Source organism: Ixodes scapularis, unplaced genomic scaffold (genome assembly GCF_016920785.2).
Source record: "Ixodes scapularis isolate PalLabHiFi unplaced genomic scaffold, ASM1692078v2 PGA_scaffold1__304_contigs__length_218370807, whole genome shotgun sequence".
NCBI lineage: Eukaryota > Metazoa > Arthropoda > Arachnida > Ixodida > Ixodidae > Ixodes > Ixodes scapularis.
Window position 1 is genome coordinate 157,418,820 of NW_024609846.1, and position 288,358 is coordinate 157,707,177.

The 288,358-nt window shown below is 45.8% G+C and overlaps 1 protein-coding gene across 3 annotated transcripts; it reads right to left on the reverse strand.

Moving 5' to 3' along the window:
- Nucleotides 1-70,009: 70,009 nt before the first annotated feature.
- Nucleotides 70,010-224,469, reverse strand: LOC8030981 (T-box protein 2-like). 3 transcript variants are annotated; one of them, XM_040220595.3, is made up of 7 exons: nucleotides 222,920-224,469; nucleotides 135,944-136,211; nucleotides 129,855-130,001; nucleotides 104,210-104,286; nucleotides 93,906-94,054; nucleotides 75,380-76,329; nucleotides 70,010-71,894 (listed from the first exon to the last, which is right to left on the reverse strand). In XM_040220595.3, the coding sequence occupies exons 1-6, from the start codon at nucleotides 223,372-223,374 to the stop codon at nucleotides 75,620-75,622; spliced, it is 1,806 nt and encodes a 601-aa protein (XP_040076529.2). In that variant the 5' UTR covers nucleotides 223,375-224,469; the 3' UTR covers nucleotides 70,010-71,894; nucleotides 75,380-75,619. The 3 variants fall into 3 exon arrangements, with proteins under 3 accessions (XP_040076529.2, XP_040076527.2, XP_040076530.1); XM_040220593.3 differs by having other exon boundaries at nucleotides 93,906-94,051; nucleotides 129,855-130,025; nucleotides 222,920-224,188; XM_040220596.3 differs by having other exon boundaries at nucleotides 129,855-130,025; nucleotides 222,920-224,188.
- Nucleotides 224,470-288,358: the final 63,889 nt, after the last annotated feature.

Sequence of the window (288,358 nt, forward strand, 5' to 3'; positions counted from 1 at the left end):
CTTTTGCCGATTACGGTATGGGAGATGACGCCTTCCTAGAAACAAAAAAATTTCTTACTAGAAAAAGCTTAAAAGGGTCGCGCGTGCACTCTGATTCGGTTTCCACTTGCTCGAAGCGCGTGACATGCACCAGCGCGCGGCTAGACGTCATGCCGCTGTGGTGGCGCTGATGTCGATACGTGTCTGTGCAGACGTTTCACCTCCCTTGAGTCTGGTTTCTGCGCATGCGCACTGCCCGCACCCTATGTGTGCAAACAATGGTTTGTTTATAAACAACGTGCTGGGGTCCGTATACTGTGCAGTGGCCTCGGTTCTCTTTCCTATTTGAGTTATCTCGGAACTGTTCGCTTTTGTGGTATTGCCTATTCTGTTGTGGTGAGGTATTTGGTCCGCGGCTTAAACACTAAATGTCTAATTTTTCTTTTAAAGTATGCTTTGAACAAGGCTGAACCACTGTCACTTTTAAGGGTAGAAAATATAGGTGTGTTTGATAACATACAGCATGAACATCGCCAACCTAACCAGTTAATTTGACTTTTGCTCTAGGTAGACAAGTTGCCTTTATGCAAAATATGAACAGCAGTGGTAACATTGTGAATACTATGTCAGATGCTTTATTTATCTCTTTTTTTTTTTTTGCTGTATTTTGATTATGAACAGCTATCGGAGTGACATTCGTCCACCACGGTAAAGAGTGGAATTATACCTATGCACACGCTCCACTTTATTTTAACTTTAATAGTTTGCAGGGAGGATTGCGGGCGCAATGCGGAGCTTAAAAAATTAAGTATTTTGTTTGCCGGCTCTGCAATAAAAGCAACTTTTACAAATAAAAACGCGACCTCTTAACCTTGCATACTTTTATGTTAATCGCCTGCATGCTCGTTTCCAATATTGTATATTAAAATAAAAAAAGAAATTGACACGTGGCTTTAACAATTATGGATATGCAGTAGCGCGATATCTATATCCGGCGACAACACGGCAGCAGCACTCCAAGGCCTATCTCCATGGCGTGAATTTTTCGGTTTTAGGGGGGGGGGGACTTTAGTGTGTGTCTGTGCTTATCTTTCGTTTAAGGTAGAGCGGAGGACTTGCTTGAAAGAGCTCGTATTCCCCTCGTCTTTGAACAAGCGCAGGACACTGCCAAACGCCCGCCAAAACGCCTAGCGCCATGCTGCATGCGGTAGGTCTTGCAGCTGACGCGTGCATCATGTTACATATCAAATCTGTTGACCCATGAGACATGTGGCAAATGGCACGAAGGTGCACAAAATTTCCGTTTCTATGACTTTTGAGGTACGCAACCTTATTTACGTTATAAATCACGCTGCACAAAAATTGCACTTTTGTGCCACATGATTGTGCCAGGCTGCCAGCCACCACTGCTATCGGATTTCCAGTGGTGAAAGGAACTAAGCAGGATGGCACTATACAGCTACAACGAAATCCATCTGAAAAAAAAGGACGAAACTAACTTTTTATCATTCAGGAGGTGTGATGGACCTCTTGAAGTCGCGTGAGCGCTTGCGAGAACTCAAAGTAAACAATGATTAGCAAAAAGTAGGACTGTCGATTTTCAAAAGCAACAAAAACATAAGGCGTATCAACAGTACAAACCAACGTGGGGTATGATTTTCAGATGGCAAATGACTCATAAGTAATTTGGTGTTTCTGCAATATTTACTAATTCCCCCCGATAAGCGACTCTACGGTGCACAGTCACTACTCTTTCAGTGGGTTTTGGCACGGTGATATCACATGAATGACGCCATGTTGGCCGGGCTCCAACGCACGGCTAGGAAATAGAACTTTACTAAAAATCTCTTATTAGCGAGGAAAAAAATATTGAACACATAACTGTATGCAAATATGCCTATTCGTTTAATGATGAAAACATTGCATAAAACATATTATACATAAACAATTCTATCAAGTGTAAATGGAATCATTTGACACGACAAAAACCCTACATGAGAAAGCAATCTTACATTAAATGTAAATGTAAAAATTCCATCGTGAAAATCACATGAGAATTGCCATGATAAATAAACATAATTATTTATATAAAATTTACTTCTAAAATGTTGACCACAAAAATGTCTATGTTCGTCGCGGATGGTATACAAAAAAGAAATTCCGCATTACGCTCGATCTTATTTTTTTTTATAACTATCCGTATTGGTTATGAATATCTGCCTCATGTATTCCGAACCACACGGAAAATTCTGAGCGCAATACGTTCGCCTGCGTTCACAGAACAGAGTACGGTCTTAAACACGAGCAAGAACAAACCGGGATCCGATCAACTCGTTCCATCATGCATCGAAGCGTAGCAAACCCACGTAGCTGCATTGTGCGATTAGCTGCTGACGTTCTTCCTTTTAAAGCGATAGCGTTATGGCGACACTTTGAGGAGATTTCGTCCTCGTAGGTTGCCACGCGCGCGAAGAATAAAAAAAAAAATAAGAAAAAAACTTTTCTTCCCTTCCCATTTGGCGCGAGGAGATGGCAGTCGGGGCTTCCCGTCTTCCATGCCGCGCGAAAAGGGCGAAGAGGGCAGCCCTGGCATCTCGCCATGAAGGGCGCGACGAAGGGAGAATTTTCGTGTCGTCTGCTTGAAATACTTGTTTTCAAACATCACTCGCTTTCCGCGAAATCACACTTTGGTAGTACACAGTTGCTACGCGTATAGTGTTGGATGGTTTTAAAAACTTCCACCGCGCTTACCCAATAACTTCACGGATCATCGACCACTCCCATACAAAAATGTCCTATGGTGGGCTATAGAAAATTCTTTGTATGGTCGGCTTTAGGTATTTGGCCCAATTAGCTAGAGAGTTTTCTATAGCTGCCTTTAGCATCTTTTATAGTCGCCTTTATGGGCCTCTTTAGCTTTATCTATGGCCCTATCACTATCCAGGCATAGCGCTCTTTAGCTTTTCTAATTGTTGGCTAAAGACTTCTCTGTGGCTTGCCCTACGGCTCTCTTTAGCCAGCGAACTATAAAAAAAATTTACTTCAAGTTCTTCCGATTTCTGAACGGTACATGGTAAATATACATAAATCTCTGAACACACAGAATGCACAGAACACAAGCAGAACACTACCCCACACAATAGCAACAACGCAGCGACACCGGACCCCCACCCCTCTCTACATATGCTATATTCGCACTAGCTATATATATGGCAGTCTAATTTTTGAATCCGACTTTGCCGGTGACCCATCATTTGTCGCAAAACAAGGAGAGGCGGAGCTAATCTTACTCGTACTTAATACATTCTTTGAATTGTAGCTTGGAATAGCCCGCATCTTTTAATGCAATACCCTGAGCAAAGGAAATGTAGATCATTTAACTAAAATTTATTAACTAAATCATCAAGTCTGATGAATCGTGTTGACAATTAAGTGTTGAAATGCGGTACGCTGGTGGTGAAGATTGAAATCAAGCTATTGCTTGATTGCAGTACAATCTATTTTCAGTTTTGGTGGGGTAATAATTGATTTGAATTGTTAGAAAAGTATTTCAATGGATTTTTCAAGCAAACAATATTACTGGTTTTAAAGACTCGTTGCAACAGCAGAGAACATAACTTGGATCATGCTTTGTCACCGGTATTACAGAAATTTAGTATTGCTTTAATTTTCTAACCTGGAGCGTTTTTTCTATAAAAAGTAGGTGCCGGGAGCGATAAAGACCCACGAACCATGACTTGGGTATCACAACAGACGACTAAAATGAGACTGTCTTCGGTGAGATAATGCGACCGCCTGAAAACATCAAGTTGCCCAAGTCAGAAAATTCAAAAGCCCATGTTGAGAGTTTTAGTAGATCGTTTAGCAGACCGCCGCTGCCGCCGCGAGCATGTAAGAGGAATTTTTGGACTCGTTGCCATAAAATTTTCAATGCACGGGTAACGAAAATTTATTGGTTGCCAGTCTTTAGACTCGTGGCCATAATATTTTCTATAGGTGGGTAAAGAAGATTCATTGCTTCCCTGTCTTTAGACTCGGGGCCATAGAATTTTCTATAGGCGAGTAAAGACGATTTATTATTGCCCAGTCGTTAGACTCCTGGCCAAAGAATTTTCTATATGCGGGTAAAGACAATTTATTAATCACTTGTCTTTAGACCCGTGCCCATAAAATTTTCTACAAGCGGGTAAAGCAAATTTATTGGTTCCTTGTCTTTAGACACAGGACCATAGATATTTCTATAGCTGGCTGTAGCTGTATATATGGATCTCTATGTCCGACCATAGAAGGCTATAGAGGGTGGTAGCCTGGCATAGGATTTTCCATAGACGACCAGAGACCATTTTTGTATGGGCTCATGGCGGTCGTTAGTGGCATCCACGACGCCAACCACGACGGCTATGAGAATTACCCACGTCGAACCTCCGTTCTTGAGTACGTGAAAGTACTATTCCACCCGCATTGCGCGACCATGCTACAGCTATCGCTTTCGTTTTTTCGCACATTGCGGGGAAAAAAATACTACTTTTTAACAGCGCTCTGCAATGACAACTTCGTCGGTGTCCCGCCGATGCACTAAGCCTCGTTACGCCGGTCAAATTCGCTATCTTTTAAAATTTTAATATTTCAACCTTCTAAAAGAGTTTGGTGTCAACTATCAAAACACTGACCGATGTGACGTTTATTGTAGTACTAGCGAAGTATGCGATCAAAACGTCACTGTGTTCGGCATACGGGAATGGCCAAACCATAGCTTCCTGTATACTGATAATGCCCGGCCAATCGCCGGTTCATGGTGAGGCAAATCCTGCCAGTCATCTCGAGGCAGATCCTGCTCGTGACGTCGCAAACGAAAACCATGAGAGGGCGCCACCGAAACATCTCGGCGTTAATAAAGGCTAGATTGCGGATCGAGGTTTATCTTGCTGGGGCCGAGCTGCACCACCGGCAGCCATCGCTTGACACCAGCAGATTCAAACAATCAAGAGGAGTAGCGGGGAGAACGTCTGTATTAGTCATAAATGTATTTTAGTATCAGTATTTCAGCTGCTTTTCACGTATTTCAGTATTTGTATTTCCAAATATATTTTAAGGTATTTCTATCCGACCCTCTTTACAATGACACAAATACTACACTAATACACGTTCATAAATAGTTAAAAATGGTTAGAACAAATTATATCAATAAACCCTTTTTGTAAAGCCGTGTAGGCTTTCTAACAAAACAACAGTTAAAAACATAAGGATGTAGCTTACACGCAAGAACTCAAAGAATAAAGTTGTCCTGATTTAAGCTATATAAAAAATTAAGAAAAAGTACAAAATAAACCACATACAAGGGTAGACACTGGACAGGCAATATCGGAAAGATTATCGCAACTTCAACTTCAAAAAGTTAGTTTCTTACAGGTTCTTCTCTTTTTTAATTCGGAGTTTTTTCTTAGTTCTTTTTATTGTTTGGTGAAATCGCCTGAAGTATTTCTTCAGGCAATACGTTAAAACATGAGGCCTCTCCTAAATTAGATATTAATCAGTGATTTTAAAAAAAAATCCTTGTAAACTTAAATCAAACTATAAAAAGCTTTGCGATTTCTGTTTTCTTCGTCGAAGAAATATTGACGTAGAATTGACAAAACTTCTGAAGATTTTAGAAGAAATTAGAAGGAATTCAAACGTATGTAAAAGTTTGGTATGAAAGGAAGTGTCGGGCACAAGTTACGTGACCACCGTCTGCCAAATTGGGGCAGAAATGACTCAGCCGCCAAATTTAAAGGAACTGATCCATCTACTCTATGAAATTATTGTTCGTGTTTCACCTGCAAGAATTTTACTATGCATCACCAAGACGAACACTTCTCCATAATGATATCACATTTCATCTGATCTCTGAAGCAATTTTCAACATTCCTATTTTTGTGCATGTATACGATCATTTTAAATTTCAATGAAATATATCTCGTAACACTCTGAAATCAGTTCATTAACTTTAATTTGGTAAGTGACAATCAAAATTACGTTTTATGAATGTAATCTAGAAAATATAGGTCCTCAGCAATTTCTGAACTGATGTATGTAAGTTCTCAGTAATTACCGTACGACAGATTCATGTATGATGATGTATGTAAGTTCTCAATAATTACCGTACACCTATGACAGGGACAGACGCCACTTATAACTGAATTTATTGAAAAAAAAGAATCACTCAGCCAGACTGTCATTTACCATAGCGATAACAGACCATGAACCGATAACATACCGGCAGTCTTATATGAAGCCATCTAAATAACACAATCACTTATTCAGCCGAAAGATAGACAACATGCCCACACACTTTTCACCCGCGTTTTTGATAAAGAAAGCTTCAACAATTTCCCTCTCCCTCTTTTAATTCGCTTTTTTAATAAACTTCCTCGAATCTAAAAGCGGTTCGCAATTGCAACGTTTACAAGGCTCCGCGAGATATCCCCCGAAAATATGTTACGTACAACAGCGAGCTTGCTCCCTCACCCTATCATTAAAACAACGTCCCGTCTGTCCGATATAAACAGGACCACAATTAAAAGGGATTTCGTAGCCCACCTTTGTAACACATTCAGTGTAGTCGTAACACGTTCCTTGGAACACCTGGACAAGCTCTAATCAAAGTTTTTATTGATTATTTTAAGTACGAATGCTGATGGTACATCAGTACAGAGTATGTAGTAAGTAAAACAAAAAAAGTTACGTTTACTTCATTACTTTTTTTTTTTTTGTATTCCAACGTGTACTATCAATTGCGTTTGGTTTCTAAAAGGTACCATCAGCATCAGGCTTAAATTAAATGCGAACAGTGACGGATCTTCGAGCCCACTACCGGCACAGCTTCCATTCTTGAATTGTTCTTGGCGATGTTCAAAAATATCGAAGTAGGACGCACAACCTCGCAGCGCCCTACTCCAATGTGTTTGAACCTCGCCGAGCACAACCCAAATTTGGAAGCTGTGCCGGTAGTGGGCTCAAAGTTTCGTCACTGTGCGCATTTCATTTGAACCTGATGGAAAATTTTGCTGAGTCCAGAAGGTAAGTCTATGTTTAAAGTAGCAATTTGAAAAAATATTAAAGGCTTTTTTCGCTGAGTTCAGAATTGAGAAATTATTGGCTCTGATAGTTTAGTACTTATTACAATCTCCCTCTGCATTTGTGCTCAGCTTGCATCGCGTATCCCAGAGTGGAGTAGTTGAAGGAAAGAAAATATAAGCATTTCTTTTCGAAGATAAGGTTTACCCTGGAAAGTATATAAATACTTTTCTTAAACAATTGTTTTTTTCTTTAGAAATCACATTAGCATCACTTGCTCTCTCAGAACATACCACTTTCAGAAGGATGGCTTTTAGTTAACTTTAAAGAAGATTAGCCATATATTCAAGCGTGAGAGTAGACATCGTAAACGTTTCCAGAAACAAGCAATTACATAAACAAGTTTCCTATTCTAGGTAGTTCTTTATTGAATTTATTAATAAGTGAACTGTACCATACGTTGAAAAAGTATATGACGCACACCAGGGCTTCCTGAGAGTTCTTGATTTACGTTTCAGGGATTTCTGAAAGGTCTAAGAGGTCCATCATAGCTTCCTAGGAGGTCTGTGGGACCTCTGTCAAGGTACTTCACGTGAGGGCACGTGACCCTTCAGTATTATTCTTAAGGGTCTGAAGGGCCCATCACCATCAACGCGTCAGTGAAGTCGCTTGGGTTGCTCTGTTTCAGCCGCTCGTCCTACGTTTGGTATCGCTCGCCTTCAGCAACTCCAGCAGCCCAGGATCCCTTAGTTTCGTGAGCAAGTCTCTGAGCAGTGGCGTGGTCACCCAGCTGACCCTATAATACACGCATAAAGTAGCAATATTCCATGCGGATTTTAACCCCCCTCCCCCCTTTACTTCCGCATCCCATATCATGGACATCCAGCCACTTCAACACCTCCCCCCCCCCCACACACAAACAAAAATAAAAAAAAGGAAAAAGAAAACATATTGTCATTGCCACTGTTTCTTAGCACCTTGTTTCTAGCGCCATCGTTTAGTCCTGACACCGAAGCTCTTCCGACGAGCACAAGAGACGTCGGATCGCTCCCCCCCATGTCAACATGGGCACTACCGTGACTGTTCTCAAGAATCACTCAACGGGGGAAATTCTATTCTATGAAAGGCGCGGGCAGCCTGAGTTGGGCATGCCAAAGGTTTGCCTCCCACATCGGCCCTGCCCTTGCAGAGCCGAGGTGGGACCCACAAGAGTATTGCGCAGGCAACCGAAGTTGGGCATGCCCACGCGTAGCCGAAGTAAGACCCCATAGGGGTAATGTACGGGTAGTCCAAGTTAAACATGCCGACGCATTGCCCCGTAGGCTCACATCTACGCTTAACTCTGCCTCTGTAGATTCGAGGTGTTACCCACGGGGGTATGCAGGGAATACCCAAGTTGGGCATGCTCCGCATAGGCGAAGTGGGGCAGGCCCACACGTAGCCGAAGTGGGGAACATGGGAGTAATGCACGGTCAGCTCAAGCAACATGTGCATACCTACGCGTAGTTGAAGTGTCGTCACAAGGGTAATGCATGGCCAACTCAAGTTGGACATTCCCGCGCTTTGCCCACATCTACGCTAACTTCTTCCACAGGAAACCGAAGTGATACTATGCGGAGCGCAAGCTCGTCTGCTTCTTGCGCAGGGGTTGCACTGACGTCAGAACCCCAAGCTCTGATTGACTCCAATGGGGGGATAGTAAGTAGACCTCAATGCTAGAGAGATGCCTTGCAGTCTACCCACTCTCCTTCAATCAGAGCCAATCAGAGCTCGGCGTCGTTGTGACGTCACCGCAACCCCTGCTCAAGAAGCAGACGAACTTGCGCTCCGCATACGTTTATCTAAGGAAAGTTAGAAAACGAACTTATTAACACAGAATGTGTTTATGGGCGGGATTTCATGCGCAAAGCGTTACGCTCAAATGTAACGACAAATCATTATACACGCAGGCCAAGAAACATCAAGCATACTGCCTGTGGCCTTCGAGATTCGGAGGTCATGTTGGCCATTGACCAGATAGGGCCAATGTTGGCTACACTTCATGTTCTATCTTAGAAAAGGTAGAACATGAAGGGAACAAAATCCTGAAACAATTTTAAGAAGTTGTGCAACAATTCCACAGCTTTGCTTAAATAATTTTGGGAGTTGGTGACTCGACCTTTCTGAAGTAAAGAACAGAAAACCGCTTTCGCCTGCATGTCCTAGTTTTCATTAAAAAAAATGAAGAAGGTTGAGATTTTCGGCACCTCTCGACTCCTTCACCATCTTCATTGCACGTGAGCTATGACGTGAACGGGGACGCGCGGGGTTCCGGTGAAGCTCTCTCTCTAGCGCCATCAGTGGCTGCGCTTACATAGGTACGACAGTTGCGCATCGAATCGAGTTAGCGAATCGTATCGTCCCATGTAATCGCCTTGATTCGCTAGCCAAGCGCGTCGAACCGAGTCCGATCCGATCCGTTTGAAGAAGTTGGTTTGAGATTCTCAAGCCGCATATGGACCTCCATGTAAACTCTAGTGAATTAAATCGGGTGTCTGAAGGACGGGGGAAAGGGGAGAAGGAGGGAGGGGAGAAGGGCTAAGACGACCTTTAATCTTCCCCTCCCCCCCCCCCCTTTTCCGTTTTGTGCCACCGTCCAGACCGCGTATTCACCGATAGACTCCACAAATTCTCCCCCCCCCCCCCCCCCCCCGGATGGGTCACGTGGGGTGCGCTGTAAACATACGACGCGAGGTGTCGCCATCGGTCGATTCAAATCCATGTGAACGCCGTAGTTGTAAAATGAATTCAGTGCGCTAACTCAATTCGATGCATGCGGTCGCATCCATGTAAACGTAGCCAGTGAGCAGCAAGAGTTCACCCGCTCGTGACCACGTGACCACATAATCACGTAGTCGCCCCCGGTCGGCATTGCCGATTTTCGCGGCGGCGTTCGAAGTTCAGACACCGGAAAACGAACGGAGGAAACTGCCAACGTACTCGTCCGGGTCCGGCCGTCCGGCTTCTGGCGGCTCCCGCAGTAGCAGATAGAGCTGGTGGTTTTGTTGACCTCAGATAGATGGCGACACTGAAACTCTGCAGAATAAAAAAGTTTTCGATGACACCAGGTTTTTTGCGCATTTATATTTATGTTGAAACGACAAGATTTATAGAAAAATTACCTCTTATAGAGCAGATATTTGCACAACTTGCTATTTCTTTACAAGTCCCTTTTGACGTTACGCCGCGTGATTCTCGCGGTCGCCGCTCGCGGCTACAGATCGGGAACTATTCTAATTTTTGCCTCGTGAGTACGCGGCGGAATCGCACCATTTCGTGGCAAGGATATGTGCTTTCTCTCCTTTGTGACAAGATAAACAATGCTAAAAGTACAAGATGCAAATTCTTTCAACGTTGAAATCGTTGCACAGCTCCTTTAACGTCCTTCACAAAAGCAAGCGATGACGAGCAATAGAATTAGTCGTAACGCGTACTACCTCGAAAGCCAAGGTTTATGTGAATGGAATGGCCAAGGTTTGTGTGAACGGGTGTGCGCGTCGTCCGACATCACTCGGTGATTTATTTCTGGCATGAAAACGAGCAGAACAGTACATCACTATGTATTTACATGGCAATGCAACTCCTTTCCAACCAAGTAAAATTAAAACACACAAGAAAAACAAAAACACGTAATTCTTTGAATCCCATGGTTACCGCAATTGAGCCCCATTATTTCGGAGCCACGAACGCTTCACCAGGACATACCACCATGTAGGGAGTGTTCACTGGACGCCATATTTGTGGGTGCTGTTTAGAGCGCATGCTCAGAACGAGCTCACATCAATAGGCTGCTAAGACCGGCACTCTCGATGGTGCGGAATGCACTTTGCAGAAGAACTGTGGGAGCTCGCCATCAGCACGCGTCATCATTCGCGCACACAGCTATGGCCGCCAGTGAATACACCCTATTCTCGGTTCTCAAAAACTAAAATAACGCGCTCGCGTATTCTTTCTTTTTTTTTTTTCGTGTGCTACATTGTTTGGATAAAATAATACCCGACCCGCAAGACATCAAACGTGCAATATCAAGGTCGATTCGCGGAGGGAGCACGTACTGTAGCTTAATTCCCGAGTCCCACTAGAGCGACAAACAGAAACGACCAACACCGACCAACCTCAAGCACGTGCAGCGCGCACGCGAAGATACCTTTGGCAGGCTTGCAGTCTCTCGGGGCCCATGTGTTTAACACGAGTGTTTTCAAGAATGATAAAAAAAAAAAAAAAAAAATCTTCGCCCGCAAGTTGCGTGCGCTTAGGGCTTGCTGGTGTCGTCTGTCTCTACTTGTCGGTACAGTAGGCTCAGGTAATAATACGAGCTGTGACGGACTGCCGACCGCACGCCAGCACTATTTCCAGCCTCCCGTCTCCGGCACTGAGTGACTCATCGGAGCCGGAGCTGCTTTGCATGTCTGTAAGCTTCAAGCAAGACGGGAGGGAGGCTCGGCGAGTCGACGGGACCTTGGAGCGGTCTCCGCCGACATTGTAGTGCGGCTGCATTGTCCCAAGGTGAGCGATGCGGATCTCTCTTCTGGCTCCGTTCCTCCGTACGAAGGCGGACGGCGAAGGAACGGCAAAGGCCTCGCGTCGCCGCAACAGCCCCGGAGGACGCGGAAACTCTTCTTGGCGGCTTTAAAGAGATTAAAGCCCATCTGTGGCACGCGACCGGAGGCAAGGATTAGCGCGTCGTTTAAAGCGAATAAGGGGCCGTCCTTCGGCCCCGTTGTCGTGTCCCGGTTTCTTTCTTGGCTCGGATCAAAGCTGGACAGTCGGCTTTGTCAGTCGCATCCGATGGATTAGTGAGACTTGTCTAGGTTTGCAAATCACCGATGGGCACGAACGTCCTCTTTAGAATTTACTCGATATCTTATGTCTTTTACGGTAACAGCGGTGATTGGCGATGTTTCGCGGCGGATCCTGGGGTGTGTTTTTGTATCCGTGATTTCCCGCGAAGTATACCGGGAAAATTACTTCGTTTAATTTAGGTGGAAAATTTATCCGCTAAGTGTCACTTGGCAGTAGGTCACGTCAGTGAATTGTTTAGTCGGAAGGTTTCTTCGCTAAATTTAGTGGGAATTCAGATTGTGATGTGACAATGTGATACCAGATGACGTCAAACTTTTTCTATACATTTACGTGCAAAATGTCTCAGTTAAGTTTTATGGGAATTTAGTCATGTAGCGACATGACATCCCAGTATGTGTTTGTGTGTCCGTCGTTTTTCGCTAAATCAACCGAAAAAAAATTCACCTCGCTTAATTTAGCTGGAGAATTCCTCCGCCAAGTGCCACTTGACACGAGGTCATAGAATTACGTTTAGTAAGAAAAATTATACCGCTTTATATAGCGGAAAATCTGAGTTTAACGTGACACTGTGACGCCCATGACGTCGCAAGTTACATATACATTAGGGAGTTTTCGTAGATCGTTTTCGCCGTCCCGCAAGGCCCTCCGCAACCCGCTACGATAGCGGGAACTCCACAGTCAAGGCTATCGGCGCGCAGGCGCAGTAGCAACTTCTTCGCTGCGTAACGCTTAGCGGAGGGGGCAACGCGGTCTACGAAAACTCCCTATTTTTAGTAAAATTTTCCGGGAATTTAGTCATGTGACGACAGAATGTCAAGTGACGTCGCAGTGTGACATTCGGAAGTTTTCGTAGATGGCTTTCGCCGTCCCGCAACGCTCTCCGCAACTTGCTACGATACCCGGAATTTCACTGTCAAGGCCGTCAGCGCGCAGGCGTTGTAGTAGCTTCTTCTTTGCGGAGGGCTTAGCGGAGGTGGAAACGCGGTCTACGAAAACTCCCTATTAACACCGTCCGCTAAATTTGCGGGATGTAAGTACGCTGAATTTACACGCGCCAAAACAACTATGTGCAGCCGAATATGGTGAACAGTGCGCAGTGCCTCGCCTATCGCAGCAGTTCATTCGCAGGACACGCCAGAGAACCACCAAGTGTTTTACTGTATCTAAAAATCAGACAGGATGTGACAGAACGTGTCCTCACTCCTGAGCAGACCACGAAATATCGGTCAGCGCGTTGTGACGCCGGGGCTGGTTTAATTTAACTTATCAATCTGCGATATCAATCCACTCGTGGGATTGATATCGCTGCGGCTGCGGCCTTGATGCGGCTTGTGACTTGATCTGAAACCAATCATATTGAGAATTAAGGGACGACTCCTCGTCTTCTTCTTTCCCGCTTTCCGCAAAACTGGACATTAAATCTGTTGTCCCTAATGGCATCGAGACCCAGATTGATGTTAGGGGGAGCGAAGCGTGCTTGTGTTTATCCCTGGTTCTCTATGAGTCACGTGGTGATTCCCTCTGTCCACAATGCGGGTGGGGACAAAAGCATCCTCAGCAACGGCACAGAGCACGGACAAGGGTGCAGAGCACGAGCTTTTAGCAGGTGATTCCAGTGCGCGAGTGCTGCAAATTGGCGCCTCCCATGGCTTGGACCTCACGTTCGTAGCATTCGTGTTGCTCCAAGTAAGTCTAAAACGAAGCATTTTAAAGGAGCTGTGCAACAATATTCAATTGGAATGTTTTTCTCTCTACACGAGCTTACTGGCACACCTGGGACTCAAGGATACTCACACGCAACGCCATTGGACAAGAAACCCCTTTGTTGCGGTGTAATTTCAAGGACAAAAGCGATCATTTTCATTCAATCTCTCCTTTGCAAAATTTGATGACGTAACTCGGGGATCGCAGTACACCCAAGTGACGATATTTGAATGCGGTTCATGGATTGGACCCGAGCATTGCGTGGGCACTCGACCTGGGCTCGTGACAATTGCTAGCTCGAGAAGTATTCGGGCTGTGACCCGTGTCCAATCGCTGCAACGACGACAACAGCCGAGCCATAACAATGTCTGGAACTCAGCGCGTGTCCTGCGCTTTGCCAACCCCAGCGCGTGGCTATGATCAACACTGGCGGCATATAATCGGCTCCAGATCACGTGGCCGCTTGTTCTGGCTGCGAGTTGAGGGGGTGAACGCTGCTCGTTTTTCTTAAATTTTTTCTGGAACTTCTATTGCGTGGGGTGAAAAACGAACGCGTGTTTCATAGGTCATTAACGTTAGGGATCCGTTTTAAGCGGTATTTGTGCACAGTACAAAAATTGTTGCATCGCTCCTTTAAGACATGAGCCGTTCCGATCCAATCTCGAGTTGAGTACATCATTCTATTTTTTTTTTAATATGACTAATCTGAACTTAATTGTTTTTTTACGCTGTACACTACCAGAGGTTCCCCGAGGTCCAGCTGTGTGAGATAATCGTGACGATGATGATTGGGTTTTTTTTTTTTGGCGCACAAGCGAGATAATTGTGACAATGATGACGTATTAAATATGAAAAGCTTATGAGAAGAGATGTTTTTTGTTTTTTTTTTTTTTTTTTTTTTTTTTGCGAGGGAAATTTGATGAAAACGTAAGGCAAAAGTTTATAGCTTTTTTCTTACGTTTGAAAACATAAGACAAAAGCAGATAACGATTCTGGGGAGAAGCCGTGAGACGGTCGCTCGTGAGCTATTGGAGGCATTATTTATAAAAAAAATGGGACGACATTTGTCAGAGACACACTATTGTGCTCCATGGAAATGAATTTCATTCTTTGAATGATTGGGTACTAAATTGATCAACTTTTATGTGTTGCTACCTCGCCTGTGTGTGTGAATATATGCTTTGCTTTTCCCGAGTAAAACTAGTTGAAAGTTGGCTAGCGCTTGTCCTGAATACTTCTTGTCCTTGTCTTCTTTTTTTGCGCTATTTTATATGTTTAACTAACACAAAAACGAAGCGCCAAAGCGAGACGCCATAGCGTTACAACTGAGACAGCAAACGTTACCGGTTCCTTAGTTCCATTGGTTGACCCAACCGGTCTTGTGGTCATTGCAACTACCCATAACGTTCTCTTCGGAGGTCGCGAAATGATGAGTCTCCGTGTTGCACCTTTGTTTAGCAATCCAAAAATGAATACCCTCTGTCACACGATTTTGAGACACGTGTCCGAAATACTGCCGGAAATAATTTTTTTCTTTCTCGGGGGGTGAAAAAAAGGGAGAGGGGGCACTTTTTCTTATCCTAGTTTTCCCTCTCCTTGTCGACGTGCATCAGCAAAAGGCTCTATGAACACATTTCACAGGCAAATGTCATAGAACGATCAAGAATGATGCGTATTCACCGAGTGCGCACTCACCCTGCGTTCATTTCCATTGAGTGCGACATGTATTGACCATTAAATTGTCAAAAAAATTAAGCTGTACTGAAAGAGAAATACATATTTCTGAACACGGTCCTGGCCTAGCTCCCAGTCAATATCCTACTGTCCCAACGTCACGCCCTTACAAATCAATCAGCAAAACAATGGGTGCGCGTGCGACCACGCATACGGATAAAGCTTCAACACGACACGTACAAACAGTGAGGTTGAGCAAGCGTACATAGTATCAAACAAATAAACAGGAACCCCAGAAGGCACCCCACTCCGCGACGCCCTCTAGCGCACACCAGCGTTCGCGCCGCCAGCTCCAAGAAGGGAACCTAAACTGGTCAACGGAGAGCCCTATAAAGTCCTCCAAGCACCAAAACACACAAGCGCAGCATCAGCAGCAGCCGCGCGTGTCAGCCCGTCTTGCCCCGAGAAGCACCCCGAAAAGTAACAGGCCCGATCAAACAGAAACCAATTGCTCCGCTCAGCAGCAAGCGAAGAGCAAGCCACGAAGACTGCAAGAGAGAGAGAGTATCCGAGTGGAGGGATCGAGCGCTGCTGCTCTTCCACCCGACGAACAACCGCGCAACAACGAACAAACAACAAACTGCACAGCGGAGCTCGGACAAGCCAGTTACAAAACACAACCGGACGGCACGCGAGCGAGCCACACGGGCGCCAGCCGAATTTCGCGAGAAGCTTTCCTCCTCGTCCTCCCCTTTAGCGAAATTCCCGCCTCATCCTTTTCTCTCTCTTTCCCATCTACTCAACCCTCCTCTCCCATCCAGCAGAGAGAAAGAAAACAGCTCTGTCACGCTCTCTCTCCCTTTAATCCCCCCCTTTGCCATCTCTTCCCCGGCGTTTTAAAATTACATGTTCAAATCGAGTCCATAAATTACTGGGTTCGGTAGCTTTGTTTGTTTTAGCAGCGGGGCAGCGCGGGCAGCCCTGTTGATTGTTTGCTTTGGGACGGAGGTGGGGGGGGGAGTTCGTGCCTATTTCGCTACTCCGGAGACTCCGGAGGGGGGCTCGCGGAGGGGGGAGCTGGGTGGCGCCCCGACCGTCAGCATGCAGCGGGCCCGATGATGGAGCAAAACGAAGGGACGGCCGGCCAAGTGATGCTGGGGGGGCCAAAGCAAGATGGCGGAGGAGGGGGAGGAGGGTGGCAGTTCCTCCCGCGCTCCTTCGTCTGTCTCCTCGCGTAGGGGCTCTCCTTGCTTTCTTTTGTGTGCACGCTTTGGTGCTCTATTATTTCGTTTGTGAAGAGCTCGAATGAGAGGGAGGAGGAGGGGGGATGCGATGTTCGCGCAGTTCGCGTCTGCATATACGCGTAGAGACGCTGCACGGAGATCGGGAAAAAGTACACGCGTGGTTGCCCCGCGATCCCTCGCTCGCTGCTTTCTTTTTTTTCTTTCTTCGTTTTATTTTGTTTTTGATCTCGTTATATGGAGCATGGCTCTAACTTCTTTTCGTCTTTTGTATTTAGAAATTGGTGGTTTCTGAAACGCTAGTTGTAACAGCCTTCTTTTTTTTTTATTTCTATAGTCGTCATATTATCAGGAGAGGAATCCGTACAGCAAAGCGGGGGGATTATAGAAGAAGGGCCGGGGGGGGGGGGGGGGGGGGGGGAGGCGAGGCACAAAGGAAATGTACGGTAGTTTCATTAGAGAGATTCGGTGGGCTTCATGGTTGCGGCTTTTAAAGTTGCGAATCGTTTATAGTAATTTCCCTCGTGGCATTCTCACGCGCGTGTTGTGAGCTTGAAGCTGTTCGTCCTCCCTTATCTCTATACGCAGAAGGTTCCCTGGAAGACCCGCGCCGCAATTACCTCGGAGAATTATTGGTCTCCTTTTTGTGGATTAGTGGTTGTTGCGTGCGCGGGTATCGGATTCTCTTCTTTGGATAGACAAAACGTGGCGTGAGAAACGTGCCCCGACATCCGAATCCCAGTCGAAACTCGAGTAGTCACGAGGTGCTCCGGGCCGCAGCACGTTTACCGGACGCATTCCGTACCGAAAATTGCAGTTAGTAAACGCAATATCATTTCTGCGCCAACCAACGGACTGTGTTCTTCTCGCCTTGAAACCCGGCACTTTTATTCAGCCGATTGTGCGAGCTGTACGTTTAAAAAGCAAAGAGCTCGAGAATAATAGAACGCTATTAACATGGCGCCCTGAACTGGACACTTGGCGAAAAAGTTGGCGAGAAATCCGGTGATTGTGATTGGCCGACGCCGCCCTTGACCTTGGCGGCAGCCAATCACAGTTGCCGGATTTCTCGCCGACATTTTCCCCGAGAGTTCAGATTAGGGCCCAAGGTAAGATGACATGAGATGAAACAAAGCACCTTCGGCATTTACCCACCGTGAAGGACATTTTATCAGCGTCGAAGTGATACACTTTAGCAATGCATAGTTTTTGCATTAGACTCGTGGCTTGCTCGGTACCCGGCTCAGTCGTTTGCAGAGTCAAGGTCATATAAAGTTAGTTAATGTCCATGCGGGGTAATACCAAATAAAAACAGGGTCATCTTTTAGTCAGAAAGGATGTGTCTCTCTACATTTTGAGAAACCGCTAAGTGTGGGTTTATGCATTTATTTATGCTTGTCACGACTCCAAGCAATAACACAATTTCCGGCACGGTCAAGACCAATGAGAGTTAGGACAGGTAGGGCTCTCCTTCGCTTGCTGCCTCTTAGCAATATTTGCCACGGCTTATAGACACCAGACTTTCACTTCGCAAATTGCTCTTCACTAAATAAACTTTCACTCTTATTTCTACAGTGCACATCTCGCACAGCCGTATACGATGCCAAGTAATGACATATTGTCTGTCATTCCAGCATTCGATGGGAAATGAAATCCAACAGAGTATCACGGTGCAAGTAAGCTTGCTCCGAACAGCCCTACTTCGAATCGTAGCTTCAACAATGTGACCAAGAAGTACGACTAGACGCTTTGAGAGCAGTGCAATCAACTCCTTGCGTGGCCTTATGTAATGGAAGGGAAGAAAGTCCGCATGTAGTTATTTAGACGGGTGACTTTGAAACGGGAGCGCCACTTCAACAAACTACAAATGTTGATCCCCCCCTCCTTCCCCGCCTCGTCCCCCTCCTTTCAGTTTTCCGATGGAGCTGTCGTTCGTCTGATGGCTTCTATGAAACTGCGGGAGTCCCCGACCGGCCCGGCTACCGCCATTCGGCCGCAGTTCGCTTGCGCCATCGCGCGGCCGAATGACGAAACAACGGCGCAGGAACATGATTAGTGGCGGCCAGCGTCGTCTCTATTACGCGTTCCCGATGCGTGCGCGGATCATTTGTAACGGCGTTCGCTCCGAGAAGTCCTGTTCACTATGTGTGTCGGTTTCGAGGAGCCCGTTGTTATTCCTCGTCCATTTCATTTTATTTTGCCGTCTAAATTGCTCGCGCGCGGAGCCGCAGTCGGCTGTGTGATTGAGCGGCGGGAACTTGGGTGATAGAGATAACCACCGTCGCCGCAAAGTTTTTTAGTTTTTTTTTTTTTAACATTTCCTATTGTTTTTTTGTCCGCCATTGTGCCAGCGTGTGTGCGTGCCACAAGGTCGTGCTCTTATATTTTGCATACGTTCTTAGCCGGCGTGTCGAACCGCATTTCAAAAGCGGTGGTGCCGTTTGCGTCGTGATTTATGAAACAAGTGTTACGCTTCTACTCAATTAACATTCGAGAGCGAGGAATCAGACAAAAAATCCCTTTGTGTCTCTCGTTTAATATTAATTTTAACTTTTACGTCGCCGAAAAAACAAAAATCTTGTCTGACCCTTGCCCTGCCTCTGGCGTGCAATGTAGCATACGCTGTCAAGCATTGCGATTTGTACACATTGTAGCTGCTTCCGGTGCAGCTCGTCTTGTGATGATATGTACTGCGTGTTACAGAAAACGCCGAACATTTAAAAAATAACTGATTTATGTCTTCTTTGTTTCAGTTTCACGAGATAATAAACCCGGATTAAAGCGCGAAACACATGTACGACAAAACCTTCCGATCCGACGTGCGGACTGCTGGAATGACCTTGGGGGGTGAGGGTTTTCGTAGCATCGGAGAGCGTTGAAAACCCTCGCCTCCGACCGTCGTATTGCGCGGTCGGACGTCGGATCGGACGGTTTCGTCGTACATGTGTTTCGCGCTTAAAACGCGAGTTCAGCCGTAGTCGCAGCCCAAACTTGTTTGCTTCCCCTTCCGCTTGTGTGCACTGCAACGAAGCGACCTTCGCAGGCATTTTCTGTGAAGCGCTTGGAAGGACTCCGCTGTGCATCGGCGCTAACGCACTCTGAAAGGCCGACGACCATGCACCAGGTTCCGCAAGGCAGAAGATCCTCCTCACCCTGGGGGAGGAGGAAACAGGCAACGGTGGACATGGTAGAAAAGGGGAGGGGAGGAAGCGGGGGAAAAGTGGAAAGCGGGAACTAATCGTCGATTAAAAAAAAAAAAAAGAACAGAAGACCGAAATATGAAAAGCAGAGGTAGGGCTGACTTATTCCAGGCAATAAAACTGTAAACGCTTGTCGTTCAGCCCGGCTTGCAGCCTCAGGTAAGCCGGTATAGTGGATAAAAAAGTTCCAGTCTTCGTTTCGAACGACTGCAGAAGCTATTCTCACAGTGGGAGAATGTCAGCAGAAAGTAATTTAGTGAACAGTAATGTTATCAAAAGCTAGCATCGGCGCTTCAAAGCACGCTTTGAGGCGCGCGTCTACACTGGTATCGGGCCTGCGAAAGCGATTTTCTAGATTTCTCCACTGTTGCGCAAACTTGAACAAAAAGGGAGGTGACCTCACACTGATAGGAACGGAAAAAAAAAAAAACGTTTCTTAGACGTCTGAATATCAACTACGCCCTTCATTCAAATTGTCCAACAAACTTGATTCTTTTATATCACGTTAAATTATGGCAGCCATCATACGATGAAACGAACACTTTATGCTACAAAAATACTCCACTTTATTTACCGTAAAACGCTAAACTGCTTTATTGAACCATTAATTATATGACAAATCGATCGAAAGCAAAAAAAAAAAAAAAATAGTGGCCCGTAGTGGTTTTTTTTTCTTCTTTATGTCCTTTATTTTTTGCAATCGTTCAATATGGAAGAATGCCGGGAAAGTGAGGGAGAGGAGGAGGCGAGAGGGGACGTCAGAACGCCGAGCTCTGATTGGATCGATTAGTGGGTGGACCGAAAGCTAGCTGCCTTTATTTCCGCTGCACTCGTCGAACGCGATAAAAACGCGGTACGCGGGCGCCTGGTGCATGGTTCTCGCATTCGAACGCGTGTCAACGAGTGCAGTGGAGGCAAAGACAGACAGCTTTAGGTGTACCCACTAATTGAACGAATCAGAGCTTGGCGTTCTGATGTCCCTCTCGTCCCCTCATCTCCCTCATTGTTTCACCACCTTATACGTCGATAATGTCCAAATCATTTTCGGAAGGATTAATGAACTGAACCGCCTTTTTCAAACGCTCAGAATCAAAACAAAAACGACTCACGAAAAAAAAAATATATTCACTAACAATTTAAGTAACACAGGCCGTGGCAGATCTCAACCATCTCATTGTTATTCCGCAGGTGATGATACTGCCGCATCAGTCTATATAAAAACGCCAAAAAACGAATAACGAATCAAGAAGCACGATTATAACTTAATAATAAATGTGTGATTCTCAAGTTGCTATTGAATATGGAAAACTAGCCCACTTCACAATGCCTTTTACACGTCTTAGCAGAAAGTTTACGTTCGGCGCAATCGCACCAATTGTCCCCTCGAAACTTCGTTGCGACGCAAGTCGTTTCACTTTAAACAAAACACTTTCCGCCACACAAAAAAAAAAAAAAAGAAAAAAAAAAAAAGCTGCTCGCGTCCAGTTTTACCTAAACTCTTTTTACACGCTTGTGCGCACGCACTCGATTATTGGCCAGAACAAACATGTGGCGTAACACGCCGCTCACGCGCGAGAAGAACAAGTGCACGAGCAAGCAACACGGGAATCTATTGTCCCTCATTGTTGTTTCTTTGCTGGAGCTTGGTGGTGGTGGTTCGCCAATCGCGAGATTAATCGAGCAGCCCGATTGTAGAAGCCCTCGGCGTCGAAGCGCGCCCACCACGACGTCGTGAACGCCTCCCCGAGCGGTGAATAATGGCCGTCTTCACAATAGGTGCTGCGTGAAGGAACGCGCGCTGCATACACAAACATTCCTTCGCGCAGGACGCTTCCATTGCCTGCCCAGGCGGCGCTCGTTACATTTTGTGCGCGTGTGTGTTTGTTTAATTGACTTTCTCTATGCGATAATTGTATTACACGACGACGGAGTCTCACCTGCTTCGCTAACGCGCTTTCCGCACTTGGGTTTTTTGTCGCGTTATCTCTTTATTTCTCTTCTATACCTGGCTCGGAACGCCACGAGAAGGGGTGCTGCGGATTAATTAGCGCGTTAAATAATCAGGTCGGACGAGTTACGAGAAGAAAAAAAAAAAAAAAAAAAAGACACGTCCCCGCTCGTAGCGTTTAGCGCATACATTAGAGTCTTTCTTTAATGGCCATTCAGAGGTCGGTGAGTAGCTTGCACTCATTTGACTGATTCGTGATACGGACTATTGCCACGCAACTTGATTAAACTAACGCGATGCAAATAGCAATTTTCAAAATCGTTGGCCTAAAAAGCTAAAGGTGGTTGATTATATCCAGTACTTTACAGGTATACAAAACTTCTACCTCATTCCTTTTTATTCTGAAATGTTGATGAGTCATGACGAACGCTTTTCTTTATGAGCGGCTCTCGTGACGAGATTACTCAATGAGCAGTTGACAGGTCTCTGCTGTGACGTGACTCCCCCTTTTCCTGGCTACGAACAAGAAACAAAAAAAGGAGTTTGGACGGGCCATAGGTGCGTGAAATCCTGCATTCTTGCAAATCACGCTATTATAAATAAGCCGTCCCCACCCGCATGATTACCAAGCTTCGGGAAGACTTACAAACGTCCTTCCGCGTCTCTGTGCGTGGGATCGGCAAAGCGCCGTGTCCCCTTTCTGAGCTTTGTCGCAGGGGCGCCACCTGCAACTGTAGAGGCGGCCTCTCTGGTGTCGGGTAAGCGCCTAGGCTCTTCTTACTTTCGCTCAGCCGCTGCTTGAGGGTGGTACTCCATTCACTCCTAAGCTGACAGTGCTAAAAAAGTTACGTGTTCGTTTGACCAATCGTACGCGCATCGTTCGGCACGTGATCACGCTCCTGCTCAAACAACCGCTCAGAGAGCGGGTCAGGTGACGAAAGGGAGGCTCCTGATTGGTCCGGCGAGTGCGTAGCTCCCACCGTACTGTCCGCCTAGGGGCGAACGGAATGTATGTAGCAGAGCACGGTACTGAGGCTTGCAGAGTCGTATTGCGTATTATTCTTTGATTACTGCCTCTTTTGGAACGTTTCGTTCCAGCTTCTGGGCTCTTTGAGCGATACATTGTGCGCATGTTTGACTGATTGTACACGCGTGATCTGAGCTGCGCTTGTTCTTTTACTGAAGTCACCCTATGGTTCAGGTTGACACACAAACGAAGAGTCGGTGTTCATCCATCTAAATGTAGGTAATTCTACTATCGCGAGCATTCGTGACTTTAAGAAGACGCGGAGCCGGAGTCAAACAACGGGCTGGACGACCATCGAATGCTAATTTACAAGATTAGTTTACTGGAAGTCTAATGCACAAAGAGGCTACATAAGCGTTCTGGACTGAGTCGATCGAAGTTCGTTTGAATTCGGCGCCTCGTGTGCCCACTGAGCTCGGAAATTCCCAACTCTGTACCGGCATATGACAGTCTTATCTCGTTGTCATATTCCTTTCTGAGCTGTAGACGGTGTGCTCGCGACTGTACCCCATGTTGAAGCAGCAAAAAAGAAGTAGTAAAAACACGTATTCGAGTATACCAGCTTTATTTATACATGTAATGGACGTTCATCGTTGAAGCATCGTTTCAATCTTTCAGTTTAAAAAGAAGCTTGCGAACAAAATCATAACCTCTTACAAGTTAGTGAAACAATCCAGAGAAAGACGCACAGACCAGACAAACCAAACCTCCCGTGCGCGCGCGCAGTCACCTAGAGCATTGCGAAACAAAATCAAATGACGCGACACGTTACCCTCTCCTCACGTCTCCTTCCCCGCAAGAGTCAATAAACGACGACCACCGCCTCCCCACGAAGAAAAAACAACTCCCACATAATACGAGCGCTAATAATAAAGCAGGTGCAGTCAACCCCGTACGCCAATTAACGTCAATTAAAGCTCTCATTCGGTCCCCTCCCGTGTTTCCTTTTCTTTTCTTGCGTTATCGGAATATTGGCGCAACACACGGGGTGGGGGGGGGGGGGGGGGGTCAAGATCGCCAAGCGTCTCCCGGTAGCTGACCGCGTCGCCCGCGAGACGCCAAGGTCCGCCGCAACGCTGCGGCGTTCTTGGACACGTCTTCTTCGTGGTCCTCGGCCGACAGACAGACCAACGCAGACGTCCTCGGCGGCAGCCCAGCGAGCCCAGGCATGAGCCGTGCAGCGAGCGCCTGACAAGCGCACATCACGTCACACATGCACACACGACCTGGGCGTACCCCTATCCATTATCCATCGAGAAGAGGACGGGAAGAGGGGCGAGAGACGTCTCCTCGCGCGCGGGGCCATCATTCTTTTCAACAGGCAGGCCTCCGCAGCCACACCGAGGCCTGATGATGATAGCGATGGGTCACCGATAACGGAGCGCCAGGGCTACTCCGCTGGGGCCCCGGCCGGCTCCTCCACCAAGCCCCCATCATTAGTTCACGAGCAAATTATACCGTAGACAAACTAAACACAATTTATAACAGCCTGGGGATTCCACCCTCGCCCCTCCAGCAGGCCTCCGTGGATGCTGCTGAACGTCTTCGCTCTCTCTCTCTCTTTCTCTGTGGGCTGTTTTGTTCCTGCTTCGCGCGTGTGCGAGCGTGCGCGCGTCTGCTGTGTAAATACGCAGACAAAAGGAGGAGGCAGCGGGAGCCCAGCGAGCGATCCTTCGTTTTCTACCTACATCGTCGTCGTCGTCTTCTCGCTGGAGGAAGAATCTACGAGGAGTAACTCGCGTCCGTCCGTTCGCGGACCAACGTCGGTCCATCCGCGCTTTTCTTCTTTTTTTTTTTTTTTTTTGCCTTGTTATTTTGCATATACGCGCGCATCGCCGATTTGCACTTGTTGCTTATTTTTAACGTGTTATCGGCTACTCGATGGTTTCGGTTTTGTTTTTCGAAGGAGCGCCTCTTCGTGGATTGCCCTTTGCTTCGTCTCGCGACTCGTCTTATGGCTTGCCTCGTGGATTGCCTCCTGACTCGCCTCTTGTTGGCTCGTCGTTGCAGCAGACGATTGCTGACGAGCTTGTTGTTTTCTTGTTTTTTTTTGTTTAGCTTTTTTCGCTTGGTGAGAACGATTTTGGTTCATGTTTTTCTAGCTCAGACTTGGAACCCTTCGAGAAAGTTGATGCTCGCGTCGCTTTGTTTATTTCCTTGTTTTCTCTTCTCTCTTTCTTTTTTTTTGTTTTGTTTACGGAGGCGACGGGCTTTTGTGAGCGGAACGTGGTTTGGCGAGGTGGCTCGTTCCATAGCTGGTACTTCCCTTTCCTGCATTTCTGGGAGAGGGACCCCCGAAACGTCAGAAGGCATGATATTTTAATGGAAGGGCTCCGCAGCAGCGAGGGTCTGCCTGCCGCGTCAAGACTGCTCCACGACCTGTCAACCGGCTCTTGTGCGTCGCTGATGGACGACACCGGGGAGTGAGTTATACCATGCAGGGAACGCGTCTCGACTCGCCCCGAAACGCCGGATCTGCCCGCCCTTCTCCGCGCACGGCTTCGGTGCAAAACGTGGGACGATAGAGCTTTGTTTTCGGATAATGAGATGCGATAATCATAAGCTACGCGTCACCTGTTTGTTTCCCTTGCCATGGCGCGTAATCGGACGCGCACGCATACCCGATACGAGCTGTCGTTTGACCCTTGGGTTTGATAACGTCACGTGTGACCGGTTGTGGGGATTTTCTCTTCAGTTGATTCTCACCGGGCACGCCTACGTGTGTGGCTCACGTGGGCTCGTGCGGGTTCGCGGCTGTGCTTTTATGTGTGTTTCTGTCGTGTGCGTATGTGTTCGTGATAAACTTACCTTTTCCTGAATATCGGTGATGGTCCCAACTATCTTTTGTCTAAAGTATAACATACCTATGTACGCTGTACCTCGGAATATAGCTTCTTCACATGTTTCTTTATTGTTACATGGGAAGAATAACCAGTATCTTTACCATTAGGTCAAAATTCACGTAGTTCGAGACTATCATCGACGATTTTCCGGGGGCGAAACTCACGTACCAGGGAAGTGCCTGAGCTGGGAGGTTTTGGAATAAGACAAATTTCTTGCAAGCATCGGATTAGAATTAGTTTGCTAAAATACAGAGATTCCGAGCTGTGACAGCATTGTTATTTGAATTCGGTGAAAGCACGCAGATGAGCAAGTGTACTGGCGCAGGTCAGTGAATCTGAGTGTCAGGGTCTGGTAAAAAACGATGACCTAACACATATTCGACAGAAAGCACAACAGCGAAATAAAAAGAAAACTACTAATTATCGTGGAATTCACCACACTCACCTATCCAAGGGCCCAAAAAATAAAAAAAAAACGAATTAAATATTGAACGAACGTAATTATCACTATTATTATTTACTACGGATACCCACACGTGACTTTTAAGTAAAGCCATGACCAGACCAGCTTCTTCTAAACGTATGCTGTCTTGCATCGCTCCGAAAAACACCATTCGTTCTGAAAATATCTGCTCGTACGTCGCGATAATTTTGAAACAAATTATATGACGACGAGCGGTCGGTCAGAACCACTAGTGGTATTAAAACCTTATACGCCCAGAATACCGACCGTGTATTCATTGTAAATATTCTTCGAAGTCTCGTTGCTGTGGTGATCTCGAACGCTCGCGAGGACACCTATCTCGGAACGATCGGCGACCGCCCGTCGATGATGGATGGTCGGCGGACAACGTCGCTTCTCCCTCTTTCACCCCCTCGCACGTCCTGGGGCCGTTCGGGGCGTCAGAGACCCGGCCCCTAACCCCCGCGATGGATGGGGATCCCCGTTGACCCATGACCACGAAAACTGGGCCTCGCTCGTGGCCCGCCATGCCTGACTTCCTCGCCTCTGGTTCGGCCTGACACGCTGTTGATGTACCGATGACGGGTTTGTGCATCCCTGTGCTCCGTGGATATTGATATAGAGAATAAACAGACGAAGGGCACAACAGGCCAACGGCCGGTGCTCGCCCTAGCTTGCGCATCGACATTCAGGATAATACAAACGAAACGTAGCATATCCTGTTGAAGGTGCGGGGTAGCACAGCCGATTGCTTCCAAGAAGCGTGGTGAATAGGCGTGAAGAGCGGAATAGAGGAGACCCCCATCCCCTCCACTGAACAGAGCTACGTGACGTTTCCTTCTGAACTTTCATCCATACTGTTGGGATAACCGCAAAGAGCCCGGGGGGGGGGGGGGGGGGGGAGGAGGGGGGGAGGGGGGCTGTATTGATAGAGAGAACAATACTAAGAGTGCGACAGGCCGACGATCAGAGCTTGGCCTAGCGCGCATCGGTGGTCAAGAGAATAAAACCCAACGTAACAGTATACGGCAGGCGGGCGGTTTGTGTCAGAGGCACTGTCGTGCAGACTGATCTCGAGGACAAGTATCTGGATCGCTCTTCCCTGCTCCGCGAATATGGCCACCTGTCGGCCATCTTCCCTGAACCTTCGGTCTGGTAAAGCTTTTGGGAGGCTGGATAACTCCCAGCTACACGTCACATTTTAACCTAGGTCACGGTCGTTTGTGGGACTTGTTTTCTAAAACCTCGAGTAAACGCTCCGCCACCACTGTTGACCTGAGGGTGCTCTTGCAAAATCACATCATTGCAGAAAGGAGACAGAGCTCGCTTCGGAAGTACGTTGTCTTTTTCTGAGCCTTCCAACAAAGGTTCTAGGATATCTGGTTGATATGATATCGCGCGCGGCAACAACCTCGCGACGGGGTGGAGATCTTTGATCTCACCTCTTTCAGGAATGTCGTCATCCGCGAAATATAACTCCAGTACTTCAGGCGTTCGCTATTTTTCTAGCGACATTCTTAAGTCCTGTTCCCACATGCAGCGAAGCGCTACAAGCATATCGCTGACCTCGCGCTAAGCGCGTGATGACGGGAGCATTCACCAGCTTTGCATCGCACCGTCAAACCTGTTGCTCGTGGCAGACGATAAGTAGCTGACGACACGTGAGCAGCGCTACGTCAGCGCTTCGCTGCATGTGAGAACCGGCCTTTAGCCTACCTTTTCAAATAAATATTTTGAAGCAATAAGCCCGACCCTGCGTTACGGGAAATTGTTGCAGGCGCGCTCACGAATTGTCATCCAGACCACAAAAGCAGAAAAACCTAGTTTTTCGTCAAACAGGATCCCATCTTCGTTGCCAATGTTGTAACCTTGTTAGAGGGTCGAACCGTTTATCACACCGATAGCAGCCTTTAAACGTGTACGGCCTTTGGGACGGGATAGCAGCAGTTTTAGCTACCTGTATACCTTCGCTTCATCTTGTGGGGACCCCACAGATCGTGATGAACTTAACCAAGGACTGCTTGGTGCGCGATTGTGCGTGTAAGCCGCGGCCTCCGCAATCTGCTTTCCGTGTATGTGTGCGTTGTTGCTTTTGCGTTTTCTTCTGTTTGGATATAGTTTTATATAACGATCGTCGCGGAGTCGCCGGCAGTGCTGGGTGCACACACACACACACACGCACACACACACACACACACACACACACACACACACACACACACACACACACACACACACGTATACACACACATAAACATATATATATATATATATATATATATGGGTGATTTCATCTCAATTTAGGCACGGATTCATGGTCAAATTTTTAATTTTGACGAAAAAAATATATGTTTTGGGGCAATTCCAATAATAAACGAAGACGCAAACGTCAATTTCGTCGGATTTTTTGTTCTTAAAGGGGCACTGACACCATCAAAATAATATTTTTCTTATTATCCGAAACGATTGAAAAAGATGCCGGGACATTACGCTCAAAATTTGAAATTCGGGAATTCAGTATTTGTGAACTCAAAAAACAATTTCCAAATGCCAAATTCAAAGTTCCCGCGCGATCCGCGCCCGTGCGTTGACGTCACCTATTGCGGAGTCCTGAGAGTCCACTTTCTTTCACGACTCCCTGCTGTTGCCATGGCGACCCATGGCGAGAAAGAAAGGAGCAAGCGCCGGCGTTGCGGCGGACCGGTTTGGAGCGGTATCGCCTGTTTTCCGTGGGAGGATACAAATCCAGGAGACGGCACCACAAGGAACGCCCGATTTTTGGTATTTCAAAAAGAAGGGCCGTAGTGCGTTCGCAATTGCGTTAAAAAACATGTTTTACGATTGTCGTTATTAAATGTTATAGAGATGTCACCTACAAAGCTTCTAAATTTCATGATTCTTGACGTCACGAGTCAAAAGAAGCGAGGAGGCGAAAAGCGGGAAAATCAAACGCCAAAAAAAAAAAGTGCGCGCGCGCGCGGGAAAATTTTTTTTTTCGTGATGCGGTTTTTTTTTTGCGTGTCTATGACTGCAACTTGCATCGTTTTAGACAATAAAATGAAACACGACCTTTGGGGTGTCAGTGCCCCTTTAAGTTATGGACCGTTGAAGCGGCCAAGGTGGAAACTGACGTTTTTCCAGCTTATCGGAGGTTCCATACTTCACTCCATCCCTTTTCCCTACTTTTTACGCTACATCAATAAAACTTTTTGGGAACACTCTAGGCATAGGCTTTTTCATGCTAATTAAGCGTCTAGGTCATAACATTCTTAATGTTTTTTTTTATTTGTCAAACCGCCTCTCTGCGGCGGTATTTGACGAAGTTCAGCAAGCTGTGCTGTGTGACCTTATCAACATATTTTTATGATCTCTATATCACCGTAAAGCTCCGATTAAGTTTTTTTTTGTATAATTTCAATATTTTGCAATGAGTATATAATGCGCTACATGTGCCCGAAAAACAAAAATTTCGAAAAACTGGCAAGTCTGGAATCGATTTTCTAGAAAACCGACTTTTAATATCATTTATTTTTTATTCACACTTAGTTAATATAGTAGTCTATCCGAAACTCCACACAGAAATTGTAATATATTGTTTGTATGGCCGCTATTAAGACTCGAATCTCGTGCTATGAGCGTTTTGAACGGGATTTCGCACAGGTGCTCTGCTGAGCAGAATTTTGGCCTATGTAAAGTTGTTTTTGTTTATTGTTAGCAGTTACCTCAATATCCAACCATAAATATTGATGGAATTTGGAGTACTGTACTTAAAAAGATTTACTTCGCAGTCGATTTTCACAAGTGCGGGCTCCCAGCGCTTACTTCCTCCCAATACGGGGGAATGCAGATCGTTAGAGAATTCCTCTGGGTGCCTTTTGCTTTCGGCTTTGAGTTTGAAATACCGAACTTGACATGGTAATTATCATATTTTCTTATGTCAAACAGATATGCAGTGCATATACATATGTACGATTTAGTATCTGAAGCGTAGGAAGGAAGGTTTATTTTGTGCGCGTATGGACTCTTCCGTAAAATAACAACTATTTCGTGGCGTGTAAGGCTTCCAACGTGTTAGTCATGTGTTTAGGTTTCATTTCTATTATCAGTGATCCATGGCCGGGTTACTTAGACTTTTTCCTCTTGACTTAAGTTTGTCCGGGAGTCTAAACGTTACGTATCTTCTCCGTCAATACATAGGGCGAAGCTCGCACACCTCCAAATATAATATGGTATAGTAGTCTGTCAGGACATACCAACAGAAATTGTAATATATTGTTTGTATGGCCGCTATTAGGACTCGAATCTTGTGCTGTGAGAGGAGAGCTTTGAACGGGACTTCGCATAGACGCTCAGCTCAGCAGAATTTTGACCTATGTAAGGTTTTCTATTTAATGTTAGTACTCACCTCAATATCTGAGCGTAAAAGCCAGTGAAGCAACAATATTTATCCTAACAATATTTATTTACTTGGCACTGGCGTGATTTGCAAGGTGTGTGAGCTTCGCCCTTTGTATTGACGGAGAAGTTACGTAACATCTAAAATCCCGGACAAACTTAAGGCAAGAGGTGCCTTAAGTTTGTCCGGTTTGTATTATCCTTCAACGGTCCATAACTTGAGAACAAAAACTCCGACGAAATTGCCGTTTGCGTCTACTTTTTTTATAGGAATTGCCCCAAAACATATATTTTTTGTCAAATTTAAAAATTTGACCCTAAGTCCGTGCCTGAGTTGAGATGAAATCACCCATATATATACAATTAAGACGGGAGACACGATGCCGCACCGTGGCGACGGTCAACCAGCCCTGGCGACTCCGCCGGAGAGACATGGGGCACTCGCGAAGCAATAGAAGTAGAAGTAAACAAATATATTTTTTTTCCTGAGTAACTCTACGCAGCGCAGCCTACCTCACAATTTATTTTATAAATTATATAAATTGTGAGGTAGGCTGCGCTGCGTAGCGTTACTCAGAAAAGAAAATATATTTGTTTACTTTTACTTCTATTGCTTCGCGTGTGTGTATGTGTAGGGGGGGGGGGGGGGGGGAGGCGGGAGAGGGCCAATTGTGTATGCGCACCGGGCGCTTTGGTCACTGGCTCATTGCTTGGCGAGTGCGCCATGTCTCTCCGGCGGAGTCGCCAGGGCTGGTTGGTCGTCGCCACAGAGCTGCATCGTGTCTCCCGTCTTAAATGTTCCTCGAGGACCCCGCCCTGGGTCTCCTGTACAACGCGCTGTGCCTCGCTCCAGCGCAGGGGGCCCCTGGATGTTTTGGAGCCTTTTTTGTTTTATTTCGAGAAGACGCGTCGGTACTGTCCTTGCACCCCGACGAGAGGGTTCTCCTGGAAGCGGTGTCCGGCTGACGGTCGGCCGTTAGGGCCAAGAAGGTTTTGGGAGTGTTCGGGGGTATGTGAACGTGTCCTTCCTTAATTGGATTTTGTATTATATACGTTTGTTTTGTACCGCGTGGCTCCCATTGGTCTAACGAGAGCGATATTTGATTGGCTATCCGGATGGCGGGGAAAATCCCAGCAAGGTCAATATAAGCGCCCAAAGGCGCGGGATTGACGGTTTGAGTTCGAAGTTACGGACTGTCATCGACAGTTTGAGAGCAGCGCAAGATAGGGACGCGAGTTTGCGACCTGATGCCTCAGGACGAGAGCCAAGTGAAATATGTGAGCGTATAAACCATCTTCCATCGTTCCTTTGTTGTGTTGCGTGACCTCGTTGGGATCGAACGAGGCACAGCGTGATCGGGAGTTGGTTGAGGTCTAGTGACCCACAATCTGAAAAAATAAAAGCAGAGTTTTCCCGAAGAAGTCATTTCTCGCTGTCACTCATCATGAACACAGCAGGAAACCATACTACTTCCTGTCGTAACACTAAATAACACGTACGCGTTTTGTTCGCATGACCACACCCCTTCGAACTAATGACTCTTCTCAACTAAAAGTTAGGATCCCCCTTTGCAGCCCATGTACTTTTAATGCCTCCTTCTTACCCCAACCCCCTGTTGATAATCGGCTTCCCGCCGTCATAGTTTTATTTACTAACACCGCGGATTTTTACAATTACCACTTCGTTCAATGGTGTTTCGTATTAATTTTGTAATTTTTGCCTGTTTATTGTTCTGTTTTTGAGCTTTTGTGTTCATGTCACAATGCTCATGCACTCCTCTCAGTTATGCCGTTGGGCCCTGAGAGAGAAAAAGCATGAATGAAAGTAAACGAAGCGGCGCCATCGAAACAGAAGTGCAGCGTCATCGCGTGCCACAGCGTATCTCGATCCGGACACGGCCCTATTCCCCGGTCGTGGTCCGCTTCCCGCGTGTATCCCTCGCCCAAAAGAAGAGGCGCGTCCTACGACCTTATACGCTGCGCTGCAGGTCTTGGCGGGAGCGCCACTGCTCTCCGTCTCCGCTGAAGGTCAACTAGGACCCACCACAACGCTTTCACGGAGTTGCCTCCCCGAATGCACACTGATCATTACAGGGTGTGTCCGATGGAGTGTTCAGATAAGGCCTTCCCTCGGCGTCGTCGCCATCGCTGCTATTTAGAGCAGGCGCTCCGTATCAGCAGCACGCGGACTGCATGGTCATCCTGCAGAGCGCGCAAGGAGGAGGGAGCACTTGGGGGCCACTGCATGGCTTCATCCTGGCAGCGTCATCTTTGACTATCATTTGGCGGCCATGGCTCCTGATTCGGGGCGTTTCTTTGTTTGCGCTTTACTGGCCGTGGCTCGACAGTACACCTCTGCTCCAACTCGCGACGGACCGCGAAGGAAGCGATACGAGCTACGGATGCCCATCCGATCCACGGGGCGAGTTTCGAGTGACCTTCGGATAGGGCGCAGTGACGCGCGAGAAGCGCGTAGTCACGTGATACGTTCGCGGCACTGGATTGGCCGGGACAGCTCGTAGCCTCCGCTGCGGTCCATCGTAAGTTGAGACGGACTGTATAGTGACTGGTGTTGTTGGGGTTGCCCGCAGGGGCCCAACAAGAAGGTAGGTAATCGTTACGTGAATTTTTCGATTGTGCGCTTTTTGTCGTTGTCGATCTTTTTCTTTTTTTCTTTCTTTTTTTTTTTGCGCTACAGAGAATACTATACGCCTCTTTAGAGAGGAAGATGGAGATATAATGGGGGAGGGGATTAAGGGAGAGGGTACTTCGACGCGATGGGCTTCATTCACGAAGTGAGCGCCCCGGCTTGCATTTCTTGTTCTGTGTCGCCGTCCTCGTCGTCGACAAGGCGTCGGACGACTCGATTCGAAAACGAGCAGCGAGTTTGAGTTTCGATACTTTTTCGTTTCCAATTTATTGCTGTGCCCCGTGGATATTGATATAGAGACAGATAGCACTGCAGAAGCCCCCCCCCCCCCCCCCCCCCCTCCGCCCCTTTCACTCTCTCATGTTACGGTCTCTGTGGAGCACTTGCTTGTAGACTGTTTTAATGCTTGGGAATGAGCGCGAGAACGCAGTAGGAAGTTTGTTTACGCAGCATGTCAATAAAAAAGAAGCCATACTTTCTTAAAGAAACTGAGAGGTGTTATACATTTTAAAGATTTTCAAGTACCAAAAATATAAAAAAATTCAGTTTTTTTTTTTGCGGGTTTTGGAATTGGTACAATTGATTTGGGGATCTTTTGATAAGACTTAATACAACAACCTTATACACACTAACACAGACGGCTTAGATTTTGAATCAAAAGCCTTACGTAGATCTCGTAAGATCGTTGATGTCTATGGACAATCCTGACTGTATAAGTGTAGAAAACAGGGTCAGTTAGAAAGAACGTCACAAACTAAACTAAGGAGCTAAATACGCCACTGTAACAAATACAAAACACACGCCGCGTTTGTGTGCCTTTTGTATGGTCGTTAGCCCTGAATGTGATAGCCTTTCGTTTCACCCTCTTAAAACAGTATAAATATGCTCCAATACCAGACACAATTTGCGAGACCATTTATTTGTGGAACTTCATATAGGAAAAGAACACGGCTAACCACCTTCCGCCTGACTTCACGTAAATACCGGCAGCGTTGCGTTTTCTTTTTTAAATTAAACTCATAATGAAACAGAATATGGAATTATAGCTAAATAAAAAATCGCGGCTAGAAAAAAAAAAAAAGATTATTTGTGTCTAGTATGGCAACCGTTCGTATGTTTCGATAGTTGAACGTATGGGTAAATAACGCAAGTCGACAACCCGAAAAGCACCGTTCTTCAATCTGTGAAATATTTTGAGAAATCTGTCTGTTCACACGCGCTCGACCGCACTAAGCACAACCGTGACGGCCAGTGAATGCATCTGAAATAATTATTATTTCATTTGAATCAGACTTGGACGTAGTTCAACTACTCTACTCAAACTACTGTAGTTTAACTACTTTTTCGAGTAACTTGGTAACTTTCAATTACAACTTGATTTGGGTAATTAGTAGTTTAATTTAACTACTTTTTCAGGTAACTTCTACTCCAATTACTAACTACTTTCGAAATTATATAGTGCTAATTTTGCCCATCACGAAAGTTTGAGCGCAGAAATGAATAAGACGCCGGCAGATAAAGTGGCATTCCCGAACAAGGGGCCCCCTTGTTCGGGAAGGCGTCCTTGGGCCAAGGTGGCGACGAGCAGCCAAAACATAACACCGGCACGCACGAACGCAGGAAGAGATGCTTAACAAGCCTTGGTCGGGTATTGACCTAATCCGGTAATGCACGCAGGCGCCGCGTTTCCAGCTGCAACCATGAAAGACGGGGACACTCCGAGAGTTGTTATTGTTTTCGTGTTGTCTGTCTTTAGTGAGTTCTGACTCAAGCGGCAGGTTCCACGGGAGGCGCCACTGGAATGACCTCGCAGCTGGGCTCCTGTTCCCATGGTCACCTTGTCGTCAGCGCAAACGCCTTTGCAAAGCCGGACTCCCCCGCGCACAAACCCTGGCACGGACAATCCGTTCATGGGAGCACGTTCCCTCTTCCAGCTGCAACTGTATACACCAACTCATGTTTACAAACAAACCGGAGCGCCCCTAGCGGACGCCACCGCCGCCCCGCATGCGCGATGGGGGTGTGGGCAAGAAGCCCGCCGTCGTCCATAAACAAACCATTGAAATGCGATGTTGTCGGCGTCGGTGCGAGTCCCCCTGCTTTTTTTCGCGTTCGAATTGTTGATTCTACGTCTTCCTGGCGATGTCTGACTACTTGAGCGGCGTCAGCGAAATTACCGAGGCTCGTTACACCGCGAAACTTCGCGTGAATAATGTGACATGTGGCGATTCATTCCGCGTGGACGCCGCAGTATGTACGCTAAAACCTGATTCGCGTGATGAGATTTCACTCGCAATTTTCAGTCGCGACGCCGCTCGGGCTGCAAAAGCATGAACCGTAGCTGAGATAGTCGACGTCGGTACTGAAAATCGCAAGCAGAATCGGACCAAGTCAATTAGGCATAGCAAGTAAGTGATGGTCACTCGTAACAATGATCAACATCTGCTTGTATTTACTGTTTACATCGAGACTGGTTACCAACCTTCAAACTTAAGTCTTCTGAGACCTGTGCTTACTTCTAGAGTAACTGTATAGGCTCTGCATGCAGAGCCAGAGTATCGCGTTCCTTTTCCTTTCGCCGCCATCTCCGTATTGGCGGAGGAGTGGTCACGTGGGCAGAACTGGATCCGACCTTCGTGGGGGTAAGCGGCCTTCCAGAGCGCCGAGTTCCGGGGGAACATATTTTCCGCTTTGAGTTCGCCAAATATAGATCCTAGACTAAAATCGAACTAACCTAAAGCTTCCTAAGTCATTGAACATTATGTGCGTCAACTGGGTACAATACAATCCTGTTTTTTTTATAACACGAGCGATGTTTTAAGACATCCGTTTCCAAGGTATGGGAAGCAGACGGCACGGACGACGATCGCGTTGCTCGCGTCTGCGGCTCTCGCGGAGTGATACGCGATACGCGACCGGCACATCCGGCCATCTTGGCGAGTCGGCGAGCTCTCGTGCCGTTGTCTCGTGCGAAAGCGAGGGGACGGCGTTTTCGTCAGCCGCTGCGTCGTTTACCGCAATGAATTGACGACTTCACTTCACAAGCGACCCGCAGGATCCGCGGGTGCGATTTTTGCAAGCGAGAGGGAAACAGAAAACGACGGGACAACGATGACGGCGCCTGCGCGGCTCGTCACCGCACGCCGCACTATTTCCCTTACCCAGCGTGCCGCAGCACGCCACAGCACGCCGCCTCGCGTCTGCGCCTTCGCGTCCCCTGCAAGAACCGACCATGACTTCCCGCAGTGCTTGGCTCCAGAATGGCACCATTGCGGTACTCTGCTCCGCAAGCGGAGCATATACAGTTACTCTACTTACTTCGTATAGCAAGTACCGGGCCAACGTTTAATCTACGGGCCGGCGTCGTCTAAGAGAGCAGGCGACAAGCAGAAACGTTTGAAAGAGCAGACGACAGTTCGAACGATCAGGCGGCCGTTTGAACTTGAAGACGCACTGAACGGAGTCCGCAGGTGGTCCGCACAACTTGATGGTTTTCTGGCGTTCATGTTGGAATAAAACAAATAAGTCTGATGACCACAATATCCGTGAATTTAATTCGAAGTGCTTCCCGCCCAAGCAATCGTTGTCCGACGGCGTCTGCTTTTCCCTTTTCACGGCACATATCCAGATTTTCGGACGAACCGAGTACGTGAAAACTGACCTTCAAACGTTTCTCGTCTCTTTTGGTACGGCCCCAGTCCCGGCGTTTTGACGAGAAGGCAGGTTTTTGGCTAGTTCCCTTCAAAACAACGCAGGAATACACGTCTGCATGGGGACTTCCGCCCAGAGCCCCAGACCGGAAGTGCGACCGACGCGCCACCACCGCGCCGTGACGTCACAGAGATGAGCTGGTGTATACGAGCGACGATGCTTGTTCACCTAATCCTTCGCGTCCCTCCGACCATCCATGCCTGGGAAACCTCCTCTTTGTTAAAAACGATTTACTTGTCAGGCGTGTCAGCCGCATCAGAATATTGTAGTCGCCGGGGAGGATTGCGAGTTACCCTTGGGAGATCATTTTGTTGGACCCGGCGTCAGCGGTGAAGTAAACTTCGGTTCATCATCTGTTAAACCAAAACAATTTTTTTTTTTCAGTAGCGTAGCACTAGCACTACAACGGGACGTGCAGTCATCCGGATGATCTCATCGTCGTGGCGCGAGACTTGAATCCTTGACGGTCTGGTGCAGTCGCTCAGCGTACTCTCAGAACGACGTCGGAATAAAGAGTGGCCAGTCATAACAATCTCAACTTGACGAAGAAAAAAGAAAAAGGGAGGAAAGTTTGTTATAAAAGATCCTCCTACCCGAGGCAAACCTCACATGTTTAGTCATGGACACCTAAGATGCCGACACTCGCTTACCCGACCCCGCACAGCCTGTTTCTCAAATTCAACGCTGCCGTTCCATCCAGCCCGTCGGTGGAACGTCTATTTAGCTTGGCTGGGGACGTCCTTAGAAGAAAAAGGGGAAAACTTTCCTGTCAAGAACTTTGAAAGTCAATTGCTTCTGCGAGCGAATAAACAATTTTGGCGAAAACGTAAGCCACAAATAGACTGCATTTATTTTAGGCTCGCAGGGTTTTTCATTGATCAAAACTGCAGTTCATTTTGCTACCACAAAAATATAAAAAAGTAACTTCAAAAGTAACTTCAAAGTAATTCGCTACTTTTTACAGTAGTTAGTAGTTTACTCAATTACTATTACAAATGCGTAATTTCTACTCTACTCCAATTACTTTTGGCGTCGATACTCAGTAACTTAACTTAACTACCTTTTTTGAGTAATTTGTACATGTCTGATTTGAATAACGATTACCTTTCCTTTCGCATAGAATATAAAACATATACAGGGTATGCTCATCTTTTAGGGATTATTTTTTTTATTATTGGGACTCGAAACAATGAAAATTATATATCTACAAACCTTCCATAAATGTGGAACATTAGCAGAATGATGCCGGGACAGTTCTTTGACCATTCAACAATTCTTAATTTTTTTCTTTCAAGGGGAACGTCTTCGAGTGTCTCCCAGTGATTTTGTTTACCTGGTGCTTTCCTGCTGTCTTAATAACAAACGGTTATTAGTACTTTCTTCGGTGAACAGTGGCAACGCTAGCCGCGCCGCATTATCTATGAGTCAATAAAAATGCCCACTGAATCTCACTAGTTTTAAGAGCTTCTGTTAGTCGTCTTCTGTCGACTACCAAGCGAAATTCGGTACGTTTCCTTGCCCGCGAAGAACCGCACAAAGCGCAACCACCGCACGCCACTTCAACCGTGAAGAGACCCGTGCCTGGAAGCGGACGCATTGCCGTAAACTATATATTCTCCTAGCTTGCTTTCCGGTCAGACTTGTCTCCACCCACCCATCCGCTAACTCAAACACGAAAATAAAAATAAAATAAAAAAATAAACACGAACGTAGTATGCTAGTCAACTTGTGGAACTTACCAAGCTCCTTGAATCCTCTGAAGCGTTTCTTACTCGTGAGCCGTGCACAAGTCCAATTAGACCAACTTGTTCCGGCTGTGTTGGGGTTTAGGAAATTACTCGAGGAAACGACACTGTATATGGTTTTGTTGTGTGTTTTGAACCATCACATTTTGTCGGATTACTCGAGACGGAGTGCTTGTCGCGCAGGGCCAAGTTGGCCTGACGAGGTTAGGAAGACTCACGAAAAAACGGAGAATAGATTCAGAACAAGTCGGCGTCGACTGCTTTCTCAGGATTTTTTTTTTTTCTTCCCCGAACCGTTCGCTGCCGCCGAACCGTATAGAAGTTTACGCAGCTGTGCTGGGGGACCAAGCGAGATTTTGAGTTTGGATTTCCTTGTGTGCATCCAACAAACTGCGGCTGAGCGTGTCCCTCGTGCGCAGGAAAATACACTTGCGACTGCAAAGCGAGGAAGCCATGGCGGTGAGCCCCGTATTGTATCGTCTTTGTCCGCAGCTTGAACAGCAGTCGCGCCACGTCTCGTCTATGTACGGAATGTTCACCTCTCTTCTACATTTCGCTGATTATCAGCGTCGTTGCAACTCTCTGGTCATCTCATGCACACGGAACTGTCTCTGCACTCGTTTTCACCTCAAGAACCGTTGTAAAAAAAAAAAAAAAATGTCCGGTTCTACGCGGAACATTACTTATTCTCCCTTTTACGTAGAGAATTAAGATACATCCAGTTGCATTTAAGATGCGTTACATGTTATCTTATCAAGACGTACACCCTTCAAACGTCGAAAGCATCGCTTCTTCCTCCGACAATCAAATATTGTAAAAACTACTTTCTGCAACTTAAAAAAAAAAAAAAAAAATTAGAAATTTTTTTTTTTAATGTGTTAACGATTATAGTTTTATTTTAACGTGTCGTAGATTTCTTCACAGACTCTATACGCCTATCCATAGTATTCGCACACATCATATATTCGCTTTTATAATGCGTGCCTTCCTAAGTTAAGTTTCACAACAAAAGCCCTCCATAGCCTTCGAATAATTGATTTTAAAGATGTGTTCATTACTTTAACGATTAGACGCCTCTTTTGGCAGAAAGGGGTGAGACCCGTAAAGGAAAGGTCACTCCATAACCTTTTCGGCGAAGTAGGGGGTAGGACACGACCAGAGTAGTAACACAGAATTACGTCTTACGTGCAACAAACTCAGCCGCCAGTCACCCCCCCCCCCCACACACACACACACACAGACACACACTAAAAAGAAGGAAAAGAAGAAAGAAAAAAAGGGCAGATGATTATACTCTTGGACGCAATCCCACAGAGGTGCCCCGAACTCCGACCGACTCGGTGGCCGGTCCCCACGACGTCTGCTCCTGCCCCTATCGGCGGTGGCCCGCGTTAATTGTTACGCCCGTGACATGTCGCCGAGGCCTGGCAAAGGCCCCGCAGTCAGGATCACACAACAAAGGCCTCCCCCCAAACGCCGTCTCTGGCAGCCACAGGCTTTGTTACGACAGACTGACTTTTCCGTGAGGTTGCACCCACCCCCACGCGCGTTCTCTGACGCGACCTCCCGTTAGCCCCGACGCCGTCGACGTTGTGCCGGCAACGTCTTTCCGTTCGGCTGCTGCCGTCGACCACGACCTGTTTTTGACAGCCAGTTTATTGGCGGAGCGCCGCGCTACACGCCCGAGTCCTTCTCCCAGCGCGCGCGTGGAAACGAGCCCTGACCCGCGCGCGCCATTCGGAGAGCCGTCGGATTCTTCATCAAAGCGGGAAAGAGAGAGCGCGCGTGCACAGCGTTGATCGGCTTGGTGTCGAAACAGCGGCTATGCTACATTGCCCCTTTCAATTTTGGGGAAGGCGCCCTCGCGGCTTGGCTCGATCTTTGCGCTCGGGTTCACTTGCTGCCTGTCCCGGCCCTGCCTGTCTCTGTCGCGTTGCTGCGCGGGAGTTTTGTCGCTTTTGTTGGCTGATGGTTTACACGTGGAGTGCTTGTCTTTCTTCTACCGCATGCTGCTTCGGGTGCTGCGGTCGCTTGGTGCTGTTGCTTCTGCGTTGGGCGTTTTTGAGGGATGGAAGCGCGTGATGTGGTTACGGGAGGGGAAAAGGGAAAATTGGTTTTTGTTGCCAGCGTCTTTTCTCGCAGGCACCCAGGGCCTGACTTCTTGTTTCCAAGCTGTCGTCACCATTGCACCCTGATTCTCTAACTTTTTTTTTTTTTTTGCTATTATTATTATTTTTTTGTGTGTGTATGAGAAGTGCACTGGACGAGCCTCGGGGCATTTGCGCATTATGTTTTGAGTTGCTCTTTTTTTTGCTTGCTTGGGCTCTGAGAGCTTATCTGTTGAGTTTATCTTTTTTTTTTTCTTTTTGTGTGTGTGTGTGTGTATTTGTTTTAAAGTCCGGTGTTAATGCTCTTTTCGAGTGTCGATTCTTTTATATATACACAGAGAGAGAAAGAGAGAGAGAGAGAGAGAGATCTTTTAAAGGCACGTGGAAAAGATACTGAAGTGGTGAACAGGTTAAAGAAAGTGAGCAAATTAAATAAAACACACCTCCCAGAATAAATACGAAACCCAAGCCTGTACGTGTAAAACGGAAGTAGTCCTATAGGGACAGGAATTGAGGGAAAGGATCAAACGAGAGTGCGGGCGAAAACGCCAGAAGGCTGGGCTCTCACTCCAATGATAGTGGGTAAAAGGCAAAGCTATCCACCTCTGTGTCCACCACACTCGTCGAGCGCTTTAGGACTCGGAACTCAGGCGTCGGGCGTTTGGCGTTTGCGTTCGAACGCGTTCGAAGAGTGCAGTGCTAGGAAGAGCTATACGACATACCGGCTCTCATCGCATTGTTGAAGCTATCGGAATGACGCTGCTCTGCACACCCCTAGTAAAAGAACGCTCATGCTTTTTTTCTTTATGTATATACTTATAAAGCTACGAGGACCCATTAAATTCTCCCAATTATTTATCGGGAAAAAAAATACCGCTTCCTCGAAGGCTCTGCTAATATCGTTGACCCTTCTTTCTCTGTCTGGCGTCTCCCGTCTACTCGGACCGGCGTATTCAACCATCCCTCGCTGGAAGTCGATCGGGGAGAGGAGGCACAAAAGCGTGCGGTCGACAATGCGCCTCGACGGATTGCTCGGTCACGTTTTCCCAGCCCGTCCGTTTTACAGGTTTGGCCTCCGAGGCGCACATCACTTTGTCGAGGGGAGCCACTCTACTCCGTTCATTCCCAAGCTGACAGTGCAATGAAGGGTACGTGCTCGTCTGCCGGACCAGTCGTAAGTGAATGTTTCGCCGCGTGATCAAGTCTTCGGCCATACAAGCTCGCAGAAAGCGGTGGTCAGGTGATTGAACAGGCGAGCGCGTAACTCTCAACGCACTGTCAGTTTAGGGGTGAACGGAGCATGGTGGCTGCTGCTCGCTGTTGCTTGCGTCGCCGCCTGCCTCCGTCTCCTGCAGCCTGCCCGTGTACAACGCAGACTCTCGTTATGCCTCCGGTTTCGGGAATGGGAGGCATGTACAGTTGTCCTCCCGTTCGCGAAACGTTTGCTTGGCTTCTGTCTCTGCCCTCGGTGGCCGAAATGGCGAGAGAAGCGGGAATACGTGGTTCTTGATAGTTGTTGTTTACACGGCACAGAGAGACAACACGCACTCGCTTTCTCGCTGCACGCAGCGGCGAGAAGTAACATGATGTAAACCTTAAGCAACGAAGAAAATAGCTATATGTCGAGTGTCCCGGAGTCCAGACCATTGGGTGACAAACCAAACGTATGTTTTCAGTTTTTTTCAAATATTGCAGAAAATGTATTTTATCATTTGTGAAGAACTTTAGCTGTATACTGCTTGATTTGACAAAGCACGGAGGTAGTCGAAGCAGGTGGGAAGAACTTAAAAACGACCCGCTTGGAAGCTTTGCAACGTCAATTTACTAAAAAAAAAAAATGATTGTAGAGATGTTTTGCAAATTAGCTAGGCAAGTTTATTTTATTAGTTTGCTATAACATTACAATCACTCCCTGCGGTGGGATGCGATTGACACTATTATCCCGAAAAACAAATGTTCCTTTACGTCATAACAAGTCTCTTTTACATAACGGTAACAATCAAAGAAAACACACTGTGTTTCGGATGAAGTAGCAAGGACCATTTCTTTCTCTTTCAGATTCCTTGGGTCATCTGGTAGCTCGTAACTATCATCCAGCTCCCGTCTGTCTGAGAAAACGTATAGTTTTCTTTTTCTTTTCAATTCCAGTTCCCCGTTGTGTTTCAAGTCCAGCCGCGAGCCAATTAATCACTCTTCCAGACGACAGAGAGGTCGTCACTCGGGACACATACGCGTCGGGGTTCCGCTGAAACCCGGCGGACGACGCATTTTGCACGGGGTTGTTCCCTTCGCCGCGAACCTAATAAGCTTAATTGCGCGTAATTTAATCGCTGTTAGGAAGAGGCGCATAACACAGCCTCCGTCGCTCATCGCGTCGCCGTTGTTAGCGCCGCCGCTAATTGCCGAAACGCGCGGTTCGGGTTTTACGAAGCGGTTGAATCACCTCGGCCCTGACGTAATGCGCCAGGCGACAGACGGCAATGATAAAGGTTTTTCGCTTCACCTCTTGAATTAAAAATTTGTCGTCATTGTACTGGAAATTGTGAACAGATTATGGGACGAGAGGAAAGTGCTTGCTAGATTAAACTGTTTTGCCTCGTGGTCGTGAAGTGTCGTTAGGGGAAAACTTTATGTGGAGCGCAAGTCCTCCTGCTTCTTTCGCAGGGGTTTCGACCATGTCCGAACGTCGAGCTCTTATTGGCTGATATAAAAAAAAATAGTGGGTAGACCTTAAGGCATCTTGCATTGAGGTCTACTCTCTACCCTTTCAATCAAAGCTAATCAGAGCTCGGCGTCGTTGTGACGTCACCGCCAACTCCTGCGCAAGTAGCAGACGACTTGCTCTTCGCATTATGTCGACGCTTCTTGCTTCGTGATTTATCCCTGGCCGTTTTCATCTGCTAATGCCGCACCGCAGCCTTAGTGGCTGCAGAACTGTATTGGGAAGATCTAAAGTACGCTTGTGAAATATATGTATTTTAATACAATGATAAAAGTATTCACTCTAACGTACGATAATTTAAATTACATTATTTGTTTTTGTTCTATTTCAGTACTCGTGCTCACCATCGGACCCAAGATAGAGCTTTTAGCAACACAAACAGAACGGATAGGCGTGACAGTTCCAAACAGCAACGCCACTTTCTGCTGACAGCAATCCATTGTCTGGGGTTATTGCGGTTGGAACTAAGGAATACAAAAACAAGAACTATAGTTAGTCAAAAAGTTCCGTAGACAAACATCACAACTTTTTCCAGTCGTGTAGCCTCACCATTATAATAAAAATAACTGCAATCTCTCACAAGGCCCTCGGCAGCACCTTTCTATTATCAAACGGCAGCTGCGAATTAAACAACAAAGTCATTAATTGACGTTCAATGTTGCTGGTTTCTCGCGCATACGAACGACATCGTCTCTGCACACGCTAAAGACTGCCTATACTGTAACAAGTCCCCACAATCAGACGCGCAGAAAGAGACGACGAGAAATCTGCGCGCAACGTTTTGCCGAATGTCCGGGGAGGCTTTGCTTCGCCCATCATCGACCTCAATGCGGAGGACCGAGGTCTTGGCCACATCGGACGGTCGCCGAGGCTGTATGTGGGCAGGCCGGCTACATGCAGCGAGCGAGCAAGCAAGCAAGCAGCGGTGTGTGCGGCCGCTCCGAGAAGAAAGGGGACGACGCAATGAATTTCACCGCCCATCGCGCGCGATGGACAAGCCAAGGCGAGGGCTGCACTCCGGGAAGACAAAGCGAGCGCATTAGGGTCAGCAGCCCGCCTGCTACGCGAGGAGTCTACAGGTATCAACATTCTCTTGATTCTGGCGAATGAGCGAAAGAGTAACCCAACTTAAACCCTGTCTGTCTCAGGTTTATAAGGGATATGGCGAACTTGCCGAGATTCGAGTTTGGACTTTATACGTTAGATTTTTTTCGTACTTTCAGCTCGAAGGTCGACAACAGTTCGACAACTCAAAGGATCAACATTTCTTTCATTGTGGTTGCTCGCGAAATAGCAAATTAACTTGAATCGTGGGAGAGGATATGTAGACGAAGGGGGTTTTGCGCCTAGCGCTTGTGAGGTAGTCGCACTGGCTCGCAAGGAGGCTGTTCCGACCTCCACCTCTTTGACGCATAATTCTCACTCGCATCTTAGCTGAAATTACCTGGGTATATATATGAAGGTCGCTGGAACTTAAATCTGACATATCCGAACATTCATTATACCAATCGGTCGCTAGAAAAATGTAATAAGAGATTTGTTGCGCCACTGGTAATTCGATAACAAGTTTTGGTCTTGGATTTGAAGCATGAAGACTACGCGTAGTTCCATGCAAAAGCATCATGCTTTTCAGGCTCTGTCGCATGCTCAGAGGTCTTCGAGAAAGCTAACCGACTTATTTTCAGTGCAGGGCATTATGGCACACTCGTAGATATTTAACATGTATTACAAAACGATGTGTAGAGCGCTCTTTTGTGTGTATTTTGCGTCTATCTGCTAGTTATTCTCACGCAAGTGCGTGTAGGGCTAAACCAAGCTTTTCAATTTGAACATAATGCAAGGTTTTGCTGGGTACCACGTCATGTAGGTATACTATGTAATAAGGTAGCAAACATACTGGCTACCTTCATGGAATATGGTTCGAAAACATCTCTTGGCTTGTACCACGAAGGTTGCAAACCAGCTGTGAGGAATGCGATGAATAAATCGTGTAATTAGGCATTAACAATAAAGCATATAACACGACACATTATGAAACACCTCTGTTAGAGGGTACGAGAGAGCTCTTACATTATAGTCAGGGGTCTGTCGCCATAAAGTATTGATGTCCAGCTTGAGAATGCGGTGACAAAGTCATAACACCGACACCTCGAAGTGCCCCCATTTTTTTTTAGAGTGCAGTTTTGTTCTGAAATTCTTATTTAGACTATTGTATTTACTCGAGTAATAGCCGAACTGTTTATGAAGAAAACTTGGGGGTTCGCTTCTCCACGGAGCATGCAGCTTGCCAATCACTGCGATCGGCAGCATGATTGCAGCGGTTTACAGGACAGAGATATCGTCTTCGCGCGAAGATACCATCTGTGAAGATTGCATTTGTACAGAGAATCGTGTTCTCGATCTAGTTATTCGCTACGCTATTTTTGCGCAACGCGATGATTGGCTGTATATGTGCTCTGCGGTAAAGCAGACGCAAGGGCCTTGTTCATAAATAGTGCGGCTATTACTCGAGTAAATACGGTATTTTGCTCCTTATTTACATATTCTTGCACCACCTGGCTTTTAGATAGTTGTAACTTTCAGGCAGTATAAAGTCTTTTTTTAAATTTATATATTATTGTCATAATCTTTTATTTAATTAGGATTTGCTCAAGAAAGCTTGGTTGGTGTTGTTTGGCTCAATAAAACATCTAATCCTAGTGATTATAAAAAGGTTGAGTACTGCTCTGAGTTACCCTATGCATCTCACGTTCCTGCCTCGCATTTGTTGTATATATTTTCTATTTTCTTACCAATTCGCGAGGTAAAGAATAACATTTGCAGTCATGTTCCCATATTTAAATAACACTTTTAATATAGTAAACAACTCCAATACATACGTTTATGTTAAATACTACTGCCGTTAAAATATATACTTGTTTCGTACCGAACACCTGTCGTCGGGAAGATTGACTCTAGTGCATAAAACATTTCAAAGCGGTGGGCTTGCTTTCCATCATAGGCACCGTAAGGATAGATCAGTAAAACATGTACAACACTACAATGATAACGACCATCTCTGTTTAGTAGTTTACACTTTGTTGTCGACTGCTCGTGAACCTTCTAAAATAGTTTCATCGCCACATTGCTCCCATTTGCTCCCAAAAGAAACCGCTATGTTGCAGTTTCTTTTTTGCTTACGTATGGGAAGTTACTTAGTTCGATTGTTCTGCTTAAAATACACCCCGTGTTCTCTTTGATATGGGTTGGGAGAGTATGTTCCTATAGCAACGACGAGTGACATGTACTATATGATCGCGCAGTAAATTACAACCGAGACGAGAGGGTCACGAATTTACCAAGACATTGCGTTCTTCGGAATATGTCTCCAAAAGTTCAAAAACGGTGGTAATTTGGTCTCTAAATTTGTTCTGCTGGCGAGAAATCTTAAGGGGGGGGGGGGGGGTATTTTTCTCTGCGCATGGCGCTAAAACATCGTCGTTCATAGTTCCTGCGGGATTTCTTGACGTGAAAAACTTACGGGTATTTTGAGGCTACAATCCATCGCATTCTCTCTGGGGCACAATAGAGCATGTCTCATAAACCCCCAATGTCGCACATGGCATTAAAAACAACAACAACAACAACAACAACTGAAAGCTAGCGTATTCTAAGCCCCGGGACAATAAGATTAAAATAACAAGAAAACACAACAAAAAGATCTCAGTGACGATTTTTCTGTTTTATTATCTGTCATTTTGTTCCACCTCGTCTCAGGGTCTAGATTGGGATATTTCCTTACCAGCTCATCTGTATACTCTCTCTTCTAGGTACAAAGCTGCATTCCTTTCATGTGTCTCACACACTTACTACCGTAGAAGAGAGTGATCCCTGGATACTGACAGAAATGCAAACAGCCCCTGGTACCCATGGAACCGTGTTCTCGACGCTCATACATATCTCTTTAAAATGCAGCGCCATTCCTCAAGCTGTCCTTGGGCAAGTGAATTGTCTAAACCCGATGCACCCCCCCCCCCCCCCCCTTCCCTCTCCGACTGCCATCCGTGGCAGCAACTCCCGCGCCACAAGGCGCCATCCGATCTACGTCGTGTCCCCCGGAGCGACCCTCCTGTCTCGTCTGAGCGCCTGGCCGAGGAGCGCGCTGCCTCCCGCGGTCACCGTTCCTTCACCGCCTGTCACTGCCGAAACGGATACCTTTTTTTCGCACATAGACGGCGCTAACTGGACGCCCCGTCCCCCGTCCATACCCCGTTGCACCTAACGACGGAGCGCAGATGAGGCAAAGAGCTATAGGAGCCAATCCACTGTAGCGCGATCGTCACCTGACCTTCGGGAAGCGCGCAGCGACGCGCGGGAACCGTAGTCATGTGATGTCTTCACTGTCCTGGATTGGTTCGGATGGCCTTTAGCGTCCGCTGCGGGATTATATAGCGGAGTATATAGCGGGAAGGGGCCTTTCTATGGAATCTGCTGCGTTCTTGATGATTTTGTTTTCTTTTGACATCTGTTCCCTCAACGGACGGCCGGCCGCTGCGGAGCTGGCTTGATCCGTAGGCCGCCCTGGTACACACGTCACCTGTCCCCGTGTTTCTGCTGCAATTTCTTCTGTTTTCCGCTCGCCGTGTTGCTGTCGTTCCTCTTCTTGTCTGCTCTTGTAAGGTGACTACCGAGTTTTTTTGTCAGATAAATTCGCTTCTGAGATTTTTGGATTTTCTTTTTGTTGTTGTTACGGGGGATGAGGAGGAGGACGAGGTTTGCATGTGTCTAAGGGGTGATCACGGGTGTTCCAATTTGGAAGGCAAATCTGGTTGACGTCTCTGGAATGAGATGCTAATAATACATGCCCGAAAAAAAAAAAAAAAAACGGCTGGATAACGTGTCAGGAAACGCGGCCCTTGTATGTATACATTGTTTAGAGCTGTTGGCCTGGGCGCGTGAGGCCACTTTGTTGGCGAAGGGGCCCGATGGCCGGTTTGACGTGATAACTGGGCAGCAGTTTCTCTATTTATACAGACTTTTTAGGCTCCTACAACCTCCGCCACGCATCAAGTTGGGTCTTCTTGCTGTTGGCTGTGTGCAAAAAGAGAGAAAGGGAAAAAAAGAAAAAGAGGTCGACGTGTTACTTTTTTTTAGGCTGTTGACACATGTTTATAAAAATGCTACCGACGTGGTCCTCTGGGCTATACTCCGGACGTCAGGAGACTACGTTGAAATTATAAGCGGTTTGATGAAGTTGTGAAGGAGAAGCTCAGATATTTATATCGTTAAAAGCGTCTCTACAGTTCATCTTTCTATAATTATAGGACGTTTTCAAATTATGAATCAGGAGGTAATCATACATGACCTATTTTCCAGCGTACACAAAACGTTAGGACAAAAAAAGACACAAATGTACAATCGTGCTGACTATAAATAGAAATTTTACGGCAAAGACGGAAACACTTGTTCCCTTCTTTCGATACGAGAACCTGACTCGTTTGACGACGTGCAATCCAGTGCCAAATGCACGGAGCAGCACCACCTTGGTAAGGGTGTGCTGCTCCGTCATAGAGGCCCCCTTGGTAAGGGTGTGTCAAAGTTGAGGGGGGACTAAAATGGGGAGCTCAATAACCCCTTATAAATAGGGAGTGATATAACTCACCGTTTTAGGAAATCTTACGTGACTCCCCATGAAATGGTTATGTGTGGACTGTTTGACCCCCTCTATGGAGGTAACCACGTAAACCTTTTTTAGGGAAGATATTTGCGACAACCTGACAAAAGGGCTCGAGCCACCCCCGTAGGGTGGTTCTCACTTGAACCTGCTCTCGTTTCGACCTTCTCAATTGGACATTCTCAAAAGAACCATTCTCAGAACGTCCTTCTTGGTTGGGCCCACCGCATTTGGTCCGTTCTTGTTACATCCATCGTGTTTCATCCTCCAAGCAAAAAAAAAAAAAAAAAAAAAAAAATGGGGGCACTTCGAGGTGTCGGTGTTATGACTTTGTCACCGCATATCCCCAAAACAACTTCTTCGACCCCCCCCCCCCCTCTCCCCTTCCCACCGCCAACTCCCCTACACACGCCCACGTGGTTTGGTCTCGCAGTTTGGCCAATGGTCCTGGAATACGTCCATTCTGCTCTTGAAACATGCAGCGAAAGTCAAGACCTGCTCTTTGTGGGGTTCCGGATGTGGTCGCAGGTGCTAGGCAATGAAATGCCGACCTGCTTTTTTGTGTGAATGCGCGAATTCGTATGTCCCTTTTTCCCCGGGCCGCGGGAGGGTGCACTCAGAGTGGCTCCCCCACTCCGCTACAAGCCATCGGAACCAATGCAAGCTTGAAAACCACGTGCCATTCGGTCGTAGTGCGGACGAGACCAAATGCGAACGGAACGAAGTCCGAATAGGTCGAAAATCGTAAAAAATCGGCTTGGATGTATCAAGGAGGTTTAAACGTGAAGGTCCAAATGAGAATAGGGCGAAAGATGGGAGGGCGAAATGCGAACGCGAATTTTTGAAATACACCATCTCTGTAAAATAATAAAAAAAAATAGATTTAGAGCTTAGTGTTGTCCTTCGTTAGGCCCGATGTGGTGTGTCGCCGGCCAAACACGCGCTCAGTTCAGATCAGACCACACACACGCTGTGTACAGCGCTTAAAACGTCCGATTGCCCAATGGCTCCGAAACAGAATGTAGCAAATGAAAAGATCAGGGTCCCGTTTTGGCTTTTTTTGAGGGGTTTGTCTGGAGCCTGTTATCAGCACCCCGTGTTGCCAGAAGCATTTATCTGGGACGCCCGCGCGTGTGCCCGTGCGTCTCTTGCCAACGCACTTGTATGCGCGAAAAAAGGCGCTCCGTGTTGCTGCAGCACGCCGGAGGCTGGACCCTTCGGTTTCTTTTCTTCTTGATTCTCGCGATTTTTCGATCCTCCTTCCCCCACGCCGTTGTGCGGCTGTCCGTGCCGCAGGAGGAGACGCCAGGGTTGATAAGGGCTAACGGGGGTGAGCGGGGTTATCGGTAGGGGGCGCGGCCGGGCATGCGGGGGGCGGGCACCGAGCTGTCAGCCTTAAACAAACATGGGATCCAGGGCTGTGCTGAACAGCGTGCTGCCCTTATTAAAAGAGGTCTGGCCCGGACTTGGGCACGTTAGCGCTCGCAAACGTGTATGTAGCACCCCCCCCCCCCCCCCCCCCCCCCCGCCCGCTCTCCTCCTAGCCTTGTAGGGATCCGCGCGAGACTTCTGGTATCGGAGGTAGATATGAGGGTCGAATTGGGGGAGGTAGGTGTGCTCTATTAGACGAGGTGTACACGATGTTTGTGCTGGCGCCTGGGGATCGAATAATCTTTTTTTGTTATTAGTTGCTTTGCAGGTTTATGATTCACTTCCGATCTATAGAGATGTATGCGAGAATAGAAAAAAACATCGTTATGCTTATTCCACACATGAGCCAAGACTTGCGTTGAAACGATGTATGAAAGTATCCAATTATTGCGCAGTGCCTGATCTTACTTCAGCCACTGATATATCGCACATCTTTTTGAGTTCTGACCTGGACGAAACGTGTGCATGGCAGGCATCAAAAACGGGTTTTTATTTATCCGCAGGCTCTGTGTATTAAAGCCGAAACTGCCAACGATGGTAGAGGAGCTTTGTGCTTACGAAGTAGAAAGCATGAGAGGTTCTTACACGGAAATCATATAACCAAGGATGGGCAGTATTTCAAACACAAGTTTTTGAAATACGTATTTCCAATACTTTGTGTATTTTGCATTTGTATTTAATTACAAATTGGGTAATGTGTTTGACGTATGTATTTAAATACTCAAACGTGGGTATTTCAAATACAATTGTAATTAAATACAATTCGGTGGGCGAAAATACATCCCTCAGATTTATTGTCACTGTCCAGAGCAGGAAGAAAACTACGTTCTGCACCGAATGCAGTGTCTCTCAATAAAGCACCAGTGTTTAGTGACTTTGTGATTACGGTGCTAGTCCAGGGCGAGAATAGTGACGAAATCGACGTTCACAGGCAGACTGGCTAAACAAGTGCCTGTGACAACTTGTGATGCTTTCCAGCCTGATTTCCATCCATATTTTGGCCTGGAACATTCTGAATGCAAGGGTCGTCCAGATTTTTGTAACTGGTGCGAGTTGCAACAATAAAAAATTCTCTAGCTAGTGCTGCGCGTCTTGGTCGTCTCGGTTCTTTGTTGGTCTATAAAAAACGTAATCGACAAAAAAAAGCTGCTTGAAGATCTTTACTTTCTTCACCTATTACATCCAAGCTGTTCGCATTTTTTGTGATTATATTTCTATTACGTTACTAGAGCCTCGCACACTAATCCCCGAGTGTGCGATGCAAAATTAAAATGAGATACCCAGAAACCCGTTGCAGGTGCCCTGAAGTCGCTGACGTAAATTTTGAAGAATGTATTTGGAAAAGTAATTGGAGGAAACCAAATACATTTGGTTGTATTTGTATCTTGTACCTAAATGCTTTTTTGAAAATGTAATTAGATTTGCAATTAAATACATTTTTGACGAAGTATTTTGTATTTGTATTTCGATACACATTTGCATGTATTTTGCCCATCCCTGCATATAACTAACGATGTCGGAGCTATAGTACAAGAAATAAGACAAAACAATCAATCGTTTTTTGTTCTTCGTTGTCCCATTACGTTTGCCAGCATTGCTGATCACGTCCTTACTCCCCGTCATTCTTTCTGGGAATGACGTCGAGTAAGGACGTGTGCGGAAAGTGCTCCGCCCACTTTTTTGGTCGGCAACAATTCCTTGCTTGTAGTGGCATCTGCGAGCGCCGTTTTCATTGCAAATGCCTTAGCATTCAAGCGGACGACTACAACTTCTACATGCCGGACAGAGTGAGTACATACAAGTGTGCTTTGTGTACGAAAAGGCGTGACCCGTACAATGTTGGTCTCGGCGAGTTGGTGCCTATACCCGTGTTTCCGATAGCGCTGTCTCTGAAAACGAAAACTGTATCGCCATTACGGGGCAGTGCGCCTGCAGTCTTGACGGGCTTGTAAAGTCGCTCGTGGGAAAAGTGGACCAACTTGTCAGCACGGTTCGCTTCCTTCGACATGAGAAAGCTGTCATTCGTGACGACCTCCAAAAATTTAATCTTTAAATTTCGCAGCTGATACCTACCGCGCGTGATGCCGCCAGTTTCACTGGGGCGACAGCGAGTCGGCTTGCCTACGGCAAGGTGGCACGAACGAACGCTTCTTCTGCTCCTCGTACTCATTCGAAGGGGCGGATCGTCGCGCCTCGCTCCACTCCATGGGCATCGGCAAAATGTTGTCGGCCACGTTCCCCCTGCCGTGCCGAGTCCGAGTGTCGCCGAAAATACGGAAGGACTGGATCAACGAAGTGACGGGTACAATCTCGTCGTCAGTTATCTCAAGCGTCGTCCGCCGCCTGGATTGGATGTGCGGAAAGACAGTCTCGTGTTTTTGGTGCCTCGACCACCTGCTAACCGTGCCCTGTTCGTCTCGAGGCTTCATCCAACTACAATATGTGAGGACCTAAGTGAACTTGTGTCCTCAATATTGGAGGTAGGCTCATTCACCTGTAAGAAGCTACGTAGCAAATATGATACCTATGCTTCTTTCCACATAACTACCACCGCTGCAAACTTCGGTCTTATTAACGATGCGTGTCTGTGGCCCGAAGGGTGCTTGTTTGGGCCTTTTTGGAGCACTTTGTTTGATTCCGCATCTACTAAGATTACCGATACCGTACCAAAATGAGGAGTACACAAATCAACTATCAGGATGTACGTGAATCGCGAACAAATTCGGACGACTTCTTAGCGTCGGTTTTGGCCTCGGAATTTGATACATATTATATGTCACTGAAACTTGACTAACCGGTTCTATTTCTAGTTATCAGTATTTTTGCACCGTTTACTGGGTTTTTAGATGTGACCGTGAGTCGACAGGTTCCACGTCCACTCTAAGAAGAGGCGTGCTTATGGCAGTATGCAACTCTTTATCGTGCTCTCTACGATCTCGCCTTCAGCTAAATAAATGCGTTAGGATTGAAGTTTGGGTCAGCAGCGAACCCAATCTGCTTCTCAGGAACTATTACGTCCCACCTCATAATGCCCCTAATACGCCTGGTCATGCTCTCACCCACATTTCTAATTTTGTAGACTTTTCAGTTTACAATATTTTAATTTTTTTGATGTACCTGGCGTTAACTGGTATTTGAACGTGTCCAGTGCGGACCTGAGCGCAGGACGGGAACAGGAAGTATTTGATTTCGTGAAGTTTTAACAGCCTTCATCAAATTAGTTGTGCCGTAAATGCTGCCGAATTGTCCTTTATTTGAGTACGACTAACGTCAGAGTGGCCTCGGAGGGCGCTGTTACCCACCCAGTCGTTCCTGTTGACAAATGGCATCCTCCTTGTTTAATAAAGGTCTCCTTTCCGTTTACTGTTAGCTCAGCTCATCCAGACTCCGGTGTTTGATTATGCTCGTGCTAACTACTTCGGACTGTACATGTTTTTGAACGATACTGACTGGGACCCTGTTTTTTTAAATGTGCTGACGTTCACTGTGCCGTCTCTCGGCTGACAGATAGAGTGACGTCTGCTTGGGAGCGCTTCATACCAGTAAAGTATAGTATCTGAGGTGCACTTTCCTGGGGGTTCTCACGTGATCTCCGGTGGGCACTGACCTTGAAATCTCGTTACCGCAAGAAATCGTCTTGCTTGGACAAATGACACTCTTTAATGTAGGAGCATCGCTCTACGGTGGAGCGATTGATTAGAAGAGATAAACGCTTATTGCACGGCTCCATTGAGTCTTACCTTGGGCGTTGTCCTGACCGACTTTGGGAATATGTTAGGTACAGTAGGCCATCCGGTGGAATTGCGGCTGTAACCCTGAAGATTGACTGGTCACGTCTCTGAGTGTTTGAGTTTCTGCAGTCTATTTGATAAAAACTTCTATAGTAAACCCCAATGGTCCCCCAGTTTAACAACACAACCCCTTGTCCTGATCATCTCCTTATGCCAGTTTTGGTATTGACGATTGATGATGTGGTTTCTGCAATAAAATAACTTGGCCCGAAAAAGTCATCTGGGGTAGATAAGATCCCTGACTTTACCGTTAAAGGGTGTTCTTTTATCTTGGCTTCTGTGCTGCGGTACATTTTAACGTGTCCTTAAAGACAAGCATATTTCCATTGGTGTGGGAAAATGCTGTGGTTGTGTTAGTGCACAAATGTGGAAGCTCTTCGAGTGTCGATAATTACAGACCAATTGCACTGCTTTCAGCTTTCTCCGAGGTTTTTTAGAAAGTTATCTTGAAGCATCTGAGTTTTCATTTTAGACCAATGCTCAGTCCAAATCAGCACGGTTTTTGTCGATCTGTTGAGACTAACCTTGTAACTTGTTTGGAGTTCGCAAAGCCTGCAGTGTGGTTGTGTCCCGGGGCAAGGTACACATATGTTAATTATTTTGAGTGTTCTCAGGCGTTCGACCTCGTAGATCACAACCTATTGTCGAAGAAGCTGTTTAATATGGGTCTTTCTTCGGGTCTTTATGACTGGTTTGCTTAAATATGGTGTCCTACTTAGGATGTAAATCATATCCTTATGTGATAAATTCCGGAGTACCTCAAGGGTCGAAATTTGTACCTTTTTTGCAATTTTTTTTTTATAAATTACCGGGCAACTTGTGTCAGTAACTCAGAGAAGCCACAGCTCGTTAACGATGTGAAATTTATCGTAGTATCCGCATGCCTGCTGACTGTGAACTGTTACAAAACGGTGTTGGTGCGATTCGCCTGTGACGTTGTACAAACTTGCTGCTTTTAAACCCCACTAAAACTAAGGTCTTCTTTTGTCCCGTAAGGCAAATGTTATTGTTCATCCCTATAAATTGCATGACTCAGACATTTCAAGATTTTCAGTTGTATGTGACCTTGGTGTTTTGATCGACTTACGCCTAAATTTTAATTACCACGTTTCGAAAACTCCCAAATATTCCTTACGCATCCTAGGCGTAAATGAGCGAATCACCCGAGATATCCCCAGTTACACCTGAATTCTGTACCTTCGGTCGTTATTTTTGTCATGGCTGAACTTTTCTTCTTCTGTGTGGAATTCTATGGGCGTCAAACAAATGCTAAGGTGCACGCAGTGACGATTTGCAAGAAATACCTATAATCACTACATTGGACGGAGTGCTTTTTTATGATTACGTGCGTCTTTTGGATACATTTGGTCTTTTGCCTCTTTCGGATAGACGACTAGCTTGCGACATTTTTTTTTTATAAACTCTTCAACGCTGTTATTGATTCCGGATGATTCGATTCATCCGAGTCAACGGATGAATCTAATAATCCGTTGACTCGGATGACTTTCATGTATGACAAGTGCTTTAACCCTGACTTGGAGCCTTTTACTACCCTTGCATGTTTAAAAAAAAGTGTAATACGAGGCTCACCTTGTAGTATGAAAATTTAAAGTCTGATTGTATTTCACTTCGTGCAAGTGTAACCCTCCTAAGGCCTTACCAGCTGTTTGGGGCATAATAATACGCGGATTGATGAATCGATTGATTGGTCATAGTATATAAATATTATTTCACGAACATCTAATCGCCTCGACTTCCTTCTAAGTAATGTTTTTATGTAGAATGTCGAGCTTACACTCCCAATAATTTACAGCATAACGTGGAGTTCCAGGTAAAATCCGGCATCTTCAAACTGTTAGCATTAGCAATAATTTTCGAAATAGATTGTATCTAGCTGTCTGGACCACCGATGTACAATCAACATTTTAAACCGCTTGCGAGGCAAGACGCAAACTTTGAATATGCCTGCACGTCTCCAAGCGATCAATGATGACATTGACATTGGTGACAATGAGAACGACGACAATGTTGGTGTTGTTTTTTTGTTTCTTTTATTTGTGTAAGTTAGTATTTTTAAACTGTTCTCCTCCAGCGAAAGTATGACGCACCTTTGACACACGACAGCAGTCCGTCTGTGGTGACGTTATCAAATGACGATTCTAAAAAAGCGCAGTCTGTGAGAATCGACTGAGTATTATAAATTTCACCATAAAGTTTTTCAACAGATGAAGCATCGTCATAACTCAAACTCGGGCATGTTGTCGTCTCAAATTACTGAAAGCAGCTACAGACAAACGAATCTTACTAAAGTTTAATTATTTGAAATAAAAAAGTTTATTCTGTCAGTACACTGAGACGGCGTACTTAGTCTTTTCTATATTTATATTAGCTACTTCAGTGCAATATTATAAAAAGGTTCTGCCGCATAGCGGTGGGCGTGGCTGCGTGTGCAATAGACCACTGTATCGATTTCAATAAAAATAATCGCACACACATCCGCTACCGCTATAAACAAAAAAAAAAAAAATAGAAAGCCTAAAAGATGCATACTAAACGCCGATGAATATATATGCACAGTAGTGGCACCAGGAACGAAGTCCAGCTCGTTCGCCATTTTCTGTGTTTCTTCCGTTATCTGATCGAACCCCTAACGACCCTCGAGCCCATCTGCGCCTAATGATTCGTGCAGAGTTGCTACCTATATACGCACCGCAACGCATACATATAAACACGCACAGACATCTCCGATCGTCAGTCATCAGCAGCCAAGCCAAACCGCCGCAGCGCGTTATCGATCGGTGCTGGTCCTCAAACATCAGATTCGGCACTTTCTCGCGAGGGCGTGCAGCTTCACTCAAGACCCCCAGTATCTCTCTCCAGCTCGTTCGTTCACTTGAACCGGAGCTCCACTGCCGATCTCCATTTGCTCAGAAGGACTTTTCTCGCGGGTGGCATCGCGGGGAGATCAAACTCGGAGAAACAAAAGCGCAACAGTGTAAACAAGCAAGGCCGCGCCGGCTGACTTCGACATGCGATTCGCGTAAATCGCTATCGCCGCGGATCGTCCTCCTGCTGCAGAGTTTACGATGAGCGAGCGCGGCGTTTCCTGGAGCGCGCGTGTAGACCTTATCGTCACGTTCTGCGAGCATGCATGTGTATCTCTACACCCCTCCGTCGGTCCCGCAGAATCTACACGAATTGGGGGAAGTCCGCGGCGGCGCCCGAATGATTTATGCTTCGATGCGAGTCCCGCCAAACAGTCAGCGTTTCTCCGCGATAGCCGCCGAGTTGGCCGCGCACATGCATGCATGCAGCGGCAGGGACAGCAGATCTTGGCCAGCGATATATGGCTCGACGGTGGCTGGCTGGTTCGCATGGTCTCATGCGGCAGCATGCGGCCCCTCGCACGGGACGGGCCGGCCCCGCTATAGGCCTCTGCAATTAGGGATGAGTGGGCTGCCTCGATGTCATCGCATGTCGAGACGCGCGGGGGCAAACAAGATAATTGCGCGCCGAATTGGACGCATCTTCGGGACGAAAGAGTAGTAGCGCTTAGCAGCGCAGCGCGTGTGTTGTTCGACTGGTTGTTTGTTTTTTATTTGAGATGAATGATTTTGTTTTTTGGGGGGATTGCGTACATTTTTATCGTAAGACACAGTCAAAAGCAGGACCTTGTTTGTACTTGCAGGACCCTGTTCGTGCCGAGCCCAACCCCGTCCTGGACGGGCGTGTAGAGTAGCCAATGGTAAGGCCCGAGCGGTTGGTGTCCGCATTTGTATCCAATGGCAACGGCATGGGAAAAGGGAAAGGATGGCCTCCTTTTTGAACGGCGAACGGAGGAGGTACTCAATTCGATAAAATACGTTATGGTCTCTGACATCTTACGAAATGCATGGCTTGGTGCTTACACCATCACAACGCCGAGGGTAAAATCAGGAATCAAATATGCTAACATATAATAATTTACGCCAGGCGCTTTTAAGCTTTTTTTTTACTATAATTTTCGACTTCGGGTAGAAAAAAAAAATTAACTAGCGTATAATTTTAGTTTATATGTTTCTCCTTATTTGTTTTGTCCTGCCTCGTGAGGTTGAATGAAGAGGTTTGAGGAATAAAGTTACTTTACTATAAGGTGAAACTATGCGAACAGCAGGTAAGTCCCAAAATCACCAACATTAACCCCTTCAGATGCGCATCCACCAGCGGGATTTCTTTGCTAGTTTCAAAAGGCCTCAGTTTTGTGTGAGTTGCAGGCTTGCACGAGAGAACATTACTAGCCACCGAACAACCGTGAAATGCACTTAAATAAACATGAGCAAAAATTCGGGTAGCCGCAAGTTAAGCCACTAGTTATGACACACAAGACATACAAAAAAGTATAGTCGATAACACTACTACTATGATTTATTGCCATTTCATGCCCGCAGGCCGGCGCTAAGAGCTAATGGGACCAATCATAAAGCGTCAAAAGTGGAAGTCACTAAGCCTTTTCTGTTTATGATTGCTGCAGCGATTCTAGAACACGTGCAGAGACATGACGAACACCATGATGGTGCGCCTTTGACGCTGTCTGATTTGTCCCATCAACTCGTATACGTGCTGGCTGATAGAGGGCTTGACAAACTCTCGATTGCTTCTTAAGGAGGAGAAGGAGGAGGAGGAATAAACTTTATTGATTTAAGAACAGACGTTTCCGTCCTCAGGTAGGTGGCCTCCTTAGTCCAGGAAGCCATGGTCCTTCGCCTTCCGCCGGGCTCTGTCCACCAGCTTGATATGGCCGTCAGGGTCCGCACTGTCAACTGGTCCTCCAACTGCTCTGCGGTTGGTCCTTGGATGGGCGGTACCGCTCTGCTGCTCTTGCATTCCCGCCCGATATGGTGTAAGTCTTCTTTTTTTAACAAAATAGTGCGCAAAAAAGTTCAGCGGGCGGGGAATTGACCCAGTATTTTTCCAAGTAGTCAGTCCCCAGTCTTGGCTTTAGGGCACTATACATTATGTAGGTTAAAGCCGTCCAATACTTACGCCCGAACTTTGTGCACCGCAGGGCTTCACAACCAGACCGTCACACTCGCCATATTATAGTCCTATAAAGAGAAATTGTGAAAAGGGACTGTGATGACCGCTACCGGGGGATAGCGGTTTAGCCTCTCTGGGGTCCCTTTCGGGGTAGGGAGCGGAAGAAGTGCCACGACCGAATTTTGAAAAGGGTCTTTAATTGGTCAGACTGGGAATTGGTTGGTGTGCTCGCTCACCCCCCCTTGATGCCGGTGCTGTTGACGGGACGCTACAGTCAGGTTCAGTGGCACGGCCTGGTCGGGATCCGTCGATAGGTGAACGCGTCGGTCAGGCTCGGTGGCACGGCTCGCTCAGGGTCCGTAAGCCGGTCTCGGTCGGCTCCACGTCGATCGGTGGGACGCTGCGGTCAGGTTCAGTGGCACGGCCTGGTCAGGATCCGTCGGCGATGAACGCGTCGGTCAGGCTCGGTGGCACGGCTTGGTCAAAATCCGTAAGCCGGTCTCGGTCGGCTCCACGTCGATCGGTGGGAAGCTGCGGTCCGGTTCAGTGGCACGGCCTGGTCAGGATCTGTCGATCGGTGGGACCATGCGCAGTCTCCCCCCCCGTGTGTGTCTGTCCTTCGCCGTCGTTTTCGATCTTCCCACGAGAACATTTCTCCGTTCGGTCCTCCTCTCCACCCCCGCGCGCCCCGTCCAAGGCGCTTGCTTTCCCCCGGCCGTCCACAGTGGCTCCCCCGACCCGTCCCCCTTCTTCCCCAACGGCGGGCCTTCCTCTTCGGCCAGCAGCTCGTCTCCCGACTTCTCGGCGCCTCCGCCGCCGGCGGGCACCCATCGTCTTTCCCGACAGAGACACAAGGCCACCGAACAAATCTTCCCCGTCGAAGCCCGAAGGGCATGCACGTGTTCCTCGGGTTCGGCTCAGAAGTCCCATAGGCGGCGCCGCGACCTCTCACCGCACGCCGTACTTCACAGGACTACCCCTTTTCAAAATAGAATTTCGCGTAGCACTAAAGACAAAAGACATAGGCCTGCCAATTTAAGTTTGTGAAATCAATGAGGCACGCTTCCATGGAGGAGAGAATTGAAGCGTTTCCATCGAACGTTCATTCAAGATGCTAAACCTGATGGGAATGGCATATCGTCTGTCGCAATGTGAAGCGCCGCCTCCAGCGCGAGCTTTTGTACCTTCGGCGACACTTTGGCGCACGCGCAGGCAAAGCACGACGGAAAGCAACGAGTGCATTATGGTGGCGGAGTTTCTCCTGCAGACTTTATGTTGCAGCAAACGATGAAAACTTTTCGCGACTTCAAACTCTGCATGTATGTAACGGCGTATATTTCATACCGATGCCCATTCACCAGCACCTCCCAGTCTATCTCGTAGTCTTCAAGTAGTGGTGGTGACCCAAGCCATATCATTTCTGAACAACATCAACTCAGAAGACGGCTGTTAGTTTCTGGTTGTAGCTGGATATATCATTAAAGGGGTATAAAAAAAGATGTCTCCCGGATTTGAATTTTCTTATATTCATTAAACCACAAAGACGTTAATTCCGACGCACTACGGCGAAATATTGCGTCTGAGTTTTATAATCCGTCTTCAAAATTGCCTTTATTCGACTGTCTGTAACAACCATGCGACACCCTATGGCAGCATGAGCAACAAATCGTCATGTTAGCTACGTAAAAAGGTGGACCAAATATTGAACCATATTTAATCTACAAATAATAAATTGGGAGTGATTAACACATTCAGTTATTTATTGGCGTTCTTCTATGAGTGGGATACAGTTCTGGTTTCACGTTCTTAGGGCACAATTTCGGTTTCAAACATACCCGGATCTTTCGTCGACTGTGAACCACCATAAAAAACTGCAATGCCATTATGCTCTGCATGACGCGTGGCAATTAATTCAAGCAGTGGCGTGATACACGGCGTTTAAAGCAGGGATGTCCTTGTTACTGGCGGTCGCAACGCGGTCAGAAGCACTCAAACCCTTTTGAATGTAGATGTGTGTGCGCGGGCCTTTAGAATAAGAGCCTCTATGAGGCGTACTTCCAACGGGAACTAAAAGCTCGTGCTACTAAGGAATGCTGTCGCTAACTACCAATCCCTCCTAATCGTACCCTGCAGCTCAAACAGAAAGGAAAGCGAGGTTCGAGGAAAGCGGACACGGACTTGGAAGTCCTGCAGGGTCCCGTCAAATCCCCGCGCGTCCGCCTGTCTCTCCGATCGCGTCAGGTCTCGCGCTACCGGACCACGCATGCAGAAGGAACCCCGACAGGCGTCTCGAGCGTGGTGGCGCAAACGGCCGCCGCGCAGGGGCTCCCAGAAGATCCGTTTGCAGTCATTTGTCCTTGCGTGAAGATGCCACTCCCCGGGACAGTCGGACACGGGGAACGAGTCGGGAAGGGTGGCGCCTTGCGACGAGTTCTTGTTTAACGTCCGGATTATCCCGTGTTCCGTCTCTCGGACGGCGACACTCGAGTGACAGGTCGCTCCGATAGCCAAGGCGTTTCGGGGTCAAGAGTTGTTGCAACGACGGCGCGGCTGAGCGGACCGCCCGCCGCGTGGCGCCGTGCCCCCCCTTTCTCGGTGGGCACGGCTGCCCGGCGGTTGCGGCTACCGCATGCATCATGCGCTCTCGCGAGGGAGGAAGCCGTGCGCAGGTGGAGGCAACCAGCGCTCTCGCACAGGTACGGCCGGCTGGCCGACGGTCAGCGTGTGCGCTGCGCCATCCAGCGGAAAGCGGAGACGTCATCGGGCCTTTGTAGCTTCTCTTGGCGTTTCGCTGAAAGACGAGATCGCGAAAAGTACGAGGGGTCACAGAGCGATGACTCTTTTCTCAGAAGCGTGCTCGAGCCCCATCTCGAAGGTCGCATTTCAGGCATTCTTTTCCTGAGCTTCGTTTTGCTTGTGTACTTTCTGCTTTTTAGGTTGACAACGGAAAGATTTCTTTCCTGTGACTCTGCCCGCTTCAAACTCGTAAAAGAGAACCACTGCGTTCTCGCGTCTACAGGCAGCCTATGAATAAGTCTCGCCACTATTCAATGATTGAATCTGGGTTCACCACTTTAGTTTCGCGAAGAGTAATAAAAACAAAATTGGTAAAAAAAGCACCAAGGAAGGGCCATGTCATCAGAAGAAAAGTCGAAGTACAAGTTTGCAAGTCATCCCCTACCTGCATCTTTCACATTTTGAAAAAAATGTGGTTTCAGCGGTTTCATGAACCCGTAGTGTTTTCGACCCATTTCACCCTATAGGCTATTAATGACGTGCGCGACCAAGAGCGTGGCTGTGGTCGAAGTTTGCGATTGGCCAAAACATTTGCTTCATGTACTATTATAACGCATGCCCAATCGCCGGTTCACAGCGATGCAAATCCTGCCAATCATGGTAAGGCAAATGCAAATCCTGCCAATCGCGCCGGGGCTAATCCTGGTCGTGACGCCGGGAAAGGAAACCATAACAGTGTGACACGGAAACATCTCGATGCAAAAGAGTCGCCGGAAAGTCCGACGATCATAGCCAATGTCCTTTGCAATATAAAGGTAAGTAGGTGGGTATCACGGATCTCGTGGAGTATTCGCCAAGCGTAGTTTCACAAAGGTCTCTTCGCGCATGAGAGGGAGAACATCGCCAAGGAGAGGAGGTGATAAGTTTAGAATTCATCTGGAATTAACACGGCCAAATCTAACTCAGTTGCCCTAGGCTCATGGTATGCTGAATTGACCTGGTCCAAGCAATAATGCATGGTGATCATAAGTTGGAGATCCGCGAAATCTACACACGGGAAAACGTGTTTATTTGTTTAAAGATACTGTTAACCCCTATTGGGGTCATTACAGGACAGAGAATACAAAATTTATAAAAAATCAAACATCAGTGGTTCAATTACAAAACAAAACAAATCACTCGCGTGGTTACACATTCGTTAAAAAGAAAGCGCTGCAAATCGTACAAATCAATAGTAGCAGTTAACAATGGAAACATGCTCACAGTGCAAAATCCCAACACACAAGTTTCCAACAAGCGTCATTCAGTGCTATTCTCAAAAATGACTAATTGTTCAAGTGCCCCAGACTGTTCATGAAATCTACAAGAGAAGTCGAATTTACAATGTCCTCTGGGAGAAGGTTCTACGTTCTACTTTCCTATCGTTTTAGGAAAAAGTTAGCAATGGAATACGTTAGTTCTGCTTGGAAATGGTAGGATCAATTTGCCGCGGCTGTTTCTTAATGAACGGGTTAATCTAGGTTTTAAATACTGGATACAATCAATGTTAAAAAACTGTGGTACAGTGTGAAAGTATATTTTAATACCCTCTTTCAGATCACTCATACTTCTAGCATTTTATCTGGGGCCAGAAAAACCTACTCCACTTTGCCCTATTTAGGCGTTTATTGTTAGCTAAAACTAAGCATGATAGGATATTTAGCTTCCATCAGTCATCATCACATCATTTCCAATGTGCGTGAATTGGAGACCGACAATCTCAAAACACTTTGCTCACGCTACGCCTCTTGGGACTCGGGTTGGGTCAACAATGGAGAACCCACTAATTTTCTAGATTTATTCAATTTTTGAATCACAAAGGTACATAGCTTGCCTGAATAAAACCACGCCATTTTGATTTATGCATGCTAGGCAAAAGCAAACGTGTTGCTTCTGTAACGTTGCCGAAATTTTGTATAGCTCCGGCTTAAGCATTGTGCGAACGTAAATTGCCTAGCCTAGGTTCAGCGCATTTAATTCGAATTCAAGTCGGCTAGGCATATAGGGAAACTGTTGCCAACGTCTCGTAAATTTTTCATAAATACGCTTTACCGAAAACCCTTTATACCTTTTCACTATCTGGATTATGGAACTGGAAATATAACTTGAATTGTTTCTGGAAACCTGAAATCCAGATAGAATCCAGAGAGATTTCCTGTTCCATAATCCAGCTAGATCAAAAGTTATACTACTGTTTTTGTTAGGGATGGGCACATCACAGTCGCCATGAAAGTCACGTGAGCAATCCTTTGGATTCTTTCGGTGAATGAGAGTTAAAAATTGCGGGGTTGTTAATAATAACAAGAATTTGCGTTTTTTTCTTTTTTTTGGAGAGCATTGAGTATACTCTTTAAGAGAGCTGCTGCTTCATGGTCAAAAACGCGGCCTCTGAGTCTAGTGGCCTAGATTAGCGGCTTAAATAACAGCTGTGTGGTTTATTTAACAGCAAATTCACACAATACACGGCTTGTACGTGTCGTCATCGTACCGTGCTGACGGTCACTCCTTCTTTTTTTTTGCGGAGAACAACATATTCGATGTTTCGAAATTTACAAACTGCCAATGGTTGTTATCAAAGCTATTACAATGGCTGCTGAAGTGACATGAGTGCAAGCCCTGTATTGAGTGTTGCCCAAACTTCGCCTTAATTAATACCACAGTTGATAACAAAATATCTACGATGCTGCAAGGCTGAATGAAATATATGCAACAACACTTTTTTTATGTCGAAGAAAAAATCAGTCATGAATATCTCCATGAAACAGTTTCTTCTTGAACATGACCCTGTTTTAACATAGCAGTCATATCGGAATAAATAAATCAACCATAGACACTACCTCTGCCCCCTGAGAACTCCATCTTATTCTGGTGAGGAGATATTTGTGCGCCCCGGGATCCCCACTGGCTAGGCTGCTTAAGATGATGTACACAAGCCGGGACTAACGTCAAGCAGCAAGACATATAGACGACAGTTATTAGAAAACCACAAATGGCTGGTGGTGTATGGATTAACATGTATCGAAATATAGTTACATCTGGTCCCCGAAGCTGGGATTCTTAAAGGCCGACGACCAGACTCGAGATTCTGCAAGGCAGAAGATCCTCCTCACCATGGGGGAGAATGAAGCAGGCAACGGTGGACAGGGTAGAAGGGGGGAGAGGAGGAAGCGAGGGAAAAGTGGAAAGCGCTAACGGGTCGTCGGTCTTTAACTGATCTTTTCGTTTTCCTTGAGAATAAGACTATGCACCACTTCGTGCCTCGCTTCTAATATACCTACGAATGTGAGCGGCACAGGCGTGGCCCGCCCACGGTAATCTAGTTTGTCACAATTTTCCTTTAAAGCTTCTTGAATGTTCACTCCTTCTTGCCTTTTTCTTTTTACTGTCTTAAAGGAAAATATTCGGCATAAATCAGGAGAGATAAAAAAGCATGATATATTTTTAAATAGTCAGGTTAATTTTATATAAGCCAGATTTATTTGATTTGAATAAGATTATTTAATTTAAATCACTGTAGCTAAAGATAGACATTGTTTGCCACTAGAGGCATTTTTCAGCTTGGCAGATTGATTGGTGAGTTCGTCTTATTACTGATACAAAATTAACAAGGCGGAAGAAATAATCACTGTAAATATAAAGTACGGTTTAATTAACTTTTTATTGATGAAATCTCCGCCATAGTAAAACAAGAACAGCTTGAATTTTTAGTTAGGTTAAAAGCTTTATTTTATTTTCATATCGTGTTCTGACTCGGTTGTAGGAGGGCATTACCTTTTAATTTTTTTTTCTTTTGTGTTCTGATTTTGTGCTAATGGGGCGTTACTTAGCTGACGAAGTAGAAGGTAGACATCAAGCTCAACGCTCCAATTTTCTCAGAAGAGCACTTCTTTTTTGCTGATGTGCAGCCTGAAATAAATATTTCTTGCTTGGTAATAATGTTATATAATTTTTTTTTTAAGAAGTGCACATGAGAAACACTAAATGATCGAAAAACGGTGAATGAAAATATTTTGGGATTATTTTTGCGCGAAAGGTTTGATTTAATCATCATACAAAAACTGGCCTGATTTAAATCACGATTTATATCAGAACTTAAATTACGATTTAGGCAATATTCAGTTTTATTCTCCGTTCTGATTCTTGCTCTATACTTTAAGGAAAATAACACTGTTCGTTTACGCAGCTCGTGGTGGTGTGCCGCATATGCGGAAGTATATTTTTTCAGAGTTACATGTCAATAACATGACAGCCCACAGTTGCGCACTCATGACAACTGTTGTGAACTACTTTCACAAAAGTGAAGTGTCCGTTGTCCAAGTTCGCGCTACAAGAAAGCACCTTGCCATGTCATCCTAGTCCTGGGGACAAATATCGCCGAGAGGTTGTTTTCCAGCGCCGCGGTGTCACCTGGAACTGCAGATTGCGGATTATGTTCGGTGGGAAGAAGATTCCTTGGTATTTCCGGTACGAACCCACTACTCTGCTCATCGAGGGATTATGCTTGAATCGTCGACATTATTGAACCGCCATTCCTCGTATCGAAATCTGTTTTTTTTTTTATGTGGCGTGACTAACTAACACATTTCTGCCTCCGGTATGGGCCCGTCCTTGGCACATATAATTAAATTTAAAAACGAATGAATGGGCAGAGGTAAAGCCTCTAACTCTTGAAGTAGCATAGTTAGCATTCGCTATCATCTTACGCTCCAGGTCTCTAACTGTAAAACTAAAAAAAAGAAGAAATACATTAAAAAAAAAAAAACACCGGAGGATTTTTGTTGGAGAGTGCAAAATGTATTGCGCACATTGGTCGGGATGTGTAAAAATTAAATCACCGTTACTTTACAAGGCAGCTCATTACAGTCACTGGAAGCTGAAGAGGTGCATGCTTCTTGCTTTGTGATGCAGCTTTGTTATGCATCAGTGAACAAAGCTGCTTTGTGATTCGTTCTTAGGGGGATCGGTGGCCCAGTGCGCTAGAGAACATACCCGAGCCGTAGAGCGAAATCTCGCGCTGCACAGGCCAGGGACCCTGGGTTCCATCCCCATCACTGCTCGTTTCGATCTGGATGAGCATCGCATGCCGAAGTGCGGTCGTGTATCACTACTGCGTGATGCACGTTAAGACCCCAGTCTAGCGGTTGTATACTGCACCGGTTAGATTGCTCATCTACAGCTGAGACACCAGACGCCCATTGCGGCTGACTAACTTCCTTTCAGCTGTAGAAACATACACACAACACACAATTATTATTGAGTCGTTATTCTGGGTCCTTATGCGCTAATACTGCAAATCTCACTGGCTAGACAGTGATATAGAGTTGTAGTGGGTCCTTCTGGTAACACGTTACCCGATATTCAGCCGACACCTTTATGCGCGCATCGTTTCGTTATTGGGTATCGTTATCGGAGGTATATATTAGGGAGTTTTAGGGAACCGTTTTTGCACATCGGATACGATAGAAAGGGCCCTCCGGTACGAACTGCGCATCTGGAGGGCCCATCGCACTGTATCGGATGTGCAAAAACGGTTCCCTACAACTCTCTATTAGCGAGATTTAGGCAGTCTTGTACACGTTACTAAAAAAAAGTAATCGATTACAATTACTATTACTCTTGGCTAAAAAGTATTCGATTTGATTACTTGATTACTCGACGGCAAAAGTAATTGGCCATTACTTAAAGAAGTAATCGTTATTTTTCCGATTACTTTATTGTGTGAGAACACATCTTTAGCGCTCATAACAATGAACTACTTCCAACCTATATTTCACATTTGCACAAGTATTGAAGAAGAAAAACTGGCTCCCTCTTCGTGGTCGTGGCACCTTCACAATGCAGACACAAGCATAGAGCTCGTTTGAAGACGTTTAATGATTTGGGCGTTCGCCAGTTTGTGTGTCTGGGGGGGAGGGGGGAGCGGAGAGGGTTCTAGATCTTGTTAAGCTTGAGCAAGGGTTGTCGCTCAAAGTTTGCGTCGCTCATTTTATTATTCACATGTAGATGAGCTCGCATGTTATACAAAAGAGCAGCAGCTCCATGATTTCAAACGGATCATGTGTAGTATTCATTAGCGGAAGAGATCGCCCCGACCACTTTACAACTCGAAACATTGCTTGTCACAAAGACCACGTAGAGGAAATGAGGAAATATTTCAACTGCCTTTGTTATATTTTGCATCCGCTTTAGGCATTCTTCGGTTCTGGTTCTCCTACGGGCTACGAGTAGGTACCCTAAGCAGGATTTTTTTATTTTTTTTTATTTCTGTGTGTGTGTGCGTGAGGGGTCCAGTTTGAACGAAGGACTCACAAAGCTACATTCTGCTCCCTCAAACTTCGCCCTGAAGGGCCTTTGTTACGCACTGTGGCTTTCCTGGGGCTTTCCACTCGCAGTCCCCAACTCAAAAAAAAAAAGAAAAAAAAAAAAGGGAAATTTCACAGAAACTGTACATAGAAAGAGATTAACCTCTTTTCCTACAGCTCCGCAAAAATCTTTTTCTCCGTTCGAAAAAAACAAAAAAAGCAAATTTCATTTTTGTCATTTCATAAAAAAAAAAAGGCGTGTGCCCGGGGGGGGGGGGGGGGGGGGGGGGGGTCGTGGACGAATTGTAACGGTTACAAGTAATTTTATTACTTCAAAAAGTAATCAGATTACTCTTGTGATTACTGCCTAGTAAAAGAAAACAGCTGATTACAAAATTACTCCAAAAAGTAATCGATTACAAGTAATTTGATTACTTGTAATGCGTACGGTACAAGTCTGGTTTTAGGGAACCGTTTTTGCACGTCAGATATGTTAGGAAGGGCCCTACAGTAGGAACTGCGCATGTGCTATCGCTAAAGACTCGTATATGCGCAGTTTCACCCGGAGGGCCCATCGTATACCTTATCGGATGTGCAAAAACGGTTCCCTACAACTCCCTATTAACGATCTACTAAAGCTCACTAATGAGATGCTTGGGATTTGCGACGCCCTGCGTTTCTTGAGCCGCCAGTTACTATAGTCTCCTCAGCGTTTCTGCTCGGTATTTTGTCCTGTTCCTGGAGCACAAGCCCTCTAGAATACGGATGGCTCTCCGGTCGGAACACCATGGTATATATACCCAATCACAATCGAACCATGGACCCCTACAGAATTCAGGGCACAATGCCTGCTCAACTTTGAGTTTGAATGTCGTCAAGTGCATGCACACACATTCCTCAAGAGTTGCGACAAGCAGATTTTCGATGACCATAAGCACTTGATCAGTAGTAAATATAATTTTTTTTGTATACATCACTTCATTGACGACCGAGGTTCGGAGGGACGCAGTACAGTGCTTTGGCTCAAGAGGGAGCTGTGAACGCTTTGCTATCAAATGCGGGGATAGTGGGTGATCTTCAGCTTACGGGCTTAGCACTCGACTCCCAGGCTAAGGTGTAACACCGATTACGAAGGTGCGTATAGCTCTTGACAAATACTGTGCGATATGGAAGGTTTGTGCTGCGTGTGCAAAATAAAGGGTGGTCACTGCTGAGCTCTCCACCAGAAATGAAGGGGTAGGTGGAGAACAGCTAAGATTTTCTGAAATCGGTTGAAGGTTTGTAACGTCATTATGATATACACGAGTCATCGCACTGTAATATATGAAAAACGGTATTTGAATAAAGCAATGAACATCCGTATGAGCTAAATTAATTGACATGACCTTACCTTGACACCCTACTAGCTCAAGCTGTAGGACATTTAACCCCCGTTAATCTGGCGTACATCTCGCTATTTTTCCTGGTAAGTTAGATTCAAGTTGTTTAAGTGAACTCATCAGGACAACATGCTTCGACTTCACAAACGTCTGTTTCAAGTGACATTCTCTCAAATGACACACACGTGCCGACTCCTGTGGCATGAACAGTCATTTTATAATCAATACTCTTAAAGTCTTCGGGAAATGAAAGGGCCAGCGACATTTAAGGCTAATATTCTTACCTTTTATTTTGCCGAGTCTTTCGTTGATTACAGCCTAAAAGAAACGTAAAAAAAGATGCGAGCACAAGTCTGAAGATGCAAACGTATTTATTATTGCTCAAAGCTCAATCAGCGACCTACGACTCGATATCCTTGCTTATTGCTAAAGGTATTGCAACGGATGCCACAAAACCATGGCCGTATTGCAGCCGAAAACGACCTCCAAGCGGAGGCGCAAGCCGACACATTTTGTACTGCTATAGATACACATGAAGATTGAGAATTACTTTATTCCCTTCAGTTTTCCGATGTTAGCCGAATTACTATGCCTTTTAGGTTGTTTGAGCCGGCAAAACTCGCAATAAAATAATTCCTGGAAGATTGAACCCTCTTAATGTAGGAGTTAATCGAACATCCATGCGTCATCTACTACTTCAATTATCCAGCCTCGAAAAAATAAATCGTTGGAATTTGGGGAAAACAATTACTTTCAATGCACATTTTATTGGAGATCCGAAGACCGTTAAAAGCTGGGTCGGCTTGTTAGAATCAGCGTGTTGGCTGAGACTGTGTGAAAGAAAGCACTGCCGAAACTATAGCATGCTCGCGCGCCCTAGGTTTGGCAGGCTTTGTTTCACACAGTCTAACGAAAGTCTATGCTAAGACGCTGATTTCAACAAACTAACCCCGGAATTAAAAAATAAAGAAGAAAAAAACCCATTGTTTAAGTATGGGCGAATAGTCGATTACAACTCGATGAGGCACCGCGACAGGGAGGTTGCACTATCCGGGCGGCGACACTATGGTGCTACAGTCGGTCGACATGTACCGCGCGACATTAAGGTTCGGATCATAAACTAAAAAAAAAAAAATTAAAATAAAAAGAAAAACATTGACTAACTATTGTAGAGGACGATTTTCTTTTTTCAGGGAGGATGAAAAAGCTATGCGTTCAGAAGGGCTCACCAGTGGCTGAATTTAATTGCAGAGGAATAACAAATCCATCATACCAGTGGCGCTGCAACTTGACATTTCCTGTGAATAAAAACTGCTCGACACTCGAATATGTAGACGACGAAAGGGAGTGTTCGCCCGGTGTTCTCACGAACGCCCGGTCTTGCGTGAGCCTAAGATTTTTTTGTTTTTTTATACAATTGTTTTAACTGAGCGCTTAGTTACGCCGAACACGCGCAACGACTCGACATCTTAGAAGTCGCCTTGGCAAATGTTCTTACGGCCAGATTTAAACCAAGATGAAAAAGGTTTCCTCAATTTCACCGTTTTCATTTTAGTTTCTAAAACCCAATACTTTACGCCAGCAATCGTCTAAAATATACATATAAATAATACCTTACCCTAGTGAACATCTCGGCAACCAAAACATTTATAAAACAAAAATACCCGAATGTGCCTTCACGAAGCGTCGGTGGAAAAGTACACGTAAGCCAAAAGGCTCGAATAATCTGTGGCACTGCCATCTCAATCCATATCAGTCAATAAACCGATAATAACGTGCCATGTAACTGCAACATTCCGTCGACTGAGAAGCACATCGAAAGGCAATCGAACACAAGCTAAAAAAAAAAAAAAAAGAACCTAGCAACGCGATTTTGTTTTTCAACTGGCACGGCGTGGCTCTCGAAATGTTTTGGCGAAAGACTGGAACCTTTAAAACAAAGGGAGACGTGGCAGAGACCCACAATGGCGGACTGGCAGCCGAAGGTTCAACGTTCCTGTGCAGGGCGTAGTCCGACACACTCTTGCAGACATTGCGCATGCGCTCTCACTCATAAATACAAAGACACGTTACGAGTCTCTAGGTCTATACACAGCCGCACAAGGGATGCTCTTCTCGACCACTGTCTGATGCGTATTGCCGATTCACGAGAAATATGACCTTAAATAATCTGTATGGCGGGAGAAGAGGTGTCCACGAAGAGTCTTCTAGAGAACGGCACAGCTGTGACCGGAAGAACCTGCAACGACATGATAAATTGTAGTGGTCAGACGTACGCGATAAACCGTTTACGGTCAGAGACTGCTTAAGAAGTGCAGGGCGTGGCCCTTGTTATCACTCTGCAGCCAATGAAATTGCGGCATTAGCCGCCAAGAAGAACGGAGGATAAACCACGAAGCAAGGAGCGCGAAGGTCACAAGCGGCGGCCTGCGTTTCTGAAACTGTCCGGGGCCAAAAAGAAAGCGAAAAAAATCTGCATAGATATAGATGACAGAATGTTAAAATTTGTTGTGATAAAAATTTGCCAGTATGCATGTGTACCGCGAGGCAATTACGAAAATAAAGGCTCCGCTATGAAATGACACTTTGTCCCAATGCGCTAAGCATAAGGCGCCTCGATGGGCTGCTTCTCGTCAGCGCAGCTTGTGGCTAAAATGGGCGACTATGGGCAGGTCATGCCGCCGAATGAGTGCGCGGGCATGAGGGCTGCGTCACAGTTCGGCAGTACACTCGTACGTTCGAGCTCGAGACCGGGTCTAATAACTGCGTCCTCGGACCGCCTCAGAGCTGCCAACATTCCGCGTAAGATGGCGACACCTGTCGAACCAAACTTCACTGCCCGGGCCGTACAGCCTACGCTTATATTTCTGGGCGTTTACACGATTCCGGCGAATCGTCAACTGAAGCAGACGTAAGCATTAAGATGGAGAAAGTGTGGAATGTTCTCATTGTTCAAAAAGAAAATACGTAGGTATGGAACAAGGACGAAATGGTATGGCGTTGATACCGGTGGTAAGAAGATACGCTATATATGGCAAGCTTCCACTGCAGGAACGTCCTTCTATTTCAGTTAAAAGTCAATGCAGGTTTTTTGTTCATTTTTTTTTTTAGGATTAGGATGCTGGCTAAAGAAACAAATCGCGCAAACACCCCAATACATATCTTATATACTCCCGCATATTTATAGCAGTGCAATACTTCCCCAAACTCCGAAATAAAAAAAAAATAAAAAAATTCGGTAAATTTAGAGTCTCCCTCGCCCTTCTTCTCGTTCCCTTTTCGAACCTCCTTGAAGCTAACAGACATATACAAGCGCCATCCCAGACACGCCCGAAAACGCGCAAATGAAAACGGCTCACTCGGACGAAACACCATAGGAACCACGGCCGTACGGAGTTTCAAATCGGATAAAGAGAAATAATGAGCGCGAGAGTGGGAGGAATAGGAAGAGGATGAAAAAGAGGGAGGGGGTGCAGGAACACAATGTGGGATTGCGCTCTCATTAACTCACTTCTCATCTGGCGCGGAGGCGCGGCCCGGGCCCGGCCCCATCAGCCGCCTAAACGACGAGGGGGGGCCCCCTTGCCAGGCGCTACGCCCATTCCCAGTTCGTCGCTTCCCCAACCCTCCCCATCCCCGTCGTCGATCCGCAGCGAGTGCAACGAGGACGGCATTCCGACAGTTTCCGAGGAGCGCCGCACACCAGCGCAGAGCCCCAAGTGCCTCTTCACACGCGAAGTGGTCATTCGCGGCGGCGGCCGTTTCCACAAGAGCCTAACGTTTCCCGCCTTCGTTGTTGCGAACCGCCGCGAATCGCGAAAGGATGTTCCCCTTGAGGAACATATTTTATGGACTTCCATTATGGGCTCTCCCACCCTCCAACTCTTTCCACGTTTCCTTTTTTTTTTTTTTTTCCTATTCCTTTGTTTCGCAGGGCGCTCTCTCCACCCCCCCCCCCCCCTCTTCCGTTTTTGTTTTCACCATTGTCTCTCTGATTTTTGTGGTGCTTAGACTTTTCACTTCCTTTTTATTTCCATTCGTTGTGCAGGGAAGCCCTTCTTCCTTTAATCCCGCCTCCCGTTCGAGCATCCATCTCTTCCGTCCCCCCTGGTCCTTTCCCCCTTTTATCCCACTCAACTACTCCCGTTTCAGCGTTGTTCCATTTTTCCGGCTTATTTCATTCTCTCCTTCGTGCCATTCGGAAACTTTCCATCGTAATCACAACGAAAACCCGAGCCCGAGTTTTGGAAGAAAGACAGCGCGCCGAGGGCGGAGGCGGCGGGGGATCGCGCAGCTCTGCTGGCTGCTTGCTTCTCGAGGGGTTTTAATGAGCTCTCTCGGGCGTATACCGCAGAAACGAACCCAAACTCCGATGCTTCTTTCTCTCTCTCTCCCCGGCTACGGCCACTGTGCGCTTCTTCCGAAATATTGAGGGGAACATAAACTGGAAAGGGTCCAGAACGGTTCGCAATAAGTGTTCCGCCATTTGGAAGTGATGAGCAGAAAGAAAGGCGGGTTTTGCGGCAGACCGCTGACGAGATTCCTCCGAAAATCCTGCGGCACGCATCGATGAGCTAAGCGCGATTGCTTTGCGAGACTATTTACGCAAACGCCGTTAGTCTTAGAAGAAGAAAAAAAAAGAAGTGTCGTAAGGGCGAAGGAATGACTAACGGAATCCCTTTTATTTTAAGTATATGCATAGATTCCTTCGATGCATGAATACATATCTTCTCAAAAGATCCGTCCCCCCCGTTCAGCATCTCTTAGTGGTGCGTATTTCATTACGTGCATTTGGATTTTACTTCTCTAACTCGGCCGACCTCATTCGAATACTGTTACGCAATGGTTTCAAGATTTTGATGTTCTACTTTGTTCAGGTCTTCCTAACATGAAAGTATATATTTGTCTATGGCTATGGCCTCTGAGACGTTAACAAACGGAGGGCGTGGTGCCCCGAGCATTTTATTATCACTATGTAACCAACGAGATTGTGATATGAACCTATAAAAACGCCGAAGAAGAAATCACGGAGGAAAAAAGCATGAACGTGACAAGTAACGCACCCCTCATTTCTGAAGCTGTCACTAACTATATATATTTACATCTGAACAAGCAATTCATAATCATGCGTCCTTGCCATCACGTGCCATACTGCATCATGCATATAGGCCGTTGATAATTTACAGGGCACAGTTAATAGCTTGTGGAAAGACGTATATGACACAGCACATGTCCATACATTCGGTAATATCCGGTGAACCCAAGATACGAGACGAATGTCCTATTAGCGTTTAACACTTCGCGAATTGCACAAATATTAATGTTTGTGTGCTCTGTTTTCCCAACGGTACGTCGGCCGTGGGGTGGCCATTGTGTGAATATTCTACACACGCGGGCAGTTGAAGATGAAGAATTCCTTAAAAGAGGCAGAGTCAGTGACAAATTTGCCCAGAGAGAATACACAATTGACTTTTTCTCCCCCCCCCCCCTTTTCCCTACAACGCTAACAACAACAACAACCCCGAAAAAAGCAGACAGGTTTTTATGTTATTACTATAAGGAACTCGAAAATGGGCTCCTCTGTATGACTTACTGGAGAAGCGAGGTATGTACGGAAGCACCACATTTTCACGTAGCACAATCAAAATAATAAGCAAAAATTTACGGCCTTGAGCGCATAACCTCTACGCAAATATGATTAATCATCGCCCTAGTATCCCTCACCTCGGACGCAGCCAGAACCGCCGTCTCCCCTCGTCTTGCTCTGCCCTCGTCTTGCCAACTCCCACGAAGCGCTCGCCGGTTTCCGAGCAAAGGCACACGTTTCAGCGAAGCTAGAGGTCCAGCAGCACATACACCCACTCCACGGAGGCCACTCACACGAGCCGCCCGTTAAACCTTCGGGAAGTATAAATAACAGAACACCAAAACGAGCGTGCAACCTGCCGCCCAAGGACACCGCAACTACTTGTCGCTCAGCCTGGACAGCGACAACATGGCCAGCTGTTCCTGCCTCCTCTCCAAACCGTTCACCATGTTCTCCATGTTCTTCAGCTCGCTCGACACCGACGACGTGAGCGAATTGTCCGAACTGTTCCCGGCTTCCGAAGACGGCGAGCTGAGGCACTTTTCCAAGGGCGCCGTAGGGGCGTACAGAGTCCGCGTGTCCAGGACCACCGATTCCGGGTACGTCGGCGTGGGAGCCACAATCTGTTGTTGTTGTTGTCCCGAACCGGACGGCGTCGAGGGCGACGAAGGAACCGGGTAAGGCGCGAACCGGGTCTGGTTCTGGCTCTGCTTGAGGAACCGCGACGCTGCGGCGGTGACGTCCGGCGGAAGGCCCGGGTAGCCGGGCCCGCCGAAGAGCTGCTGACTAGCGGCCATCAGGAGTGGAAGACTGGCGTGGGTGGCTGGGTTACCCGGAACCATGCCGGAGAGTTGTCCGGACGTGCCCGAGGGCCTCGGTAGAAAGAAGGACGGCAGGCCGAAGCCCGGTGGGTAGAAGGACGGAGGGTAGAAGTAGGGGAACAGAGCTGCCGCCTGCGGGTGCGGCATGCCGGCCAGTCCGGCCAGGGTGGACATGTCGGTGCCACCGACGAGGCTGCTGGAGGGACTCGGGGAATGCCTCTCGCCGTTAGCCCGAGGTCGGCCGGGCCCGCTGCGCTCTTGGGGCACTGGAAGGAATCGGAGTTCGTGAACACATGAAGGGAATAAAACATACAGGAAAATTCATTGGTGGATACTGAGGGATTGTTTTAGCATGACCCTTGAAAACGCCACACACGCCCCCTTTGGGAAGCGCTAACTCTGACTTATTCACTTTTCTCTTTTGGCTTTCTCTTTTGCTCGCTCTGTTTTTTTTTTTATGCCTCTTTTTGGCCACGTTAAAGGGTCAGCATTAGCGTTTCCCCAAAAGGGATGTATCTGGCATTTTCCAAGGGTCTTGATAACGTATTTCCAGATATGTACAGGTTACCCAAAAAAGTAACTAAATGCCGTTACTCGTTACTCGCTCAAAAAGTAACTAAGTATGTTAATCGTTACCGATTCTCAAAAGGAACGCGTTGCTTTACCTCAAAAGTAACGAGTTACTTTTCGCGTTGCTTTGACGACCAAATACACAACGTTTTTTTCTATGGTTTTTTGCTTTCTTTTTAGTAGTCGTTGCACTGAAGCAGTAGCTGCCTCTCGAAAGCTTTTATCAGTTATGATTCTCCGCTTCCTTGAAAATACATCTCCGGCGACGCTGCAAAGAGTCGTTCTACCGACGCGCTCGAAGGAACGGCAGCGTTGTGCTACAGGAAGAGCTGGTGAATCTTCGGGAACTGTGCCTTCATTGAGGACATCAGATAATGGGTTATTTGCCTTGCCGTGTTGGCAACCTCCGGGTTTACATTTGGTCGTACCCGTTTCTAGAAGGTTCAAACCAACGAACCTTAAGGCCCGTTCACACTCTTACAACCGAGTACGACCGAGAGAGACGAGACCGGTTTTTAAGCCTCTTGCGACATCTTAGGACCAGCTCCGCTGCAGCGCTTCCGGTCCTAAGAGGTCGCAAGAGGATTAAAAACCGGTCTGGCCTCTCTCGGTCGCAGTCGGTTGCAAGAGTGGGAATGGACCTTTATAGTGTTTGCTGGGTGAAGGACATTCCCAGCTGCAGAGTTCAGTACAGCAACATTTATCGCTGGACACTTCAGTCGAACTGCTCGACAGATGTGTTCAGCGACATACGTTGTTGTGTGTCATACTGTTTAGTTATTTTTCGGGTTGCCCACCTAACGTTTTCGCAATAGGCGCAGGGTAGAATAAAAACAAGGCCGTTTAAGCGGGGTTGTACACGTTACTCCTCAAAAGTACACGAGATACCGTTACTCGCTCCTTTTCTAAAAAAGTAACTATATACTTTACTCGTTACCGAAAATAGTAACTAGTTAGAAGTAACTCGTTACTTGTAACGCGTTACGTACATGACTGCGTATTTCCAAAGAACACACCAATGGTTCTGACTATAATTTTTTTTTCACCCCTTTTCTGTACTCTGCCTGTCATAATACGTCAACGCCCTTGGATACGGTCATCCAGATCACTTGTGCAAAAGAACCGTAGGGTGTTTGCAGATAGCTGGGCCGACCATATCCGGATACCATTTTTAACTAAAAAGAAATTATAAACTCAATGCTTATTAAAAAGAAAAACCGAAGCCTGTTTTGCGAAAAAAAATTTTGTCTTTCCAGAAAAGAATCAAAAGCACGCTCTTAGTGCGAAGCGCTTCTTGCGAATTGCGCGAAGTTAGCATCTCAGACACCTATCCCAAAAAAGGTGTTGTGGCTACCGGTCTATAAATGTTTACTGGCAAACAACGTATAAGGAGGATTGACTCAAAATACAGGGTGAAAAAAGGAGACGCCAGGCTCTTTAAATCGACCGGAAAATTCGGTTTCTTAACCTATCGCGCTAAGAATTTCTGCAGAGTTGCCCACAGATGGTGCATTTTTTTTTGTAAAATTTGCAAAGAGCGAACTTACCTGAGGAAAAAATAAAGAAAGAAAAAGGCTTAGCTCCTATGGAAACGCACCGACGCCACCGGTCTGCAAACAACACGGCGCCGTTTCGCACGGGAGACAAGAGATGGCGCAACAAACGCCGCCAACGAACGAGCATACGGCGCCGAGAGCAGGCCTTTTTAGCAGACGATCTTTTCGACTCAAAAGTGGCGCGCGTTCCGCAGGCGGCGACAGTCGCAGAAACAAAAAAGACAGGCGTGGTAGCAACAAGGAGCTGCAGTTCCCTGTCTGCAAAAGGGCCGGCTCTCGGCGTCGTCTGCTCGTTCATTGGCGGCAGTTGGCGTCGCGACCGGTTGCGCCATCTCCACCCGACATGGTCGGCCGAACTTATCTGAGAACACCCCACATCCATTTCACTCGTGGAGGGAACCGGATCCATCGTTTTAACTACTTCACGCACATCACAGCCCACGCACCGCTACTATGAGAACCATCGGCGACGGCAGAGCTGCAAATGAACACCCCCACATTCCACCGCGCCGCGGCGCAACGCCTCCTAGATAAGAAAGCCGTAGTGCTGGATGAGATGGTGTCATCAGAGAAGGCAAAAGCTGGGCACACATCGGACACGACGATTGCAAACTTGACTCGAAGCCGAACGCTGACGCAGAACTCGTTTCCAATCTGTGTCCAGCGTTGGTCTTTTCTGATAAAGTCCTCTCATGTAGAACTACGGCCTTGCTATCTAACAGGTGTTGCGCGGCGCCACCTCCTCCCTAGCTCCGCGTCAGCTATGCGCGTGACATGGCCCAAAACGAAAGGGCTCGTTTTGACGAAAGTCCGGCGGTGTCTGTCAGTTTGTCAGCGCCGGGGAGAAAGGGAGAGGTTGACGCGAGCTGACGTCAGGGCCGAAATATTTTAGGACGTGCTTTAGTTTGACGGCTGGCTCGGCTCGTGATGCGTGCCGCAAAACGTTCGTAAGATGCCCCGCCGCGATTCGGGGGACTTGGCATGCAGTCCGGCATTGCGTATTCATAACCGCCAAACTAGAAGTTAATCAAGCAGCCAAGCTTGTTGATGAGCACGCGAGTGAGCTACACGCGTGCACGCTCAGGAGAAACCTCGACTCGAGGACAGCAGCCTCTGTCGCTGATTAATAACAGCGAGCGAGTACTTTGTCCCCCAGTCAGAATCGAGAAGAAGCACTTATCCTTCAAACTGTAAAAGAAAAAAAAATGTCAAGAGAAAAAATGAAAGACGTTTAGAAATCTCTGAAATGCGAAATTCGAGCGCAGCTCTTGAGGAGGAAGAGGGGATGGTACGGAGTGGAGGATATGTCCCTTCTCCTACCCTCCTCCACCTCCTCTCTCCTCCTCGTCCTCTCCTCCTCTCCTCCTCCTGACCTAAACACCAATTCAGTTTCCCCGCTAAATTTAGTTGGGGAAAATGACGTCACATGACTTCTTGCTACGTCACCCATGAACAAATTCAGTTTCTCCACTAGATTTAGACGGAGAATTGACGGCATCTGACCTCAACACCAATTCAGTTTCCCCGCTTAATTTAGCGGGGGAAATGACGTCACATGACTTCGTGTCACGTCACCCATGAACACATTTCAGTTTCTCCGATAGATTTAGGGGGAAAATTGACGTCACGTGACCTCAACACCAATTCGATTTCCCGCTAAATTTAGCGGGGCGATTACGCTGACGGCGACGCCGCTATTCGCGGAAACGGGCGCCTAAGAGCTGCGTTCTAAAACAAGGAAAACACAGGAGAGTGTCCACAAAACCGCTTCTAAACCAGTGTTGAACAAAATGCTCGATAAAAGTATCTACGTTAAGTTACTAAATACCTGCTTCATAGAGTATTTAAAATATTATTGAAGTTACTTTCACTGTAAAGTATCTTCAGTAGAGTACAAATACTTAGATATGTAATTCAATTGCTTTTGAAGATACTTCCGCATTGCGTAATCTGATCGACGCCAGTGACAAACACAGGTATACAGTTGAGCAAATCTGGTTTACCAGAATGGTTTATTAGCACGGAACAGCAGAAAAAAAAAAACGGTAAAAACCAAAAACAAAACAACAACAAAAAAACATCGTGATGTTTTTTTTGTTCTTTTTTTTTTTTTGAAGACCTACCATAATGAGCAGGATATCAGCGATACGTCTTACAAAACATTTCTGGGACAAGAAAAAAAAAATTGGTTCTTTCAGCTATAGTGACATTGTTGAATAATTCATATTTTCTATATGAGGAGTTCACTATAAACGAACTTGGAATACGGAAATGAGTGAATGGATAACAAAGAGTGACCTTATAATATACACCCACGGCACTGGCCGCCTTTCTTCAGGTAGGTTGCGTTCAGAAAAACACAGAATGTTGGGGTACGCTTTGTTGGCATCTTGACAGGTCATCCTGCTCACAGTTCGTTTCCTGTCCTGTTTTCTGCTTATCAGTGCTCGCTTAGAGACAATGTTCATTCAAAGAAAAATGCCGGACTGACAAAAAACAAATCTTGACATTTTGACACAGCGAGGCTAAATATACAACCAGCAAAGAAAAATTGTCTTTTGTTTTATGTCCACTTTCATTTTCTTCTATTTGTTATTTATTTCACACTGAAGTCTGCAATGTTGCCGTGGGGCGTTTCCCGTTCCGCGTTCCGCTTCAGTGTGGCAGTCTTTACTTCCGTAAACCCGGAAATGTACGTAACGTATTACAAGTAACGAGTTACTTTTACCTAGTTACCATTTTCAGTAACGAGTAACGTATTTGGTTACTCTTAAGGCCAAGTAATGAGTAACGGTATCTCGTTACTTTTGAGGAGTAACGTGTACAATAACGTTTAAACAGTCTCGCTTTTATTCTAACCTGAGTATGCGTCTATTGCGAGAACTGTAGGTGGGCAACCCGAAAAACAACTAAAGAGTATGACAGTACAGCCACGTATATCGCTGAACACGTCAGTCGAGCAGTTCGACTGACGTGTCCAGCAATAAACGTTGCTGTACTGAACTCTACAGCTGGGAATGTCCTTTACCCAGCGAACACAATAAGGTTCGTTGGTTGAACCTTCTACTTCTGGAACCGGGTACGGGCCGAATGTGAACCCAGAGATTGCGAAAACGAGAAGGCGCATAACCCATTACCCGCTGTCCTCAATGAAGGCGCAGTTCCCGAAGATTCACCAGGTCTTCCTGAAGCACAACACAGCCGTTCCTTCGAGCGCGTCTGTAGATCTCTTCAGCGTCGCTGGAGATGCATTTTTAAGGAAGCGGGAAACATAACTGATGAAAACTTCGAGACCTAGCTACTGCTTAAGTACAACGACCACTAAAAAGAAAGCAATAAACCATGAAACAAATACAGTTGTGTATTCGGTCGTCAAAGCAACGTGAAAAGTAACTCGTTCCTTTTGAGGTAACTCACGCGTTCCTTTTGAAAATCGGTAACGAGTAACGGATTTAGTTACTTTTTGCGCGAGTAACGAGTAACGGTATTTAGTTACTTTTTTGGGGTAACGTGTACTTGTGTGCAAAACCAACCTCTTCTTTGATGATTTTTGGCGGAAACTCTAGGAAACAAAAGGCGCCTTTGGGAAGGCAAAGAGGAAAAACTTCATTGCACGAACTTCGGGGTGAAATATGAGTCACAATCGGCACAAAAGCAATATTTTCACGAGCTTAATCTGAGTCACCAGTGCATATCGGAGCTAGCAACTGTATCTGGTTGCTCGAAAAAATCTTCACGTTTGTTCGTGCCACGCCCACGACGAGATAATGGTTGCAAGACACACAGAAATGTAATTAAAATAAAGTATCGAATACTCTCGATCAAAACTATTTGCAAGATACCAAGATAATTTAAAAAGTATTTGAAATACGGTATCTTGAGTAGAGTATTTGAGATAAGCACAAGTCTGTTTTAAACCTCCTTCCCCTGCCCCCTTTGCACCAGTTCAAACCATTCTTGACGCATTGAGGTCCACATGGTCAAGATTCCAGAATCAGAATCCAATATAGTCAGATACAACATAAGAAATTCCGTGCATGGGGGAAAAGAGCGGAAACTAGAAAAGCTTCAGTGGAAAGGAGTGACCTTCTTTCCACAACGGCTTTTTCCATGCGCGCCATTTTCCCCCTCGCATCGCCATTCTTGTGCTGTTTCTGTCTATAGTTCATAAATGACTCCACCTCGCAGAAAACTGATGTTGAGGATTTTGAGGACGAAACAATGTGCACATTCGGAAAGAGATGCAACGCTTCTGAACGAGTTTTGGAGAAAAAGTTAAGCCACAATAGGCACACAAGGAGATTTGGGGAAGCCTAATCTAGGTCACTGCAGCTCAATAAATCCAGCAGTATTGCACTTATTTGGCCGAGGGAGTGCCTGTGCTCGCATGAAAACGCGCCGCGCATTTTCATACTGAAACACCGTGAACCAGCGATTTCCAAAAGTGGTTTGTTGTGATCATCCCGAGCGTTGGCGTCCCAATCCTTCGCTGACGGAACCACCTTAGCTCCAGAGAAAAGGAGGGGTCTGAGTGTAAAATCCGGATGACGCCACCAGCACTTTGCTAAATACAAGCGAAGACAGTTTAAAAAAAAGTGGACGAGAGAAATAGGACACATAGAGGCGGGTGTACTTGACTAAATATTCTTTTGGTGGCATTTGGAGACTGTGTTTCGCTCGTGCCTTGTTTCCTCTTCTGTGGTCGGGTTCACTTTACCCTGGAGTCTGACAACCCCTAGTTCCGTAGACAACCCCTAGTTCCGTCGATAGTTCCGGCGAAATTTTTTTTCTAAGGTTGCAAAATATGTTTGACATACTGAGTACAAGATAGTGAGAAATGTAATTAAGACGGAGTAGCGAATACCCTAGACTAAATGTATTTGCAAGATACCAAAATACTCCCAAAAGTCTTTTAGATACAGTATATTGAGTAGAGTATTTAAGATAGGCACAAGTCTGGATGAGACACATACAGGAGCATTTGTGACACAGCAAATAACTAATGGTTCACAATATGGCGAGCGCTAAAAATATATTTAAATATTTTGGTTGAAACGCTACCTGATATAATCCGCGTGTACGCGTTGCTTGCTGACTCCTCTCTAAGCATAGTAAATATGAGGAGAAAAGCCTCCCCTCCCCCCCCCCCCCCCTTTTGTCATATTCTGATGTATGGATTTTTTCGTGTTATGCTTAATTTCTTCAAACATGGCGGTCACAAATCTGCAAGGAAGTTGTGAGGTTATCGTTCAATTTATTGTGACCTAAGAGACCATCATGAGTAAGTCGCGGCTGTTGGTGACTACTTTTCCTAAGTGGCCCGATTCGTACGGATTCGGTATTTTAGCAATCATTCATTAGAATCGGGATACCGATCAAAAGTTTGATACAACTCTAAATTAGGCACCATCTTGCGAAGGTAAAAAGGAAGAGAAAACTTAACTAATATGGTCATCGGAGCAACGCTACGCAGATGACAACGACATTGCCAAGAGGCGATGGAGCAACTGAATTCGATTGCCCAAATTCAAACAGATTAACAGAGGGCTTTCAAAGAGGCGTGCTGTATCTGTGGGGTCCAGAATTTACGTGACAAAACCCGCCTTTTAGAACACACACACACACACACACACACACACACACACACACACACACACACACACACACACACACACACACACACACACACACACACACACACACTCACACTCACACACGCTCGCACGCACGCACGCACACATACAGATATATGCACACGCTCACACACACACACACACACACACACACACACACACACACACACACACACACACACAGGTTTTGCCGTTATTTCGCGTTCCGCGACTAATAATGACTTTGTTTTCGTTTTTGCAGCCTGCCCGTTATTTTTCGCTATCTCAAATCGCTCACGAGACCGGCGGGGTGAACAGTGCGCTCTTAAAGGGGAACTCCGCCGATTTCTTCATGGTCCCCGATTTGCTTGAAATTTTGCTAAACTCGCCAAACAACATCGCCAAAATAGTATCCCAAATATTAGGTCAAAATAATTTTTTTTCACGAAGTTATTGAATTTACAATTTTGGTCCTCACCGTGTTTTTCAAACTGAAAGTCTCTACTGGCAACAATGAAAAAGTGACGTCAATGGAAGTGCAGGGGTTCACACTTTGGACTGTAGAATTTGTTCCCAACTGATTCGAAGCAGTTTCATGGTGTCAAATGAATGCTTTGGAAGCTCGCTCCAGTCCCCGCGCTCCAGCACGGAACAAATGATTGGCATATTCTATTTTTTAGACTGCGCGCCCGACTGGCAAGCTGAACTTCCACTGATGTCACGGCCCTGAAAAGGGCGGGTATATTTGAATGTCTGTTTTTGCATCATTTTCATTTGCCGATTTCGCAATAACTATTATGAATTTCACGATACTAAATAGCATACCAGAAAGGGTAAAGGCCTGGGAGTCAGAAAATATAGTTAGTTGAGGTAGCTCAAAAATCGGCGGAGTACCCCTTTAAAGGCGTAATCTTAACTACTCAACCAGTGGAAACTAAACAGGGTGTGAAAGCGAGAAACCCATAGGTATACGCCTACGCCGTACAGAGATTAGTTACTCCAACACACCACCTAATCGCTTTGGTCGTATGTTCTTCGTTTTTATTTTTTTTTAAACTGACGAGCTAAAAAATAAAAAACAGAAACCGCAAGGGTGAGGATAACTATGATAACTCGTTTTTTGTTTGTTTTTTTTCTTTTTAGGGATGCCACTTGACCTAAGTTCATTCTAGACAGCGAGTTAGGTACGCATGTTTGCATTTTTTGTGGTGTTTTAGACATTCGCGCTTCCCTCAAATGCTTTGAGCGGGACGAATTTACATTTTACCGACCTTGCGCAGCCATGAAAGACACGCACATGTTCGTATATGACACTTTTCGTATAAAGCGGAGTTTGGACTACAGAAACCTGTTACTACATACGCAGACGGTCTTTTAATATCACTACATAAACCAAGTTTCCTACCGGCAACTACTGTATATAGTAAAAAATAAAAAAAAATATAAAATGACGCTTGCGCCTGTTTTTACTGTGGCACTTTTAGTGTGGTTCCGCTAAAGAATGTCTAGGGTCCGCTATTACCCGCTTAAACACAAGCACTACAGAAAGCGTATTTGTTTTCGAGCAGTTCATGGTCCTAAATTACAGATATACAAGTTTCTTTGTTTTTGTCGTAAGCAGCAGATGCATTTTTTCTCCTAGATAAAACGGCTGTGAAAACTGCGCTGTAATTTTTGATAACGTACGCATCTAAGCACATTTTCTCGCGACGTGCCCAGTTGAACATCACGTTTTAATATCGCCTATAGACCGTTTCATTAGGGTCATATCAGGGTGGGTAAAAGAAAGAAAAATGCACTCCCCCTCTCACCCAGTATGTCGTCCGCTCCGCCGAGTGGGCTGTAGCTAGCGTCCGGCTGGCGTGCAAACTCTGTTTAAAATCGCGTCATTTTGGAACTTTCAAGCGCAGATGTGCAGATTTTGGAATGCCAGTTATCGTGTAATACTATGCTAGATGAAAAGACTCACAGGGTCCAATTGCGCTGTTACCTGCGTGCAAATAAAAAACAAAAATTGGGAAAACTGTGTCAGATTGGCCGGTCTCTTTGGCGAAAAGAAAATCCGGTTGCTGTACCTTTTTTACTATACAAAAGTTCCTACTGGTGTAGGCCTTTAGCGACCATGAGTGGAAGTCTGAAATAATAAATAAAACGTGCTCTCCTGCCGCAATAAAAGCAGTAGTTGAGGGTAATACTGCCGGCTGACTCAGCTGCTATTTAAGTAACGGAAAAACGATATGCTAGTTTGTCATTTAGCGAACTAGCGCAACAGAGAGCTATAGGCTGATTTTGGAGTAGCCACAACTATTCTAAGAACGCGAACCACTTCACAACGGCAGCCACGAGCGAGAGTTCGATGTTCGGTAGAGCCCGCCGATACAGCCCAAAGATGGAGAACGGCAACTTCCCGGTATGTCGTCTGCTAACGAAGTCGGGTGCGTGCCCTCTCTCTCGTTTTACCTCGCCGAACCCGCTGAACTTCCCGGATGTGCGGAGAGGGTGCTGCGGTCGAACAAAATGGTGCCGCCCAGAGAGCGCTAATTGGAATGGTCTATACGCGGGCGGGATATACAAATTTGTTGATTTGTATTCGTTGAACAAGCTTAGACAGAAACAACTATTATCACTTTTAAAATTCTGAAATACCCTCCGAATCGCTGAACTGGCGAAAATTACATCAAGGCATCTCAGTGTATGGTCGTGATGACTCCTATAGTAATCCCTCCACCACTTTGTGCAGTGTAGATGGCATCCCCATAAATTTAAGAAATTTTCGAGGAGTACATCTGGGATATAGATAAGCCACAGCTTTATGGCGTACTAAGTTGTGTTGTAAATTCCCGAAGAATCTAGTTCAGACAAATTGAACGTCGAAATCCGCATCATGAAAGATACTGATGAAGACTTGAATTATCTGCAATTTCCTTTAGAGCCATTTTTCACTTCGGGAGCGATGCGATCGCTTTTTATACCGGACCGGCTATAGGTTAAGAACAGGGAACTAGCATATGAACTTACCTATATTTTCCTCATATTAATATGAGGCTAGGGCATTTAATATATCGGGTGAAAACACATTGCAACTTATTTTACCCGAAAAATAATTTGTCCCGGTGATTTCTGTTTTATACTTGAGCTTTGTCAAATGTGCAGAGAACGCAGTCAAGAAGCCTGGACAACTATTCATGCAGCTGAAGAAGCTCTGACAGGCATGAGTATGAACGCAGATGGCCGTTTTAAATGAAGGAAATTCACCACAAGGAACACATACTTCACTCCTTGTAGCACCAGTACGCCTGTTAAATATGTATAGCAGCAGTATGCCCATAGAGTTCATATTCAAGCTCTGAAGGAAAATGTACGTCGTTTTCCCATGCATTCCGGCTGCCCCAGGCGGCGGAGCACGGAAGCAGACCTTTGGAGTTCCACACATGGTTATCAACTAACTTTACGTTTTATTTGCTAGGTTTGAAGGTCTTCATAAGAACTATGACAACATCGTGTGTTGTTAAAACTGAGTCAAAACATTCTGGTGATATCCCACACTGTCTCTTGATAGAAAAATGCAGAGGGGAGTAAATTGGCTTAGAATGGCAAGGGGATGAATCATACTTTTGGTTTCTATGCTAGGAGGCGCAAGCTACCGCCTGTTAAAAAGGGTTCAACCATTAGTACCCATCCATCCATCTTTCCTTGCAGCAAGGCTTCCTCCGCTTGCCACCGCTACCCTCCGCGGCGTACTTGCCGGTGGAAGGCTATTCGCGTTCCCTTCGACGCTCTCTTTCCGCACAGCGTGCAGGTGTGCGGCGTCGTGTGAACACAAAACTAAAGCGTATAAGCAGCTTCTGGGGATATCTGCGGCTGGACGCGCCCCGGGAGAACGAAACCACGTAACCACCACATTTTTGAGATTTCGAAAGCTTGTTACGTATACAAAAAAAACAAAAAAAAAACATCAGAAGGGAAGTTAGTGCAGTGTAATGAGTGGATTATTTCTTTATAAGCATTAGGTTGTCACTATATATTTTGCTTGAGAGTTTTCAGTACTAGCGCTTACTATTGCGACTGTTTCAGTGCTTAAAGTCTCCCGTAAGTGGAGGGGGGTCCATACAAGAAGGCGTGTGTGTGTGTGTGTGTGTGGGGGGGGGGGGGGGGGGTGGGAGACCCTCGGAGACCCCCCAGACTTTAAGATCCTTCAGCTAGCATCGTTGGTTTATTTCTCTCGTCTTCTGTCGCGCTCATTCGCCATCTTTTACTCGGGACACCAGATGTCAGCACACGGGATTTGCCACCCATCCTTATTGACCTTTACCCCTGAGTACGCCTCTTAAATATCTACCACCCTAGAAACCGTCATGACCGCCGGAACGCCTCAAACACAACCCCACGTACACACACGCAAATTACACGAGCGACAGAATTTTAATTAGAAAATGGCAAGCAGCCACGCTTCAACGAATAGTCTGGCCACAGTGGGTGAAAAACGCTTTGTTTGGGCACTAGTCTGGAAACCGTGGACACGCCTTGGCAAGGCTTGACTATCGGACGATCTACACGCGCCAGACGCAAGATGGCAGCGCCAACGGGACGTGCATGCCAACCTCTATGAGCGGTCGTTCACACTAAGCGGCTCCGACGGGCGCCAATTCCCCGGTCCGGGGAAGCACGTCTACCGGGAAAACGGGAGTCGCACCGCACGACCAAGCGTGCAGGCGTCAGAAACCCGATCGTATCTTGGAGGACGAGACCAGACGGAAGCCCACCGACCGTTGACAAACGCCGCGTGCAGCCGCCCCGCTCAGTGTTTCTCGACGCCTCGGCCAGGAGACCTCAGTCAACCCGCAGTCAGGGACCAGTGCCAAACACGAACAAAAAACAAACGAAAGAGACGTTTTTGTCAGAAACAAAAACAAAAACAAAAAAAGCTCCAACCAGAGCGAGAGAGTGCCTACAGTCCTGGAAACAAGACTGTCTACAATTCCAGACGCCTTGCCAAAGACGAATGTCTTCTGAGTATACCCCTCACACTTCCATACTTTGTTTCACCTTGCAAGCGATGGACCGCAGCGAAACTTACGAGCCATCGAAGCCAAGCGGATGCCGCGTGAATGTCACGTGATCTTCGGGAAAGGGGCCCAGCGACGCGCATGGCCTTTAGTCACGTGATACCTTTTCAGCGCTGGATCGGCTCGGATAGCACATAGCGTCCTTTGCGATTCATCGCAATGTGAAACGGAGTTAGCACTCCACACCGTGTCCCCGCGTGTGAGACTGACTGGAGACTTTAAGGCTGGCAGCCATTTTTCTTTTTTGTTTTATCTCGTTTACTGCGAAGCTCTGTTTGTCGTCTTGCCTACTGGCGTGCTTACGAGCTCGCTGGCTCGCTCGCTCAGTGCCCGTACGGCCTGCTGCCGCTTCGTCTTCCGCGAGTTGGAGAGCACGCCACATGATGGATCGCGAGCTTTTGCGAAACGTACTTGGCGGTGGTTTCTTCTTGGGCTGCGTCGCTATCGCCCCCCGAAATCACGAGAGGACGGTATAGTTCGAAGAACTTTGTTGAAAGTTGAAACGCCTGGTGAGAAAGAGGCTTATATAGTGTAGCTGCTACGCCCGGCTGTGAATCCGCGAAGGTTTAATGGTAGCCTTCGCTGATTGCGGTCGAAGCGAGGGCGTTTATGCTATCTGTTTACTGACTTGGTTTTTTTCAGGGTGTCGAACCGGAACCCAACCGAACCGAAAACCGGAACCGAACCGGTATTTTTTCCGGAACTGAACCCGAACCCGAACCGTTATATTGTTATCGCGATGAACCCGAACCGGAACTGAACCGGAAAAAAAATAACGGTTACCGGCTCATGTCAAAACGGTTCGGCCACGCGCTGTTGACAATGAATGTGCTATCAATGCCATTTGTTTTTTAAGTGCCGTCAACTGACACACACCTCGCTTACATATTTTTCTTCTCCACTCAGTCTTAGGGATATAAACGCTCCATCCATGAATCTTGACAAACGCTGCATCCATGAATCTTGACATAGGAACCAGTATTGCGCTGGTCGCGGCTTGCACGGAAAAAAAAGAATTAGAAGGCTGTGAAAAAAAAAAAAATCGCGTCACTTGATTACATTTTTTTACAATCTCGTAAATCCTAAATGCTGCTGTGTGCTCATTTCATAACACGTTTCTAGAACGCGCGAGTTCTTGAGGCTTGCTTCCATCGGAATGAGAAAAAAAAAGGCTGTGGAGTTAGATAATAATGCATCCGGTTTCGTATAGGCACTTAGAAGCTAACATATTTGTGAGGCAGCGAACTCTTCTATTTTAATATTTATCCTATTACGTCCTTCTGGCGTTGCGTTCGGTGAAGTGTTTTACATATTCCGTATCTTGTTTAATGAAAACTTCTTTAAGGGTCTAATTTGAGTTACCGAAGGCTAGTTCAAATAAAGAAAGCTGTATTTTCTCCCCACTGTTCCTTCAACTGCTTACACGCCGAGGTGGCGGGATAGTTAGCGAGTTCTACTTGTAAGTGGGTTTGTAAGGAGGTCGCGGTTTTTGCAGCTACTGCGTCGGACCCAATTAGATGAAGTCCGAATGCGTAAACGTCGGTGAGGTAACCTTTGAGTGCCGATAAAGTAACCATTCCTGGTAGAAATCCCTGAGCCTTACACTACGATGTATCCCGTTTCGTATGTGCTGATTTCGGATGTTTTATTTGTAATTTATTTTGATGTTGCAATTTGTCATTTATAATTTCCGAACCGGTTCGCGAACCGGTTCAGCGCCCCGAACCGGTTCACGAACCGGTTCGCGGATCGAATTAATGGAACCGGAACTGAACCGGAACAAAATAAATTTACCTGAACCTGAACCGTAACCGAACCCGTATTTTTTTCGGTTCGACACACTGTTTTTTTTGCGTCTGGTTGGTCCGCGAGGATCAATGAAAGCAAGCGAGGTGCTTCGTATCGGCCTCTGTATGCCGGTGTGTGTATTTTTCTTATCTTTTATAGCGGTTAGGTAGAGACAAAATCAAGAAGAGCTTGTTAAGCTGCCCCTCAAGCTAACGTTTCTATTGTCGTAAAACAGTGCATCGCAAATTAAACCAGGTAAAAGAGGATTACATAAAATAAATCTCACCATTCGATTGGCGAGCGGCTTCAACGGGAGTTAGGTAAGTACGCAAGAACATAAAATGGTTACGCGAAAACGCTTTATTCTAATCGTCTAGGATATCTCAGTGCATTAAGCTTGGGCTCGCGACAAAGCAGTAAAATTGACACCTAGAGCACTGTCCGCATAGAACCAAAAGTCCAAAAAGATTTAATCTACGGATCCGCGCGGAACGCCACCAGCTCATCCATTAGAGAAATGAAGAAAGAGAAATCCCCTTGATCTTCGGCCGCAACAGCAACATCAGCGACGTTTACACGGGGCAGTAGCCCATTAGTCTCCGCGATGCCTTTCGCACTTGTACGCACCGGGGGTCGCGGCCATATACACCCATGGAGTGCGCCATTCGCATCAGCCATTACCGTTCGTTTCCCTCCCGTACCGAGGCCGTATATCCACGACGACGTTAGCTTTCTGCGTTCCATTACTCGACCATTTCCGTTATTGCTGCGTATGCCCCGCCGCGCTGCCTGTGCGGGCGAGTCGAGGCGGGCCAGTCCGCCAAGAGCCACGGTGCCTTGTCAGGTCGACCAAATTGCCGGGGGCTCCCTCATTCACACCGTGTTATGGTGACGGCTCTTTGAAATACGAGAACGGAACGCCATTGGTTCGTGCGGGTCGCCGTGGCGCGTCCGTGTCGTTGGGCGTATGCGTTATAGTCGTCGCTCATAAATGCGCCATAAATGAAGAAGCAACGGCACCAACTTCCCATAGAATGATGGTAGAATTGCTGTTTTTATTGCGCTGTATACTTCTACGTCCAAAAGAGAAACAATTATTTCTCCATGAACAGAAACCTCTCGCCCTCTGTTATTTCTCTCTCTCTCTCTCTGCCTCTCTCTCTCCTTGTGTGCTTTGAGCAGTCCTGGACGTCTCCCATTAGTAGTATCCGTAAATGCCACAAAAACATCATAACGCTGGGTTATAAGAAGTCGCTAGAGACATGGTGATAAAGAAATGCAGAAATAACTTTTCAGATAAAATTTGAAATTTCTCGAACAGACCTACTGGGCCTCGACATTTAATTGCCCACGTCCTTATTTGACAAATGTTGATTATCGCTTAATATTGACTAAAAAAAGAGCCTTTATGTCACGCAGCCAGTTCATAAGTACAGATCAAATTATCCCCCTTTCTTCGAAGACTCATCTATGCTGATAACAGGCAGGTAATATGGACATGAGAGCGGGAGCAGATTCAATAAATATATAAAATTATATTGACATCCTTCCATAGGTTGGTTACAATTTACTTTTACTTTCATCCTACGCTCAGATCTTCCATATGCTTGCGAGGCAGCAAACAACAACAAAATTAACTCCCACTCCAGATATAAATTTGCATAAAATTCCGCCTCTTCGCGAGCTGAAATTCCGCCTCTTCGCGAGCTGAAATTTACGTCAAAATTGCGTTCTAAGGGTCGGTTTCATCCCTGCGCATTTCAAAACAAAATTCAACGGTAAACAACAACAACAAAAAAAGTTCTGAAATTTGAGCGTTGAATTAAGATGGAGATGGGCGGCACACATGTTGAGTGCTGCTTTCAAGAGATGGCGCCACAACTCGGACCCAGAAAGTTCCGCGTGGGCAAGGCTACATGTAATCCATCGAGCAGCCCTGAGTTTTCCCACTAATAAAACCTTTTACTGACTGACTGCCACGTGGGCAACCCTCTGCGCAATACATTTGAAGATATTTTTTTGTGTGTGCAATCGAGAGCGTTTTTGCTACAAACGGCTTTCGTAATTTGTGTCGTTTGTTTTCTTTTGCAATGACTTCTTGACAGAGTCTATAAGAGACGTCCGGTTCCAGTTGCTAATATTTTTCTCCAGTTCACAAAAGAACATTATTTTATACGCTTTCGAGCTCTTCTTGTCAGGACGTACCGAGACAGAAGCAGAATGTTGCTCTCTAATTTCCCGGTAACAAATATCGGCTAGAGAATTTTTAATGCGAAAGCATTAACTGGTCCCGTGAAGCGGAGCTGGCGTCGTCTGTAACCGCTTAAAAATGAGACATAAAAATCCATAACCGCGAAAAACTGCACCTAAATTGGCTGCGACGCGTCATATCAGATGCTTTGTCACGGAAGCCGACGCGGCCGCTCGAGGTCAAAGAGAACGCGCACTTCGAAAATAAAGTGATAAAAAGAAAAAAACAAAGAAAACCACAGCAACGCAGATTCCTCGTCACGGAAGTCGGCATGTGCGCTCAAGCTCAAAGCTGACGTGCTCAGAAATAAAACACAAAGAAAAGCACAGCAACGCAGATGCCTCGTCACGTAAGCCGTCATGGACCCGGCAAGGTTCGACACGCCGTGTGCACTGTCACCGCCGCAACGCCTTGTGCGATGGGAAGACGTGGCGCGCTGCTTGGAGGAATGCGCTGCTCGTAGGCGAAATCCACCATCTTTGTCAAGTCTCGGAATACACGGCGGAGCGGTTTGCGCGGCGAACCGCCGCACTCTCTGTCGGAACTGCGGCCACTTCTACTCCTCTCGGCGCAGAGAATGCTTTAGCACTCACAACTCATCCGAAGTGTTTAGGCGTCCTCGATTTTTGATTTGTTATTTACTTCATTAGTGTCCCGTAGTTTGCTTTGTTTATTTCCGTACCACAATTGTACTTGGACTTTTTTAGGTTATATATTCCACCTCTCCGCGAAATTCGATCTTTTTTTTTTTTTTAGCTAGGAGTTAGATGGGGTTTGCGACTCGTTTCAAGCTTTCCAACTGAGTTGACTAATGACCTTGCATGTGACTTCCCCTATTGATTTGACCAGGCATAAAAGTACACGAACATTCCCCTCTGATAAAACCCTGAGCTGGCCAAGCGTAGATGCCGATCATTTCCGGCTCATTTCACCGTCTGGTCGACATGTTCCTCTTTTTCGGTGGAATGAGGATTCAACGAAATCGCCAACGCTCCTTACCTTCCTGGTCTCCCGGCCCTGAACCGTTGAGGTCCGTCCTGAGGTCGTCCGCACCGCCGACATCCAGTTGTTCGTCGTCGTCGCTGGAGTCGCCGTCCTGAGACCGGCTGGGGTCGCCGCCCAGGGGGTGGGATGGCTCGCCCAGTCTTCTGCGGGTTAAACGCACGGTTGGCGTTACGCAACGAACAACGTCCCACACAGAAGCGAGTAAACGGCTCAGGCTCAGTGAGCACATTTCAGATATTCCGCGTGATGCATGCTAAATCAACGTGTCTGAGTCCCCACTATAGGGCTGCCTCATGCGCTTCAGCGTCCATGAACTAGACCGCTTGTGGCACCACATACGTTATATATGTCGCTTAATTGTACATGTGGGAGCAGGTCTTCCTTCTGGCCGTGTTCGCCGCTTCAAGGACAATTTGGAAGAGCCTGGTGTTACGAGGTGCAAAACCCAAGCATGCCTCCGTAAAGAATTGCAGTAACTTCCGTTTCAAGTGGCGATTTAAGCGAGTTTTGCACGCTTGAATCTCCGGGTAGCGGAACCCAAGTCTTACACTCTTAAAAAAGCTAGTAAAAAACTAGTAACTGCAGCCGTCACTACCTTTTCCTGACCATTACTACCTTTCTACTACCCCAAAGGCGCGGACAAGATGGGGGTGCCTGCTGTTTCGGCCGCCGTTACTAGATCAACTCAGTTATGCAACTTCCCATAGACGCTGTACATTGGAGGGGGTCCGAAACCATAAAGTTATTATAATGTACGCTAGAGGTTCAACTGGCGCTAGTGTCTATGCGACTTCCGTGACGCAAATTGAAGCAGACAGCAACCAGTCTACTTTTCCAGTCTTCCTGTGTATTCCTATGGGAAAACGCGCGTGCATTTTGTCTCTTCGCCGGAAAATAACACGGAACACTTCGGTTATTTGGGCCTTACCGAATAGTATGTACCTTCATTAACACTGTAAAAGTGTAATTGCTTTAGTTAGCGCATTTTTCTTCATCAGTGACCGATGTTTAACTTCGCTACATTTCAGTCCCAGACGTGTGTACCGCAGCAGGTGTTTAAAAACAAGCGACGATTCAAAGCAAAATTACAATCGAAAGGAATATGGAGTGTGTACGTTCAAGGCTTGCCAGCAATCCGGTGACGCTTATGTATTGATAATATGCCAGTTCTGTCACTATATAAAAATGACCCCGTCGTGCATGAGCGGATCAAAATATTCAAAACGTAGAGAATAAGGTTCGTGGGCTATAAAAGGTGTCTCTTCGAATTGTTTTCTCTGCCGGGCAGCTTTTATCGGGCACTTGTTCTCAAAGGTTTCGAGCGTGCGAGTGATATTTTGAACGTAGAACAAGCAGCTTCGCTCAGAGCAGAAAGAATAGAACGGTACTTACTTATTTAAACAAGGAATAGATTACGTGGCCTTCAATTAATTTTGACCGTATATGCACGTGTAGTTACTGATCCGGTGTTACTGCGTAGTTCTTGCCGTCTTTCTTAATTTCCAGATGTTCTTCGTTCGTTTGGCACGTATATCCCCCACGCTGAAAAGCGCCGACGCCGCGTTCGCGCTAACAGTGTCCGACAGTGCACATAAATACACGTACGAAGCCGTTTTAGCACCGTTTTTAATGCGATGAATTTGAAAGAAAAACACCGTAACTGACCAATTATTTCGTCGGCCTGACTGAGAAATGTTCCAAGCTATATTCGGGATATTTGCTCTTATGATTGAGTACAGAGAGAAAATGCACTCACTTTTTCCCATAGAAATGCATTACCGGAAGTCAATTTTCGACTGTTGCTGTCTGCTTCAATTTGCGTCAGCACACTAGCGCCACTTGAACCTCTAGCGTACATTATAATAACTCTATGTCCAAAACCGTGCCCCATTTTTTATTTTTTTTTCGGCTAGGTGGCGCTGCCGGCGCATTATTCCACGCGTTTTCGTCTGCTGCTGCTCCGCGGCTGCTTGCGAGTCCTGACTCCTCTCGACGTTCAGCATGGCTGTCGGTCAATTTTTGCCCTTTCGCCAGTAAAAATTACAATTTGAGCATGAAAAGCGCTACGACCGTTTTGGCACACGCTTTGCATTATTGTAAAATGCTGCTGCCTTAGCTGTGCTGACAGCGTTTCAAACAACCCAAATTCGTCGGCGCCACATTTTTGCGGTGGCTACAATCAGGGCAAGTACCTACTGTAATAGTAGATGTGCCGATGACTACCAACTGCAGCAGAAACAATTTGAAAGTCGTCTGCTACTGTCACAAAAAGCGCCACGAACATCCGTAAGCTCAGTAGCCAGATGCGACGGCCACAAGCGCGCCGTCAATGATGATGATAGCGAGTATTAATGCGGAGCGCGCGCCCTCTAACAGGCGCCACGCAAAGGGACCCCCCTCGGGAGCGGAGTTCCAGAACTTAGTTGGTTTTATTGGTTTCGGCTGCATCGCCGATGGCCAGCGTTAGCGACGCACTTTCTGTTTCGGAACGCTGGGAGAGGTATCCACACACAATCGTAGCATCAAATATTGTAGGAGGGGACATGTTTAAGGTTTGGAACTGACTCTATAACGATCGATCGTTATAAACTGGAATGGAGGCTGAAATCCCAGCCTCCGTTCCAGTACGTCGTGGAAGACACGCTGACGCCAGCGCAGCCAGGAGGCAGACATTGTTGATGCAATGGCCATGCGGCTTCTGATTTTGCTTCTCGTTTGCATTATTTTGGGAGCGCTTATATTTTTATTTGGGGTTTAACAGGGATTAAAATAGTCACGTAGCTCATGCAAAAGACATTTCCAAAAAAGAAAAAAAAAGGTTAATTCTGTTTTTTTTTCTGTCTTCTCTAAAATATGCTTCTCTTTCGCAAGAGACGCTTGCCAACATTGTACGACAAGGAGGTGGGGTCAGTCGGAGTTTGCGAGACGCTCATATGTGCGATCCTAACCTGCCGTTTCGGCCGTGTGTCGTGTGTCGTTCTTGTGTTCCCGTGTTGGAGTGCATAGTTAACTTTCGTGCGCTCGACTCAACGTTAATAGAACATCTCGGTTGGGAAACTGCCATAGAGCCGCTCTGAAAAAGTGGCACCGATCCGTACGCCAGAACCGAGCTAACGGCGAGTGCAACGCCGCCATTTTTCCCGCAGCGGCCACTCGAGGAACTGCACGGCTAAAGACATGGCCTCCGAGATCCCGAAGTTCGCGCGCTTAGGGATCTCGGAGGCCGTGCTAGAGAGTATCGCATTGTATAGCATCTTCTCAGACGGTTCTATTTTGCTTTAATATGCCATTTTGGCGCCGAAACATATACGGTGGAAAGGATCTCAGGGATGTGAAGCTCCGTCTCCGAAGCGGACGCGCCGCGAATCACTACCGATGTTGGGAGGCGCCCAAGTCGGGACGCGCTACCTGAAATCACCGGTGAGACATGGTTCTATAAAAACAATATTAATTGTGCCGCACAACCTTGTAAACTCAATAGTCTAGAAAACATATCGCGCCTGTCATTTTGTATTAATCGGCAATAAAGGTTCCTACAAAATGTGCTTTTCCGTTTGTCTTTAGCGCTAAAACATGCTTTCTAAAAGCTTATGGGGACCACACTAAAGAAAAAGGTTGAGCCGCCATCTTGGCACCTCGAACCTGGGAGTTTCGGTACTCTAAGAACATTTAGTGACTCGTTAAAGGGTGGCGCTGTTATCGTATTTAGCTCGGTCTCGGTGGACGCCAGCGACCCAGGTTTCAAGGGTGAGTTTTCCAACTGAGTGTTTTCGTAACGTTGGCTCGACTGGACGAGTGTGTGCGTGGACGTGGACTGCTCTGAGGATAGTTCTAACGAAACCGGAGACGAGCGTTCGCTCGGCACCCGATGCGCCGCTCTAGGGTGACCGTTCGGCCGATTCAGTGGCATGGGTTTCGCTATCCAAGAAGCTTCGCTGCTTCGCTGCTTCGCTGCTTCGCTCCTATTTGACATTGGGAACGTCATCTTCACGGTTTTTGTGTTCTCTGAGATTGAATGATTCTAATTAACCTGTCGTCGGTCGTGACAGTGCACCGTCACGACCGTCGATATGCGTCGTAAATAGTGTATCTAGCTTTAGGACTAATTAAAAAAAAAAAGGTGTTTTGGCATTCTCCGAGTCTTTTTGAATTTGCTTATATCTTCCCCAGAAATGCGAGCATTCGTCCATGGACTACAGACAAATTAAGATGCGAGCTGCATGCGGTATTAATTTTGCACGCATTCCTTTCGTGCAACGCGCGAAAGCAGTGCAGCTGCCGTCGAACTCACCGTTAATTACAGCCTTCGTTCGTCGCGGGTGACGAAAAGCATTCGTTTTAATTGTTGATTAACGTAAGCGGCGAGGAAGCTGGTTCGCGGCGGCTGTGCAGGGAAGCAAATACATCGATGTTGAGAACCGGGTGTGGGGGGGAATTGTTTTATCGACTGTTGCAAATAATTTCCGTGTTTACCTTTGTTCTCTACTAGGAGATAGAACCCTTGAATCGTTTGAAAACTTTATTGAGGAAGGATATTGGTACGAAAAGAGCACTATTCACGAATCACCGATGTTCGTTTTCGAACAAGCTCGCTGCCGTCCGCTATCGGCGGACCCCTCTGCACTTCCGGCTTTCCTTTTTTGTTTTCATTTTGTCTCATATCGTTTTGTTATTTGTACAACGTATTACAATGCGCACAGGCTCTTACCAACGTATTACAGGTTCTTCTGCCAAGGAAAATATTCCTACCCGATTCCTGTGCGTTGTTGAAGAACAAATAAATACACTTCCGGAAGTCTACTGGGGCACCAAATACTGTGGCGCCCTCGTACTACCAACTCTCGCGGAAGCAGGTAAATATTTGCAACATTATTCACTGACGTTGTGATACACGATGACAAGTTTGCGCGCTCAAATGGTCAGTATAAAAGAATCATGGACATTCGAGGGAGTTAGCGATTATAGTGATTAGAGAAAGCGTGTCACGTGTTTTCGCCGTGTTTGTATGTGATCTGTGTTGAATGCATTGTATCAACTGTGCGCTGAAAAATGTTTGTGTGCAAGATGTCTATCTAGTTGCAAATGTTGAAGCGTTGAAGTAAACTATATTTAATCGCTTTCTTTTTTCTATAATTTTAATTGTGCGGTGATGAGCGCCACCTGGAATACTCATTTTCATTTTAATTTTTGTAGCGCCTGCCATCTTGTGGTAAGCGGTATTCGCGTCTTCAGCTCGACGCTCGCCCTCCCGCGGCGAAAACGGGAAGCGCTCTAGTGACGGTCCCCCGATTCTTCTGCTCAGCGGGCACGGCGGAACTGCTCGCGGTCATGGTTCGCGAAATATCATTTCCGAATGCAAACAACGCTCTTCACTGTCCCAACGTAGTGCTCTAGCCGGTATGGGATTGTACCTTACTGGAGAGTTTTAGTATTTCGCATAGAAGCAAACGCAAGCGGTGTGCGTTTGCGTTAGAGTTTCGTGCCCCACGTTGTGCATGCGCGTCATCATCATGGGCGAATACAAGACCGCAATTTTGGGCTCCGCGCACGCGCACTGTAAAGCACACAAAGGTAACGCAAACACACAGCGTTTGCGTTCGCTCATATACGCAATACTAAAAATCACTACTGCTTAACCGGCTTCCAACGCCAACGAAACGTGCTGTAGTGAGCAGACGTGCAAGCAGGTAGGTGTTCCTTCGAGCTGGAAAAACTGAGATTGGCAAAACGACAGAGCGCAAAAATGAAAGTAACTAAATGTTATAAAAGATTAACAATAATAAAAAAAAAAGTTCTTTTTTATTTTTGGGCATTTGGTCTGGAAGGATATTAGCGGCGATTTCGAACGTTTTGCCGATTGTAAAATGTCACGACTTTGATAGCAAAATATACTTTACCCACAATTAATGTAATTTTACACGGATTTTTCACATTAGCTAGAATGTTTTCATTGATTTCAGACTTTTTATTTTATTACATGTTAACTAAAAATGCTGCTATTGGCACCGGTGATGATAATTAGCACACCTTTGATTGCCATATTTGTTCGCTCCTTTGAAATTAGGTCATAAGCAACAAATTATATTAGCACTTGCAAAATTACGTATTAAAATATCTGAATTTTAATATTAATATTATTAATTCAAATTGCCGGCACTATCATCCCCACTTAACTTCAAGGTCACGAAAATACGCCATTTAACCATAATAGTCTTTCCAGAAAGGTATCATTCTGTTTCCTTTTTAGCATATAAAAAACTCTGACATCGTTATCAAGATAGACAAACATTCAAACACTGGATGTAATATAAAGTCATATGCGTCACGCGTTGCTATAAAACACACACACACACTTAGCTGTCTGACTCGGATTCCGTCTTTGGGTTGTTGTAGTGAGAACAGCGTTTATTAATTTACACGTTTTGTGGACATATTGTAAAAATTGGAATTATTCTATGATTCTTGTGCAGGAATAATGTTAAACCAAATAATTATTTAAATATCCAAAAACCCGTTAAAAGGCCCGCAATTTATTATTTCCCATGATAACTATCTAAAGGAGAAAAGGCAGCGAAAACGCACAAATATCAGCACTGATTTTTTCAACAATTACAACAAATACAAATATCAGCCTGGATCGAACACGTATGTCACAAAATAAAGTTTCCGCGAACAACTTCTCTATCTAAATAATTACGATGTGAGACACACCTTGAGTAATGAAACAATCCGAAAGTAAGTGCTATATCGAGAAATTAAATCCAAAATAGAAATAAGTTTCGGTTTCGCTCCAGAATTAAAACGCGCATCCTCGCGTAAATATTACGCTAAACATCATTCTTGTTTTCAGGGTAAAGAGATGACCTGCGCTCATAACACCCTAGCTTCCTCGTATTAGCAGAAATAATTTGTGTCGCTCAGTGAAGCCAGCACACCACACAGGCTCAGCAGGGGCACGCATCTCCGACCCCCACTAAACCCGCCACTCACTTTGTTTTTTACACCGGAAGCCACGTGACTCCGTGCGTTTCCGTTTGACCGTTACTACCTATAAGGTTACTATAGGTACCTAGTAAAATATGTGACAAGCAGTTACTAGTTTTTACCTAGTAAAAACTAGTAGCTTTTTTCAAGAGTGTAGGGAGGAACACATTTTTCAGTCCGCTGCCAATAAGGTTAAAATTGTAGGGCGCAATGACGCAGTAGCAGTTTCTACAACACACGTCCTGCCAGTTACTCTGCTATCTGCGCACCCCCGGCCCCTCCTGCTTTTGTATCACAAAAAGAATGTCCAGATAGTGGGCAAATTATATGTACCATTAAGACGCTCCATACCCACCAAGAGTGGTTATCCGCATGCGGGCTAAATACTTCCACCAGCATCACTGTCTTGCTGAAAGCATACGTTCGTGACCCGCGACGTAAACCCGAAAGTTCGCCGTGGAGCCTGCTATGTTCCTGCGATAAACTTGAGCGTTGATGCCAACGTAACTAAAACACTCAGTTGGGAAACTCGCCGTCGAAACCTGGGCCGCTGGCGTCCACCGAGACCGAGCTAAATGCGACAACAGCGCCACTCATTATCGTTTGTCTGTACTGTGGTCACCTTGAGCTTTTTGAAAGCCTGTTTTTGCGTAAAAACAAACGGAAAAGACTCTTTTTGTATGAAATTTATTGGAGTTTAGTACCAAAAGAGGGGCGCGTTATGTTTTTAAAATCTTTAGTTTGCAGGGTTTTGCGGCACAATTAATGTTGTTTTTATACAACCATGCCTCAGCGGGCCTTTCAGGTAGCACGTCTCGCCCTAGGTGCATTTTAACTTCGATAGCTCAACGCGGCGCGTCCGCCGGGGAGACGGGGGTGGCACCCCTGTAACCTCTTCCGCTGTATCTGTTCTTAAAGCCAAAATAGAAGTCACGTGCTGTTCCTCGAGTGGCCGCTGCGGGAGAAATGGTGGCATTGTGTTCGTCATTAGCTCGTTGCTCGGAGACAGTTTGGGGCCACTTTTTGAAAGCTGTCTCTATGGGAGTTTCCCAACTGAGTGTTTTCGTAACGTTGGTTGATGCGGAGCGAAAGTTCGTCTGCTTCTTGCACAGGGGTTGCGATGATGTCAGAACGCCGAGCTCTTAATGGCTGATTGAAAAATATAGTGCGTACTATACCTCAAGGCATCTAGCAGTCTACCCACTATCCTCCGAATCAGAGCCAATCAGAGCTCCGCCTTGTTCTGACGTCACCGCAACTCCTGGGCGAGAAGCAGACGACTTGCTCTCCGCATAGCCAATGACCGCTTAAGAAACGCAGGGTGTGGCTTGTTCTGTTCACACATCTTGCTGAGTGAGACATTCTTGCACTCTTACCTACCAATGCCGCAATCCGGCTGGGGCTGTGGAGCGATGAGAAGATTCTCAGAATGCCCTGCGTTTTTTTAAGCCGACTGCGACATTAAGCAACAGTTTACGTGTACCGTGAGTTCCCTGTACACTAAAGTATGCAGCATCATTCATGAATCCTACTAGAGTTTTCGTTACACATGGACGGGGGATGCTTGCTGTAATAAAATCAATTTCGACTCTTTCGGTGGAGACGAAACAAAACAACAACAAATAACACCAATAAACAGAAAAAGAGCGAAAGAGACGCCTCCGGGCAAGCACGCACAACGCAGCAGCGCCCCGGTGCCACCGCGCATCTCCTCAAATAGGTAAAAAAAAAAAGAAAAAGAACGGCAGCGTAGGCAGGCGGCCCGACCGAAGCAGACACGGTGCACGAAGACCCGAGGCTCCGGGAGAAAGGCTAGCCCAGGCTCTTTCTTTCCCTGGTTTCGCCGGGGAGGGACGCCGCGAACATGGCCGGCAAGCGAGGAAGGAGTCGATGAAAAACGACTCCCGCGGAGCCACTAATAGGCAAACAAGGCGGAGCTCGCTTGTCAGGGATGATTGCTGAAGTCCGGCGTAAACGCGGCCCACAGCTGCGCGCAGATTGCTGGCTCCTGCGTCTCCGTAGAGATGATGATGGTGATGATGCCCACGGCCGCGGGGTAGGGCGAAGTCCGCTGCCTGCACGATGATGCCCTACCCTCGGCTATCGGTGGCTCTCCGCGCGCGCGCGAGCGCTTCTGCCGATGAGGAAGACTTTTTTCTCACGCTGCTGGAAAAAAGGTGCGCAAAGGGTTCGGCTGCTCCGCAAGTCTCGCTCTTGCTATACGATCAATTCGTACCTGTGTAAATGGCGTGTGTGTGCGTAACAACCCGCGACATAGTATAGCGCGCACCAGGCAGATTGTTAGGTCTGCTCCAAAGACTGAGCGCGTCTTGCACAAAAAATAGGGAGTTTACGTTGGATAGTTTCCACCGCCCCGCAACACCCTCTGAAACATGCAGCAACTTGTTACGAGATCCCAACTCTGCGGAAAAGACTAGCGACGTCTTCGTTGCTGAAAGCGTATCTAGGGGAGGGAAAGGCGATCTACAAAAACTCCATAATATTAGGTTTTTTTGAGATTGTTCAGATATCTCCGAAACGGATATACCCGCTGAAGGTGTGATGCCTGTGCAAATGCATCAGCGAAGTATCAGGTATCGTCTTCGGAGTTATCACACGATCTACTAAAACTCCTTAATGTCTAAACGGTTGAGACGAAGATTTGCCGCTAGCGGCACCAGGGGCGTCGGAAGTCTTTGTGAGATGAAAGGGGAGGGGGGGAAGGGTTGACGAGAGGCGGCGGTGGGGGAGTCGGGGTTGTAATGGAGTGTGTCACCGGTTGCTGTTCACCTTATCGCATAAAGGCACGCGCAACTGGTATCTTTCGGTCGTCACTCGGTCGCTTTAGATTACAGCTTCCCCCGAGTGTACCCTCCCCTTCCGAGCCACGTCTACTCCAATGTCGACATTGATTAGAAAACTTCGTATCCGCCGTCCCGCAACGTTCTCCGTAACCCGCTACGAGGTCCTGGAGTCTGCCGATAAGGCTAGCCAGGCATGCGCAGCGGCAACATCTTCGTTGGGGACAGCGTAGTGGAGCGGAACAAAGGTCCTACTAAACTTCCTACTTTTAGGTCATTCCTCATTGGCACTGAGACTTTAATGTTGAAGAAGCGTGTACCTACCTTCGTAGAAGGCTGGACCGTGATGAATCGTGCAGAAGCCTCGTTTATGTGAGCCAATCCAACACACGAGGTCTGCCACACTACCACACACACCCACACACACACGCACGCATACATCCGTACACAAGCACGCTCACACGCACGCGCGCACACAGACACACACACAAAACACGAAAAAACACTACTCACTTCTTTTCTCGCCTTCCGGCACCTGTGTCTCGAAATCCCTTCGCGAATGGATTGTTGTCGATCTTCAGCTGCGTTATCTGAAACGGAGAAGCACAACCACGTCACATGACTGCGAAGTGGTTTTAAAGTTAGCGTCACTGAATCTAGTGAAACAACCCCAGATCAGTACAACCAAATCTAACTAAAAAAAAAAAAAAGGTGTAATCTGATTTGACTTCGAGCAATTTTAAGCTAAGCGATAATATACGTGAAAAAAGTGATAACGGCATTGGCGGCTGCTTTTTTTAGGGAGATTATTTATCAGCGCACGCACACGTATTGCCCGCGGACGAAGCAAGTGTCACATTCACGTAGAACAAACGTATGAGTTCTCCCAGACATTGTAGATGGCACTTGTACAATCACTTTCACAACTTTAATTACGCAGCAATTTTAGCGGGAGGCTAACCTGCATTTCCCGTACCGGCGTAAAGTAAATCTTGTATATTCAAGTTCATTTGTTAAACTGTATATCGCAGTAACGCTATAGAATAATCACGGTAATGTTGAGCAATGATGGCGTGTAAACGAAGCCGAAGAGTTGCGCAGAGTGTAGAAAATTAATTTTAATTAAATGAAGAAAAGTAAGTATCGTCCCGAATATAGTAAGTAGGCGCAATAACATTGCCACTTCATTATGTTTAGAAGTTGATATTTTTCATTATGTTCTAGTAAACGATTTTAAAGTTCATGACACATTGTTTCAATATATATAAAAGAAAGTAATTAAATGTTCGAGCTGGTGTGGCCTAATTCAGATGTATAAACAAGCCGTATACACCTAGTATTCCTTGCGCTATTTCGTTTGTTCACGGATTCTGTTAGTATATCCTATAGCTCAGGGACAAATACAAACCTTGGCATAAATCGCACACGCCATGACGTATCCGACATAGCTGAAAAACGCCAGCTGTCTTCATTTTTAAAATTTTTTAACCCACGCCCAATCAAATATTTTGCCGCTTTGTATAATGAAAACCAAACCTGTAATGTAGCAGGGATAAATATACAGTTGTCTTAAGTGCCCATCAATACATGTACAAGAGTCGTCATTCGCGGTTCGGCATCTCGCATAGCGATGGAGTCATTCCAAACTTGTATGGCGCTAACCTCGCGATGTATACCCGCTCTCTTTTAATGGAGGGCCGGACTAGGAAAATTAAAATTAATATTTTCTCTCTCTCTCTCTTCGGAGTTTTACTGAAGACGTATGCGCCGAGAAACGGGGAAAGAGGAGGAGAGGAGAGCGCGCGGGAACTCAAAGCGGTATTCGCACACCCCTAAATTATAATGTTTTTTTTGTTTCGTTCCTTCATCATATTTAACATTGTCAGCTATAGTCGCTGACAGCTCGAGAAAGGTAGGGTGTGGCTTATTATGTTAATTAACCTGTCTTGCTTCGTGTTCGGTACCACGGCATTCTTATCGGCAAACGCTGCATTCTCATTGGCTGCCAAGGGATAACAAGCTGTGGTCGCAGAACTCGCCACGCCCTGCTCTTCTAAAAAGGGGTACTCCGGCGTTGTTTTGTTTTGTTTCGTTGTACCCGAAGTGTCTTAAAATTGTACAAAGACACGAAAGAACACCGCTTAACTAGTAACCCGAATATTAGGCCAAAATAAGCTTAATTTTGGGGGAAGGTATTACATTTTCCATTTTGGTCTCAGTTGTTTTTTCTCTTTGTTTGAAAAACGATTTTACTGGAAAGAATGAAAACAATTGACGCCAGCAAAAAGTAGAGGTTCAGTCTTCCGAACGTATAATTTGTTCCCAACGGATTACAAACAGTTTCATGGTGTCGAATGGATGCAAATATGGGAAGCTCGCTCCAGCATCCGTGCAGCGCAGCACAAAACAAATGATTGGAACACTCGAGTGTCCCGATCATTTGTTTTGTGCTGCGCACTAGTAACGTCACGGCACTGAAAAACGCCGGTAGATTTGAATATTGGTTTTGGAATCAACTTAATTTGCCGATTTCACAATAACTTTTTGTGGATTGCGCGATAATCAATCGCATACCGGAAAGGCTATAAAGGCCGGGGATTCAGAAAATATAGTTATTTCGGGTAGCTAAAAAAAATGTAATCGCCGGAGTCCCTTTTAAGGTGTCGCGAGCTCTAAAAATTACAGGAAGATCCGTTGGTGGTTTCTTAGGGTAAGCGTCAGCATGACCCTTGGGAAACGCAACACACGTCCATCCCCCTTCGGGAAACGCTAACGCTGACACGTACATTTTTCTGTCTTAACATTCTTTTTTGCTTCCTCTATTTTGCAGCCACTTTTTGGCCTCGTTACGGTGTCAGCGTTAGCGTTTCTCAAAGGGGGACGTGTGTGGCGTCTCCCAAGGGTCATGCTAACGGATTCCCTAAGAATCCACCAATGGATCTCCTTGTAATATTTTTCACCCTCTGTTCTATACTCTGCCTGTCAGAGCACGTCAACACGCTTGGATAGGTCATTCATATCAATCGTGGAAAGAACCACATCCGTGCCACTCGTGGATGAAACCGCATCCATATCACTCGTGGAGGGAACCGCATTTATTGTTTTAACTACACACACACATCACAGCCCACGCACCGCTGCTACGGAAACCCAGAGCGAAGAACATCCGGCGACGGCAGAGCGGCAACTGAGGACGCCCGCATTCCAACGCGCCGCGGCGCCTCCTACTCTCTGGCTCAGCGCCAGCTATGCAACACTCCTTTGACGAAAACGCTCGTTTTGACGAAAACCCGGTGGTGTCTGTCAGTTTGTTAGCGCCGTGGGCCGGGGAGAGAGGGAGAGGGTGACACGTGCTGACGTCAGCGCTTCCGACCAATGGAAGCGTCACACCCGTCAACTTGTCCCCCTTTTTTCTCGCTCTCTTCGCAACGCTGACTAACTGACGTACACCACCGGGTTTTCGTCAAAGCGAGCGGTCTAAAGCTAACGCGTTAAAAATCCGGAGCAACGACTTTTTCGTAGGTTGCAGCGATTGGCTCAGTCAAGTTCTTTAAAGGAAATTAGACGCATCCAGATTCCTTAGAGTGTGTCGGTGACTACATAAGTCTGTAGAGTTACGCGGGATTGTGCACCGTATAGTTTCCTCACATCGCTCTGATATAGGTCGCTTAAATTTGTACGCGTCACTTGTGGAAAAAACAAACACACACTTACATATAACGCGTACAAACACATTGATACCGAGACATATAAGCTAACTCAAGACAGCACAGTCGCCCAATTAAGTGCTCGGGACCCTCACGGCAACAGTAACCCAACGACCCAGTGAGTCGACCACGAAAAAAAGAGCCTGCGTGTAATCTAAGCCTCGTCCTCCATCAGTCTTTACGCCAACCCCCGTGTAAACAACAACCGGACGCCTCGCTGTCAGTCAGGAAGTTCGTCCCAAGCGCACATCCTTTGTCTCTTCTCCCATTTTCGTTGTTTCTCCACCAGCAGGACGGGAGGGTGAGCTATCGACTCACACGTTCCTTTGTGTTCCCTCGTCGCTGGGCGCCCCCGCGGAGACTGTCTGTGTCGGGGGCTCAGCCTTTGTTTCGGAGCTGTTCTTAAAACCGCGTCTACTTGTCACCTATCCCATTCTGAAGCGGCTCCAGCAGCCCGAAACTCGATCCATCTTGTGGCGAAGCAGAAGGCCTCTCATCGAGAAGACGCCGTTTTTTTCTCTCAGCCCGATCCTTTCTCAGCCGCGGAGGCTTCAAATACTTTTTTATTTTATTTTATTTTCATTCTTTTCGTTTGCTTTTTTTCCGTTAGCTCTGAAATCGGAGACGCCGCCGCTGTTTCCCTGAGATTGAACATCCATCTACTTGACGCGAACGGGAACAATGGCGCGTTACAAACTTCCCAAAGCGTCTCTCCTCTGTGAACCTGACCGCCAAGGAGAAGACGTTGCCATTCGGGGCAAGAAAAGGAAAAAAAACGACCATTGTTTTGTTGAGACCCACGCCGTTACCCCTCTTCGTGACCACGTGCTGGATACTGTGATATATGAGCATTTTGTTTTCAGGACGGTTCAGCGTACACTCCGAGAAATATAGAGCGTCTCTTACCCGCAAAGCACCTTATAGAACCAATCAATGCAATCTACAGATGGAACCCGGCGAATGAGGAGGTTGAAAATATGTCGAAAGGCAGCAGAAACAGTGTGCGCTGCAACACTGCTCATCATTGCACTATGCTCAATGTCATAACACGAATATTTTTTCCCTGGTCTAAACACATTTTTATGCTTGCGACAAAGTAGACGCTACAAATTTCATAGAGTGGCAGCGTAAACTTCTGGCAATAATATCATGCTAGAAAAATACGATGTGCGAAGACTTACTCCTCGAAATACGATATGGAGACAGAGCCATACAAGGGCAGAGAGAAAACAATTCGTCAGATTCCCCATTGCCGAATTTGAAACAACAGGGCGTGTTTTTCAGATACCCTAAGCCTCTGGCGAATTCGCAGCCTCCCAAAAGTATGCGCGCCAACAACAAAAGCAACACGAGGAGTTGAGCTGGACGCAGCGAGGCCGCAGAAAGACGCGGACGACTTTCCACTGCCCCTCGAAACCCTTCGGGAACAGTTCTCATTACACACTTGACCAGATCCGTTCGCTCGTCCAACCAAGACGATGCGTCACAGCTCGCCTCGTAATCAGTCAGAGAGCCACCAGTGTCGCAACCACGTCTACGAATGCACGTCACGCGAAAGCGAAAGTATTCCCCGCGGCCTACAAGGCCGCAGGTGTGGCACCTTCTGGCTGCGCGCAGTTGACAAAGGCAAAACACGTAACATCCGCGAGGGAACAAAAGGCGACTAAGGGGGATTCAGACGTGACACTAATGACGTTCCCTCTCGCTAGCCCCGCGCAGAAAGCAGGCGCCTTTGGGCCTTTACGAAATTGCGTAGAGCGGCGTTGCTTCTCCGTCCGTCCCATAGGCGCGCCAGGATGCCTTATGGATGGCGGCTCGCGACTTCCTCGCTCAAGAAAAGATCATGGGTGGGTCCCGCAGCGCGTGAGTTTCTCCTGTGGCCTCCTTCTCTCGTCGTGCGTGCGTGCGTATGTCACATTCCCACTTTCTATTTTTTTTATTTTTTCTTGCTGTAATGTACGCGGCGGTGGCCAACCCGTGGCGAGGCGACGCCAAGACGTGATGATCATTTGCGGTTTCTGACGCCCTTCCTTCGCGCAACCGCTCGCGCGGATTGCGCTCATTCCGCGTTCCGTCTTTCTTGTTTCTTTGCATTTTTTTTTTTTAGCGAAAGGAAGAATTGATTATTTGAGAGGTGTGGGTCTCTGTACAAAACAGATGCCAACGAGGAGTAGGTGAATGGTGGGTCCACCTCGTTAGGACGTTCTTCGTCATTCGTCACGAAAATAATATAAAAAACATACAATTGAGCTGCGGCTTTTTACATTAGGAACCGGAGACTCAACATCGTTCAAGTTGTTTATGTGTATCCGGAAACTTTTTTTTTTTTCATTTTTACATAAAATACAGGCAATTTATGCGAACGTGAAATTTCCTTGTACGTTCGTTCGCTGTGTTTTTTTCTTATTAATATAGGTAAATGTGCGTTTGTGAGCGGGAGAGTGCGCACGTTAAGTATGTTAAGCAAGTGTGTGTGCAGGTGTGTGTCCAAGTATGTTCCGGTGTAAGTTTGTCGACGTTGCTCACATACTTATCATAATTTTCTGACTTGACTATATCGGAGCTGGCTGTTAATGACCTCGGGCAATATGACGGAACTGTCATCAAGGGAAATCCCGAGATCATAAAAGAGGCACGTTTGAATTGATAACCGAAACTAAACCAAAGGACGCATATCTCCATTTACATTGTACCTGAATCAATAAAAAACAATACTCAAACGCAAACGACCATGATCGCAAGGATAACACTCTCATCCAGCCCAGGCAGGCGCTTCCCTCCGCCGCAAATGGTATAATGTCGACAATCCTCTTCTCCTACCGCCGCATTAATAATTGCGATATTCGAGCGTACCCGGTCTGACTTATACATGTCCGCGGCGCAAGCAACGTCGCATGCAGGAAGAAGCCAAGCATGCGAAACACGGCGCCGACGGCTCATCCCAGCCCCCTCTTTCGTGACCTTTCCCAGTTGCATTCGAAACAGCGGCGGCGGCGGCGGACACTGAGTGTCCCGGGTCGAAGCCGGACCGCGACCATCGGTCATATCCCGCGGGCTCCTCCACGCGTGCAGGGCCGTCAAGGCGTCCGCGTCGCCCTCCCTCGGGAAGCGACGCACACGCGGCGCCCGGACGTCTGCATAATGACGCCGCCGCAGCCGCATCGTCTGCCGTGATCGATGTGGACGAGCGCCGACGCTCGCCGCGCGCCAAGCGGCCGCCAATGGCGACTCCGGGCGAGCCAGCAGCAACGTTCGTCGCAGCGGGGCGCTTCTAATAGCCATCATGAGCGGCACATAAATCATGGTGCTTCATGCGCGAGATGTTATCGGACTCCGACGGTCCGAAGCGCCGTTGGTCGGACGAGTCGAAGGCTCTTGGTAGCGCAGGCGGCTGTGGTCGCGCTACCAGCGCGCCATCTATCAGCCGGATTCTCGATGACTTCTGCCTAAGAGCGATCGACTAGTGGTGGCCGACCGTGTACCGTAGGTGGCCCGACCGGCTCGGGCTCTTCGTCTCGCGTCGGTTCGGCCGCTAAATCCGGGGAAATAAAAGAAAGCTCCCGTCGAAGACGGTCGAAGACAGCGTGAGGCGGCGGCATCTGTCGCTGGCTTCGTGTACTTTCCGACTTCCGCGCTGTTTATGTTTGTTGCAGAGCTGCTTGTAGATTTTTTTAGATTCGACGTCTCGTGCTTCTTTGCTTTACGTCGCTTCTTTCGTTGTTTCGGCGTTGCGACTGATTTGTGTGCCTGTCCCTGGAGATCTTCGGAAGCTTTGGAACTGCTGGTGCAGTTCGATGGGTCGCGCTGTCCGTTATCTTTGGTGACGTCCGCGCGGTTGCAGACACTCACTTGTATACCATTCCGATGCAGCGACGATGGTGTTTGGATACATGGTAGTTGAAGTTATTTATGCGACTTGCTTATCAAATCCGTTTACCGTCATTAGAGCAAGAGAGCGCCTTGGCTCTGAGGTCTAGAAAACGTTGCCAAGCCGGAACTCGTGGTACCGACAGCCAGCCCTGCTCCTATAGCACATACTCCTGAACGAAAATACATAGCACACATCTTGTGCGAGTCTCGTGTCAGGAGAAAAGCATACGATGTCTTGGACGAACTGGCACGAACAGCTCTTGAGTATTGGTCGCACCTTTCGGCTGGTAATGTGGTACTACTGCCACGAAGTTGTGATCGAGCGAGTGTTTACATTTTGCTTATATTTATGTTCTTTTTTTTTTTTTTTTTCTCCCCGGGTTCCCGACTCCTTGCGGCGATGCTGGTCGTCTCCACGGCAGGCTCATGGCTTCTACTGGACTCTAGAGGCCCCAGATTTGGTGGAACGTGAACACTGTAACCGTCCTCTTGTTTATAGAGTTCCGCGTCAGAGGTGTTTTCTTTTGAGCAAGTCTGCGTTTGGAATCTCCACTTTGGAGGCGGTTTTTTTCCGTGTATAACTTCCTTGTTGATCGGGGCTTCGAATGTGTTTTGTAGTGTTTATAGCTGCTTTTGGGAGCATTCAGGAATCCGGGACATCAACTACTTGTGCCATCTCTTGGCGCATGAGGGCAAACAGCCAAATAATAATACAATTTACCGGATCAAAATGGAATAACGGAAAACACTTCCAGATATATTAAGGTGAGTTAAATTTATTAGTCCGGTAAAATTTTCATTATTCTATGACTGTTTTTGTAGGTTCCTGGAGAAAACAAAAAATACTTCCTCCATCACTCCCATAGGAATTTCTCCCTTCCGATTTTAGTTCTATCAAAGTTATGTAACAACGATAAGGGTATTTCACAAAGTTCCCAGAGACATATATAGTAGGGACTGTACGCAATCGAATTTTCTATGCATCAAACCTATCACTGAAATCTTCATGGTTCCCTGAGAGATAATTAGTTAAATCTTCACAGCTTGCTCTGCACATGTATCTTTCCTGCAGCATGACAAACACTACAGGAAAGACAACTTTACATTTTCGCAATTGCATTTATTGAAACGACGTTTTTCGCGAGCTCATCATTTTGCCAAAGTGCTACAATCCTAAGTTTTAAAATATATTTCTGGCTTATATCTCCTCGAGGCATAAGGAACGGAAGACATCACAGCCCCTCTGTAGGGTGAGAAGCTTTTGTCAACAGCCTAATTATCGGCATTCAGAATGTAAAATTAAAAGGGTTAGCGTTATTGCGCTTGGCTAGAGCCTTCTGCGAGTTCAACTTCCCATTTCAACAAAATATAGTTAATAGGTCTGCGGCAAACGGCTGATCATTTTTTTTTGTAGCTATTAAGGCGCATGATTTTAGGGTACTATTTCTTACTGTCTCATATCCACTGTAAACGTGTTAAAAAAATAGTAGAACTCAGGCAGCTCCGTCCCATTGTGGCACGTTTTAAACCTGCCCCTCCTGAGATATATTCATTCTATACTTTAAACAAGTGGTGCAGAATGCAACCTATCTCCGCCAGAACTGCGTGATATATAGGATTCCTAGACCAGAAGGGACAGCAGGCATGTTATGCGTGAACAGTCTTATATGCGTTACTGAAAAAAACAAAAGAGCCGATTACAATTACAATTAATGTATTAAAACATGTAGCTAACTGATTAGAGCAATCAATTATTGCACCACAAAAGTAACTGAAAAGTTATCAAAAAGTAATTTGATTACTTTCTGATTAACCACCTCGCCTGCCTACTTGCCTTACCTTTGCATGTTATTTTTTAAACTTTTTGTTACGAAATCAAAAATGCATACATATGTTAAAGGGGGTCACATTTTGTTTCTTTTTGCGAATCACACCTTGTTAAGCTTCAAGGGCAGTTGTTGTCGAAGTTCTCGTCAGTCATCTTCCCATGTTTCCTAACAAAGATATCTGCCACGACGCTGATCGTGATGAAGACCCTGGTGAAGACAACCTCCGGTTCTTAGTGCGCTCTATAGACCTTTTCCACAAGGGCGCCGCTATCTTGAATGCCATCACTTCTGATATGGGCCAAACCATACAGGAAGTCCGCGAGAAACCGAACCCAGTTTTTCTTACCGCAAAACTAAATTAGACATCGCGGAGAGCTTAAACTCTGTCAGAACGTAGCCCCAGCCGTTTGATCAAGATGGTAAAGTTTCAGCACCAACCGCTTTTTTATTCAAAATTAATGAGCGATATTTTGTAAATTTTAATGAAAAAAATGGCAGCCAACGGAGCTCTGGAATAAATGGAGCCCTATGGCGCCAATAACCGAAAACGGGCGAAAATAGGCTCCATTTTTGTGTTGAAAATTTCAGAAAATCACATACCTTTTGAATAAGACAACGGTTGGTGCTAAAATCCTGGCATCTTGTTCGAATGGCTGGGGCTACGTTCTGACGGAGATTGAGCTCTCCGCAATGTCTTAATCATTTTTGCGGTGCAAAAAAAAAAAAAAAAAAAAAAAAAATACAGAAATTAAAAAAAAGGGTTCGTTTTTTTCGCAGAAATTTGTTAGTTTTACCGTCCCCACGCCAATAGAATACATTTAGGATATAAGCGTGACCGTCAGCTAATCTTGTTTAGCCTCCCTTCTATTTGTTATACTATTTCTAGGATGATATGTGCTATTATTTTTTTCGGTGCCGATATCGGATATGCCTGCCAGGTGACTGGGGACGAGAGTAAACGAAAAAGGTCTATACAAACACGCGCTGGTGAACTCTTTCGAGATGTAATATGAAGCGGGGGGGAGGGGGGGTTCTTTGTCGTGGCTAAATCAGGTCAGTGCAGGACGCAGTCGTCTATGTTGCGGCAAACCCGGATCGTAACAGCCCGTACACAGGAAACGAGGCACCTCAACAGCTCGACAGTTAAACGTCGCTGAGCGCATTGACATTCTAATCCTTCTGGTATCAATTGGTATATTTTAATGCGAAAGCATTATCTGGTCCCATGGAGCGAACCGACGTCATCAGTTTTTGAAGCCGCGCCAAACGGCACATTCCCCTGTCCCACTGGAGCGAAGCCTGTCGTCTGTAGCAGAAATCTGATGGGTAAGCTCTCATTGGCTGGCGCGCGTCATAGTGTTTGGGAACGAGGCTCCCATTGGCTCTCGCGCGGCGTAGTTCCAAGGAACGCCACCAGAAAAGCCCTCTCCATGGCGGCGCAGCGCACGCAGCCTCCATGGCCGCAGAGCCCGCACGAGCAAACCCCAGAGAGGCTGCACGGCTCGGCCGTCGGCCGCTACCTCGGCAGCAGCGAAACGTGGCCGTGCACGCCAGTACGCCGTTGACGAACTAGAGGAGCGGAACAACGACATTCATGCAATCGCATTTACAACTCATAAGAGGTGCTTAGGTGTCCTCGGAATTTCTTTAGTTATTTAGAGGTAAAAAACTTGTCAAAAGTTGGTGCAACAAAGACGAGGGATGCATGAGGAGCGATTTTTTACGCGAAAATTTCAACTCAATCATTTTAGCCCATTCGGAAACTTATAACTGATTACTTGTAATTGAATACAGAAACATTGTAATTGAATTACAGCGAGCGTTATTACAAAGAAAAGTAACTAAAGCGTTAAAAAGGTACAATAATACGTAATTCAATATAAGTAATCAGTTATTTGTAACTCGTTACGTTCAAGTCTGTGCGTGAGCTAGTGAAAGTGTGATTGCAGTTGTTACCAATGACGACGTTGACAAAGCGTCCAGAGGGAGTACATTCTGGCCACATTTTGAGAGGACTTGTCAGTTTAGTTGAGGGTAGCTGGTCATGCAAGGTGTGCGTTCAGAACTGCTTATTTATTTAATATGTACTTATTTTCACAGTTTCGCATGCAGTTCATTGAATGTGTGTTTTTGATATTCAAGCAGATGTTGGCTTGCTTGAGTGCAAGGGAAGAGATAGGAAAGGAGCACGGGGGAGATGAGAGCTTTGCGAGATTCGCTCTGGTTCTTGAGATACAAGGCGCTGACGGGGGCTACTTCCGAAGAATCCCGTTGCGAATGAGGGAACCTACGAGATATTTGGAGAAGTGTTCCCCGCCACGAACCTGCAGCGTTCAGCCCATATGGCTGAAAATTAAACATGAACTCTAGCAATTTTACTTAATGATTGCCAGGTATCTCAGCGAGATTCTCCCCGGTTGTTGAGATAAAAGGCGCTGAATGTGGCGTGGCTACTTCGAAACAATCACGTTGGACAAGAACAAACCTACTAGTTTTTTTTTATGGAATTGGCTTTTATCAGGAACCTGCAGCGTTGAACCTGCATGGCTTGACATTTTTCAGCATCAACATGATTCCTCGGAAACTTTGCGAGATTCACTCTGCATGGTTGCTGAGGCTGCAATAGCTATATTTGAAGGAATGACGTTACAAAAGAGCGAACCAGCGAGTTCCTTGGGTAAGTGCGTCTTCATCAGGAACTCTCAGGATCCCACGTATACGGCTTACAACAACTGAAGTATGTTGGGTAAGGTGGGGTAAAGTGGGCTAAAATGAGACGTGGGGCAGATGCGACAGTTTGTGTCTAGTGCCATCCATCTCCTAGACAAGCAATTGGAGTACGTTCAAGCTTCACCGAGAGCTACCATGACCTGTACACTTTGCGTGAGTAAAAATGTAGAGCTATCGGCAGCAGTGTTATAGAAAAAAATAGATGCGAAGCTGAGGTCAACCTGTTTATACCCCGCTAAAAAGGCGCAAAATTGAGATCAAGGTTTTGCTTCAAGAGCTGCAGCCCGTTTGGCACCCACTACTTAGCCAAGGTAAGCTTTAATTTCATTGATATGCCTTATTAACTGTATGCGGATCAAATTTAAGCAATCTGTCGTTGCGTTTTAGAACTAAATAATTATTTACGTCGTCTCATTTTGACCCCCAGGGCGGGGCAAAACTAGACATTATAAAACTTTCAGATATTGTAGTTTTGTTTGATGTTTCGCTTATTCCATTTAAGCAAAATTTACTAAGCATAAAGTCAAGACATCTCAGAATATCTCCACCCCGTGTTTTTTTTGTTTTTTTTTTTTATAATAAATATTGAAGCAAAAATAAAACTTACATTTGAAGTGAAATTTTTTTTGGTCTTATTTCGCCCCACCTTACCTTCCCAAATAGGTGAGCTAGATGTTTCCCCGGGAACTTGAGACCCCTTTGTTGAGATAAAAGGCGCTGAAGTTAGCCAGTTCGACAGAATCCCTCTCCGAAGGAGCGAACCGGCGAGATTTATGAGGAACTATACACGCTTCCTTTTCGAACACGCAGTGAATCAATGTTTGAATATTTTGAATATTTTGAACACGTTGCCAAATATTTTCATTGCTTGATTTCCAGTGAACCTTTTTATACCCAGCATGGTCGGTTGATAAAAGAGCCGTTAAATTTGACATTTTTCAAATCCTGACAAGAAAAAGCAAATTGCGAGTTTCTGAATCGTGTACTTTCTCAAACGGGAACCAGCCTAAATTACTATGTGTTTATATATTGTTTACTTCAAAGGAAAATAAATAAAGCGTAAAGGGATACTTAATACTTAAGGTTAGTCACAGATGAGCGGCATATTCGTCGTCTTTTAATTGTTGCGGAGACAATGAGGGGCCAGAACAGTAAGGTGATGGGAATACAATATGCTTGCATAATACGCAAAAATGAATAATAGGACTTGAATGTACAGTCGCGAGCGGTATAAAAAAGGCTGACCAAGCGTCTGAATTCAAAGTTCTCGAACGATTCTTCCCCTGGAAATGTCTGTCCAATTGTGTTGGAAATGAATATATATATATATATATTTTTTTTTTTTTTTTTGTTAAAAGATCATTTTGTGTCAGCGCGGAGAAAACGCCAGTCGTTTTGTACGCCACGCCAGAAAGAAAGCAGAACGGCCATAACATACAAACTACATAACGGCTGACTCGTCGTATATAGGACGTATCGAAGGCCCAAGATTGTTGCTGACAAGTGCAAACCGGCGGCCTTGGAGGGCAAGACGCCACGTATATATACTGATTGGAGGGAATCGAACGATACGTCGGCCATTTCGTTGTACATGTGTCTGGCGCTGAATCCGTTCAGCCGCCAAACAACGTAGGAGTCCCGTTAGATTACGTGACTCATGTGAGGCTGTCATTCGCTGAAGCCGGGTCGCATTCGGCCATATTTTTTAAGCATGTGACGTTTTGATTGGTTGGCGCCATGCCGGATTTCGGTAACTTTTGAAGCATGTGACCTCCCGATGGGTTGGCGCCAGGTAGGATTCGGCCATCTCTTTAAATCACATGATGTGCTGACTGGCGGGTGTAAGGTCGGATTCCACTATCTTTTTTACGCGTCCTACACGACTTGTGGGATGGCTAATCCTGCATGTGTCTCGCGCTTGTGTCAGTTTTGTTACTTTAAAAACATAACAAGCCAACAAACTAATAGTGTAAAAAGCTGAGCAATCAATAGGAATATTGCACATGCGCATTGTTTCTTCGGCTGTTATAAATTTGTCGTCAGTCGCCGCTTTTCCGGCCATTTGTTTGCTGAGTCAACTCTTACTTTGGTGCCATTAAGTATTCACCAGCGCTTTGCAAATTGTGTGTACTTTTTCTGCTGATATAGCTCACGCCATTTTCAGTGAGCTCGACTCGTCACGTGACATCTATTTCATAAAGAATACAGAAGCATCTCTTACTACTCTATTAGGCCATTAATTGCACATCTCTCTATGTCTATTTAACCTTATCTCAGTATTTATAGCGTAGAAAATCGCGTGGCCATTTCTGAGCGTTCACTGACCCGACTAATGTATGGTTTTTCGCTATCATAAAACTGCAGAGCGAAACAAAAACTGATACCCGACACAATCGCGCATTGAAGTGATAGCCCATTCCTACCATTCATTTTTGTTTGTTTTATTAGATAGTGACTACAACTTACAAAAGCAAAAATCCCACTCAACACAGTTTTTCGAAAAGCTGGCCATGATTCGAAATAATATATTTTGTATTGTGTATGCCGTTGTTTTTGGGAGGTTCATGTTTACTTTTGGCTCCGAGCTTTTTCATTGGCGCTAAGAAAACATCTAGGATTGTTAGAATGGATGCTTGGGCGAGTTGAATATTCATATTGTAAGAGAAGCGCAAAAGTAGACTCACTCACGCTGAAAATGCGCGCACACCAGAAAAACGGTCACTCACGTCGCGCTGACTGTTTGTACAAAAGAGAACGAAGTGAGACATGACATGTTTAGTACGGGTAAAAGAAAAAGAAAGAAGACGAAAATACAATTTGAGTTGTAAGTCAGCGCGACGTGAGTGACCGTTTTCCTGGTGTGCGTGCATTTTTAGCGTAAGTGAGTTTACTTTTGCGCTTCTCCTACAATCTGGGATTGGTTGAATAGATGACCTTAGAATGATGCAAAACTAAATATAGGTAAGCAGCCCCCATAAAACCGCAGAGGACTTGGCTCCCGGATACTAAGTCTTGACCATTACACGGCCTCTGGAGGCCAACCTGCACGTCCGACGTTTTCGACTGTCTAGTCTTCCGCCCGCTAACATGCAAACTTGGGAACCTTTACGACTGTGGAGGAATTCGGCTTGGCCGCTTTTGCGTGGATCCTTGTTTCTAAATTTCGGTTGTGGTCGGGGCACCCGGTCGAGGTGTGGTCGAGCCTTGAGGAGGATTGCAAGGGAAGTTTCTTGAGGTCAAATGCCATTCCCCTAGAGTGTTTTTTTTCTGAATGGTGTATTCTAAAAGGTATATTTATGTCGGTTGGTTAGTAAACAGTTAATGGGGCAAATCAAACGAACAAGTGAAAAGACACAGTTTACTACGCGACAATACTTTACCGCAAAGAAGCGACTCGCTGACATCGATTAAAAAAAAGTCAAACCATTTATGCTTCAGAAATAATGATAACTACGTGACTGAGACTAATTATTTACGGTTGAATGTTTGCAAAAGAGAAGTACCAATAAACACAAATCTAGACATATAAAAAGTTGCGAGCTGCTAAAGGATGTATCTGAGCTATAGAAGAGCCACATAAAGTTTTACAGTCGGACTAGCACTTTTTTCTTTCTTAACAATTAACATTTTCTGATTCTCTAACTGTATGCGATCTTGAGAAGTCGCCTGGGTAAACTTGCCGGGCTGCCGAACTGTCATGGGAACTAGCAGGCGCTTCCAAACAAAAGGGAGACCTGGCTCCTAACTAAAATGCCGTCAACTTGCATTCTACCGTAGAACCTCCTCTCGTTCGATTAGGCAGGCACTAATTAAAATCATCACAAAAAACAGCCCGGCTCGCAAACGCCAACGCTTCTCACTTTTCATGGTCTCCACATTGTGTATAATTAGCACTGCCTGCTTCACTGGAGTAATGATGGTTTTAGCTCCCTGAGGAAGCCATGACTAAACTTTCAGTGAGTAAGACAGAAGAACATTGTTGAGATGCGAGACGCCTTTACGTATACATCGTATCCGGTAGCGACACGATGTATACGCAAAGGCGTCGCCAGAGTATCGGATGTCGTTATCGGAGTTGTCGGAACGATCTACTAGAAGTTCCCACTGCCTCTTCTTCTCGCTGAGTACTAAACGGTCATTAAAAAATAAATAAAAAAAATCTAGCGTAGGCAAAGCTCTTTGTGTGGAAACTCTCGTCGAATTAACTACGACAGCTGAGAGGAGCAAGAGAGTGTCGAGGCTGCGTCGTACACTTCCCGACTTCTAAAGAAAGAAGACTCAAGAGATATGTATACAGGCACGAATGAAAAAAAAAAAAAAAAAAAGAGCTCGACCAGCTTCCTAGTTCTAGGGAAGCCATCCCCTCGGCGATAAGCGCTGATAAGGTAACGAACCGAATCTTTCTTTACAAGAAAAAGGTGGCAAGCTTTCCTAGTGGAGCGGGAAGCCTACGCACTCTTCTTCCTCAATACAGTACCGCCGTGTCTTTTCCCGAGTCTGTGGGGGAAGTGTGTACACCCACCCAGACTGGGCTGGCGCCTACAGCCGAGATGCCATCGCCGATAGCGCGCTCAAGGAAAGGCCACAGGCGCCGAGGATCCCCCACCGGACAAAAGGGATGTGGGCAGAGTGACGCTCAGCCTGAAATAAGCCCCACTTTTCCCGGGAAGTTCCTCGCGGGACCTCCCGCCAAGTCGCCGGCTCTTTCACACCTCTCTGGAAATCGAGCCGCCGGAACGTTTTCGGTTTCCGCTAGCGGCTCCAGGGGGGGTAAGCAGTGAGCGGCTCGTTAGGGGTGTCCGCTGGTTGTCTCTTCACTGCGCAGTTGTTGTGTAAGTGGAGTCGGGGGGGGGGGGGGGGGGGGGGGGGGGGAGGGGGGGGGGAAGGAAGGGCATAAACGGCGGCAAACGTAGAGCTGACCGGCTGGACCTTGCACTTGGAAATGGTATGTAGGCGATGTTCTGGGAAATTCGTCTGTCTTTTGAAGCTCTTCTGCGCAGCATTTCTTTTTTTTCAGTAACATAAAATTTTAGAAGATAGAGTAAGTTCGTTCGATTGGCCTGCATAATCCTTCACTGGTGCAGAAATGGCTTATAAATAAATGAATGAATGAATAGGGGAAGTGCTTAGGAGTCCTCAAAATTTGTTCCTCACGATCTGAATTTTGTACATTTACCAGTTATTCTTTTGCGCGCGATACTTGCATTCAATTATTTTGCACACGATACTTGCATTCAATACTCTTGTTTTTATTTCAACTACTTTATTTCATATCCCCACCGATATCCATTAGGCACAGGTCAATTATTTTCCCTGGAGGGAGAGTGCACCTTACCACCGGAAAACTAATACTTCCCTTTTGCTTTACCCTCCAACCACAATTACATTTTTGCACACTTCTTAACCCACCTGTTCATGTCGGTTCTTAAATTATCGTCCTATTATTCTCTCATCTCGTGCATTTGCATTTCGGTACCAATCTTATGTTTTGCCACGTAGCTCTAGCGTTAAAATTGTTGCCTTCAAAGTAAATTTAAAAAAATAGAAGGAAAATGATTATGTAAATGAGAATAGACGTACAAAAAATAAACAAGCAATAATTGCGCAAAAGCAAGCAACCCGTCTCTTGGAGCGATTAGGGAATTCTGCAAACAAGCTTCCAATTACGTTTTGCATTTCGCAGATAGTTTTTTTTCCCCGCCAAACATACATTTATGTGCTGTACTTCTGTTGACATACCTTCATTGTATACATCTTATCCGTGACTTAAATCCCAACTTGTCCTTCCCACTCCAGCTCTTTTAAAAACCTGCACGTACACACCTCACCTCTCACGCCTGCTCGCGCTTTAATTACAGCTTCCTTTTTTTTTATTCATCGACTCTTTGGCAGTTTTCTTTTACCGTTGTTGCTTTCTCTCATCGTACGAGCATATCTAAGTGACGCGGAAACAAAAATAAACTATAGGAAAAAAAAATGATGCGGTCAGCCAAACAACACAACTGTCGCAATCAGCCTAACGAAGTGACCTAGCGCGCTGCTCGGCCTGCCTTAATCAAAAAAACGCAGGCCAGCGCCCTCTCTCCCAACAACTCGCGAAATCGGGATCGCGTTTCCCCACGTCGTCCGAGAGGTCTCGGTTTACACGTTTCCTCGATTAGCGAGAATGAACGTGGCGCGTTTGGAAGCAGCCCTATCAGATTCACCGCGGGGGCCAACGGTGTCAACGGCGCCGTTAGCGACACCCCTCGGCGAATACCAAAACAAAAGGCGGGGGCAAGCGAGGTGCAGCTAGGCGCAGCGAGGAGAAACAGCGCCACCTAGAGGCCACTAACGACAAGCCGGACGTTTAAGGGCGCGCGTGAGTCGTGTACCCCCCTCCGCGCTAGCCCCCTGATTTCCGGGTCAGCTTCTATTTATCGCGACGAGTTTTACGCGTGGCGAAGAGCATGCAAGACGTGCCGTGCCGGTTTTTCCAATGCGTTTGCTGGGAACAACATTGGGTTGTGTCTGCTATTGTTTGCTGCCGCCAGGTCGGATTGTTCCGCCCGTCCGGTTTAATTTTTTTTTTTCGGAAAAGGAGGGGGGGAGGTTTGTCTGTGGTTCGCCGAGTTTCGGTTTGCCATGCTTGTTGGGTGTGTGTGTGTCTAATGAGCTTAATTAGGGCGTGTGTACATGTTCCCCGTGAAACATATTGTTCGCGCATAGATAAGCATCGCACTGAAACCAGACCCGAGGAACTCAATAATCACCAGGCCATGTAATCATATCTTTTTTGTTTTTTTTAATGAGGATGTTTGTATGTTTGTTGTTGCTACGTGTTCCATCCTACAACTTAAGAATAAATCAGCGATGATTCTTTGTTATTTTCACCGCGATATTGCACAAAGCGATGCGCGAATCGGTTACTTTGTGAGGTTTGCTACGTTGCGAAGTTAGACTGAACATACACGTAAACTATTAGTTACATATCCTCGTTTGTAAGTAATAGTTTACGTGTATGTTGAGTGGAACTTCGGAGCGCAGCAAACCTCATAATGTGAAACCAACTAGCCCAAATCCAAGCATTGTTGTTAATTTTGCGTCGTTTCGAAGACAGCATTTTGAACGCAGGATTGGATGCTATACAGGCCGTTTTCAAGGGACGTGTTTGTCGCTGTCCACAGCAAATGCAGTATTAGCACCCATTCATCGCCTGCCAAGAACTGCGATCATGACTGGCTGGAAGCACGTTGAAAATGCATTATCGTGCATTCCTTCCAATCCCGATATTTGTTCTTGGGAGAAGATTAACTGGAGCAAGTTATGATTATGCGCAGCGAACAACGGCCCACAAGAGGGCGTTCCGCGAACACCCCCCTTACGGCACGTAAGTCAAGGAGAGGAGGAGATAAAGCGTGGTGCAGGAGAGTAATCATGTGTGCGACGAAGCTCTGCCACCACACCTGCACCTCGGTCTGGAGCAGACGACTTTTCGGCCGTGTGATCCTCGTTCGGTCGAACGCGTCTGGCAGGTGTTAGTCGACAAAGTATTATGTACCCCCACATTGAGCTATTTTCTTTCTTCAGTCCCAAAGGCAAAGTTCAAGTTCATAAAGAACCGGTAAATTTATTAAATCCCCATAGAAAATGCAAGACAGCAACTGTTAGAGCCTAGAACTAGCAGACGACACCGGCGTTCGGTGGCTGAACGACAAACTCTGACGTCACCGCACCCTCTGCGTCGAACTTGCGCACCAAAAGCGCAAACGAAGATATCAGACAGAATAACAGAAAACTTGTAGTGTTGTACGAATATTGTAATTTTGAATTGTAGTTTAGAATAATACGCTATTCGATATTCGCTTCGAGATGAACTATGATATTCGTTTTTTTCGAAGTGTTGATCGCTGCGGGTTAGAGCCATATATAAAGAGAGTTTGGTCATTCATTTGGAAGCATAGGAAGCAAATGAGGGGACACCATTGGCCGAAAGCGGGCTGGGCGTGTTCTATGGCGTCGTCACAAATTCGAATATTGCCAACCAGAAGCCGGGAATAAATACCCTGGCGGTGGTCGCGAGAAGCGAAATTAATAAGTGCGTCAGAGTAACTCTCGGTGACTGAAAATATGGTGCACGCTATATTTTAAACATGGGCATCCAAAATCAAGGTTGATCATGGTGGAAGAGCTGGACTAGTGGAACGCTCAACATAACCAGTACGCCAGGCGCCGAAGGTCGGGAATCTGCCGTCCGAGCGGTCACACTCTGTCCGAACAAAGCAGAGTTCGAGCGGTACATTCGTTTCTTACATCTTTTTGCATGATCATAATCGAAGCATCACGTGCATCACATTTTCAACTTTGACGAGGTACTACATCCAACCCTTACGATCTTATTAAAACTGCTTTCCGCTACCACGGCTAGGGGATTCTTTTCAGCTTCTGGATGGCCAAGAGAGCATGCCAAGCCCTCTATCTGTGACTGGTGTGGGCCCTCGTTCTGCCCGCTCCCCCCTATTGACCGACCTCTCTCTATAAACGGCTCTGCTGTGGGTTAGCCCCGTTTAGTGCGCTTCTTACCGAGCAGCACCCACGGAGCTCGTTTTTTGCGGGTATTGCTTTCCCGCAGTGCATCGGTGCTCGGGAAGGAGCGCGCTCAACGGGGCTAGCCTGCCGCGGTCAACACTTCTAAAAATGCAAATATTGTAGTCACGTTCATCAGAGGAGTACCCACTTTCACAGCGGGATGGTGCACGCGCGCGCGAGGTGTCTGAAAAAAAAATATAAAAAAAACGGAAACATTGTGAATGTTGATATCTACATTACAGTCCACATTTTCAAATTGATGTGCAGCTATTATGCAAGAATATGCGTTAGGCAGAGATTTCCTGACAACCTACGTTCACCATTCATTATTGTCTTTTTTTTATTTTCGCATATTCAAGATTTAATAAAAAATATTTGCATATATCAAAAATATTTATAAATCCCCTCGATTAGGTATAGGTGGTCATCTCTATGGGTTTTGTTTTATGTTAAATGCATCATTTACTTGCCATTCCCATGAATGACATTTTGAGTACACAATCCATAAATATAGCTAGATTAAAATGAACTTAGCTTAGACATAAACAAGTAGAAGCTTGGAAAAGACATTTACGAGTTCAGATGTGTTTTCGTTTAGGCGTGGTGCAGCAGAAAAAATCCTGGAGAAACTATTCGATTTCCGATTCGAAAATATTCGGTCAAAACCACTATTCGCTTCGAACTCGAAAACTACTATTCGCCCATGCATAGAAAACCACATCAAAACGTACATTGTCCTATCAGAACTACTATTCGTAGATCCCTGCTTCATGTCTGCGTAACTTTAAAAAAATTCCTTCGCTTTCTCGCGTATATTGTGCATTGTGATCGGATCTACCATTTTCATTAGTTTTCCGCCCTGCGTGAATATGACAAAGTTCCTATGCCCTTTGATTTATGTCTGGTGAGTTCTCGGGACTCAATTATTTTGTTATTTCATAAATAAAATATTGCACTTAAAAAAGGAACTATACGTATTTTCCAGCTTACATTTCTTTATTTTTTTTTTAATTTTTGCCTTAGTTTAAATATTTGTAGTCATATATGCTTATTTCGGCTTATTTATTTAGTATATTCTCGTTTATATTCTCTTAGTAAATTTCTGGCCCTCGAGAGCGCAACAGAGTCCCAATCCGACCCTCTAGCCAAAGGTTTTGAGATCCCTGGTTGAGCGTGCGCGTCGTTTGAAGCCTGAGGATTATGGTGGGCCCTTCGTGCCCATTGCGAGGCAGTAAACGCGAAGCATTTCTGGAAAGAGTGCGGACACTCTCTCATCGGGCACGTATCACCACGATTCTTTATTATTCCCGGATTACCTGGCACCGGTATTACAACTTAAAAACTTTGCCAATGAAGTCTGACCCCAATATGACTTCTTCAACCGCGGCATTTACTATTCTTACACGCACGCATAAGGATAACTATACTCCTTGAAACGTGTTCAACTGCTCGTGCTCATTTTTCTTTCCAAGCCCGACGACTACGAAGTTCGCCGAATGGCTGATAAACTAATATGACAAAGCTGTCGTTGTTTGCCCGTCAAGAAGCGTGTTCTTGGCGCGGATATCAAACTATATATGGCTCTCTTTGTATAGCTTGTCTTCCTCAGTGCTTGGTGTTTACCCGGAACAAGGGGACTATTGTTGCGTCATCCGCATCGATCGAGCGCAAAACCGGAACTCGTGTTCAATGAGATGTGCTTCGCAGATTGCACACGTTTCCCGGCCGAATGCCGACGCGCAGTTCGGCGACGTCAGCCGAACGCTGCGTCGGAGACACAATCGACTAATTTCGGTGCTGGCTGTCCTCGTGAGTTTAGTTCCCAACATAGCCGCTAGGGGCGCAGCGGGTGGATCTCTTTCCGAAAGAAGCAGGGCGAACTCGGCGAAGTATATTATACACACCTCCCCTGCAGCGTATGTACCTCCTTAAAGGTTTGACGCTTCCCCAAGTGTTGTTCGGAGGGACGGTGCGACCCGAGCCGCGGAGTTGATAAAGTGGTCCCGCCCGATTCCGAAAACGTGCCCGGCATACACGCGGGGGTCCTTAGTTCGGCACCGGCGCCAATGGGTGCAGATTATAAGCGTCGACGCGCGACAGGGCTCGCGGTGCATCCGAGTGGCGCGACGTGTTGTTCGGCCGTGTAGCTCGCTCCGGCAGCGGCGTGAAGTCGACAAAGAATCCCCTGGAAACAAGTCGGCGGTCGGTCATCTCTCGGTGACCAAGCGCGCCTGAAGAGCCCGGCCGACCCGCGGCTCTACTCCGTTTCACCTGTATACGATGAACCGCTCGCTGTTTACGAGCCACTGCGGCCAATCCAGTGCCGCGTGTGAATGTTACGTGATTTTCGGGAGAGACGCGGCGACGCGTGGGGAGCACAGTCACGTGATTTGCTCGGAGTGCTGGATTGGTGGGAATGGCACGTAGCATCCTCTTCTGTCCATCGTAAGGTGGAACGGAGTATTGCTGGCTCCAATTTAGGCCTACATCCGATAGGCGGCAGCCGCGGAGTCTGTTCTCTCGCGGGCTGCTCGCCGCAATCTGTGGCGGAAACAAGCAGTCGGTGTAATTGCAAGCACTCTTGTCTGGGTGGCTTCTCCGAGTGCAGTTGAGTTTGGAGCAGGGTGTAAGATAGGCAGGTGGGGAAACGGCCCATAGAAGCCTGCCGCAGCGCCGTGATCGGATTGTGTACTCGTCTGCTTGCCCCCGATTTGCGACAGATGGCGCTGCGGCGAGAGGAAAAAAATCGGATTCGGATTTGCATGGAAATTTATGCGAGAGTGCGCAAAATAAACCGAGAGCACGACAGTCCTTCATTGAAAATCCACGAGAAATAATCTTCGACAGTTTAGTTGGTCGCCACCGGTCGCCTACCCGGAGTGAGAGTTCGCGGTGTTCCACATAGACGGCGCCACAGAAAAAAGAGAAAACCGAGGGGTACACAATCAGGTCGCTCATTCGGCGCTCGTTTCCCCACCTGTCTATCTTACACCCTGGTTTGGAGCATGGGAGCTCAGCCCTAACTGTCACGGCTCCGTCTTTTTTTTTTCTTCTTTTTTTTTTTAATATTGTTATAGGTACAAAAATTTTGTTCACTTCCTGCGTTAGTATGTTTCGAAAGCTATTTTCTCACTTGAAATCTAACAGGTATACACTAATGCTAGTTTTTCTCAAGCATACATCGTTAAGCGTACTGGCAATTTAAAAAAGAAATTGCTGGTGTCTGTCAAGATTGCGTTGCTTGATACTAGTCTCCGGTGCCGCGTTGACCATCTTGAGTAACGTCAAGACGATGTTTAATTTATTAAAAGAAATATAAACTCGAATATTCAAAAGTAGCGTCGCTAACGCACTTCTTTCTTTTTTCGGGTGTCCGTAAAAGATTATTTGTTAGATTTATTCCGACAAAATTGTTTCATTCGTAGATAAATTAATATTGAGATAATTAGCGATTAATTATTGCTAGGGCCCCGTGTTTTCGAATAAATCCGAAAAACTCCGAAAGACACCCACCGATAAGGTTTTGGTCAATTCGGATGTATCCGATAAACTCCGAAATTTGATGTGCCAATGCCCCCCCCCCCCCCTTTCCCCCCCTCCCCCCCTTCCAATAAATGAAATAAATACGGTATTTTATAATTAAGATTGATCAGTCCACAGCGTCAATGGTCTCGGGAAAATGCGACCACAGTTATCTTTCAAATCTCCGTTCATTGACAAAAGGGGTCTCACCGATCATCTCGTCAAGGTTCAGAACGACATGTCATTGTGCATTCGGGTCACGACAAAAGCCCCTGTGTTGGTTTCCAGTTTGGGCCATACTATTTGTGTTTTAAGAGGAAGAGAGGTTGTGCTTTTGTAACGGCTAAAGCTATGGATCACAAAGATTGCATAAAATTGGAAGAGGGGCAGTTGAAACTTTCCTATTCCACCCGTTACCCCTCCACCTCGTGCGGCCGCGGGGGTAGCATGAGATAGGAGGGGATTACATAATATGGTGCTGCCAGCGACTACCTCCACGAGTTTATTTTTAAGATATCGACGTTTATCCGAGCCACAGATGTGTGCAACTTTTACCGTGGAACAAATGAGTATTGACAATGGCAATGGCACCAACACCAAACCCAGCTGAAGAAATATTTGATATAAGCGCGTTTTATTTTTCCTTATCTAGCATACGTATACACCCGGATATTATTTTTTTTTCATAAGAAACACTGCGAAATTAAGCTCTGAATATAGGAGAGTTTGGAATCAAACACAAATAAACTTCTATAAACTCCGAATTTACGGTGAAAAAAAAACTCCGAAAACACGGAATCCTAATTATTGCTATGGGTTTCCCGTTTTTTCTGAAGATATTAACTTTACAAAATGATCATTTTGCATCGCGTATTCAATTATATAACAAAAAAGTTAAAAGAACAAGTGCTGTTTATATTTTTTTATTCAAAATGATAAAAAATACAATGTATTTTTCGGCAAAAATTATTTATTTTCAATTATTTTTACGGGAGGCGCATACGTACCTTTTCACATGTATTTGGTCTGCCCCCCTGACGTCAACTCTCTGATCATAAATTAATAAAGTGATTTGATGCGATTAAGCGACAGGTATGGGGGAATAATTTTTTCCAATATCTTTAATGTGTGTGTGTATGTATATAGGTTTGGTTTCGTGAACAAGTAAACCTCATCTAAAAATTCTTCTTCTCTTTCGTTCATTCAAAGTGGAAAATACGTGTTGCGAAGGTGCACGTGTGTTAAGATTATCTAGAGATATTGTGCTATAGTCAGAGCAAAATAAATATCTTCATGGGTAAAACTTTAGCAGTGAAACTGTAGCAATTTATAGCGATAGGTTTAGCGGCATATTTTCATTATAATGGTAAGTCGAAGCAAAAATTGAGTTACCGTTATAATGCCACCACTCCTGGCTGCTGTCCCGGCCAAAAAGAATCGCGCTTGACGAATTTCGCCTTTGGTGAATGCACAAGGCGCGGTTTTTCCCCCATTTCGGAATGCTCGGGGAAACTAGCGCATCAGGGCAAGACACAGCCAAATCCGCATACGGTTTGCCGTCGCACCACGACTCATTTTTTTTCTCTTTTTTCTGTCTGAACAGATTTTCAGCCAGGTCATTCGCCGAACTCTCTTCGCAGATTCTAGCAATTGGCACACCCCGATTGTTTGCGGGGAAGGTAGCACGCACTTGCAATCTAGTAGGACCAAGGGAGACACGACCGATTTTTAAGCCTCTTGCCATGGCGGAGGACCTGCTCCGCAGCAGCGCATCCGGTCCTCCGCTGTCGCAAGAGGCTCAAAAACCGGTTTTGTCTCTCTTGGTCCTACTCGGTTGCAAGTGTGTGAACGGCGCTTTAGAGTGCAGTATATGTCATTAAAACATCCACGCATCTCTCTCGTCGTGATCTTACAGGGACGGCCCGAGCTCACCTTCTCGTTTTGGTAGGCGGTGACGGCGATGAACTCCGTCTCCTTGAAGACGTACGTCCTGAAGGTGCTGTAGGGAAGCTTGAGGATGTCGTTGGCGCGCACCAGGTGGAACCGGGGCTGGTACTTGTGCATCGAGTTCAGGATCGTCTGCCAGTGGGACAAGAAGAAGCCCTGCAGATTTATTCAGCCTGCCAAATAGCCTCGCCAACCGGCGCGGTACGACGTGCGGAAAGGCCGCCGAGGGTTTAAACTTTATGATTTAATGAGCTCGACAATTTTATTACTGCGGTGATCTAGGAAAACGTAAGACCTTGATATAAAGTGGTTCTATAATCGTATAAAAGTGCACTTTCAGAGTTGAGCGCCGTGACAAAAGCAAGACAGAAAATTAGCCGATACATTGTTTTATTGACCGCTCTTGTTTTTAGTGCATTTTGTACCGGCTTATATACTACCATTTGTTTTTGATTCTTCCCTTCCTTTTGTAATGCCTCCGGGCCGATGAAGTAATGAAATAAATAAATTACTTAACAAAAAATATTGAGAATCTAAGCTTGCGAAATTGAAACCCGGATACTTCATTGGAAATATTTACACTACATTCCTCATTTGTTTTGTTGAACGAATCATATGAGACTCACAAATACGCCACAACTAGAAAAGTCTTGCAAAAAAGAAAATAGAAACTGGTACATACTAAACAGCCTATCGGCGTCCAGTATTTGCTCTTAAAATTGCCGACAAACACTCGGAACATATACCCTCTCTTCCGCCAAAAGTTAACATCCAAAAATGGTCAAAATGCCTCGTCTACTTGCAGCCCTTTCTATTTCGGCTATGTTGCGGTACCGGGCCGGTGAGAAGGACGTTTTTATCAAGAATTCCTGATCTTGATCCTCACAAGAAAAAGTTCTTCCAGCCCCACAGTACATAGTCGAATAATTACAGAGGGTTCAAAACAAAGAAGTGATTGCGTTGGCTTTGCAGTAGTTGCCCACGGGGGTAACGGTACGTCGGAAGCTTTTTTTGCGGTCAGAAAATCACGCACAAAACAAGTAGCAAGATAAAGGGTTTTAAGCTATGTCTACAAAATCAAATTTGTTCTGCAGTGTCACACTTGATCTAAAAATTGAAAATTTTTGTCTGTAATTACAAGTTTTGTTTATAGGTGAGCCAAACGCTGCCGTTGAAGAGGAGAGCTCGGCGATATATGGGTCTGAAAATATGTATACACACTAAAATAAATAATGTGCACGCTGTCATCAAACATAACGCTTCCCCGTGCTCAGACAGAGTCACAAAAAAAAAAAAAAAAAGAACTGGCTTTCTTTTTTTTTTTTTTTTTTAGTTTAGACTCGTAATTGGCCACGACAATCACCGAGCTTCTTGCTTAAATTGCAGCGATTGTCTTTTGTCTTTCCAAAGTGTGCTGCGGAAAAGTCCAGATTCCAGATTTCTTAAACTAATGTAACAACAATCTACAGGGTTTTTTTTCGCGTTTTTTTTCGCGAGCCAAATAAACTTGTCATTATTGCGCCAGTTGCAGTCTACCAAGCAACCAATATCACTAATCGCTAAACGCCAGAGATAAGCTTTAAGGCGGAGTCACAATGCTCATACGTCATACAAACGTCACGGTGTTTGCTGAAGACACGTATGCAATAATATGAACTTTCTTTAGCAAACCGTTACCGTGTTTCGCGTACCGCGCTTTACTGGAGCCCTTGAAGCATTGGCTTTTAAGCGCGCGCTCCCCGCACGGTCACGGTATCGCTCCGGACGCGCGCTTAAAAGCGTGCCTCAAAGGCTCCAGCACAGTGCGGCACGCGGAACACGGTAACGGTTTGCTAAAAAGTTCCTAATGATCTGCGCTACGCCTCAAGCATGTTCAAAGCGCATGCTTGCTCGCACACGTCTACTATGCTTGTATGACCAATGTCGAGGGTCATAAAAGAAACAAAAATTCCGAGTACACCTAAGCACGTCCTATGAGTTGTGATTTCGAAAGCATGAATGTGGTTCTTCCGCTCCCTTAGTTCGTCTGCGGCGTTCTTTCGTGGCCGGCCACGTTTCGCTACTGCCGAGGTTGCGGCCGACGGCCGAGCGCGCCCTCTCGTGAAGTGGCCGCGCCGCGCTGAGCACGGCCGTGCAGCCACTCCGGAGTCTGCCCGTGCTCGGCGGCCGGTCTGCTGCGCCGTCCTTGAGAGGGCTCCTCTGGTGGCGTTCCTTGGAACTACGCCACGCGAGAGCCAATGCGAGCCTCGTTCCTTGAAACTATGACGCGCGCCAGCCAATAGGAGCCTATCTATGAACTCGCTGCCACTGACGACAGGTTTCGCTCCATTGGGACAGGGGAGGTTAGGTGCCGTTCGGTGCGTCTTCAAAAGCTGATAACACCGGTTTCCTCCATAAGACAGTTAATGCTTTCTCATAAAAAAAAAAACACCTCAAGTATTGTCCGCAGTCTGTATTTGTAATGACGTATGACCAGCGTAACTACGACTTTAAGCTCGGTGACCATCGAATTGGCACAAAAACGCGATTAGAACAAACAATAAAAAAAAGACAACACGTTGTGGTCACCGGTGGTGGGCAGCAACTTCTCCGAGTCCACAAATTATTACGTTAGCGTCGCACAAATGATCGAGCCACAGCGAGCGGACGCAGCTGCCGACACTCGCGGTCGGCTGCTCAAATACGAAGCTGCAGCGGTGTGGCCCCCTCTCTAATGAATTCCGCTTTTGACGACCGACGCCGGTGGTTTCGTTATTAATGGTCCGCTGCCACGATGTCTGTCTCCCCCCCAATCCCGGGACCGCACCAATTGCATCCTCGCGGAATGAACGGAGCTGGACTGGCCACACAAATGTAATCGCCCTAATGATTTTCGTTTCCCTTTATTTTTTTATTTTTACCATAGAAACTTACGCGTTCCTTTGACAGCGGCTGCGCAATGATGAGTGGTGCCTTTGCGCGTAAAAAAACCTTTCTCTATTCTCATAAAAAAAAAAAAATTGCCGTCTCAGCGTTAATATTTATCACTTTTAAAAGTATGTCGCATCTACTATTCCGAAAAGCACTCGGAAGAGCCAATACACTCTTTCCAAAAGCCCACCAAGCAACACTAGCGGTCGCCATTTGTTGGGAACGCGAAGCGTGTGATTGGATACGAAGTCTCGCCGAACGCCGACGTAATACACGTTTTTCACGCGAGATGTGCCGAGTTCAAGAGCGAGGCTGACGTAACCCTCTGGGGTCCTTTATACGTTGACGGAGTATACGGGCTCGAAAAATGGCGGGCTCGATTTGCAAAGCAGCTAGTAAACTGCGCGCCTTTTTGAGAAAAAAACTAAGAGTTTTATTGCTGCAATTTCTGGATGGGACTAAGGTATGACGAGACTAAAAATATGTACAGACCTAAAAAAAAAAAGCTGCGCTGACACTGGACATGAAAACGTCATACCTAATGTCGCAGCGCATGGCTACTTTCTTTTAATGTCTAAACGTGTTTGTATCCTCTTAATTCGCCAATCTCCTTCGACAGAATGTTGCTCAATTGACGCTAACCAGTGGCGTGACGTCAAAAAGTTGAATTGGTGTCGCTAGCAGCTCAAGAAACGCAGGCTATATAAGCAAAGAACGAACATACGTCAACCCGCGAACCAATCAGGTCGGTGAAGCGAAGCACGTGACAGCGGAGTGCACTCCGGAGGTATACGTTGTTGTCACGTGATTGTCCGCAACGCGCGACGAAAGAGCCGAAGTGCGTAACAATTCCGTATAGCAAACGCTGTTGAAGCACAGTACACACATTAATGGTCAAGATATTGTATAAAATGTTCCGATTAGCGTTGTAGGCGCACTGTGAGGCAGTATAATATTTTTTAAAGAAAATCCTATACGGTTTAGCGCCCTTACCATGCCACCCTCCCAAAGTGACTGTCAGTTCTCTTTCCTGTACAGCACGGAAGCTGCCAGTCACTTCCAACAACGGAGAGATTGCAGCGAATAATGAAGTTCAGAATGCAAAAGTGGATCCTTTTCAAGAGTGCGAGTCATGAAGTGGCTGCAGCGGCCATGATTCGAATTCGCCGTTGTTTGGGCAGCTGCTCTGACGAACACGTTTAAAGGACACGAGGGATGCGTGAGCACTCGGCGGGGATTCGGATCCAGTCGCACGCTTAGTTGATGCCATAGCGATGGCGGCCACATATATGTTGCTCCATGGAGTTTTGAAAAGGGTGTGTATTACGTATGAAAAAGGCGGTTTCCGCGTGGACAATGAGCACGCGAACGATCATCGTTCATGCGCACATCGCATCTTTCAGGTTCATATGTATTCTGACTTTGCCATTCCTTCGGATCCATTCGCTGTTTGTAGCGATTAGCTGGCTCTTGTTTCTGTGTTCTGCAGGAAAGTAAACACACAGCCGTTTTCTTTTTAGAATGAAGAATGTAAACGTTTTGTACCGCGTGTACACTAACTATTCAATCTCACTTTGGACGGTCCGCTAAAATCGGTGTACTAAAGGCCCACGTAGAACTTGCGGTTTTCTGCAGGGAAGATAATCATTTTATCTCTCTTCTCTTCTAAACTGCGAGGAGAGCTAAGGTAGGACGAGGTAAAAAGTGGAGAGGATACAGGAAAGGAGGAGGCAGGCAAAAGGGGAAAGCGCGAGGTGTAAGTCGGCCTTTAACGCATCGCGCTGGGATTTACTGTAGAGGTGCCCGTAGGTGGTGCATTTTTCATTTAAGAGTATGAATACATGAAACCTCTGGAGTCAAAAGATAGAAAATGAAAACTGGGTTTGTCAATGAAAAAATTATCGCGAAACCTTTTGTCTCAAAATCATAAAAAAAAACAAAAAACGTTCTGGGCTATTCTGGCGTGTATTACGACTAAACAAACGGGGAAATGGAAAGAGAATACAATTGGCTTACCTATTCCTCACTTTTTTTGGCCCCAAAGAGCGACACACTTACACGAAATATTATTTAAATGTACAAACCAAATATTAAAAAAAATATTTCTGATTTGCTTAAGTGTGCCAATCTTCCCACAATTTTAGTAAAAGCATCCACCACCTTCGGTCATTTTTGAATGCTAGCGCGATTCATTAAGAACTCGATTTATGCGGACCATCCATACTGGGATCGAAGCATTAGTGTACACGCTTATATTGGTTCGGCGACCCCCACTGAGGCTTATTTCTCATTAGAGTTGGTTTATTTACTTGGCTAAGGGGCCATCAGCCTACGCATTCCTATTGGATAAGCATCACCGTATTTTGATAGGATCTGTAATAGCTTCCTTTTTATTTACCAATCTACGGTGTGTGATTTTATTGGCCTGAGCCCAAGACTGCCGCTTCAGTGTATTTCTCACCCAGCCTGGCGTTAACCACCGATCGCAACACACCATGATGCGTTCATTCCGCGGCGCAACGCGAAAAAATGCGAGAGGCCGGTGACCGAAGCTAAGTGGAACAGGATTACAAGGAGCGTTGAGGTTTCAGTATATTAGATACAACTTACTTTCTGGATTAGTTTTATTGTTAGTTTAGGGTGTTCCTTTCGTGGTTTTCGTTTCCGGTCACTATTAATCCCACTATGTTAAACGATTACCAACTCGCCGAGTTCAACACTCTGATGAAGTTTATGAATTTTTCGTTAGACCATTAAGCAAATAGAGTTTTTTTTTTATTTTCTAGAGATTATGTAATTAATTTTAGTCAACGACAAAATCAAAGCAACATTTCATAATTTTTTTTTATCTTTATTTATAGAGCAGTTATTTATTGCTCACAGCCATGAAAAAAAAAAAAAACTCGCATTAGCAACTTATATTTAGCAACTACGGTCGTACCCTGAAGTTAAAGTATAAAACATAAGCATAAAGTAAGAACACCGTCCCCAATAATCATATCATTGTGACTAAAATTTGATTATACTTAATTAAGTAACGCATACTGATAAGTTAATCAGTTCCTCACTCTTGGTGCTGAGTGGTCGAGTACTCAACGCAGCGGCATGATTAACACATGCAGATATGTAGGTGGTGAAGGGGCTGTGAAGAAGCATTTACTCACAAAGCCATGCTTGTCGGATATGTTGTTGGTGAGCTTGAGCTTGTGGAAGGACACCACTTTCTGCATCCACTGCTCTCCGGTCGACGGCGAGTCCGGGTGGATGTACATGCGCTTGGGCATCTCGGGATCCGCCTTGCCCGCCACCACCCAGCGGCGGTTCTGGAACTTGTAGCGGCAGTCGTCGGCCGCTACGATGTCCATCAGCATGATGTACTTGGCCTTCTTGTCCAGACCCGTCACCCTGACCTTGTACGCAGGAAACATCCGTCTGCAGAGGAACCGGAGGCTCAGCTTAGGAACCAGGAATCTCTCGAGACATTTAATTGATCTTCGATACGATGCGGACAAGTTTCTTGTACATTTATTCAATATACTTAAATTGAGATGAATCTAGTTCTTGGCAAGGTTGTATGATGCTACACTGCATGGCAACCCGTGGCCAGGCACGTAGCCAGGATTTTGTTTCGGGGGGGGGGGGGGGCCGCTCATGACAAAATGCTGACTGAGGGGGAGGGGAAGAGAAGGTCCCAGCAAAATAAAAGATTTCGGGGGGAGGGGGGGGGGGGGGAGGGAGGACCCTATGGGCCCTCCCCCTGGCTACGTGCCTGGTCGTGGCTATAACCGGTCGCCACCACGTGTGGACGTAAGTACGTAAAGTGGCTATTAGAAGAGTCAACTTTAGGATAAAGTATAAGAACTGCATGGTAACGATGAAATAAATGTTGAGACTTAAAAAGCACAATCGTTGATTATGCTATTGAGAGAACGAGTTTCGGAATCTGGGGGAGGGGGGGGGGGGGGGGGGGAGTAGCAGCTGGGGGTTCAACTAATTTGACAGACAGACTACAATAATCCATAATAGTTTATTGTTGCAAAAAAAAGTTAGAGAGCTTATGGATTCTGCCAAGAGCTCAAACGTTTTGCTGGCAGCCGCTTGAACATTCAGTGAAGAAGGCATACACAGCCGAATGATACAGAATTCCAGAACTCGGCAAAGAGAAAGGAGGGCTTTGTTTCTTACTACCAAATTCCGAACATTTCGCGCATAACAGAGCTGAACCAGAGATGAATTCTAGTCGGTAATACGAACAAAATAATGTTCGGTACCTTCTCGTTTGTTCCAACCTATAACATCCGGATGATCAGTTATACGCGCATAAGCCGTGTTTCTGGCGTCGTTTCGTCATTTAATCCCCGTACACTTTTCGTGCTGTAATCTTCCAACTTAATCCTGGCATCAATTCTCATAAAGCCGCCGTCCACTTCTTCCAGCCGTTCGTTCGTGAGGTGCCAAAGCCAAGCATGACGTCGTTACCAGTATATATACAGCCGGATCGGGAGTACGAGGGTCAGTCACGTGAAACCTGCAGCTTGCCTCCCGTCCTGTACCTCCCGTCTCCAGTAGACACTAGATGTCACCGACAACTAAAGAAGCTCAGGGCGGGGCTTATGTGCATCTCTCTTGCTTCGCCATTCGTTCTGCGTCGTTCTTATTGGTTATAATGCAGCAATCTCATTGACTGAAGAGCGAAAATGAGCCCTGCCCTAAGTTTCTTAAGCTGTCGGGGAGTACAGGTATTCTACGGTGTTGCATTTGAGTAGAAAGAGGGGCTGGGGGGGGGGGGGGGGGGGTATAGCGCCAAATACGTATAGGATTTATTCTGGTGACGCTTGAGTGCGTCTGCGCGTTCAGATCCCGTTGCCCGCGTGTGCCCCGATTGTCGTCGTTATGCACTGCGCTATTTAAACCGAGACCAGACATAACATCTACGTCAAAAGGCGCGTTCACACTGGCAAATCGCAGCCGTCGCGCGGCAACCTTTGCGACAGTTGCAAGTCAGAAAAGCAACCGGTTCGGAGCAGTCGTTTCCAGACAGATTTTTGCGAACGGTTACCGAGTCGCGTGGCGGCTGAACGAATCAGCGGCGCCTCGGAACTGACGTGAAGTGCGCCTGGCATTTTTTTACATCAGGCAAGCCAAACTAATGTGGGAGAAGCAACCAGCATGACCGTCCAACGCCTCAGTTCGCGATAGCGGCCGTGGATACGGAGCCACGGAGGTCTCTGCGGCTGCGGCTATGGTCAGCGCTATTAAACAACACCCATTTCTTTATAAATAGCACCGCCTCAATTTGAAAGAGCGCCCGAAAAAAGAACTCGGCCTGGCAGCAAATCCGTGCCACTTTCGCCATGCATGGCAGGTACGTACTGCGACGCGGTAGCTCGAGCGAGTGTACGTCGATGTAGCGATTTTGCTTCTTTGTGCAGTTCAGAAGGACCCGGGTCAACGCAACGAATCTTTTTCATATGGGGAACGACGACGCAGATATAGCTGTGAGACAAGGAAAATGGGAAAGCAGCGAAACGCGGACCCGAGCGGAGGCGGGGAGGACGGAATCGAAGGTGGTTCCCGATAGCTCCGAAGAAGCGACTCGCCGGTAGCGGTCATGTATACTGAGCCATGGAATTTTCTGCGGCGGCTCTGATCTGCTCTGATCAGGGTGTCCCTTTCTTTATATCAACCAGTACCCCTATCCGAACGAGCGCCCGAAAAGGAACTCGGCCTGGCAACAATTCCGTGGCTTTGGGCTCGAAAGGGTCCGCGGATGAAGCTCGAGGGAGTGCACGTTAGTGTAGCGATTGCGCTTTCATTAGGGAATTCTCGTAGATCGTTTTCGCCGTCCCGCAAGGCCCTCCGCAACCCGCTACGATAGCGGAAACTCCACAGTCAAGGCTATCGGCGCGCAGGCGCAGTAGCAACTTCTCCGTTGCGGAACGCTTAGCGGAGGGGGCAGCGCAGTCTACGAAAACTCCCTATTGTACGGTTCCGAAGGTCCCAGGCCAATACCACGAGTATTTATTTTGTGGCAAAAACGACGCACGTAAATACAAAAATGGGAAAGCAGCGGAGCGTGACTCGTCGGCTGCGGCTAGCTGATCGCCCGCAGTGTGAACGTCGGGGGTCGCTTGCCGCACGTCGCTAACCGCTCGCGCGACCGTCGCTATTCTCAAGTCTGAGCGCGACTTAACACTGTCCTCGTTGCAGAGCGTCCAGGGACAAAAAGGCTCGCCGCGCGCGAAAAAAAGACAGACAAGAGATAGACACTGAAAGGGGCCCTGCAAGGACCTTTTTACAGTTTTTTTTTAATTTGCACCGAACCTGAGCGCAAGGAACGTAGTAACTTAATGAAACTTTTCTTTTCTCGAATTTCGCTTTATTTGAAAAGTTACAGGCGAATTAAAATTACAAAAACAAGCAAAAAATAACCTCCTTTATGACGTCCTTGGTCCTGGCTTGGGTGGTCGTGAAATGGAAGAGGGGTAGTGAGCTCAGCGAGCGCTCACGACTGCCGCACTCCATGTTGAAGGCTCAAAAGGGCGCCACTAAAACATGTTCTGGATAGGCTGTATGAATCGGGCAGTCATGGCGGCTCGCATTACTTTTGCTGCGCGATTAAACGCTAATTCGGCATGACACTTCATTGGCCACAAACGACAGCAAACACGGGGTAAAGATCAGTTCAGAACGGGAGCCACTTCGCGCTGCCATACCGCCAAAGGGCCAAACCGCAAGCCAGAGCTGCTCGCCGAAGGCCTTGGGAACGCTCCGAACCGGTCGGATCCTCGAGCCCGTAACGACCGCAACGCCGCCGCGTACATCCGGCACCTTTCTACGCTCGCTGCTTGTTGGCGCCTGATCCCACTACACCTTTCTAGTATGCGCCGCCTTTTCCAACGCTTGGTGGCGGGTTTGTGGACGGGTCATTTCTTGTTTCCGTACTTTATATACTGCATTTGTTTCTTGTCCGATCTAAAATACTGAACAAAAACTGCTTTTATAAATTATTGAAACGGTCCGTGCCACTTATATTTTGTATATCGACTAAAAAGAAGCTTTTAGCGGCTCTGACCAGCAATAAGCCCAGAACCAAAGACGTCACATTTCGCGCGCTTTCGGTATCGCGGGTCGCCCCCGTAGGTGGGGGAGGTTTCCGTGTCGCCCGGTTAAAATATGACGCACTGATATTTAGCTACTCTATTCGTGCCCGCTGACTTGCCCGAGCCCCAAGAAACGTGGAAACCGCAAAAAAGTTTGAAGCTTAAATATGATTGCAGGGCCCCTTTAAGGGGTTTGACAATGCTTTTGTAAAACTTACATTAACCAAACTCTCGTTGACAATCGTTTTTTTTTTACTTTAACTGTCTTACTATTTTTGTGCTTGTAAAAATACATCTTTGCATCACCATGCATTGATAATAAATTTCGTCCCGCACAAACAAATACTCAAACCTTGAAACTCGTTATTATTGAAAAATAGAATGAGGTAATTCTAATGCACGCTAAATTTCGTTTCGCTGCGTCGTGTGATAAGACAGCATATCAGCCCAAATGACGTAAGAAATAACAAAGAGACTCCACGTGTTGTGCTCCGCCTAAATGAGCCTTGGTCGAGATAACACGTTTAATTACATTTAACATCGGCTGTATAGACCCTTTTCATGACAAACGCCGCCAGACCATGCTCCAGTTTCTGACGCCCCGGAGAAGTTTCGGCTCATAAAAAGAACGGACAAAGCACAACATAACATCGCTGCTTGAAATGTCAATGGAACGTTTAACCACCAATTCTTTAGGTGAATTCCGAAAGAACAAAGAAGCACGAGATCTGTTCAAATTTTTCCAAGATTCTCGTAAACCAGACCTCAAATTGTACAGCCGAAGACCTTCGTTAAGTCCTCGAGGTGGCTGTGCAGTGTGTACGCTTTGCAGCGCGTATGCTTCCGTGCAGCATGTATGCTTTCTAGCACTGGAGACATAAGCAAGCTCGACAGTCTTGCAAAGACGGCGCGACGTACCGGGAGTCGCTTGGGACGCAAGCGGCAGTTCATGTTTGTAAACACCACAATAAAAGGGTCCGTAGGGACTTTCTAACTGCATTTGCGGTGTCGCTATCGTGCCCCAGGCAAAGAACTTCGTTCCAAACTGCGCTCGCGCGTTCACCGCGCCGCGATATTAGGCAAAGCAGGCGTACTTGGCTCCTGTAAGGCGGCTTTGTCTTCTACGGTCAATGTGGGGGGCGCCGCTACACATTCCTCATCGTAGAGTTTGGTTTGCGCACATATTGAGATGCTAAGAGAACCATCGCTCATAACGGTACCTGTCTCGATTTAGTCTTAGGCACATACTTCGACTCATCTGTGCAGTGTGTTCTTTTTCCTACATACTTCGAAAGCCATAACATTGCGTTGCGTGTGATTGACAAAAATAAATAGTCGATATGCACAAAAAGTGGGTGTCACTACGCCCAATAACAGCTATTTCTGTCCCATCTTCGGACACTATGGCGAAAAGCGGAGAACCACTTCAGTCTCTCCAGCGCTGTCCACCGGTGAAAAAAGTTTCTAATGCGGAATGACAGAGGGTCACACAAATGCAGCCCCGAAGACCCAGAGACCCAGATTCGTACAAAGACACCGTGGTTCCCCCTGCCCGTCACTTATGACACAGCCGCTGTTGCAATGGAACGCAGTGCATTGAGCACGCTGTGATACGCGTCTGTTCAGCTGTCCCGGGGACTGGGGGAGCGCACCTTCGAAACGCATCAGGTCTGGCCAAGCGAAAGGGACATCGCGCCCTACCTCGAGCACGGACGCGGGAGACCCCCTGGAGCGTACGCACTCCCAAGCCCGCTGTCACGCGGCCGAAAGCTAGAAATATAGCCCCGCCACGGTCGGGATTATCTCCCAAATCCGGCTGACGGAGGGAGCAGCGTGCGTACGCCGCTGAAGCGCAAGTTCACCACAACCAGAGGAAGCGAGGAATCACAGCCAATCCAGTCAGTCAGACTTCCAGACATCGCTGCATGCATTCCTCCCTTCCACAGACGCACGCACATAGAGAGTCCAACTCTCAACTCGAGTGAATCCTTAGAGTATATTTATACAGGGCAGTGTCGTTTATACGCCTGTAAATGTACACCGACGACCGAATCGCCCGTAAACCTATAAATTTCGTCGCCCGGTAGAATCGTTTCATGCCCTCTTTTAAAACACACACACACACACACAAAAAAAAGAAGTGATCCTAGCTGTTCTTTATATGGTTGTATTCGAGTATCACATATATTTTGTCTTTCTTTCACGGGGCATCGGTATCATCGTCTGCTTTGGCCCTGGCATGCGGAATGACCCTTCCCCACGCCAGTTCGGTGAAGTCAGGTGGATTCGTGACTCGCAGCTTTAGAAATAACAAAAGAAAGAACTTCGTTTCTTTCGTTCGATGATTGTTTTGGGTAGTCTTGGAGCGTGTCGCCGTATCGCCGGCCGAACTAGGGAGGCCTTTTTTTTTATTGACACTTTTTGTGTATGGCGTGCACGTTGTTTGCTTTACAAGGAGAAAGTGCGTAGTTCGCCAGCCTTATAGAACGTTGCGAAGCTCTCACGTCCTGGTCGCCTTGTAGAAGCTAGAGCGAATACTCCGCGCGCTCTGAATAAGACACGTAGGCACGCGAGAATGTTAGGCTTGGTCGCTTTACGTCGTAAATTGAGAGCGGAAAACGTTGTGCCCTCAGACATTAAGATTTGCGCTCTCTGGCTTGGCTTTGCGCGTAGGTGACAGGTCGTTTGGGGAGCGGTTCTGCTTGCCGACGCAACGGGAGGTCGTGTCACACAACTTTATTTTGGAACTACATATCAAGAGCAACCTCGAGAAATGTCCACCTCTGTCGTCCTTAAGTTCTCGACATTATGCCGGAGTGATTTTGTTGCGTCTCTGGCCAGTTAATATTAAACTCAGCGGGCTCCTGGCAGATGTCCTCCGTGTGAATACTTGACTTCGAGATATCCATTCACGGACTTCCAAATGTTATCATCTAATTTATTCTTTGTTAATTTTTGTTATTATTTACGTTTTTGGTTGTTAAATTTGGTCTTCAATAATTCAAATCGACTCTGGTATATATTACATGACCGAATGGGCAGAGCGTATAATCTGCGAGTGCACTTGCGATTTATATGCAGATATTGGCACAGTGGAAAAAGAAATTTTGTAATTACGAGAGTCATGCATGTTAAAGTACTAAATAGTAATGCAATATTAGAAAGACATTTCCCAGGCCCTACTTCCTTATTTTAATGGAGCTTTTGTCTCTTTGCCATACCTCGGTAAACCTCACTCATGAGGGCCCTCACTCACCCTCATCTTCACAGGTGAGGTGAGGTTGAGCGAGTTTCTGAACCTCGAAAATTCGTGAGTGTGAAGGTGAGTGAGGACCGTGAGGAGTGTCAGGGCGTGAGGGCCGTGAGGGCTTTGAGGATCGTGAGTGTGTGAGGGCGGTGAGTGCTTGAAAGACGTGAGGGCCGTGACGTTCAGTGAGGGTGAGTGAAGGGCTGAGGGTGAGTGTAGCTGTGAGGGTGAGAGTGAGTGAGGGGCTGAGGGTGAGTGTGGCTGTGAGGGTGAGGGTGAGTGAGGGGCTGAGGTGAGTGTGGCTGTGAGGGTGAGGGTGAGTGAGGGCGAGTGAGGGCGACCTAAAATGCCGACCTCTGTTCTTTGCAAGGCTCCAGCTGCCATCCCGAATCTTCCTGCTTTGTTTTATATTAATACGAACAATACAGAAATGAAACACCGTTACAAAGCGCTTGCAAAACTAAGGGTTCTGCGATTGTATACTTTCGTTTCTAACTTAAACGATCAAGCTAAAACTCGTCAGCCTACGGTTTGCTAATTAAGTCTGGTCACAAATTCAAAGCTTGATAAGAAGTTATTAATGCAAGATAAAAGACCAGTACTTTGAAATTAAACTTAAGAAGTAATCCGTTATAAGAGATTAGTAATCCGCAACGTTTTCAAGTATTTTTGTAATTGCCAGGTTACTTCTTTACGGCAGTACTTGTAATGGAATTTCATCACAAATATTGGCAACAGATTACTCTAATACTAATTGCTTTAAAATATTATTATAATATAGAAACTGGAGCATTATGAGCAAGTAAGTCAGCAGCATAAAGATGACAAGTTCATAGAAATTGACATCTGAAGAGGAGAATAACCGAAAAAACACGATTTTTTGCATGACCGGTCACTATAGCAACTAAAAAAAAAAAAAAAGAAACGAGCTGCAAAGTACATACAAATATACAAAAAACAATGATCAAGACGACAACGCCGAAACTCTGCCTCTTTCCATCGCCTTTCATTGTGTTTTTCTTCCTCTCATGGGCAGCACAAAGCTCCTCGTGTTTATTTGTTTTTGACTTTTACACCGCTTGAAAGGCCCGTTTTAAAGGGGAGCTTTCGTAGATCGGTTCCTTACCTCCGAATCTCCTTATTGGAGCTAGACGCTGCTACTGAGCATGCGCACCGCTTGCTTTGTCAGCAGAGTTCCAGGGATCATTTCCAGTCGCGCTTAGGTTAGCGGGATGGCTAGGGTGATGGCAGCCATCACTGCGTTGTTCGGCACCTACATTCTTTTTCTTAAATACAACATACAATTTTCGCAAGGACGACCGTAATGCGGGCGTGTGAAGAATGGAAAGTAGTGTTGCAGAACATTTTCGAGAACATCAAAATTGTTTCTATTGATTTTGTGATAAGTGCATGCGGGGAAGGTAACGTGAAAGTGATTGGTAAAGTAACGAGTAAAGTAATCCGTTAGTTTTCAGCGAAATTAATTTGTAACGGTAATTCGTTAGATTTGGGGCTCGGTAATTTGTAATTGTATTCTATTACATTTTTCAAGTAAGGGGCGCAAATTTGTTTGCGATTACAGTTTCGTCTGGAGAGAGAAATTGATGTTGGTGGAAAAGGCAAATGAGGCAGTAGTGTGTGTAAGTTCCGTAGCTCACTTTTCACTGCCTCATTGTCTCGGGATGTCTTAAAACTGGAAGGGTGCTATTATGTTAACAACGTCAAACATGTGCCAGTATTGTATACCTAACAAGAGGAAACTATCATGGCATTTTTATCACTACAAAGCCGATGTTTTTCTTATTTATTATTTATATTAAGTCCCAATTTCAAGGCGAAGAAAGAGTCATTGCATATAAATTGATATATCGTTTTCAATGGTTTCAAGCCTTTAGGATCCATAATGTTAGTGCACTTTCAATAAAGTATTTTGCATATTCTAGTTTATGAACAACTGTAGTTTCATGGGCTTGCAGCTTTGTGGAAAGACAATGTAAAATTTTTTGCACTGCTCATGAATTCCAAACGAGGTTTAAAAGTTCATACATTTTTTTTTCCGGCAAAGCAAGAGAAAGCTTTGTCATCACATTTCTGAGATGTTCTTATTATGTTCAGCAGTCGCTTAGGAAGAAACTGTGGCGGAATACATTAGGAGCGTTGAGAATGTACCATGTGTTTACCACAGATGAACGGCTACAACACCCATGTAGGTGCAAGAAATTGCGGCCGTCCGCTTTCATTTCTCTCCCACCGCTGTTTATCACAACGGAGTCGCTCTGCACAAACGGTGCGATTGCCCCGGCCGCTCTGACTGGCGCTAAACCAGCTCATCTCATCGTGCACTGTTTCCACGTGCCAGTACGGTATCAAATGCCCCCGTTCGCTCTTTCCCGTAACCATCTCCCGAATGGAGTCGCTGCTCGAAAACATTGCACGGCCGACTTAGTTGGAGCGAAATAAAAGTGAATATACGTCACCATAACTTTACCACAATGGCGCTGTATCGCAGAAAAGCGCACCCGAAACGATCCGCCAATTCTGTGTTTCCTTTAACCAGCTTCCAGGGGCCCTAAACTCGTCAAACACGAATTTGGGGCCGAAATGTGCGGAGCGTGCCGAGTGGACTCGAGCGACGATGAAGCGGCGCTTTTGTCGCCAAAGTTTCTTTGTCGCCATACAATCCAATAAATCTTAAAAGGGAGTCGTCTGGCTCCATTGTATATTAGAGTCGGGTGACTCTCATGAAGGGGCCGCGCGATTGCAAAACCGGAGCCCTCCTCAAAACCGAAGCCCCAGAGAATCCACTGACTCTCATGAGACGGAGTCACTTGATTCCAGGCAGTAAAAGGGTCAGCTGACGTTACTAGCTGATAGAGTCGTCAGATTCCAGTGGAGAAAGAGTCCAATGACTCCACTGAGCGCTGGAGTCACTTGACGCTTTTAAAGGTGTCACCACCGGACATCCCCAGAGAAAGTCAGGGTGACTCTCTTTTTTTATTTTTTGAGTGTAGACACATAATTCCAGCGCTTATCACCCAGGGGAAAAAAATGTCGAGTCACTGGCTTATAGACGCATGCGCAGTGCATGATGTTCGGCAGTAAAGAGCTAATCCGCATGCTCAGAACGCGTTCGACAGTCCAGGCGCACGGAGGGCCGCTATTGAAATGGTCTATGCGCCATCCCTAAATTCAATACCGCAGATATAGAGCCAGTATGCCGCGGGACTCCCTGGCGATGTTGAAGGTTATGGATGACACAGCGGTATATTCGATTTGAACCACCATTTGTGATGATAACCGTGACGATGCTTATTTCTCGCTGCTTGGTTGGCTCCATTGAGTTCTAGCGTTGCTGCGGACGGTCTTAAGGGGAAACGCAGTATAGAGTGTAAACGGGGAAACAAACTCTGAGTGCCTAAGCACTTTTTATGAGTTTTGAGTACGAATGCATTCTCGGCGCCGAGAGGAGTGTAGAAAAGCCGCAGCCCCGGCAGGGAGTACGGCAGTGCTGAGCCGCCGGGTGAGGCCGCGGCGGGGGTGCGAAGCTGACTGCGGCGCGTGCCGAAATCACGTATCCTCTCATCATCATCCCCGCCCTAGCTGCGGGTACCGTTTGACGACATTAGACCTCAAATTCGTAACGTTAGGCCTAACGTCAGGCCAGAGCATACCCGTGTCCCCCCCCCCCCCCCCCCCCTCCCCCCTTCACGTCAAACAGCTGCGCGTACCGGTTGACGAAGTTAGACCTCAAAGCGTAACGATACGCCTAAGGTTCGGCCTAACGTCAGGCCAGCGCATACACACGCGTCCCCCCCCCCCCCCCCCCTCCCTCCCCGCTGCGCCGCCAGCATTCGGCTAGCTCCTTAGCAACGATGACGCCGTTACTATGGAACCACATTACGCGTCTGAGTCAATGGGAATTTAGGTGCCGTTTGGCTGCTACAGAAAACGCCTGCTTCGCTCCATGGAACCCCCCCAGTTAATGCTTTCGCATTAAAAAAAAAAGAACCCAGGAAGGCGCGTAACCCCGCGAAGCCATTGCAGTGGCCACGGTATGCCGGGCCCCGATGACGGTGCGAAGGACCCCTCCTGTGTGGCCCGCTGTCCCATGTGCGGCTCGGGTCATCCGAACGACAGCCGGGTCTCGGCGTCGCATACATGCACGCCTCCCTCGGCCGCGACCAAAGTCACCACTGGATGCCGCGACGAGGCGTTCCCGGGCCGAATGGCATAGGGCGCTTTACGACTTTCCCGACACGGACACTGTGCCCGTAAATCAGGCTCCTTCCGCAGCGGCAAGGATTTGCGCGCCGTCCGCGTACGTGTACTCCAGAGGAGGCTTCACCTCGGTCCTGCCGTGTTTGCTTTTCCGGTTCTGTGACGGCGAGTTTTGTCACGTCTGTCCCCGCCGGAGGCCCAAACTATCCAAGCTCGCCGTAACTCCACACGACGGCGGGAGAGTGGAAACGCATCAAACGCGGCATTACCCTTTTTTTTTTTTACTTCGTAAACGAGGGAAGGAGAACAGAGAGGGAGTAACTATAGGATAAAATTCTCAAATAAAACGTGCAAGATGCGAAAGAGATTAGGGCTAATCTGTTGAAACCTTAATAAAACCCAGTAACTAAAAATAATAGGATACAAAATATAATTTTAATATTAAAAAAAAAATTAAATATTAAATATAATGTTTTTTTGAGCCGTGAAATTTTCCCCCTCAATTTTTGGATAAATATTTCTTTACAAGGCAGAGCAGGAAAAAATTCAGACATCACCGAAACCGAAACTTCGGCTGAAAATAAGAAGGATAAAGGGAGAGAGAGAGAAAGAGAATGTGCATGGCACTTCGGAATGTGACATCCCCCCAGTCGAACTCCACCCAGACGTCTAAGTCACGCACATATCCTTCCTTTCCAAATAGAAACCGATGAAATCAATCAATCAGTACCAAAAGTGCATCGTCACGGCGCTCATCGCGTCTTTGTACGTTTTCCATCACGGACTAAACCAATCACGTACAGTAGATTCGCCGCGATCCTGCTTTTATTTATCTTTTTTTTTTTCCTTCGCGGGATTGGTTTCGCCGGTGATATCAGACCGAGAACGAAAACGAGACGATACAATTTTTGTTGCAGCTTGATTGATTCCTTCGAATCGGAGAGCATCCGCTGCGGTCGAACCTAAAGTAAAACGGAGAATAACAACGTGGATCGGTTCTCTCTCTCTCTTTACTTAGAATTGTAGAACAGGGGATCATCTGTTATGATTAAAACTGCGCAAAATTGTTTAAGAGCTCAACTTGACAAATCATATCAACCTCACTGGAAAGTTCGCCTCTTTAAAGGGAAAACTTTGTATATGCGTCTGCCTGCATATATATGTTCCTCTCGTGTGTCTCGTCGTAGAATTGGCATCTTTTACAAAATCGACCGGAACTCGCCCTGCTCGCTTGCAGAGGTTCAAGGTGTTGCCTGCTAACAGTAAATCGATGTACGATAGCCAGTTTCTTGTTAACGGAAGATTTTGAGATATACCGGGTGAACATTTTTATTTGAAACAGATTTTTTTTTTTTTATGTCGATTTTATTGTTACGTGCATGTTCTCACGCTCAACATACATATTCTTCAGAATATGTATATCTTGAGCTTGGCGGACATTTGAGGAATGAACAACCGTCAATGACTGGCGAGTAATTTACTTAAATTTATTATTAACTTTTTAATTATTTAAAATAAACGTATGATTATATTTAGAAACTTACTGAGCGTCGTTTAAAACGGATAAATCAGTAATTTCCACAAAGACTTGGAAGTGGGCTGAAGTTACCACTCGCGGAGCAGGAGCAAGTCTACTAACGCGATAAGGCTCCCGCGCGATTTTTCGTCACTTATCATCGGCCTAGCCTTATCATAGGTATTTGTACCTGCTGCACTAGTGGTAACTTAAGAGCACCATTACGCTTCTCACGCGCTCAAAGGCTTTCTAGAAATTACTGATTTAGTGGTCTTAAATGACGCTCAGCAAGTTTCTAATTGGAACCATGTCTATTTTCAGTAATTGAAGAGTTAATTAAAACATTTTACTTAATTACTTACCATACTGTGACGGCTGTTCGCCCCTCGAACGTGCGCCAAGCTCAAGAAACAGAGAGTGAAGACGGCATTCATGTACACTCTAAGAAATGCCAAAGAGCCAATCTCTCCGATCTAGGAAATCAGCTCAGTGAATGATGAGGCGGATCCATCCGTTTAGACCTAAAAATGAAGTCTGCGCTTTGGCATTACGCAATGCAAGGTGTCATGCTTCCATTGCGTAATGCCATAGCGCAGACTTAATTATGAGGTTTAAATAAATAAATAAATAAATAAATGTTTATTTCTCCATCACATTACATGATGGAAGGAGACAGAGGAAAAAAGCTGCGCAAATGCAGCTTGACGAGTCCTCGGCCCCCTCCCTACAATCAGCAGCAGCGGCAACTCACAAAGAACAAATAGTAAAAAAAAAAAAAAAAATAAAATACAAGCTCAGTTTACCGAATCATCTCAGTGACATGCAGAATGTAACAAGTTTAACTCTAACAGTTCAATAAAAAGTCATGATTATCGCATGAAAAACATACATATTCAGAGATATCGAGAGCATGATTAAGCACTGTTATATAAGTTATGATAAATTATGAGCTTATGGCGAACAGACATAATAACTATACACACGTCAGGGCACTAGAACATTGCTCGATCGAAGTCATCAAATTACACGCTTAAAAAAGGATTGGATTTTTTTCGGTGTTGATGTTAGAGGTTCCATATTTTGAGTATTCAGATAATTAAGTAGGTTGGGTAATATATTCGATAACATCTGCTCACCGTAAGTAGTTCTACAATTTGGCACTTTCCAGTTGTCTGTGTTGCGAGTTGAATATATTGGGTATCTCCTCGTAAGAGACGCTAGGTTGACAAGATGACATATATTGTTCATGACTTCGGACTTGTACCTTAGGCATAAACGGTAATTATATAAACTATACACATTCAATATATTCAAACTTTCGACAAGAGATCTGCTCGGGTGATCATATGAAACATTACTTATAATCCGTGCTATTTTTTTCTGGAGCACAAGTATCTTATTTAAATTCACATTGGTAGTATTTCCCCAGACAAGATGACAGTAGTGCACATGCGAGAGAAATAAAGAGTTGTAGATGATTAATTTAACACTTGCTGGTAGAATGGAGCGATGACGGCATAATATGCCAACGACCCGTGACAACTTTATCAAAATGTGATTTACATGGTCATCCCACGTCATTCGTTCCGTGAATATAATACCAAGCGTTTTGAAGCGAGTCAAAACCTCAATTTTGGTCGTATCCAACACGATATCTGTTGGGATAGAGGCATTTTTATTTTTTGGTTGAAACAAAACAGCCTTGGTTTTGTTCACGTTTATTTTTAGCGCGTTAGAGTTACTCCAGCTACCCAGCTTATGTAGAGTTTGATTAGCCCTATTTGCTAGCTCAAGACAGCAGTCTCCTTTAAAAAATAGACTTGTATCGTCAGCGTAAATCACAAATTTTGTACTTTTATTTACATTGACAATGTCAGTAATATATAAATTAAACAAAAAAGGGCCCAGAATGCTGCCTTGCGGGATACCGGATACGATTGGTTTATTAGAGAGTTTTAGGGAACCGTTTTTGCACATCCGATACGGTACGATGGGCCCTCCGGTACGAACTGCGCATGCGCCTGTCTTCTGCGATCTTACCGTTATGCGCTGTTGGAACCGTAAGGCACTACCGGCACGACCAATGGCCGACATGGACAGCCTCGCTTCGTTAGCAAAACGGCTATTTCGCTGGCGGAGAGAGCGTGCCGTGGCTCCAGACATGAATAAAATAACTCGTGGCAGTGCCTGGCAGGAGCGCCATGTGTGACAGCAAGTCCATAAAGTTTGAGTCAGCAAAAAAGAAAAAAAAATAAAGAACAAAACGCAATAAGACTTTTTCTAATAGAAATAAATTGGTGTTTAGCGCAGCCAAAAATCGTCTGCTCGGTAGCTCAGTGGATTGGAGCGCCGATTTCTTGAGCTCGTAGTGGACCGGTAGTGGAGAGTTCGAATCCCGCTAGCCCAGGACAATTTTTTTTTTTTAATTTTTTTTTACATATTATAAGCTTTTTTTTTTTTTTTTTACAAACATTGGATGTGCATTTTGAGCACTTATCACGCGTTTTTTACAGCTGCTGTTATGACAGGATTATCTGTAGTCGCAACAGAGTATGCAACAGCCTTCTGCATGAAGGCTCTGGATACTTCTTAGTTTAAAAATGTTGCATGAATTAAAAATTTCTGTACAAATGCTAATTACATGTATCCTATAAAACGAGCCCTTTGAATATTTGGTGATAGTTTTAATAAGTGCACAGCAGTAAAGTTACACGTTTTCCTTTATATTTTCTTCGTGGTCGTACCGTACACGGCGCAACGATCGGTACGCGGGCGTACGACCGTGATCGTCTGCTACCTGTACCGTAAGAGAGCAACATGAGCGCGTCATCTACCTCCGTCCCTCCGCCTCCTCCTCGCAAGCGATTTACAGTAGTAGACAACATCTTTCTACTTCAGGAGCTGCTAGGCGCTACTCCTTTTTCGCTCCAGCACTTTGGAATGACGCAGCGTTGAAAAAGAACTTATCGTTGCGAGGAGCGAAGGAACGGATTGACCTCCTCGTAAATAAAAATAGAGATTTAAGACGTACTGAAAGATACGTCATTTCAAAAATATACACACTGTATGGAAAGTAACGAATTCCCAGAGTCCCTTATGAATATAGAATCCACTAGGGTACTAAAAAGGAAACTAAGGAATTGGTGTCAAGCATTTGAGCTGTAGATATCGTAGCCTAACCGTTGGAGATATTTCGTACTTTTATTTCATGGTTGCGTGAGTAGACTTGGCTATAAACACCTATATTTCATGCTCTAAAGTGTTCCTTTTTGTATTTATTTGTGCTGCTAATTTTGTGTTCCTTTTCTTTTCTTTTTTTTTGTGCTGCGGAGTGTTTTCTTTTTTTTAACAACATGTATTGTAGTTGGTCGCCTGGCTCCACATACAAACAGAATGCTGCTTTTGTGGGCCAGCTCTTTATTTTCTATGACTTGATCTTAAAATAAAAATTGAATTAAATTGAAAATTGAATTGAATTAGCTTTGTACAAGAAAAATGACCGCATCAACTTGAGAAAGTGAGTATATTTTGGTTATTTTTGTATTTTCTTCGAGATTTAATATTTCTAGTTTTATTTGTCCATAGCTTTCTTAATACTCGATCCTGCATTGGGCCTCGAGGGAAAAAGACAGGATCGCTAGCAGACGACTTCGAATGTTGATGATAAGCGCGCGCGAGCGTGTTCTTGTGCCAAATCGAGTTTGCTTTCGGCAACGTTTCAGCATATCAGGACGTGGTTGGTGTAAACATCATATTTGTTGATGTAAAACACCGAAGTTTGCCCGCTGAGAACGCATGATTTATTAGAAAACAAGTTACCATGTACGGTCGAGGCATTATTTTATTCCCCAAGTATATAAATCTGGTAAACTGAAAGAAAAAAAAAATAAAATACGCTGGCACATCATTCGTGGTATCCGCACGTCATTCTGGTATCACAACTTTTTTGTTTACTCAAAAGCTACGCCAAGTTGAACGTCCTATGCCTTGCCGCCAACAAGCGCCTTCTCTTAGTGTATCGGTGCTCGGTGGCACCCGAAAGAAATGCGACTGACTCCGTGTCACGGCAAACCAAAAAGAATGTTTATTCCCTCGTGCCCCTGCACAAGTCACGGGCCCCACGGCACGCGCGTGCGTGCCTCGCTTATAGAAAGCGGGAAGTTCAAAAGAGACTCACGCCACACTTAGTGCGCAGACAGTCGTACAAAATCACTTTTTCTGAATTGCTTTCGCTGAATGGAGCCAACTCCAAGTCATGGTCAAAAAGATCGAGCGCCATTGTTGTGGGAAAGCTCGTCTGCTTCTTTAGCAGACGAACATTTTAGAACTTCGCCGTGCTAGGGGCGACACGCCGTGGTGCGCCAGTTTTTGTATTACGGAAGCGCATTCATTCCAGTAAAAAAACGAGACGAACTATAAGTAGGTATACTATTTTTTTTTGGTTCTCTATATATTTAGGGTGCGATCTTTATTTACTTGAGTTTCTGCGATTTGTACAAACAAACGCAAATTTGTCTTTTCTCGATGAGGCGGATGCAGGTTTCCGTTGCCAGGGGGCGCGACCTGTACCGATCGTCTGCTGTCGTCTGCAAATACGGTTCCCCGAAAGCCGTTTCAGGGCACACGATCGGTCCACACGCCCGATCCAAGGTATCGATCGTTTTTGTTTATCGATCGTATTTTGTTCCGGTTCCCTAAAACTCTCTAATGTCAGAAGAATAACCGTTAATATGAACGTACTGTTTACGATGAGCAAGGTATGACGAAATGAGAGCTGACGCGGGTCCACAGAACCCGTACTTTTCTAGTTTTTTTATGAGCAGTCTATGATTTAAATAATCAAATGCTTCGATGAAATCAATAAAAATCCCAAAGGTCATTTTTTTTATCCTCAAAACTTTGCAAAATATATTCTTTTTGCTCTAGGAGAACGAGTTCCGTAGATCGGCCCTTACGAAACCCAAACTGTGACGGAGTGATTATATTGTATTTATCCGAAAACTTCATCAGTCTCGAAAGCAAGATTTTTTCGAAGCCCTTAGAAAATACTGATATGTTTGAAATAGGTCTATAATTCGCCATGTCATTCTTATCACCCTTTTTATACAAAACAGTTACCCTGGCAATCTGCATTTTTTCAGGGAAAACCCCGCACTGCAAACACAAGTTAAAGATGTGCGTTAAACAGGGAGATATTAAATCTATAACATGTTTTATAGGCCTTATTTGCATGTCGTCAGCGTCACAACTTGCACTGTTCTTTAGTGATAAAAACGTCAGCGTCACCTCCGTATCTACAACTGGCTCAAGAAATATGGACTGATCATTCTTGTTTTCAATATATGAGCAAGCATTTTCATTAGGACTGTCTCTCGGCAAGTTCCCGAAATGATTATTAAAGGCGTTTGCTAACTCTTGCTCTTTTAGTTCTGCATTATCTATGCAGATTTTATCAATTCGTTTTATTTCAGATGAACGATTAAGAACATTATTAATATTTTTCCAGGTGATGTCCGTCCGCTTAGCTGACAATGAAAATAAGTTGTTGAAGTATTTATCTCTAGCGCTTTTGAGTTCTTTAGTAAGTCTTTTGCGGTATACTTTAAATGTTTTAAGATCTTCAGGCTCTCTCGTTCTTACAAATGATTTGTACAATATATTTTTTCTGTTTATCTTGACTAGTAACTCTGGCGTAATCCATGGCTTACGGATTTTTTTCGATATCTTAACTGATTTATATGGAAAACATTCTCTATATATCTGCACGAATGTGTGTAAAAACAAGTTGTATGCTTCATTCGCGTCCTCTTCTTCATATACCTCACCTCATTCCAAGTTTGAAAGTCTCTGCCTAAATACAGAAAGGCTGTTAGTTGTAATATTTTGAAAGGATGCATGTAGCTTTGGACTTTTAGCTTTAATGATCTGTTTTTTTATACACATAAAGACACCTAAATGGTCACTGATGTCAGTGGTCATTATCCCCGATTTTATACACGGTAGGTCATAATTTGTGATGAGCAGATCGAGCAATGTTGAAGAATCAGACGTGATTCTCGTGGGGGGCGTTATCACACTATTGCAGCCAGCTATATTAATCAGCAGATCCATCTGTCGTTTTGCCGGGGTGCCCACAAGCATGTTTATGTTAAAATCTCCCCCCAGGATAATGTTATATCTGTTCTCATTAGCGTAACTGAAATAGGTGTCTAGAAAAGAAAAGAACGACGTTAGACATCCACCCGGCGGTCTGTACAATACCGATATTATGCTGTGATTTACAAGCAAGGATAGCACTTCAAAATCTTGATTAACGCATGTAAATTCTTCTACCATTTCGCAGCAAGTATTATTCCGAACCATAAGTGACACACCACCTCCACGACCAGTTGACCTGTTCAAAAAATAGCTCTTATACATTGGCAATTCAAAAACGTCGCTTTCATCAGTGTACCACGTCTCTGATAACATAATAACATCAAACGAAAAACAAAACAGATGTAGTGCCTCATCATTCGCTGAGCTGATTTCGTAGATCGGAGAGATTCGCCCTTCGAGCACTTTGCGGGTAAGTAAACGTACAGGCATTTCTTAGAATATAGCAGTAAAAACGCCTTCTTTAAAAATCTGTTTTGAAAAAGAAATATTACCCGCTATATTCACGTGAAGTTCCATTTTTTGAGGGGTGGGTATACCGTCTATTCAAGGCAATAACCTCCACGTAATGAGATAAAGTGCAAAACGGGAAATGCATTTGGTATGGCCAGACTTATGACTATCAGTTAATTCAGCCCCTAGCAATTCTTGGCTAAAATCACAAATAACGCATACAAAATCACAAACTGTGTCATTCATTCGCCACTGTGTCTAATCAGGAGGTTTGCGTGCAAACAATGAAATTAACCAGCTTAGCGCTTCGCAAGAGAAATCTATACCATTTTCTACTGTTTACAAAAAGTATACAACCCCGCGTGCGAAATTCGACAAGAGCGTCCTCTTGTGTGTGTGTGTGTACAATATGTGTGTGCTAGGAACGCACGCATATTGTACACACACACACACACACACACACACACACACACACACACACACACACACACACACACACACACGCACACACACACAAAAGGTGAGTTGCTTGCGCCCGATGGTTTTATAAATTTATCGCACCTCCGAACATGTGCTTTCAAACTCTCACTCGGCAGCTTCTTGGTTGACCTGCCAAGTGCGAAAACGTTTGATGCGGAAGAACAAATTACGGTTAGATGGTGGAGCAGAATTGAGCGCTTGATGCTGTTTAGGGGGCTGAAGTTGTGATATGGCTTAGTGTTGTTTTTTTTGGTGTAAAATGGCCTCCGGGACGAAGAGGGACAGCAGCAAATAAGTGGATCTGAAGAATCAAACTATCGACGCTCAGCTGACGTTTCTCCGTGTGACCTCGTCCTCCGGGCGGTACACATTCAAGAAGCGCCGCTCTCAGGCACTCCGAATACGCCGTTTTATAGTTAAACTTTATACGTTTGAGTGTATGTACATGAATGCATACCACCACGTATTCGAGCTTTCATCAGATTACCAGTTAGCTAGCGCGCGTCCAACATCGATTAACGCAGCTTTGGAGGCCAGCGAACGTTTTCTATACTGCTGAAAATCGCGCAGTTCGTCAAAAAGCTGATTTTCTTAGTGACAATGAAAGCAAGCGGCCTTTTTCTTTTTTCTCAGAGTTGATAGTAGGATTATTTTATCTGGCGCCTGGCCTTGATATCACAATGTTCTAATGATTCACGTGAGGTCAAGAACGCCATATCTTAGGCGTGGCACGCCCCGAGACAGATTGGAATTTTCTTATAAACTAATACACGTTTCTTCAAAAATAAACTTATCTAGCCATGGTTACGCTTTAATCTCGTTTTTTTTCTCTCTCTTTCTGTCTCTTGTCTCGTTTACTGGCACACAGACCTACGAAATCAGTCATCCAAAAGCTAGCAGACTTGAATCAGTCAAATGATATTTGTTAACAGGAATTACGCATTGTTTTTACAAAGTGTAGCTATACATTTGTCAAAATATTAAAGATTTTTGTTGTTTTCTTAGGTATAGATTTTGACCCTATACTTTGTCTCATCCTGCGATGGACTAAAGGGCAAAGCCACAGGCCGCCAGGTCCAATAACGTTCCACGCTATGCTATGACACGCTTAACATTGATTAGAGGTGGACGAATGATGCTTCGAATCCAAAAGCGCCGCATCATTTCTACAGCTTCGACGCTGCAAAGAGCCTATATGTCGTAGCTTTCTTTGCGATGTAAAATTGTTGAGTCACTCACTGCTCTTTGATTCGAACCACTGTCCACCCGTCCCCTCATCAATGATCCGAGACGCGGGTACCGATACGTGCATCAAAGCAAAATAACGCACAATTTCTAAGTGGCTCGTGATTGGATCTGGCGGTTCGTAACTTTTGCCTTTAGTCCATCGTAGGGTGAGACGAAGTATAGTTGTTGAGAGCCTAAGACCCGTAGGGCGTGGCGAGCCCCGAGCATATCTTTAATGCTCCTTGGCCAATGAGATTGCACAATTAGCCGAATACAGAACCAATCGCGAAGCAAGAAGCGCGACCATGATAAGCCGAACCCTGCGTTTCTTGAGGTTTTAGTGACTATATGACGCTCCTACTCTAAAGTTTTTTTCAATTATAAATTGAAATTTACATCCCTCGTTTTAAGCCCTTATCTTGTTCATAACTTTGCATATCCAAAAGAGATGAAGAGATATAACTCGGGTTGATTTTGTCTATTCAGTAACTTTGTTTTGTTATACCAGGAAACAAAAGTGAAGGCATGAAATATATGAACGATATAATAAAGCCAAAAATAAAAATTACAATAAAAAACCCAACGCCAGAATTAATTTTATATAATATAAAAAAGACGGAACGAAGAATCGTGTAATTACTACGTCCTCTTTGCTATCGTCTTTGCAAATCAGGATGCCTGCGCTGAAGGTGTGACATCACGCTCGATGTCGCGAGAGTACTAAAGTCGAGACATCTAAACTTTCCCTAATTTACCCGCGGGGCTGGAATAAAACCAAACAAACAAGCGCACGTCATAGCTTAATAAAAAGAAACTAAGCTGCAGGTGATCGGCGATCATACCCGATGCTTAGACACCGCGTCTCCAGTGAACAAGCGGCACTCGCGAGGGGCACAAACCAGAAACGGCACCGACCGACACGAGTATACAACACGCGCAATTTTTTCGGCGAAATTAAGATACAGATTATGGGCTTTCTTTCTTCTAAACCAATCCGGCGTCAGAGAGATGCCGCCGCGTCGTGATGGTCTTCGCACACACAGTGAACCAGTCAATCATCACGAATGCTCCGTAAGGGCCAGCTGCGTCTGTCTATACATGTCTGTATTATATACGTACACTGCAATAACTGCGTTTCGCAATATAAGTCCGAACGCTGTATACGAACTGATGGAGCCAATCAATAATTCAAAAAAGTGCATCGTCATTGCTTTGGTTCGCTTGCTATCAACGACTAGACCAATCAGGCAGAGTGAATGCTCCGCTGTCCTATACGCTTTTTTTTTCTGTATATGTATGTTTTAGCCGAGAAAGACAACGAGCGTTTTGACATGCACATTTTGACGCTGCTTCATGGCCTCCAGCGGATTGCATAGGGTGTCGGCTGCGGTCAGGCTTAAAGTGAAACGGAGTGCATAGCTGTCTGTACTATATATACGTGCTAAGGCTTCCCTCTGCAGGTATATATATATATATATATATACAAGTTCTAAGACGAATCGCCGGAATGTCACCCCGAGTATACGTGGCTTATCAGTGAGAGCCAATCGGGAAGAAGCGGACAGGTCCTATAACTTTTGGTGCCGAGCGTTTCTTCTTGCTTTCGAATCACGTGACACGAATCTCGGGGACGATCGGTGTTCGACGACTGTCCCGGCGCTGTTCTTCGCGGTCGAGCGGCGATGCATCATGCGACATCGCTGGCGGCGGGATGAAGGACACCGCGGGATCCACCGAACTAACGCCGCCTCGGTCTCCGACAAATTTCTGCCCACTGAATTGACGATAAAAATCCGACCAGCTCGGTGCCCGGCGTGTCACTTTTCGCTTTTTACTTCTCGTATATTATCTGTCCTTCCAGGTGAAGATACATAACGAGAAAATGAAGTGGCAACTTCGGAAGGAAAGCAAACCAGGTACCGGACCTGTACATGGCTCCAGCCAGTCCATGGTTTCGTGAGTTCATCAAAAATTTACTAACAAGCAAACAGACAACAGCTCCAAATGAACCTCGCGATATTTTTCGGATCGGGTTCGGAAAGGAGGTGCTGTTCTTGCAGGTCAGGTGAGAATATTCAAAAGATATTGAGCTTCAAAGTGCTTCATTGTTGCAAATAAATATGTCCTAATCATGTCAACAACAAAAAGTGTATCGCGCCCTTTTTGAGGATTTGTATGACCGCTTGCCACGCTTCGTAAGTGGCGAAACTTAATGAGTTCAACGAGTATAGAGCATGTTGCTGAGAGTTTGTGCCATTCATGTCCTTCCGTAGCGACGCGAAATACTTGCTGCCCTGTAAAAAACAAAGAAAAAAAAAACGAACAAAAAACGTGGTATATAAATTAAATGATTCAGGTAGCCATTCGAGTACCGCGACCGACTTGCTGAGGTATTCTTCATTCAGCCGTAGTTTCGGCTCCTGTGATGCTTTTAATTGCCACTACCGTGCCTGCATGCCCCAGGCGATCATTTTTAATATATATGTTTATGAAACTTTTCAACGAGCTTCAACCTTAGTTTTTAATGTATGTAGTGAGGGTCATAAACTGACTGTCAATGTGTTCGTGCGCATCCTTCTACGCCGCCACAGACACGTATTCCCTTACATCCTGTTCCGCATATGTGCAAGTTACTAAACGTTCTGCTGAAGTACATGTTTAAACATAAACAAATTTTAAGATTGTGAGTTGAGTAGTGATTAAAAGGTGTATCAAATATGCAGATGGGACTCGGATGGGATTATACAGTAATATTACAACTATAGATAAAACCCGGGGATACAGTGCGGATATCGTCTTAAACACTGGGTGTGAATGGGCATACAACTGAATATCCCACTTGCGGATACAAATTCAGGGGTGAGCGTCGGAGGCGGCCAGCAGAAAATTATCCGTGCGCGGCTCTACGAATCATCTGTCTCTGTTGCCTCCTTTCTTGCATCTTCACTCGCCCTCTTTTCGTCGGAGTCTCGCTGGGAAAAACTCGCCTTTGCCGTCCCCTCCCGGAAAACCGGTGCGTCTTTATGCACAATTTGGATCAACTGCGACGAGAGGGCGCGACGGAGCTTCGCGGCGTTTGCTGGGGAACGGGCGTCGCCACTGGTTTGGGATAGTCACCGGATCCTGGGAAAATAGCGCCATTGCCTTAGCAGGACAAGAACAGATGCGAACGTACAGACGACCAAAATCTTGCAAAGCGATTGGCTAATTGGTCTCCGTTGCCATGCCTTCCCCCCCCCCCCCCCCCCTCCCCAAATCGCCGCACCAGGATCACCATGGAGCATCATCCTACTGAAGGCGTTCCTCGTCAATATAAGCGTCTTTCATAACGTGTATGCAATCAACTTATTAATCATGCCCATCTCCAAGGATCTCTTACGATATGATATTGTTCTTCTTGCGTATTTCGAAGAGAAGAGAATTTGTTTCAATGCCTCCAAGCACGGACACCGCATGTGGTGGCGGGAGAAAGATGTGCGCTTGTTTTGACAGTGTGTGGATAGCAAATTCTTGGTACACAAGAAACGTCTCTATTTCTGAAGGAATAAGTGCACCACTAAGGAGGCGTCAAGCTGTTGGTGGGTCACCGAAAATAAGAATAAACATAAACATAAAGCTACCCGTCACCAGCGAATTTAGATCGGCTCCCTGAGCGGGGAGAGGTCAAGGCGAAATTGTTAATTTCATAAATCAAAATTGCGACGACCTTAGCGCTACTTTCCCAGGATAATTTTAGTTTGAGACTGGCCATGTATGGTGCATGGAACGCGCTTCCGAGTGGTGTGTTTACCGCGTTCTCAAATATGGTATCTCGGGTTCCGTCTCATAATGTCATTAAAGTGTCATCTTATTGCCGGCCACGATTCTGGATGTAGCAAAGCAGCAAAGGCGTACGCCGAGCTCTCATCTTGACAGACCTCGGAGACATCGGCAGCCACGAGCTGAGTCGCTTCGACGACTTCCGATCGCTCGTACTTTTTGGTGAAACTTTCACGAACAGCCGCCAGGACCGCGACATCCGAAGGGGGGATCCAAGAAGGGGGCGGGCGACGGGGGCGGCCGCACCCCCCCCCCCCCCCCACAAAGTCGACCCCCTCCCCTCCCCCTTCTCGGACGGCAATTTGACGTGGGTGGGCCCCCGGTGCGCACGAAAGAATGGTAAAATAGTATCCTTACAAATTCGCCCCCCCCCCCCCCCCAAACGGAGTTCTGGATCCGCCCCTGGACATCCGACAGCACAACACGCCGGCTGCTGTGACGTCATCTGTTGCCACTCCGGGACCACTTTCGTTGCATTGGTGGTATAGGACGCTAAACGCACCGAGCGAAGGCCTAACATACACTCAGTGCAACTCGACCGGCGCGCCGCCGCGCGGCCGTTACCGAAGGTAGGCAGTGAGAACCCCAGCGAAACGAAACCACGCTGCGTACACAATGTACGCAGCGGTGCGACTGCGCTGTGTTGACAGCATGAACTGCTGCGTCGTTAAGTGCTCCAATATTTATGCGTCGTATCTGGTGGCGACAAAGTTTCACAGTTTTTTAACTCGCCGATGTTTTGTGGGACAGCAACAACGATGGACCCGTGCCGTAGGACTCGAAAAATTTGGGCTCCCGATCATGTCTGCCACTGTGTCGGCATGCCTGGCATGTTCTACACTGCTGCTTTGCGCTCTGCGTTTGTTTTCGTACCACTAGCGCCTACATACGCTAATGTCAATGGGACGAACTGAAATGCCATCCCACACTCGCGAGTATGCAGTGCAAAGTTCGTTGGAGGAATGCCCTCCAAAGAAGTTTCGTCCCCATCGTACGTGTCAATGATATTTCCGGACTAGAATGGCACGCTGTCTGTACTTCACGAAGAAAGATTCGGACGGTCCAAAAAGTGACAAATATTAATCTAAGGATAACTACAATGAAACTTAGAATCACTGGACGATCGGCTTTTGAGTATGAAAGTTTATGTGCTGTGCTTCCTTTTTTAATCAGTCTCCTTTTGGATGTGGGAATGCCGACACCGCCTATAGACCACAATTTTTTTTTTCTCTGCTTTGGAGCCCCATATTGCAAAGTTGTTCGAACTGGAAGTACCGTCCACTGGTTTCTCGGTTAGCACAACATTTCGGGTACTATATTGGACATCCCGTACAGCTTTATTCCTTTATTCGTTCGAAACATCACTTTCACTCATGCTGTCTTCATGAAATTTGGCACACTTAGTGCACAAACTTAGTGAACATCTCACTCGCCCCCAAATATCCTCGTCCAAGCAGTCCTACTGTTCTAGCGACGAGCGAAACAAATTTGCTACTGAGACAGTGGTGAACACACTTTTATTTAGCGAACATCTCACCCGCCTCCAAATAGCATCGTCCCAGCGGTCCTACGTTTACAGCGGCGAGTGAAACAAAGTTCCCACTCAGAGCAATTATGGTGGTGGCCATCTTGCTTTTCGGAAATTGCTCAAACCCCCTTTTCGACCGCAACTAGAGAAATTACCCCTATTAACGACTCAAACTCAATATATAAGAAGCGGAGAACCGCTAGATGCTCTTCTTAGGTCTTCCCCAGCACTCATGCAACGTCCTCCTCGTCCCCCTCAACGTATCGGCTCAAAAAGCAAAAGTTCCGTCCGTGCGCGCTTCCGCCGCCACAGCTTGGCATGCGAAAAGGAGCCGCAGGCTGCTGAACGCGCCTCACTGTCGAACGCCAGCTCCTCCGCTAGCGTCGCTACGCGCGTCTATAGGCTCCTTGCACATGACGTCATTTCCGATACCCTCCAGAGAAGAGGGGAAGAAGGAGCTCCCCTCTTATCAGGACCCTCCTTTGTGCCTCCCGGATTAGCACAGGCGTCGCTATTCTCCTCCCAGAAGATTATAGAAGATTAACCTGTCACTCAAAATTCTTACAAAAGCAGATTCCCTCTCCTCCTTTTACTTGGTGTGCAAAAGTATGCGATGTGACGTCAGTGCAAGGAGCCTATACACGAACTCAACTCTCCTACGTCACTCCGCGGTGGTGGCGCGTCGGGCGCACTTCCGGTCTGGGGCGGTGGGCAGAAGTCGCCGTGCGAGACATGCATTCCTGTGTTCCTTTGTAAGAAACCAGACAAAAAACCTGCCTTCTCGTCAAAATGCTGCGACGGGGGTTGTACCAAGAGAGTCTGGAAAGGTTTGAAGATCAGTTTTCATGTGTTTCTGCCTCCTCCGTTCGTCCGAGAATGTGGACTGCATCTATGAAAAGGGCAAACCTAGCGCTGTCGAACTACGATTGCTTGTGCCGGCAACACTTTGTGGTCGCCAGATGTATTTGCTTTGTTCCAACATGAACGAGAGAAAACCGCCAAGTTGTCCGGATCACCCACGGGTTCAATGCGCCTTCAAATTCACACGGCCGCCTGATCGTTCGAACTTTTGTCTGCTCTTTCAAACTTATCTTTTGGTCGTCTGCTCGTTCAAACAAAAGCGGCCCGTAGACCAAACTTTGACCTGGTGGTTGCAATAAGAAGTAATCGCAGGCTTCAAAAGACTTAAGTAGACTCGGTGTAAACAGTAGATACAAGATGTTGATCATTGGTACCGGTGGCCATCACCGACTTGTTACGCTTGGTCTGTTCCCGCTTCCGATTTTCAGTATCGACGTCGATCATCGCCGCTACCTTCTACACTTTTTCAGCACGAGCGACGTCGCGACCGAAAATAGCTAGGAGAATCTCATCATGGATTTGGCGTCCATTCTGCGGCGTTCATGCAAATGAATCGCCGCATGTCAAATTATTTCCGCAAAGTTTAGCGGCGTAACGAACCTTGATAATTTCGCTCAGGCGATTAAAGTGGTAAGACATTGCGAAGAGGACGTAGCATCGACAATCCCAACGCGAAAAAGAGTTTGCAGACTCACACAGTCGCCCACAACGTGACATTCCAATGGTTTGCTCACGCGGGACGCGGTGCTTCTTGCTCGCACTCCATTACGCATGCGTTCGAACTGTCGTCTGCTCTTTCAAAGTTGTCTGCTTTTTGTCGTCAGCTCGTTCAAACGACAGCGGCCCGTAAACCGAACGTTGACCCGGTAATCGCGATAAGAACTAAGTGCAGGCCTCAAAACACTTCTGAAGGTTGGTTGGGGTAAGTGGGCTATAAGTGTAAACAGATACAAGAATATGTTGATGATTGTTACCAGTGGCCATTACCGACTTGTAATGCCCGATTTTACTAGCGGTTTTCAGTATCGACGTCTACCATCTCAGCTACGGTCCACGTTTTTGCAGCCCGGGCGACGTCGTGACTGAAAATAGTGAGCAGAATCTCATCGTGGGAGTCAGGCTTTAGCGCCCATTCTGCGGCGTCCACGTGAAATGAATCGCCGCACCGTCACATTATTCACGCGAAGTTTTGCCTCGTTAATTTTGCTGAAGCCGCTCAAGTAGTCAGACATTGTTAGGACGTAGAATCAACAATTCCAACGCGAAAAAGAGCACGGGGACTCCCATCGACGCCGGCAACAACGCAATTCAATAGTTTGTTATGGGCGACGGCGGGCTTCTTGCCCACCATCCACCGCGCATGCGCGGCGCCGGTGGCGTCCGCTAGGGGCGCTCCGATTTGTTTGTAAACATGAGTTGGTGTATATCCCTCACGGAGCGTATATTTGGTTTTACCTTAGGATGGAATGTTTGACAAGATGTCGTTACCTGGATAAAAAGTTATTTCAGAAAAGCGAAATTTCTTTATGAGCTGACTTCCACCAAAGTCTAATATCGTCAATATACAATTTGACGTCGAGGACGATTGTGTGATTTATATCAGTGGAAAACAGCTGTCAGCAAGAAAGATGATAATATCCTTTTTCTTGCTGACAAGTTTTTTTGTTTTTTTTTCCCCCGAAACAGCTATTAGAGGCGCCCAAAATGTCATTTCTTGTTTTAACAATATTAGGCTTAGGTGGACGTCGGTTTATTGAGAAATTTTGTTTTTCTCAATTATCTTTTGATCCAGGTAGTGTCGTCTTGTCAATCTTTCGCGCTCTATCCCAATCGCTAGCGTCGCGTTCTCACGGAGTTTGAGCCTTTCGCGACGCAAAGTTTATCACCCGGGCCAGAAATCATGGTTATCTTTTCCCGGGAACTCCCTGTATAGTTCTTGCACATTTAAGTATGTTCATTCACCACATAAATGAGAAAACTAATAATGCGCGCCGCAAAGAAGTCCTTTTTTTTTCTTCCTGCGGTGGGGACGATTGATATTTTAAATTGCAGCAACAGAGAACGGTCAAATATAAGGTAATATAATGTGTGGACGCATGCATGGCATCTACAATTGCGCAGAAGAGAGCATGCAGCCACGGCCGCGCATGCTCAGAAATTCACAGCGCATCCCATAGCCCACTAGACAAAGATGGCAGCCCACAGAAGGCAATTATTGGAATGGTCTATATAAGTCGGTCGATTATTTACGTACAACCAGTCGACGAGCAGAAAGCAGACACGAAAACAGAGGCATCCCGAATGAGGAGAAAAAATGCTCGACAATCTTCGTTTTCAAGCTCGCCGGAGAAGAAAACTCGTCGTACTGTCGATACGGATCACCAGCGTCTCGGTCGACTAAGTATAAATATATGTATCTATGTACATTTTTTTTTTTTTTGCAGTCGCAGCTGTACGCGCACAATGGGACTAGTCTGCCACCACAGCATGTACCCATGGAGTGGGCCGGCGGGCTCTCCCTCCCTCCGGGAGAGGCGGCCGCTCTTTTGTCCACAGCGCAAAACACACGCGGGCTGGCATCGTATTTCGACGACAATGGTCCAAATTGAATAATGTATGCCGGCTCGCGCGGCGACGGAAGCAATGCACGCTGCGCAGACAGCCGAGCGGGCGCCCATCGCCGTCACGGCGCGAAGAGCACGGAGAATCGGGAGGTGGGAACGGAAAGAGGCGGCATACGGAGGGGAAACGCTTCGACGAGCACGCGCTGGTGTCCAACAGCGCCGAAGATGGCAGAGCGACTGGGACGTGCTCCCAAAGAGACTCTCAAGCGATGTTTCGCAGTTTAAATATGAATTTTGTACGGACGGGCGTCGAATAAAATAAACTAACCCGATGAGTCGCTACACTTTCATCGATTAATTGATTGATTAGTCATTTGCGCTGACCTTTGGGCATATCTCGACAGTGTCAAAACTGCTTTTCTTTTTTTAAAACCATCTCTTAAAGAAAACAAAACGCGGACAAACAATTTAAGAATGAAATATTTGTAGCCGTATTTAAACATTATATTCCCCATGTTTTGCAGTCATAGAGAATGCAAACGTGCATTTTGGAATACGGGAGTACAGCCTGCTAAAATAAATTAACTCCTCTTCAGTATAGTGAGGCAGGCATTCCTACTTTTTCTTCGAAACTTCTAACTCAGACGTCAGCCGATTAGCATGTTAAAAAATAACAGCGATTAAAACATTAATCGATTAATCGGAAAGGTAGTCGACCGATTCCCCAGCTCTAAATATAATTCCGTAACACGTAAGTAGGAGTGTGTGGTCCTTTCTTCGTGAGTCACCGCGGACTTCCGATGACACGATGTTCAGGTCGAATCGGTTATCGATGTTGGGTGAATAATTTTATGTCCATGGAACTGAAATCTACGGCAAGTTTTACGAATCAATGAGCGAACTTTCCGGGCGTCCCGCCGACACCCTCCGCGGCTGCTCAAGGTGAGGTCTGCCCCCCTAGCTACCGCTGGGGCGACATGCTGTTTATAAACAGCCCGGTATTCCTGCAGATCTCTCTTTGGAAAACAAAACACATACTAAACAACTATTGATGTTGACATAATTTTTCTCGACTCCTTTGTAAACTCTGACATCACTTCCGTCTTTGCCCATCTGATTCGTTTACTCCGGCGTCAGGTCTCCAGAATACTGCTTCCTTGCCACACGATTGTGCAAGAGGTATACAGTGTGCAAACATTTAACGAGAGACCCCCGTTTGTACGGCACTGCATTGTGGGGCGCGGCCACGCTCGGACAAACAACACGGTACACCTGAATCCATCAGGAGCTGGCGTTTCGCACGGCTTCACGAAGGCGTTCCCGGGGCTTTAATCTGGGCACTTGGCGAAAAAGTCGGCGAGAAATCCGACGGCCGTGCTTGGCGCAACGCCGCACATGACCTTGGCACGGGCCAATCATTTCTGCCGGATTTTTCGCCTACTTTTTCGCCAAGTGTCCAGATTAGGACCACTGACCTCCGAACGAAATACAACGAACAGCGGTCGCGCCCAACCTTACAAGCTAGCAGCGGCATTTCGGACGTTATGCTGGCCGAAAGTGAGGGAGAAGGGGATATCAAAGGGCGCGGAGACACCAGAGAGCCGAGCTCTGACTGGAACGATTAGTGGGTCTCTGGCATCTACCCACTCACTGCTCGAACGCGTTTGAACGCGAACGGCGAAAGCCGGACGCAGCGTTCGGCGTTCGAATGCTTGTGTTCTAACGCCCTGTGCCCTTCCGCAAACTGAATACACCGTCGCTGCACCCGATAGGAGCGTTGTGGTGGCGTCGACTGAATGCGTATCTGCGCATACATCTGCCTCCGAGGTGTCTAGAAAGGGGTTAAATTAAAACAGGTCGTGACTGCGCACCGAATCGATTTGTTTCCTTCCCTATCTCGCGCGCCCCTGCACTCACCGAGTCCAATGAGCCTATACATTTTTACGCGTGCTTTCAATACTCCTCGGGAATACCGTTCGTCTTGTCTCCGTGTCCCGACGACAAGATTAGATTAACGCGGGCATGGTGTTACGTTCGCGTCCTTGTGCCCTTTCATGGAACTGCGCCAGGAGTAAGTTTCGAAAATTTGTGTCGGATCAGTTTTTTTTTTTTATTGTTATTTCCAACGAGTATTTTTATTTATCAGATCGATCAACAGCTCGTTATAGCTAGGTCTCCTCAAAACAGTGACCTAGATACATTGTTCAAATACACGACGCCTTTTCTAGCTAGCGAATGAAGTAGAATAATAATATAAAAGGGTCCACCGCGAGCACCATGAAGAAAAAAAAATACATAGGTTAATTTGTTTTTGTCTTTTATCCACTTTGGCTGCTCAGTCGCAGTCACGCCCGTCAACTGATTTGCTACCAATGACAAGAATATGGAGACACAAGGTCACTTACGACGAGAGACGGTGACCCACTACAATGAGGGCGAACAGCAACGGCGGAGGTGACACCGGGCTTTTGCTTTGCGTTAAGAAACAGATCGATCACAGCCAGACCGCTGCCGACGCTGAGAAGCAGAACGTAAAACCTAAAAGGCGAAATAGCGAAACAAATTCAGAGAATACGTGCCGACGCACCGGCCAAGGAATTCCAGCTGTGTTCAATAGATGAACCAAGTACAACAGAGTTGATTTGCGCTAAAATAGTATCTTTTTTTTTTTTTATCGTAGATTTTTTATCGGAAATACTGCAAAAACCTCAGTCAAGGTATAGACAGATCGAAGGTGTTTCAGGGCACTCCTCTTCTACTCACCGACAGCGTAAGAACAATGCCCGATTTTTATGTTCGGCTGGACTCCGTAGACCAAATACGCGGCGAACAAGCGACGAACCTTACAGGCAGGACGTTCACTTTGCGCGCGGAGTCAACGGCCATCTCTCTTCCGACGTCACTCGCAAAGTGCATTCGTCACTGGCCAAAATTCGTCGGCGGTTCGCACAGCGTATTCGCTCCACGAAGTCCAGCCTTTATTACGGGCCAGCAAATAACATTGCAGCATCGTCCGATAAGAAAACATTCCGAAACGAATCGAGGTGTGACAAACCGCGTGCACAATTAGCCACACACCGTCGTCTTTCAGCTGTGTCGATGACAATGCGAGAGAAATAACACGAGGGAAACAAAACAAAGAGAACATATAATAACGGTCTGGGGAATGTCATATATTTTGTTTTGTTTTCATTAACTGAGAAAAATCAAAACCATTATGAGATAATGGCGGCCCGCCGGCAGTTCCGGATAATTGCATTTGGATTATAAACGGTTGCCGCTCACCGCAAAACACATCGGCAGACACTTCAGCGTCACTGCCACCTGATATTTGTTCTCAACTTTCAAGAGAGTCTGCCTTTCTTTTTTCTTTCGTTTTTTGTAGTCATCAGTTCTTACTCTAAATTAAAGGGCTGCCATCAGCGAAGGAAAAAATTCTTCCCTTCCAACGGCGAAAAGAGAAAAAAAAAGAAAACTGCGCAGCTTTTACTATTTTTATTTTGCCTTCTTGATCCTTCATACTCACGTAAACGCTTACGGCGAAGTGCCAGTTCGCGCTCACCTAGCCCTTCTCGTTTTGCTTCAGTTCCAGCCAACCCTTACATACTCCTTTCCGCCGTGACACCTCACGGGCAAATGGTTCCTAAGAGACACGAGTAGAGACGGAAGAGCGTATCTGCGCACACGCCTGTGAGCCAAGATGACTCAGCCCTCTAATTGAGGCTTCCAGCGGAGGAAGGCCAACGGAAAAGCATCCTCCAACGGGAAGCCTGCGGACATGATTGGCGGGCCGGTGCGTGCCGCCGGGATCTCCCTGCCTGGAAGGCAGGCCGCTTATGCAAACACCATGGGCGGCCACGCCACGGGGTCCCGGCAGGATGCTCGGCTTCCTCCGCGTGGCCATCTGGCGCAGGAGGGGCCCCCGTCATGGAGCGCCCGGGACGACGCCATAGCACGAGCACGCATGCGTAACTGACGAAACAACACGAGAGAAAGCACTGCAGCTTCGCAATGGAGCAGTGCGACAGTCCACCTATGAAGTCGCCGAGCTTCGGAGTGTTTGCCGCTTGGGGCGGGTCGGGCGGGGGTCCAGAAATGATGACGTCATGCGCAGGACTTAGTGTTTTCTAGGCTCTATTGAGTGGAGTCGCGCGAAAAGTTTCCCTCAACTCATCTTTCGTCGAATGCCCTAGTGGCTAAAAAATAGGGAGCTGTGCTCGCTGCAGCCTTCTGGAGCGGATCGGATATTCACAGCGTCTGGCGGTCTGAAGACGAATCCGTGAGAGTATAGTTCCGAAAACGTAATCAAAAGCGTCACTAGACCATTCCAATCATCGCCTTTTGCGCGCTGCCATCTGCGTCTATCTGGGCCGTGTAACCCGTTCTGAGCATGCGCAGTATAAGCCTCTCCTGCCGGACATCACGCGCCGCACACGCGTCCTCAGTGTCCAGGGTCTCGGCGACTTTCTGCCGAAGCGATAAGCGCTGGAAAGGAGTATATACTTAAACCGTTGGATATCCTGACTTATCCAAGTACCGCCATCGTTTGATCGTGCCTCCGGCGCTGCTATTGAATGCCGGCGACTCTCCACCATTTCTGGCTCAACTGCGTCCCAGCTTGCACCAGCTTGGCAGTACTTGTTTATAAAATTCGAATTCATTCAGTGCTTTAGTATATACCGTGCAGGCACGCCGTCTCTCAATGAAGACGCGAACTCGGCATGCCAGGGCTCGGCCGCTTTTGCCAATACTTGTGGACGAGTTCTTGACAAGAATCTTCAGAGCCTTCTTCACGGGAAAGGTACTGGTGCAGTTCGACATCGGAGAGGCAATCCGTATAGCCACTAAATAATCTACGCTTTGAGCATCAGTACTCCAGTGTCAGATTCTCTTGTGAGCATCGTCCTCTTTGTGCTTATGGGCAGAGCGAGCTCAACGGGCGGTCAGTGTACGATTCGCAAAGTATATGACTTCCTCAGGTTGAGATTCGGTCGGTGTACGGAAGCTCGATCCATATCGTTTTTTTTTCTGCGGCCGGCTCTTAACAGCTTTATAGAAAACCGTCAACCATGATTTGAAGCGCCAAGCTATAGTCTAGGTGGCGCAAGCTACCGCCCGTTACAAAGTGTATACAGGCGTCAGCATCCATCATCCACCCATGGCTGGGGGTTCGCTGCTTTGAAGCGTAGCTTAGTTTGTAGCTGTAGTGATAAAAAAACAACCGAAAAAGGAAAAAAAAAAGTTTTTTATTTAACATCTGGGTAGGACACGCTTGTCAAGAAATTAATTTTCCGCGAAAAATACTTTTTAAAGCCAAATGAACGGCCCAAGATTTATTTTAAATTTTGGGTGCAAAGTTTATGACGTCACGGAATGGTCATACACTCTTTCCACCTTAACTAAATGGTCATGCACTCTCTCCCCCTCCACGTGATGGCCAAGCCGACCCGCCTCTCCTCCACGCGCGCGAAATGCCGAGAGAGAAAACAAGTGGAAAGGAGGTGATTACCGACTAAATCGCATCTCCCGCCGTCAATATAGCTCTCTATATATTTGTTTGCGTAATTTTTTTCGCGTGTCCCCATTAAATTGTTAAAAAAAAACTTTTTTTTTTTCTTGCCAGGGTGTCTTCAAGTGTAGAGAGATGAGGGCCGCAATATACAACAGCAGCTATCCTGGGGACTCCGGATATTTGGGCATTATATGTGCGAATACCAAACGCATATGGGGGGGGAATCGATATTCATTTCTGGGCATGCAGAACGCCCGTTTTACTACCAAATTTAAAAATCGCAAAAGCTTTACAGCTTACAGTTTAGCGCTGCCAGCCGAAAGTACGACACGGTTACCTGCGTGCGTACTTCGTATATATTGGGAACAAGAAATTTGCGAAGCCTATGCTTCGTGATAGCCTATTGTAGCGCTGCTTTTTCTATCGGCTGGTCGGGTATGTTTCTACCTACAGCACAAATGCTTGCTTGCTTTTTTTTTTTTTGCTTTTGTTTTACGTTTTTATTTTAGAGCAGAGTTTGTTGCGCAGCTAACAATAGACTGTCTGCGAGTTGAGGATAGTGATGGAGGGTGTAGCACGAAGCAGCTCCGCCTCTACGAGCTGCGTAGGGAAACCAGACTAGCTATGTGTTAAGTGCTAGGTATAGCGCGTTGATGGAAGACTATAGACTAAATGATGGAAAGACTGGCGCTTCTATGAGCGCGAGTGACTCTTCTGGCTAGAGGAAAATGGTGCGCATAACAAAGAGGAAGAACGGAGATGAGCTGATTGATGACTGACCGAACCGGTAATTTTATTTAAAAAAAAGAATAATCCTCGTGAACATTAACGTATTTGTGAAAGGCACCCTCTGTAGATGTCGCCTCCTTTGCAATAGGGAGGCAAAAGGTACACTTTCAGTAACCCATAGGATAATGTGATAGATGCAAAACAAGAGAGGAGTAGCAGGGTTCTGTATAGGTTTGGGCACTGAAAATAGATATGCAGCCCGTATATTCATATCATACTAACGCCAGTTTCAACTTCGGTTTGGTACCCAAGTACCTTGTCAACCGTATAAACTATAACCTGCCCGTTTCTCAGGTTTTCCTGTGCTGCATTTCAGATAGTTTTTTCCAGATCCAAGCCAACTAAGAGACGTCGTATAAACCAAACGCACTAATGCACTCGAAGAATAATTAATTCATCGACAACGTCAAAAGAAAAAAACAAAAAAGCGATGGTTACGCAATGCATACTCGCTTGCAGTGCTTTCCCTCAAAGAATCGCCCTATATACTATCGTAAATGACAAGTTAAGAAACACAGGGCGTTGCTCAGCGGCCAATGAGATCGCTGCGTCAGCAAATAAGAACGCCAAACAACGAATCCCAAAGAATGGAAAGCGAACATAATAGGCGACACACAGCTTTTCTGAAGTTATCGGTGCCTGCAGAGACATGGTACCTAAAAGCAGTGCTGTAGACGTTCCAGAAAAACAAACAAACAAACGAAGGCTTGTTTTTTGTTCCTTCCGATTTTTGGAACGCGTTCCCGTTACAAGTTTTATATGTGAAACAGGAACTCGTTTCCGTTACAGCTAAAAAATAAAATGAATCGTTACATATACGTTACATTTGTATTTTGCTGATTGCCATACTTAGTTAGATCAAACAGTTTTCTTATTTTTTTTTTCTATCCCATCAAATGGCAACATCACGAATTTGAATGCCGTGATGGAAGGGCACCAGGAGGAGAAAACAAGCGGAAACAGGGTTTCATTTGCTGATATATTCACCTTTAAAAATCTCAGCCGCTTTCAACCATATTTTGTGTGTGGGCGATTCAGACGAGCCAAATGTACTGTTACCCCACATTGCAAGAGCATTTTACAACAACCTCACGCGTTTCAATCTAGCAAAGTCCCTTGTTCGAACTTAACAACAGTTGCTTCTCGATGTCGGTGTCCGCATGATAAGCAAGTGAAGAAGAGGGTAGGGCTTTTGGAAGGTCAGTCTTGAAACCTACAAGTCCTTCTTCGTGAAGGTTGGATTCGTTGTTCAGTTTGAAGGTGGGGGACAAGGGGAAAAGAAATAAAGATTAAGTGTTTTGTGTATTTTAAGTGACCAATATTTGGGATACAAGGCTGCGTTCGATGTCAGGTAACCTGTTCATTTGTCGTAACTGTAGGTCTTTTTGTGTGGAAGTTCAGTGATGGCGGTAGTCAACCTTACATTTCTGGGTGTATGAGGATTCGTGGAAGCAAAGAAAGTAGCTGAGTTTGAAACGTCCCTATTTTTGTGTTTTTTCCTTCGACTAAATGTTTTGCTTTCTGTACCGGAGTCTCGGGCACTGAAAAAAGAATCAATGTCCACTAGCTCTCTTTCACCCGACTGTTACCAAGTGAGGATTACGCAAAATAAGCCCTATGATGAGTAACCAAAAAGTTAACAAGATCCTGCTCTTCGTAAGGATATTCTTTTTTGTTTACTTTTAGAATTCCCCTGTTAGAAATAAAATACAAATTACCCCACTGGAAGAAAGAAAAGGAACGCCGTTCCTATTTCAGTTCCAGTAAAAATGTAACCAGTTCCTATTCCAGTTCCACCGATGAAAAGAGGAACGCGTTCCAAGAACGCCGTTTCTTGGAACACCGTTCTGTACAACACGGCTTAAGAGGCGCTCTTGAAAGAACGCTTTGAGTGCACACGATCACACACAACGCCCATAATGAATACAAAAAATACAAAAAGCGAACTATGACGTCGGAAATGGGCGACGCTTCATGACACGGGAACGTCCGGCGGCGGCGGAACTCTACGGCGGCGATGCGAGGAAAGGCGCGGTGACGTGTCCAAGGGGTGCCTCCGTGTCACGAGCCCAACAGCGCGAGTGTTACACCGACTGCCGCCTCCGCGGTTCACTCGTGACGCCGGTCCGTCACGCACGACGTAGACGCGACGCGGCCATCCGGCAGACAATACCCGCCCCAGTAATGGCCGTCGCCGCCGGAATCGGCCAATAGACGTCGCACCGCCCCCTCCTGTCATCAGTCTCAGCCACAACCACCTGGAAAACAAAAGAGCACGGCCTCCGTGATAACCGTCATATATTTTCGCCGGAAAGCCGTCAGCCACTTTGAGAGCGGGCGGGAAAAGGTGTGCGGCCGACAGAGGGGCCCTTTCTCCTCCCCTGACACGCACAGCTCGAAACGAGTCCTTTGAAAAAAGATGGTTCTGAGCTGTATACACCATTCACGCCTAAGTTGACAGTGCTCTGTAACTCACGTGCTTGCTCAAACAGTCATACGTCTATATTTTGCCACGTGATCACGCTCTATAGCCCGTGAGCATGCGCAGATCGTCAGGTGATGAAAGGGGGGCGGCCGATTGGTCCGGTGAACGTGCATAGCTTCCACCAGACTGTCAGCTTAGGGAAGAACGGAGTTTAACGGGAGGCTGTTGCCGACACGTCGAGGGCTATTCTTTGACTGGGCGCCTGTCGTCGGGCCACAGCTATAGCCTCTACCCCTTTTCACCTTATACGACAGACGAGCCATCGAAGTCAATTGAACGCTGTGCGGGTGCCACGTGACCTACGGGAGCGGCGCAGCGACGCTCGAAGTTCTTAGTCACGTGATATGTTCACAGCGCCGGATTCGCTAGGATGGCTGGTAGCATCCGCTGTGGTCCATTGTAATGCGAAGCGAAGTATAACGATCGAACGGGCGTGGGAGACATGGCGTTATCGCGTGAACGTGCGCGATCCTCGATTTTCGTGCTTGGTTCGGTTATTTAAGCGTCGATGTTCGCGTTTGAAAAAGCAGCACACGGCGCTATACATGCTGGTAGTACCTCTTTACCGGGGCGAGGCGCAGGTTTCATTGCTCTTTATTTTTTTCTCCCGTTTTATGAGCCGCTAAATTGCCCAGACGATGTCCGCGGCCCTCCTCAGCTGGGGAGGGGCTTGCCGGTCGTGCACGCGGAGGTTTATGGGCAGCGCTTTAAATGCATCTTGCTGATTCTTTCGCTCGTTATATGTCCGGTACGATAAAAAGCGATTGCGGAGAGATTTATAAATGACTGCTTTTATGCCATCGAAATCGAAGGCATTTTGCATAGTCATAAATCAGACTTATCGAGAGCGTGACGATTCCGGCATGGCGTAAGCAGAACGGGCAGATTTTAACGAGACCCTGCGTAACGGATGGAGAACCGACGCTCTCGTTGCTCGACCGGTATATTGTCGCTGATGAAAAAGGGAGCGACGAACGTAAAACTAAACAATAAAAAGTTTAATTGGCGAACTTGTGCCAGAAACAAACAAAAGAAAGAACGAGCGTTGAGAAAACAGGACTGAGCGTCGATGTGTCGGCGTGACACCTGGCCAGCTCAAGAATTTCTCGAGTGAGTTCGCAAGGCTCGCAGGACTCCTTATCTGCTACACGCAGTATCTCGAACATTCGACCTAGAATGTTCGAGCGTCGAACACTTGGGAGACTGACTCGGCAAGGTCATGTCCTCACGTTCGAGCGTCGCGCAAGGACAAAACTGACTGGGCAAGGCCGTGTTGGCGTTATCCATTACACTGAGTATCTTGAACATTCGGCCTAGAATATTCGATCATCTGCACCACGTATACATCGATATAACTGCGAAATTATTCGCAACTCCAGCGAACAATAGAGGGCGCGCTGGTCAGGCAAAATGGCGGACGAAAGGAGGCCGTTTTCGTCATTCATCACGCGGACCACCATAAATTTCTTGCACTGCAGCGTAAAATTGGCGTTACATAAGAAAGCAAAGCGATTTTTCGACGGTAGAAACCTTCTTCTAGTCAGTGCGTAAGAATAACACGGCGGAAGCATAAGAAAATGACTGGAAACGATGTTTGCTTCAATGCTGCCTACGAGAACCAAGCAGCGATAGCACACGACAGAGTCGAAACGACCTCCTCTGCTGACATTCTCGGCGTTGCCGCTACGCGGCGTCGGTTTCGCTGGAGTCGTCAATACAGTTACCGACAGCAAGTTAAAAAAACGGTGGGCGAGGTGAGCCCGAGGCATCTTATTATCGCTGAACGACCAGTACGATTCAAGCAATTAGTCAATAACAATGCCGACGTACGAATCACGAAGCGAGAAGCATGAGAATTATAAGCCCTGGGTTTTAATGCGAAATCATTAACTGTCCTATGGAGCGAAGCAGGCGGTGTCAGTAGCAGCGAAAAACGACACCTAAATGCCCGTTGGCTGAGCGAAGCGGCACCTAAAGTCCCATTGGTTGTGACACGTCTTATAATATGCTTCGTCACGGAAGACGGCGGGGCTGCTCAAGGTCAAAACGGACGCGCCTCAAAAATAGAACACAAAGGGAAGCACATTGACGCAGATGCTTCGCCACGGAAGCCGTGGAGCCGGCGGAGTTCACCGCACCGGCGCAAGTGGGGAGCGGGATGTCACCGCCAGAGCGCCGTGTCAAAAAGAAAGACGTGGTGCGCTGATTATTAGAATGCGCTGCGTGTAGGAATGCGCGTAAGAAGTCTTAAGCGCCCTCCTGTAATTTTTTTTTTTTTTTTTTGATTTGTCGGCCATTACAGCAACCTTTCTCTGCGCTCCGCTCCACAAGCCGCGAAGACACATATTTGTGCGCAAGCGATACTGCGTTAAATTTATCACCGAAAGGCTAATTTTGTACACTCCGATTCAGCGTAACTGCGTGCGAAGTGATAATTAAAGTTATACGGCCACCATGGGTTGATAAGAAAAAACAGGTCGCCTATAGCTCTGCGGTGGAAGAGTGCATTACGAGAGTAACAGTCGTGACTTGCCTGACTTTGACGCTCAGATTTGCTCGCCACTGTTATAACTTGAGCTTCATGTCAAGTTACGAAGAACCGGAGTACATACGCGTGGGCGGACAAAACATCCGTATTTGTCGCACCGTTAGGTCGAGGCGTGAAAATCAGATTGGCAGCTTAAGATTAACTGGTCATGACTAAATATGACAGCGTCCCACGCTCTTCTCAACGTGTTTGTGAAAGTTCAAATGGTGCACGCAAATCTCATATGTATGGCAACCTTGCTGCTAACCAGCGAAGAGCTCGCATTATATCTTGTTCAATTAAGGCATGAGATGCTTGGTCAAGCATATTTCTCATCATTTTGCGTTTTCTTACATAAATTCAACTAATAACGCGCAAAAAAAGAAAAATCCTCATTTATTGTGCGGGATTGGTTCAGCCGGAAAACCAACAAAGACAGCGAGCGACATGACGATCCACTTTTGGCGCTCCTGGTTGGCTGATGGGGTCATAGCGTTGTCTGCGTTCGGACTCAACCTGAAGCGGCGTATATTTACTCTGTATCGGGGCGCAGAGTGCATCCAATTGGTTCGATGAAGGATCGTTCCCGCCCATATACGCCCGAGGCGTCGCGAGGCTCGTATAGACACGCTCCAACACTCGGACGCTATACATCGTCATTGGGAGCGCGCGAAGCCGGAAGCTGCGCGTTATTCCGACCGTTCGGATTAATGCATTCCCGGAGCCGCTCCGAGGCGGCTTAACCGAGTCGACCGTGTCTGATCATGACGGATCGCTACCACCGGAGACACACCGCGCTCTCACGTATAGTCTCTGAAGCGCCGCATTTGGAGATGAAGTATCGATCGCGCTCACCCACTGCACTTACGGACTGCTCGCTGCTCTGAGTATACAGCAGTGCTTCTATATAGCGCTTGACCTCGCTTCGATTTCGTCACGTCGTTTTGAATGCAATATTTTCAGTTCAATCTTTCTTTTCTTTTTTTTACGTTCTGCGCGCAAGTATGGGCAGCATCTCTCGTCTGTTTCGACGCGTGACTGGATCGTAGGTTTACGCGAAAAAAATTGCGAGTATTGGAGCCTCGGCTTGCTTACGAGTCTTGTGCAGGATGATTAAGTGAAAGCTTGTTATAGCCCGAGCCTGCGGTGACGTTACCACGGGTGCGCGTTGAAACCTTACACGATACCGGAACATCACGTAAAGTAAAAATATACATTGCTGATGTGCAACGTTTAGATCCTATCGAAAAGTTATTCACATCATAGCTTTATTAGTGTTGGCAATATTTATGGATTTTCACTGGTTTTTCTTTCCTCTTAAATAACATTTCTAAATCTTATTCAAAAATTGATTTTTCAATTAACGAACAAAAAGCAACCCACGCTCATGCAGCCGTGATAGACGGCAAGTACCATGACGGCGCGCTGATTATGTATTACCTTCACTAACAAAGGAAGTGCCGCCTGTACTAAATACGCAAGGCAAGCAAAATATTGATTCAAACACTTCTATTCGAAAGAAACTTTGAGAACATTCGTTAAACTAGAGCCAGCGTTACCTTTGCTCATATTTGGTCTGACCATATATTTGACTCGCAATTCTTCGTTTGTTTCTGTTTTTTCTCTCTTCCACGTGATACTCTCAAAGCTGAACTTGTACTGGTTGTACTAGCTGTCTATGCTATTGCACAATGTTAGTGTATTTGCCTACTGTATCTAATATCACTGAAAGTTTTCATTTAGCACGTAAAACACGCCAAACCGGTATTAAGTAAAATCACACAATTCCAACTTTTTTTTTTTTTTATCTTGAGAAACGCTGCTACTTGTTAGGTCACAGGCAGGGGCGAATGCAGGTATTTCTTGAGGGGGGGGGGGGGGGGGTCAGGTGTTGGTCAGCGTATCATATGTTTAAGACCCCCCCCCCCCCCCTTTTCCATTTCCACGCCCTAAATTTTAACACATGCAGAATTCAAGAGGGGGTCAGGACATCCGGACCCCCCTCTTGTGATTGTTGTAAATCAAAATGAACCGAACGAAATTAAAGTTGCCCCGGAAGCACGACAACAGAAAGTATTTCACGGAATTCTAAAGATGTCATATGACGTTTGGCAAACCATACAGCAAAAGGTATATACGGCACTTCGTGAACAAAAGCAGAAAGCAGCGAAAGTCTTGCAACGTATTTCAATGCCTGGCGCAAGTCCGTCAGCTGCTTGCACAGGGATTGCGATGACGTCAAAACGCCGAGCTCTTATTGGCGGATTGAAAAAAAGATATAGTGGGTAGACCTCGAGGCATCTAGCCGTTGAAGTCTCCCACTTTCCTTTCAATTAAAGCAAATCGGAGCTCGGCGTCGTTCTGACGTCACTGCACTTCCTGTGCAAGAAGCAGATGACTTGCTCTCCGCATATTTATTTCACACTCCGACTCTGCATGCAGCCGACGATCGGCTCGAGCCAATCAAGCAGCACCGAGAGTGTGACGTCATAGCGCTCGTCCTCTTTGTGCCTTTCCTATCTTCTACTAAACCAAACACGCGCAGAAAAAAAAAAGAAAGAAAGAAAGAAAAAGGTGAGGGAAGTAAAAAGTGTCAATTGGGAACATCTTTTTTTTTTTTTGTCCTCGCTGTCACCTTTGTCTTTCTCTTCCACGGTGGACGTTTCTACGTTTCTCGCCCCCAGTCTCGAGAAATTAATCAAAATGGAGTATAGTTCGCCAGTGCAACAAATATTATCATTGCCCATGGGTCAAAGCACGAAGCTATGAGAACAATCACACGTGCACGTACTACATATCCTGAGTAGCATCGGCAGAAAGATTTCAATTTCCTGCGTAGGGGAATCGGTTTTTAGCCTCCCCGTGGTAGGCGCCGATACTCAGCAGTGCAATTTTCATCCGCAGTCGTCATATTTTTGCAGGCCATTCGTATATATATATATATATATATATATATATATATATATATATATATATATATATATATATATATATATATATATATATATATATTTAAACACATGCTATGCATTTTTCGGCGGATAGTTATGGCTTGTGTTTTTCTCCTGTTTTTAAGCCCGGCTTCTATTGTTGACTACGCGCTGGCGTCCCTTTATTCACTCGCGAAAAGAGGCACCTAGAGCGCCGATCATAAAATGGCTCTCAATGCGCAGTATTAAGGGCCTTCTGCAGCGATCTTCTCGGCAGCAACAAGGAACTGTCACAACAACAAGTAGAAGCAAAAACTAAAGAGGGGAGCCTCTGTGACGTCCGCGCTTCCTCGGGCGGCTGAGAAGAGCGTTTGCAAATACACCCGGGTACACGCTCGCCGTCTCGATTCTCCAGAACGTCTCCGAGCAACATGAATTAAGAAGGCAACACAAAACTGAACGTGTTCGCGGATCCGATACGGGGATATTGATAGAGACGAACGTGGTACTGGTTATAGTCATATCTACAGGAGAAACGTACGTGACAGATTCGCCGCACGTTGTGACGGAAAGATCAGGAGCCGGATCGGTGTATCTCAAATAATAAAACTAGAAAAAAAAAAAAAAAAAAAAAACTCGCTTGAGCCGTTGTAAGTGATAGGATATGTACATGCAGCCTCCCCTGGATGGGAACGAGGTACCATGGTCGATAGAGGAAAGTGAGTGAAAGGAAAAGAAAGTCCCAAAGAAAGAACTCCCAGATAAAGAGTGGCACACGGAAAGGACCGAAACGAGACCGGACACATTGAGCACGCCTCGTCAGTTGGTCCGGACATTGGCTACTCTGGAATATAAAGCCCGATCCCTCGGAACGAAGAGTCGTTAAGACGTCCGTGATGGGGGGAGGGGGAGGGACCACCTGTACGGTGAGCGAAGATCAGGACGGGGTCCCGTGTTTCATCTGATGGGGGCAGGGACACTGTATGCAGGCTGCTATACCACGACGGACACCCCAGATCGTGGCTAGGATAATTCTCATCTTCACGTGGTTAACGATGCAGATGCCCTTCTCGGCGCTCGCGCGATGTGTGTGTTTTTAAGGGCTGTCATGTCGCTCCTCGGACGGAAACTTTCCCAGATGATCAGACCTCGTCGGCGGTTCAGGTAGATGGGGCATTTAATGCGTGGTTCGTTCTCTCGACGAGTGCGTCGCGAGCGGAGCGAAGAAGGCTATAAAATGTTGTAAATTAGCTTTGCTTTTCTTTTGAGGGAAAGCGGGGGAGGGGATTCAATTTGTGCATTTCAGTTGATTTGTGGCAAGAAACCGCTGAAAATCAAAGACGTTCAGTTGGCACACTTTGGCGGGACTCTCGCCAGAATAGTGTCTATCGGCCTGATTTAAATAGCCGTCATCAGTCGGTTCGGCCGTCAACATTAGCGCTGAATTCCACGTTCGGCGATAGGGTTAGAATTTGTGCAGATTACATTGTTTTATAGTTTATGTTTCTGCCACAATCATTTGCGTACCTCTATTGCTACACTATATTGTTTTCGCGTAAAAACATTTACGGTGTTTTTCCTCGATGCCAAAATAACTCGGGCATCGCTGAACGCTTGATTCCTGCCTAAATGTAGCTCTATAGCGGTCCGGACAAGATTCCAGAGTTTCATAGCTTTCTTTTTTCTAATTCCAAAATGATGAGTAATTTTCTACAATATTCAAAGAGAAAACTAGGTCCGTTCCGGGTAGCCGAGACCATACATGTCCATACACTCATGGGCTAGGTCACTTACGGAGCCGTCAGAGCGCAGAGGTATCGACATCATTGGCGCTCTTTGCTCGGTTAGTTTTGATTTGACGCCGTGTACAACGGTGCCATTTCTCGCTCCATATTCCCCACTACAATTCTTTTTAGCAAAATTTCACGGCACAGCTAGACCACATCGAGGACCAGCGTCGGCTCTTCAAATCCATTGTATTCCCAAGACTAACTATTTAAGAAAGTTAATTGAAACTTTTTTTTACATTATAAGCAAACATATTAACCAATCTCGCCTCTTTTGTAGTGGCTGCCATGGCCACAAACTTGGACCAGGGCTAAAAAAAACAAATTTTCCATTAAAAAAGTGAAAGCCGTTTACAACTCCCTGTAACACCGAATTAGACCGCAGCTCTTGAGGAGGAGGGAAAAGTACTGGGGGGGGGGGGGCTGAAGTGACCTTGGGGGGGTCACGTGACGATGCCGATGACGTCATCAGTGACGATGACGATGCGGACTTCGATGACGTCATCAGCGGTGATGACGATGACGATGCGGATATCGGTGACGTCATCAGTGACGTCACTGATGACGTCATTTGTGATGATGACGATGCGGATGCCGGTGACGTCATCAGTGACGTCTCTGATGACGCCATCAGTGATGATGACGATGACGATGCGGATGCCGGTGACGTCATCAGTGACGATGACGTCATCGGGGAGGTCACGGGACCTCGGCGGGGGGGGGGGGGGTCACGTGACCTCAGAGTGGTCACGTGACCTCGGGGTGATCACGTGACCTCGGGGAGGGGGGTCACGTGACCTCGATGGGGGTCACGTGACTTGGGGAGTCACGTGACTTTGGGTGTCACGTGACCCCCCAGAAAAATTTTTCCGCTAGTTTTCGCGGGGAATTTTTTCCGTTAGATTTAGCGGGGAAATGTTTGCGCTAGGTTTAACGGGAAAATTTTTCCGCTAGACAGCGGGGAATTTTTTCCGATAAATCTAGCGGGGAAATTTTCCCGCTAGATTTAGCGCGGAATTTTTTCCACTAGATTTAACGGGGAAATTTTTCCGCTAGATTTAGCGGGTTAATTTTTTCGCTAGATTTAGCGGGGCATTTTTCCCGCTAGATTAAGCGGAAAAATTTTTCCGCTAAATCTAGCGGAGAAAATTTTCCGCTAGATTTAGCGGAGAAATTTTTCCGGTAGATTTAGCGGGGAATTTTTCCGCTGGATTTACCGGGGAATTTTTCCCGCTAAATTTTTCCGCTAGATTTAGCGGGGGATTTTTTCGCTAAATCTAGCGGGGAAAATTTTTCCGCTAGATTTAGCGGGGAAAATTTTCCGCTAGATTGAGCGGGGAATTTTTCCCGCTAGATTTAGCGGGGAAATTTTTCCGCTAGATCTAGCGGGGAAATTTCCGCTACATTTAGCGGGGAATTTTTCCCGCTAAATCTAGCGGGGAAAATTTTCCGCTAGATTTAGCGGGGAAATTTTTCCGCTAGATTTAGCGGGGAATTTTTTCTGCTAGATTTAACGGGGAAATTTTTCCGCTAGATTTAGCGGGGAATTTTTTCCGCTAGATTTAGCGGAGAAATTTTTCCGCTAGATTTAGCGGAAAAATTTTTCCGCTACATTTAGCGGGGAATTTTTCCCGCTAGATTTGGCGGGGAATTTTTTCCGCTAAATCTAGCGGGGACAATTTTTCCGCTAGACGGCGGGGAAATTTTTCCGCTAAATCTAGCGGAGAAAATTTTTCGCTAGATTTAGCGGGGAAATTTTTCCGCTAGATTTAGCGGGGAATATTTTCCGCTAGATTTAGCGGGTAAATTTTTCCGCTAGATTTAGCGGGGAAATTTTTCCGCTAGATTTAGCGGGGAATTTTTCCCGCTAGATCTTTCCGCTACACTTAGCGGAGAAATTTTTCCGCTAGATTTAGCGGGGAATTTTTCCCTCTTAATCTAGCGGGGAAATTTTTCCGCTAGATTTAGCGGGGAAATTTACCCATAATGCACCGCGCGGTTACGCCGATGGCGACGCCGACGCCGACGGCGACGCCGCTCAAGCCGGAAACGGGCCCCTAAGAGCTGCGCTCTAAAATATAGCAGCATCTTTGCACTCATCTCTTGTGCAAAGAGTATGATGAAAAACTACAAAACAAGAAGTACACGATAAAACAACCGGCCGTCACTATGAAAAAAAGCTGTTCTTATCATTCCAACGAATGATGACGTGGTGGTTGCATTTACTATTATTCTCGCGTGAACTGTTCCAGTCCTCGGTTGTCCGTGTGAACAAATCTATTAAACAATCAGTTCTGCAGTAAGGGAGCACTATAGTTTTCGAGTACTTGTTGAGCGTTTGCACACTTGGGTTATATTGCGTGCAATTTTGGAACGACATCTGCGAAGAGTTGTTCACATTACTATAAAGAAGCTGAAGACGATTGATTTTGCGACGTGTTTCAAGAAGTACTTGTTTTTATAAGTTGTATAATTTCGGATTTGAGCTCTTTCTTTTGTATTCGTTGTACACAAAGTACACAGGTGTACACAGTCGCTGTACACATTTGTTTATGCAAGTTTGTTATGTGGTGTGTAATTGTATCACTTTCGCTACTTTTTTTTTAATGCTGCGACGAAATGTTTGGGACTTGAGGCCTTTGTCAGATGTTGTTAAGCAGCGTCTCACTCCCTTGCTCTCATGTACTAAAAAATAAATCTAATCGACTTCTTTTAACTTTTGTACGTTCCGCTTTCTTGTGACCGCAGAAACAAAGTTTATAACTTCGTCACTAAGCCTGTGGGAAACCTTGGTATTCAAAGCGTTTGACCCAGGTTGCCTCTCCGACAATCGTCAGAGGGTCATCTGCTCCGCGAGGTGGCCAAGGGCAACTGGCCATGCGAGGGGTGCTCCGCCGCTGATAAAGTGCCTTCAAAGTGTATACGCGGGGCATCTTGGGACCACGGCGCGGGCGATGACGGTGATTAAATGTCTTAATGTTGTTGAACCGGAGTGCTGTGTCATTCCCCGAGACGGGCAGCAGCAAGGGAGTTCCCACAAACGATGGTCATAATTTAAAGAAACTTCAATTGCTTACTGTATTGTTGAAAACACGGGACGGATGAATGCCTCGTGTGCACCATACGTATTGACGATACGAGACGCTTAAGATTGAGTGCAGGCTTATTTAAAAAATATATATGATTTTATTGCGATGAATGTTTGCGTAGCGGATGTCACCACATTCCTTAAAAACATCTGGAGTGTCTACTTTCCTGCAAAGCACTTGGGAGAGCGAATCGTTAGAATATACGGCAAATGACTATACTAAAAATACGTTTAGACGTTAAAAAATAAGAAATAAAATCAGTCTGCTTCGTGACGCTAGACATTACATGAGCACGTGAAACGTCAAGAGCAGTGTCACAACACAATCTGCTTTTCTTTTTTTTTTTTTTTGGGGGGGGGGGGGGGGGGGTTATACATATTTTTCGCTTCGTCACTTACCAAGCCACCTCCGCAAAACGCAGCCATTGGCATACCAAAGTGCTTTGCGTCAAAGTAAACGTGTCAGATTACCTTAGATTGACAAATTGCCAACAATCTCCGGGCTTATTAATTGCTCTCATCCCAAACGAAAACTCCGAAAACCGGGACACAACTCTGCTTCTTCAAAAACATTAAAAAAAAATAATAAAACTGATTTACGAAAATGTTTCATTATGAGAACAGTAGACGATCGGCCGAAGAGTCAGAAAGCAACGTGAGTAAGCTTTCTGAGGGAAGGCGACGTTTCGAAAGGACGCACGAACAAGTGCTACAACACGCGCACAAGTAAGAAAGTATGTCGACGGAACCCGAAAGCTAGTTTACGAGGGTATGCGCGGTTGGCTTGCTGACTGTAGTCGAAATAGCGATACAACATTCACGTTTGTCATGTATCAGGGATATTGTTTCAGAATTTCTACAGAATTTCAGCATGATTAAAGTTTTTATGGCGTATTTCTGTATCAAACAATATTATGTTTTTAGTAGGGGTGGGCAAATATTCGAAATTTCAAATACGAATAGAATATTGTAGATTTAGTATTCGTATTCGATTCGTAAACTAAGTGTTTGGTATTTTTCGAATATTCGTCGTAACACAAATATTCGAAATTAACCGAAAAGTCAAGAACGTAATCGCAAGCGTAAGTTTTGCTTTTGATTTCAGTTCCGGTAAGCAAGGCCCATTGACAGTGACATAGCTGCACGGCGGCTTCAACCTAAACTGGCGACGTCGGTTTCGGTAACGGTAATCTGCGAGTTTCTGTTCCCTGTGACCGCTGACATTTTAAACTGTGCTCAGTTCGCGTTCGCCCACCCGTGTTATGGCGGATGGAGGTGACTGCGGGGAGCCGTCTGTGAAGCGGAGGAACGAACGGGAAACGGCACCAAAACGAAGAGAGAAGAGTGCTATTTGGAAATATTTTGCGAGGGTGACGGCATGGATGGCGCAATGCACGGCATGAAAGTCAACGCTTAAAACGCCCACAGGTACGACAACACCCCTTGTCAACCATGTCAAAGTACATCCTGCGTTGTTGAAAGAGTATCGTGGGATTACCGCTGGTACGCCAGGAAAAGATCAACCGAAGCTGACGGACTTCGTGCGCCGCACGGAGCCCCTGCCAGAAAAGAGGGTGCGAGCGCTAAATCACAAGGTGGCCGCCATGGTGGCGCTTAGTTTACAGCCATACAACATTGTGGAAAACCGCGGCTTCAAAGAAGTTCTGACAGAAGCCGTTCCCAACTGTCGCCTACCATCACGCTCTACACACTCGCGCGTGCTTGTGCCACGGATGTATGACGATCTCCGAAAGAAAGTGAAAGCAGATCGAGCTCAACAGTGCCTTTGAAGGTGGCACTACCGCTGTTGCCTTCACAAGCGACATGTGGACACCGGGCGCTAACGGAAGTTGCGTGAGCTTCACCTGCTATCTTCTCACCCCAAAATTCACGATGAAGCAGTTCACATTAAACACTCGGCACATGGCAGCCAGTCACAGTGCTGTGAACATCGCAACTATTCTGGACAAAATATGCCATGAATGTGAGATACCCGATGAATGTGCGAAGTTCATCGTAACGGATAACGGGCGCAACATCCGTGCTGCGGTAAGGAGTCTTCCGTGGACTGAATGAGCGTGCTTCGCGCATACGCTTCAACTGGCGATTAATGGCGCGAGATCCCGTTCGCCGGCCATTGATCGCTTGTGCAAGAAAGTGAGGAATATTGTGGGACATTACAAGTACAGTTCATCAGCTCAGAAAAGGCTTGAGGAGTGCCAAAAGAATATGGAATAGGACGCACTACGTCTGGTGCAAGACGTGGAGAGGAGATGGAATAGCCAGTATGTTGTCTTGCCTTCTGGAACTCAATGAATCAGTCACTGTGGAGCTTGCTACCTCGGACTGTGACATCGATGGACTTGGTTCACCAGAGTGGAAAGATGCTTCTGAATATGTGCAAGCATTGAAGCCATTGTTTGATGCCACTGTTATTGCAAGTGCTGAGAAGTATCTGTCTTTGTCTTAACAAGTTCCTGTGATTTTCGGTATGCTCCACTGTCTAGGTAACTGAGCTGGGGCATCAGAATTTCCCGCAGAACTGATCAGATCCATCAAGGCAAGGTTCACACTGTATGACAAGGACAAGGAAGCATGCCTTGCTACGTTCTTGGACCCACGCTTCAAGTCCACTATTTTTAAAGCCGAAGAGGGAAACTTATATTGGCTAAAAGCTCGGTGCTGCAAGAGCCAGCCTCATGTGATGCTATTGAAGAAACCCAGTCGGAAGCTGCAACACAGTCACAAGAGCAAGGCTCAATGCCGTCAGCAGATGTTTGGCAAGCATTTGACCAGTTAGCCAAAAGTTCAATGGAAAGGAAAGTGGTTTCAGCAGTATGGGAAGTTGCAGCGTACGCGGAGGAGGCACTGCTAAAGAGAGAAAGTGATCCGTGTAAGTAGTGGCGAACTGTCGGGTGCTTAAGATATCCGAGTTTGGCGAAGCTTTGCATCAAAGACCTGCAATACTTGCCACTTCAGTGCCGAGTGGGAGTTTTTTCTGCGGCTGGAGGTGTAGTTTCCGCTCGAAGGGAGCGCGTCGTATACCTGACCATGTGCAGCAGTTGATTTTTCTGCATGACAACTTGTAGTCGTCCCGACAACTAGAATTTTCGTTTTTGTGTTTTTATTCCCGTTAAGATTACAAGTTGTAATTCAGAAAAATCAACTGCAGTTAAAAGAAGTAACTGCAGTTTTGACATGTGAAAATAAAAATGCTGTGAATAAATGCACCTGCCTTCGACTATTTGATATTCGATTCGGTATTCGAACCTAACTATTCGTATTTGATTCGTATTCGAAAATATTAATATTCGCACACCCCTAGTTTTAGTTGTCTTTTTTTTTTTTTTTTTGAGAAGCTGGCAGCCCAGCGCGAACTTGGTATACTATGCTGCTGTCGTTAGTTTGGCACTAAAAGAGTAGAAAGTAGCTTCCGCACCTTGTGTAAAATTTCCAAAACGATGAACGACTCCAGTGAATGTTTTAAAGCCCTGCTGCCGAAGGCTTTATGTTCCTTTCTTCATGAGCCATGAATTTATCGCGCGGACACAAGTTAATAAATACCGTATTACAGACGTTTCCTGATTCAGTTGCTTAGTATGTTTGTAGCACCAAAAAGCACGAATGCGCGAGAAAAAGCCGTGACCATACGAACTTATCGCTTCGTGCCTGAGACATAAATACTCCTCAAATCTATATTTATCTTAAATTGTTTTGATTGTTTTGATTGCAATTGTTTTCGTCGTATAGAAAAGCAATTTCCCTTAGTCTTACCTGCAGCGTCGGGTAGTGAAACAAATTCCAGTCATTTAACGAGACGCTTCACCACAGCAGTTGTGATTGTGGCGTCAAATGTAACAATATCTGTTCGATAGAGTCATTGGAAAAGGACAGTCGGCTTTGAAGTTATATCCTTTTAAATTGCGACGCACTAGTTCATAAAGTGTAATGCCGGCGCTCCTTTCGTTTTATCTATAGACAGGGTTGCTGAGCCTCTTGCTCTGTATGAAATTATGTTTGGTGTCTCTCATCCCTCTCCCAACTCCGACTGTCACCTCTGTAGCCCGGTTCTGAGGGGGGAGCATAACCAAGCGGAGCTGCAGCGTTCGGGCTTCTACTTCTAAAGTTGCACCTGACTACAACCGTACAGACCAGATAGATTACGCAAAAGAAAAAAAAAAGTAATATATTTTCCAAAGTAGCCGAACCGCTATATACAGAAACCTATTCCCCCCCCCCTCCCCCCCCCCCCCCGTCGTTTTGCGTGCGATATAGTCACGTACGCCGACGGTACACAACCACCTAAAATTGCCTGTCCCTCCCGGTCCTTAAATTGCACCCTAATATGGTATCATCTTACAAGGTTTCTCAGCATCCTGTCGCGGCGAAAGCATTGAAGGATACTCCCCAAAGAATAACATATTTAAAAGAAAAAAAATTAAAAAAGAAACAAATGAGAAAGCGAGAAAAGCGACACAACCAAAGCGTTCAAGCTTCCCCGGCCCACTACCTCGTCACGCCTGCCTGGTCTTCTCTGCACCTCTCGGGTGCGATATACGACGACCAATGGGGCCTCCTCCGCTGGAAACTCACGCACGTACGAACGGGCTTGCCTTGGTGCTTCGTGTTAGTGGCGCCGGCGCGCGCATATCTTCCGAGGGTTTCACGAGGAGACACCATCATCACACGGGGCGACGACACAACAACACGGCTGCCTCCGCAGGTGAGGTACTCTACGATAGAGGCCGCGGCGGCGCCACTATGGCGCTGAAGGCGCGGTCGAGCGTGCAGGCAATTTAGCCTGCATGCGTGCGTGCGTAGCACCGCGTGAACAAAAACTGCTTTGCGAGACGCCGCCTCTCGTATTTCTTTTTTTTTTGCGCTTGTTTTGTCAACAATCCCTGCGAGTGGCGAAGCGCTCAATTTTTCCGGAAAGGTGCCTTTGTATACGCGTTTCGTCGCAAAGTTGGTGAGCTTCGCCAACGTCACACATATAATCCATCTCCTCGACTACGCTACGCGCAACGCTATCTAAACTTAAAAACGAAAAAAATAAAAAAGAGAGTCCGGGAGGGCATAGCCCTATGTTAAACGCTTTGTCTGTCGTGAGGATGCGTCGCACGCAGTATGAACTTTCGCTTTCTAAAGCAACGTCCTCGCGCATGTAGTATCTCTTCCAATGCTGCGCACAAATCTCCAGATGGAGTGTGTTCGCAACCTCGGTGGCGTTTATTTAATACTCTCTGCGCTGTTTCAGGTTTCAACCACTAGGCTGCGCCATGGTTTGCTGCCCGCTTGGATAGGTGGTAGATATACCCGCGTCTCTCCTTCGCGTCTTTTTCGCTGTGCGGCGGCGCGACCTCCACCTCCGCTGAAATTGCGAATATTAAATAAAACTTGCAGGTTTCAGTGCGTCACAACCGACGCAGCCACGTCGGAGGTCATCTCTAAGAAGTTTTCCGCGGGTGTCAATATTTTGAACCATATTTTGAAATTACTTACGGAGTTCACGAAGAAGAAAAATAAACCCTCGAGTAAGGAGTGGAAACGAAAGGGATCTTCGCGGTGTGCAGAAGGTCTTCAAACTTTTCAAGTTTTCTGCAGGGGTTGTTCAGTAACAAAAGTTAATCGGGAGAGATGTTTGGCTCTTCAAAAGAACAGTTACGCCCGTTGTTTCGCACGCGCTCCCGCATTGCGTCTGACTATATCGAGCCCTTTACAGCCCAGCCGCTACAGCCAAACATCACAGCCGGCTACTGCAGCCAAATGTTGCAGAACTCCATGGAAATCGACTGATCAAACATATTCTGTGTTAATGTACTTGTTTCAATTCCAAAAACGCATACATATTTACGTTCCTTTTAAGCGAAATCCAGGCTGGTTTGTTGTTTAGTATACGCTGTGGCCACCCGTAAGAATGCGGCGTGGAAGCTATGGCACTCACGCTCGAGACCTCACATTCCTACGTTGATTGAGGCGGCCGAACGGTGTGGCTTCATTTTCATACAAAACAAAACAGAAAAAGGCGAAAGAACGTGAACAAATTATGGGACAAGATAAACACGATGCCTGTCACGAAGGGTCCATTGATGCCTGCTTCGTGCGGGTGAGGAGAAAGCTGTCACAGCACGTCTGTTGGCGGGACGACCCGGCGCGCGGTGGGATGTGCCGCCCCCTCTATTCCGCCCCTCCACCAAGTTTGATGAGCCCCCACTCGGCGCAGACCCTTTCATCGCACGTTCTTTGCTTTCCCCTCCGGAACGGAGGTATGCGTTCGCTGCTTGTCATACTGTCACCGCGTTCTTCGATGGCAAACTCTCGCACCATTCGACGTGGGACCACCGGAGCCGCTGGGAGGAGAGACACCCCGGAAGGGCTATCTGTATCCTGAATATTTATAAATAAAAATATATTCACGGCTTGGGTTTTATTCGAAAAGCAAAGCGTTACGCTCGTGCGTAACAGGAATTAGTTACACGCAGGCCAAGGCAACATTAAGCAGCTGCCCATGGCAGGCAATCCACATAACTGTATCCGTTACCCCGAAAAAAAGTAACTAAATACATGGTAATAAAACCCGAGACTCAGGAACACAGAAGGGTTTTATTACCATGATTCATCACCAGCTCGCTTGTTTTTGCAAGAATTATTGCAGTAACTAAATACGTCACTCGTTACCGATCCTCAAAAGGAACGCGTGAGTTACCTCTAAAGTAACCAGTTACTTTGCTCGTTATTTTGTCGACTCTACACAACCGCTTTAGGTTTATGGTTTACTGTTTTCTTTTCAGTAGTCGTTGCACTTAAGCAGTAGCTGCCTTTCGGAGTTTGCATCAGTTGTTTCCCCGCTTCCTTGAAAATACATCTCCGGAGACGCTGAGGAGTCGTTCTATACTGACGCGGTATAGGAAGGAACGGCAGCGTTGTGTTTCAGGAAGAGCTGGTGAATCTGGGATTCCCTCCCTCTTTCGTTCTCGCTGCTTCTAAAGTTCCCAGTTGACAATGGGTTCTGTCTCTTCCGGTGTTTGCTACCTCCGGTCAGTACACGATTCTAGATGGTTTAATCAACAAACCTTATTGTGTTTGCCGAGTGAAGGACGTTCACAACTGTAGAGTTCGACCGGCGTGTTCAGCGATAAACGTTCTTATACTGTGCAGAGGTTTTTTTGGGTTGCCTATCTGCCTTTGTCGCAATAGCCGCATACTCAGGTTAGAAAGAACACGAAGCTGTTGAAACGCTGTTGTAAACTTTACTTCTCAAAAGTTACGAGATACCGTTACTCGCTACTTGGCCTTAAATGTAACTAAAAACGCTACTCGTTCCTTTTCTAAAAAAAAGTAACCAAATACGTTACTCGTTACCGAAAAAAATTAACTAGGTAAATGAAACTCGTTACTAGTAGCGGGTTATGTACACGTCTCGCAATACATTAGCCTACAAAGCATTTATATACAGTGTTTTTGTTTGTTTGTATCTTTGTTTTTGTATTTACAGATTTATTTTAATAAAGCCGTGAAAGCTACACTACTGCGGTTTGTACAAGTGGGTTTTAAAGTCAGGGGGGCATAGTATGGGGGCTAATCGTCGCAATAAGTCGGCAAATAAACAAAAATATGCTAACTTTTTTTAATTAGTGAGTTTTAAACACATGGCTTCAATTAGAAATTAGTGAAGCTTCATCGAAAACCCCTATATCAGTAAATTTTTTTTTTTAAATACCCGGAGCACGTGAGAAACATGGTAGAGCATTAAAGTTCCTATGTCGTCCAGCATGGCTACTGGTGCGATAACGCACACGCGAGCTTTATCAGTCTTTATCAGTCAACAGCTTTATAAAGCTGTTGCACGCCGTGGTAACTCTAGCTCACTAGCGCAATTCCCGTGCGCTCAAAGCCTGTCTAAAAATTACTGATTTACTGGATTTCGATGACGCTAAGGAATTTGTTTATCCTCACTAATATATAAACTGAACTAACAAATATTACTTAATTATTGAACTTATCGTAACGATCAGTTCATTATATTAGGTCCCCCAGCCGCATAACTCATCTGGACAGACCGTATTAGTGTAGCTTTAACGTTTGTTTTACCACAAAGCTCTAAAGCAGAAAAGTAGGTAAAACTTAAGTTATAATAAACATTCACTATCATAATTACAGATTTTCACCAAGCGGCGCGGCAGTAATCGAACCCCGGGCTGTGCGATCCGCAACCCGACTCCATTGTTCGGCCCCACAAAAAGATTTGTTTGTTTGTTTTTTTTTTTTTTGTTTTTTTTTTTTTTTGGCGCACGGGAGCGCACGCAGCTCGATGAAGTAGAATTCGAAGTAGCATGCGGTAGTAGGTGCCTGTCGGTGCGCGTAGCTAGCCTTCGAATCACGACGAGTAACTCGGATACTCGTTATCTAACGACGTCGTGATTCCTGAATAAATTTAAACTTGTCTCTATCATTTTGATAAACCCGGGAACTTACAATGTTGTTATAGTGCCGCGTGCACGGCCGAGCAAGCAACGCTCGGTCACGGACTTCTAGGATATTCGTATATGCTTACTCGCGACGTAAATTTTATCATTTCGTCCTACTTCATTGTTCACGAAGTGCCTGTTCGTTATCACCGCAAACGCTCAACGCTCTAACCTTCTGTGCCGAATTTTCGAGATGACGACTGCCACTAGATAAAGAGCTGCGCGTGGCCTTATCGAGTCAGTCTTGCTCTCGCTTGCTGTTACGCCGCCAAATCGCCATCCGGTTTTCTGCTGTCTCGACGCTCGTTCTTGATTTTTCTTGGCACCCAATTCGCCCCAATAAACTTTCAGTTTGAAACGGCATTTTAACAGCTTCCGCTCCTGTCACATGTGACATTTCTGGTGGAGGTGCGGGGTATCACAGCCCATGAAGCGTACATATCCCTCCGAGGCTTCGGAGCTCAAGCCCAATCCCCGGCTCAAGACGACCATCCGCAGTGACTTCTGAGACCCGAGGAAGCTGCCCGATCCAAGGCCTACCCCCGAAATTCGACTCCCTGCCTGCCAAAGCCAAGCTGTCAACAACCCGAACTATAAACAGACAGTCGGCACAGACCGAAGTTGCTCCCACCCGTCATCCGCCCGCCCGCCGCTTAACGAACCCCGACGACCTTAAACGGCGTGGCCCACGAAAATGTGGAGGACTGGCTTCAGCACTATGAACGCGTAGCCCGCCATAATGGATGAACCACTGAGCAGCGCCCCCACCACCTGTCCTTCTACTTGGAGGGCACCGCGAGGCACTGGTTCGAGAACCACGAGGCTTCACTTACGTCGTGGGGCACCCGTATCACCGGTCTGAAGGAGACATTCACGATTATGTACCGTAGACAGAGGGCCCAACAGCTCCTCAGGACAAAAACTTCAGGACTAAACGAAAGCATCACCAACTTCGGGGAGGATGTCCTGCGCCTGAGAGCCCGCAGTGAACCCCCGACCACCAAGAAGCTGCGCGCCCTCATCAGAGACGTGAAAGGTGAAATCTTCGGCGGTCTTGTATGACAACCCCCAACGACTGTTACGACGTTGTAGCGGAAGCCACAAATATTGAGCGTGCACTGCCGGCCCGAGCAAGCCACTTACCACCGACTTGCCGGCACCCCCGTTGCGTCAAGTGGCGCATCATCACGGTTTTACCTGGACATTGTCGGTGTGGAAAACGTTCGGCGGGTCATCCGTGACGTCGTTCAGGAAGAGCTCCCAAAGGTGCTACTTGCCGCTGATCGACCAGCTTCGCTCTCCACCGCCGAGGTCGTGCGGGAAGACGTCCAGAGAGCCACTCAGCCAGAGGTTCCTATCAGCATGGTAGCCCCCAGAGAAGCCCACGCTAACTTACGCCGTAATGGCCCGACGGCCACCGCCTTCTCCGCGTCCCTATGCCGCGCTGCCCCATCAGTCTCCGGCGCCGCAGTAGGGCCGATGCCACGACGACTAGGTCCAGTACGCCTGGCAAGAGCCCCGTGCATCCTGGAAGATCGACGTGTGGGGAACGGTTGACCAACGATATATATTACCACTGCGGGAATGCCAGCCGCGTGTATACCGAAGGTGCAGCTTCCGTCAAATGAGGTTGAGAAGGTTGCGCCGTGCGACCCTCGGCACCAATTTGGAGAACGACCAAGGGACATCGAGGAGTACCTGCGCCGTCCGCCGTCTACGGTGCAGGATTCTTCCCAAACATCCCGATAGCCATCGCCACGACGTCAAGCGCCGCATCCTCATAGGTCCCGCCTGAAAGCTTGTCCCCTGCCGGGAAAACTAAGCGCGGCAATTCCTGGGGGTGAAGTTGCCGAAGACGGATGAAGAAAAAAGCCTCAAAGAACGCCGCACAGCTCCCACTCTAGCACCGGCACGCTTGGAAACGACGTTTCTGCAACGGTGTCAAACAATCTGAACGTCGTTATTGACGGTCACGACGCGTCGTGACGCGTTGACACCGGAGCAGACTATTCCGTCTTGAGTGGGAAGCTCTCTCACCGCCTTCGGAGAGCGACTGCAGGATGGCCCGCAAATACGCACAGCCAAAGGACACCTCATCACGCCTGTTGTGAGGTGCACTGCTCGTGTCGAAATTCACGGGGAGACCTGTCCTGTCAAGTTCGTCGTCCTTCAGGACTGTGCGAGAGGCATAATCCTTGGCATGGAATTCCTGTGTGGTACGGCGCCGTTATCAACCTTGAAGCTGATGCTGCGAAAGCCCGTGAAGGGTTCCAAAACGACGCCAGCCGCCGTCCGTGTCATTACGGACTACGTGAACCTGCCGCCGTGGTCGAGTGTCCTTGTGCCCATCGTGACCGACGCAATCACCTGCGGAGAGGTTCTTCTGGAAGGCAACGTCCAACTGCTTCTTGAAAGAGGAATAGGCGTCGCAAGGGGCGTAACAGAGCTGCAGGATGAACTCACTGTGCTCCTCGTGACGAACTTCCGAGAGGAGGCGCAGCATTTCGCGGAAGGTGTCGCTGTAGGCTACGTCGAGGAACTCCAGAACGCCGCAGAAATCGCCGCAATCTCCGATGAACCCTCGCCATCTGAGCCGTACAGCACACCGCCACCGCAGCTTGATGTTAACCCCAAGCTCAGACCGCGGAACGACGACAGCTCAGAGACCTCCTCGCCGAACTGCTTTACGATGACGTCGAAGTGCGCCAAACGACAGTTGCGGAACATCGTATCATTACCAACGACGATGCACTCCGTGTGCACCAGCCGCCATACCGGGTCTCATCAAAGGAAAGAGGGGCCTTTCACAAACAAGTGCAAGAAATGCTGAACGACGACATCATTCAGCGGCCCTTCAAGCAGCTCGTGGGCCTCTCCAATCGTACTGGTGAAAAAGAAGGGCGGAACGCTTCGATTCTACGTAGACTACCGGCTGCACAACGCGCGGTGACGAAGAAATATACGTATATCCCCTCCGCTGAATCGAAGACACGCTGACCGCGGCTGCGCCACTATCGATACTCCTTGTCGAGTGACCCGAAGAGTCGCTATTGGCAGATCAAAGTCTGCGAACGAGACCGAGAGAGGACTGCATTCGTCACGCCCGATGGGCTGTACGAGTTCAAGGTGATGCCCTTCGGGCTGTGCACGAGAAAGAATGTGCTCCGTCGTCTGGGCCATCACCAAATTTTCCCGTACCTATGCGGGAGCTTTTTTCGAGTGTCACGACCGCCACTCGCTCTGCTGCAGGTTAGCGAGCCTGAAGGACCCATCAGGACGCCTCGCTTGATGAAGACTATGACTGCAAGAGTATGACGTGACCGTGGTCTACAAATCAGGCCCATAGCACAGCGACGCTGACTGCCTGTCCAGAGCTTCTGTGGAGTCAGCTACCGACTGCGCCGTAGGCGACGACGACTAGGACGACGATCGCTTTCTTGGCGAGGGTTAACGCTCCAACAGCTCTCCAACGGGAGCGGCAGCGCTCCAAAAGGACGATCCTGCACTGCGCGCATAGGTCGACCACGTGGAGAGACTAGAAGGTACGAATCTCCGATCCTCCTCACGTGCCCTGCCAACATTCGCCGTCCGGCAAGGTATTCTCTACAAAGAGAACTTCGGGGACAGCAACTTGACGTGACTCTAGGTAATGCCTTCTAGTCTTCCAGAAGAGATCTTCCAAGCCTGCCACGATGACACAACATCTGGTCACCTTGGATACAGTAGGACTCTCGCAAGGATTTGAGAGATGTAATATCGGCCCAAGCTCCCGAAGACTGTCCACCTCTATACACACGATCGTGCCTCGAGTGCCGACGACGGAAGAAACCGCCGACGAAGCCGGCAGGCCTCCCGCAGCCGATTCCACCCCCGACTGCACCGTTCCAGCAGATTGGAACGGATCTACTCGGACCTTTTCCGCCGTTGACGCAGGGAAGCCGTTGGATAATCGTGGCAACTGATTATCTCACCCGGTACGCTAAGACAAAAGCACTCCCCTCGAGGCCGCTGTGAAAGTAGCCAAGTTCTTCATCGAGTCTCGTCTTGCGACACAGCGCTCCCGAAGTCATGAATACGGACCGAGGTACATCGTTCATGGCGCAACTGACACGAGATACTCTGCCTGAGCCACACCGACCACTGTTGAACCACGGCATACCACCCGCAGACCAACGGGCTGATGGAGCGATTAAACAAGACCATCGCTAACATTATATCAATCTATGTGGACGTGGAACACAAGACGTGGGATGAGGTGTTACCTTACGTCACTTTGCGTAGAAGACGGCGGTTCAAGAGATCATTGGGATTACACCTTTTCAGCTGGTGCACGGCATAAAAGTGACGACGATGCTCGACGCCATGCTGCCCACGACCCGACGGACGAGGGCACCGTCAACGCCCAGCTGGTCACCCAACGGGTAGAAGAGGTATACGCCAGCTAGCCCGCCTTCGAATAAAAAAAGCAACAACGTGTCGACGCTAGCCGGTACAACCTTCGTCGCCGCGACGTGGAGTTCCAGGCCGGAGACAGGGTCTGGGTGTGGACGCCTATTCGCCGCCGCGGCTTCAGCGAGGCGAGAAATTATTAAAACGCTACTTCGGACCCTAACAAGGTCATTCGCCGCCTTGGGGACTTGAACTACGAGATGCCCCCCGTCGTACCCGACCACTACGACGCCGCCAGCGACTCCCCGAAGTAGTACACGTCGTTCGACTCAAGCCATTCTACGCGAGTTAGGACTGTGACGCTGCATGTTTATTTCGTCTTACCGTATTTTTCTTAACATTTATTTTTCTTTTTTTGCGTTGCATCGGGACGATGTGCTATTAAAGGGGGGCGGGGATAATGCCGCACAGAGGGCCGAGCAAGGAACGCTCGGCTCGAAAGTGGCGGTTCATTCTCACTTCGACCGCTCGACGCTCGAACCTTCTGGGCCGAATTTTCAAGATGCCGATATCACATTAGATAAGGAGCTGCGCGTGACCTTATCGAGTGAGTCTCTCTCTCGCTTGCTATTACGCCGCCAAATCTCCGCCCGCTTTTTATGCTATCTGGACGCCATGTTATTCATTTTGTTTGGCACAAGTTGGCTCCAATAATCTTTCAGTTTGGAACGGGATTTTCGCCACTTCTGCTCCTTTCATTCGTGACAATAGTAACTGGCAGGACTTATTGTGTTGGTCTTGCTTCGTGATTGGTTTTCCGGCGTCCTCACCGGCTAATGGACACCATCTCATTGGCTATGGAACGATAATGAGATGCACGGGGCTCCACCACACCCAATGTCTTTCAAACTGTCGGTGGCTATATGAAAAAAGCTGACAGCGTGGCCTTTATATTTGAAGTTCTACAATGCATGAAATGCAGTATTTAAGGAGCAATCGTTCAAATTTATTTAGAAGAAATTAAATGGTCGTTTAGAAGAGTGAAAAAGAACTGCATTTTTATTGACCTTTTAATTAATTTCACCATTAAATCTAGCGGGGAAAATACTTGGTTCAAATATCACGTGACGTCAATTTTCCCCCTAAATTTAGCTAGAAACTGAACTGGTCTATACACGTTTGCAAATACGGCGCATGGGCGCCGCCATCTTGCTGCTGGTGCGGGTAGACCGTCTGATAGTCAAGCATATTGCTGAGGCGTACCCACGGTTTTCAGACTGGCGCCCAAACCAAACCGTTATCCATCTACGGTGGCCAGACTAGCGCTCGAAGCGCGGCTGCTTGCAAACGTCTATAGGTCACCCCAGCGAGGAAACTGAATTGGCTTTAGGTGTAGGGTTGGGCAATTGATCGACTGACCCACCGATTAATTGATACATGTTTTTGATCACGATTAGATGTTTTAACCGGTTAATCGGTAAAATTTTGACGAACTAAAAGAAAGTGAGAATTAAACGCTTTCACCAAGCAGACGGGGATGAGTACACCTGTATGAAGGGCAAACTTTAAGTCAAGTTTTAGAATAAAGTAAAGTCTAAGGGCGAAGTTTGTAACTCCAAATAAGTGCAGATATACGTGTCCCGGTCGCCGTTCGAGTGTCCGTTTAGAGCAGCAGAGACCATTGTGACTCGCAGACTTGTGCCCGTTACTTGAAAAATGTAATGAATTACAACAACAAATTAGCGAGCCTCAAATGTAATGGATTACCGTTACAAATCACTTTCGCTGAAAAGTAACGGATTACTTTACTCGATACGTTACAAATTACTTTTGCATTACTTTTTCCGTACACACTTATCAAGAAAACGATAGAAAGATTTTTGTTCTCAAAAATGTTCTGCAACACTACTTTCCATTCCTCACACACCCGCATTATGGTAGTCCTTGCAAAAAAAAGTATATTGTATTTAAGACAAAGGATGTAGGTGCTGACAAGGCAGCGAGAGCTGCAACCACACTAGTCGTAAGCGAAAGCTGCAACCACACTAGTCGTAAGCTAGCGGGATGCCTAAGCCAGCCCGCTAGCTTACGGCGAGCGAAAATGATCCCTGGAATCTGCAGACAAAGCAAACGGTGTGCATGCTCAGTAGTAGCGTCTAGCTCCGATAGAAGATTCGGAGGCATGGAACCGACCTACGAAAACTCTCTTTTAAAGCGGGCCTGTCAAACGGTGTAAAGCTAAAAGAAAAACAAATAAACACGGAGAGCTTTCTCCGGTTCAGGTGAAGAAGAAAAAACACGATGAAAGGCAATGGAAAGAGGCATAAGTTTCGGCGTTGTCTTCTTAATCATCGTTTTTCGCATATTTGTATGTGCCTTGCATGTTTTTTTCGTGGTGCTAGTGGCCGGTCATACAAAAAAAAATTTTTTTTGTTTTTGGCTATTCCCCTTTTCAGCTGTTTTTTTATTTTTATTAACTTGTTATCTGTATGCTACTGAATTACCTCTTCATATGCCTCCGGTTTCTATATTCTGCGAATATTCTTAAAAGTAACGAATAATTAGAGTAATCCGTTCAATTAAAAAATCACTTGGAAACGTAACGGATTTTTTTTCCGAACTCTAATTGTAAAAATAGAAACTAACCTTTTTGTCTCACGCAGCTGAAGTAATAATCGATGACTGTGAGTTAATTTAAATGTTATTATCTACTGATAGAAACTGATAAATAACCCAAGTGGTAGATTGCGCCGTTTATCAAGTATTCAGCAAAAGCAAAAAAAAAAAGAACTATATGCATAGAAATAAACGAGACCGATTAATTGGTTATGAATCTATTAAAGGGTGATGATTAACCGGGTTAAAACTTTTAATCGAGGGCCAGCCCTAGCTTTTAACCATGATGAGTTACCATACCGGAGACTGTGGTAGGAAAAGGGAAACATCAACGAGGCTGATCTTCAGACGTTGCCTTTTCCTTTTTTTTTTCTACATCCTTAACTGTGTGTTTCCCTTTTCTTATTAGTATCGGGTACTTATAATTAATTCATCATGGTTAACTTGCACCAGCTTGCTATTTTATCGTGGATTGGTGCATAGGTCTCGTATACCCATGTCCCGTGACATCAATTTTCCCGCCACATTTAGCGGGGAAATTCGATTGGCGTATAGGTCACGAGACGTCAATTTTCCTGCTAAATTTAGCGGGAAAATCAAATTTGTTTGTAGCTCTCGTGACATCAGGTCACGTGACATCAATTTTCCCTTTAAAATAAGCGTGGAAACTGAGGTAGTGTTTAGATCACGTCACGTGAATTTCCCCGCTATATTTAGCGGGAAATGTGCAGACGGACGGACGGGAGAAATTTAGGGATTGAGGTCTTCCGTTAAAAAACATGTCATGTACTTTAATGGGCCTTTTGACAATGATACGTGTCAACACTCCAATTATTCCAACGAAAAACAGCGGCCCTTAACGCGAACCCAAGCAAAAGGTTATCAATAGAGTCGTTATTTCTTCACCTATCTAATCGCAGCTTTCATTATGCTCTTACCTCTCTATAGATATACTTCAACTATGCATAGGAAAAAGCATAAATATACATGTGAACGCTGAAAGAATGTTCGTGGAAGCTTTCCTAAAATAACAGCTTTGGCGGTGGCTGTGCTAAGTGGGTATACCCGCATGCTTTGAAAGAGTCTTTTTTTCTTCTTTTTTACTATTGTGCCTAAAGTAAATTAGTCTTGCGAGAATGAAAGATGGAGGAAAACGCGAGGCAGGTTCATGCCGAGATTGCACCCATTTCGTGGGCCGTGACAAAATAACAACAACAAAACATTGTTGGGAGACTTTCAGAAAAATCTGCCAAACCCCGTGATATTATACTTAGACGAGAAGTGTAATGCCTTAATGAATGCCTCGGTGTCAGGGAGATGAAATATGAAACAGTAATTGGGCCACCGCTTTTGGTATGCTTACCTCGGGAGAAGCATAATTTATAAAGAGATTGCGTGATTAACCTTTTTATTATACGTGTATTTATTACTTGGCTGTTTTTTGTTCTTGTTTCTTTTTTTCGATGAACTAAGTACAGGAAGTCAACAACTACTTTTTATATAGATATATATACATTTCCTCAATGCCCGATTATCTTAATGAGCGACCGAAATCGCCCAACCACTAGATAATCTGCGAAATATAGCGTACAGCAATTAGTACTACTTACAACCATACACGAATATATAGATAGAAAAGATACCCAAAGCATGCAAGCTTTTAACGCGTTTCTGAATTTGTACTCTTTTCACATATACAGCGTATGTTCTTTTCAATTTTTTTTTTCAATCTTAGGTGTTAGATAAAATAACACCAAGAAACGTGAACGCACTTGGGTATCTTAAGAAATGATCTCAGAATCAAGCAAAAGTCTCGCAGTTACCGTGCGACCTTGGGGACTGTCTATACAACGAGGAACAGGCGAATTTATCTATACTAAATGACTAGAAGATAAACCAGAGACTTCTAAAATAAATAAAATATACGTGTAAAACTAAATGCAAAAACATACTTATATATAAAGAATATAGCGGGAAATTTTCCGCTAGATTTAGCGGGGAAATTTTCCCGCTAACTTTAACGGGGAAACTTTTCCGCTAAATTTAGCAGGGAAAATCTCCCGCTAGATTTAACGGGGAAAATTTCCCACTTGACATAGCGGGGAAAATTTTCCGCAAAATTTAGCGAAATTTACCCATCACGCACCGCGCGGTTACGCCGACGCCGCTCAAGCCGGAAACGGGCGCCTAAGAGCTGCGCTCTAAAATGCTGTTCCGCTATCTGTGCTAAGTTGCAGAAAGGTATAGGGTTTCTCTGGGCAGAAGAGAGAGAAAAAAAAGAACACTGATGTCACATTTGCGTGCCTGTTTTGCTGAAGCGTGGACCCAGGAAAGGTAAATTGGAGCTTGAAGAGTGGCACGAAGGTACGCGTGGGATGAAATTTGAAAGTGGGTGAGTCTATTTTTGGTATGAGTTTGCGTGAGCTTCAGAAGACTTGCTTCAATTACCCTTTTCGGTGAAAATGGAAGAGTCACTTATGTCTCTACGCTGGCCACGGTGTACGCGGGCTAACAAAATATCCTTCTTAATACTATATATACATTGAACGAGGCTCAGGCAAATCCTTTAAAACTGTCTACAGAACATTTGCAGGCTACTACCTGGAATCAGGGCCGGCTTGGTAGAAACAGCGTCTCAGCTGAGACTGGGGTAATGAAAGCACTGTCAAAGCCAGCGCACGAGCTGAGCGGGACTCAACTCCGCGTCTCAAAACGCTCCGCGCCCCAGCCTTTTCAGTGCTTTCTTTCACCTAATCTCAGCTGAGACGCTATTCTAGCAAGCCGGCCCATGTTCACGAAGAAACAGTAATGATACATATAACAAGCCAAAATTGCACCCAAAAGCTTGCCTTCTACTGACCTTTTTTTTTGTTTTTAATATTTGAAGCAGACTATGCACATGTCAAGTCTTGATGGTATTGATTTCTTACTAATTCGGAGGCTAACTTCAACAGTTGGCGATGTGACCGGAGCAATACTCTTTTTTGGAAGGATTTTGAATACGGCAAAAATGTTTCAGTTTATTAAGAGAACAATTTTTATTTCTGTGAATACTATGGTTTTTTACATTAGATCTCTATACAATCTACACCCTCGACGTCCCCCCCCCCCCCCCCCACACACACACACACAAAACGAATCCACACTGCATTTTGTCGCATAATTCGTGCACTGCTTGTGAAGAAAGTATCCGCTCCGCTCGTCTATACGCGTATTCACCACGAGATACAAGTCACGCCATAAACAGGGTTAGACCTCCCTCTACATTGGCAGTACGCCAAAGGCTACGGGCGGGAACCCGAATCCTTAGAAGCCGCGCCAAACCTACGGGCTCATGTCCCTCGTCCCTCTTTGGAGAGCAAGTCATCTGCTTCTTGCACAGGAAGTGCAGTGACGTCAGAACGACACCGAGTTCTGATTGGCTTTGATTAGAAGGATAGTGGGTAGACCTCAATGTTCGATACCTTGATGTCTACCCACTAATTCTTTTCTTTGCAATCAGCCGATAAGAGCTCGGCGTTCTGACATCATCGCAACCCCTGTGAAAGTAGCAGACGAACTTGCGCTCCACATACCTTTTTCTGTTGTTGTTTTCAGTTCCCTGTGCTCCCCACAGGCACGTAGCCAGGATTTTGATTCGGAGTGGGGCACGCCCATGACAAAATGCTGTATGTGTATGTGGGGGAGGGGGTTAGAGAAGGCCCAGCAAAATAGAAAATTGGGGGGGGGGGGTCACGATGCCCCCCCCCCCCTCTCCCCTAGCCCCTGGCTACGTGCCTCGCTCTTCATGTGAGCTGTCTGAACTCTGGGTCGCTCAGTGAGCACTACATAACCACCTGTATTCACTACTTAACAAGACGCTCGACGCCAGTATCCGGCTGTTACGACCTACCAGGTTGTACAATTTCAGTAGAATCGAACGCGCGACTGGCGAGTGCTCTAGCGAGCGCCTCTTTGACGGATTTGAATTCACCGCTGTCTGCAGCTCTCCGCTCCGTCGACGTCCACGTGTGGTGGTGCACAACGTCGTGTCTTTTACGCACACGCCGCTATCGGAACAACGTGTTTGGCTCCGCAACAAAAAAGTGGCAGCCGAGTGCGAACTCCAAGGAAGGGGAGCTTTGACAGCCTAGCATAAACACGCCAAGATGTAGTTTTCTTCCAGTCGGAAAAAAAAAAAGACGAAGGCTTTATTGTTTTTTGTTTTTTTTTCTTTTGGCCGCGGCTTTTGAAGTCCGCGCTTGTTCTTGAAAAACGCATTTGGCCGCACGCTCACGTCGTGAAGTGCTTAATGCCAGATGTGCCGTCTTCGCCACCGAGCACCCGCGGCAAACAAAACTCGACCTTCCGCTCCACGCTAATGAGGAAGACAGAGGCGAGCCAAAACGCCCTCCTTTTTTAAAACCGCGGAAACGTCGAACAAGCAAAAGCTTACTTTACGAGGCCTTTACAAGAGAGCTCACTTTAACTTTTTTGTCGTTGTTGTTGTAGTTTCGTTTTTCTAGCAAATCAACGATCGCGTAATTTCTCGAGCCGTGTTTCCGCCCCATCGACGCCAGCGTATCGTTTGTTTGAGTTTTGCCCCTGGGTTCGACGGGCCATTTGTCTAAGGGCCTGCGTTCTTTTTCCCTCTCTCGTTTGCTGCCGTTTCCGCGGCTGTTGACGTTGCTCGTGACGCCACATTTTGGCGAGCTTCATGTTCGGCTCATCGGTGCGTATATGGTGGCAGCCAGGCGCTCGGAGAAGCGGGCGCGAAGTTGCAAAACTCACCCGATCGATCGCGCGCGATATAATCAACATCGCGTCCAAACGACGAGCCGTTCTTACGAAATGTGCAAAAAGAATAGCGCAACATCGGACGGCTCGGCAGCCAGCAGCCATCCGACAACGGGAGCATTCTTATCAGTCCGCCCTTGGATGTAAAATTATATTTTTTTTTACCTTAAGTCAGAGACGTACCCAAGACTGAAGCACAAACTAAAAGCGCAAGATCGTGGCGCTTGCCACTTGTGCACGATTGGTTTAGCGTAGCCGATAATAACTATGAAAAGAAGACGACCACAGTAACGTTGCGCCTTTGGCATTGCTTGCTTAACTCGCGATCGGCTAGTAACGTTGGCACTCTGAGTATGCTGAAACCAAGTGTGGCGAGAATTCCTTGTTTTACTGCATGTCAGATCACAGCTGACGTCACTAGCCGATGGGGCCGATCAAGCACTGCTAAAAAGCTTGCTATGTCACCGCGTCGTTATCTTTCTGAGAGTGTACACCAATTTCTAGTGCAATCGAGCAAAGAGAGTTCCCAGTTATGCTGGAGTTTTAGTATCTGTATTTTAGTTGTTTTTTTTTTGTTTTTTTAGCTTTTAACTGTACTATGATTTGCGGTGTAACGAAGTCCACAAGTGGGATGTTTTTAATTAGACTAGTTGAGCTTCGCTCGTTGCACTGTGTTCGTTTTCCAAGCTTCACAAACCGCTCGGAGGCGCAAGACACCGCTCGCAGCGTATGGTGCGCTAATAACCGCGATAGCATGTTTCCCTGGGATGCCCACAAAAAACAAAAACAGATAAGCAAATGCCTTTCGTTCACTCGAAGCACGACCTCAAGCTTATAGGCCATTATGTTACGAACACATTAATCAAAGACTCTCTGCGTCAGACTCACTAATCGTGCCAGCCGGGTGCCCCCGCCCGGCTCGCGTCGCGAAGTTTGAGATTCTGGTCGATTGGAATCGATAAATCAACAATAACTTGTCCACCGCGAAGGACTCTTCCCAATAAACAGCGAGCAACAAGCAACCACAAGCAAAATTGACTATCAATCAAGTTCTAAGCCACTTTTATCACATTTTATGACGTCTGAAAGAGAGACCACTGACATTGCTGCGGTGTAGCTATGGTGGCTAGAAGGGGAGGTGGGAGCTTCGCGGCGGGCAGCGAACGGCGGGGCGTGTATCAGTTATTCATGCTAACGATAGGTGGCGCGCGCGTACCTTCTTAGATTTGTTTCGAGCGGCAACGCTGCTATAACGCTGCGACTTGTTGCGATCCTGAACTGCATTTGTCGTGCCTATTTCGTCCAGAGCACGTCCAAAGTCACTTTCATGCGTCCTCACGACTCAAGTGAGAATGGACAAACCTCCCAAGCGTCAAAAACACTGCTTTGCTCCCGGTTGCACAACGGGATACGTTTCCGCCAGGAAGAAGGGCGGCAAGGCTTCGGTTTTCGCCGTACCAGACGACGAGGAACGGCTGCGAGCATAGCAGCGAGCAATTCCGCGTGCAGACAACCCTCTGGAGAAAACGTCGTTGGTCTGTGAGTTACACTTCGAACCCAGATTCGTCGTGCGACACTCCACCCACGTCGTAAATGGAGAAATCGTCAAGATTCCTCGCGGCCGGCCTTGCCTCAGCGAGGACGCAATACCGACGCTGTTTCCGAACCTCCCGGAATATCTGTCGAAGAAGCTGCCAAAAAAGCGGCAGTCGAGAACCTCGGGTGGGGAAGTTACTGGGAAAAGAAGAAAGACGAGTGACGGCCCGACACGCATAGTATAGCTGCGTAAGCAATGCGTTTTCTCATATAGACGCTTTGCAGCAGCTATGCTTGGGCGCCGTCATAACTGACCTTCAGTTTTTGTTTCCTCTTATTGAATTTCTTCACTTCATCATTACCATAGCAGGCCAGGTTATTGCCATCTTAAATTCTATTGCATCCTTCTACCCAGCATTGGCGTTTCTGGAGGCTCGTCAACACCCGTTTCAGTGGCTCGGTATCTCCATAAGACAAAGGAAGGCCAGCAATGGCGACTGTAATCTGGCGCGTGTGTAAAGCGCCTATAGACTTCGCGGCACTCTAAGCGCGATTCTCGCGACAGGTACTACTTCCCCGCGGCTTCTCCACAACCGATATCCAGTTAGGGTCTTAAACCTAAAGCTACCGGTGAAATAAACGAACGAAAATGCTTGCGAAGCCCTCATTTCGCGAACTTTTCCCAGCAGAGACCATTGCAAACGACCTCAATTTTATGCGCCTTCTTCTCGCATTTGATACACTCCTTCTTCTCACAAACGTCACCCGTCGCCTTCCGATGCAAGTAGACAGTCGTGCGCGTCTCGCGCGATCTTTTTTTTATATTTTATTTTTATGCTTTCGCTTTAGCGGCTTTTGCCTCGAGATAAAGAAACGCCGCGCTGCTCTGTGTCTGCCGCAGGTTTTGCACGACTTAAAAAAGGGTTTATTGCCGCGGTGGTCGCCCGCGGGGTCGCCGCCACTCTCGCGACCTAGGAAGGCTTACAGACCAAACGCGCATTCTGTCGGGTTCGTTGCAGGCAGCGCGCGCGAGAATCCGATGCGACAAATCGCGCGACCGATCACAAGACCACCCAACATGCGCTCGTGTTCTGCCATATAGGGCGATTGATTAAGTATTTTGCCGACCAGTTTTCGTATCTGTGTATAGACCTCTGCTGCTGCTGCTGCTGGTGCTGTGAATTATAGCCGCCCTAACAGGAATCGGAAGGCAGGTCGCTAGCGCGAATTCACGACGGTCGTAATTACGGGCGTAATTTACAGCCCTATTTTTTGTCTGTGTTTTCCTCGTTTGTTAATTGCGTTCGTTGCGTTGTGCGGCGTCTCCTCGTTTAGATGCGAGCGGACGGCGTCGCGTTTGATAGATAACGCGCTTGTGCCGCTTTCTTTTATAAGGCAGCGGGATAGATAAGGACGCCGGAATCTTATACGCCCACTTTTTGGTTGTATTTTTTTTCTCCCGCACTTTCATGTACGGAAGAGATTTGATTCCGAGTTTCGGTGTCTTTTGTCGGGCGAAAGTTCAGCACGAGGTGGAATCAGATTTGTGTCCCGCGCGTCGGGGGTTTAAAGGTGTCTGAAACCGATAACCCAGATGTAACTGTAGTTCCACCGCGGAAGCAATGTCTTAGCGTGCACGCGGCGTGCTAAAAAGACCTTCCCGTCCAAAGCGGATCTGTGAAAAAGAAACATACATTTGAATATGTCCTTATCGCGGTCGAAGAGCTCAGTGGTGTTCTAGAATTTCCAAGACTCTACGGAAAGTTTAAAATAATTTACGAAAGCGTGCTACAAAAAAAAAAATTGCCAATAGTTTTGCTGTTACCACGCACTCGCTTATTAGCTCAAACCGCGTTTTAGATTAGCGCGTTACAGTGGCGATATATATATATATATATATATATATATATATATTTTTTTTTTTTTTGCGTACTCAAGGTTAGTCGGGCTTTAAAACCTGAAATCTCCTTGCTGAATCTCGAAGCAACGATCACGTATCGGAAGCCTTCCGAAAACAGATAATAGCTGACGAGCGCGCATACCTAGCGGAACCTACGAATATTGCAGGACTTTGAAGCACGTGCCTTACAAGAAACCAAAACAAAACAGTTGCAGTTTGTCGGAAAGCTGCCTGTCGTGCCATTACTCTACGCATATTACGCTTTAAAAAGGCGTGCAACTGTCCCTCGGAATCCTTGTATAAGCGTTGTTGCGACCGGCCACGAGCCTAACCTGCGCTCCCTGATTTAAAGGAATCACGCGACTTCCTAATGGGGTTATATATTGGACGTCATATGACTCCATCCACCATTTTCTTTTTTTCTTTTTTACGGTGCATTGTTCGCCGGGCCAGCTCGATCTCCTGCCGTGAACTGGGCGCACGAATTTTGATTATGCAGCGAGGGACGCTAGGTGGCGAAAAGTGCCGAGCATTTGTGCACCGAAGAATTTCGGAAGCCAATACGCTCCTTGTGTCAGATTGGACCCTGCAAACGCACTTAGTCATTTTCCGTGATATGTCGAAAGTCCGCAAACCGTCTTAATAGGTAGAAAGAGCATGAAAGAATCGCTCTATCGCCCATAGGAAACAGTAGATAAACACACCGACAAACACACACACACAAACACACGTGTCCGCACAATGAACTCTATAGCTCTGCAGGCTGGAGGACGCGAGAAGGGCCACTGGTATCGGAGGATGTGCTCGAACACACGCAGCCATGAAGCTCGCATTGGGCCTGGAAGATTGAGCCCTTATTTTAATACGTGTATATTTGCAGGGTGTTTGACAACACGCTTTGCCAACTGGCATGACGCATCACTTAAGAAGGTGCCCCCGCGGTGTTGATATTCTGACGCCTGTTTAAATGTGTCACACTAATACGCTGTTCTGGACTTCGTGCGTGTGTGTGTTCGTGTGTTTCTTTTTTACCCAAAGAAAAGGAAAAAGAAAGTCTTATTGAGCGATTGGGTCGAGAGGGACATATATTCACGCTATTCAAAGCTGTGCCAACACCCATCCTCGCTCTCTGTTCCTTTGGACAAGACCCAAGTTACACAGACGTGTTACTCGGCCACCAGATGTGAAATCTCTTTCGCTTCGCTATTTGGGAGATTCAGCCGACCGTGTTTTCGTAGAACGATGGGATTGCGAGTTCGCGCTCCCCTTCGAAACATGCTTTATAGTGCGCACACAGAGCGGGATATCCGACATACGTTTCGTGCTAAAACTCTAAACTATGGGAATATATTGTGTGGAAGGGATATTGTCGCTTACTCACTACTGCCTACCGTTGCGACATGCGTACCTACTAAAGGCTATAAGCACTTCTTGTCCGCCTCCTGTTCCAAAACCAACTCTGTAAACACGCTTTTTTTATATAAAATTATTTTTTTGGTTTAGGGGACAATTTTCTTGTGCCCACACATATAGATGAATTTCAACCAGTCAACATACACAGCAAAAAAGCTGGCAACATAAGCTTCTAGCCTTGGAGGCCGCTTACGCTTCATGAGAGTAAGCGGAGTCAAGACGAGTAAAATATGAAATCCCAAGAGGAAAGTTCCTCTCAATAATTTGGCCCTGTGCCCATAGCTTTCGTTCTGTTCGAGGCATGTGAAAAACGGACCATACACTCTAAAACCGGTCTCTCATTCAAAACGCTGTCCCTCTGATTTTAGAGGGGACAACGAGGCTTTCAGGGGGACTGCTCTTTTTAAGAGGGAAATGGGAAAATAATATAGCAACTTCTAGAGGGACACCAACATATTAAGAGAGACTAGGAAAACCTTTTCTTTGGTCCTTCTGAGTAGAAGAACCCACAGACAAATTCACACGTGTCCCTTTATATTAGGAGGGGACTGGTCCCTCTTAACTTAATGATAACATCTTCCGGCCGATAAAGTACCAGTCATGCTTAATTAAGTGAACGGCAATATATTCTGGCTTATAACCACGGAAAGATTCGGGAGAAGTATTAATTGCAGATCTGCCTTTAGGGATAGCGGGAAGGTGTAATTGTTACATTCAGTAAGGTTTGGTTGGAAGAATCGGGTTACCGAATCCACCAGCAAAGTAAAAGTGCAGTTTTCCAAAAGTCTCGAACAAGACTTAGACTTGATCAGCGCGTTATTTGTACGCGATCGCTTTGCCAAACAATGGAAGATATTTTAAGCGATATGTTTTGCTATAGGTTTTCAGGCTGACGTCACTAACCAAAGAGATGGGTACGTGAATACAACTGGAGTACCGTGTGACCACCTTGAAGAATATGGTACAAAGATGCACGTCATTAGTTTTGTTGTTGTTTTTTTGTTTTTTTTACACAAAACTATATTTTGTGTATTTCTTAAAGCGAGAAAAAAAAAGTATAGCCCCCCACCCCCGCCCAATTAAAGAAGCAAGTTTATAAACACGATTCTAGGGGTGGTTTTCACGGTATCGTTTAAGCAGGGGCGGATTTAGGGGGGGGGGGCGGGAGGGGGTTACCGCCCCCTCCCCTTAAGCTCCCTAAGGTGAACTTTGTTTTAATAAAATCAGTGATGTACACTAGCCACAAGTTTAGTGTTTTCGTGACGTAGCAAATATTGGGTCAACAAGATATACCTGGGCAAGGTTTCGACCGCAACGTCATATCTCAGCAGACTCTCTCCCCACTCCTCACGATCCCCCCCCCCCCCCCCTACCCCGCCCCGCCCCGCTAGCCGAATGCCTGCCGCCCCTCCCATGCCTGACCCATAAATCCGCCCTGGCGTTAAGTCATCTGACTTTCTCTTAGGACCTACAAGCAAAGTGTAGCAGGTCTAAACAGTTTCCTTACCTTTGCTCGAAAGGAACGTATATTTTCACGGATTGTACATAGAAACTACTATCACGTGTCAGAAAACTGTAGATATTACAGCGATTTAATCTTTTTTTTATCTGATTCATTCTTTCGTCTATCATTTTTATCACCATTCCGCTTCCTGCCAGGTTGAGGCATACCTCAGCTTGGGAGACTCTCAATTGGCCAGGATTTTTATAACTCAATCAGGAAGCACAGCACGACACCCAACAACACTTGCAGTTCATACACGGGTTCAGGTTTTAGCTCTTCATACAAACTACCTGTGGCGACTATTGACCTAAACTTAGGATAGTAAAGCATCTGAACTCTCAACGTTCTCCAGCATCAAGGATAAATTTGACTGTTCCCTATAGCCGTTATTTTGCTGTCGCAGCTATAGCTTTGTCATTTGTTCATTGAAAGAGCAAGCTCATACTGTCAGATTGTCGAGTGCTGACCAATAACGTAAATTGGCGGGCGATAATGGGTATAAGAGATTAAAGACCGAGTGGAAAACAGATTATAGCCTACGTGCACACATGTATAAATTGATTTCTTTTGTAAACAACTAATATGTTTTCTGCCAATGGCAAAAAGAAAGTATATTCTCTAATATCATCAGGAGAATACACGTTCAGAGATCAAAGCGTACGTATTGCAATCCGCTGAGCTGTGTGCGGTCGGTATCATTCGACGGTAAATGAATATATATATATTCCTACTTTGCGTTTGATATGACCGACTCCTCCGGATTTAGAAAAATAAAAAGTGGTCTGATATAGGCTAAATAGATTTTTCAGTATTTGCGGAGCTTACGATTAGTTGTCAATTCAGGTTACACTCCAGGTTTTTGTTCCCCAGCGCCCTTTTTTCTGATTATATGAAACTGACCATATGCCCCTGGGATCTCAAAGGAACGAAGGTGCTCTATCGATGTGATAAAGATTAAACTCGGATGCTTTTTATTCTTCTTTCATTCTCAAATCATAAAATCTTCCTAGACTAATTCGAACCCAACCACCTTCATTCCCATGGAGCTGCCACCTTCCGCCTAGCCTTTTCAAATTCAAAATTAAGCTCCCCAATTGCACTCTGTTTCGATTGAGACGCAGCATCGCGGACGAACCCAACGATAGCAGAAGAGAAAAACGCGCACATACTTTCCCATATAACGCTCTTCCTCTCCTAACCGACCTATTCGCTCACTCGTACGCGAAATCTGGCAACCCCACGTTGAGCGCCAAATTAGCGTGCCCCCCCCCCCCCCCCCCCCCCCTACCAACCAAGCAGATCGGCTCAACTCGAGCATACGTCGCATCGAAGCGCGAGCATGCACGCGGAGCTAACATGCGCCGCACAGTCCCGCATGTGCCAGGCCAACAAGATAAAAAAAAGAGTTTGTTATAGCGGAGAAAGATGGGTGACAGCATAAAACTAAAATAAAACCAGAACTAAGGAAGAACAAGAGAGACACAGACAAAGGGAGAGGGATGGCGAACCTCCTTTCACGTGTTTCGTCGCTTGCTTTGGAGACGAAAAGCTGGTGGCCACCCGAGTCCCCCTGCCTCCCTCCCCAAATTACGGGACCATAAATAACGTTGTCCGCGTAATGACAAAATCGATTCCGATGGGACCACTGCGGTGACGCATTGGCCCGTGGGGGGAGACGGTGGCGACGGACGGCGAACGAGAGGGTCTGGCGGCAGAGCGATCCGGTCGCTATAGACCATTTGCAGTCTCTCCCAAGCGCCCCGGCGCGCGCGCGAGGAATCTTGGGATCGGTGTTCTGTCGGCCCCCGTCGTCTGGCTGCTCTCCGTTGGAATCGCATCACCTCGCCCTAGACATACTTTTCATCTTCGTTGTTTATACTTAATAATCCTCTTTTTTATCTACTCCAGTGTATTTTTCTTGTTCATAAGTGTATCTATTTCGTTCAGCGCTTTGTATTTCTTCTGTATATTACGTGTTTTTGTGCATATTCCATCGTTTTCGACGCGGCCGTCGACGGACACCACGCCGCTTCGTTCGCCGCTCCCGGGGTGAGTACTGACTGTTGCCGTTACGCTCTATCCCGCTCCTAGGCCGTTCATTTAACTCGTGTGCGGTCGCGAGAGAGCAGTTTCGAACATCACTACAAATGTCACCGCTGTAAGCAGAGAAATAAAGTAGTCATCACGAAGCGAAGGCCGAATCTTCGCATTATCCGCTAAAAACGCCGAAAAGCGAATCACGAAGCAAGAAGCATGAAGATATTAGGCAACGCCCTGCATTTCTTAAAGACCAACGACCAGTTTCCACTTTCCACTTTTCCCCCGCTTCCTCCCCGCCCCTTTTCTACCGTGTCCACCGTTGCCAGTTTCTTCCTTCCCCCATGGTGAAGAGGATCTTCTGCCTTGTAGAACCTCGTGTCTGGTCGTCGGCTTTTAAGCTTAAGAAATTACATCTTAAGAAATTACCTCAAAACGAATGTAATTTGTATACTTGTTTTTACCTCAAGAACCGTAGTAAAAAAAAAAAAAAAGTGCGGCTCCTCGTTGAGCATTACTAATTTGCCCTTTTGTGTTTAGAATTAAGAGAGTTGGAGGTGCATTTTAGAAGTTATATGTTCTCTCAAGACGTTACATGTTTCAAAGCGCTAAAGCATCTCTTAGTCTTCATCCGACAACCAAATATTTGCAAAAACTAATTCGCGTGGCGTATAAACAATATGCAAAACTTAATCTTTTTTTTTTCTTGGGTTGAACATTTGTATGGTCACGCGCGGTGTAGTGTAATAGGCTATAGCTTTCATTGAGGTGCTAAAAGTTGGGTGCGAGAATGATGACGAGTGATATATTATTCGCATTTGGGGTATCGCTGCTTTCACTAGTTTATTTATTGGCCTATTTTAAACAACGGCATGCTCTAATTAACCCTTTTGAAAAACTTTTGAAAATGTGGCTTTACTTTTAAGAGATGGAAATTCCTCTCGACGTGATCACAAAGAACGCAGCCGAAGTCCCGCGAGCCAATGCCACACAACTCATACATGATACATTGTGTATCGCGGTTATAAGTTATGTATTTTATTGTATCTGCTGTCCCCTCGCAGTATCTTCAGAAGAACATAAAAAGCAACAAACATTCAAAAGATCTACACTTTTTTTTAATTGTTTCATTACGTTGCCCCAAGTCGTTACGATCGTACAAGTGTCTTTTGCAATCGAAGCCCGGAATTCTCGCACCTTAGCTGGGAAAGACAAACTGAGCGCTATACCAAAAAAAAAAAAAAAAAAAGAATTGTAAAATGTAAATAAAGAAATAGGCGAAGTTTTTATATCTGGTGTTGCCGTCTTCGGATCCTGAGCCTTCGACATGCGAGCACGTTCTCTTTTCCACTTACAAATATTATGAACAGGTAACTGTAGGCAGTGAAACTCGCGTCTATGATCTATGATATTTCTCAACTTAGTAAGAACGATGTATCCGGAAAAAGTATCTGGAGCAACAAATGGCCATTTACATTCGTGTAACTAAATTTACATATTCGCCGAGAAATCTACGTTGGTAATAAAAAGCAGAAAGAAAAGAAGTGGGTTTGGAATTAAAGCACGCGCATAAGCGTGCAAACAAGAAAAAATAACTAATCGCTTACAATAATTCTGCTCGGTCAAAAGTATTTAGTTGATGAAAGTAATTACCCGATACCACAAAAGCGGCAAAACAATTACTTGATACGAAACAAATGATTTTTCAGAGTGCATTGGGAAGTCACGCGATCATTAGCCTCTTAAATTGTGATGCTTTAGTAATTGCTGTACAATGAGCCCAAAGCTTACTGTTCTTGAGTATTGGAGACCTCATTTATTATTGCGGCGAAATAGAATGTGATAATCGCTGAGCATAATCGTTCGCCATTAATCTTCCTGAAAGAACTATCTGGGTGACCCGGAGGTAATGGCACAGTAACAATTGGATTTATACAAACTTTAGTCATATTCTCCTTTTCATAACTCCGAGGGAGAAGAAAAGAAAAGCTTATTAAAGTTATTAATTTTGTTTAGGCGCTTTAGGAAAGCTTCATAAAGGTTCACTGGTATTTCTATACGACTCTATTTACAACAAATATTTCATTGTACACATGATGTCGCGAATTTCTATAAACAAATAAATAAAGTTCGTTGCAGGCGCATCGAATGTCACCACATGATGTTTCTATTTCGTGAAAATGTTCATACTATTTTTTTTAGTACGAGATTTTTATGATTGTGAAGATAGAAACATCGTTTAGTGAGTTACATGGCTTTGATTACAAGCATACTTTAGAGTGGCAGTTGTTCGCTTCCAGCTGTGGTAGAACACCACTTTGCATATTAGTCGAGCGATTACTATGATGCTTATAGGTATATTGACTATACATTAATACTATTATAGGCCATTGGCACTTTTCAGGCGACTTTGTCTCGCCTTTTATGACTTTGAACCCTCTAAAACGAGTTCCCTAGCACACCTTGGAAAAGTAAGAAAAAATGAATGATTGATTGACTGATTGCAGGTCAGTGTTTACAAGACTGCATTGCCCGTGTAAAGGCGCAGACGCTTTCTTGTAGGCACCGTACTTAAATAAATCGCTTAATGCCTTCCACTGACTGGTTATGCATAAAAGTGCACGCTTGCATGTTCAAGGTGTGAAGAAAATACCAGAAAAAAAAAAGCAGTACCACACAGGATACAAGCGCACCGTTCTAGATTGCTGGTACGATATGTTACGCTTACCATGAACGCTTCTCAAACAGTTCCATAGGCAAATTCTAAAAGGAAATGTGACATTGGAAGTGTCTCGGGATACTGAAACATTTAGGGTAACTTGAAAAAGCTTAAGTCAAAGACCCAAATATTTTATTGCACCGATATTAGATGCGGCTAGATTTTACACCAAAAGGAGTGCAAGGATATTTAGTTACCCTTGGCGCTTTTCATTTTGTATGATTGCATGCGCCTGATATCAAAAGTTATCCCTTTTGCAAACCCATTTAATATGCGGTTGTGTATAGATATTGAGACCGAAGCTGAAAACTCAGCAATAATGCATAGTAATATATTTTTTTAGAAATGGTTTTACTTTTTTGACCGTGATTTATAATATTTGTGTGATTTCTCGCTAAATTATATTAATCTCAGTCTTTTGTACTGTATTTAAAAACAGACAGCAATATGCTTTCCACTTTGTAGGCCTGCAGCCGTCTTAAATATATACAAGTTTAAGCCGTGCTTTTTTTCTTTTCTTTTTTTTTTTTATACAAACGTGACTCTTGGACAATGCGATTTATTAAGAAACAGACTGTAGAAATCAACCTAATCTCAGTTATGAGTGAATGTGTACCAATTGTAGAAAGCCACTGAAAAATTGATGCTGTACGCTTTGTCATAATCGAATTATTGGCATCAGAAAGAGCCGATCCTCTGTTACTGTTGCGCATAATATCTAGTGTGCACACACAGTGAGATAAGCAATTTTTGTAGGCGTTTGAATTGTGCGTTTTGAAGTGCGTAATTCCTGCATCCAATAAAAAAATTTCTTGTGTTCCTGATGTTTGTCAATGTATTTCACGGTTTTGTCACGGTGTAAAACTTCTTGATCGCGAAGTTATAGAAAGGATAACTGTTTCAAAGAAGCCTCACAGACAAAAAATTTATCTGCAACTGGTGGTTGAAATAAAACTCCCATCGAACTCGACACATTAAAATTGTCCTTAGCCAAAAAATGAAACCAGTATTACATCGACACAACTGATTTATTTCATAAACTGGGAGTCCCTCCCATACGACGTTTTGGGGTGGCTCAAAACTGCGCCTCGATTTGGGGAACATGTTAATGACGTACGTCCAGAGTATTGGGCTCTTGATATAATATTATGCAAAGGTAAGAACTTTTCTACTGTCATATGTAGGGCTCTTAACATGGACCCCGTTAATATAAAATATATGAAACAATGTATGATTGTTCCAGACGTTGATAGTCTCATGCCAGGGGCGTAGCCAGGAATGTTTTTCGAGGGGGGGGGGGGGGGGGAGAGAGGGGGGCTGAGGTGGCTGGGATGTCCATGACTTGGGGTGCAGAGAGGGGGAGGGGGGTTCAAAATGCATGTGTATATTATAGGGCCTGCTGGATTTCGGGGAGGGGGGGGGGGGGGCTGAAGCCCCGTAAGCCTCCCCCCGTAAGCCTCCGTCTCAAGTTATATGAGTGCCAATGTAGTAGTGTCAGCAGTGAGCGCACATAAAAGAGGGTCTATTGCTGTGAGAAGACAAGATCACTTAATTCCAGTCAAGTTGAGAAAAATAATTATGTTTCAAACTGCCTTTAAACAAAAAAAACAAAAAAAAAAAATTCTGGATGGGAATGAGGCTGCTACGACTCGCTTTCATATCAAGAACGGTTTGAAAAAAAAAGACTCGACTCCAAGCGGATTATTACCTAATTCTCTGAACTCGGTTACTTGTAAGCGGTTGTTAACTTGCTACTTTATTGGTATTTAAACTAAAAAAAAAAAAACACCATTGGCTTTTATTTTTGTTTTTCTGTGACAACCAAGCTTCAAATTACTACTTCCCGCAGGGAATGGTGCATAATTCGCTTTTTCGTGAGGTTACTCAACGAATATAGTGACAACAAGAGCAATTTCTTTTTAAGCATGAGGTGATTAACTCGAAAATTCTAAAAGTTATATTGAATATTGTTAAACGCAGCCGTTGCTTATATGTCAGTGGCTGTCACAAAAACGAAACTTGGATATGATTATTCTTGGATCGTAGATAGACCAGGCAAAATAAAGTAATCCCTACAGTTCTTAAGTTTAGACATATTTACTGCAGGGCTGGAAGTCGAATAAATATTTGAACCGGCACCCTCTTATCGACTGATTAATCTGTTTCGGTCATTTCAAAGCATCATAGTTTTAAAAAAAGTCAAAATTAAACTGTTTGCCTTTGCGGAATATGTGATAAACGGCGCAATGAATAATTTGGGATTTTAAATCAACGTTAAAGTGTAGATGAAAACATTCAAAAGACGCCCACAAATTATTGCTTCAGCCGCAGAAGCGAAAAGGTTCTTGATATTCTCCCGCAATAGCGAACTCCTTTGATCGTTCATAATAGTCTCATGCGCTAAACGGACACTCGCACGGCGTTGAAGTAGCTGGGACATGATAACCTTCTCCACTTGTACTTGGTGCGTGTTGGTGCTTTTTAAAGATTTAGAAAGTGGAGACACATACGGGACGATACAGACAGTAAAATTGTCCTGTCTGTATACCGTCCCTTATGTGTCTTGTCCACATAGTTTGGAGTTACAAATCTCGCCCCTACAGTTTACTTTAGGTCGAAATTTCATCAAAAGTTTACCTTCATAAAGGTGTACCGTCCCCGACTGCATAGAAAAAGCGTTAATTAATCCCGATTAAAACATTCATCGATTAATCGGAAGGTTAATCGATGAAGTGCCCAGCCCTAGTTTACAGACAAGTGTCCAGATAAAAAGATAGACGCGAGATATGACGTATGCGAATGCACTTAATTCACGTAACTCGTGCTTTTGTCAGCTTGCGTGCGAGTACACGTTTACTACGATGTTATATTGAAAAGCCTCCTTCGCAACATTTGGTAGACGAGGACAGGCGGAAATACATTTCCACTTCATAAAACTTTTTTTTTTTACATTGAGGATATAAATTGAAATGGCAATGATACGGTAAAGCATGATGTTCACGTTGTAATTTTCCTTCAGATGCAAAGATAGGACGCGTCGCACTAACATGTTTTTTTTCTATTTTCTTTTGTTTAGATGATTCCAAATAATACCGCTCAATGAAAGCCCCCATACTTGATAATCTCGATCGCCACAATAACCAACGCATCTACTTTTAAAGGAGCCAGTGAAGAATATTTACTTTCCCACTAACCCACATTTGTTGTTTTGCTTGTGTAACGTCCATCTGCTTTATGTGTCTTTTATTTTGATTTTTCCCTTCCTTCTGTAACGCTCTCTGGGCTTTAAAGGTATAGAATACATGTATTAATAAATAAATAGTCATTTTCGCAATTTGCCAATGCAATTCATGGTACTCATTTGCTCAGAATTTGTGAAATTATGAAAGCGAATGCTCTTCGACGTATCGAAAAAGGTAATAAGAAAGCAAGGCAAGGGGACTGGCTGGCTTTCGATTTCGGTCACACGTAAGTGCAATACGAACCAAGGGGAGAACGTCACGCAAGGAGGGGGAGAAAGATGTCACCGATGGATATAAAAATGTCGATCCTATGTCCCGTTATTTTTCCTCCTTTCTCCTCGTCTCAGAGGCTTAGGTACGATCGACATGATTAGTGTTATGCATATCTATTTAAATTTTGAAACGGACACCCAAGATCCAGACATGCGTCTATCTGAAATACTCTGCTCAAGATACTGTATTTCAAATACTTTTTCTAGTAATTTGGTATTGTGCAAATACGTTTGATCGATCGTTTTATTCGTCACTCTATCTTCATTACAGTTCTCATTATATTGAACTTATTAACTGATATACGTTTTTTAATCTTTGAAAAAATTCGTGGCTGGAATATTTACGGGAATAAGAATGGGCACACCTGAGCGCCAAAATTGAATCGATTGCGAACATGAAGCAGAAACAACCGAACGCAGAACACTCTAGTTCTGCGTTCGGTTGTTTCTGCTTCATGTTCGCCAACCAGGACCAAAGATGCACGCTCCAAATGTCCCCAAAATAAGAAGAAATATAAGAAAATCAGGAGAGGCGGTGTTGTTTTGCATTTTTGTTTCACCCCAGTGTACGGCAAGAATGTCAGTTTCTTTCTCCAGACTGGCACTCCCGGGAGCGCTGTCTGTGTTACAGATATATGGGGAGGAACGGTGATAGCCTGACCTAACCCGACCCTTTCATGAGGACAGATATATTCTTACAAGTAAAGCAGTAAACAGGATACCAGCCGTCTACAAAATGCAATCGAAGAGTCCTTCCAAAGTTGTATGTTTTCATGAGCGCGCTTGCAGAGCTACGTAAGTATAAGGAAAACAAGAGAAATCGACAGCCGTGAGAAGGACAGCAGTGCAGTGCTTCTCCGTATCCACTTGCGCATACGCTTCTTTTTTGGAGTTCAGTCATCTCTAAATAGAGCCTTTGGATAACCTCGAGGAAGGCGCGCCAAATCCCGTGAGCCCTCTATAATTCACTCAATCTTTCGGGTTTCTCAAATGTTTTCTTAAGTTAAACTCCGAACATAGCGAAAGTGGCGCTTAGTAAAACGATGCGTCCCAGGTACGCATTATAAATCCCCCAAAAAATGTGATTTTCAGAGATTTGACTGTTGCTATCAGGTGATCTCTTTTTGCTCATTTGTCTTTATAATATCATCGTGTAACATTCACCCTGGCGCTACTTCTTCTACTGGGATTGCGTAGGATAGCATAGCGATTTTTGTTTGGTTATTTCAGTTGCTTGCAAATAAAGAATTTTGGTGCCACTGAGGCGGATACAAATTACGCAAGGCGGAAGTTTTTTCAAAAGTAATTGAATTGTATTTCTAGGTATTTTTACACCAGCGAATATATTTTGCCAGCAAAGCAATTTGTGTAGTATAGTTTAAACACTTTACAGAGTAGGTATTTAGTAACTGCTACTAGATACTTTTGTCGAGTGTCTTGTCCAACACTGCACTAAACACAGCGAATGGCAGTAGTTGGTACCCTATATACAGACATGATTGTGAGGCGATTCACATAACTTAAAATAAAATTTTGTCATCGATGGTTTCAATATTGTAGTAACAATGACCCTTGTTCCTTCCCTCTAACCCTGTCACCTGACTGTTTTACTACCTTTACCCGATGTAAAGCAAGCATTACCCTCAATCTATTAAATGCTTCCAAGATTTCTGCAATGCCAAATAAAATCAATATATCACGCGTTTCCGCGGCCGGAGACACATGAGGATGTTTCGCCATTTTCATTACATAACGTATGAGGCTCTCATTTATGACTGCCAATATTTATTCACGCAGAAGATGCCATCCCTCGATTAACCAAATATAATACATTTAGGAAATGCAATATTTAATAAAAGCTATGCTCGGACACCTCTCAACGTCTATTGCGACGGTGTCTTAATTCTAGAAACTTGCGCCTCTTCGAGACCAAAGGACACGCGTCCACTGAAATTTAGAAGGCGAAAGGGGGATTTAAAGAAGTTTATCATCACAGAAAGCTCACATCAAAACGAAGGTTTCCGCTCTCTGGAACAGACACGTGTACTGATTGAGCTGGATGTCGCGTGACCCACTCATTGAGATGGATGTCGCATGACCCACATGGACGAGAGTTCTTCATGTTTTGTGGTGCCTGCGCATGCTGTCGTTTTGCATGGTTCATGGAACTCGAAATGGAATCCTTCGCGTCAAATTCGTTGGGTTGCACTTTGTCAACACCGTCTGCGCATAATAGATCACGGCGCGGTGTCTCGTTCTAGATCGGTATGCATCGAGCTTTCCTCCTCAACGAGAAAGCACAGAGCCCGAAAGCGCGGACGCGATATGTGGGGTCATTTCACGCATGGCCTGCCGGCTCGGGTTCCTTCCTGGATCGCGGAGGGTTCTGTCTGCGGCGGCTCCGAGGAACGAAACCCGATCTCACTGTGTGCTGTTCCGCTTCCTCGTCGACATGCACTCGAAGCGCTAATGACGGCGACGATGCCCTTGCGGGGGGCGGTTGTGCACGCGCTTACTGTCTCCATACCCAGTCAGCGGCGACACAAGCTAATTTGCACTGTTCTTCTCGAAGGTTTCGCGAAGAATCCTTTGATGTGAGTGTATGAGGTACTACATTGTTCGGGCTGATCGCCTGTATAGGGGATGTGTACATTGTTAAATTCCTCCGTCGGCTACGCGCTCTGCTGGATGACGTTCAGGGCAGTTTCATATTTCCCCCCTTGCTTTAAATATTCCCCATAATGATTCTCTCCTTTTGCTTAAAAGAAAATTCGCGTTCCATGTTCGACCATTTGACATATAAGAACTAGGGACCAGAACCTTATAAATCTCACTTTTACGATTTGAGCATACGATTTCCATTCGCTATAAGACTCCAGATATACGAAACAGACCCGTGACTCATCAGCATAAGCCACGAGGTTCTGCATGGTGCACTAAATACAAGATGAAATAAAAATCGGCAATGCCTCACTGACCGGCCCGACTTGGTGACCACCATCTCGGTTCCAGATGCGTAGAACTTCTCCCAGAGGTCCAGTCCGTCGAGGTTCACTTTGGGGTCATCCCGGACGCCGTCGTCTTCGGGCTCCATGGGCCGCAGGAGCGGAGGCCTGAACTGCACCGAAAGCACGTCCTCGGGAGTCAGCGGCGGCGGGCCCGTCCTGACCAGCCCTAGCCCGGGCGGCAACCCGGGTCCCAGGGGCCCGCCGGGGAACAGCGGGTGCGGCACAGAACCGGCCGAGAAGCAGTCGAGCGGCAGGAACGGGCTTGCTGCAGCCGCTGCGTTGGGCGGGCCCGACTGACTCAGGATGGAGTGCATGCTGAAGTCGGTGGTCCTGGCCGACGGTGCCTGAGCGCCAGGCGCCGACAGCAGGAACGGGTGGAACGCCATGGCGCTCTGGCACGACAGGTCCGAGTGCTCGAAGCGCATATCCTCAGCGTTGCCGCTGCAGCGATGCCGCAGGGCTCCCCTGGGTCGCCGGAGGGCTCCGCGACACTGTCAACTTCTCCGCCGATGTCCCGCTCAAGGACGTGTCGCTCCTCGCTTCGCCTCGTCGGAGGGGGGGACTCGGGAGTCGCAGGGCCGCGCTCTATATCTCGCTTCACGGCGATCCCTCAGCTGCCACAACGCTGTCACGACGACACTTCAGGCGAGGCGTCCCGCGTCGAGGTCCTCCGAACACGTTGGGAGCCCGCCGAGGGACCGAGTCTGCCACTCTTCCGCGACTTCCCGGAAGGAAGTCGTCCGCCGCATCACGATCAACATCACGCACGAATCCAACGACGGCGAGAGATCAGGAGGGTGTCAGCCGAGGGCGCCAGCTTGCGGTAGCCACGAGAAGTCGTGCCAGCGGAGGAAGGGGGGACCGCGGGTCCCGAACCAAGCACTGCCCCGTGGTCGTCGTACGGAGCAGGCAGGCGGTCAGCAGGAGGCCGGCCTATCTTATCGCGCCTCGTTGAGGCGACGAACGCACGGTAAACAAGTTGTCAAGGGGGGCCTCGCACGGGCGGCATCGCAGCGTCGGCAGCTCTCGGGGATCAGCGGCTCCTCGACGGCGGCGCCACTGAGCCCGCAGAGGAGGGACTCGGCAGGGGAGGGAGGACCTCTTTGGAGCCGTGCCGGGGGGTTCTCCCCGACGGCCTGTTCATTGGCGGGACGGCGCGAGGCCTACCAATCTGCGGCACCCCTCCCCGATCCGCCCAGGAACCTCGGACCGAGCGGCCGCCACTTGTCTCGCGCTCGGCCTGCTCGCTGCCCCGCTGCGGGATGGGTTCCAGTGCACCCCTCGGGGTGCCTGGCGCCATCTGTCGGGCGCACTGGGAGACGGTTGCCCATTCACGTGGGGGGTTCGGAACGAAAGCGGTGGCGGATACGTTTCCTAGAATAAAGGAAGCTCCATTTGGGTCCTTCTGATATGTGGAACGTGTTTCCGTCACGCTGTCAGAATTGCAGTGTTATGCGGACCTTCGTTCAAAGTAAGTAATAAAATAGCGTCACTCGATAGCTTGTCAAAAAAAAAATTAACGCGTCACTTACATTTTTTAGATTCCTCCAAAGCTGATGACGAAATGCCGTTATTAGTACCTCCAAGAACTACTAGCGTTACTTTCGCGTTTCTTTCGATTTCAGCATAACTGGGCAGTGATAAGCAACGAATACAAGCTTCCGCAACTATTAGGGTTTTTCGGACTCATTTCATTTGTTCCTTTAATTTTTCTAACAAATTTGTAATATATATATATATATATATTTTTTTAATTCTGATTTGCTTTTTGAAGAATTTGGAAATAATGCCGCGAAGAGGCAAATATCATTTCCCTCTTCTTCCGCGCAGTTTAGGGTATGCGAAAATATTTCGTTTTAAGCAAAATCACACACACACACCAAAGGATTAATCGATGTTAAGTAACTAATTTGATACACGATATTGTAAAAAACAAGTAAAGACGATACTTCACTCCTTTGCTATTTAGAAATCTGACTGGTATGGTAGTGCAGCACTGGAAAAATAACGCGTTACCAGCAATGCCGTTACTTGTGACGCGCTTTACTTCGAACATGGCAAAATTGGAATGCGTCCTTACATTTCCTTCGCATAAGGGCATTTTTACTAGCAAGCTGTGGTGAGCTATCTGTAGATAGAATAAATGTGTGTGTGTGTGGGGAGGGGGATAAACGGAAGAGTTAGAGCACAAATATGGAAATCATAAAAAAACATAACTTGAAAAATAAGAAAGAAAAAAGAAAGAACATGAACGTATTGGTTGCAATATGTGCACGTTAACTTTTTTCTTCCTTGAACATATTGTTGCCGATATGTTCATGGTCAAGAAAAAAATCTAATATTTTCGCCTTCTTAATTTCGGAGGTGGGTTGTTCAACAAATATAGTAGTAAAGAGATGATGAACTTGCTACATAAGACAAATCTCAAAACAAAACATCAAAGTTTTTGTTTGTTTTTTTGTAATGCAGCGCAATTGCAGCGCAATTAGGAGGTTTATTTCGTGTAAACTGTGAAATCACGACAAATAAAATACACTTAGGGTAAAACAAAATCAGTAAATGAACACCAAAATTATCCAAACATTTTTAACTCTTTTTTTAATTTGAGCAATTTTGGAAAACGGTTTCTCAATCAAAATTTCTTAGTCATTCTAAATGAACCAAAAGGCGAATTCTTATTCTTTGCTATTCAATGAAAAATGCCTTATAGGGGAGGGGGGATTTATATTGCGGTACAAACTATAGATACTGTGCTTGAAAAAACAAAATTAGAAGTTTAAAGCATAATAATCTGGAAATGTTCTTGCCATAATAAAACTATTTGAAAACAACATTTTCGGCAACTATACTTGTGCGTATTTTCACCTCTACTTAGCTGCATAAAAACTTGCGAAACTTTGCTAGAAAACAGAGACCACAGCGCTACTTTTTTCTTCCAAAAATAATCTAAAATGCCGCCGTATTTTAATTTTATTCACCATAACAAGCTCTACTTTCAGTGTCTCAAAAATAAATCAATATATTAATCCAAGAAGTTAAAAAAAAATAGCAAGAGGATAATTGTAACCTGTTTCCATCAGACTGCAGAAACTTTAGTTTTCGCCTTAACCGTCACTAAACTAAAAAAAGAAGAAAAAAAATATGCTTCAAATTTTACGTTTGCGTTTTTGTTTTTTTATTTTAGGAATGCCGCCGGAGACCACATATAATAATCGTCAAAATTATTAATTCGACCCTAAACCGTGCTTGCGTTGGGATAAAAACACCCATCCTTTTATATATTTCTGTAGAGCAATATTCAAACTGCGCTATTCTGTCCATGTAAATAAATTTTAAAAAAAACGCCTACGAGCTGCGGTTTTAGTTTCATCAATGCAACAATGCAATATGCCACGGTGACGTACCGATGATGAAAGGAACGCTTCTCATGGAAGGCCGTTCCCCAAAACTGTATGCGATAGGCCTAGTGGGGAATAATAATCGAGATGATTGAAGTCGTGACTAATATAATGAATTAAATTGTGATTTGAATCACACCAGTCTACTGCTATAATTTGAATCAAGTCTTTCCGCACAAACAACTTAGTTTTTGTTCTGCATTTGTTTTGTATCTAAATCAAATAATCAAGTGCAGATGATTGTAGAAGGCTGAACGCGAGCAAACGTTCTGCGTAAATCGGGATGTTGCGCTTTCTACCTTCCATATCGTTCGTTACTTAAGCGGTGTTTTATTACAATCAAATCCTAACGCAAACGAAAAAAAAAAATCCAAACATTGGCTTGATTTTGTGTCGTTGTGCCAATCATATGGCTTTTTTAACGTGATTGTACAGCCTACCCGTACTACGACTGTGTACTGAACGTTGCTGGATCTATTTTAACGAATGTCGCTGGCTTGGTTGGGGTAACCATGCGACCACCTACCAATCTTCATGTTTACCGATAAAGATGTTAACCTTAAAAAAAGCCCGTGCTGCTCAAATTCGTTTTAGGAACATTATCAGTAGAAATCTGCAACTTTTTGAACAACATATGGACTATGAGAACTGGGTGCGGTGCTGTGCAGCGTATCGGCCAACAAAGCATTTGATTATTTCCTTGATATGTTTATTAAGACATATGAACGTTGCTTTCCTTACCAAAGGCAAAAATATTTCTCGCAACTCACATAAGCCTCGGGTTGCCCAGGAAATATGAAAAATGATAAATAAGAAATATATTAAAAATACGCTTTATCATCGATTTGTGCATAGAAAAGGCGTTGGCATACCGACTGACAGAGTCATACTTTAATAATTTATTTCAAGGTCAACAAAAGGTCGGATGTTGTGTGGAAAAAATTGGACTGTCTACTTAAAAATGAATTGCATGAAAATATAATTACAAAAATAACAATTGAAGGGGCTGAGCCTTTAGCTAATGAATTAATGACCATTTTGTTAAACCTGTACAGAGTGTGCGCTCATTGAATGCTTCTAGATATGCGCTCAACGTTTCTTACTGTCTATTTTTATTCCCAACCAATGAAGACAAAATATTCTCGGTCTTTATAAACCTAAAAAGAAAAACATAAGACCCTCGACATATACGACCTTCAAATTAAACCAGTTGGACATGTTTTACGCACGATTGCTCCATATCTAACGCATATTTTTTAATTTAACACCTGAGAATGGAACTTAAAAGAAAATGCAGGTAGCAAAGGTGATGGTAATATGTAAAGCGGGGGATAAAAATGACTTAGAAAATTATAAGTCCATTTCCGTTCTTCCCATGTTTTCCAACGTCTTAGAAAAAAAATCATACATCAAAGGCTTTATGCATTCTGTCAGAAATTTACAATCATTACGCCCTGTCGACACGAATTTATGATAGGTAGTTCGACTGAATTAGATTTACTGAAACTAAACGTACCACTTTTGGGTAATATCGAAACGAAATTTATGACACTTCGAATACTTATCGATTTTACAAAGCTCTTCGACCGCAGAAATAATAACACATTGTTTACAAAGCTGTACCTTTATTGGGTTTGTGGCATTACTTCACAGTTGATCAAGAGTTATCTTCATGACCGATGTCAGTGTGTTGAAATAAATAAGGAACGATATAATCTTCAGCCGCTAACCGCTAGAGTACCAGCGCAGTATTTGGGGCAACTTTTTTTCAGCTTGTATATTCATTATCTGGTAAACATTGAAGATAGTGTGAGCTACATTATCTATGCGAATGATACGAGTTAATTTTTGTCAGGAGTTACCACAGATAAAATAATTAACAAGGCTAATTATTTTCTTAACAAACTAAATTCTTGGACAATCTCACATTACCTGCAAATAAATGTAGGCAAAACTAAGGCTGTCCTTTCAGATCCCGAAATACAAGTTGTAGTTAAACGTCTGTCCTTGCTCTTGGTACATGTACTTTTGATAGAGTTGAGGGTATGAAAATGGTAGGGGTAATTTTTAATTAAAACACGGTTTGGAACAAAGTGCTACGTTATATATGCCATAAACTCTCGAAGGCTGTGGGTACGATATATAGATATCGTCACATGATTCCGAGCTCTGCTATGATACTCTTTTACAACTCTATTTTTTGCGCTCATTATAACTATTGTTTCTTAGTATGGGAAAACACTACTTTCACAAATAACAAACAGATACATATTCTTCAAAAGAGAGTGATTCGTATAATATGCCACACTACTTATGGTAGTCATTCGAAACCATTGTTCGAAGGATTCTATATTATGCAAAGTTACCAATTACTATAATAACAAAATCGCCTTTCTATTAAAAAAAGTTGTTATTTCATAACCATTTATTCCTTTCAATGTCCCATCTTGAATTCAGGGAAAAGAAATACAATAGTCGTTGTACGGATGTATAGACAAAACCGCATTCCAAGACTAATTATGGCAAACTAATAATGCTATCTATACTACAGCGTTTTCTAAATTGGTGCAGTGAATTTAACATGGACATGTTGAGTTGGGCTCGGAAAGAGGTGCGTTCTGTTTTTGTTACAGGCTTTCCTAATTATGTTTCTGCATGGAAAGAGAATGGAAGTGATTGTACGATCTGAATGATTTTCTGTTTTCTATTTCTGATATTAATATTTTGTTTGTTGGTAATTATCTCATTAACGTTATATATATTGTGCGTGTATGTGTGTATATCCTCGGCTGCTGTATTTGGGGGCGGGGGGGGGGGGGGGAGGTGGGCAGGAACTTGTCAAGCACCACTGAGTTGGTTTTTTTCTCTGCTTGCGCTCTCCAATGGGAGAGAAATAAAGAATGTGAATTTGTAATTCTAAATCAATAAATGTAATGCCACATGGCGAGCAAATCAAAACGTAAAAAATGGTACTCAAACTTCTTTTCTAATAAAAAGACCAAACTGCGTTTAGTATAGAAGGATTATCATCACTAAAAGTTGTTAATTAAAGCGTACTTTAGGTGAACAGTAATTAGATTGTCCGCATTTTTTCAATAACTTTATAGATTGTTCAGTCATTCTGCCGCTTTTAAAAGACATCTAGAACAGTTTAATCTTGTTTAAATCAAACAAATCTGATTAAAAAATATGTTGGATTAAAATATTATAAATGTGAATTATTATTTTATTGTTTTCGAGGAAAAATCATATTTTTTTTTCCACCCTCATAGTCCTGGTCAATAAAACCAAGATTGGAGATATCTTCAGTCTTCACGGCCTACGCTTTATGACGAATGTTGTTCCCTATTTTGTCCCACCAGGGACGGCCAGTATATTTTACATATATATTTAAGATACTTTGAGTATATTTGTATTTTTAATTTCCTTGCATATTGTCTTCCGATAGTATTTAAATACTGAAAATTGGGTATATCAAGCACAATTTCAATCGTGATTAGAATTATGTGCACAAGCTTCTTTGGGGCGAGAGCAACATGAGAATAACAGGAATCTTGTCGTGGTTCAAGTGTTAAGCCGGATGCACACCAGATATTGAGGTGAAGAGGAGAACATGTACGGGCGGAGTAGACTTATTAACTTTGATAGGGTGATTATGTATTACGACTTCTGTTTTAACTTACAAACTCGCTTTTTACTTGGGCACATCATTTTTTTTCGATGTTAAATTTATGTTTAAGATGCCAAACTATGGGGACCAAATGTATGTTGAAAAATATTTGACGTTAATCGATACTCCTAGTTGCATTTGCATTTAAATACTTTTTAGAAAAAAAAGAAGTTGAAACTGTTAATAACAACATTTTTGTCGAAGTTTCTTGTATTTGTATTTCTAAATATTTTCCCAGTTAATCCTGCTCTTAGCGAACATAACTGCACATACGCGTTGAATGAATGTAAACGAGTTTCGGTTTTAATACTCGCCACAGAGATCTGCCAATTCTTCCTTAAAATATCTATGTAATGGGCCTACCTGGAAGCAAAACAGTAGTCATCAGACTCCGTTACTTGGCTTTTATTGATGTAGCATTAACAATATTAAACATTCTAGGGAAAAACCGGAGACTGAGGTAAAACAGACGACGACAAGGAAGAGAGGGAGAACGTCTCAAACACAGCTAAATCTTTATTGAGGAAAGCACCCTTTACATAGGGGTGAAAAAACGAAGAAAGAAAACGGAACCCTCCTTCACATCACCTCTCTCCACCAAAGACACGACACCGGACCTCTAACAATGGGGTCAAACCAACAAAAGAACTGACAACACCAAAGATGACACATCCAAAAAAAAAAAACAAAAAAAAAAACGTCGAGTCATGCAGGTTAAGTTAAGCGGAGGAAAAAAGAATTAACTTAAGAAGAAATGCACGACGAGAATTAACTCACGCATTGATCTGAAAGGGGAGCGAGCTAGAAAGACATTGAACCTTGAAGACATTTTGAGGCAGTTTTTGCGTATGTATCTCGTGGAATATCATGACTTGACCAGGAAGATTTACCCCCCAAAGGTGTCGTTATTACCCCGAATAAAGGCAACTAAATGAATTCGCTGTAGTAGGCACACACCAGGGCAGATTTATGGCTTAGGCTTAGGGGGCGAGGGGATCGCCCCCCCCCCCCCTCACAGACCCCTCCTTAAAAACACCCTTGGCGAAAACTATAACTCACATTAGCTCAATTCAAGGTCACGTGGCGTCGTGGGAGCTGTGATAAAACCTATAGCTCTAATGACGCAGGAGTTTTATCAACCCATTCGGTCGAGTATATTTCTTATGTGATCCGCTGACGCCTTGTTCCCAATGATGATCTAAAGCCCGTTAATATGCATTATATGTTAAACAAGATGTATTTTGCAAATATACACATAAATTTCCGCTTTAACTCATAAAGTCAAGATTTGAGATCTGCTAGTTGGAAAATTGATGCTGGCAGACTTAAACTCGCAGTTGAACTATTTCGGTAGTATTGGGCAGTAGCATTTTCTCAGAGAAAAGCAGCATTTCAAATTTGAAACACGTATTGAAAATACTTCAGGTGGTTTGTATTTGCTATTTATTTAGATGTTAAGAGAAGGTGTCAATTGCATTTAAAATTGAAACTTGAGTATTTTAGATACAATTGTAGTCAAATACAATTTTGAGCATTCCCCTTCGAAATCTGAATCACATGTCAAGAGCATAAAACATGGCCACGGTTTGAGCTACAAAAAAAAAAAAAAACATAAAAGAAAAAGAACTAAATTAGAACAATTTACGTGCAGGGTAGAATTATTGAATTTTCTTTGTGTGTGTTTTTATTTGTTTGTCTTAAAAGCCGTCTCACCAACAGCATGGTGTTTTAGAGGGCTTTGTTTCCTATGCGGTGTCTGAACTTGACCATTTGCGATTAAGTACACAATGAACTTACATACAAAAATACAGACTTGTGCCCCTTACTTTAAAACAAATGTAATGGATTAGAATGACACATTACTCAGCCTTACATATAACGAAATGCCAATACTAATTTAGTTATGTAAAAAAAAGTAGTTGATTACTTTGCTCGTTACGTAACAATGCTCGGACACTTCTCGCGAAATAAAAGAACGAAAATTCGGAGTTGCCATAACTCAGTTTTGCAATACCATTTTCCATATACTACACTGCTACATTATTGTTACCATTCTAAATAATAAAGAAGGAGAGCGATATATTTAATCTCCTTAGTAGGTGGCAAAATAGAATAAAAAATTATCATTCGAAGGCCCGCATCCGGACCGCGCACGTTGCCATCCTTCATGCATTGGTTGCGTGCTCGTGAGACTCCAAAATATTAACGACGGTATGCAAAGTCAAAAAGAAACTGAAATTTATTTTTTATTTGAGCGGTAGTACACATATATATCATTAAAAAGCCCTTCATTACATTTCAACATAGTCACCTCCTCGCTCAAGCCATGTGCGCCAACGCTTAACCAATGCATATACGTCGAGGAAAATAAAATCTTGTGGCTCACTCCGGAGCCAGGAATGCACCGTCGCTTTCAGATCATCATCTGTATGAAAATTCTTTCACCCGAGTCGGACCGAGGAGTTCGAATAGGTAAAAATCACTCGGTGCGAGGACTGGCGAGTATATACGGTGGGTGCACCGTGCATAATACACTCGAACTGCAGTCGTTTGATTTTTTCCGTTGTCGTACGTGCCGTGTGAGGGCGCGCACTGTCGTGCTGCAGAAACACCCCTGAACTGAGCAATCTGCGACGCTTTGACCTGATTGCAGGTTTCAAGTGGTTCTCAAGCAGGTTGTAGTATGATGCACTGTTCAGAGCAAGTCCCTTGTGCATGTAATGTTCAACTATTGGGCCTTTATGGTCCCAAAAAACCGTGAGGATTAGCTTGCCCACCGCTGGCACTGGCTTGAACTTCTTCGGCCTAAATGACGTTGTTGCTCTCTTTTTCTCTTGCAGGGCTTAGTGTACCCAGCATTCATCACCGCTGACAATGCGTCGAAGAAAATCGTCTCCCTCGGCTTCGTAGCGTCGTAGTATAGCGTCTCACAAGCATCCACACGCCGCTCCTCCAGGTCCGGCGTAAGTCTTTTTGGTACCCACCTGGCAGATATTTTGTGGTACTGCAGAACATGATGAATGACATGGTGCGTGGAGCCGTGACTAATATTCAATTCTTCAGTCACTTTATCGATGGCGACATGCCGGTTCCCATGTCTTAGATGTTCCACAGCAGAGACTGCGTCCGGCGTCATCGTTGGAGTGTGAGCAGGGCCGGAGCGAGGTGCGTTTGTCCAACTGGACACTCCACTTTGAAACTTTTTGGGCCGCTTGTACACCTGCCGAAGCAATACACAGGCGTCTCCGTACTGCTTCAGAATCCTGCGATGAATATCCGCAGGTTTTTCGCCCTCTGAGTCAAAAAATCGGATAACCGAACGCTGTTCCTCCCCCCTGATGCATGCTAACAAGGGGGCGGCCATTTTGAAAGTGCTGTGGTCACGTGACATATTGTCAGCGCAGCAGTCTATCACTAGGTTTGATTTTCTCACGGCTAAATTGCGGTTACTTTTTGACTCTGCTTCTGAGTAGAAAGCTGAGAGCGCGGGATTTGGCAAAGCTATGGTTGAGCAGACGCGAAATCACATCAAATGATTTTTGATGTCAGACTCTCGTGTCCACGACGTTTCCAAACCAGTGTCAATGACTCCGTCAGACGGCGTTTCGTGGACATATGGTTTCGTCGACACTTCGACGTTTCATTGACGCTTCATTTCACCGAGAGTTGCCCGCGTTCGCCTTATCGGCACATTTTGGAACGTGTCGTTTTGGCCCCCCCCCCCCCCCCCCCGAAATCTTCCATTTTGCTGGGGCCTCCTCTCCCCCCTCCCCCTCATACACCATTTTGTCATGAACGCCCCCCCCCCCCCCCCCCCCCCCCGAAACAAAATCCTGGCTACGTGCCTGGTCATTCCCATAGGTAAGATATTTTTTATTACCCATTACTGCTGTGCAGACACATTATTTGTTAGACGTTTATTACTGATGGGTCTAATCCGGCAAAATTTGGATTCAGCAAGTTCGGCACAGGAATGGGATGCGCAAAATAGTTGCAAAAATTTATCGAAATACAAATACAAAATACTTCTACAAAAAATGATTTAATTGCAAATCCAATTACACTTTCTAAAAAAGTATTGAGCTACAAGATACAAATACAATGAGAATATTTTATCATCTGCAGTAACTTCTGCCTGTACATTTTATTCCCAGAAAAATGCACAAGTAAAGAATGAGGTCCATGCATACCAAGAATCAAATTCTTAAAAAGAAAGTTGCAGCTCTAAAAATAAAATGCGTTTGTCATATGATAGGTGGTACAACACCAGGGATAAGAATGCATTCGGTGTGAGTTTAATTTCAAAGGGTTAATGAAGCAACAAATCCTTTTCTAACGTGTCGTTAATGCGACTTCTTAAAAAATAACGCTATCACAACCAAAAAGTCAATTATCGCAGCAATCAAAAACCCCTTTCATTCCTTGTTCTCCTCTTTCGTTTATTTATTCGGTGTTTATTTGCGCGCGAAGCACATCAAGTTTTATGCTCTTTCCACATGTCTCACATCGCGAAGAGTGCCAAAATCGCATTTCATCTCAAGGTTACCCAAAATTGTATTTGCCCAACATTTGAAATACTGATGATACTCAATTTCAGTATTTAAATACACTTGACAAATACATTTACTGACGGGTAATTAAATACGAAGTGCAAAATGCTCGAAGTATTTCAAATATCTATTTCAAATACGTGTCTTTGAAATGCTGCCAATCCAGTTTTCGGCACATATCTAACTTTAGAAGGAAAATGCTTCAGGCCATAGGAAAAATTCGGCAAACGATCGCGCGTGCGCATACATGCGAACTGCCTGCGCTGACCGCAGACTGCTGTTGATCGCGCGAACAACAAGGAGAGAAACGGACGGCAGGACGGTTCAGTATTTCAGCTTTTGCTGTGAATCTCGTTTCCACAAGCCTATTCGTCATCGCAATGCGTGATGATTAATGGTCATGCTCCCGAACGACCGAATAAAAATTCGAAGTGCTATCCAAAGCAGATCTCGAACCATAAATGATAAAAGCATCGACTGTTCGTCAGCTCGTGGGGGTGAAATTGATGCAGCGCTCAGTGCAGGTAACCATGGCTACCAACGATAAACTTTGCGCAGATAGAACGCACCATTGCTTCCAATGCTGATGACAATTATAAAAATGAATAACAATATTATCGTATATAGCCTTTCCGGTGGAGGCTCAAGTGGCTCAAAGGAGTTAGGGACATGCCTATGGTTATGTGGGCCAGACGTGCCTTTGGTCATCGCTTGACGGCTACACACTTGCGCCGATAAAGTTGCGAAACATAACTCGCATACTGCGGGTCGTGACAGATTATAGAAAGAAATTACTCTAATGTCGCAAATAAAAAGAAAACAAAATTACATTGATACAATTAGGCCTTTGAGTCACCCTTTATATGTCAGTATCTGTAAATATGTTGTGTTTAGTGTTTCAATGAACAACAAAAACATTTTCCGCCACTAGAGAACATCAATAAACCTGTTCAGCAACGCTGCGCTTCTGGCGAATGAACGTCGAATCTGAGTGAAAACCGTCAAAAATTCAGCAAAGACGATTTTTTTATTTGCTAGAACGATCGGCCCATCAAAACTTCTTATGCAATCTTCCAACAGACCCACTAAAAGTAGCAATTTTCGACGCTATGAAAGTATACGCATACTTTTTTATGATCAGTTTGATACTTTTAAAACCTGAAAGGGGCCTACTCAGGCCAATAAACGACTACACATAAATATTTTGTTCCCCCACTATATAGATAACGATAGACTAAAAATAACTGCTCTTACGATTTCCTTCTTATTTTCTCTTTCTACAAATTTATGATTTTAGAGTTGTTTCAAAAGTGAAACGCTCGAAATGCAAACTGAATCTCTCTGCATGTCTCTAATTTGTGCACCCACGTTTTCTTTTATCCCGTATGACGCGTTATCCCTTAATCACGTGCCTCCTAATCAACAGTTTATTACCAGCGCTCAACGCGTGCCTGGTAATCAACATTTCACACGTCGCCAATATTTATCGTACGTAATACCATGACATTTCGCACAACGTAATACCTATAGTACAAGCCCAGTTTCCTGCAGTGTATCACCTCAATGCTCTTTGCTTTACTAAAGATGCCTCCCGCATCGGAGTCGAAACACTTAAATGAACGGTTGATATTGTTAAGTCAAGCCGTTTTTCCTTGAACTTTTACCGCAAACCATACCGCGCGCGCATATATACACACAGACAAAGATTCGAAAGCATATCATCCTCACATTGTCAATTATTTTTAAAAGACAAACATTTCGCCGAGCGTAATCCCCAAAACCGGTGATCGTTTCGACGCGCACACCAAAGCTCTTTCGTTCTCGCACGATTACGACAGTCCTTCCTGGGCAGAAGCACACCTGCTCGCGCAACGGCGGACGCAGCATTTCCTTTTCACTGTGTCCTTACTTAGGGGGGCTTATCGCCCATCGACGCCCGCGTGCCCTCCACTCAACAAGGGCTTCACGCCTGTCGTCGGCGACCGAGCCGAATAAACCAACATACAGATGGACAAAGCCATTTCTCGCGCGTTCGTTCACGACTGGCAGGTCACTGGAGCGATCACGCGAGCCGCCGCGTCGCCGCGCCTCTTCGAGAGTCGGCCAGAGCCGACGCGAAGAACGCATGCAGGGTACTTCCGGTGGAGTCCGTACACCTCACGAAATGACGCGCAGGTGTCACGGGCGTCGGCTCCGCGTTATCGCCCCTTACGGTGCTAATCGCCGGCTTTCGTGGGGAGTGCAGGCACTGGGGAGGACACCGCCGACCGCACGCACACTTGAGGGATGGCGCCCGCGGCCATATCGAGGGCGAGTTCTCTTTCTTGCGCGGATGGCTTTTTTTTTTTTAGTTTTGTTTATTGGTAGGAAACTTTTGTCTGTCAGCGTGTGAATTACGGGGAGACTTTATAGAGACGTTTTACAGTTGATCGATCACTTGTCGTTTGGTCAGATGCCGAGTACTGCACATACGTTTTCTCGAAAGATGCGAATGCATAGTTGAGTCACCCTAGCGTCGCTGAGCTCAAACTCAGCGTGAAACCAAGTAGAGCTGTATATGGTCAATGGTATACAGGGACTTACGGGCTTACATTTGAGCTACGGTGCTCATAGCAACAGCAACTAAGAGCACTACAGCGTATCAAAATTGAAGAAGAAAAAAAGACTCATCATTATGGAGAGTACGCGGGAGTGAAGTAGAAGGGGGTCAGTAGATGGTTCTGATGACAGGGGAGTAGAGCATACGGGCGCGCAATAAAAAATGCGCACTTTCTCAGGAGGATGCATTTCCGATCTTATGAGAGCAGATCTTATATGCACTTAGAATTTTCTGACACTTTTAAAGCTGATACTATCCCATGTTTCGGATTTCAGCGCGGCTCGCAACGTCAAACCGATCGTGTTAAAACTTTACTCTATGCAGTATAATTCAAAATTCGCTCAATAAGCAGTAGTGTAAAATTTTGACGTTTAAAGAGTCTAGAATCATACCCATGAGGAATTAATGTAGGCTCAGTCAACTATATACTGTGTTTCACCTTAAGTCCGGACGCATGCCGACGCTCTGAGCTGATCTTACAAATCAAACATCGTCAAAAGCGCAAGTCACTGGGCCTTCCTTGTACATGATTGGTTGAGCGATGATGCAACACATACAGAAACATGATGGACACCATGATGGACGTCGTGATGGCGCGCTTTCAACGTTGTTTGATTGATCCAACCAGCTCGTAGCATCGGCTGCATCCGGACTTGAGGTGGAACAAAGTATAGACGTGTGGCGTCCACATATAAGCCACGGCAGCGGAGGCAGAAGAAAGCGTCAATAGGGCTCAAGCACTGCTGCTCGGGTGATCAGCAGGGCAGCCATGTCATACTTCTACAGTCCATGGAAGCAACGTGTAAATAATGTAAATACGTGCTTGCAAATGCATACTCGTACTTGGAAACGTTACAGACGTTTACAAGTACGACCTCTGGGTGTGTGCATATGTTTATCTAACCTGAAATTACTCTCCCTCTACGGGCGACTTGTCTCTCACCTGTAGGTGAGCAATTTAACCAGTGCGGTGCAACCGCTTGCCTGGGGTCTTCGACGTGCACCACGGTGTGGTGATACACGGCCGCACGCCGGTATAGGTTCTCATCACCATCATCATAAGCCTTTATTTGTGCCAATAAACAATTAATCATGGTCAGCAATGGGGCATAGTAAAACAGTTGAACAGTTCGAAACGGGCAGGGCTGGGGATTGAACCCAGGATCCCCGGGCTCTGCAGCGCGAGCTTTCGCTCCACGTTCTCCGAGCTGGTCTGCGCTATAGACAACTCGGCCACCAATTCCCCCATGGCCTCTGGACGCCGCCATTTTGCTGCTGGTGTGGGTGGACGTCTGATAGTCAAGCATTGCTGAGGCCGTAAGTACGCCTCAGCAATGCTTGACTATCAGACGATATACCCAGATCAGCAGCAAGATGGCGGCTCCCGGAGGCCGTATCTTTCAATCGTCTATAGGTTAGAAGCTTTCTAAAGACCTGCAGGACAGACGTTGCGTATGCAGAGTCCTCATCAAACGCCGTCTCATAGAGACTAAGCTAAACTTAGCCATTTATATTAAAGATTCATCGTATGCCTTTCGTGTACGTATACCCCCCGCTGTCCATCGGTATCAGGCTCCCCAAAAAAACGAGACCCGCCTCTCATTCCTCTCGGAATGCGGTGACCTCGACACGCACCCCGGTCACGTCTTTGGCCACTTGAGCCGTGTAACTTACTCTCGACAGCTTCGGCCAGACTGAAATCTACCCGACAAGATGCCGTCGAGTCATCGACGTGTATACAACTCCCGTCCCCCCCTCCCCCCCCCCCCCTCCCCCCCCCCCCCCCAAAAAAAAAAGAAAAAAAGAAAACAAGTTTCATAGTCTCCTCATTCTATACATCGCGACCGAAAAAACGATTTATCCGACAGCTCCGGCCCTATATATAACGGGGCAGTGTCCGCACCGCGCATCGATATACGCCACGAGCGGACGGACCCCGAGGTATCGGCGCCGTTCTGGCGGCTATTTTTTTGCCCGCGCGACGCCTGCGAGCCGAGAAATAGTGCGTGAGGGCAAGCGCCTGAAACCAAGAAAGAAATTCGGGAGCGATCGCGCGTTTTCTTCTTTTTTGTTGTTGTTTTGTTGAGTGCAACTTTTTTGCCCACAAGTGGACGCGCTTGCTCGCTTCGGAGGCATTCCGAATAGCCGACAGACACTCATGAATAATAAAACAATGGAAAGTGGCTGCCCAAATTATGCTCGGAGTAAACCATGGCAGAGCAGTGTATAAGCCGTAGACATCAGCAGACCAGTGCTTGCGCTCGACAATTGGATTTTTCTGGGAAGCCACGCCTGTCACCAAAAGCGTTCCATTATTTTCGGGGAGGAGAATGGAGGCGCGACTCATGAAGGGGTTATGACACGAAAATTAAGAGGGTAGATTATTCTTAAAATGGAATGCTCATAGCGTCCTGTATTTCCACGGATTACCCGCGGATCATTCGCGGATATCCGCGGTCAACTGGCGGACGCGGATAAAAATTAATCAGATTTCGCGGATTGCGGATCGGATGCGGATGCGGATCGGATACGGATATCCGCGCGTCCGAATCTAGATTTTTGCTGAGGCGGCCCGCAAACGTTTGCGACCGCAGAGTGCAAAGTTAATAAATAAGCGATACTATAAAGTGCACCAGCGAATGTTTCGCGGAAGCAAATTATTGTCTTCGAGAGATGGTGCCAATCGGGAAGAAAATTGTTCTTTACGCCAATGAAGACCCGATTCTCGCCAAAGATCGCTTCATTGTCTCATTAAAAATGTTATCCATAGAAAACGTTACAAAATAAAAGCGTTTACAACTCCCCGCAACGCCTAATTATAGCGCAGCTCTTGAGAAGGAGGAGGTAAGGGTACTGAGGGGAAAATATACCCCTCCCCCCCCATCCTCCCTGCTATTCCTCTTCCCCTCTTCCCTCCCCCTCCGCCTACTTCTCCTCCTCCTCCCCTCCTCCCCCTCCCCTTTCTCCCCCTCCTCCTCGCCTCCCCCTCCAGGAAACGTCACGAGGGTAACGTTTCGGCATGGTGCCGAAACGTCACCGCGGTTACGCCGACGGCGACGCCTCTCAAGCCGGAAACGGGCGCCAAAGAGCTGCGCTCTAAAAATGCAGAGGCATCAATCGTTCTGGGGGAACGTACGTGTTCCTGTACTCAGAAAAAGAGCTGAAAACGTTATGTGGCAAAGAAGACCCAAAACGCGTACAAACCACAACAAAGCAGAAGCCTCCACAACAAGTAAAACCTGGTGCGTGTGTGTCTGTGCGTCTCTTTTTATCACTCGACAGTTGCTTAGCTGCCGATAAGTATGTGGTCTAGAGCACGCAGTTCGGGGTCATGTTGAAAACTGAAATCGATAGGAGGTGTTACCATTATTGAATGTTATGATATTTTCCCAATCATGTACTGCCGTCTCGCCGCCTATTATAGTACTTCGTTGCGGTGAGGGACCACCTTTCCTTTCCCACTTGCTTTATTGTTTGACCTACATAGAAGGCCACAATATTATTAGTCTGTCCTTTATTAATTTTCATGTTTAAAAAATGCGTGTCTACTTTTTAATAAAAAAAACGGACGAAAATATTTTTCCATTTGAGCGCATCTTCTAAGCAGAATGTCACCGGCTCCTAGAACGATCTTGGAACTGCGATCATCACTCCAGCAACGCGAAGTATCTCTGAAAGGATGATCGCTTATAATAAAAATACGAGAAAACGAAATGTGGTATTATGCACTTTCATTACATTTTGTCTCGAAGACTTCTTGTACAAAGATAAGCAAACGGCGTAACAAGTACCATATAAATACTTTTTTTTTTTAATTCAGGCTTGATTTTATGATGTAACATGATGCACGGATTGCAGGTCGAATGCGGTTCCGAATTGTGCAAATGCGGTTCGGATGCGTATACAAAGTCTGCGGATGCGAATCGGATACGGATGATCAAATTGTTAACCGCGCAGAGCTCTACTAATAGGCTACTAGTATATCCACCAAATTTCGCGATTTTCAGAGTTCTAGTAATTGCAATGGTCAATTTACGAACGTTGAACATTTTCGTCTGGCGACCAGGCAACATTACTCAAGTTAGTCACACCATGGTGCCCACAAACCACGAGATCATAGTTGAACACTACCTGCTTGCAGGCGCCCCGATGTTTGCCCAAGCTCGCCTCGCCACGGTACGATCAAACACACCCACGGTTACCCCGACGCTTGCTCTCGTCCCTTTGGCCTTCCACATGACAAGCACGAGCGAGATCGTAGCAGACGACGGCGAGTTCTTCCGTGACGATCTCGTCGCCGTCGCTGGGGCTGTTCGCCGCGGGTCGAGGTCAAAATAACCAGCTTCTAACATATTTGGTGACAATCCCTCTCATCGCTGCTGCGATCAGTGTCGAGGACTCCGACATAGCGAGCGATGTAGTAGACGTCATCGTCTCCTCGAAACCGCGTGCAGAAAACGTGGAAGATAAACGAGAAAGTTAAAGCGCGAGGCGCCGAGAGAGCCAAGTCTGCGAGTGCGTGCAAGGGGATGCCGCGCGTTGGGCGAATGACGTCACCGACCCAACAAACGTGGCGGCATGTTCGAATGGGGCGGGTCCGAGGATCCCGCCTATAAATCGATTTATATATATGAAACTATCGCGCTATTTTCAAAACAAATTTTGCAAAAATATAGGAACATACAATGGGTCCTAGCAGTATACTCTAAGCTTGATAACCTATAACCTAGAAAATAAAGGTTACAACGGCAGTCGTTTTCATGTTTAAATTGTTTTCATCGAGGCTATAAGCGAAGGCCCAAATCGAAAGCCACAAAGCCGATTTAAAGAGTACTTGAATGGCCGCCGACGTGTAACCTCCACACAGCCCTCACTGTATCCTTTACACGAGTCTATATATTTTCTTCTTAGCAAAAAAAAAAAAAAAACAACAAAAAAACATGTATATAAAAACCGAAGTAAAAGGGGGAGAAGGCGCAGATGGAGAGGGAGAATCGCAGAGTGATATTTCGAATGTGTGCGGCTCGTTGACCATACAGCCCGGACTACGATTCAACCCAGCGAGCGCGAAAGAAGAAGAAAAAAAAACAAAAACGAAGTGCGTTGTTTTCGAGACAATTATTGCAACAGTCTGTTCTCTCTTCGAAAAAAAAATATTTTTTTGACAATTTTTAATTACTTCTATTATCTACCAAACAATACACATTTTGTAATAACAGCGTTGGCAATCATAACGAAATGTCGCGTTTTCATTAGTCACATGTCGTCCTGGTTGACGGAACAATGTTCCTCCCCTCGCCGGAGATGACCTCGGTGTGTACCATATTTGATAGCTTCTTTAACAAGGAAATAGCGAGGGGAACAATGTTCCTCCCCTCGCCGGAGATGACCTCGCTGTGTTCTATCTTTGATAGCTTCTTTAACAGGGAAATAGCGAGGGGAACAATGTTCCTCCCCTCGCCGAAGATGACCTCGGTGTGTTCGATATTTGATAGCTTCTTTAACAGGGAAATAGCGAAGGGAACAATGTTTCTCCCCTCGCCGGAGATGACCTCGGTGTGTTCTATCTTTGATAGCTTCTTTAACAGGGAAATAGCGAGGGGAACAATGTTCCTCCCCTCGCCGGAGATGACCTTGGTGTGTTCTATCTTTGGTAGCTTCTTTAACAGGGAAATAGCGAGGGGAACAATGTTCCTCCCCTCGCCGGAGATGACCTCGGTGTGTTCTATCTTTGATAGCTTCTTTAACAGGGAAATAGCGAGGGGAACAATGTTCCTCCCCTCGCCGGAGATGACCTCGGTGTGTTCTATCTTTGATAGCTTCTTTAACAGGGAAATAGCGAGGGGAACAATGTTCCTCCCCTCGCCGGAGATGACCTCGGTGTGTTCGATATTTGATAGCTTCTTTAACAAGGAAATAGCGGGGGGAACAATGTTCCTCCCCTCGTCGGAAATGACCTCGGTGTGTTCTATCTTTGATAGCTTCTTTAAAAGGGAAATAGCGAGGGGAACAATGTTCCTCCCCTCGCCGGAGATGACCTCGGTGTGTTCTATCTTTGATAGCTTCTTTAACAGGGAAATAGCGAGGGGAACAGTGTTCCTCCCCCCGCCGGAGATGGCCTCGGTGTGTTCTATCTTTGATAGCTTCTTTAACAGGGAAATAGCGAGGGGAACAATGTTCCTCCCCTCGCCGGAGATGACCTCGGTGTGTTCGATATTTGATAGCTTCTTTAACAAGGAAATAGCGGGGGGAACAATGTTCCTCCCCTCGTCGGAAATGACCTCGGTGTGTTCTATCTTTGATAGCTTCTTTAAAAGGGAAATAGCGAGGGGAACAATGTTCCTCCCCTCGCCGGAGATGACCTCGGTGTGTTCTATCTTTGATAGCTTCTTTAACAGGGAAATAGCGAGGGGAACAGTGTTCCTCCCCCCGCCGGAGATGGCCTCGGTGTGTTCTATCTTTGATAGCTTCTTTAACAGGGAAATAGCGAGGGGAACAATGTTCCTCCCCTCGCCGGAGATGTCCTCGGTGTGTTCTATCTTTGATAGCTTCTTTAACAAGGAAATAGCGGGGGGAACAATGTTCCTCCCCCCGCCGGAGATGACCTCGGTGTGTTCTATCTTTGATAGCTTCTTTAACAGGGAAATAGCGAAGGGAACAATGTTTCTCCCCTCGCCGGAGATGACCTCGGTGTGTTCTATCTTTGATAGCTTCTTTAACAAGGAAATAGCGGGGGGAACAATGTTCCTCCCCTCGTCGGAGATGACCTCGGTGTGTTCTATCTTTGATAGCTTCTTTAAAAGGGAAATAGCGAGGGGAACAATGTTCCTCCCCTCGCCGGAGATGACCTCGGTGTGTTCTATTTTTGATAGCTTCTTTAACAGGGAAATAGCGAAGGGAACAATGTTTCTCCCCTCGCCGGAGATGACCTCGGTGTGTTCTATCTTTGATAGCTTCTTTAACAGGGAAATAGCGAGGGGAACAATGTTCCTCCCCCCGCCGGAGATGACCTCGGTGTGTTCTATCTTTGATAGCTTCTTTAACAGGGAAATAGCGAAGGGAACAATGTTTCTCCCCTCGCCGGAGATGACCTCGGTGTGTTCTATCTTTGATAGCTTCTTTAACAAGGAAATAGCGGGGGGAACAATGTTCCTCCCCTCGTCGGAGATGACCTCGGTGTGTTCTATCTTTGATAGCTTCTTTAAAAGGGAAATAGCGAGGGGAACAATGTTCCTCCCCTCGCCGGAGATGACCTCGGTGTGTTCTATTTTTGATAGCTTCTTTAACAGGGAAATAGCGAGGGGAACAATGTTCCTCCCCTCGCCGGAGATGACCTCGGTGTGTTCTATCTTTGATAGCTTCTTTAACAGGGAAATAGCGAGGGGAACAATGTTCCTCCCCTCGCCGGAGATGACCTCGGTGTGTTCGATATTTGATAGCTTCTTTAACAAGGAAATAGCGGGGGGAACAATGTTCCTCCCCTCGTCGGAGATGACCTCGGTGTGTTCTATCTTTGATAGCTTCTTTAAAAGGGAAATAGCGAGGGGAACAATGTTCCTCCCCTCGCCGGAGATGACCTCGGTGTGTTCTATCTTCGATAGCTTCTTTAACAGGGAAATAGCGAGGGGAACAATGTTCCTCCCCTCGCCGGAGATGACCTCGGTGTGTTCTATCTTTGATAGCTTCTTTAACAGGGAAATAGCGAGGGGAACAATGTTCCTCCCCTCGCCGGAGATGACCTCGGTGTGTTCGATATTTGATAGCTTCTTTAACAAGGAAATAGCGGGGGGAACAATGTTCCTCCCCTCGTCGGAGATGACCTCGGTGTGTTCTATCTTTGATAGCTTCTTTAAAAGGGAAATAGCGAGGGGAACAATGTTCCTCCCCTCGCCGGAGATGACCTCGGTGTGTTCGATCTTTGATAGCTTCTTTAACAGGGAAATAGCGAGGGGAACAATGTTCCTCCCCTCGTCGGAGATGACCTCGGTGTGTTCGATCTTTGATAGCTTCTTTAACAGGGAAATAGCGAGGGGAACAATGTTCCTCCCCCCGCCGGAGATGACCTCGGTGTGTTCGATCTTTGATAGCTTCTTTAACTGGGAAATAGCGAGGGGAACAATGTTCCTCCCCTCGTCGGAGATGACCTCGGTGTGTTCGATCTTTGATAGCTTCTTTAACAGGGAAATAGCGAGGGGAACAATGTTCCTCCCCCCGCCGGAGATGACCTCGGTGTGTTCTATCTTTGATAGCTTCTTTAACAGGGAAATAGCGAGGGGAACAATGTTCCTCCCCCCGCCGGAGATGACCTCGGTGTGTTCGATCTTTGATAGCTTCTTTAACAGGGGAATAGGCCGCGCATCGTATGACTGATGAATTTCTAGGGTGCTTAGAGCCCGCATAGTGAGTTGTCGCCATATTTAGCGATCTCAGAAACCTCCTCAGAGCGCCTTTAATAACCATAGATCAAGATAACGACCGGACCTGGCGAGAGGTTGTGCTCGGCAACACTTTTTTCCAGTTTTTTTTTTACATAAAAATATGGACTCGTTTTAAGCAATTGTTGGGTTCAATATAGTACAGCTCGATAGTTCGTGCATACTTTTAAAAATAATTGCTTTTATTAAAAAAATAAGATATTACTTTATGAATTTGTGCAGAAATATGGAGTCACTCACTCACTCACTCCAAAAATATTTGTATTTTACATTACTCTTTGTCGACCCTCACTTTTATAGCCAGCAACCGAGAAGATTGGATTTCAGTATGGCAGGTCGAGAGAACTCGCATTCGGAATGCTTCATGTACCCGTTGTGAAGAAATCGTGATGTGTGATGCAGTCTATTATGCCACAAACTTTCACCTCCCTTTCGACGCTCTGCTATTGGTTCTACCTCAAGAGCTGTTTTCCTCTAAGTACAGTGTCCCTAGATATTGGTAAACAAAAAAAAAAAAAAGGAAAACAGACTTGCTATGTGGTGTGGTGTAGCCTGTAGGCATTATCACTCTCGTCTCAAGGATACGTTTTCCCATATTGTTCGAATATAGAATATATAGTTTCTTAGACCCCATTATGTGCTAGTTCTTTGAATTTGGGATATTTGTCGTCTTGGCCGGCCCGTGTTTTGTGCTGACTTTTTGTTTAATTAATAACTACGCTTTTTTTATTGCATTTAGTTGAAATTATTTTGGCAGTGCTGTACAACATCGCGGCGTTTTGTATCGTGTTCGACCGACACAGTACAAATTTGTCGTTTCATACAAAAATAAAGTGTCTGAGAGGCAAGCCGCTAGACTGGGAGGCTAGCGTCGGGCGTCTCAGACATTTTATTTTTGTATAGAACGACAACACTGGTGCGTCGGTCAAACGCACCGTTTAAAAGTTGCAACTAATGGCGAAAAATTAGATGCATACAACGTGAGTTCTAATATTTATCTGAATCATATATGCCTATACCCTTATAATATAGAGGTATACTATAGGTTTGAAAATGTCCACCTTTACTATAGGTCACCGAGCTTAGGGTGTATAATTATCTCATTTTATTTTTGGCGTGTCCATTAACGCCTTTAAAGGGGTCTTGAAACGATATCGGGTAGGAATGTTCATGACTTTGCAGAGGCGTACTGGTCCTAGTCTGGCCCAAGTATACTCGCACAGGCCGCCACTTATTCAGAAGCTGCTTTGTCACGGTGAAACTGCGAGAATAAATAAGGACTATTTCTTTCAGTCTTGACTTTGCAAAGCTTGATGACGAAATTGTGGGATTGAAACCACGCGCCGGACGACAGTCGAGCGCGGCTCATGAATTGGACACGAGAACTGCGTGAGCACTCGACTTCGGCTCGTAATTATCAATGCCTCGGCGGACACTCGGGTAGTGGCTCGTGTCCAACCACTGCGGTGATGAGAATAGGCGGACTCTAACAATGCCTGGAGCTCGGCACTTGTTTTATACTTTGCCAACCTCAGCGCGGGGGTATGATTAACGTTGATGGCATAGGATAGGGACCAGGCCACGTGGCCGCTTGTTCTGGCTCCGAGTTAAGCGTGTTTCACAGGCAGCGATTTTGGTTCTAGAGCGGCGCGATTTCTGCCGTCGCGGCGCTCGTGCCGCTCAACCGCATGGTGCTGGCCAGAGCGCCGCGACGGCAGAAATCGCGCCGCTCTAGGGCCAAAACCGCTACATGTGAACCACGCTTTAAGGAGATGAACGACGCCCATATTTCTCAAATTCTTTTTAACAATTGCCATAGAAAAAAAAATTAGGGCAAGTTTATTTAGTTATTAACATTAGGAGTGATCCTAAGTAGCATATATCGAGAGTAGAAAAATTGTTTCATGGCTCCTTTAAGGCCTGGTTCACACAGCCCCACTTTCTTACTTAGGTTAAGTTACGAAAGCTTACGTACAAGTCCCTGGGGACACCTGTGCTTCGTATAACGCGTGGCTGCCAGTTCAAGGAGGTAGCCCGGCACGCGACATTCGATTCGAGACACGAATGTTTCGGTGACTTGTAACGCAAGAGAACGTAAGAAAGCGATGCTGTGGGAACCTGCCCTTATTTGCTATCGGGAAATCTTCCTTTTAACTGTCCGGAAAATGAATGTCTCGTCTCTTTTTCCTCCAAACAGATCGCGAGCGCTTGCTTCTGCACATTTTTCACGCCTGAGGCTGCGAACGTGGGATAATCTCGAAATACATAAATCGTGGAAGAATAGGGTTTTTCCCATAGCACAGAACATGCTTGACCCTCTCTATTCAGTACAGGGAACATCATCAGTATAGACTCAGAGATGCTGCCCCAAAAAGCAGGTGGGAAAGAAAGGGGGAGGGGGGGGTGGGAACAACATCATCTATGGTCGGTGACAGGTCAAGAACGAAATGGAAGCTCCTCTCACCTCTTCCCACTTTAGTAGAGCGAACGCTGGAGAGAAGGCGGCCTCCTCTCGACCGTTCGCTCCGCTGAAGTGGAAAGGGGTGGCAGGAGCTTCCACTTCGTTCTTCACCTGTCGCCGGCTATAGAGTAGGGATCTCCAAACTTTTTTGGCTAAGGGGCCGGATCAGGGATCTGTTGCTGATTCGAGGGCCGGAAAATAAATAAGATAAGTATAAATCAGCAAGAAAACTTAATAAATAACTCTAAAAACGCATTCATATACAAAGTTAAAATTGTTCGAAAATAATCGAAGGTGCACGAATACATATAGTTTATTTCGAAATTCAATGTGTAATTACGACATTACTTTATGGCACCTGGAGCGCGTCTGCGACGGTTGTGTTTCGCGTCCTAACCCGCCCATACATCAAGAGTGTTCACGGAGTGTCAACAAATGACGTCAGAGAAGCCGAAGCTTTAGCGCTGTCAAACGTCGCAACCCTGGCAGTTGGTAAAGAAATTCTGCCGAAGAGAACGAGCGCGATCGCGAATGGCGTCGCAGCGTCCCAAGTCCCTGGCTGCCGAAACTTCCGTGCACTATAGCTGGAGAGCGACCTGCGGCAGAATGAGCGTCTGCCACACGTCGTCCATTGCTCCTGTGACACCGTCAGGGTCGCGACCGCGGCGACAACGTGGCACCTTTATGACATCATCAGGCGGAAATGAAGGGACCACTCTTTTGGACGCGGTAAACACACCAGTTGGATATGCGCGTTCCAGGAACCATAATTAATTGGGACCCGGGAGACTCACGCTGCACAAACCAAGCCGCATAGGAAGTTTGGCACGTTCACAGAGGCCAGAAGACTAATGACAATGATATAACTGATGCTGATCCGTTGCACATTACAAACAACAGAGGACACTAAAAACGTGGGAACGCGAGAGAATTTTAACGTACGTAGTTACTCAGATAAGAAACAGGGGACCAAGAATAGTGATGCTAGTGATGCCAATGTCTAATTAATAATCTGACGAGAGGACACGCCTTACGGTAGGCATATTCATCTCGTTTTTTCTTGTATTTTCGTGTATGTGGAGGGTGCACGTTGAGGCGCCGTTTCTTTAAGCGCGCTTATTTTTGCGCCGATAGAGTAACGGGTTTGCTGGAAGCCAGCTGCGGGATGGGCTTCATTGGAAGTACAGCGGCCAGCCGCGGGCCAGATTTGGCCCGCGGGTCCAGGTTTGGAGGCCTCTGGTCTAGAGGGATCGCGCTGCGAGCTACTTCCAGTTTTTATAAAGACACTGCGCATGTAAATAACAAAATAAAAACGTCGTACGTGTAAGAAAAAAGTGAGACGGGTAGGCAGTGTTGTCACTAGGGTCAGCGGCACCCGGGGCGGTGGCCCGCCGCGACCTCCTCCTTCCACTGCCCAACTGCACACCCCTGAGCGCCGCACCCGATGCGGTCCGCCTCCACCTCCCTCAATTGACGCCCCTGCGGCCATCGTATATACGTTTTAACTTTTGCAGGCACACTCTCTTTTGACCTAAAGGATGGTGCCCTTATGTATCGGTAAACGTTTAATGCATGAAACTTCAACATCCGTCTTATTTTTGTGTTACTGTGTCTTCCACGCATTTTTTCCACAGCTTCGGAGTATGTAATTAGTAACAAAGACCCTGATGATAAGCTAGACTTTGGCATACAAACAGTAGACGTAACTAGCTGCAGAAACTACATAGAAAATATTTACCTTCGTTCTTTGCATTCCCTTAATTCGTCTGCGTTATATTTTCTCATTAAATCCTGTACACGCGTTATCAATGTTGTGTTATACTCGGTTTCGTCCCGACAAGAACATTATTGCAGTTCGTTCGGTTTCCAGTTGCCACTTGTGGCTTATTTTTATACGTAAACCCAGAAACCATTGTGAAAATGGGGATGCAAATGTGGCAGGAGTAGCTTAATTCGAGACAATTTAGTCGTAATATTCTTAGCTGAAAGGTTTCAATTTTTTGTAGCGTGAATGATCTAATTAACCCATTAAATACTTATATTTACTCAAAAAAGCCAGGATGATGATAAATGAAAGGCTGAACAATTATGAATTTGTGAGTTAACATATACTATTCTATTCCAAAGTTAAAAAAAAAAAAAGAAAAGAAGTTGAACCCTCTTTTGACTGCCCCAAATTTAGAAATGATAAAAAAACAAGAATTTGTTAAACATTTTAATACATGAATTGCTTCTTTGGGCGGAAACCGCAATCCCAAACTTTTGCCCATCCGTCCGTCCGTCCGTCCGTCCATCCGCTTCACAGGACAACCAATTCAGTTTCCCCGCTTAATTTGGCCGGGGAATTGATGACACGTGACCTGATGTCACGTGACCTGTTACATCAATTTAGTTTCACGCTAAATTTAGCGAGAAAATTGACATAACGCGACCTTTGTACCAAGTCAGTTTCCCTGTTAAGTTTAGGAAGTAAATTTATAAAAAAAAAAAATCAAGGTTGTTCACTTCTCGAAGCGACTGTTTAATGCCTCCTAAACAAATCTAAACGAACGCTCCTCAAATACTGCATCTCGTTCATTACATAGGACTTTGAAGACAAGTGTCGCTGTCAATTTTGTCATTCCTAGAACAAAGATAACTGGACCTCACACTGGCAGTTTATAACTTCAGATCTGGTGACTTTAGTTGGTTTGAAATATTAATCCAACTTAAAAATACTCATATATTTATATCTGAAAGGTCAGAAACAGGGTTTCTTAAGCTAAGAGTTGGTAAATTTCGTGATTACAACAGACTCCAAGCACACGGCTCCACACACGCACAAAAGCGAGCCCGGGGCTATATATATAGTTGGACTAATGACCACCATATAAAACAGCGACCCCAAAGATCGCTATCACCAACCCAACGCACTTTGGCATCCATTGAACATAAAAAGGAGCAGAATACAAGATTCACCGCACTCGGGACTCCCTGTTGTTTGAATAACCGGCCCGCCCGGGCATGCCGCGCTTTCGGAAAAGAATCATTGTATACTTTTTTTTTTTTTTCATTTTTAAAATGTCAAATTGAATCCGCGCCTCGTTTCCAGTGCGGCCACACGAAATAACGATATTCTCCGAGCGTAAGAAACGAAAGCGGGGAACTCGCAAATCAGCGGATTAAACCCAGGGAACCCGTCGGGGAATATATTCGAGCCTTTCATCAGTACTTATCGTCGGAATGATATATTACGTGTCGAGAGAACGCGAGGCGACGACCCAAATGAGCGTCGTCTCGCTGGTGTGGGCAGCGAAGGCGCACATTCTTTGCCCCTTGAGCCCTACGACTGCAGCCGCAAAGAAGCGGACGGCAATTATGCCTCGTTTCAAATTAGCAGTCGTGCGAAACAAGTTAGAGCACAGCGAACTCACTGTCTCCGCCAATCCCAAGGTCGCTCAGCGGCCCTTGGTCATTTTCTAGTCTCCGTTAAAAAAAGAAGAGAGCGAACCAAGCTACGCTCGCGAAAAAACAGTAAGAAATTCGTTTGTGCTTCGTATTCTCTGGCTAGTGAATTATGCATGGTAAGTGAGCCTAGGGGTCTGTGATTAACGCCAGTGGAGGAATGATGTATTTTATAAGCTTCGTTTGCAGACTTCAACGGTAGGTTGGCTTTGATTTTTGTAAAGACGGAGAATGCGACTTCCATTTCAGCTCTGTGATACCATAGCGCAGCGACGCCCAAAGTGGAGATTAGCGTCTATTTTCTAGAACAGAAAACGAGGAGACAATTTTTCCCCACTTTTAATGTGCATAACGATTGGCCTTCCTCTACATTGTCCGGCGCCCATTGTCTCGTTAAATACCAAATATATCTCCCCTGAGCAGCATATCTGTTCTACAGAGGTCTTCAGCTTATGTCCCAATGGCCTCGTGGACGACTATAGACGCTTTGCAGCAGCTGTGCATGGATGCCGCCATAACTGACCTTCAGTTTTTGTTCCCTCCTATTTCGTTTATTTCACTTCATCATTACCATAGCAGGCCAGGTTATTGCCACATTAGATTCAACTGGGTCCTTTTCTAAAGCATCGGCCTTTGTATAGGATCGTCAATTACCGTTTCAGTTGCTCGGCATCTCGGTAAGACAAGAGAAGGTCAGCAATGGCGGCTGTAATTTGGCGCGTGTGTAAAGCGTCTATAAAAGATGCGTGCTGCCTAGGTCTGTAGGTGCACGCGAACGCGAGCACGTGCTCTAATGAAAGGAAGATAATTTCGGAAAGGCACGCCAATCCCCGGGCAATGTCAAGAACGCCTGGAGTGACCGTGACACCAAGGTCGCGTAAAGTGAAGCACTGTCGTTGTCGGAGATGGATAAGGAACGAAAGCATGTACGAAGAGTTAACTGTAAAACTGAAGCATAGTTTATTGGCTACGATAGAGAGCAACCCCTGTTTTATACTTGCGTGTGCAACTAATAAAAGCAGATTTGAAGATTTTAGATCGAATCGGGAGTGGCAGTCAAGGACCTGCAGCGCAGCAGGCGTAAGCCCATGGTCTTTACAGCTATACAATGGAGTGAATTACAAGCCCTGCGAGGACCTTATGTGTTTTCTTACAAAGTAAGAAACTTTTAAAGCGGCTAAATGCAACTCGCGCATTTTAACACCCGCACGTAACTCCGCCCTTTATTTTTGCTGCACCGTGTCTGTGTGTGTGTTTGTCTGTGTGTATGTGTGTGTGTGTTTCCTTTTAGCGTGCGTGAGACAAATTCTGCGTGTAGGGGACTCCAGCTAGTTTTATATAGAGTGCTGGCTGCTTCTATAAAGCGTAACACACGTAATCGTGAGCCGTCTATAAAATTTGTGTGCGCGGGTGGTCCTCACTCACCTTCAAATCTTCTTGATTGTTCCCATGTTTCTTTTATATATATATATATATATGGTTGATATTCGGCCATAGTTTTCAATGGGGAGATCACGTTTGCCCGCAGCGTTTGTGCTTGCTTAAGATTATTCGCCATTTTTTTTTTTCTAGAGAGAGAGGGAAGGGCTCCGCTCCTTCGCTATTCTGTTCATCACTAAACTGCTAAGGCAATAAAAAAAATTACGCGCGCGCCACAATCAATTGCGTGCCCTGGACCGCCTGACCCCACTTTATGCGCGTGAGCGTGTGTAAAGAGTGTGGTCACGGGGTTGCCAGAAGATGACTGGTCCAACGAGCGCTTAGCTTCTACCGTCCTGTCCGCTTGAAGGAGAACGGAGTATAATTGCAACACGTGGTCCACTGGTCCCAAATGTACACTTCACCTGGCCACTCGATAGTTACTCCTTTAATGCCAGCTTTGCATTTTTCTCTTTAGAAGAATGGCAGATATTACATAAGATGCGTGGATAATATATTATACGAATGTCCGTGCATTCGTATAATATATTATACGAATGCACTGAGTACTTTGAGTACTTCGAGAGCCAATCATTGCGAACTATGGAAACAACTCGGCCAATGACGAAACTAAAAAACAAAAGGTTTCGACAAAAACAATTATTAGGTTTGAGACTGGACCTTGCAAGATCACGTGAAGCGTAACGTTAAGTGTCAAATAGCAGTCTGCTTTTCGGTGAAAACGGTATTCCGACCCCGTCATTGGTCGAGGTTCGTCGGCAGATTGCAGTCACCAGCGAAGACGCTCTAGTAGTTTGTTTGGAGTGAATAGCTGATGCAGAGGACTTCTGCTCTTTTCGCATACAACTGCTACATCACTTTCTAATCCTAGCCCCTTCTGCTTCAAGAGTCCGTACACAGAGAAGCTATCACAGTTAGGTTTTAAGGAACCGTTTGAGTACTTAAGACTAATTTAGACATTTGCGTATGATATGATCGACTGCGTTACAACCGATACGGTTGCCATGACAACCAAAGTCCTCGTAGCTCGCCGTAGAGGAAGGCGAAGAGTCATAATGCAGGTCTGTCCCACTAAAGACATAATTCACACATGTGTGTTGGTTGCGTTCGCAGCAACCGAAAAGGCAACAACGACAGAGTTACTGGGACAAGTGTTTGCCGTACAGCGTACGCAACGGCAAGCGACGCAAGAGGTAGCTTCGCGAAGCAAGGGAGAGTCCCGGTAGTTACGGTGTTCTGGTCGTCTCTATCGTTTTAATTGTGAACGTAACTGTCGCAAATGTGTGGACCAGCCCTAAGGCAAATTATGTCAGAACCAGCCTTTAGCGTGGTTTGAACTTGGAGGCCCCGAAATGACCGACTCAAAGTTTTACTTTGCTTTCATTTCTGTTGGGTTTAAAGTGGCTTCTCAGATTAATACTTCAATCTGGGTGCGAGGTTTCGACAGCTTAAAGGGTAACTCCGGCACAATTTCTCAGTTTTAAGCTTACGACTTTTTTTAGTTAAGTAAGTGTCCCTGAATCACAAGGTGTAATTTATTTTTCGATGCCTAGTGTAGTTTTGTATATATCTTATCTCAACGTTTTGTTTAGATGGGTCAACGATGAAACCCTAACTATTGGTTGGAGCATGCATGATGGCAAATTTCCGAGGGTAAAAGCACGAAAAACAACGGACAAGTAAAAGGAACGAACAACACATAGCGCTTCTTTTACTTGTTCGTTGTTTTTAACGCTTTTACTCTCGGAAATATCACCAACTAGCCCAAGTGCATAATCTTTTGCATGATGGCAACTCTTGTGATCAGCTGCATGGCCATCGTGTGACACAATGTTCGTACTGAGGTACCGTAAAGCGAACGACTGCCCTAGTCGCAATTGCAGTTCCGATCAGTCAGGTAAGACGCTATATACGGCTATGTTCAGGGCCGGCCCTACACCATCAAGCGACCTGTGCAAACTCTGGCCGTGGCGTTCCCCCCCCCCCCCCCCCCCCTTTTTAGAGCGCAGCTCTTAGGGGCCCGTTCCCGGCTTGAGCGGCGACGGGCCCCTAAGAGCTGCGTTAAAGGGGAACTGCCCCTAAGAGCGGGCCCCTAAGAGCGGCGTTAAAGGGGAACTGCCACCTTTGGGGTGGCAGTTCCCCTTTAACGCCCGCAAAACGGAGGCCAATGTGGCCTACTCGCGTTGGGACACTGGACGGCGGTGCCGCCCAGCGTCGCTAGTGTGGTCAAGTCTTAACGCTCTTCCTCTCTCTCGGCCTGACGCAACACCACGCGTCCTCACAGTCAGATCGATCGAGGCGTGAGATTGGGCGCGAGGGCTGCTGGTGCTCGTATCCAATCAGCGCGTCGAAGGTCGGGCTCGGGCCCCATAGCCGAGTTCGCGCGATCCGACTCTGATACCGTTTCATGAAGGGAGAGGAGACCATGCGAAGGCCTTCTGTCTAGGTGGTGTTGCTTGACATCGCCGACGCGTGGCTTCGGCTTTCTTCCGTCGTCGCTCTTTGATACGGTCAGCCATATCACTCGTGGAAAGAACCACATTCCTCGCCGGAGCGGCAACTGAGCTTGGCAGCATTCTGAAAGCGGTGCGGCGCCTGCTTGTCTCTGGCTCTGCGCCAGCTGTGCGACACTCGTTTTGGTCCGAAGCGCTGATATCAGCCACGCGTCACCCTCTCCCTCTCTACCCGCCGCCATGTTGAAACATTGAACAACATTGCATCTGTAAACACGATACCTCCTCATCACCCCGCTCTCTTCGCGACGTCATGCATGGCGTTGACAAACGGACGCACGGACTCACACCGGCGGGTTTTTGTGAAATCAAGTATTCGAATGTCTAATGCTAGCGCATTAAAACGAGCGGCGATCGGGCATATATAGACGATTTCAAGAAAAACAACTGGCCGCCGCCATGTCTCTGCACGAGCGGACAAGCTCGTGCCATTGCAAGTTCACCAAAGATATATGTTCACGCGCAAGTTGCAAGCTCTTGCACGCATGGGGCACAAGTCGGAGCGTCATGGTTGCATTTGTCTATAGGAAGTATTCACTGGACGCCATATTTGTGGGTGCTGTTTAGAGCGCATGCTCAGAACGAGCTCACATAAATAGGCTGCTAAGACCGGCACTCTTGATGGTGCGGAATACACGTTCCGAAAGAACTGTGGAAGCTCGCCATCAGCACGCACTCAGCATTCGCACACACAACTATGGCCTCCAGTGAACACTCCCTATAGACCTGTCCTAAAGAGAGTCTGTGGCCGGTGCCATCTTAAGTGTTCGTGCGTATGGCTCGGGCTTTCCTCGCTTTCCGAAGCGAAGGTGCTGGGCTGTGAAAATCGCACTCTGGGCTGTGAGTTTGTAAACATTGGAGAGGTCTATAAACAATTGCCAGCTTAGCGCCTTGACTGGTCACCCATGGGCACACGCCAAGCGTGCGCGTGAACGTGGCATTGATAGGCTTTCAATTGCACGTGCTTGACCGGACGTGCAGAGACTTGGCGGTGGCCACATGCCCAGCTAGCAATCGTCTATACTCTATTACCGATGTGCGCGGCCAAAAGCGTCGCTGCGGTCAGTTTTCCACGATTGGCCAAGCCTTGGGCATATGAGCACTGTCAGATTGTCAACTTTGACGGTGTTAGTTTCGGATTGCGATGGCTCCTAGCTTCTACTGAGCTTTTTAAACACGCCATCGAACTCGTCGTCGCACCCGATGGTAAGTAGCCAGGATAACAACTGGTGACGTCACGGCGAGGCAAATCCCAGACTTGACGTCACGGAGGGCAACCATAAGAGGGCGCCACCGAAACATCTCGGCGCTAATAGAGTGTGTTCAGATAAGGACGGTCATGGTGGTGTCATGCCTATTTTTTTGTTTTCAGTCATATTTTTATATGAGGTAGCAAAATCTGTACACACAACGGGACAGACCTTACTTTTGCAAGATACTTCCTTGTATTCGTGAGAAAAATCGCATTCGAGAGAAGGTTGAAACAACGATTTTCACAACTGCACATAACGCAACTTTGAAGGCTGGAGGAATAAAGAGTGCAGCTTTCTACACAGCCAAGTTTTTTACGTTTAATGCACGCATACTTTGGGGGGGTTCGGATTTTGACCGAAATTACACTTTAACGTTTCAGGGAAGGCCTAAATCTTACTTCAGTTTAGGTGCGTCAGTTCTGCTGGCATGTTTCAGTTCAGCATGGTACAGTACTCCCGTCATCTCTTCGAATGATCCGATTTTCTAGCAACGCCCCTTCCCCTTACCTGCCCTCTCCTTACTTTTGTTTTTGTAGTGTTAAGGCCCGAATTTGTTTACAGGGTACATAAAGTTTCACAGACAAGCATAATTTCCTTGTTCGGAGGAAAGCGGACAGAAGGGCTGGGCGGCCTGATTTGTTCAAATAGCCACCTATGAGTTGTTCGAGAATACATGAGTAGGAGCCTGTATCGCCAATCTCCGATTATGCGAACGAAATTCTTCCCGATGGAAGAATGTCACTTGACCTCATTGTTAATGCTGGGCTGGAAACATCCTGAAGGGGCCTCAGCTATATTTCTTTTAACAAATAGAGGAACATTTTCAATGCACACCTTCCCAACAACAACAAAAAAAGGTCAGAGAGGCGATGCTTAGTCAGTATGTCGGTTAACGTTGTATCAAATAGTATTCGAATTTACTTTGTTTTTTTTTTAACAAACCCGCGCAAAAGAAATTTCAAATGCTGCTATGAAGAAAGGTTGGTGAACTAGGCGACGGGCCAAATTATACTTGCAGAAAATAATGTAAATTTTGTTTTTCTCTGCACGTTTACATTTATTCCGACCTTCGAAGCTCGAGCATTAGAAGCTTGTGATAAAAAGGTCTGAACCATGGTATAATTACATTGGAGTAATAGCTTCAAAATATATTTATTTTACGATAAATCGGCAGTGAAAACTCAACTTCCCGCAGAAGGGCGCGTGTTTACCTTTTTTTTATGATTGGTACTGAGCCGTTCAGGATTCACATGATTTATTTAAAGCTGTGACATACCGAATTGCTTGAAAGGGAAGGGTGAAGGTTCGCACTCCGTGAAATCTAAAAATAGCACGCGCGTGAACTCTTATGGCCGTAGGTGGGCTCCTTTCTGCAGTCAGGTGTGCTGTGGAGAAGAGGAAGGGTGGCTCGTTGGAGGAACCTTATATACTCGTAAATCATGAGGAGGGCTTTACACCGGTTAGAACTATACTCTTCCTCATCCTACGATGGACTAAAGGTCAAAAAGGCCAAAGCCACGGGCCGCCAGGTCCAAACACGTTTCACGCTATACTATGACACGCTTAACATTGATAAAGTGCGACGAATAATGCTCGAATCCAAAAGCGCCGCATCATTTCTATAGCTTCGACGCTGCAAAGAGCCTGTATGTTGTGGCTTTCTGTGCGATGTAAAATTGTTGAGTCACTCAGTGCTCTTCGATTCGAACCAGTGTCCACCCGTCCCCTTATCAGTGATCCGAGACGCGGGCAGCGATACGTGCATCGAGCGAAATACCGCACAATTTCTAAGTGGCTCGTGATAGGATCTGGCGGTCCGTTGCTTTTGCCTTTAGTCCATCGTAAGATGAGACGAAGTATATTAACAAATTAATCGGTGAAATTTTTAATAACTCGCTTAATCGAGGTGATATGAATGTTTAAGTAATGGAAAAACATAAACAAACATGATGCTTTTGGGAAGGAGTACTGCTGGGATGATATAACCTTAGCGACGCAGGCTTTAATGAAGTATATTGATTTCATTTATCGTTTTGTTTAGCATAAAATTATAAAGCAACCCATTTTGGACATCTCTTACAAAGTGATTAGTACTTGGAATACGTACGTTATAGGGTCGTCGAGTGGCATGGTCACGTGGTCACGACACGTGACCACGTGTCTCAACTATTGTAAATTTGACAGGCGAGTCATTGCCATCCAAATATAGCGGATGACGTCATTTCCGAGTTGTATTTTGTGTCGAATTTTATGTCACCCTTTCATGTTTGTGTGTTCCACCACTGCCAGGTCTGTCACGTATTACGTTCACAAGTGCACAACCTTTCACAACTGTCAAGACATTAACCACTAGTTTATATTTACGTAACTAAGTAGTGTAAATTCTGCTGTTTTTACTTAAAGATGCATTTTTTTACAGAAAACAGTCGACTGTAAAAAGAGCAGCGGCGGTCCCTTATAGGTAACACATTCCCCTTGCTGTCGGCAGTAGCAACATGAGGAACGGAATAAAACTTCAGAAAGACACAATGTTCTCCAGCAGGAGGATAAGCGGCAAACATGCTCATAACGTGGTTTCTACAAAAAAAAAATATTATTATTATTTTTTCATTTAGAAGTGGGCAGGCTCAACTTTTATCCGAGTAATTGATCAAAAACATCGTCGGCTATTAATGCATTAGTTAATAATTCGGCAAGCCAATCCATATTTCACAGCTCCACTTTGTTTTTTCTCGAAAATTCGGAAATGTTTTATAGAATACTCTCCTACAAATAATGCATACACGAAGTTTCTCATCACGGGCTCTTGTAGTTTTTTTTTGTTTTTTTTTTAAATATTAATTAATACTTATGATTATCATTTGCTTTAGTTGCCATGTGTATACTTAAACACTTTTTTTCTGTTATCCCGAAACTTTATGCGTTTATTCCACCCATAATGGAGAAAAACTTAGAGACCACAGGACACGAAACTGTCAAATCCACCTTAGCCCGTCTCCCCTCTCACTCCATATATATTTAAACGTCTAATTATCTCGAGGTACACCTGAGAAACGTGACGTCCCGTTCTGGCGTTTAAGAGTGTAATGTGGAAAATAATTTTGACTTCGTGTTCAAATCCCACACAGACAAACGTTCACGTATTCACGCGCGCACGGCCATACAGTGATGTGATTGCTGCTCCAGTTGCGCCAAATTGCGCCAAGGGGCTAACCCTGCTACATCCTGCTACATTTGACCAAAATATGGGTAATCTGCGTCAAAATACCAATATCGGTCGCCTTCCAAAACCAAAACTAAGCTGAGTATCGTAATTGAGCATGCCTGTATGGTGGCGCAAGCGGCCGTCCGACACAAAGCACCCTGCATCAATTGGCCATCCGGTTTAGCATGGTTTTCCCTCTGTCCCGCGTTTCGCGCTCTCGTCGTCTCGTGGCTCTCGACTCGCGTCTTTTTCAAAACTATTTTCAACGATAAACGCGGGTGTGCGCGGACGCTCCGACGCTAGCGTGCCGGGTACCAACCATGCCGTCATGCTATAAAACGAAACTACGCTCTTGCGCGGCGGTAGTTACTTTGTGAGCTGAAGCACTCGCTCCTGAAAGCGACGGCCATGGGAAAACTATATTTGGTCCTTGCCTTTCAGTCACCGTGTTCGCGCGACGTCGGGCGTTGCCGTCCCAACGTCCCTGCAGATATGGCGCTTTCTAATATGAAACTAAGTGCCGCAGCATGTTCATCAACATTCCTGTTCTTGTTTAAATCATACGTTACTATAAAAGTCCCTCTTTAACTCAAAGACTGCTGTGTCAAAGTATTGATTACCTAAGTTTCTCTCGGTGGGCTTTCTTTCGAGAGGGACCCCGGTACGTGAAAAATATGCTGCAAAAAAAAGTCGGTGAAGGGAAGTGAGCTAAAGCAAAGAAGGCCATGTCTGCACGCTGAACACGCACAGCGCGCTTGTTTGTCTCAAGTTCAGTCGTTGCACGAAGCGCTCCAAGAAAGTTTTGACCCTGGATTGCGATGCCTTGCATCGATGCGCTCAGGTTCTTTTTTTTTTTTTCTTTGTGTGTGTGTGTGTGTTCAGCTTGTATTTTGTTTGCCAGCCTGGCAAGCACGCGCCGCTGGACTGTTTTTTGGCGTATGTTCGACAGTTACATTTTGCATACAACTTTGGGAATCAGTTGGCGACGGAGCGGAGTGGCATGGTTTCGGTTTCGATCGAACTGCCGTTGTCTCCGCTCGCGCGACGAAGCACGCGCAACTGCAAGCCTGCAGAAGTTGCCCTCACGTGCATGCGAACATGATTGCACGACAAAGGCACCAGCCGGTACGCTTGCAATCCATTGTTACACGTTTGCTTACTTTTGACGAAAATCTGGCACGTCGGAAACCAGTAAAACGGTGACAAGCGGTTTTTCGGAATTGCTCGGCAATGCCTACAGCACTGTACACTTGTGGGATGTCTCAGCAGTAAAACCCCAAGCAGCGAGTTCCGTCACAACAAGTCAAATGAGAACACAATACAGCACAACACAACACAAAGTGTCCTTCGTTCATACAGCACTGGAAACGAATATTTTTATTTTTAGTAGGACATCTCCTCCAAAAGCGACTTTTTCCGCTCCAAAACATCGTCTTGGCTGCTCCAAAAGCCACTTTTGCTGCTCCAAAACACTGTTTTGGCTGCTCCGAAAGGTGCTCCAAAATGGCTTAGGCCAATCACATCACTGTACACGCAACGTCCACAGACTATGATAGGAAAGAAACGTTCTCAGATTGCTACCACCACAACGACGAGCGTCTGGCGCCACAGCCGACATATTGCGAGGGGTTCCGCTGCTTCCCTGGGGCACGCATCGGGTGAAGAAACCAGAGATAGCCAAGCCGCACGCTGAAAAGCGGCCGGGTGCGTGTTGCCCGAAGTGCGAGACTCACGCGAACGGGCCATCGGGTTGGGAAGGAAGGCTCCGCGTACGTCCTCCAAGTGAGAAAAGCTTCGTGACCTCCGTGAAGCAATAACTCCCCTGCCGCCAAGTCGACGTGAGAATTCGAATCAACGCTGCCGGTGTGCGCGCCGCCCGTTCTACGCCATACTCCGCTCGCTCCCAAGCTGACAGTGCGGTGGGCAAGCTACGTGCTCGCTGAACCATCGCATGCGTCCACCTCTCGCCACGGTACCACGGTCCCGCCCATACTCAGGCGCAGAGAGCGGGGTCACGTGATTAAAAGGAAGTGGTTGATTGGTCGAACGAGCGCGTAGTTACAACTTTACCGGTGGCTTAGGGGTGAACAGAGCGTTGGAACTGCTGTCAGGCACCGAAGTTAAGTGGTGGTCCTCCTTTGTGCCATTTAGCTTTCGCCACAATGTCTTGCCGTGCTAAGTCTTATACGGTGTGGGGCTTACCCGTGTCGTCGTGCGTGGTTGTTGTTGTCGAATATGCCGGGGGCAATTTGCCCCCGACTTGGGGAAATCTGCCATGGGCGTTTCGCGGAACGACGGCGCGGTGGCGCGCTTCCGGTGTTTCGGCCTCTTTAAACGATTCTGGCGACTTTTGGGTTGTCGGCGATTAATGACTCGGTGCCTCTATTGTGGTTTTAAGCTCTCGTAAGTGCGCAATATAGTCATCTCTGTTCGTGCACGCGGGCTTCGCAGGGCTTGAGAGGGCGAACAAAAAGTCGCTTTTCGCAGGTTTAATAGCACTCCTGATGTGGGCAGAAACAAAATGAAAATAAAATCTGTGAAGTATGGCGTCTTTTCCTGTATTACGGAGTCAGACCTTTTACAGGCTCGTCAATATAATTCACGGTTTCAGCACTAAAAAGTGTTAGCCACTCCATCTAACCCCCCCCCCCCCCCCCCCAATTGCGCGATTTCTCCCCACTTTAAAGCATCTGATTTTAATAAGATGTTCAAAGCTCAACCAGAATAATTTATGCGGTGGCTCTATTTAGTGCTTCAAGTAGATCCATGGTCCTTAACGGTTTGAAGCTATGGAATATTGCGAAAGACGCAAATGAAAACGTTGCAGCAGTACCATTTTGGAAAACTTTATCACGACAAAAACTTCTTTTTTGTTTCTTTTATAACATGTTATCAGGCCACCAGTTGGTGAGCTTCTTTTTTTTATTTATTGACGTTCTCAACTTAAATTACACTTACACGCACATTTAACACTAACAGACTTACAAAAGTGCTTATCCCCTTTCTGAAACATTTCTGTAGAATATAGAGGCTATAGATCTTCTACAGAAAATTTATAAATTTTTCTATCCACTGTCTGTAGCTTTTTGGCCGCTTTTCCAGTAGAATTTCTATAAAAATGAACGCATATAGATTGGATAAAAATAGTATCAAAACTCTATAAAAACAAATTGAGATTCTAACACCGTCTGTTTCTATCCTCTCTCTCTAAACAATTGGCCAAGTTTTCGCAAGAAAAAAAAAGAAAAAACTTTTAAACATTAATTTTAGGTTTGTCACAATACATCCATGGAAATATGCACTCGACACTTGCCTTGCGCACATACGCAGACATCACACATACACATAACCCGGAGTACTCCTAACACTAGTGTTGCACTAGCGTTCACAGCTCGACCACCATATGGAGCAGTCAACACTAAGCAATCGTTCAGATGATTGCCTTGAAACGCAATCCTTTGAACGAGGACCACCACAAAAGATATAGATTACATGAATGTTGCGTTTTATCGCCAATACTTTATACGAAATGTGGTTTCTAAGAATTGGTTAACTGTATCTCCAACGATAAAGCATTGCCAGAAGAATTTGACACAGTCGAATATAAAGCAGCCTCCGCAAGGAGGGTCCAACTGCGTGTGATGTCACTTCTCCGCACTGTATCTTGTTATTCTATCGAGCTTAGTCTATAAAACTTCTATAGAAATATTGTAATAATATAAAAATAAAAATTATATAGCACTTCTATCGTCTGTACTCTATAGAGTTCGGTTGACAGAACGTTTATAAAAAGTATATTGAAAATCGTCGATATGACGTGGCAGGCCGCAGGATAGGAAGTCGAAAGGGTGGTTAAAATGTGGACCGTGTTTCTATAGACCGCCTGAAATATTTTTGTAAGGGAATGTTAGTGCCTTATTCGAAAGCACCAGTCCGTCCAGCTACCCCGCCGTCGTCCCCGTTTCTTTTTTTTTTGTTTATTAAAACAGAAAGACAGAAATAGCACAGAGGTAAGCCAAGGAGTACCCTCGACTGGCTACTCTGTTAGAGAAGGGGAAAAGGATAAAAAAGTGTCAGAAGAAGAAGAGAAGGAAAGAGAGAGAGAGAGAAGCGGGACGCACACTTCGGCTTAAACGCCCACACACATTTCAACTGGCGACGTCTCTTTGTGCGGTCAGTCAGAACACTTTCATTGTCACAAAGTCACACTCACATTCATAGTCCTAAGTCACAGTCTCAAATATTTTCAGTCACAAATATTCACAGAGTAGCTACTGTTACAAGTATCGTTGACAAAAATTATAGTGTAGTAGGTTTTATCGCTAAAGTCTTTTGTGCCACGATTATATTTTCAAGAAATGCTGAAATGCTCTCCAAGGCCTTGCGCTGGACACATGGCGACGGCCAGTGGCCTAAAATTGTTGTTATGCTTATGTCGCTAGTATGGTGACTTGGCATAGAATTCTTAAGCTCCGCACGTTCAGTGTTGTAGAGTGGACACTCGGAAATGTTATGTTCAACTGCATACAGAGCTGCCTTTAAATCCCAGTTTGTATTTGTGCTCCTTTGTGTATAGCTACGTTGCGTCTCAGCCGATAAAGAAGGGTATCTAGATCTCTTGGTGGGGGGGCCTTTTGGCGGAAAGTTCTCTAAACGAGGGTTAATGCGATGAGGGCAGGTGTGTAAATTTATGAAATGTACACACGCCGGAAATATGAACATGCAGCCATCTTACCTGGTTTCTTGCCTGTTTTACGGCTCCCTAAATCTATATTAACTCATGGGTGATTTCAGATAAGATCGACCAAAGGATGGCTAGTCGACATTTTCAAATCAACTGATGTTTTTATATGTCATTGTCTAGTATCTGGTATGAACGAATCCAAACTTAGTTTTGACCAGAAAAAATACTTGGGGACAGGAAAAATCGTAATGCATGAGGTGGTGGACAGTTGCATTAACGCGCACTGATGGAGGGGGCCCGTTTGAGAGTGAATAACTAAAGCGATAACATTGGGAGAACTCTAATACGTTTTAGGCGCAAACTATGGGTATAGCTTGCTTGTAATATAAAGTAATCATATTTATTTAAAATTTATTTATTTTTCTAAAAATTGACAAACATGCCTGCTCGAACGACAAATGGCAAACTTTGGAGGTCTGTATCTCATGAAATAATTTAATCATTATGACATAATTTGCAGATATTATTCTACTAATATATAGCTAATATTTAAAAAATAACTAAGGTATCTGTGTGATACAATAGTTAGGATATATTTAGTCAAACATGGAAAAAAAATCAAACAAAGAAAAATTCCGATGCGAATAAAAAAAGAACACCACCCTCGATTTTTTTTAAATTTAGGTAACCTGTTATACTCTATTTCGGCATTCATTTCCATTAAAAACATGTTGCATCATTTTATTGAGAAAGAAGATACAACTCCCCAAAGTAGGGTCCTTTTTCAAAGCCTACACTTAGCAGTGTTTTATACAAGAACTGACTCTGAGTTCCAGTTTCATGAAACCAACACACATCTTTTATATATTTTTATTCAGATGAGGCCAATGATAACTAAAGAAATCGTTCACACACTTAAATTAAGGAGAAACTACTGTGTACAAAGAGGTATCATATTACGGACTAGTGATCCGAGAAAAGATCATGCAGCCATCGGCCACTAGGAACTTTGTTTACTTTATTCTCCTGCGACACTATATGCTATTCCCTCTTCCGCTCTACCTTCATCTCTCTCTCTCTCTCTCTCTCTCTCATATATATCCCTGATATATATCCAGAACGAAAACATGTTCAAGCATTCCCTTTCTGCGTGGTAGTGTTCTGTGGCTAGCAAAAATCATTTCCTCGCTAAGCCCACGATTATGGCAAAATAGTTGCCGGAAACCGCAGACGACACTCATCGCTAGTTCTGGCGAAACGGCCGGTAAAATCTTTTTTTCGCATTTCCCCGCTCGCTGTCAAGGACAAGGGGGTTCGCTTCAACCAGCAAAACATGGCCGCCGACGCCTGTTTACTGAGCAGTCATGCCTGTCGCCATCTCAAGGGGTGTCCAAACAGGACACTACAAAACCCGCGACTCCGACAAATCGTGAAAATTGAAGCGGACGCTTCTATTTTTACGGTCTGTCGGAGTCGTGAAAATGTTTGCAGGAGTCGTGAAAATTTTTACGATCACGACTGCTCTCCTCTTCAAATTGACGTCACACGCCACCTGCGTCTGTCTCACCTCGCCAACGCCCTCGCGTACCGCCGTCGCCTCGGCTCGAAGGCCAAGGAGGTCCGGCTTTGGGTGGATTTGGGACATTCCTGCGTCGAAGGGTGCGTTTCGCCCGCCTCGGATCTTCTTTCTTTGTCGAGATTCACTTTCGTCGTGATGGCGTCCGATGCGGTTCCGTATTGTGAGCGGAGGCCTTGAGCAATTGACCGACAGCCAACAGAGCGTGTGAGTGGCTCTCCGGACCCACGTGATGAGCAGAGCAAGGCCGCCGTGGAGGAAGCGAGGGGGAGATTTGACGGAGGGAAGTTTCCCCCCGGGAAGAATTGACGGAGGGAAATTTCCCTCCGACGGCCGGAAGCGGATCGCGGCAGAGCGCGGCACGATTTGCCGGAGTCGCGGGTTTTGTAGTGTCCTGTTTGGACACCCCTTCACTCGCTGGCGTCACGGGCGATAATATCAGGCACAAAGGGGCACACCAACCGGCAGCATTATCCCCAAATACTCGAGCCTCGCGTAAATACATAGAGTGTAAACGCTGTCGCCATGTTATCGTAGTAAGACCGCCCCCCCCCCCCCTCCCCCAACGGGGGACTGCAGTACGCGACGGCGTACTAACACAACGGCGACGATATCGACATCGCGGGCTCCGAATTTTCCCATAGTTCTACTCCACGGGCATTTCTCGAAACGCTTGATATTGTGTACGTCCGCCTGGAAGGATTTCAGGCGCGTAGTTAAGATAAGGCGGTTCTCCGCGGCAAAAAAAAGCAATTTCACAAAAGCTTAAAAGCGGCGGCGACGCGTGTGCGGTGAACGCTTGTAGTTTTGGTGTAGACAGGGTGTGTGTGTTCTCGTTGTTGACACCAGCCGGCGATAAGGCACTGCAGGCGGTAGCTCAGTACAGCAAGGGCTAATCCGAGTGACCATCAACGTAACCCCACCGCCAACCCCTCGCGAACCGGTCGCCGACATGGCTCAGGCTGTGTCATGAACCACGTGGTAGAAGCTCGGGTGCTTTCATATCAGCGCGTGGAGGGACGACAGTGCGATTCCGGAAAGTCTTTTTCGAAGGCCGCTGACCACAATTTTTTGTCTGGAGACTTTCCCTCTTTCTTCCTTTGACGTGGATCAAGCTTTGCCGACAGCCTCAGTTGTGACCTCTCTTTTCAAATGTACGTTTGCAGTGAGTGAGCTCCTCAGCCTCGGACTTGTCACTTGTGCACCCAATAGTTCTTTCACTTGGCAATTATATGCCATCAGTTGGGGTTTAATTTCTATTATTTATGTATACATTATGAAGACGTCCTGGAGCTCCGAACGAGTGTTTTGTGCAGTTTACTTTTGCAAACACAAAAAGACTATACCAAAGCAGTGGAATTTTCGAAGTGTTGGCGAGTTGGACCTAAACTCGTTGAAGCAAATTCTTCCGCCTGACTGTTCCACCAAAGTGAGTGCGACGGACTACCTGTGCTACCATTCTTCATGCACATCACTAAGGAGATCTCAATGCGAAGCTCAGAGCAGTGCCCTGACATATTTGTGCCAGCTGAAGAAGCAATTGAAGATCTAAATCGCAGCATACTACCTACAGATGTGTCGCCGCTGAGACAACCAAGCGTCGTAAGAAGTCGGGACAGGCCTGCCTATGTCAAGAGAAAGCAGACAGAACTGGAGCAGGTTGCTGTCAAGAATATACGCTCAAGGCTACGTATTGCGTACGACAGGGACGCACCATCGGGGTCGTCCGAACCAACGTGCTCCACATGCACTGAGTGGGTGGACAACTTTCGGCAGGCCTTTGAAACCGCCACCTCTCTCCGGGAACGTTGTCAACTGCTTACACTCCTGCCGTCAACACTGACGAAGAATGAGGTTCAAAATATGATTCCACAGGCCTCAATGTACCTCATCAGTAAATCCCGAAAACTCAAGGAAAAGCATGGCGTGTGGTATGAGCCGGATCCTTACACGAGGTGCAAGGTGAGCCCTGAGAACCTGTCTGCTGCCCTAGAGTACTTCACGAAAGACGAGCTACAATGTTCGCGCCAAAGTCCCAACCAGAAGGACGTCATCTCTGTCATGCTCAACGGAGAGAAAACGTTCGTGCCAAAGCGCTTCATGACACGCTCAATACGAGAGGCCTTCCGTATATACAAAGACAAGCATCCCGATTCCGGCGTTGGGCTAACGAAATTTTATTCGTTGCGCCCTAGATGGGTCCAATGTATTCCACACCAGGAAGTGTGCGTTTGTGTGCGCTGCGCCAATTATTATCTTTGTATTGCCGTTCTAGAGAACGTTACAGGCTCAACATTCAACACTGGTGAAATGAACTCGGCATTTCTGTGCGACCCAGCAACAGAACTGTGCCTTCAAGGAGACTGTGATCACTGCCCAAAAGGCCAGTTTCTTACACTCCGGGAACTTGATATCCCGGAGGATGAAGAGATCGTGCTTGCAACATGGGAGTCCGGCGACCTTGTGAAAAAAACTTTGGAACCTGAGACTTTCCTAAAAGTCATCCAAGTGACGGTTGGAAGTTGGGTACTTCACAACCATATCCGGCAAACGCAAGGTAAAGCGATCTACGATGAAAAAGAGTGCATGCAACGCGGGAGCATTGTCTTTCATTTTGACTTTGCTGAAAACTGGACCATCGTGCTTCCTGACGAAGTGCAAGCATATCACTGGAAAAAAAAACAAGTTTCAATATTTACATGTGTAGTGACGACAAGAAAATCTACAAACAGCTTTGCCATCATCAGTGAGGACCTGTGTCACGACGCCGCTCACGCTTGCTTGGCTCTAGAAAAAGTGAAGGGGTGGGTTGAAGACAACGTTGCGGTATACTCGTACGTGACGTACGTAAGTGACGGCGCCGCCAGTCATTTCAAGAATCGCTACCAGCTTCACCAATTTGCAAAGGACGATTGCCCACAAGCCCAGTGGTTATTTTCTGCATCTGGACATGGGAAAAATGCATGTGACGGAGTTGGCGGACTCGTGAAGCACCAGGCCACGCTGAACAACCTGAGAGAACGTTCAGTAAGCGCAATTCAGACGGCCAGGACAATGGTGAGCATTCTATCAAAGAAACTGAAAGGCGTGCATCTTGTATATCTGGACGAAAATGAGGTTGTTCGGTATCGTGAACAAAAAAAAGAAGAGTGGCTGACGGTGCGCGCCTTCCCTGGCATTCAGTCTTGGCACGCGTGGCGGCTCAGCAAGTCATCAACAGAAGGGACCTGTGACGTATATGTAGCACGGACAGTCGGATCTGCTTGAAAGCAACTTTATTAAATGGGTACAGCGAGGAAAACCTTAGCGTAAAGTGCCGAATTTGATTTCCCAAGGACTGCTCATTTTGAATGCAGGGACATCTTATTTATCACATTTTTCTTCACGGGGTATTTAACCTACTGTTTTTGTTGGTGGTTACTAATAATTTTTATCTGATCACTATAAAAAAAAATCCCAAAATGTTATCCTCGAGCAGGATAAAATATATCGGCTTGCCACGATTCATTCATACACCGAGAGCATCGAAGCTGCTCCAGTTAGGCACTATGGCATCCGTCACCTGAAATTGTTTGTAATCGTAAATACACAGCCAACCTAAATATCTTACTATTATATCTTTGTTTTTGTGTGTGGAAGTAAAGTTATTTATTTTACTCTAGATGTAAAATATACCGGAAGGTACAACTTCACACTGCATCATCTTTTCTCAAATCATTAGTCTCTAATATGATACCACTTTGTACGCTTATGTAAAATGCTGTATATAGTTTCTCCTCCCTTTTACTGTGTGACCGATCGCTCTTTTTATCAATGACCTCATCTGAATAAATGTATATAAAAGATTTGTGCAAGTTTCATGAAACTGGAACTCAGAGTCACTTCTTGTATAGGACGCAGCTAAGTGTAGGCTTTGAAAAAGGACCCTACTTTGGGGAGTTGTTTCTTCTTTCACAGTGCAATGATGCAACATTTTTTTAATAGAAATGAATGCCGAAATAGAGTATAACAGGGTACCCAAATATAAAAAAAATCGAAGGTGGTGTTTTTTTTTTATTCGCATTGCAATTTTTCTTTGTTTGATTTTTTTCCCATGTTTGCCTAAATATATTGTAACTATTGTGCCACTCAGATACCTTATTTATTTTTTTCAATAATAGCCATATATTAGTAAAATAATGTCTGCAAGTTATGTAATAATGATTAAATTATTTCATGAGATACAGATTTCCAAAGTTTGCCATTTGTCGTTCGAGCAGGCATGTTTGGCAATTTTTAGAAAACTAAATAAATTTTTAATAAATATTATTACTTTATATTACAAGCAAGTTGTACCCATAGTTTGTTTGTAAAAAGCTTTAAAATTCTCCTAATTTTATTGTTTTAATTATTCACTTTCAAACTTGCCCCCTCCATCAGTGCGCGTTATTGCAACTGCCCACCTCTCCCTGCCTTACGATTTTTCTTGTCTCCAAATTTTTTTTCTGGTCAAAACTAAGTGTGGATTCGTTTATACCAGACACTAGACAATGTCATATAAAAACATCAGTTGATTTAAAAATGTCGACCAGCCACCCTTTGGTCGATCTTATCTGAAATCACCCTCTTAATGTCTCAAATGGTACGTGGCTTGGGGGTCTAAACTTTGCGGTATAGCTTTCTTCTGGAACTGTGCTTGTTCCAAAACTTGCAGGAGCGTCAAAAACAAGAAGAGGGCTGTTCACCATCATATCGCTCACGGGTGTACAGGTATAAAAAAAATATTTTTTACTTATGTTCTAATGAGTTGACGGGAGTCCACTTTGGTGAAAAGTGTCTTCACAAAGCTCCACGTTATGTCTGTAAGCAGCCGCAGTGCCTGCTGCGTCATTCGCGGAAAGACCTCAGTGACCTGGAACCCACTGAAACACAATGTGTTGTCCTTTGTTTCCTGCCGTGGCGTGAATAAATAGAAGTTCAGCTTTTCGCGCGTCGGTTGGTAGCGCCCCCTCTTAATAGCATTATCTTTATTTATTTATTTCACGTACTATTGATGCTTATCAGGGCTCTTATATAAGAGTGAAACAAGAAAAATGTTTCGGGCATATCAAAGCAAGGGTAAAAACATTAAAAAGTACACGTATATCATATTACATCCCTAAATCTCAACAATGCACCTAAGAAGAAGAAAAAAATTACTCTGACTCGTTACAAGACAACGCAGCAACTCATTCCACTCACGTATTGTACGCGAGAAAGAAGAAAAAAAATTTTTAGAACATTCCTCAACGAAATAGTGTTCTTGTACTCCCCAACCGGTCTTTTTTTTCTTGTAATTCTTGATTGTTAACGTTTACATAAGACCAGGGTCGGATTACGGGTAAGGTGGTCAGGTTTAAGAGGGCGGGGGGGGGGGGGGGGGTGCACTTGGCTGGCGGGGGATCTGCAAGGAGATGACATCACGCGCGAAACGTTGCCCATATCTGTTTTGTTGACTTAATCTTTCTTATGTCACCATAAACTAATCATTTCTTTCTAAAAAAAAAAAAAAAAAAAAAGCTGGTGTCGATTTTTTATTAAAAGAAAGTTCACCTTGGGCTGCCTGGGGGCGGGAGTGGGGCGGTCGCGACGCTCATGCATAAGACGATCTGTGAATACCAAACAGATCAGACAGCACCGCGTAAAGAAGTTTTAAGCGCTTAGTTTTCCCCTTATCGAAAGAGCGACGGCCGGGTTAATGGCTCGAGAACGAAGCTTTATGGGTGAGTAAAATCGACGGTATAGCCATAGAAAAGATAGAGCTCATGGCAGCAAGGCGATCGATATACACTCATTGCCATTCCTGTTTAACATAGAGCACACACGAGTGTATTATGTAATTACAAGGCGCACAGAAAGTTAAGTACACCCATGGGCGTACCAACCGTGGGGGCAAGGGGGGCACTTGCCCCCCCCCCCAGTTCTCAGAGGGGGGGGGCAAGGCATGCGTTTTGCCCCCCCTGAAACGGCCGCCACTGGGCAGAGCAGACACAGGCCGGCGGCGCCCAAGGAATACCAAGGGCACTGCCCCCCGACCCGCGCGGGCATATTTTTAACGCGCAGGCGATACAAACCCTAGCAACGGTGCTCACGCACGCCGGATTGGCTGGTTTGTGGAGCCTTGCCCCACGAACAAGGCTACACGGTAACCTAACGGAATCCATCCGCGAGACATGGGCCGGACGGGCCGTCCAGACCAGGACGTAGGCCCTTACACAAAATAAAGTTTTGCTTGCTTGCTTGGAGATAGGCGCTGCCGCCGTCAACATAGGCAGCGGATGCAATGCGAGTTTCCGAAGAGGTAGCGTAACTTAGTGGTGAGATGTCTGCCTCATACGTGTCAGACCCGGGTTCTATTTATGGTGTGGGCCGGCTTACTTCTTTTTATTTTTTTTTTCGAACATTTTGTTTTGTCGAGGCATTTGGCGATATTTACATTTCTTTTTTACCATTAACACAAAAAAAACGAATGTTGTTGACGAAACATCGCTAAACTAAATCGTATCGACTCTATTTACGGAAGTGCACGGGGGGCAGCGGGGCTTGGGTTGCCGACCGGACGCCGCAAAGCGGCGTGTACGGGGGGTGGGGGGGCTAGGTGGGTTAATAGATTTGTAATTAGCAGCCGCACACCGTCACCGCGAAGCGGCGTGAACGCAGGCGCGGGGGTGGGTTAACGCGCTTCGAGTGATACACGAGCAGCCCATCCGGCGTGAGCGTCGTTGTTAGGGGTTCTATCGCCTGCACCGTAAAAGGAGCAGTGTGTGCACCTCCTGTAGTGGGCAAGAATTCCTACATTGGAGAGAAGCGGGGACAAGCCCTTTCTTCAAATGCGTCAAGTCTCTTTGAGCTTCGGAATACAAAGACACGCCACTATTCGGAGCTAATCCCACAGTTACTCGACCTCTCTTGTGTCGTGTCTGTTCGCTCCCCGCGCCTCGTAGCAGTGTTGTTGCAGTGGGGGGGCTCGTTAAAATTTTGGGGTTTTTTGGACTATCTAAATCACTTTCTTCCTTCCCATCCCCCCCTTTTCTACTCCGCATGCTTCCCCCTCTGCAAATATCAGCTGACCTTCCGACATCTTTTCTGTGTTGATAGGCAAAACAACCACTAAAATTAGAAAGTAATTTGTAATTTGAGTGGAAGTCACTCGGAAAAGTAGTTAAAGTAAACTACGAATTACTAGAATATAAATGTAATTAAAAGTTACTAAACTACCCAGAAAAGTAGTTAAACTACAGTAACTTGAGTAAAGTAGTTGAACTACGTACAAGTCTGGCCCGGCAGGCGCTCTGCGTAAGGGTTTTCACCTATCTGCCTAGCCCCGCACACCATCACATGGGCCAAGAAAGGTGTAGTTTTACTGCAGAGGAAAAATCAGCAGGGTCCAAGATGGTGACAATGGAGGATGGGGGACAATTCCAGTGGCTGATGGCTTGAGAAAGGAATGACCAATTTAAAGCGTTAGTAGGGTCAGAAATGTGCTTGATGGTGCAGACGTTGTTGAGGCGAGAAGATGTTCGGTCGGGGGGTAATAACAAAGTGGTTTTGAGGTCGGGAATGTGGTAGTAGATTTTGTGAATAAGGCACAGCTGAGAGACTTTCCTGCGAAGCTGCAAAGAAGACATGGTTAGTTCAGTTTTTAGCGCTGAGACACTGAAAAAAAAAGTCATAAGTGGATGAAATGAAGCGAGCAGCTCTGTTCTGAACTGCCTCTACAGGGTATTGATGAGGTACGGTCGATGGGGATTCCAGATGGTTGAAGCATATTCTAATTTTGGTCTGACGTACGTGTCAAAGGTTAGCTTACGGACAAAGGGTGGAGCGCTTTTTAAGTTTCGTCTACTTAGTCCAAGAGTTCCAGATGAATCGGCAGTAATGACTTCAATGTGGTTATTCCAGGGAAGGTCAGATGTTAGTCTTACACCAAGGTATTTATAAACAGTAGCGGTCTCAATCAGATCGGAGTCCAAGAAGTAATTAAATGACAGAGTGGTTTTTTTCTTGGTGAAGTGGATTATAGTTTGCGTTTATACTTGTTTAATGACATAATCCACTCTTTCTCCAATTGTTAATTTTATTTAGATCTTCCTGAAGCTGGTTATTATTTTGCACAGAAGTTACTTTGTTATGGATGACGCAGTCGTCGGCGAAAAAGCGTTTTTTTGAAGAAATTCCAATGGGAATGTCATTAATAAATATTAAAAAGAGTAAGGGCCCAAGTACAAACCCCAGGGGAACACCAGGAGATACATTTATTAAGGAAGATTCATGATCATCATGGACGTGACCTGTACACGGGAAAAAAGAAAGTCACGAATCCATGCAAACGGTTATTGGTCGAGGCAAAAAGATGATAGCTTAGAAAGAAGGCGTTGACGGAGGACACGGCCAAACGCTTTGGAAAAAAAAAAAAAAAAAAAAAAAACTGCGTCAGTTTGGACGTGACATTCAAGGTTAGTGTGCAAGTCATGGATGAAGTCGCAGAGTTGTGTTTCGCAGGAAAGTACCTTTTGAAAACCGTGCTGCTGTTTAAAGAAAAGAAATGGGATGATAGGTGCCTCATGATATTGGAGTAGAGGATATGCTCAAGTAGTTTGCAAGAAATTGAAGCCAATGAATTAGGGCGATAATTAGATGCGGAAGAGCGGCTGCCCTGTTTAAAGACTGGGAATTACCCTTCCCACCTTTTGGTCAGATGGAAGGAACCTTTGAGATAAGGACTGAATAAAGATAAGTTTTAAATACTCACTCGAAATAACACTGGTGTTTCTTTTAAATTTTAGAGTTGATGTTATCAGTTCCAGCGGACGAAGTAAGTTTTAGTTTATCAATCAATGTTATAATACCGGCGGAGTTAACGTTAATAGGATGCATGCGCTCGTAAAGCTCTTCAAGGAGAGTGGGGACGGAGTCCAAGCACTCGTTAGTAAACACTGATGAAAAATATTCGTTAAACACAGAACTATCATGGTCGACGTCGAACATCCGACCATTCCTAACTCTCCCCATCTTCCTAAACGTCCGTGTGTGTCCGAACACCAGAAACCGGAATTTTAAAGGTTAAAAACGGCACGTTGCGAATATGGAACGCACACTTTCATGCAAAGCTGACGTCAAGTGACTCAAATCGAAAAACATGCATATTTACAATATCGTTATCTCTTCTGGTGAAGGCTCAGCAACCGTTGCATCCGTTTTCGCGCACGAAACGGTGACTCCCAGAGAAAGTAAGAACGCAGTGATTGCCTTTATTTTAACAATGTAAACAGACTTGCAGGCGTGCGCTGATGAAGCCTCAAATTCAAAACTCTCGTACTGTGATTCGTGACTGTGCCGGCTACTACCCAACCTCGTTGTCACGCCACTTTCTGCAAGCAAACACTAAAATTGCCAGTAAACACACAAAAGCGACATCGATACAATTATCTTCTAGAATATCACCTTATTTAGTCATAACTGTTTCAATAGGCACTACAAGTTGTATTCATTTTAAGAAGAAGCAATTTTTTTTTTCGTGAGAAAAAACAAAATATCAATGTTAAGTCTGGTAACGTTGTAATTTTGCCGAATCATTGCCAAATCTTTAGAAAAGTTCAACAAAAGTTGCGCCGAATTTTCGATTTGGGGGGGGGGGGGGGGGGGGAGAGGGTCTGGTTTGCCCCCCCACTCAAGAACAAGTTGGTACGCCACTGACCATAGAAAAAGCGCGTGCGTCTACTTTCCCTCACAACACTCGGAGAGCCAATCACCGCAACTTACGGGAGCGGCTCAGCGAATGACGATGCCAAGACATGTTTAGACCAAAAAACGCAGACTGAGTTGTGATATTAAGCAATGCAAGCGCGACGTTTTGGATTGCTTAATGACACAACTCAGACTGCGTTTTTTGGTCTAAAAATATGTTTCGGCACCGTTATGCGCTGAGCTGCCTCCATAGGTTGCGGTGATTGGCTCTCCCATCGTTGTGCGGGAAAATAAACGCACTGGCTTTTTTTTTTTTTTTTTTTTTAGAGTGCACAGGATTAGTAATCTGAAACCGTAACGTACATTGCGTTCAGACAACTCCAAGAAATCTAGATTGTCTATTTTTCCTCAAAACGCCCAAGAAAGCCAATCGCTGCAATCTACGGAAGGAGGATGGGCAAATGAGGAGGCTGATGATATGTATATTCACCAACTCCACTCTCTGACGTCACTCCACTAAGGTGGCGTGCATCGCCTCGCGCGAATCTAATTTCTGCTCACACGCAGTGCCCACGCCTGGGGGCAAAAGCGGGGTTGTTTGTTAACAGTGTTTTGGTGTGTGGATCTTTAAAAAAGAAGGCAGTCTGCGCTATTACACCGAACGTGGTGAAACGTCACGTTCAATGTCACAACGCCAAGTGTTTTTTTTTTTTTTTTCTTTTTAGAGATTTACACATGTCATTAGCCTCGCCTTTCGCCGTAGATTGCAGCGATTGGCTTTTCCCAATGTTTCGCGGGAAGGTACACGCTGCAGATTCCCCGTGGACTGTTCACACATACATCACATGGGCTAACTCGACGATATCAGTGAGTTTTAGTGTGTCGTATGTAAGAGCATAGCCTCCTATATACTCACAAAGCCTGGCGGTTCGACGACAAAGCCATAGAGTGCCCGGTCGCAGATTTAAAGCGCGAGGATCTGGTAGCACAGAGTATCAAATAAAAGCCATTTCTCGGGGAACCTAGACGTCAGCGCACGGTTTTGGCAGCCCGAGGATAGGAAACACACTTTCGAGACCTCGCGTCTCGCCGCATGCGTCTCGCGGCAGCGGCGAGACGCTGCGTTTTGGGCGTCTCGCCGCAGCGGGGCGCCAGTCACGTGGCTATCTTCTCATCCGTTGTCTGCCGCTCTACCTTTTCCATTTCAGCGGTCGCTTCTCGTGGGGATCTTCCAGGCTTTGTCAGTATATAGGAGGCTACGATACAAGCGAACGCATGAACACTGTGCGTTTGCGTTAGCATCGCGTGTTCCACGCTGCACGCGTGCGTGCGGAGCCCAAACTGCGGTCTTGGATAGGCGCACTGCGACGGCGCGCATGAGCAGCGTGTTGCACGCAACGCTATCGCAAGTGCACAGCTCGCATGCGTTTGCTCCTATACGCCATACTATAATTCTGTAGACAAAACCGCGGGCGCTGCGCTGTATCAGCGCTTCAATGCATGTCGCCCCGCCCTTTACTTGTTAACACACACGATGCAGCGCCAACTCAATGCTGAGTCATCGCTGTAATTATAGCGCTGCTACCGGGCTGACTTTGGGTTATCTCAGCGCGGAGGTACGTGTGTGAACCGGTCTTTAGAGTGGTGGACGCAAACAAAACGCCAAGACTCACGTTTCCGTTTATCCGCAATCATCTCGCATGAGCCCGTTACCCCATAATACTTAACCCGCCCGAATGATCCTCCATGCCCATTCGCGAGTTACGTTTTATTACATTTGTATCGAGTCTCACTGTTAGCGCGCCACTCCGCGAAACTGGTTGTCTCGTTCCGAACGCCCAACGCGGATGCCTCACAGACGGGAACGTCTATAGTCTCCTCCTGAAATCCTGCGCGCTCCAAGAACAAACAAACCAACAGACGGGATCCCGACACATGATCAACAAAACGCGGGAGAGGCAGAACAAGAGAGAGAGAGAGCGAGATGCGGAGTTTTTACCGCTGTTAAAGACGAGCAACCGCGGGGAAACACGTCACATTCGATGCATTTTTACGACTTCTGTCCGCCCATCTAATAACACTAATGGGACGACGCGGGGAGAGTTGCACTCCGCGCCCGGAGCGTGGGGCTTTCCCGTCTCGCGGGCGAGTGGCAGCGCGGAGTTGGGGCTGGGAGAGAGCGGCACTCCTGGCGGCCGTTGAGGGAACCCGACCGGAAATGATGGATCCCCGTAAGAGAAAACCATAGCCACCAGCCTCGACGATCCAACACCCCAGCACTGCAGCAGCGCCTCGCGCCGCCGGTCAGGCCGGCCAAAGCAACAGCTGCCGCCCGCGCCAGCGAACGATGCGAGCTGCTATATATGGCAATCTTGTTGATGTCTCGGACATAAAACTGTGTGGCGTTTTCCTACCTTATTTGTGTATCATTCAACATTTCAGCCGGACCACATTGACAGAAGAAAGTTGGTGGAACTCGCAAATCGCGAGTGGGAGAGCGTTCTACTGCTATTCTGCATGCTATCATGATGAACGGAGCAGAAACTTTTCAAACCCGAACTTCCAGTCGTCGTGCTCGTCGGAACCCCCCCTCCCCCCTCTCCCCCTTCCCCACTTATGGGCGATGTGGAGCAGGAAACAAGTGTGAAATCTGCTCCTTCTTAAGATATATACCTCTGGCGTAAAAATTCCTAACGCGTGCTATTTAGGAATCATTTAGATTATACAATATCAAAGTTTTCACATCCAAACAATTTGATCCTTTCCAGGTATTTCTCGCTCTCGTAACGCCAGCAGCGCAGAACAGCCGTTTTTCATATAAAAACAAAGTCCGAACTTATACAGAAAGAAACGATAAGAGGATGCCGTTTGCTCGATTACAGTGAATTTACGCAGATACCAGTCGGAACTTGTCTCGAAGGGCAGAAGATTTAAGCGCTTAGGCTGGGCGTGGTCAACGGGTAGAACGGGTTTTCTGGAGCCTCCGCATTCCCTCTACTCTCCGTCGTTTACGACATTCCAAGATTACCAGAGATTGAAGCGCCCCTAAGAACCTTTCACCTCTCTACACCTTCCTTGATAGCCTACCTTGCATCCTCCTTTCTCCATCCCCTCCCCCACTTCTTTCAGTACCAGCTTCGCTGGCCTAACAAACATCAGGAACCGTAACGAATGAGGCCTTCACGTTCACGCATAAACGTACACGACAATGCTCATTCTCTTCTAATGTTTTCTTCTTTTTTTTAGATTTTTCGCACATGAGTTGTTTTTGTATACAGGGTATGAATATATGCGAACGTAGTTCCACGTTATATTTCTAAACAAGAAACCTTACGTGCCCCATTGAAATTCCAAATGTCGAGTTCTATTTGCGATTTTCACGCAATAACTTCCCTGCTGTCGTTCAATATTTTTTTCATTTGTTTTTAATTTATTTTTAAGGTAACATGAAACGATTTTTGCATGCTCGAGTTTTCCTTTGATGCTTGACTGGCTATTTTCGAGGTGTGCGTCAGTCTTTTACCACCGCTTTAATTTAAGTTGCTAATGGTTTCATCGTGACTCACATGACTTACTCGCTAAAAAAGTGGGATTAAAAAAAAAGTTTTCATGCGGTGTGCTATAGAACGAAACAGTTTCTTAGAGTTCATAAAACAACTACCAAATCGTATTTAAGACAACTACATGGACGGCCACTAACCGAGTTTTCATTAAGCTAATGATATATGCCTTTTTTTCATATTTGCTTATTTAATCAAAAACAATGGCATTGCTGATTAATTATTTTATGCACAAACAGAGCAAAAACGGGCACGAGATTTTATAGCTCCCCCCCCCCCCCTTCCCCTCCCCAGTAAGGACTATCTTTCTTGACTCGTGTTTCTGAATTGTTCATACTGAATAGCATTATCTATGTGATTCTGAAACTCACACAGAAATCACACATTTACACCTCGTCATTTTCTCAAGGAATCAAGTATCTAAGCATCGTACGGATATGGGGACGAGTAGAACCCAGTATACTTCATCTGACGTCGAAGGAAGACAGTGATCGAAGAATGGGGCAGAGTGTGCTTGTCTCGACGAGTGAATACACGTGCGCTCCAGGAATAGCCGTTTATCCGCTCGGCTCGGCAGATTATCACATTATTTCAAGCCCGGTGGCTTGTTTCGTGAGAGAATAGAGCGGATCTCCTTTGCTCTTAACGCAGGGACATATCCGGGAGCAAGGCGCATCGTTTGCATGTAAAAGAGCGCCCCCCCCCCCCCCCCCTCCCTTCCACCGGGTAGTTCGGTCGCGAACGCTAACCCCTTCTCGTTAGACCTACTTTGCATACGCCCCCATTGTGTTTACGCAGCTCCTGTTACCGGTCTCTACTTTGGGACGTCGTCTCCAATCGCCTCCTCTCCAGCAGTGTTTGCCTCCTGTTGTAAGCCTCTCAACGTCTGACTCGGGATACCTTCATTGGATGCCTTTGTCTCGAAAACAAGCGCTTGGTTAGGAAGCTTCGCGCAACTTGCGCAGCTAGCTGCTTTTGTTTGAGGTCCAGCCGTCTAGTGGCCAGAGATTACGACGACGCGAAACACGGCCGACCAATGGTGAGTGAATGTGGCACCCTACGTCATCCGTGGACGCACCGCGTGGGCCAATTGGATGTAGGCGTGAACGCAGCGTACGCTTCCGAACGAACGCCGACGTGATAAACAACGTATTGTTGCAGCCGGTTCCTGCGCGCATGCACGTCGGGAAGGATCAACGACTTCGCAAAGCACAAGACGGTCGAGAGAGCGATGTGTGTGGTTCGTGAACGCTGCGCCAGGTAACAATGCCTACCGTATGGTTGAAGGCGTTTGAAAGATCATTATGGCCACAATGGGTCAGGTGAAGAAAGCATCGCACAATGTGTGAGCGGCTGCGAGGAATGCAAATGACACGTGTATTCGCAGCGAGGTCTGGCGGTTACGACGCCGCTCGGTGCAAAGAAAGGGCTGAGAGGTTATAGTTATACCGCAAGATCACCGCGTGCTGTTGCTGCACTGCAGGCAATATATTTACATGCGCGCAACATTGTACGCAGTACACAAATGCTAAACACGCGAAACACGAGGTAGAAGAACGCTTCTCATTACACGTAACTACTGGCATGTTTCTTGCGCAGGTCATGTCGTCGCGGAACTTTATTATTTCTTTACCATTCTTAAGATTGGCACGCAGAATAGTAAATAATAAAATTCCGCAACTGCGTAAGATACTTAGCAGTGGTGATGAGTAATAAGAGGCGCTCTTTGACCTCGTGTTTTGCTTGTTTTTGTGTGCTTTGCATCCCAGGTATTTCATAACGACGATGACGTGCGAAGCTCGCCAGACGTTACTGTCACAATGCTGTACGCAACACCTTCTTGTAGATGGGAATGGGAACGGAGACTTGGGCAAAGCGACTATCATATTAACTCCACCAAGCGACATGCGATCACGATTCTGGGAGTAACGGGCTTGTGTAGCAACAATGTCGGTGAATATTTTGTAATATTACAATTTAATTATTACTGTTCTTATTTAAAAACAAAAATTGCAGCAATGATATGCTCCCCAATGGCAACCCAGATGCACGGTTTAAACAATATACGTGTTTATGTCAGTGCCCTTTATTTTATACGCACTGGGCGTATTAAATAAGAAATATCCAAATTTGTTTTCAAATTATGTTCTTTCTATCTGCACTGCTTATTTTGCACGATACCTTGTTTCAACAATCTTCTTGCCGTGAAATTCTATAGCTAGGCTCCAGCTTTAGTTAGAATAATTGCTTAGAGATCATCATTGGTTAAATAACTATCTACAACAATTTTTTTCTTTTCTTCTTTTTATTTTTGTTCAAACAAAAACGTGCTGGCAGAATTCACTTGCATTTTTGGTTCGACAAAGAGTTTTTCTCCATCGAAAAAGTGTATTTTATAATGCGAAAGTGCGGCGAGCAGACACCTGCTTAATTTTTCAACTTCTCTGACAACGACAGCGCTCCGTGAGTGTAATCCGTAAGTTATCGCAATGGTGGCGCAGTCCAAACAATACTTTTTGTACTTCATCGATGACGAAAAGGCCATGCCGCAGATGTCTGACTATCCGGCTTTCTCGAATCGGAAATGCCAAATATGTCATAACGATATTTAAAACCCGAGAGTGCGGTGAAGGAAAAACAAGAAACTTTGAAGTCAAAAAAAAAAAAATGCGCAGGAGGAGATGTTTATCACGCAGCTAAATCATTTGTTTTCACTCACTCCTAATATACCCCCGATAAACATCATGATTAACTATCACCAGCTTGTCTGCACACTCACTGTCTTTTCTTAAATAAAACAAAATATTATAGTAAAAAAAATTATAAGGTGCTTTGCAAATCTTAAAGTGAATCATGTCCATTTGTTTCGTTATTTTTATCTGGAACTATTGTCATTTTGATGGCGACTATGCGCCTCCACAAGAATATAAAGGTGTCCGTTCGGTGGTGAAACCATACCAGCACATTCGTTTTACCCATAAAACTTTTTCAGCGCAATCCTCTGCTGAATGTGTAAAAAAACTGCGTAGTACAATTTCGGATTTTTAAATGAACCTTGATAGGTGGTAGAGAACCGTCAAAAGACACCGGCATTCACAAAGTATTATTTCAGCCGCAGAAGCAAAGAGATTCGTTGATATTCTTCGGCAATAGCGAACTCATTTGATCGTTCACAACAGTCCCTAAAACATCCATCGAGTCAAAACATCCATTCATGGATGTTTTGTCTCGATGGATGTTCTGACTCGATAGATGTTTTGACTCGGATGGATGTTCTGACTTGATAAATGTTTCGACTTGATGGATGCTCTATCGTTTTTTGGCTGAAAGCAGAGAGCTGTTGTGTAAACGACTTTTGACGATATGGTAAGCAATGACCGTTTGCATACGCTCCTAGGTAAAATTTAATCAATTATGAAGGACAAAATTGAGTTCGTTATTTGACGGAAGTGGATATGGTATACATTCTTATTTCTCTACTATTATTTGAGCTATGGACTGCCTTTAGAATTTTATTATCTCATTGAGACCTTGTCAGTTATTTAGGCTATTCAGTAAACGTGCGTTTCTATATGAATGATATTGAAGTGAGTTCTATATGTATTCTGTTTCTATATGTTCTGTGATTTCTATATGTATTCTGTGATTCCGATTTCTTCAATTTTTCTCAACCGGTGATAGTTACTTTTTTGTTTATTTTTTTGTTTTGTAAAATCATCACTGTTGTTCGCCTCGGTCCCTGCTTCAACCACTCATGGGCTGTAGTTCTTCTACTAATAAATAAATAAACAAAATATTAAAGTTAATATCGTCAGGGAAAGTGTACGCTCGTCAGTGGCCCCGTGTCTTTCTTGTAGCTTAACGGAGCGTAAAATAAAACAGTTTTTTGGTCGTCCGCTTCGTATTAAAATCAGGTAGGACACGACGGCGCAGTGGCAATGGCTCTCGAAAGCGGCGAGCGGTAATGTTACGTGATCACGCGACGTGGTTTAAAATTGGAATTTACTTGCATTGATTAAATCCGGTGCTTTCCCGTCTCGGGTGGCGTTTTATTTGCTGTCGTTTAACCCGCGCAGCTCGAGAGCACGATACTCCGCGATTCATGGCAGCTACGTGACCCCGCAGACAATGGACAAGGCCGTTTGAATCAATATAAAAATGCTAGGTATTTAGATCGCCTTCGGAAAAAAAACCAGTCTGACAGCATTTTTTATTTTAGCTTGGTGTACGTCAATGCGTTCCTAAAACGTTCGGAAGGAGAAAAAAAAAAACTATTTTTTCCAGGCAATGTGTGGTAACAAATTTTAGCAATTCATTCAAAAGCAACGTGATAAAAGTCATCCAGATGAAAAGGGCGATATTGTTGTTCACATGAAAAGTTAGAGCACTCTCAAGCTTGAGATGGTGAAACATAAAGTATTTTGCTTCGCCGCATTAATTTGAAGGAGAACAGTTTTTTTTACATCGGGGTGGAAGCAGCACTGCAGAACACGCGATGGGCTGGCTCCGAGTCTGCGCGATTGTGCGAGGGACCAAAATACTGTTGTCGGTGAATTATGCAGTGCCCTTCAGAGAGAATTATGCCCTTCAGAGAGATTAAGTTCACCTCGCCAGTCAATTGCTACCATTTTTGTGTAAAGCCTCTGAATTGTTTCAAGACGCCCTTGTCCCAGACGTTTGCCGTGATCAATAACGTTATTCCGAGAGAGTCGCAACTATATTTCGTGGTTTTTTGAAGCTAGTTTCACTCTCGGACAAAGCACTCTACATGGATTTGCTCAATTGTATATAGATACCCTTAGCGAAAACTAATACGTTTGAAATATACCACATTCTAATTTGAGTGTATTTGAAATACAGTTCATAATTGTAAGTACACGAAAAATACACCGAAAATATAAACTTCTTTTTTTTTACTTAGTACTAAAATATACTTCTAAAAATCATTTTAAAATACCTTTACTTCAACTACATTTGAAGTTCCCTTCATGCGTTCTGAAATATGTAAGTACTAAATTAATACGCACAAAATACCTTTCACATATATTTGTTGAAATATTTATTTAATTCATGCAAAATATACTCCAACCCTAAAAAAATGGAGCAATCAAAAATACGTGCAGAATACTCTTAAAATACCTAAAAATCGTAAATACTGTTGTGTTATACTCTAAGTACCTTTTGACTGCAATACTTTGGTAGTTTGACTTAAACTACCAAAATATTGAAAAGCTCCCCTTCTAGAAGTTCACTTCAAGCAGATATGGAGTACACTGAAGCGCCTAATTACAACATTTGATTAGTTTGTCAACTGAATTGCGCAGCATCGCACTGATAAACTAGCCCAGTTTATGTTATTGTTTCCTTTTTTTTCTATCAAGAACACACCTGATCAGTTCCTTGCACACCAATCACAAACGGGGTTGGGGAACTACAACCACATTTGCTGATGCTGGAAAGCTTCAGCAGGTGCTGTGAACAGATACGTTTGGCGTGGTTTTGTTAGCACAATGTTAGTTCACTGAACGTGTATACTCACCATTGTACGTGATGTGAATAGTGACTTTAATATAGTGACATTAACTACCATATTAAATAGTCAACTACTAAAAAGGAAAGGAAAAACAACTACTGTAAAATATTTATTTTTCGCGGGCTCAATATTTCGCGATTTAGGTAAAAGTTGGAGTTTTGGAATAATTCGCAAATTCTAATTTTCGCGACGCGCTGGGATCGCAATATAGAGTGTAATGTTTTTATATTTTGCCGGAATTGTTCACGGGACCTATTTTTCGGAATTGTAGGCGATTCGCGAACTTTGCGAGAATTAGGTCCTCACAAAAATAAAGTCGTTTACAGTATTTTAAAGTTAAGAAACTGCCTTGATTCGCTTCGTCCTGAGTGGTGCTACGCAGAGAAGCAATAACATGTATTTTATGAGCCGTTAGTGTGGATATTGTGCGCCAAATTGTTATTAGTTGTACCAATGCCTTTTAGTAAGAGATATCGTCCACGGACTTCAAAACACTGTTTCCCCTTTGACAGACTCCCGAGAAGAAGATTGAATACTTGGAACCTTAAAAAGCGCAGAGGTGGTCACCGAAAAAATGATTACCTTCAATATGTAGGCTATATAAGGCTCTAGAGCAGTCAACGGGACTGTGAATGAGCTGTCCAGTGCGTGATGGTGTTTGTGTTTGTGTTCGTTTCTAATGTAGCTTTGTGAGATGTATTTAGCGGTGCCTTCAAATACCACAGGGACACCATTTGCTGACAAAACCGAAAATAAAAAAAAAATAAAAAAATTGTGTAACCGGTTTTTAATGCACAAATGGCACCTTGAGTGTGAAGGGATAATATTTTTGGTATATCGAAAATATTTTTTGATTCATATTTATAATGTATTTTGAATACCTTACGCGCGTATTTCGAATGCGGCCAAAATAATACAGAATAAATACAAAATGAATATTCGTACTAAATATATTTCAACTTCGTTTGAAGTACGGCCTCTTTTTGCTAAGGGTAGTAGTTTTTAAATTACGGAAGCACTATTGGAACAAATTGTAGTTTTGTTTTTTAATGCATTAAAACTTTTTTTATGTATTTGTACCCTGTCGTAGTGTCTACACGCTCATTTTTCTCCCGATTGCTACTACCAGACGCAACGTAGCGCGTATCGTTCATATAAAGTCTTTTGGTTGAATAAGACACCGAGACATCGTGTGGCGCTCAAACCGTTTCAATAAAGGAAACTGGTCCATGCGTGCTGTTCAGTTCATTCTACGGAAGAACTCCAAGGATTGTAATTCTGTCCAGACAGTTAAGGACATCCTGAAATGTCGGGACTGCAGATGACAAGTAGCCTGAAAACAGGGCCGTTTCCTTTTACAGCAGCTTGTTACGGTTGCTGATTTCAACCCCAGGTGCAGATGCCACTGCAAGATGATCTAAGAGCAATGCCTGGATTCGGTTTTGCGAAGAGTGCTGGACCACTTGGAGGAACTGAATGAACTCAGCCAGGTCTGAATGGTGACTTGTCAGCCGGTTGTGTAGCCCATTGTGCCAACCTTCGACCATGTTGGTCGTGCGTGGGCCATCATTTTCAAACTGTTTCCAAATGTCTCACAACAGTGTTGGAAAGCCAGAAACTATCAAAATACTTGGCAAATTGTTCCAACCGTCCACTGTCCATGCAATAGTGAAGCCTGTGGCCGAGCAGCAAGCAGGTGCCTGGAGAAGGCCTCGCGGAAGTCGTCAGGTACAAAAGGTAGATGTCGCACCCTTTCAATCCACCCGGCGACGTCACCGTTCTGTTAGCAACTTGACCGCAGGCCTAGCTCGTCGCGTTTGGTGTTGAGGGCCTTGGCGAAATGGAACGCACAACCACGCACCTGGGACGAATATAACATTCTTTATGCTACAAGCCTTACTTCCTATGTGAGTTAAGTATCACATTGAAGGGTTTAATCAATGCTGGTAGATACAAAAGTAAAACTTAGATCACTCGTGCAAAAAAGAGCGGTTAAACGGTTATGACAGCAATTTGACAAGTTGATAAGAAAGAAAAAGCTGAAGTGACTGTCACTTCGAATGATGTATTTACCTTTGACGATCCAACTAAAACATTGACCACTATTTTTCAGTGAAGTGGTATTTTGAGGTCTTCCCCAAAAGGCTGATGTATTCTTTTTATATAGAAAAAGGTTGTGGGCCGCTCGGGTGAAAGTGATTCTACATCTCGCTATAGTCTAAAAATCCATTCTAAAAAAAAAAGGGTAATCCCCCTCGTAAAAAAAAAAAAAAAAGTGATTTTCTTTTTATTTATTTTATTTATTTTCACCTGCTAAAAAGAAAATCCAGATAACTTGCTATATAGTGCGCAAATTCATAAAAATATGGTAGGAACTAAAACGTTATAAGAATTGTCTTCAAATATTCAGGAAACGACCAGAAAAATATTCTAAAATACGGAAAAGTTGAACAAAACGGACGGACGGATGGACCATTTAGTATAATGAAAAAGCTTACTCACGCGTGGTGTTCCTGCTGCCATGCTAAAGACCTGTTTCGCTGCTTGTATGGCCGCCAACTCAAAATCGAATATCCACGTGGCAGTAATGGAGAGCGTTCCAACATTGCCAAACTTCCGCTCCATGGCATCCTTGACCACCTTGAGGAAGGTCTCGTAGACACGGGTGTCGCACGACTGCATAAGCGCGTAGACAACTGGTTGGGCTTCCCCCTTGACGACTGCGTGAAGTGTATACAACTGTCCTAAGGTTATGAAATTCCGTGGGGTTGGATTTATAGTTACCGTCTCCCAGCACGTACTGAGCGTCACAGAGCGCGTCCATGTCCTTCTCGGCAAAGAAGACCAGCATTCTCCGTGCTTCTGTCTTGTCTTCATACAAATGAAAGTGATCCCCATCCTTGGTCGTTTGAAGTTCTGGGAGGATAGCGTCGAAGCTGTTGCCTCCGATAAGATTGAAGTGCCTGTTCCTTGATAACGCTATGCGTTTAGAAGCATAGCCGTAATGGGCGCTGAGGTCAGGCTTGATTGCATCTCGAATTTCAGAACAGGGATCTTCGAACCTCTCGTCGACAGAACAGACAGCGTCGTCAAAGGCCTGTCGGGGTCTTTTTCGGTTGTCACGGATTTGCGTTCCTACTTCCAGCATATACCTCTTTGCGAGAATTTTTCCCAACAAGCAGAGCATTTCCTGACCTGCAGCTATGAGGCGTAGTTGGGTCGTCGGGGTCAGTGATCATTACTCCATTTCGCAATGTCAGATAAGCAGTCGGGCTCTTCTCATCCCCTCCAAGCCGACTCTTGAGGCCGAAACAGGCAATGAATCTATAGTACACGATGTCCGGATTCTTCAGATTCGTAGCCTTGTAGGAAAACTAAAAAAC

What these genes read in the sequence shown, in the direction of transcription:
- LOC8030981 (XM_040220596.3), bottom strand. Translation starts at nt 223,374, where the DNA reads ATGCGCTTCGAGCACTCGGACCTGTCGTGCCAGAGCGCCATGGCGTTC. An exon ending in TATCCGACAAGCATGGCTTT is followed by an intron (nt 130,026 to 135,943) that starts GTGAGTAAATGC and finishes ATAAATCTGCAG; the next exon opens with GGCTTCTTCTTGTCCCACTG. An exon ending in GCCGGAAGGCGAGAAAAGAA is followed by an intron (nt 94,055 to 104,209) that starts GTGAGTAGTGTT and finishes TTTAACCCGCAG; the next exon opens with AAGACTGGGCGAGCCATCCC.